This window comes from Pristis pectinata, chromosome 8 (assembly GCF_009764475.1).
Source record: "Pristis pectinata isolate sPriPec2 chromosome 8, sPriPec2.1.pri, whole genome shotgun sequence".
Classification (NCBI taxonomy): domain Eukaryota; kingdom Metazoa; phylum Chordata; class Chondrichthyes; order Rhinopristiformes; family Pristidae; genus Pristis; species Pristis pectinata.
Window position 1 is genome coordinate 75,165,937 of NC_067412.1, and position 243,793 is coordinate 75,409,729.

Below are 243,793 nucleotides of genomic sequence, written 5' to 3' on the forward strand. Positions count from 1 at the left end.
ATCTGTGGCTCAAAGTCTCAACCATGCCTTTGTAACCTCCAGATCTAACTAATCATTTGTCTCCAAGGATCCCCTTTGCCTCCAATGTCTCCCATCTTCTAGGCTCCATAAACTTGATCTCATCCAAAGTACTGCTGCCTGTATCTTAATTTGTATCTAATCCCATACACGCACCATCTCTTTTCTTGCTGACCTACTTTAGTCCCTCATTCACAAGGTATCAATTTTGAAACCTTCATCCTCATTTTCAAACATGTCCATGGTCTCACCCCTCCAGTTGTGCCTTATGTATTCCCAAAGTTATTTGTTCCACTCATTAAAACCTGTCTCTTTAATAATGTTTTTGGTCATCTGCTCCAACATCTTTTTTTGTGTAATGGTGTCAATTGTTTGGCAGTGGTCCTGCAAAGCTATTTGGGACGTTTCACTGCATTAAGACCACTATAAATTCAAGTCGCTGTTGTTGAAACAATTTAAAAACTGGATATCAACTTTATTCCACTGTGTCTCACAACCTCGAGAAGACTCATCTGTTATTCGATGACTAAAGACTAATCACGTTATTTATCACGAAGAGAATGACTCAGGTTTGCAGAACGTGCTGACATGCATGAAGTGGCCGATATGTTCAATGTGAAACAAAATCTGTAAATATTAGATGAGGTGGAGGAGGGGGCATAAGCAGTCAAAGAGAATAAGAGACATGATTCAGGCATGCAAGGAAATAATGCAGAATCATCTCCTGTTTGCATGCGCTTACAGCAGGTTTTCTCTTTACTTTATAGTTAAAAGAATATACTCTGTTAAATTCCAAACAATCTGAATTTGGTACAATTTTATGCAGTTCCAAACAAATCTATTTCTTGATTGAAGTAGATTATTGCAGGTTTGAATGCAGATGAATTCTCTTTGGTACCTATATGCCAGCCAGTTGTTGAAACAACAACTCACTGACAGGATATGTCTCCATATGCCAAATCTCAACCATACATAACATGCAGAAAATCAACAGCAGTTGAAGCGATCACTTTAATAAACAGAAATGGAACAAAGCAATTTCATATACCAGCATAAAGGTTACAAGCATGTCACACACCAAGGGCCATAAATCCATTTGTCTAGGATATCATGGACCTTTTAGCAGTCTTTGGCCTGATGCCAGTTGCAGAGAATAACGTTCCTTAATTCCACTTTTTAAACAAAGAAGATTCCCTTTCCACCAATCATACAACAATACAAAGAAGTGGCAATCAGGCCATTGAGAGTTACTGATACAGGAGGACCTTCAGTTTCATTGAGAGAATCAAATGGAATTACTCTCCCCATGCCCTCGTCCTTCATTTGGAACAATTCTTTTATATGTTGTTCCATGTCCTTGGAAATGTAAGATAAATAAGCTCTCCAATGATATTGCAATAAACCATGCACTCCAGTTATTATACTCTGCAGCTTAAGACAAATAAATACAGCAGGGCGACGTTGGTTCAGCAGCAGCATTCTCATCTCGGAGTCTGAAGGAGGTGAGTTTAAATCCCACTCCAGAACCAAAAGCACTAAATCTAGGTTGACACTCCTGTGCAACAGACCTCTCAGGTAGATGTAAAAATATCCCATTGTATTCATTTGAAGACGAGGGAGTTTTCACAGTGGCCTAGTCAATATTTATCCCCAAACTAATATCAGCATTATTACATTTCTCCTTTAACTCTCTTGTTTAACTAAAATGTTGTCTGTTGCATTTCATAAATTATAACAGAGACTACGCTGACGTCATGAAAGGTGCAATATAAATGAAAATATTTCTGATTGTTTTTCCATTGAATTCAACATTCTAATGAAAGGCCTTTAAGAGATACATTTTAGGACCTTTTGTTGAAAATAATTTGTTTGGGAACAATTATTAATAGCATTCCTTAACTATTCTGAGTACTTGTAGTTAATCCAATTTCCAACTGATCTGATTGTTTATGCCCAATTAAATAAATTTGATATTTTTCCTGTAAAATGTTCTGACAAATAGATTGAAATACTACTTGTCCACTTAACACATCCCAACAAAAATGACTATATCCTGGATGAGAATGGATAAAATCACAAGTATATTAAACCATAAGAGTCTAGTAACATTACTCATTCACAGTCTCTAATCTTTGATCAAGATCTTTTAGACAGGAGCTCATTAGTCAATTCATGTTTAATGTTTGCTGCAGCCTTGAATCTGACATAATACACATGAAGAAGTAAGCCAACAGCAATAAAATCAACAACAGCATCATCTCTCGGTGACCTCAACCAAAAACCACTTGCATTTCCTTGTGGAGGCACCTCAAAGTGTGATCACAAAGCCCTGGATTCATGATGGATACTGGTGGATATTGAGAAGCAAGTGAGAATGAAAAACTGCAAGGTGAGAAGTTAAATAATTTTGAGTCTTATGAAAATATGGAGGCATTTCTTGCTGGAAAGGGATCTGAATAATAGAGGAATGGAGATCTGTGAAAAAAAAATCCACTACTAAGTTGGTAGCTGTGCCCCTGTATATTTGATTCCCCAATTCAGCATCATCCTGTGTTAACACCCAGATGGCTCTGTTTTGTGTGGGTGGACATCCTTTAAACAGAATTGCTAATAAAGAAAGTACATAGAAGCAACAAGTTGTAGAATTTCCATCATCTACTCTCTGCTTTCAGCATTGCATGTGTAGCAGGCATTAACCAGTTCTCTCTGTGTATTTATCTTAGTAAAGCCTTTCATCATTTAGGAAGTTCCCAGAAAATTTAAAGAAATATACAACAAAAGCCTGTGAATATGAAATGAAAACTGAAAATGCTGGAAACCAACATCCCTCAACAACTAACAGAAAGAAAACATGTTAATGTTCCAAAGATACAATCAAAAGACAGTTCTCATTCTAGCTTTTACCAACTTTTCCTCTTTATCCGGGTTTATTGTTGGCCAGTTAAACATTTCTAGCAATTTATTTTCTCAAAATGATCATAATAATATAATATTAAATTTTGTTTTTATAAATTGCATGTTACACAAAAGAAGATATTTAACAGTGAATAGGTAAATCATTGCCAGTGTCTGGTGAATCAGCTGATTGTGAAAGTAATTCAGCTTCCCATCTCAGCACCATAACAATGGACGAACATATGTTCTGTTCCTGTATTGGCATGTCCCAGACAGAAAATGGGTATTGCAGCCATCACTCTGCTGAGAGCAATATTACAGGTTCATTTTGTGAAGTTCATCTTTCATGGCACCCAGTGGGCGATGTTCCTGCAGAACATTGTGATAAGGTTTTGATAATGAACACTTCTTCTTAGATGTTCCTCAGGATAAGGATATGGGGTCCACTTCAGGAGTTTTGCAAGTTCTAGGGTGGCTAATGAGGCCAATGTGGGAATTGCAGATTCTGCTACAGGTGGGGATGGGGTGGCTAACTGGGTGGCTGGTGAAGTTTGTTAAGTGGTGAGCTCCTTCCATATGCAGAGCCTCTGTGTGCTCCCAGTGCATGTCTTGAGATTCTTGATACCAGCCTGAATGTTCCTTCTCCATTTTGAGTAACTGTGGATCAGAGGTTCCCAGGAGTCAATCGAGATGTTGCTCTTCTTCAAAGAGGCTTTGAGGACATCTTTGAATTTTTATCTCTGTCCTGGTAATCTCCTTTCATGTCAGAGCTCAGAATGGAGTGTCTGTTTTGGGATCCTGGTGTCGGGCACGTCTCACAACTTTACTGGCTACCCAAAGTTAAAGAATTGCTGCTCTCCTTGCAATTGTAATCAGGTTATCATATTGCAACAAATATATCAGTGCACAAATATGTGAACCCTTGCATTAAAACACACACTGGGAACTCTTCTTATGCATGCATAAATATATGAAGACATATAATCAACCACATGCACACAGATACACAGCACAAAGATGGACGTGGACACACAGGCAAATACAAAGGTAAACATATGCAAGGACAGGCGTACACACCCAGTCACAAGAATATCAGTGTGAACATTTCCTGTCCTTACTAAAAATTATGCAAATTCTTTCTGTTTGAGAAGATGAGTATGTGTTGAAAATCAGAAGCAATGCAATACCTCAGGCAAAGCCACTGCATTTATGATACAGACTGAGTGTCCTGGAGATAGTGCCCCTCTCCCTGCATAATAGCTCCATTCATAGCCGAACAAAGTGATGATATCACCAGTATAGCACTGAAATGAATGACTCAAGCAAACAACAACAGTGGGGATTGTGAAAGTGAAGAAGGAAGCATTGAATCAAGCTGAAACAACCACTGCCTCAAGCATAGATGTATGGCACTGAATGCCTAATTCATTTTAGAATCACACTGCCATCAAGGTTAATGCTCTCTCTCTTTCTTTCTCTCTCTCTCTCTCTCTCTCTCTCTCAATACTTACCCTGGTTCCACAGTAACTCTTTCCTTCCTACTCCGAATAAAGAGGTTCTTAAATAATGAACTGAGAATGCACCACATAATGGGGTAGTAGTGAATCTTGCAGTCATGTTATCATGTTAAAATATTTAAAGTGACATAAATGTTTTGCAGTGCTCCATTTGCAGTATATATCCATATAATGGCTCTTTCTTATTTAACATAGTTTCCTGGCTGTTTGTTCCCAATGTTCAATTCATTCATATCTGGCTGTGTGGACAGTGGCATCATGCCAACAGTGGTAAAAATAAGCACTCAATATCTCAATGTGCTGTCAATCAAATGTACCATAACAAAAAGCAACATCAAGTCAAATGGCCTCAGATGAGGCACCTTACTGACAAACTCTCAGCTCTTAATCAGAAGGTCATGAATTCAACCCTCTTGCCAGAGACTGAGAACATAATCAAGACAGACAGTTCAGTGCCAGTGCTGAAGGAAAATTGCACCTATGGTTAGAATTGGCATTAGAAGTTAAATCAATTCCCATTTGCCTTCAAAGGTGAATGTAAAAGTTCTCAGAGCATTATTTTGAAGAAGAGGGGAGTTACCTCAAGGTGGGTTAACTCTAAAGTCACAGGGGAGCCTAGAAATTCATTTTCATGGTGTAGAAAAGAAACAGCGCTGTACAGTTGAAAATAGGCTTTAACTCGGAGTGCATGAAATGAGTAAACACTTATAAGCCTCTTCGAACCTCATGGAAAACTTGCTTCCTAATTTTCCTTTGGGATTTTCATTAGAGTTAGCGCTAGAAATACGTTACCAACATGAAAGTCATCCTAATGGTGCCAGCAATAGGGTGACATCCATTTTTAACCTTCCAGCATGAGTTTCACCCCACTGATCTCAAAAACAAGAGAGAAAATAACTTAGTCTTAAGTTACAGAGAGGGTTGGAGAGGGAGGGATAGGACAAGGGGAATATCTCCAATAGGGTGAAGCCAGGTTAGCCATGTAACTGATGAAGCTACCTGTTTTACAGATTAATGAGAGAAGTTAGAGTGAGAAACAAAAACAAAGAAAAGACAATGTAAAAGCTGTGAAAAGGAGGTCAGAGCTGTTGGAAATGCCTAGCAGTGGAGAGAGATAAACTTAGTTAATATTGCAGATGGATAATCTATAGCAGAACTGGCTGGTTCTGATATAAACAGAGAAAGTGAGTTACCTGTAATCGTTAAATCCGCTATTGAGTGTGGAAGAGTCAAAATGAGGTACTGTTACTCAAGCTTACATTGGGCATCATTATCACCATGCAGTAGGCCATGTGGAGGCCTTGTGCAAACAAGAGTTGGAAAATATCCCAAGTTACCCACCCACCCTTTCTGTCAAACACCTCCTGTCCACCAGAGTCTGCAGATCTCACAGAGGACCCTGAAGCCACTCAAAACCCACAGCAATGCAGTGGAAGCAAATCATTCTCAACCCAGAGGGATCACCTAAGACAAAGAAAATACAGCTCTCAAATTTCATATTCCTCTAGGACACATGTTGGGCTATGCCTAATTACTTACTCTTGTGAGAGTTTATTTTGCTCAAGACTAGTTACAGCTGCTTGTTTTAGGGAAGAAAGACCTTCCCAAGTATTGATCCATTCTTTTCCTTTCATTTTGGCCTTTTTGTCATCAGATAAAATATAGAAGAGCTTTAGTAAATTAAGAAAAATGCAGTATAATTCCCAGACATTGCTGTTGTCTGCCCATATGATTATGTGAGGCTCATCGTTGTTCTTTTTGTGTATATGGTGAGTAGCAAGGTATAATCTATAAATAACAAATTTGTTCAGGTAATTGTGTAGAATTTTGTTTCTGTGCAGCGACTGAAAAGGAAGTCTCTACTATTTATATTGGGAAGTCAATATTATGGGCAAATGTGCAGTGTGACAATAATCAATGAGGGTCTAATAGATTGCAAGCCACAAATTAGAGTCAGTTAGCTTCAAAGTAAACAAAGTCAAACTTCATTATCTGTTCCTGTAAATCATGCACATTAGCTTTTTAAAAAAGTAGATGTAACTGTTTCTGTTTCAATATAATAACTAATTTCTTTAAATTGATTAGGTAAAAGCAAAGGTAGAAATACCGAGAGACTTTTTAGCATTCATCCACTATTTTCACTAAGAGTTCTTTCTTAACTTGTATAGTGTAAGGTTTTAAAATATTTGAATGGATGGCAGATTGATCAGCACCCATAAAATTGGAAGATTCAGTAACCTACCTAAGAAACAGACAAAAAACACTGATAGAAGCTTTTTTTTACACACAGTAACAGAGGGTGAACGATAGACATCAGGCCTTATACGAGTCAGAATTTTCTTCAGCTGAATATCAGTAAAATTGAAATCATCCTGTTCAGCAGCTACTGGAAGCTCATTACCAGTGTTCCACCTCTCTCCCAAACTATCTGTTCAGTTTATAATTGATGGTGAATTCCACAATCATTGCCCATAGACGTCGACAGGCTCTCATCCCAGTTGCTGGACAAAAAGAAAATTCAACATAATAACAAAAATAAACTAAAAGTAACTTTCAAAATTACAGAATATAATGATGCACTTCCTGCAAACACAATAAAGTCAATGGTTTTTATCATATCATCAGAATGGTGTTCTGAGTTACCCTGCGCTGAGCTTCATATCCCATGTTTGATCTGACAGCAAGATTTGGAACATTATTTATTTCTCACATTATTTTTCTCATTGACTATGAAATATCCCCTCAACGTTTTATTTTGCCCCTATTCTCTTGATTGACTTTGCAAGTCCAAGCTCACCACATAAATTCTAATTTATTCATATCACTGGGACTCTATTCTCTCCCCCAAAATATTCAGCACGTTTACTGCCTTGTTCTTGCTGACTTGCAATGGCATATTGTCCCACATTGATTTCAAAATCTTCCTCCAGCTATCAAAATCTATTTAGAACCTTATTCCTATGAATGATATTTTTTTTCTTTTCCCATGGCTGAAACATACTTCCAATTCTTATCTCTGTGTACAATGTTCCTTTTCCCCACTCAGTCATTAATGGCAGACCTTTTACCCACATTGCCAATTTACTTTGGAATTCTCTTTCCCTAAAATTCCTTTTCCTTTTTCATTCCTTGCATTTCTTTAATATTTACCCTTCACACTTTGGTTATGGTAACTTCCCCTATCTTCTTATTGTCCAGAGTGCATCTTGGAAGGTGTTTTGAGGACATCTCAAAAATGAAGATTGTTCTTAAGTTTCTTTGTTAGTTTATATCTATGCAACCTTAACTTCAAGGCAAGTTTACCACATGACAATGATGAAACAAGTACCAAATGGTTAAAAAGTCATAAGTTACAGAATAAAACTGCTCTTATCTCATTACCTCTCCCTATGGCTAACAGGTAGGGATTAAGATGTAGTGGAATAAATAATAGCTAAAAAATTTCACTTGCTAGCGAATCTCTTACTCTTTCAGCACCTATTACTTCAGTTTCGTTACTTCTCAATGTGTCTCTGTCCCCATCTCCAAGTCTGGAATGAATCTACATCTGCATTTTCAATCCTTTGATTTATCTGCTTCACCATCTCCATCAATCATTCTCCAGTCTTCAGAATTATCAGATTCTTTGATGCCTTTGTGGTTCTTTCTGCCCCAGTGACCAGGCTCTTGGCTGCATCAGCAAATGGATTCAATTGCTTTACAGAGTATTTCCTTAGGTTAATGTCTAGGCAGTAGTTTTTGGAAAGTGACAGACCAATTTAGTAAAAAATTAACATACGCAACTTCCCAAAGGTAACATGAATTTCCTGATATGAATTTCCTGCAGACTTTTAGTGGACTTTTAGTGGAAATTAAACATAGCATCTACATCAGGCAGATCATTAAATCACTCTTAACTAAAGCTAATTTAATATAATCAAAGACCTTCTCATCCTAGTATATGATTTTATTGCAACACAAAACACAGATCTTGGAACCATTTGCGCTAAATAGCAATCATCATTTAAAATGACAATATGAGGATAGTTTTAAATTATCTGGCAGTGTAGAAACTGGAGGAGGTGATGGGATGGCAACACATGAGTCAGCAGCAGCACAGCTTAGTTCTGTGGCCCAGAGAAGCACTGCATTTCTCCCCAGCCCTACAAGTTTTTTTAAAACATTTTGTTTTCCTCTCTTTCACTGAACTGTACCCTCTTCACTGTACCCTGAACAACAATCAGCATTCGACACAGGTAGACAAGGTGGTGAAGAAGGCATTTGGCAGTCTTGAGCACTGAGTACAAGAGTTGAGGAGGCATGTACAGCTGTGAGATTGTACCTGAAATATTGTGTGTAGTCTTGTCGCCATACTATAGGGAGGATGTGATTAAGCTAGAGAGAGAGCACAAGGATGTTGCCAGGACTGGAGGGCTTGAATTATAAGAAGAGACTGGATAGGCTGGGACTATAGGCTGGAGCGAAACAGGCTGAGGGGTGACCTTTAGAGGTTCATAAAATCACAAGGGGCCTAGATTAGGTGGAAGGCCACAGTCTATATCCCAGGGCAGGTGAGTCTAAAACTAGAGACCATAGCTTTAAGGTGAGAAGAGAAAGATTTAAAGAGTGCCTGAGGAGCAACAGCAGATGGCAGATATTTGGAATAAGCTGCCAGAGGAAACAGTAGAGAGAGGTTCAATTACAACATTTTAAACTCATTTGGACAGGTTCATGGAAAAGAAAAGTTCAGAGGGAAATGGGCCAAATTCAGGCAAATAAGACTAGCTTGAGTTGGGCTGAAAAGCCTGTTTCCATGCTGTATAACTCTGTCCTTTGTTCTCCTTATTAAAAAAAAACCATGGCCTGAAATGGGTGATGTTTTGATCATTTTAACAGTGTCAGCTGGAGTGGAAGCAAGAATTGGCCAGGAAGACTTTGACATCTTTTCTTCATTAGGAATAAAAGAAAATATATTTACCTTAAAAGTGTAGCCCAACTTAATACCTTCAGGCACAATCCTTAAATAATTACTGGTTTTGTTTCTTTTTGTCAGGCTTATAATGGAATTCCTCCTAGAGATTACTTATGATGTTTTTCAGAAGAAAACTCACAGAAAAAATGCTGAATGTAGCTGCAATATGTTTCCCAATACCATATTTAGGTCTAGCCTAATTCAACACAGTCAATTATAGAAAGCTAGTGCACAGACACAGGTCATTGTCAAATCCATATTCATAAGGAAGATATGATCAACAGCTAATATGTCTTACGAAGATTGGTGGCTGAGAGCATCAATGGGGAGGCAACATAGTTGTATTGCACAAGAAAGCATTAAATGGGCTGAAGAGCTCTTTTAATAGAATCCATTGTTTGACCTCTATAAGGAATATCCCCCTCAATCATAAAGACTTGCACTCCCACCCCTCTTCCTGATTCTCTCTTTTCCAGGATTCTCAGGATGATGTATCCTTGTAAAAAATGACTGACATCATTAATATATTTTAGATCCTAGGTGGACTGTATTTCAGCATGCACTGGGATCCATCCAAGTAAGTCAGACACACTTTACACACACATTTCACACACCTTTCACACATTGGAATCAACTAGTAGCATAGATCAAGAGAGTTAATAACCTTAACAGTCATTAACAGAGGAATATCTATGGTGGAAATGGCATGTATAAATCTGCTTAAATTATCTAACATAACTCAGTGATGGATTTCCTTACAAACTGAAGCCTTCACAATTAATGTTCATAAGTCAGATGCAAGTAGGTGCAAATTGGTTTAATAATCTTGTTTAAGGATATCTAGCATAACGCCATTACAGTGCCAGTGACCTGGGTTCAATTCTGCCGTTGTCTGTAAGGAGTTTGTACATTCTCCCTATGTCCGCATGTGTTTCCTCTGGGTGCTCCAGTTTCCTCCAACATTCCAAAGACATACAGGTTAGGAGCCGTGGGCATGCTTTGTTGGTGCCAGAAGAGTGGTGACACTTGCGGGCAGCCCCCAGCACATTCTCAGTAACACAAAAAGACGCGTTTCACTGTGTGTTTTGATGTAATAAATAAATAAATATCTTATCTCTTGACGAAACCTCACCAACTAGCATAAATCTATTGTTCTTTCTCCACTTTTCCAAAAGCAAGATAAGAAATCAATTACATTATGAATGAAATAGAAGAAAGGTATTAAAGTCCAACCTAACAGCAACTAGCCAAAACAGATGACAAACTGATCACAAAAGGAAAAGTGAAAGTCATCAAAACATACCGATAAATAAGCTTCTACTTGTACTTACAGATCTTCCCTTGACCTTCACCAGAGAGTCCTGGTGTAGTGTATCTGTATCTGCAGAAGAGGTCAGGGTCAGAGAAATGTGAAGCAGAGTATAACAGAGACAGGATGGTTAGCTAAAACCAAGAGTTAGTGAGAAAGTGGCAGAGGGTGGTGAAGAGGAATTGTCAAACTCAAAGCAGAGTCAGCGTCAGATCAGAAATAGGTGACATGACATTTAGGAAGAGAAAGGAGGCTGAAGAACCCAGTTCACTTTCTATTCATGAATGAACATCTTGTGGTGCAAAAAGACTTCTGAATACCAAATTGCAGCAGAACTGTTTATTCTGGATTTCTGAAGCATTTTTGCATTGACATGATTACTGATTAGACTTGAGGTCTTTTTGTAATCCAGTGGTCTCTTCATGATTAAACTCATTACTATATATTCAAATGAGAGAGGGCGATACAGGCAAGCATAAATTTTGTGATTTATGTTCCCAAGGCACCAAAGGTAAATACTGACAAGCTCAATCAAGCATATCTGATGCCAGCAACAAATGATATTTACATGAAATTTGAAAACTGTAATCTGTAGAAACCATTGAAATAATTTATACATTTCCAAGTATTCTTCAGGGAGATATGTTCCCTGTGGTGCTTGCTTAGCACGTGACCAAAGACAAATTCAACTCCATTGCTCCTATCTAAAATGCCTGTAACTCATATGTTATAATAATTGCTTTATGAACCTGCCCTGTATTTCTGAATGAATATCCCTTGCTTAATATTGTATCATTTAACACATATTGTTTCTCATTCTTCCAACTAAATTTATCACCTCACTTTTCTTTGTACTGAATTTCAACCACCATGTACCTGTCCATTCCATCACCATGTTTACGTCTTCTTGAAACCTAGTAATATATGCCTCATTGTTTAGTTACACATCCAGGTTCCAATGTTATTTACAAATTTTGAAATGACATCCTGAACCCCACATACAGGACATATTAACAGCAGGTGGAATGGGCAGATGTATGTCAACAACAACAAAACCATGCATTAACACGTCAAACATCAGATGAAGGGTCATTCATACCAAAAGCTGCATTTATCACAGGCTGCGACACACCACTCTACATGTTCAGTGCCTACTCCACACGCTACTGACACTGAGCACTGATTCTTCCTTGCATCCTCAAGCATTTTGCTGCTATCCCTGGGAATCATCCTGCCACTGGTCCTGGGTCAGCTGAGCTGATAGGGTGATATTATGCATTTGCACATGAGAGAATAGTTCACGGAGAAATAAATGAGAAATGGGATTGAGGGGATTGTCCTGAGAGCTAGCATAGATTTAAATGGTCTAAATGGTCTCCCTCTGTATTGTAGTTGCAATATGAGTATCAAAACAAAATACGAACAATTATTATCCTCCTCCTCTCCATTCTCCTCAATTCAATAAACCATGAGAAAAAAGTTACTGCCTCCTCCTCCTCATCATTTCATCTTCTACTTCTTCGCCTAGACACTGTAAATGCTCTTTTTTTGCATACTTGTTTTTATGGCTTTTCTTCTTCTGCCTAAGTATTTAAAATAGTTCAATTAGGGCCAGTTTTGCAGTGAACAATAAACAATAAATATTATTTCAGTTCTGAACAAATATTATTTCTGCATGTGAAAATTATATTTCCATAAATTTCCCAGATAAATCATAGGAAAAGTCAATAATAACTTAGAGACTAAAACTAGATTAACAAAAAAAATCTACTTTTCAGACCACCTTTGCACATTGAACTTTTCTAAATCCACTCCATTTAATAAAATGGTTCTCACAATCATGTCCTGAGCAGTTGGAATGTAGTGTAGGAAGCTTAACTAAAACATTTTATACATTTAAGTATATATCTTGCATATTGTGTTCAGCAGTAAAATGGTGAAGGTCAATTGATAGCCAGTCGAACAGTACATTCTTCTGAAGAACCAACAGCCAAGAGTAAAATCAATCTGAGTGAAAAGCTAAATCTAAATAAGAACGTGTACAAGGCTTTGGTCAGCAGTGTGAGCCAACAAGGTTGAAAAAAAAGTAAAAGCAATGTTGATCCAGTCAATACCTAGAACTGGCACAGATGATATAAATGTGGTGTATTCTGTTCAATTCCATTGCCAAGTTTTCTCCTGTAAAGAATGATCAGTGATCGCCTGAGGGAATTCACATGTAAAACTCAGGCAGAATTAGAGTGACACAGACCCTGTGAGAATGAAGAAAAGAGACAGTCTATTTGAAGAATGTCTTGGGGGTTTTCTCTGTAAACAGTTCTGTGGCATTATTAGTAACCCCAGAGGAGCAGACTTACAGTTGAGAGACAAGTCTATTATGTGGCTATTTGCACAAAGAAGCTAGAGAGTAACCAATCCATTAATATCTACCATTGAATCATTCTCATGACCATTTAACCAATAATACCAGAGCTAAGCTTATTTAGCTAACAGGTATTGTTCTGCAAACATTACACATGGCTTGATAATATCACAGAAAAGCACCTAGACAATATAATGGCATGGTACCATTTAAGTGATAGAATTATTCACCAGTACATTTTCTGTTCTTGGTATTATGTTCAGTCAGAGACAGGAGAGCCAAATTATTCTGTGGGAAAGTAATATATAAATATGTAACAAAAACAAAATATTGATGATGCAGGAAATCTAAAATTTAGACAGAAAATGCGAAAATAATGTCAGGCAGAATCTCTGGTGAGAAAAAAACATTTCAGAATGTTGTCTTTTCTTCAAGACTGTAAGTTATTAGGCTGGATCTTGCTGATTGTGGATCACTGCCCAGAATTGTAACCCACAATCCTCTTATGCCCACATTTGGTTGGGCCAGATGCGAAGCGCCAATGTCAGGCAGACAGGTCTACTAGTGACTAGACCTCCTGCAACATAACACAGAGGTCCTGCCCCGGAACACTACTGATAGGCTTTGACAGAAAGGCTAGCTTGGGAGGAGCTTTGTCACTGGTCAAAGCTGTTAATAATTTCAACTGTGTGTATACATCCCAAAAGTATATGTCTCCATTTACAAATTATTCAGTCTGAAGTAAACAATTTTTAAGTATATTATTCAAATAAATTGACAAATAAAACAATTAAGTTAATTAAAACATATAAAAGGCTTGCAAATAATTGGAAACCTTTAGCTAAAGCAAAATAATGAGAAAAAGTATTTCCCCCTCTTGGCTCCTTATATTTTTCCCTATAATCCTGATTGAAATCAATGGGTCTCAGACACTGTACCCTGCACCCTACACTGTCTGAGAGGTGATTCACCAGCACAATGGTGGGAACTCTAAGAAAGACGGCTCTGTTGTCGGATGGAGTGCAGCAATGAAACATATTAGAAGGTGCATCACCCAGTAAGTCCTGGTCTTAGCCAGCAAGATTCAGTCCACAAGGGGAAGTAACAGTTTTTACGAAAGAATGGAGGATGGAAATGTTAGTGAGGCAGAAGCAGAGAAAGGAGCAATAAGAAAAAATCAATGGTAGGTTGCAAGGCAGAAATGACTAAATAACAAGGCATAATGGTACAGTAGGGAACAAGGAATGAAACAAAAGATGTGTTTAAGGAAATACATGAAGTCCAAAAAGCTGGTAGTCATGGTGAACATTGTTGAATTCAATGTTGAATCTGGAAGTGCCCAATCAAAAGATGAGATTCTGTTGCTTGAACATTCATTGAACAGTGTAAGAGGTTGAAGACAAAGTGATCAGAGAAAGAATGGGGTAGTGAATTAAAATGCTTGCAACAAAAAGCTTAAGGCATGCTTGCCAGCTGAACAGAACTATTCAGCAAAGCAATCACCCAATCTTCGTTTGATCTAATGTTGAGGAAGATCGCACTGTATTACAAATTTTACCAGGAATTTGATCACTAACACCAACTCTTTCCTGTGATGGCAGGTCTGACGTATGAGAAGACATATGAAAAGAAAATGAGAGAAAAGAAATCCTACTTCTTACTTTCTTTAAAATTCTCATCCTTGTTTTCAATTCCCTCCGTAGTCTTGTCCTTTCATATATTTGTAATCTCTCCTGTATAAACCACGAAGATATCTGAGCTCATCCAGTTCAAAACCTTTTGATAGTCCCATAATTTAACCATTCATCATTGGTAGCTATGTCTTCCACTGCGATGGTCCTAAACTCTAAAGTTTACTGCCTATGGACTTCCTTTTCCTCTTTTATGCTAAAGTCTGCCTCTTTGATCAGGTTCTTTTCTCTTCTGCCTTTCATCTTTTCAGTGACAATGCTAATTTTTCTCTGACAAATGCTCCTGTGAAGCACCTTGGGACATTTTACCATGTTAAATCTGCAGTATGCTATATTGTAGCCATACCAGGCTGCCAAAACATTTCAACATATCAACTTACCCACACCCAACAATATCGATTTTCTATTAATTTCAGGAATTACCACCATATCCATCTCTTTGTATCGTGTAATGACTATTTTCTGAATCATTTTGCTCAGATTTATAAATATTCATCACTGTATCAGCTTCAGAACCCCAGCAGGAACCTCACCCCATATGTAGCTAAACTATCAGGAAACGTTTATGGAACCTTTTTATAAATATAAATAACTTTGTACTGACCACACCACACTGGGGAATAAGAAGATTTGTTTCACTGTTTTATTTCACTCTCAAGTTGCTTTACTGGATGCCTCACCAAGAGTTTAATTCCACCTCAATAGAATTATGATTGTTCATGTAATCCAAAGGCAGCAAGGCAAGATTCCAACCAGAAGAGAACAAAGTCAGGGATGTAGAACTCTAAGTCCCATGAGATGAAATTGAAGATTGCAGGCTCAGTCTTCTTCTTGACTGCCAGATAATTATCACTCATGTGATATAGCCAGTAACAGCTTTGTGCCAAGGATCTGTGGCCAGGTAAAAGGCCAATTCAGTCCCACAATTTTACTGTACAGCATAAGAAATCAATCATCTCCCACAATTCTAGCACTCAGGACATATAGAAAATTATATTAGAATAATAAGCATGACTAGTTACCCAGGGAGATGTTGATGCTATGAATGAATGGAGAACTGTTTATCTCTGATCATTATTATACTTAAGTAGAAGAAGTTATTTTTTGGTTCTTTGTTAGTTGTGGAGATTACAATCATACAGAGAAGGAAGTATTCATTCTGTACTGACCTATTCAATCCAGTGATTATTATTGGAAATGTATGTTGTTGAGCTGAAGAGGGCTTTTGTGTTGTCACTTAATGGATTTTGTAATGATTGGCAGGAGTATCTTTTAAATGGCAAATAAGCACAGACAAGTTTGGACAGTGATGTTCAGGTTAACAGAATCACATGCTGAAGACTTAAGAGAGAATCTGTTTAATTTCTCTTCAGACGTCATCAAGAACTGCACTCTGAATTTTGCCCAAACAATATGGTAATCGCATTTAAGGTCTGATGAAGCCTTTGTCACTTCCACAATTCATGTCACATAACAGCTCTTCTTGACCAGCAAGTTTTGGAGGCTCTGTCTCCTGCCTATTGTAGAACTCCCTGACCTATCCAGGATTCAAAAGAACATTGTTAGCAATAGCAACTATCTCCTCATCACTTTACCAGTGGTTGCACAGTGTTTGAGGCAATCTAGCTGATGACTTCCACTGTTGCTGGAGGGATTTTCAACAGAAGCAGATAGCCAATTGCTGACATGCTTTTCTCTTGAAGATTTCAAGGAATGTTGATTTACAGAATATGAAGATCTACATTAACTGCAAATTCTTTGCCAGTGGAAATATTTAATGAGTTGCGTTCTCTGATTATTCTTGCCAATCCACACAATTTCTTCCTGCGTAATGATAAGAATGACTTAGAGTGGATTCCAGACATGCCATGTTTCCTTCTAAGATACTTTGACAAGGAGAATATGATTTTGGAATGCTAAAATCTTCAGCTTGCCTGCCATAAAATAGGCAATGAAAATTAAGTATCATTCTCAATAGAGAAAAAGAGGGAAAACAGTTTGGAAAACTATTTCTGAGCAGTACAAGTTATTAAGTAAGCTTGGAGATGATTTAAATTGTTCCCCCACACTTTTTTTTGCCAAACTCAGTATAATGGATTATAACTTCAGGAAGCTCGCTTGCATGTTCACTGTTGGTGGCTGACAGGTGCATGCATACAAATGAACTCAGTGGAGACTTGGTGGGCGGATTGCAGAATGAATTGAAAGATCAAAGAAATATGGGGAGGATATGACTTAAAGGTACATATGAAGATAATTATGTAAACCAAATATTATTCCTAAACATTCCTTTTCTGTACTCGTGCTGATGCAACAAATCAATAAAGAAATTCATCAGTATTTTCTTATTTGGTCATCCATTGGAAATTGACTGTGATTCCCACTGATTAACTGTAATTCACACCATAGAGGAAAGCTTCCATGGGCTTGAATGGCTCATTAAAGTCAAAGTCAAAGTCAAGTTTATTGTCATATGCGCAAGTACATGTCTGCACGGGTGCAATGAAAATCTTAGTTGCAGCAGCAAGGGCACATAGCATCAGAGAAGTAGCATTCACAAGAACGACATAAATTACTCATAAATTATACACAATTTGTACAAGAAAGAACACAATTAAAACAAAAAAGACAAAGTCCATTGTAGTGCGAAGTGATCAAAGTGGTCATAGTGTTGATATACTGGGTAGTGATTAGGGTTGTGCAGGTTGGTTCAAGAACTGAATGGTTGGAGGGAGGTAGTTGTTCTTGAAACTGGTGGTGTGGGACTTCAGGCTTCTGTACCTCCTGCTTGATGGTAGCTGTGAGAAGATTGCATGGCCCGGATGGTGGGGATCTTTGATGACAGATGTTGCCTGCTTGAGGTAGTGCCTCATGTAGATACTACTGGTGGTGGGGAGGGCTGTGCATGTGATATATTGGACTGAGTCCAGTACTTTCTGGAGCTTCTTACATTCCTGTGCGTTCGAATTGCCATACCAGACCATGATGCAACCAGTCAGGATACTTTCAACAGTACATCTGTAGAAGTTTGTTAGAGTGTTCAGTGACATGCTGAACCTTCATAACCTTCTAAGAATGTAAAGATGCTGGCTTGCCTTCCTTGTGATTGCATCTATGTGCTGGGTCCAAGGCAAGTCGCCTGATATGTTAACACTCCGGAATTTAAAGCTACTGACTCTCTCCACCGCCAATACCCCAATGTAGACTGATGCATGTTCAGCCTCCTTCCCCTTACTGAAGTCGACAATCAGCTCTTTAGCTTTGCTGATGTTGAGCGACACCTCTCAACCAGGTATCCTATCTTGCTCATGTATGCTGACTCATCACCACCTATGATTTGTCCAACAACAGTGGTGTTGTCACCAAATTTGTATATGGCATTAGAACTATGCTTAGCCACACAGTCATGTGTATACAGAGTAAAGCAAGGGGCTAAGCACACCGTCTTGAGGTGCATCTGTGTTGGACTGTGCTGAAACAGTATGAGGATAAAGAAACAAAAGCTCTTAGAGCAAACCTGGGGAACTGATGCCTGTCATCCATTTTAGGATGTTCAAGTCTGTACCCTTGTCCATTCTACACAAGTGTGTATGCTTTGACACAGTTAGAAGTCTACACAGGGGGTCTTACAATGGCTGATAATGGAAATGGAAAAAAGCACAGTAAGCACCTTCTTCCACCTTTAAATGAGTCTTCCCAATATTTTAAAAATTAAGTTTGCCTTTCATACCTCGGGACATCCCAAAGAACCATTAACACTAACAAAGTACTGTTGTAGTTGCAGTCACAGTTATCCAGCACTAAGGCATTGTCGGCTCATTCAGCGCAGCATATGAGATAATGGGCCTTACATTCAAAATCCGCAAGACCAAGGGCTTTATTGATGTGCCCTTACTGCACCACACTGCCATCCAATAATGACAAGACAATGGAAAGCATATCTTTCCATATCTTGGGAGCCACCTCTTGTCAAAAGCAGACAATGATGATGAAATTCACCACTGCTTTTCATGCAGTACCACAGCTATAGGTAGATTGAGTAAAAGGACATTTGAAGATCAAGACCTCAGTCCAGACACAATAATCCCGAGACTACCTAGAGCAGCATTTCAAGATACTTGAAAATACCACCAACAAAATCTTCCAAATCAAAGCTAAGCAAATTAATGTCAAGCATCCTCTTGCAAGCCAACATCCCTAGCACTGAGGCCTTAGATACTCTCAGTTGACTACTCTGGGCTGGCCATATCATTCACACCCCCAATACCAAGCTCCTCAACCAAACACTAATTTGGGCTCTGTAGTGGGAGGAAGTTACCAGTCAAAAAAAGAAAAAGATTCAATGTTACACTCAAAACTTCCCTGAAGAAGTGTGACTCCTCTACTAATTCCTGGAACCTTTATCTTATGGCTATTCAAAGTTGAGAAGAAGCAGTTAGGATGTTATTGAGAACCTGAAAGCAGACAGAAGTCATGTGTAAATGGTGGAAAGAACATACCACCTCACCAGCTAATCATCTGCCTTATCTGTGGGAAAGTCTGCAATTCCCTCAAATGTCACATCAAAACCAGACCGGAAGCAAGTCATCCTCAAACTCAAGGAAGTGACTTGGAAGAAGAAAGAAAGCTTTCAGCAAATACAAACGTGAATTTGCCCACAGCAAATTTCTTCAACCTCCAATGAGATAAATGTCAATAGGTCTTTCTGGACTTAGCTTATTTAAAAAATGTTTGCCAGGATTATGAGATAACTCCTCTTTCTTTAAATAAAATGATGGAAATGTTTAATTTGCTAAATAATATACATTGAGAAAGGTTGGTTTATCCGATCCTTTTTCACACAGTAAAAAAAATCTCTGAAGCTGCTGTGCCAATCATAGCTCCCCATTAGCAATGATGGAAAACAATATTTAGTTGTGGTTCTCATCCACTGACTGAATCCATCTAGTCAACCAAAGCTGGTTGAACCAAATCAAAGAGGACCAAAAGAAAACAAACCTCCTGTCCTGGCATCTAGCTCAGATAAATAAGATGAAAGATTCAATTTCTGCTATTTGAGAGTGTTCTAAAAGTGAAGTAAGTACTTGATCCATAGGTTGAGAGAAAACTGAAATATATTGCACCCCCAAGCTTAGACAGCCTTCAACCAAATTCTAAATAAATGAATAAATTATGAGTGTTCTGTGAGGATTAGTGTGCAAAGTAAGAATTCACTTCAACTATTTTTCTTGCAATGTATTCATTTGGAGGCCTATATGTATAGCTGAATCAGGAGTTATAGGTTAAAAATGGAAAAGACAGTTAATTTGGCAGATCCTAAGCACTTGAGCATGCACATCGTGTTCTAGTTAATTTCAATGCCAGCGGCTGCAACTACTATCACTCTACAAAAAATATGGATTCAATGGGGCTGGCAGTACCTTCCTTCCAGTATCTTGATTGATTTCAGTGGGAAAACCAGTCACATTATAAAATATGAATTGAGTGGTTGTGTGCCATGCACACTGATTAATGATGTATACATGTTTCATTCTGATTGTTAATACCCAGTGAGAGGCCCGTGCATCTTAAGCAATGAGTCTTGGAGCACAGAAAGAGATCACTGAATTTATATGAAAGAATTTCCCTTAAGCATTTCCAATCCTTCCCTTTGTATTAATATTTGTATAGGTCTCATCACATGAACTATTTGATTTTTTCTCTTGCTATTCTTCATTTGTCCTTTCCTAAAGATGCTAATTCTTGCTTGGACACGGTTGCATAAACTTTGATAACCCTTTAATATTCCAGATAAATAAAATAGTGAACCTGCATTTATATAGTGTCTTTTTGGTGGATCTTTAGGATGCCCCAAAGCTCTTCACAGCTGATTAAGTACTTATGAAATGTGATCATACTTGTAATGTAGGGAAACAGTTCTCAATTTGTGCACAATAACACAATGACCATCTCTAATTCCATCCTTTTGGGGAGAAAAATGGCAAATTTTCTTAACCTTTTTTCTGAAGTTATATCCCTGATATCTGATTCTATCTTTGCTGTTCACCACACTGATTATATTTCTCCTAAGAACTATTTTGTAGATAGTATATGAACTCAACCTCTTTTTGCCCTTTACATTTATACATTTCATCATCTTTTTTACAAGTTTATTTCAACAAAGCATTGTGCTAACCATTTAATGGATTTATCCACAACTTGCTCTGGAACCCTTTCCTGATCACCATGTTATTTTACTGGCGATCAGTGTTATCTAAGAGGATAAGAGTAGTGTGGAGGAACAGGAGCTGTGTTGAAAGAGAGGGGATATGAAAATTCTTGGAGGGTAAGGCTGGTGTACGGGACTTTTGCGGGATAAAGATGGAAAAGTATGGATGGGTGGGTGGAATTAATCAATAGGATGGAAGGGAATGAATAGAATGGTTGAATGAAGAATTGGATGTTATGAGGCTCAAGAAAGATATCAATAGGAAGACAATGACTTTGATTTTTTTTCATTCATTCAAATTTTATCTATGCATCTGTCTTGGCCCCATATATCCTAGCTAGCTACTGATTCAGGCAAACATGTATTTGGTATAATAAATGAGAATTTCTGGATATTTCGTATGAAATTGTAGCTGGGCTTAACCAATGTGGCCGCTGTGATTATTAGGGATTACTTTATCTTGGCTTGAGAGCCGACAAAATGCTTTCATCTAAGAGAATTGTGGATCAATTACACAATTAAATTGACTCTATAAACTGGGTGAAAATAAATTATTTATTTTCTGAGTCACAGAAGTACATAAACAAGCTGTCGGGGAGGCAAATCTAATTAAGGATTTGACTGTCTTTGACTATTATTTACACCTGCAGTTCCTTTCACTTGGTTGGTTCTTGCAAGAGATATTTTAAAACGTGGTACTTTTTTAAAACAGTTTGGAAAGTCTGTCTTTTCTTCCATTGAACCAGTTGTAAGAGCAACCAGTCATTTACCTCATGTTTTCTACTTACTGTTTTCTCACAGTTCTTTGTACTGGGGCCCATGTCTTAACTAAGGTCTTTCACTATGTGCTCACGATATACACATGAGATAGGAAGAATCCAGCATAAATTCTTTAATTTCTTTCATAGTTTGGCATGTAAAAACAAGCAATGACCATCCAATAACAAAATCTTAAGGACAGGTCAGATTGAATACTGATCCCTTTCTTTTACCTGAACCAATTGTATCAAATGTAGACTCAGAAGAATGCTGCTTGCAATATTGTTTGCATTCCTGACATCAACCATTTATTCCTTATCTGACTGAGATTCCCAGTTGACTGACAATTAGAGCTTTTTGAGCATTTTTGTACCATGGTTCAAGGAAATAGGCCCTTCAGCCCACCAAATCTGTGCCAGCCATCAATCACCTATTTACTCTAATCCCATTTTATTCTCCCTACATTCCCATCAACTCTCTTCTACCTCTCACCTACACACCAGAGGATATTTATAGTGGCCAGTTAATCTAACCAAGCATGGGATGTGGGAGGAAACTGAAGCACTCATGCAGTCACAAGGAGAATATGCAAAATCCACAGAGGCAGCACCAAAGGTCAGGTTCGAACCTGAGTCACTGGAGTTATGGGGCAGCAGCTTCATTAGCTGTCTCACTCTGCCACCCATGTAGGAAATCAAGAATTCAGTTGATGTCCTTATTTATTTTAGTATCTTTAATACTAATTTAGAAGGAAGATATTGTTGGAAATTCATTTGTTCTGTGCCTCTAGTGTAGGCCTGTGTTTAAAGATAGCACAGGTCAGAGAGAGGTCTACAACAAATTAGCACCAATTCTCTGCCCTGTGCTTCCTTGAGGTATGGCTCTATAGAAAGAATGGAGTATTGTTGAATTTTCTTCTTACTAGAAAGCATGATGGCATGATTCATCAGAAGGAATATTTCAGTGGAGAATCGCCTTTCAGTGTGTTTTGGAACTGCCTTTATGTTAGAGACCTTCTCAATTCTGTATTTTGCTCTTCAAAGAAGAGTTTACAATGGCAGAAGAGTAGCACAGATTTGGAATCTTTCAGCTTCAATTCACCACAAAGAAAGATTTGCTCATCCAGTACCTTGAGCCAGCTATCTTGCCCTTGCAAAAAAGATCTGAGAAGAGAGACACTGTTTCTATGTACCTCTTTTGAACCTGTGCTAATCTGTGCTTCTTGAACTTTAACATTGGGTTGTTGACCTAACAGCTTTCTTTCTACAGCAAGTGGGTCATTTTCTCTAGCAGGCATGTGGTAATGCTCACAAGCTTTGTTCCACTTCAACTCACATTAACACCCATCAATGGCTGCAAGCAGGGCCAGTTCTTCCAATCCTGAACAATCCACAGGCAACAGAGTAAGTACTTCCATTACGTTTTTACACAAGCTTTGTTGTTCTGTTGTGTTATATTGCTACCACCCAAATAGATTTCAGAACTAGTGTGGGGTGGAGGTCAATTTGTCAGTGAACACTACCCTAACCTCCTTTATTGGTGACATTACAAACACATCATTCATTCAACAAATGAAAATTATAATCCACTATGTTCTTTTAATTAGCCTTCATTTTTGGCAGCAATTTGATCAAAAATAGATGCAAGCTACTATTAGCTATTTTAGTCCTAATATCTTTTCCTTCCCCCATTTAAACTTAAAAAATTTGTACTGCCCAAGCAAGTCATTTCTATTTAAATTAAATTAAAATCATATTCTGGTGATAACATAGGCAGTTGCCCCACTTACTTCTTCCTCAGCTGATTGTAGCTCATGTACAGATCATGTACAAGTCATGAGACACTAAGGAGAGAGAGTCTGCATTTTCAAATATGCTATTTATTAAGGTTAAGAAAAAGTTATCCCTTAATCTCACTTAAATTAAAATGCACAGATGCAAGCAGGGATGGGAGGCATGTGTTCAAACTTGTAAAGAATAATTATTCTGATAGATGATCAAAATGGAACAACTCACTCAAGTGATACTAAAATGCCCATTTGTATCTCAGTATTAGCTCCAGTATTTATATTCAATGCAATGGCTAAAACAAATATTAGTTGCACCCAAAGCCTCAATAACAATGGAACAGACATTGTACATTTTCTCTATGGCTCCAGGCACTCTATTTCAGGGGAAGCTACCAGTCCGACAGGACTTATCAACTCAGTCCTTTGGCTGAAGACATTTTTGCTGCCTCTTCGTAAGACAGAATACCAGTTTACCAGCTAAATTCACATGCTGCTTTTAAAATCCAAAGTACGCATGTTAAAGGCTAGAAGCTATGCAATATTATTGATATTATAGTGCATCTGGGTATCATAAAACAGGAAACCTTTTTGTCTTGCGTTTGAATTAATTGTCTTCAAGCTCCACACAGGCAAGACTCATAGAACAGTATAGCACAATACAGCACAATACAGGCCCTTCGGCCCACAATGTTGTGCCAACCTTTAAACCACACCTAAGACTATCTAACCCCTTCCTCCCACATATCCCTCTATTTTAAATTCCTCCATATGCGTATCTAGTAATCTCTTGAATTTGACCAATGTACCTGCCTCCACCACTGCCCAGGCAGCGCATTCCATGCCCCAACCACTCTCTGGGTAAAAAACCTTCCTCTGACATCTCCCTTGAACTTCCCACCCATTACTTTAAAGCCATGCCCTCTTGTATTGAGCATTGGTGCCCTGGGAAAGAGGCGCTGGCTGTCCACTCTATCTATTCCTCTTAATATTTTGCACAGCTCTGTCATGTCTCCCCTCATCCTCCTTCTCTCCAAAGAGTAAAGCCCTAGCTCCCTTAGTCTCTCCTCATAATACATACTCTCTAAACCAGGCAGCGTCCTGGTAAATTTCCTCTGCACTCTTTCCAACACTTCCATATCCTTCCTATAATGGGGCGACCAGAACTGCACACAGTACTCCAAGTGTGGTCTAACCAGAGTTTTATAGAGCTGCATCGTTACCTCTCGGCTCTTAAACTCGATCCCTCAACTTATGAAAGCTAAAACCCCATAAGCTTTCTTAACTACCCTATCCACCTGTGAGGCAACTTTCGGGGATCTGTGGATATGGACCCCCAGATCCCTCTGATCCTCCACACTACCAAGAATCCTGCCATTAACTTTGTATTCTGCCTTGGAGTTTGTCCTTCCAAAGTGTAGCATCTCACACTTCTCCAGATTGAACTCCATCTGCCACTTCTCAGCCCAGCTCTGCATCCTATCAATGTCCCTCTGCAATCTTCGACAAGCTGCTACACTATCCACAACACCAACAACCTTTGCCAACCCACCCTTCTACCTCCTCATCCAAGTCATTAATAAAAATCACAAAAATCAAAGGTCCCAGAACTGATCCTTGTGGGACACCGCTAGTCACAGCTCTCCAATCTGAATGCACTCCCTCCACCACAACCCTCTGCTTTCTACAGGCAAGCCAATTCTGAATCCACATGGCCAAGCTTCCCTGGATCCCATGCCCTCTGACCTTCTGAAGAAGCCTACCATGTGGAACCTTGTCAAAGGCCTTACTAAAGTCCATGTAGACCACATCTACTGCACAACCCACATCAATCTGTCTGGTCACCTCCTCAAAGGGCACTATCAGGCTTGTGAGACATGATCTGCCCTTCACAAAGCCATGCTGGCTGTCCCTGATCAGACCATGATTCTCTAAATGCCCATAGATCCTATCTCTAAGAATCCTTTCTGACAGCTTGCCCACCACATATGTAAGGCTCACTGGTCTATAATTCCCTGGACTAACCCTACTAGTTTTTTGAATAAGGGGACAACATTTGCCACCCTCCAATGCCATTCCTGTGGACAATGAGGACTCAAAAATCTTAGCCAACGGCTCAATAATCTCCTCCCTCACCTCGCAGAACAGCCTGGGGTATATTCTGTCAGGCCCCGGGGACTTCTGTCCTAATATTTTCTAAAGTTCCAACGCATCCTCTTGATATCGAGATGCTCAAGAACATTAACCTTACCGACACCGTCCTCAGCGTCATCAAGGCCCCTCTCCTTGGTGAATACTGAAGAGAAGTATTCATTGAGGACCTCACCCACTTCCACAGCTTCCAGGCACATCTTCCCCCCTTTATCCCTAATCGGTCCTACCTTTACTCCAGTCATCCTTTTGCTCTTCACATAAGTGAAAAACGCCTTGGGGTTTTCCTTAACCATACTCGCCAAGGCCTTTTCATGTCCCCTTCTTGCTCTCCTCGCTCCTTCTTAAGTTCCTTCCTTGCTACCCTATATTCCTCAAGAGACCTATCTGATCCTTGCTGCCTAAACCTTATGTATGCTGCCTGCTTCCTCCTAACTAGATGTTCCACCTCTCTTGTCACCCATGGTTCCTTCACCCTGCCATTCTTTCTCTGCCTCACCGGGACAAATTTATTCCTAACATCCTGCAAGAGATCCCTGAACAATGACCACATCTCCATAGTACATTTCCCTTCAAAAGTGTCATCCCAATTCACACTCGAAAGTTCTAGCCTTATAACCTCATAAATTGCCCTTACCTAATTCAATATTTTCCTGTCCTGTTTGCTCTTTCCTTGTCCGTGACAATGCTAAATGTTAGGGAGCGATGGTCACTGTCCCCCAAACGCCCACCCACTGAGAGATCTGTCACCTGACTTGGTTCATTACCTAATACTAGATCTAAAATAGCATTCTCTCTAGTCGACCTGTCAACATACTGTGACAGGAATCCGTCCTGGACAAACTTAACAATCTGCCTTGTCTAAACCTTTGGTACTAAGCAGATGCCAATCAAACCAAGAAGCTCCCATCACAAACTCCATTCGATTATTATGGACAAAGATTTTTACTGTGCTTTCCTACTTAATATCTCTTTTTCCAGACAATATGCTGTTAATCATGAGACCGAGCATCAATCAACGTAAAATATACTATTTAATCCTGATCTTACTGGCTGATTTATAGAATGCAGCCAATGCTCGATAACAATTCTGATTTCCCTGTTCTTCAATGCATTATAGATATAGTACTGCATTAAAAGTGGAAGAGCAAAGCTTAATGTACATAGTCAACTTGCTTCTAACATGAGACATTTACAACAAGCAATAAGAGTGATGCATATTAAATCACTTCAGTTATATTTGGACTAAACAAATTGTTTTTTAAATAACAGTGACCTATATTTAGGCACTCTTTTTGCTCTTGGTGACCAATTCATATTTGTAGCTCAGTGGTCTTCATGTTATTAGAAGTGTGCAAAATGAATATAGCTTACAATGGAGCCCTGGTTCTATTGACAGCAATCACATTGATTGTCCTTCAATACTGCTACATCAAATTGCAATTCCTGTTGGTACTTCAAATGACTGGACTCAACATAAGAATCAAGCTGGTTTATAATCCCACATTACAAAATCTTGCTTATCTACTTAAAAATTTATTGGGTTAATTTAGAGGTTCATTGCAACAAGACAGCAGGTGCAGAAGGAGTACTGAATTGATAGAGCAAGTCAGGTGACAGTTTTCTACTGGGCAGAAATCTACCTTCTGCATATATTGAGTTGAAGTGCTTGCATCAATTTCCAGCATTAGCCTCATTAAGGACCCAGATTTGATGCAAAAATATTCAAATGAAGAGAACAAATTCAGTAGGATTTACTTCATTTCTTCCTTTGTCTTGTTTACTATTTGGAGTAAAACCAGAGGATGCTTCAGGGACACTGCAACTCTTAAATTGCCTTTGTGTGATTCTTTTTACAATGTTTGAGACATTTATTAACATTTTGTTGTTTCTATTAGATTGTTTTTCATATTGTGATACTTGTATGTAAGAAGAGGGATAGTTTATACCTAGAAATGGTTTATACCTAAAGCCACAGATCAGAAGAGCATCTAGAAACAAAAAGTATAATAATGAATAGTCACCAAAAGAGGAAAATCTTGTTTGACCAACCTTGCTCACTTTTGCAGAATTAAAAGAGAGAGTAGTTTATGGTCAATACAGTGGACACAATCTATCTAAATTTTCAAAGGACCTTTGATAACTGCCCCATAATAGATGAAGTGAATAGAATGCAGAGTCAGGGTACAAGTAACAATATGGGTTGCTTGCCTGGTTTCAAGGCAGAAACCAAAGAAATGATGTAAATAGGAGTTATTCACAAGGACCAATGCTGAGATCACTGTTCTTCACAATTTACATAAATGGTTTAGATATTGGGAGCAAAAACATAATTTCTAAATCTGTGGATGACACCAGTTGGGGGGATAGTCAACGAAGAAGAGGACTGCATTAATGGCATGGGACATTAATAAACCTGTAGATTAGCCAAATAATTGGTAAATGAAGTTCAGCACTGATAAATATAAGCTGATACATCTCATTGGAAAGAATAGGGAGCTCATTTTATTATTTAGAAGCCTCAAATCTAGGTAGGGTGTAAAACAAAGGGATCTTGCTTAAAGTCATCGGTTAGGAAGGCCACAAAAAAGCAAAGCAGGTGTTCATATTTATTTCCAGAGGGATGAAATTGAAAGGAAAGGAAGCTATGCTAAATCTGTATTGAAACTTGGTTTGGCAATACTGGGCAGCGCAGTGCCACAGCAGATAGTGCTGCTGCCAGACAACTCCAGAGACCTGGATTTAATTTTGACTTGATCAAATTTCCTCCCACATCTGAAAGGTATGCAGGTAGGTAATTGGCTATTGTTCATTGCCCCTACTGTTGGTTGATGGCAGCAAAATTGGGATGGAGGGAGGTAGTTCATGGGAATATGAGAGACAATAGGTTAATGAATGGCGGAATGGGACTGATGGGATTACTCTGAGAGCTGCGACAGCCACGACAGGCAAAGTGTTCTTCTATCATAAGAAAACATGAGAGCACTGTATACAGTTGCAGTCACCATATTATAAAAATAATATTTGAGGCACTAGGGAGGTGCAGAGAAAATTTACACCAGAAACTTAAGAGTATAAACATCAGGAACAGACAAACAAACTGGTTCCCTTTTCTCTTGAGAACAGATAGCATGAGAGGTGACCTAATAGAGGTCTTTAAATGATGAGAGATTTTAATAGAATGCATACAAAGAACATTTCCACTCATAGGAAGAGTATAACTAGAGGCTATCAGTGGTAAGATAATCACCAAGAAATCTAAAGCAAATTTCGAAGCAACCTCCTTAGCAATAGCTTGGTGAGAACATGACATTCACAACGACAAGGAACAAATACACTGGTAGCAGTATAAGAAGAGGCTGGACAAACAAATGAGGGTAAAGGGAACAGGACGGTTATACTAACAGAATGAGAAGAAGGATGGGAAGAAACTCGGGTGGGTTGAGTGACTTGTTGCTGTCCTTACGTCCTATGTAATCCCCATGTTTGCCTTTTTAAAAAATAGTGGATTTTTTTGGTTAATGTGGTTTAGAGCACTTCAAAGAATTCTTTCATATTGAAATGACTTAAGGTGAATGAAGATCTGTCGCTGCCATACCAGTTCTAAAAGATCCAGGTATTTTCTACCTACGAATAGAACACAGAACAGTACAGCAGCAGTACGGGCCCTTCGGCCCACGATGTTGTGCCGACCTATATACACCTACTCCTTGATCAATCTTACCCTTCCCTCCTACCAGCCCATAACCCTCTGTTTTTTTCACATCTATGTACCTATCTAAGAGTCTTTTAAATGTCCCTATTGTATCAGCCTCTACCACCACCCCAGGCACCTACTGCTCTCTGTGGAAAAAAGCTACCTCTGACATATCCCCTAAACTTTCCTCCTCTGACCTTAAACTGATGTCCTCTGGTATTGGCCATTGCCGACCTGGGGAAAAGGTGCTGGCTGTCCACTCTACCTTTGCCCCTAATAATCTTATACACCTCTATCAAGTTGCCTCTTAAACTGCATTGCTCCAAAGAGAAAAGCCCTAGCTCGCTCAAAACCTTTCCTCATAAGAGATGTTCTCTAATCCAGGCAGCACTTCTGGTAAATCTCCTTTGCATCTTCTCAGCCAATCCCACATCCCACTACAATGAGGCGACCAGAACTGAAACACAATACTCGAAGTGTGGTCTAACCAGTGTTTATAGAGCTGCACATTACCCCACTGCTCATGAACTCAATCCCTCCGACTAATGAAGGAAGGCCAGCACGCCATACACCTTCTTAACCACCATAACAACTTGTGCGGCAACCTTGAGGGCTCTCTGGACTTGGAACCCCAAGATCTCTCTGTTCCTCCACACTGCTAAGAATCCTGCCATTAACCTTGTACGGTGCCTTCAAATTCATTCTTCCAAATTGTATCACTTTGCAAAACAGTGCAAATGACTTGGTAATGGAGGTCATATTCTCAAAATGTATTTTTATACTCATAATTTATTTTTAATATGGAAAGAGCCCATTTGACCAATCAGTCAATGTTGGCCTCAGAGTATACTCACCAGTCTCAATCCTCACTTAGTCTCATTCCCTCACTCATTCCTCATTCCCATAGGTTGATTGAGCTAGGGCTTTCCTCTTTGGAGAGAAGGAGGAAAGAGAGGTGACTTGATAGAGGTGTACAAGATGATAAGAGGCATAGATTGAGTAGACAGTCAGAGACTTTTCCCCAGGGTGAAAATGGCTACATGAGGGGGCATAATTTTAAAGTGATTGGAGAAGATATAAGGGGGATGTCAGAGGCAAGTTTTTTACACCAAGAGTGGAATGCACTGCCGGCAGAGCTTGTGGAGCAGATATAGTAGGAACATTTAAGAGACTCTTAGATAGGCACATGAATGATAGAAAAATGGAGGGCTATGTGGGAGAAAGGGTTAGATAGATATTAGGCAGGATAAAATGTCAGCACAACATTGTGGGCCAAAGGGCCTGTACTGTGCTGTAACGTTCTATGTTCTATGTTCCATTTTCAAAGAATTGCCCAGCTTTCTTAAAAAGCACTGTCTATCAGGTAACTGCTGACTATGTGTTGACACTGAACATCAGCTAATATTATATCCTATGTTTGTCTGAAATAAACTTGGTACCATACAAGCTCAGTGTAGTCATTCCCTTCACATCCAGGCATAAAAGTTTAAGATGATGATGTGGATTCTCGTAAAAGGGTTTTGATCAAATAATTCTGTTAAGCCATGATTCATCACCAAGGACAACTCAGGATCCACGTCATCCATATTTTCTCTCGGGAAGATAATATCTGGTGGGGTACAATCTACTTGGCCATGCATTGATCAGTAAGAGTTCTTCAGCATGAGGCTAGATTAATTTTGCAGAAGACATAAGAGACTGCAGATGCTGAGAATCTGGAGCCAAAAACTAATCTACTGGAGGAACTCAGTGGGTTTGGCACAGATTCTGACTGTCTCATTGAGTTCTTCCAGAAATTTGTTATTGTTCTTAATTTTGCTGAAGTTAATATTACTGATAGATTCTGGCTGGGTGGAGTTGCAAAGTCCAATTATTGCCTTGAATGCTTTTGGGTTTCTCATATTTTATTGAGCACTGTTACTGTTGCCTTTGTTCACCATCCTCCATTACCTGTTCCTACCCTGCAACCAAGTACATAATGATATTTCTGAACACAGTAGTATTGTCCAACATGTGCCACAACATGACAATTTGGCATCTTCTCATTTTCTTATTAGGCTGATGGTGTAAGGATCCAAATAACTGAAATCTTGTTTGAGCATTTCATATATATGCTTGGTGACAACCATGATTCATTCATGTGCTTTCTTATGTCTCTCATGTGCCTTGTTATCTATTTATCATTGCTGCCAGAAATCACTTCTCCTTTCTTTTTATATTTGATTTCTTTTGACTGGAAGTTGTACATATATTACGGTGAGTGTATATTGATGCCCATTCTTCAGACAATAATAGTTCTCCATGGCATTTGTCATGGTTTCTACATGAGCTTTATCAATAATACTCTGAACCTTGGAAAAACTTAAAACGTAGAAAAGTTCTATCTTCTGAGGGTCAGGTCTCTCCCATAGATATCACGATGAAATTTCTCACATCTGTCCATCTTCCAAACTGAGAAAAAGCATCATCTGAACATGAATTCAAGATTCCCATCTCATTTGTATTTCTACTGCACAATTATAGTAACTTTCTTTTTCCATTGGTTTCTAACATGCATTACCAATTATTAACATGGTTACTGTTTGTCTTCAGTTACCATTCAGCCCTTTTCTATTCACAGCAACTTAAAGAATATTGGTAGAAAGTGTCTTATTTCACCTCTATTCTACTTGTTCAGCAACATTGTTATTTATCTTTACTTCAAAGAAAATAAATAATATTCTTCTAAAAGAATAGGAAACAGAATAAGTGTGCTGAAACCGAACATCGATTAATGATATCTTAAATTGACAAACAGAAGGATTTCATACAAATGAGTTGGTTTGTTACTAACATTGTGCAGCCCTATGAAATGAAATGGCCTGGGGATAACACCATGGAGACTTGGTTCTGCAGGTGCTTCCAACAGTTACAACATGTCTCCGGATTCAGTGAAGGATGGATCACAGTGTATTCCCCATGGAAGTTCAGGTTGGAAAATGTAGTTACAAGAATAAATGGTGGAGGCCCTTTTAGTCAGATCTCTGCCACCTTCTATTACCTTAGGAGCCTGCATTGCCATAAGACTTAACTTCCCTGCGGGAGGGCCAGCTTTAAATGTGCAATCAAGTGCAGAGGACATTCTCACCATCAACCTTCTCTTTTCAGCAGGAAGCCTGAGGAATCCTGGAACAAAGGATGGTCTAGGATGCAATTTGAGGTTCAGGGGTGTGACAAACTAGCACAGAAATTAGAAAGCAACCTCAAGTGCAAATGCCAGCCTCTGTGCAGGCATGGTTTCTCGCATCAAAGTTAACCAGAGTGCAGATCTGTACTAGGAGTTTGAGTAAGTACGTGCACATCCTGGACAGATCGATCCTCTGATTCACTCCTCTGAAAGACGCAGTGCATTGCAACTCATATGAATCTGCCACCACTGGTTGACCAGAGAGAGAAAATCTATGAGGAAAATCTATTTTATCTTTGCTTTTTAAAATATCTAATCTCTGAAAGCCAGAGTAATTCCTGGTGGTAGGGATGTTCAATAGCTCTGTCCCACTTGATTTCTTGGATATTTGGCACTCAAATAGATGATAAAAGACTCAAGAAACTTATTCCTGTCAAGCATAACAATACATGGTACTATTGACAGTGAAGAGAATGGATTGTAAGAAAAACATGGGAAGCATGCAGTAGTTGTCCTGATGGGTATCCTGTGCATTACGTTAAATATCCACTCCGTCCATTATGTACCATGGTTTCAGTCAGTCACTCTAAAGGCTCCAATGTAATATTTTCTATGGCTTCTTTAGCAATACCTCCAATGTCTTTTGCTGTCAAGGTGCTCCTGTGAGGTGCCTTGGACATTTTACAACCAATCAAGGTTGATCCCCTCATTTGATTACAATAGTAAAGTAAGTGATATGTCAAGCCATGAGGTTATAGGTTGTGGTAGTGCACATTCCTGATGCTGCATATCATGGATGCCCAGTGTTTAGCTGTTGGATATGTTCTGAGTCTATCCCATTTAGCATGACTGTAGTGTCACATAACATGATGCAGGGAATCCTCAGCGTCAAGATTGGACTTTGTGTTGACAAGGACTTTGGTCTGCTCACACCTACCAATGCTGTCCTGGGCAAATGTATCTGCATCAATAGACTGGTAAGAACAAGGTAGGTTTAGAGCTCAGGTTGGTTTGTTCACTACTTGCCACAAATGTTATGTTCTTTATGACTCAGCCAGTTTTGTCAGAAGTGATGCTGCTCAGCCACTTGGTGATGGGCATTGAAGTCCCCCACCAAGATTACTTTTCATGTCCTGGCTACCTTCATACGTTGTTCAACATGGAAGGGTACTGAATCAATATCTGAGCGACGATCTTTGATGATGCCATGGGAACACCACCACATCAGCATTTCTATACCTGTCAAACGTTGTCATGTTTTGACCTGGAACCCTTACATAGAGACAACATGGGTGTGTTTTTTTTACAATACATTACTCTGTAATGCTTCAAGAAATTAGTGATTCAATGTGACCTTCATATGCGATAAATGGTATCCTTGTCACTTTCGGCCACATTCTGAGAACAAGTAAACAAAAATAGATCAACATTAACAACATAATGACATTGACAGTCATGCCCATAAACAAGCATAATTGACAGCTCAGTTATTTTTTAAGCTTAATTTGCTAGTTTACAAAGAAAATAAGCCTTCAGCTGAACATCTGTTTAAGCATAGTAGGTTGTAGATACCACAGTGATATCATTGTTTTTCCTCCTACACATGCTGGATTAAGATGTGGATATGTTGCTTTTTATATATGTCATCTTATTCATACCAAAGCATGACACCTTCCACTTTTGTCTCCATCAAGGTGTGGCACCTAAAATTCCAGTCTTAAAAAAGTATAATATTGGAATTTGAGCAAAAGAATTCATGTTCCATCAAAACTAGAACCAAACTGCTTAATTGAAAGTCGTAATGCTCAGCTCCATTTGAAAATAGATTCAAATGTTATCCTCACATTCTCCTCAAGGCTAATTTTAAATTTCAAACTGCTAACTGTGTTTGGAAGCTGGGGATGGTTATTCAGCGAATGTATTTATTGATGTGGAGACAGTAGGGCTTGTCAGAACACAAACGTTCACTCATAGGGTCTGCCTGATCCAGTCTTACTGTTAACCCACCTGCATGTAAATCAAGAAGGAGAAAATGCATGGTATGCCAATTATTCAGAACAACAGAGGCAAATAACAAAGTGTTAAAATAGAGAGATGAGACAATTACATCAGATGACTGCTGTTCACACTGCTCCAAAACACTTTTAATGATCTATATCCACTAACAACCTGTGTGCATCCTTCATTCATTGCTCTCACCTGAAAATTGAATGCGAAATGACAAGGAATGTAGTCTGATCTCAACGAAATATCCCACTGAGTGAGGTAACACTGCAGGTGACTCAACTGATAGCAATATCGCCAAGTGGTAAATGGACAGAGTAGGGTAGAGAAACAGGGACTGCAAGCTTGAAAAAGATTGGTAGAGTGGGATGATAAATGTACATAGAAAGATTGGTAGAAGTACAAGTAAAGTTGGGTCTTAAAATGGAGAAATACAAACCAAGTAGGTAGGGTGAAGATGGAGAAAGGCAAAGACATCTATTATTTCACATTTTTCTGCTCTCTCTTCTGTTCCATTTCCAAATCTCATAGTAATAAAGGCATTGACAATAATGGGAAGAAAGATTCATTCACTGGGTGATTAGTACTAAGCTGGTATTCTTTAAGAAAATAGTTGAAGACACTTTCAACTGATTGCTTTCTAGTTCTCCAACTCAGGGTCAAAAGTGAGAGCACATCAGGAATACGAACAGTTTTGGACCTCTATTTAAGCAAAGATATTGTTTCATTGGAGGCATTTAAGTGAAGTTCAATAGGATGATCTCAGGCACAAAGGGATTGCCTGATGAAGAAAGTTAAACAGGTTAGGACTCTACTCATTGAGCTTAGGAAAATGAGGGTAAATGGTGATGGAATGTTTCTTCTTATGGAGAGTTCAGGATCAAAGTGCATTGTCTCAGAATAAGAGGTGTCCATTTACAACTGAGGATGAGGAATAATATCTTCTCTCAGAGGGTTGTGAATCTTTGGAACTCTTTGCACAGAGACTTGTAAGAACAGCATCCCTGTTTATATTTAAGATTTCTAATCAGTAAGAGAATGCGGAGTTATGAGAAAAGGTGGGAACATGGACTTCAGGGAAGTTATTTCAGCCATGACCCTATTGAGAAGTGGATCGAGGGCTGATTCCTGTTCCTACTTCTTATGGCCTGAAAGGAATTTAAGGAAAAGAGAGAGAGAACTGGACAACAGATATCACACACCATCATTGTTTAGAAGTGATTTCTGTCCACCCATTAACCTGGTGAACCCAACTGATTTTGCGGGTTCATCTTCACCTTACCTAGTGAGAATATTCCCCCATGTTCATATCGAGAGTAGTGTTTGGAGCTTAACGTAGGAGAGCAACTCAAACCTTATTGGTGATTGCGAAGTGGAGGATGATGCAGAAATAGGCAATGGAACAGATAGAGTACTAGCTACTGATCTGCGTACCATTGTTGAAGTACTCCCATAATGAGCGATATTGTCTACAGTAATTTTTTTTGGAGATTTTCCATTTCAAAATATCTAGCTTCACAGTCACTTCCAGGTAAATGAATTTCCGTTTCTACACATGGGTGGGGCAATACAATCTTCTGGTGAGATTATGCTGTAAGTGCACTCTAAGTTGGCTTACATCCTTCATGTTTCTTCTTCTTCATTCTCTGAAAAAATAATATTGTCCCGCTGGAAAACCTACTGTACCAAGCATAGGACATACCAAAACTGCACAAAATTTCCTTCCCAATTATACTGAAACTGAAAGATAGAATGTTTAGAAGAAGGGAAAGGAGTTCACAAATAGCTTCAAATTTTAATATAGGAGTCCTTAATACAGTTCCAAAAACAGCACTGGTCAACTGTTATACAGCGATGGAAGTGACTGTGTACTATTCTCGAATAAACATAAATAAATTGCTTGAGAGGTCAAATTGATGTCACTGAGGTCTTATTTTAATATAACGAACTACAAACTAGAGGGTGATCCTGGCATTAATACAAAACCATTCTGAAGCTTGACTTTTGCTTTGTGAGATATTTACTTTCAGCACTAGCTGCCCTAGGCTGGAGCAGCATGTCCTTGCTCATTATTCATGCAAGAAAGCACATTCTCCTCCCTTCCTGACATTTTCCAACAGGGGTATTTATAATGAGTTCCTAATTACTTCCAAATAGCTGGAGGGGATAAATGCTGCACATTTCCCAATAATGTTTTCATAGGCTTTTAACCATCTAAGATTCACAATGACTTATCTATTCTAAATGCAATTTACCAACTCTGGCTTTTCCATTTTCAACTAAAATTACTGCTGAACCTTGAAGGGATATCGTGCTGATTTAACCCGAAATGCAGCAGCTTGATAAACCCACTTTTATTCTTATTGTAAGGGCAGAACCTTTTGTTACAAATTTTCCTACCTGTCACAGTGCATTCAGACATCCATTCCTACCATTTATAGTTATGCACATTATTCTTCTACAAACCTTCTTATATCTTCATGTACAATTGCATTCATCATCAGGCATTCATATGGACCAAACCCTGATCCCAGCACTCTGCTCCTTGAAAATTGCAAAACTAACCAGAGGAGAGAAAGAATGATGGGAGGGAATTGTTCCTTTTTGCCCAGTTTGTATTGTATGCATTGTACAATATCTAATAAGTGTGTATTATTGCCCATTATCTATTGGCAATATACATATGCAGTAGCTGACACTGATAAATGCAATATTGCACTGATAGATGCAAGATTCAAGTAGGACAGAATCATTCCCATTCATCCAGTGTTTATGGAGCATGTGTGAAGCACCATGGGGATACCTAGGCATTGCCATTTTCACAACTGAGTTAAATACAATGTGAGACATACCAATGAGTAAAAAGATTGTATACAACTTTGACCTTTTGAAAACACTTCCAAAAGTACCGAATCTGGGGAATGATGTAGTTTATAAGATATTCAAAGTAAAGGAGTGATTCTTGCTGGAATGTACATTTCAACATCAACCGAAAAAAAGTCTTAACCTGATTCATTGACTCTGTTTCTCTCTCCACAGATACTGCCTGACCTGCTGTGTATTTCCAATGTTTTCTCTTTTTGTCTCAGATTTCCAATATCTACAGTTGTTTTCACATATGTAATCAAAAAAGTGGCTTTCCTTGTTTTAAGTAGAACTCTAAAACGAAACTTGAGCCATCAAGCAGGAATGAAAATACTTTGCTTTGTTGAAATGAGGAGAATTGGAGTTATGAAATTCAGTGTTGGCTCCTAACTTAAATAATCCTATTATTTAAATGAGGCCCATGGAAAGCAGTTCGAGTTCAATCTGACTTCAGATTTGCATATTGTCAAATGCCACATATATGAAAGCAGGTGCATGGGATCACACAATGAATTGTGGGGACTATTCCTACCAAGCATGAAATCTCATCTTAATAGCAGTGCCATATAAATATAACTTTTTTTTGTGTGAACTTATTTGATTGCTCTTGAGCCTGGCCGAGGTGACTTTTTTTGCAATATAGTTCTGAGAAGGAATGGTTAAACTGGTAGATACTAGAATATAGAGCTGGTTCTTAACTGCCATATATAGATAGGTTAAACTCATCAGGGATATACCGCACAAAAAAAAACTGGATGAGAAATTGAGATCATATTGAATCCACTTGCTTCCAGATTTGACAGATTATCCCAGGGCTTCAGGAACCTTGACAGGTTATAGCAAGTGGTAAGGCTGAATCTATGAAGGAGATGCCTTTAACATTATGTCAGGAAGAGCAGGAGTGCTTCCTACAGGCCAAAAAAGCCTTGCAAGCATCCTACATCCCCCAACCCAACTACCAATGGATACCCTCTCACTCCCAGCCTCCATCTCCTCTCCTCTAACAGCAATTAAAATACTTCGGTGAAATTAGTGAAAATCAAAAAAAAAGCTGCAGCTGTTGGAAATTTAAGACAAAAACAGAAATGTTGTAAATACTCAGCAGGTCGGGCCACATCTGTAGGAAGAGAAACAGAGTCAACATTTCAGTCAGAGATCCTTTGTCAGAATTACTATTTCATAAAGAAAAGTAAGGGAAAAATACGTGAGTATATATCATTTGGTCAGACATCAGTTATCAACAAATGATTATTATTAAGAGGTGGTAATGGAAGATCATTATATAACCAAGTCTGGGTTTAGGGAGTAGGGAGGAAGGGAAGCCTGGGGATAGAAGGAAGATGAAAGGACAGGAATCAGGTCAGGGCCAATTAATGGGTAGAGGGGTCAATGTGAGGGCCTGCCAGCCAGGATCATTGGGAACCTATGTTTAATACTCAGGGGAAGGGAAGTTGAGTCAGGATATGCAATTGACAGTGAGGAGTGGGAATTAATAGGTCGGGCAGAAAGGTGGGGTTTCTACAGTCAGGGACTTGGAGGTATTCAAGTTGAAGGGTGCAATCAGCACTTGGGATGGGGCTTGATAATTGAGGGTGCCATCAGTTGTTGGGGTTTGAGGAATATCGATTGAGGTGGGGATATCAGCAGAAGAAGGGTTGGTGGAGGTCATTTGAGGGTTATGAGCATAAGGGTGGGTTGGGATCATTACTGTGGGAGGCTCAAAAAAGAGTAAGGTTGTAATTTAGTTAACGAGAGCAAATCTTATTTGACCTGCTACTTGCTCAGGGAGGTCTCCTTTCAGTTGGGCTGAAGCATAAGCAGCCTGCTGTAGCTGCAAATGTCTGATCAAATAACTTGGAATCTTCCTTGTTCAACGTCTTTCCTGCTTAGCAGCCAGGACCTAAGAGGCCGGGGGTTCATGAACTTCTGAGAAAAAGACACAATGGTATGGCCATGGAGCATGGGTTAATGCGTCTAATATATTAGAAGTGACTGTGGATAGGGGAAGGAGGCCTAGGAATGAGAAAACTGTCATCCTAAATAGCTTTGTGAGACTGAAACCAGAGCAGCCAGTACCCTCTCCTGCAGTCTGCTGAATCTGTGGGTAGCGCATAGGTTTACAGGTGCATGGAAACACCACCACCTGCAGGTTGCCCTCCAAGTTACACACCATACTGAATCGGAAATCTATTGCCGATCTTCATTATCCCCGGGTCTAAATCCTGAGACCCCTTAATCAACAGGAGTACCTTTACCAGAAAGGCTGCACTGCTTGAAGAAGGTGGCTCACTATCACCTTTACATAAACAATTGGAGATGGGGAATAATGCTGACTTTGCAAACAACACAGAAATCTGGAAAAATGAATTTTAAAAAAGTGCCTACTGCAGTCTGATCCTAATGACAACAGTTGTGTATAACTAGTAAGTGTGATCATGAGTGAGATGCAATATGGTGTGCCTGCTGTGTTTAAATAGTTGGAAGTTCAAATAAGCTGGGAGATTTGTTTTTGAATGTAGGACCATAGATAGTGTGTGAGGATGTGATGGGGCCATAGGAATGCTGCTCATCAGTCTGCTGGGTCAGACTGTTGTCCTCATGCTAAAAGAAGGCAAAGCCAGGCAGTCAGGCCTAGAGAAGCTCATGGTCATTCCTACAGCTATCTATAGAATGATTGACCATTCACCGGCTTAGCTGCAGCTACTGAGGGAGAACTTCACAGAAGCAGTAAAACATAAAGGGGAGATGTAATAAGGCACACGGGCCTAGAAATTGGATGCCATCACACCATTTCTTCATTCAACTGACCAAAATTGATCTGTAAGTGACATAATTGGCATTATTGCAGTATTTCAACAGTGTTCAACAGGGCACTTCCAGTCATGGTTCAATCTTTCACCAATTTTTTAGACATTGCATGTTAATTGTACTATGTTGCTTCAGGATTCAACAGATAATTAAAGCTTTCTCTCCCAGAACAGATATGTTTTATTAACAGTGGAAGGGATTCCTGTATAAGATATTTGTAATCAAGTGCAATGTCACATGGAATTAAACCCCATTCTGACAACCCTTTCCCTCTAAGCCCTGGGTCCTTGACCCTTGACTCCTGACTTCCACCTCTGATTCACAACCACATCCAGCATCACCCATGGCCCCGATCTGCAATCATACCCTCCCCACGATCCTATTCACCAAACCTCAAAGCCTGCCCACCTGAGGTCCAACCCACATCTCTTGAGACATAAATCCTCCTCCTTATTCCCAGTCAACCATCTTTCTCTCCCCTAAGCACACGACACATGTCCCCTGAGGCTACAATCTCTCAATATCAACCCAACAACCCTTCATAACCCCACAACAATCTGTGGCAAATAATCACAAACTCCATCCTACATTCCTTCCAGAACCCAAAAAGCTCATCCTCCACAATTGCTAGTAACCTGACCTCACAGCTCCAGGGACCCAGCTTTGATCCTGAAGTACCGTGTCCATTTCTCAGCACCACATTTTAGGATGTGGTGCTGAGAAATGGGCACGGTACTTCACCCAAGGTCTAATCAGTGACTTTTAAAGGATTAGCATAACACACATGCTTTTGTACTCCATGCATTTATTTTATTAAGTGAAAGATCCCATATGTTTTAAAAAAGAAAAGCAATAAAAAACACAGATAACAGCTATCTAAAAATAAATGTTAAACAGAAATATTAACCCCGTTTCATTCTCCCCACAAGCTGCTTGACCAAATGAGTGTCTCCATCATTTTCTGGTTTTGTAATACCTTAAACAATTTGTCCCATCACCTTTGAAAACTTATCATGTAAGTCCCTTGGTCTTCTATTCCTAGAGGTCCTTCAGTTGGGCACCAGACTGACAGAATTCTCTCTCGGAAAATCAATGCAAATAAACTGCTAACAATGCAGTAGAAAATCAAGAAAAATAAATAGGTACAGATGAATAGGAAACTTAAAATATTTACCTGATAAGCAAGATCAGAAGTGGGCTACACAAGCAAAGATGACTTTAAGGAATAGACTGCCCATTGACCAAACAAGCTGTTGAGAAGGGAAGAGCTGGCCTCACAGGCCACACTGCCATCTAGTTCCCTGCAATATGAACTACTCTGCAGTAATATTACACTGAAACCAGACTTTAACTTAAGATGTTGTAGTGAAAAGTTATGGCAAGATAAGGAAATTAAAGAGTACAGTCAACATCATTATTACAATAACTTTAGTTTTTACCATACTTGATGGCAAAATCCGTATGAAAATACGTAATGATATTTCCCCACATAATGAAAGGCAGTTTGGTGACATCATCTGGGATACGTTTGGGTTCACTTTATAAATTAATATTCACCACTCATTCTCAGATTATTAAACCATTTAGCTGACAAGTTTGATGCACATTCTCTATCTCACTCATTTGCATCAAACACTCCAGGCATGAATCAGAACCAAATTTCTCATTCTGCATTCCCTACTTAGGTGGAAAAGCTGTGGCAAGACATTTATTGCATAAATTAATTTCGTCTTGATACCAGTAAAAGGGAAGGAGAATTTGAAGGAGCATTTATTCAGCACGATTTTACTTCAGTAACCGTAGGAGGTGGTACTTATTGTGATGTCAGCAAGCGACGTATGTCTGTGCACAAGTTTCAGAGACAGTAAAATTTTGATGGAGAGAAGTGGCAATTTGTAGGAGGAAGCAACGCATCAGTTGGCACACAAATCAACTTCAAAACTGGTAGCAACACCAATGAATTTATGTAGCTATTTAAAAGCTCAACTTGGTGAACTGCTCCAGCTTGCTATATTTTCAGCAGAGAAGATCAAGGATTTCATTGGATACAGGGGTTTCAGATATACCAAAAAATGAGCATCTGGAGATTGTAATTAACTTTCATCTATGCAGTCATTAAGGGATTTCCTCCAAAAAAACTAATAACTTTCAGCCTTAATGGAAGATAAGTTCACAGGTGGCATCATTCTCAGCAAGTTTAGTAGTTTACTCCCTTAAATTACTTAGCCTTTTCTTGTTTGACAGATGGATATATAATTATTTTTTGCAATCCACTCATGGGGAATTACACTAATGAATCAGAGACTTGTCCTTAGAGCTATCGGGGTTTTGTTTTCAACAAATTAACTGTAAGTGGGATCTTGAATGCAGTACCTTCTTCTGCACAGTGGAGTGAAGGACTCCGCGACTGGTAGTTGGGAATTTTGGATCACACTTATTTTTAAAACCTTTCTCAACACTAGATATACTAGGCATCTGCAAGCATCATTCAGTCCCAGAATTCCTAACCTACGTATGAGCTTGGTAGAGTATTTAAACTCTCTTAAGAGAATCTCAAATATGGAGATATCCTTAGTGCTGCTTCAATTCCCACATCATTCATTTGTACCTCCACTGGATACTTACTAGCCCCTCTGAAACACTAGAACACTTCCATTTTTGGTCGATCTCAGAACACCATTCATACAGACAGCTCCAACACAAAACTTCATCTGAGTATCTTCAGAGGAGCAGAAAGATTTTACAAAGGGAAATATCCTTGGAGAAGTACCAGCAAATTTTTAAAATACAGAATAATCCAGTGTGTGAGTTAAAGTAACCTCAAGGTTCTTTGAATGGAGCAGCAGCCAGCAAAGAAAATGGAAATAGACCATGAACTAAAACTAGCTGAAAATAAAAAGTTCAGCTGAAAATGGAATTTAAAAATTTCTCCCTCGAAGAATTGTTAAGATGGCTGATCACATCACATTCTGTTTTATTAGATCCTATTCTAACATCAGCACATCTGCATGTTCCTCAAAGAGATTAGAAGACATAACTTTAAAGAGAATTTTCCAGGACATTCAGCAACCACAATCTGTAGTTATTTTGAAATTTACACTTAGAAAATTTCCACAGATATCCCACAACGAGTCAGGTGAGATCAGAAAGAAAAATGCAATATGAAATAAAACAGGAACTCACACCCGGTCAAAGGGAAGAGGATAAAAATGTGGTCAAAAGGATGATTTCTCTCAGAAGTCGATAGAAAAGTAGATGGAATATAGAATAAGTTGAAGGTTCTGCCTCTGAGATGGTGCAAGAGGAAGGCAAGATAAATTAAAGGTTGAAATGGCAAATTGAAGGTTACAGAAGGGGATATAAGACTACAGAAAATGCTAGAAATATGGCAGGAAATTTTCTACAAGGATTGTGACACTTTTACCTCATCTCGTAGTATACACCTGGTAAATATATATTGCACTTTATCATGTTTCACTCATAGAAACATGTTTAATTGCATAATGCTGAAAACAAACTACATTTGTAATTGCATTTCTGTGCATAACTGGTTTAAGCCTTGCTCCTCCAGTAGATCCAGATGCCATTCTAATACTGTATGACGCAGGGCATTCTACACCACAACCAGTCTGGAGACACACTAAAGTAAGTATTCAAGGTGAAAAGAGTACACAGTGCCACAAGATGGAAACATCATGGCAGCTTGCCAGCAATCTTGCATGCTCCTATATAAATATCTTTATGACACTCTGCACCTTGGGAATCAATCCAGAGCTGCAGACCTATGTTCTTGCTAATTCTGACTACTCTCACTGCAGGAAAAGTGCCATCCCGGGAAAACAAGTCACTTGTATTCTGCATACTATGCCAAATGCAATTTCCTGCAAATAACTCCGACTGAGTCTTAAATAGATCCAAACACAAAAGCTTTAATGGTGATGGCAAATTTGACAGTCACAGGTAAAACATGGATACCAAGTCTATGAACAACATCAGCATAGTCCTTATGATAGTAGATTGATAGTGAAACCTGGACTAATGACCTGGAGGAATATAATCCTGCCACAGATGTAGAATTTAAATTAGATAATTCTGGAACAAAAAACTCTGGCTGCATGAACTCCAACCCCTTCATTCTTGTAAAAATCCATTGAGTTCGCTGATGTCTTTTAAAGGTAGAATTAACTGCAATACCCAAACAGACCTAAAATGATTTCAGATCCACTGAAATGTGACTGACTTCTATAATAGCCCAATTATGTTTAACTACCATAAACAACAATTAATTGGACAGAGCTCATAACACTGGCCTAGGCACTAAACATAGCAAAGGAACAACCAGTCCAACCAACCCTGCAAAACCCTTCCCACTAAAATTTTGCAACAAGCTAAAATTAGGAAAGCTGTTGCAGGCAAAAGTCAAGCAACAGCCTGACACAGTCATACTCACAGAATCATGAACTTTAACCCAGAATCATCCATTATTCTCTCAAGATAACATGATTAAAGTGCCAGAGATGGCAGCACAGTGGCATATAGTTAGGAGTGGCCTTGGGAGTTCTCAATATTTGGATGCCATGATGGTTTCTGATATATCAAGCAGGAACAGGAAATCTCCTTCTCATTACCAATCATGGCTCTATATCCATGTGGAGAAACATTGGAAGAAGCACAAAGAGTACCAAGAGCATAGTATGCATTTTGGTTGGGGAGTTCAATGTCCATCATCAAGAGTGAATCAGTGGCATTGCTTCTGACCAAGCTGGCCAAGCCATGGAAGACACAGTTGTCAGACCACCCACGATGGGTTGTGGAAACACCAACAAGGGCAAAACCTTGATCTTGATCTCAGCACTCTGTGCAGAAGGAGGTTTAGTGATGAAGTCTACAATGGTGAGTGTAATGCAGTGTCATTTTTGACACTTTACAGAGATTAAAGACTAATATAAACCTGAAAGTACAGTTATTTATATTATAGCATAAATGGCTACAGGTGAATAAGTTGATGATTGACACAACAAATGGAGATGATAGGTTCCTTGAATCAGTAAAATTGTGCTAATATTCGACCTGATAAAAGGCTTTCAGTTCACCAAAATCTGTATTGTGAAGGACTTCCATTTTGTATGTTGGTGAACTGGAAACGGAAAAAAAAAATCTTTGTAGTCCTTGGGCACATTGGCAATTTTTGTTTTAAAAAAAAGCGAGCTACAACCTGAGGGAATGTGTGGGGAAAATCAATGATATTACCCAGTTGTTCCAAATTATGTTTATGTATATTTGCAAGGGTGTGGGGTCAAGGAGAGGAAAATTTGCTGCAAGTGCCCTGAATAGGCCTTTACTACATTTTCCTTTTTGCTGTCTGTTACTCTGTGGTCACTTCTGATCTTGTTGCATGGCTTCAGTGGTACAACTTTGGAGGAATGATTCCCTCAGATGATTCTGATACTAGACCTTTCCAAAAAAGGGAGTTGTGAAGGTAAGTGCACATCAGTCCATTTGACAATACAGTACTGAGGGCATACGGCAGGGAACAAGACTCATTTAGACATCCAGATCTTTCCACTAGTGGTTTATTGTGTCTACATGTGTGTGCTCTTCTGATTCATAGATGACACATTCCACTAGTGTCAGCAGCCGCTGAGCAATCAGATGCCCATGGTCTCCAAGGAGCCATCCAGATTATTACCCTTCCTTTGAAGGTAACACTGGCGGTTGGACTGGATAAATATTTGAAAGATCAAGGAATTGATGCTATAGGGAACTGGCACAGAAGAGCATAGATCAGCCAAGATCATAATGAGTGGTGGAGCAGGCTTGAGGGTCTGGTGACTTATTCCTCCTACTAGTTACTTTGGTCTTGTGGACCACAGCAGAATCCTGCATATTGATCATTAACATGTAGAATAATTACTAAGGGAGTGAAATTTATTTTGGTTTATATAATTATATGAGTAATTTTAGATTATATTAGATTGCATGAATGCAATTTGGTGCTCATGGATCTCCAAACAATGAAAATGAATGGCTCTGTTGTTCATTCAGCTTGACCCTGAAATAATCGTAATGAGGCTGTGATGCCAAACTGGTCATTAACTATGTTAATTCTTCACTTAACTTCGAGCATGGATCAGTACGTGGAATTACAATGTTGTGGCCATTACAGAGACTTGGCTGTCGCAAGGACAGGATTAGTTGCTTGGTGTTCCAGGGTTTAGGGAGTTATATGTTTCAAAAGGGATAGGGAGTGAGGTAAAAGGGGGTGGGGGTGGGGGAAGTGGGACTGCTAATCAGGGATAGTGTCACAGCTGCAGAAAAGGAGGACATCGGGAAGGGCCAGTGTGGGTGGAAATCAGAAACAGGAAGGGAGAAATCACTCTACTGGGAGTGTTCTATAGGCCCCCCAATAGCTACTGGGACACTGAGGAGCAGATAAGTAGGCAGATTTTGGAAAGGTGTGAAAATAACAGGGTTGTGGTCATGGGAGAATTCAACTTCCCTAATATTGATTGGCATCTCTTTAGTGCAAAAGGTTTAGATGGGGCAGAATTTGTTAGGTGCCCAGGAAGGATTCCTGACACAGTATGTAGACAGGCTGACTAGAGGAGAGGCCATACTGGATCTAGTACTATGCGATGAACCTGGTCAGGTGAAAGACCTCTTGGTGGGCAAGCATTTCGGAGATAGTGACCACAACTCCCTGACCTTTCATAGCCATGGACAAGGATAGAAGCAGACATTATGGGAAAGTTTTTAATTGGGGGAGGGCTAATTATGATGGCATTAGGCGGGAGTGTATATTGGAAACAGATGTTTTCAGGGAAATGCAGAGCAGAAGTGTGGAGGCTGTTTAGAGAACACATGCATGGGGTTCTGGATAGGTTTGTCCCACTGAGACATGGAAAGGATGGTAGGGTGAAGGAACCATGGTTGACAAGAGAGGTGAAACATTTAGTCAAGAGGAAGAAGGAAGCATACATAAGGTTTAGGAAGTAAAACTCAAGCAAGGCTCATGAGAATTATAAGATAGCCAGGAAGGAGCTTAAGAAGGGACTTGGGAGAGCTAGAAGGAGACATGGGAAGGCCTTGGAAGGTAGAATTAAGGAAAACCCCAAGGTGATCTACATGTTCATGAAGAACAGGAGGATGACTAGAGTGAGGGTAGGACCGCTCAGGGTTAAAAGGGGAAACATGTGCCTGGAGGTGGAGGAGGTAGGGGAGGTCCTTAATGAATACTTTGCTACAGTGTTCACTAAGGAGAGGGACTTTGACGAGTGTGAGGTTAGCAGAGAACAGGCTAATGTTCTGGAGCATGTTGAGTTAAGAAAAACATTAGGATACATAAGTCCCTGGGGCCAGATGCAATATACTCCAAGTTACTACGGGAAACGAGGGAAGAGATTTCTGGGGCATTGGCGATGATCGTTGTGACATTCCTGGCCACAGGAGTGGTACCAGAGGTTGGAGGATGGCGAATATTGTTCCCTTGTTCAAGAAAGGTAATAGGGATGATCCTGGGAATTATAGACCAGTGAGTCTTACATCAGTGGTGGGCAAGCTATTGGAGAGGGTTCTTTAGGGACTGGATTTATGAGCATTTGGAGAAGCATAGTCTTATTAGGGATAGTCAGCATGACTTTGTGAGGGGCAGGTCATGCCTCATGAGCCTAATTGAGATTTTTGAGGAGGTGAAAAAACAAATTGATGAAGGTAGAGCAGTGGATGTGGTGTATATGGACTTTAGTAAGGCATTTGACAAGGTTCCCATGGTAGGCTCATCCAGAAAGTCATGAGGCATGGGATCCATGAAGACATGGTTGCATGAATTCAGAATTGGCTTGTCCACAGAAGGAAGAGGGTGGTAGTGGATAGAGAGATGGAGGTCAGTGACTAGTGGTGTTCCACAGGGATCTGTTCTGGAACCCCTGCTCTTTGTAATATTTATAAATGACTTGGATGAGGAAGTGGAGGGTTGGGTTAGTAAGTCTGCAGATGACATGAAGGTTGGAGGTGTTGTGGATAGTGTAGAAGGTTGTCATAGGTTACAACAGGATATAGACAGGATGCAGAGCTGGGTGGGGAAGTGGCAGATGGAGTTCAATCAGGAGAAGTGTGAAGTGATGCACTTTGGAAGAACAAACTTGAAGGCAGAGTACAAGGTTAATGGCAGGATTCTTAGCAGTTTGGAGGAACAGAGGGATCTTGGGGTCCAAGTTCATAGATCCCTCAATGTTGTCACACAAGTTGATAGGGTGGTTAAGAAGGTGTATAGTGTGCTGACCTTCATTAGTTGGGGGATTGAGTTCAAGAGGTAATGTTGCAGCCTATAAAATGCTGGTTAGACCACACTTAGAATATTGCATTCAGTTCTGGTCACCTCATTATAGGAAGGATGCGGAAGCTTTAGAGAGGGTGCAGAGGAGATTTACCAGGATGCTGCCTGGATTAGAGAACATGTCATACGAGGAAAGGTTAAGCGAGCTAGGGCTTTTCTCTTTGGCGCGACGCAGGATGAGAGGTGACTTGTTAGGGGTGTATAAAATTATGAGGGGCATAGATAGAGTGGACAGCCAGCACCTTTCCCCAGGGCGGCAGTGGCCAATACCAGAGGACATCAGTTTAAGGCCAGAGGAGAAAAGTTTAGGGGAGATGTCAGAGGTACATTTTTCTCCACAGAGAGTGATGGGTGCCTGGAATGTACTGCCAGGGGTGGTGGTAGAGGCTGATACAATAGGGAAATTTAAAAGTCTCTTAGATAGGCACATGGATGGAAGAAAAATGGAGGGTTATGGGCTGTGTAGGAGGGAAGGGCTAGATTGATCATGGAGTAGGTGTTTACATAGTTCGGCACAACATCGTTGGCCAAGGGCCATACTGTGCTGTACTGTTCTGTGTTCTATGTTAATGTCATTGCTGAGTTTTTGAAAGTTTGACTATATATAAATGAACAAAATGCAAATTTAGTTTTCCTGTAAGAATCAAAATATATCCTGGAATGAAGTTCTTCTGAACATTTTTCATCAGAAAAAAAATGTTGATACCATTTAGGATATAGTGATCCCCCAAGATTCCCGGATTGTTGGCTCATCTTCATCATTTGTTTCCTTGACAAGCTGAGAGAATGTACAATGTAAGTGATAACTTCAAAGTGTCACCACACTCCTTGATCCATGGGGTGTAGCAATGAAATTGTCTTGGGTGGGAAGAAAACAACCTTAACATTTTCTATGTCACTGAGGTTAATCGCATCACCTGGACATTCTCTGAGGTAAGAAAAGTCTTGTGGTTGAAATTTTCTTTGGCACAATATTGCCTTCCGGCAGGGACAGCATACAATTAAAAACATTCTTGAAACATTGTACCACTCATCCAAGCCTTGTTAGATGAGCTTTAGAATAGCGTTCAAAGCTCTTGATGTCACTGAGTAATACACCATAATGGACTTAAATTTGAAATCTCCTGTAGCTTTCCCACCAAGCAGGAGAGTTAAGCAATCCTTTGGTGTATTTAAATCCTGATGCAATCTTTTTCTCTTTGGAAATATATGTGCAGTAATGATTTTCTGAGTGACAACAGATGCTGGCTAGTTTCATAAGGCGGTTTGCCAATCTCCTTGAGGGATAATCCAGACCTTTTCCCATGTCACTGTGCCAAACCATAGACAATACACAACTCCAGGAAGATGTTCTGCTTTGGTACATCCAGGGTGATTGGGTTACTGCGAGTGTTCAGATATTGGCTTCACCAATGAACATTCCCTCCTTATGAGAATTTTGTTTGTGACACCCCCTCCTTATGAGCACTATGTTGGTGCCAGAAGCATGGTGACATTTGCGGGCTGCCCCCAGAACACTGAGCAAAAGATGTATTTCACTGTGTGTTTCCATGCACGTGACTTATATAACTTTCCAAAACAAAATCCTGCCTAAATGTTCAAAACTTGTTGCAGTAATAGCCACCTTCTCAATAATTTTCTTCAAATAAAGTGGAAATTTTTCAGTAGCTTCAGAATTGGAACCAGCCACTTCACCCATCATTTTGATACTATGCAAAACGCAATGCCTGTTAAAATGTTCTAATATCTCAGGTCCCCTTCCTCTTTCATCTCCAACAATACATCACAAAAGGAAATACTACAAATCAGTCTTGGGGGAGATTGTCAAAAAAAGTTGGTGCCTTAAAATTACAATAGTTCTTTGCAACACCAAATCAAAGTTGTGGGGCATAAGACTCATAGCAACCAAGCTCTTCTGTAGCAAACAAAATTCATTGAGAAAACAGAGATTTTAAAGAGTGGAGAGAACAAAACTATAGAAACTTCTCCAAATAGAGATAAAATACTTCCTGCAGAAAAATTGTAGTGGGCGATGGACAGTGATATACAAATGATATATGTAAACTAGTTTTGATCACTTACAGCAAAATTGTCTCAAGTCTGATTGATCAGGCAATTAACCAATCATCTCCTATCAAGCTGGCTGAAACATCATTATCCCATGCTGTCAAAAAGACAAAGCATTAATCCAAATCCACAGTTGTTCATTTATATCTAAACCATAAACACATTTCTCCTTTCAAATTCTAACATCTACCTTTCTTAACTATTGTTTTTAAAGAGGTCTGCTTTAAAAATGTTCAATACTACACAATTTACGCCCTTGTATACTTTTAGAAGGGGAAGTTAGCTGCAAGATTCTAAATTTGCCGAGTTTAACTCCTACTAATCAATGCAACTTCAGAGACAATTATTTATAACTACCTCTTTTGACTATCACTTCATTTGACTGAATATCTGAGTCCAGGCACGGACTGATTAATGCCAAATTTAGAGCCTTGTTAATCTAATCAGCATAAAGGGATGTCTTGGTAAAGTGTCTAGACCCAAAACGTTGACAATTGCTTTCTCCCCCAACAGATGCTGCTCAACTAGCTGAGTTTCTCCAGCAGTTTTTTGCTAAAAGGATAAGCATTTGGTTGTTAAGCAGAAGTTGCAATACTTCACATTTTGATCTCTGATATTAGCACAGCTGCATTTTATTCATTATGTTGGAGTAATGACATTTAACCAAGATATAATTTCATTAACAATTCATGAGAACAATTAATATGAGCAGGAGATTTCAGTGCAAGATCTCTGAGCTTTGTCAAAATCTTTGACCTCTAAACATTTTTGTCATTTGCTTAAAATTGTTTACTGTTTATTTAATATCATAGAGGTGCAAAATCACCTAAGGTTTCCCCAAGGTTCACGTGATTCTGCAAACCAAATATTCACAGAGACAGAGCCTTGTGCAGTAAGGTTACTGTGATGTCAATATTAACATACAGCATTCACACAAAAAAAATGTAATCCTTATTGAACTGAATAAACAGCAAGTACAAACACATGCATAATCAGTAATTCTTAACCTGTCAAATAAACAGAAATTGCAAACAATTATACATTATATAATTCTTATACCCTGTTGAATAAATAGCCATTCAATGCTGACAGGTAAATGAGTAATTCTTTGCCTTGCTGAAAGAAAGGCAATTTCATGCAATTACAATCAGAAACACTTGCCCTGTAGAATAAATCTTGGTTACACAACAAACCATCCTTAAACTGATTCATCTATTTTCACTGTGGCATTAATAATCTTCAAAAAAAAGTCAACAGAAACATTATTAGAAGAGGAGACAGTTGAAAAATTATGTATTTTAAGCTCAGCTAAATTAACGTGAAGACAGATGGAGGTAGAAATTCATCATGAGCCACTAGTGTCAAATAGGTTCTAGATTACCTCCTGCCTGTTGTACTCACTCCCTTTGCATTGAATTTAGTGGAACAGTAACACAAATCCAAAAATTTAATTTTAAAGGGCAGGAATTTTATATTTTAAAGGCAATTCATATAAATATCCAAAATATGAAGGAATGTAGGAATGCCTGTTGAACTGACCTTCCTCACTGAAGCCATCTCGATTCCACATGAATTCATTTGGGATGAAAAGAACCACAGAACATGAAGCAGCATCAACAAGCATGTTTCCACCCTCCCCAAAAATAATAGCAAAGCTTCATATTTTGCAGAAAAATGATTAAAAACACTTCTGGTAAAATCAAAACATTTGATAAAAGTGCAGTGTATGTTGGTGTCCCAATGAATGGTTCAGCCTGTGAATGGCTGATTGATAAGTCATTCTGGTTATGTTTCTTGTATCAACACATGAAAGCAAAAAAAGGAATGTTTAACAATGAAGTGACTGGCTGGAAATAGGATCTTACTATGACCTTGGTGTGGACTATATAGATAGAAAGGTAGCTGCAGAAAGTTTACAGACCGTAGTCTGATTGAGAAGATCATATGGTTTATAAGCAGAATACTTGAGATCAGATGCAGCTAGTACCTCAAAGTAACTTTTCTACTTGTTTCTCCCCAGCATGAAGCTTCATACATCAGAAAATCATGCAACATTGTTCTTGATGTTTTTTATCCCATGAGTACACGTGATTGACAAATGAAGTAGCAGATTGCCAGAGAGCTTTGCAGGCTGTATTCAAATCAAGTGGTTGGCTCAGTACATAAAATAACTGGTAACTTGGAACAGTTAATGAACTGGAAAGAATGTTTGAATATCAGTGTCAACCTACAGTGTGTTGTAAACTTCAGCTGTAATGTAATGCCTTCAAAGCCAAGTCATAATAGTGGGGTTAAGAACTACACTTGCAGGAGTTTCATTTTTATTATTGTAATAAACTCTAATCCAAATGAAACCCAATCTTATCATGCTGAACAGCAATGGCTAACAAATGCATAGTGTCTTAAAGTTTTTGTTAAACTATAGGCTTAACATTCTTGTTATGTCATCAATCACTCTTCAATAAAAGATTTTTTTTATCTAATACTGTCTTCATTTCAATAATGCCTTTGTAGTCCTTTGCTTGCTACTAAGCTGCTATGACAAGGGTCTTTTCCTTGAATTTAAGTCCCTAATGCATCTTAAGGAAGTAACAAGTCAATTGTTCTCTGCAGAAAACACTTTTTACTTACAGCAATTCATAAACTGAGGATGTTTCAACATACACGTTTGCTTTCATTTAAAATTAAGCTCATTAAGAATGCCACCTTTGTATTTCAGTAACCACAAAATATCAACATATACACTAATGCATCAAAGTGCATTGGTAATACAATTGGGAAAAATTATAATTTCTTCTTTGAAGTTGTTGTAAAATCTGATCCCTTCTAAATTTATGGAGATGAAATGGATTAATGCAATTCAGAACTAGATTTGAGAAGTGCAAGCCACAATTTCTAAATTTACAGATGCCACAAAGCTTGGCAATATTGTGAATTGTAAAGAGAATAGTGATAGATTACAGCAGGATATAAACAGAATGGTGGACTGGGTAAATGCATGACAGATGAATTATAATACCTTAATATGAGGTAATGCATTTTTGCAGGAAGAATTAGGAGAAACAATGTAGAATAAGGTATACTGTTTGAACATGAATACAGAAACAGAGGGTCCTGGCAGCATGTGTGCACAAATCATTGAAAGTGCCAGGGTAGCTTAAAACAGTATTTCTTAGTCCAAGGCAACTTTAGTTCATGTTCAGCACAAAACTCCAGCTTAACAAAGTAGTTGAAACCAAAAGCAATGCTAGATGCTAGAAATACAAACAAAAATGCTGAGAATGCTCAGCAGGTCAGGCAGCATCCGAGGAGAGGAAAACAATCAGAATTCTGCTGGAGAGTACTGATCTGAAATGCTTACTCTAATTTTCTCTCTTCAGATGCTGCCTGACTTGCTGAATTGAAATTAGATTTAGGAATGACCGTCAGGAAATTCTTTCAAGCAGCTGATTGACCTCTTCACTTTCTGCCAGTGCAGGATTTTGGTAAATAGCATTTCAAATAAAGTTCTCCCCTAACAACAAAAATATGGTGAGTAAAACTTAATGTTAATATTCATTTCAAGCACTATGTAAGGGATAGTCAAAATTTCAAAGTAATCGTTGTTGGAGCTGTGAAGAGCGCCCCTGAGGCACATTAGACACTTTCTGGGACACTTCATTAAGCCATCATGATTAATCAAGCACCATTTGTTTTAGAAATTCCTGGAGGAATTCACCCGCGATGATTTAATGCTTTGTTCTTCTAACCTGTACCAGTCACCAACTTAAAGGGTGTTATTAGTTAGGGGCATCTTACCAGGGAAATGCCTTAATCAAAACAAGTTATTCCAGGAGGGCATGAGCCCAGGCAGAGCATCACCTAGTTTCGGAGGAAAGAGAGGTAGGAAGGCCAGGCAGCGTTGGTGCCACCTGCAGATATCACCTATGCCTACTCTCCTGGACATTTCCCACCAGAATTATTGCTATACTGCTGCACTCAGTCTGTACGCCCTGCCTTCACTCTTGGTCCCTCAGACACTTTGCAATGTGCTGGCATTCTCATACCTCCAGTGCAATTGGGAGCCAAGATCCATATGATACTCCTTGGTACTGGTATTGGTATTGGTTTATTATTGTCACTTGTCCTGAGGTACAGTGAAAAACTTGTCTTGCATACCGATCTTACAGGTCAATTCATTACACAGTGCAGTTACATTGGGTTAGTACAGAGTGCATTGATGTAGTACAGGTAAAAACAATAACAGTACAGAGTAAAGTGTCACAGCTACAGACAAAGTGCAGTGCAATAAGGTGCAAGGTCACAACAAGGTGGATCGTGAGGTCAGAGTCCATCTCATCATATAAGGGAACCGTTCAATAGTCTTATCACAGTTTGCATCCAATCACCATTTGAATGTTCCTGGTGCAGTATCTACTGACATTCAAATTATAGTAATTAGCAACTACCGGAAGGGACATTCAGAATTTCAAATTCATTGTTGTTAGAGCTGTGAAGAGAGCCTCTGAGGTACATTGGACCACTTTGCAGGACACTTCATTAAGATATCACCAACCCTCATCACCATTTATTCCAGAAATTCCAACTATATCCAACTTAAACGTGTGTCTTATTAGCAGTGACTGTTTGGCATCTGCTTTTGTAGAGTCATAAGTCATAGAATTGTACAGCATAGAAACAGGCCCTTCAACCCACTATATCTATGCCATTCATTATGCCTATCTATACTAATCCCACTTGCCTGCATTAAATCCTCTATGCCTTGCTCATTCAAGTACCTTTCCACATACATCTTAAATTTTGTTTCTGTTCCTGCCACCACCACTTCCTCTGGCAGCTCATTCTACATACCAACTACTTTTTGTGTGAAAAATTCACCCCCAGATCCCCTTCAGCCCTCCTCCCTCTCACCCTAATCTTAAGCCCTCTAGTTTCAGACACCCCTACCAAGGAAGACAGTTTTCTGGATAAAATAGCCATCCTGTTACCATTGCATAGACATGATGGCTGCTATAAAAATATCAAATATGCAAATCTGCTTTTCCACAAATAGAGTATCCTGCAACTACTCTTGACAGTTAGTCCAATCCAACTGAATCAAGCAATTGCTGGTGCGTAGTAATCATTCCTCTTTTATGGACCAGACCCTGTACTCAACTTTTCCCTCCGTGGCAGGGTTAATATGCAAGCCTACCATATTGAGAGCTGTTCCCTGTACTTTTCTTACTCTTGTTCCTTATAAAACACATAATTCAGACCCCTACACAATAACAAAGTAGGGAAAGCACAGGGAACTGCTCTCAAGATGGTAGGCTTGCGTCTTAACTTTGGCATAGAGGACAAGGATAAGCACAGGGTCTAGTCCATTAAAGAAGAGTGACTACTACATAGATACAGATTTCTGAGCTCATGCAATATGAACCAAAATGATGATGCATCTTCTGGAAAACTGTCCTTTTTCTATAGCTGCAGATGGGATATGATGTTCAAAGTAACTTACAAGCATGTTTTGGAGAATGAGTTCTTAGAATGAGTTTGCTACAATATCATGGAGCAATACATCATGGTACCAACAAGGGTTGGGACTATTTTAGATCTTGCATAATGAGACAGAGTTAATTTGCAATCTAGTAGTGAGGGATTCTCTAAGGAAAAGTGATCACAATGTGTTAGAGTTCTAGCTTGAGTACAAGCATGACAAACTGTAAACTGGAACTTTGAACAAATGAAGCCAATTATAGAGAAACCAGTCCACCGAGATACATTTTGAAATGAGATTAAAAGTTTTCTTTGTAGATAAACAATGGCAAATATTTAAAGGAATATTTTGTAATTGTCAATGAATATCTCTTCCACAGGAAAAGTTTTAGGGACAAGCGATAAGTGACCAAAAATTCATCAAGGCGTAGATGATAGAATATGAAAACAAACTAGCAAAAACTATAAGAGGTTTTTAGAGCTTCTATGGGTATGCTAAGTGGAAAAGGAGTAGCAAAAGTTGAAGGTGGAGGCTTTCTGGAGAAAGTATAGTGGGGTACAGAGAAATGTCTGGAACACGAAACAAATATTTTGTGTCTGTCTTTACAGTAAGCTGCAATAAATATACCAGAAATAGCAAGGAATCAGTAAGAATGAGGAAGTTAAGGTAAATAATATTAGCAAAGATGAACCAGAGAAATTATTGAGACTAAAAGCTGACAAATCCACTGGATGTTTGCATAAATTAAAAGGTTCCAAAGAGTTTTCTGCAGAAATATTGGATGGTGTACTGTGAATTTCCAAAATTTCCCAGCGTCTAGATTGGTCCAGCAGATTCAAAGAGCAAGTTTAATGCTGTGTTTTCAGAGGAGGGGGAAGAGAACTACAGATGAATTAGCCCTGTGTCCGCTGTTAGGAAAATGCAGAGATCTATTATTAGAAATGTAGTCACAGGACAACAGGAATTTGTAATCTGATAGGTATAAAGGAAAATTGACAAATCTAACATATTTTTTGAAGATGTAACTAACAAGGTGAATAGGAAGATATAGTGGATGTAGTATATGTGGATTTACACAAAGCTTTTCAAAAGATGTTGCACCAAAGGTTGATTCAGAAATAAGAACTCATTAGAATGGATAAAGATCAAAGTGGGGTAGAAAAAAAATAGGTCATTTCAGATGGACAGGTTGCTATTACTAGGTTCCCACAAGGATCATAACTGGGCTTTCAGCTATTTATAACTAATATTAATGACTTGGATGAAAGGATAGAATATAATATATCAAATCTGCTGACATTCCAAATCTTCTTCCCAAGTTTGAAAAGGGAATCTTCACTGATAATTACGTGATGTTCAAAGCCATTTTCAACTTTTCTTAATGAAACAGCTTATGCCTGCAAGCAGGAAATCCCAGGAAACATTCAGGCAAAGGCTGATAAATATCATGTAACATTCACACTATATAACTGTCAACAATTGTCCATCTCAACATGAGACTATCCAAATATCCACCGCTGACATTCAACGGTACAGATTCAAATATCATCAAGCATCCTACTATCAACATTGTGGGGCCACTGTATATTTTTTGTATTTTTCTTATATATTTTTCTGATGACATAGAAGGAGTCTATTTGAGCCTTTGAAGGCATGCAGGCTCACAGAGCAATCTCATTCCCCCATTTATTTTCCCGTAACCTATTCTTCCTCACATGCTCATCTATCAACTCCACCCTCATTTTCCTTCCATCCACTGACACTGGGAGTAATTTGAAAAAGGCCATTTAATCCAACAACCAGCATGTCTTTGGGATGTGAGAGGAAACTGGAGCACCTAGGGGAAACCCATGCAGTTATAAGAACATGCAAACTCCACCCATTACTTTAAATTCCTCATTCTTACTAGATTATTGTTTTCCTGATTTTCCTGGTATATTTTTTTGAGTTTAGTGTGAAGTCAGATGAAGTGAGAATCAAATCTGGGTCACTCACTGGAGCCATGAGATCACAGCACTATCTGCTGAGCCACTGTGACACCCACCGACCAGGGATTAAACAGACCCACCTTCATAAATACTGTGGCTGCAATGTGGGTAGCAGTACACTCACAGCCATTCAGAAAGAATAATTCTCCCAGTGAACAAAAGAACAAGTGAAGTAAATCACATTTAAGTCATTATACAGACAGCGAAGTAAAGAGAGATCCTTAATATCATAAGACTATTAAAAATAAAATAATTTAGAAAAACGCTGCATTTTTTAAATGTTCTCAGCAAGTGAGACTGCATACTTGTAAAAATAATTTTTTTGAGGAGAGAGATTGATTAACAGTAATTATGACTACATATACTTCGAAAATTTTGGTTTCTTCTGAGTGAATAAGACTAAATATTTTTTATTTTATTTGCTGCAATAAAAGTGCTTCATTTGTTTAAGTCTGCATCTAATTCCTGATGCTACGTGATTCCACTCAGGAAGATTACAACACAAGACCACATAAAGAAACAGTGCCTCACTGAGAGTAACTGCACCTCCAAATACCTACATTTGCTGTCAGTTTCACATAGTAATGACAACCAGTACAGACAGCTTTACTGTTTTCCTACAACAAATTCCAGTCCATTGAGTTTCTTTCCAGGACAGATGTCATCTCCTAGGAATCCTTCTTCTGACATTGTATTGTTCAGCAATCTCTGACCACAGTTATTGCGATATTTGTTTAGTCAGTCTGCTTCCATTTGCAAAGAAAATGCCTCTCTCCTCTGGTTACCTGAATTTTCTTAATCCCATCTCTGAAATAGACAATTTTGCACCATTTGTTTTTTGGAAAATCTAGTAATGCTAGCAGAGTGAAAAGTAAACTTTCCCTTTTTAAGAAGTACAACCTTTGTTTAAGTTGTGGGAGCTCTGCTGTATTCCATGCCAATATATTAGGTAAGCTATCAATTAAAAACACAAGTTACCATGACAGTGATAGCAATAAGGCATGAGGCTCAAAATAATTTGTGCCTCATCAGCAGCTCTGGGTAACCTGCCTATTTTTCATGTCTCCAACAAATGTTGCAAGTTTTGTCAAGTTCCACTAAATTATTTATATTTGAAATATTAACTTCTATTGACTGATCTGCTGAGTGTTTCTTATACATTCAGGTTTGCCTTAAATTTTCAGATGTGCTGTATTTTGTACTAACTGATACACTAGGGACAAATAAGAATATCCAATGCAAATCCCTGCATTCTAATTAACTTGGTATTTTTTACTGCGTGATCTAACTACTCACAGTAACCTTGGATTATCTCTGTCCAAGACCCTCCCACTATCAGAGAAGGTATGCTGATGAGTTATGTCACCAATAAGATTCATGGGTACATAAATAATGACAACAGCTTATATTATTCTGACCTTGGTCAAAGGCAGTTCAGTGGAATCTAAATTTGGCTTTTTAAAATTTATTTCATGGATCCAATACTTTGCTGAATCTAATAACAATGCTACTGTATTATGAGTCTCAGATATAAACACAATCTGACAGCCAGATATTGACTCATCCAAAAGGAAATCTTCACTTAAATGAATGGGTTGCAAATCAACATTATATCCTGCCAGCTCAAAATTCACGTCCATACACTTTCAAATTCTTTGGCCCTGAATCAATTTAACAATGAAAGCTGAAGTAGCTCCATTCTCCTCCAGAGTAAATAAAAAATTGAAGATTATAAAGAAAAGGTGTGCTATGGAATCCTGAAATAAAAGCAGAAAAATAACAGACATGCACAGAATCTGCTTTTTCCTTGGATACACAAAGATGCACGTAATTGAAAAACACTTAATCATCGCACACACTCAGGAAATATTAAAAATAATAAGCAAGCACTAAAAATTTCAATTGTCACAAGCACATTGAAATGACCATGGATGATATTGAATAAAATCTGGAAATCCTCAGGAGAGAAGGCAGCATCTATAGAGAAACAAACAGTTAATACTTCAGGTCCCTGACCTTTCATCAGAAATGGAACAGAGATAGAATATTTTTTTAAGGCAAGTACAAAAGCAGGGAAAAGAGGAGGGGAGAAAAGTAAATGACTAATAGGGTTTGGACAGGAGAGAGATTGAACAACATAGATAATGATGCTGCAATGCAAAGAAGATAGTAATGGTGAAAGAAAAGAGAAACAATATAATGGGAATATCATAATCATAAACTGAAATTGAAGAACTCAATGGGCCAGGTCTTGCAAGCTGTAGACTCTCAGTGAACCTGTTGTAGGAGGTAAATCGACGAATTTGTGAGGGAACAATATCACTGGTGGTGCTATAGTCTGGATGCCATTGTCTCTCCAGTCCCTAGGAGAGATTGTTCATTGTACAGGTTCAGGACATCGATGTTGTTCTCTCACAAGTTCAATCACATGCTGTTCCCTCCCCCCTCTATGTCCCTTTTATCTCTCTTCCTGAACTTCCCAGCCTCCCTCACCCCATTCCTCCACCCTTTCTATCTGCCATCTGCCCATCATCCACATACTCCTCGCACTGGTTCCCCTCCCCCACTGTTCCCATCTGCCCTCCCCACCTCCCTCCCTTTATTCCATGCTCCACCTTCCTTCCTATCAGATTCGATCATCTTCAGCCCTTTGTCACTTCCACCTACTGTATCACCTCCTACCTTCTGCCACTATTTCCACTCTCCCTCCTCCATCTGCCCTTCACCCCTCTCACCTGGATCCATCTATTGCCTACCAGCTCTTGCTCCACCCTTCCCTCCACCTTTTTATCTCCCCCTCTATCTTTCAGTCCAGATGAAGGGTCTCAACTTGAAATGTTGACTGTCCACTTCCCTCCATAGATGCTGCCTGACCTGCTGAGTTCCTCCAGTTTTTTGTATGTTGTTCCAGATTCTAGCAGAGATGGTTCATATGGGAGAGCAATATGGATTGACAAAGTCACCTGGGGCAAGAAATAAAGTCTGCAAGCATCTACAAAATTAAAGATTCTGAAGCACCTTAAGAACCTGTGAATTTTAAAACATGTTGACTAAATCAGAAAGAGAACCTGTGCCTATCATCAAATGAAACTTACAGGTATGAGAGCAGTACAGGAAGAGATAAGACTGTATGGCTTATAATGTAAAAGATCCTATCGAACAGTAGTAAGGGCTCAGAAACAAGAAACTGCGGAGGCTGCCGGTGCAAATGCAAAAATATTTGTTAACGGTGATTCAGTACAAAGGGAATTTAATGACCTAACCAATACAGGCAAATTAAAGAAAAGTCCCTCTCGTCTGAATCTGTCCAAGTATTCTTCAGTGTTTTGTACTTCTGAAACCAATATTCCATACAACCTCCATTCCCTTTGCCCAACCATTTGATACTTTTAACCTTCAGATACCTGGTTGTACCTTCTGCACTTTCTAAGCTTTTTGACCTCTCCAGCTTCCTCCTTTTCTTTTATGGTCCTCCCTGAAACCTAATTCTTTGTCAATGTTTTAATGCTCTTCCTTTTTTTTTCTTTGTCTCCATGTCAAGTTTTGTCTGATGAAACTTTGGTGAAGGATCTTGAAGCATTTTGACCCTGTGTCAAAATGCAGAAGTTGCAATGCATTCTGATGCAGTAGACAACTCAAAGCCTGTTCTCTTGCATAGGGACATAATGCCTGTCCCCTGCCACTACTTCAAACAACATCCATTGAGTTAGCAACCAACCTTAGCCAAATTGCTTGGAGGTCATTGAGGTGCTGCAATATGCAGCCAGACCTTCTCAAGCCCTTTAGAGTTACTGACAATAACTCAAATTAAGAGACCTCATAAGAGCTACAGCAGGTTTCCACCTACCGTGTGGTGACCATAGGAGGTGCACCTCAAACCAACACCAGATTTCCTAAGACAACATGTTAGGAAGGTGCTTTGAGGTTTCATTAAAGTGAGCAGTAATGTTATGACATAAAAGACTTGTAGAAATTGCAAAATGTTTCTCCAGTGATGTGCTCTATCAATTTTAATTCACAGTAATCCCAATGTTAGTTTTTGAATAGATGCAATGTTTGGAAGAATTGAGCCAGATGTTAGAGGGTCTGTTCAGATAAAGTACAAACTAATGAATCGCAGCACAAAGGCTCCAGCAACAAGGGGCTTTGGAACTCTTCCAAGTTACCCATCACCTTTAGCACACTTCAAGTCATCTTCTTCATTGTCCTAAAGGTCAAGGACCTAATCCGTTGGTTGACATCAGTTATGAAGAACAGAGGAAACCAACACATCTGTGATACATTGTCAGTAATCACACAAGAACTAGGCACATAAAGAATGGAAACTGTTACAGTTCAGAAATGCACAGCAGTCTGCCAAAGGAGCCTATATGGTGATACATAATATGAGAGATTCCCACTTCACCAGAGTGAAAAAAACTTGCATTTTTTAAACATTTTCTTATTCTGGGAAAATGAGACTGATCACATTCCCAGTCCCTCAACATGGTCTAGTTCTGACCTTAAACAGTGGTCTGTACCAAAACTGATTTTGTCTCCACTCAACATTTATACACATTCACAAGACAACTTGAGTTATAAATACTAGTCAAAGGTGAGAACCCTAGCTTACGTTTTTCCCTTCCTAGATGAAGGCTCATCTCTATGCCTACCCCTGCTGAGTTCAGTTATGCCAACATAAATAAGCACTTAAATATGGAGCTTCCATCTTTGTGTGGTCTGGTATCATTGCAAGACATTTAACTAAAACAGTTATTAAAGGTGCTTTCAAAATCCATCCAGGTTTAATAAACATGTGTAACTGACATCTACGTCATTGGAAGCAGAATAAGACAAGGATATATTGACTTCTGGCTTTTTCAGTCATTCACTTCTATTCAGTACGATTCAAGGTCTCAAAGGCTTTTATTACACCCTGAAGCACAAATCCCGAATGTAACCAACTGAAAATGAATCATGTGTTACAAACTGCTTTCAGCATAGCTCAGACATATTTCCCTTTGCAAATTTTTCTTTAATTAAACCTACAGCCTTTGCTTCCCATCTGCTTCCCTCTTATGCTGACCTGCCATCACCCCAGTTTATTACACATACTTTGACTGCCTTTCACTGACTGATTAGATTCATGTACCTAAACAGTAAATGTTCTCTATTGAGCTACAATCCCAGAGGTTACAAAGATTTATCTCTATATATTTATCCATGTTTCATAGTTGCTTCCTTGCTGCTGTGGTTAATATTTTAAAATTACTAGGTTTAGGAAGACTGGGAGCAATTATTTCACCAATTGTTCATCTTTAATCTAAAGTATTGCTAGAAGCTTCAACATTTCCATTCATAATCTGAGACAGTGCCAACTAATTATAATTCAGCTTTGAGGGTTGTGGTACTATAACACAACCCTCAAAATTGAACTTAACTATGGTGTTATAGTACCACTTTGAAGTACATATGTAGCAAAATATCAGGTCACATGGAGCACTAGATCTCTAAATTGTTCATCCAATTTCTCACAGTTGAATTCCTGAACTTAATTTTTGCAAAATCCAGGAAAGGAACAATTTGGAAGTTACTGCAAACCACTCTTGTGCAGTTTGTTTTTGCAAATGCATTAGCCAAGGCTTGAAAACTAATAATTTCAATCATCAGCATGACCATCAATGTTAGATGAACTGAGGATATCAGAATTTCAGTTGAAATTTATATACCGAGGTGAGTGCAAACAATAGCTTGTACAAGGACTTGGGAAAGAAAAAGCATCTGTAGACCCTCAAGACTGTTCTGCCATTTAATACAATTATGACAAACTGCAACCATATACCTGTCTTTGATCACTTGTGGGTGAGAATTCCAAATCTGTACCATGCTTTGCATGCGGTAGTGCTTTCAAACCATTCCTGAAAAGCCTAGCTCCAACTCTTCAGTTATGTCTCCTAATCCTAGGTACCATAAATAGCAGAAATAATTTATCTGCCTCTCCCATTGGATTCCAGAAACTGAAAACTTTGCTCAATCATCCTCGAATGCTTGCAAAATGATCTGGACCAGCTGGGAAAATGGGCTGAAAAATGGCAGATGGAATTTAATGCAGACAAGTGTGAGGTGATGCACTTTGGGAGGACAAACCAGGGTAAGACTTGCACATTGAGTGGTAGGGCACTGAGGTGTGCGGTAGAACAAAGGGACCTGGGAATACAGATCCATAATTCCTTGAAAGTGGCATCACAGGTAGATAGGGTCATAAAGAGAGCTTTTGGCACATGGCCTTTGTAGATCGGGGCACTGAGGACAGGAGTTGGGATGTTATGTTGAAGTTGTATAGGATATTGGTGGGGCTGAATTTGGAGTATTGTGTGCAATTCTGGTCACCTACCTACAGGAAAGATATCAATAAGTTTGAAAGAGTGCAGAGAAAATTTACAAGGGTGTTGCCGGGACTTGAGGATCTGTGTTACAGGGAAAGGTTGAATAGGTTAGGACTTTATTCCTTGGAGCGCAGGAGAATGAGGGGAGATCTTGTATACAAAATTATGAGGGGTATAGATGAGGTGAATGCATGCAGCCTTTTTCCCTTCAGGTTGAGTGAAACCAGAACTAGAGGTCATAGGTTTAGGGTAAAAGGTGAAATATTTAAGGGGAATCTGAGCGGGAGCTTCTTCACTCAGAGGGTGGTGCGAGTATGGAATGAGCTGCCAATGGAAGTGGGCGATGTGAGTTCAATTGTAACATTTGAGAGAGACTTGGATAGGTGCATGGATGAGAGAGGTCTGGAGGGCTATGGTCTGGGTGCAGGTGGATGGGACTAGGCAGAAAATCAGACCAGTATGGACTAGATGGGCTGAAGGGCCTGTTTCTGTGCTGTGGTGCTCTATGACTCTATGACTCTGAATTGACTAAATTCCAGAAAATACAACTCTAGTATAGAGCATTATTCATTGTTAAATCCAATATCTCTTGGTCATGATGTTGAAGGAAACGACCCCGAATATAAGAAATTCATATCCTTTCTGACATAAACTAACCTACTTACTTTTGTCCTTCTGGAACTTCGAAATTTTGCATTAAAATTATCTTGGTTTTGCCATGTACTTGTCTAATCTCTACATCTAAGTACACCACCATTTCACAGGTGAAATTAGGAGCCCTTGTAGAATCTTAGATCCTTTCTCATTTCTTAATTCTATCCAATAGGCCCTCCACAGCTTGCTTGCATCTTGTCACATCCTGTTTTAACTTCATCCTTAATCACTAAGACTCTTCTGTCCCTCTGCTAATTTCCCTATCCTCACTGTTGACTCTTAGCTTGTATATTCATTTCCCAGTTCTGTCCATCTTGCAGCCATGTCCCTGTCATGGATAAATATTTCATACCCTTTAAAGAGGAATTATGCCTGTTGTTCATTAAGTTTCTTCTTCAGACTCTATGGGCAGAACATTACTTTGTATAATGTCACATAAACAAATTCAACCAGAAACCCAATTAGTAAACGCTATTGGGTCCTATGTGCATGGGTCTTACACATGTCAAAATATTCTCTGGTCCCTCCATGCGTATGAAACCCACATGCATGGAAATTGCCAGGCATGCAGAGTGACCGTAAAAGGCTTGTTTTTACAGACATAGAAGAATTTCAGGGCTGTATTTGTATACAGAATAGTAATTTGAACCTGTCTTTCTGCTCTGATGTACTACTTTTGTCTTCTGACTTAATGATTTTACTTCTTTTAGCTTGCCCTTTAGTACTTCAAGAAAACTTTCTACATTCTTCCTTTGTTTTAAAATTATTATTTATGCTATTTTTTCACCTGACCTCTCTCCTCCATTTACAGATACAAGTTTTTAATCTTTGTGACTGCTGTATTCATCTCTTCCTCTGAGATATTCTCCCAAACTGTAGATGTCACATTCAGCAGCCCTTCTGTTTTCTCAATATTGAGAACTAAATTTTTAATGAAGAATAATTCACTAATCACTTTCAGAATATGGCATTCATGCCAGAACTCAAAGTTATTTGCCATTTTTAACTACAACTATGGATAATATGGTCTTGCATCTAACCCGAAACATTCTATCATTGTTTTATTTCCACTGCTGGTAAAATGACCTGTGTTCCTAAAATTGACCAAATCATTATCACCTTCTGGGTATCCATACTATTTATTCTGAGGCCATTTTCTTCAACAGTGCTTGAAATGAGTGCAGCAAAAGCACTATTTTCATTATTAAGGTAAAAATCAGGAAAGTGATATTGTATGTGTATTGGCAACTACAGGGAGAAATTTCTTACTTCATTGACTAGAGCCGTTGTTTCAATTGAGAAAAATAGTGTTAATACAAAATAATTAAGTCTTACTTCCAACAATTTTAATGCATTCTGAGCCTCGCTGATTGATATTGAGCATCAAGTATTCAATTTTTAAATCTGGTAGAAAGTGCAGAACACATATATATTTTCAATCTTGATAAGAAAAAAATTAAATGACATATCACATCACAACTCCTAGTCGGTTACAGCATATGGTTAGGATCAATTGCTGGAAAATTTGAGATTGTATCTAAAAATCAGAAGCAGCGACTTACTGTCACTAGAAGTAAAGCAGCTACACCTTCTGAGTTTCAAGCATTCAGGAAACAGGTGTAAGATCAGGTGCAGGATGCAAGGAATTCATACTAGCAGCTTTTCTCAATAAGATCTAGTGTGATCAACTGCAATTATGTTGGATCCTTCTAATAAATTACCGGCAGCAGTGGCACAGTGGATCAATCTTCCTTTCTGGGAGACACACAGACAATCCCACATGTCGACCACTCTAATTATGACATTGGATTGGAGTTTCAATCCTCTACATTCAGGAAGGAAAGAGGGAAACTTCAGAAAGTTCATCCTTCCTGTCTTCTTGCCAAATTTCCATGTGGCTTTGAGCACTTAGGAAATTAAACATGCAAGAGTGGAAACTGTTGGAATTAAAGTCCCCAGTAACTACTTTTGTTCTATTATGTTCAGGTTTGTGAAGTTGGCAATGGTCAAAGGTCTACTCAAGACATAAAAAAAACAATGGAAGGCTATCTTTTCATCTTCTCAGTTATAGTTGATTCAAAACTGCCTAAAATGGGCTCAGTAGGAATGAACAAACAATATAGTGCCCTCGGGATTAAAAAAAGGGAAATTGGAAATTGGAATCTATGCTATATCCTCCCAGTGTGAGGATTAAGATAACTAGCCAAGGCATAATTGGGGAAGTTCTGTCATACATATATGTTGTATCTGAACAGTGGGTACTTTACTCATTGTTTACTCTTTTCTAAATCTGCAAGTACTTAGTAGAGCAATGTCATTCATGCCTTTTTTCCCTTGGAATTATTCCCAACCTCTTAAAAACCCACACACAAATGTAAACATCTCTAATGACTATGGAAAAAAAAGTCCCCAGAGTCTGCAGATGATCCACTGATTGATCTCTTTCCTATACTTGTGATCTATTCCTGGGAACTGTGTTATCTCATCTTTCATCACAAGGTTCATCAGGTTTTCATTTGACTCTATCCATCTTGGGATCAGCTGTGCTAGGAAATGGCTCACTGGTCTCTCTATTTATACAGCCCTACTCTTTAACATCGTTAGCCTGCCTCCTCAGTGTAATATCTGCTATTACACACTGACAGAGTCAGTAATAAGAACGTCAACTATTGTCTCACTGACATTAGCAATTATAGTACTTACAATACATTTTACCATGCAATCACACTGTCAGTCACTTCAAGGTAAATGGCGTGAATGAAAAGTGTTTGACTTTTGCACCCAATGTTTCCACCAATGCTTAATGCAGGGCAAAGTACCCTTTATATTATCTCACCAAGCACTTGAAGATTAAATACAGCACTGTAAATTATGAGTAAAGTATGCGTTACTTCTCTTTAAGTGATCACAGATCAGTTCCAACATAAATTAGTAGCTCAATAAATTTCTATCTATCCGCCCAAGGATACATGCCTTAAACTCACCTCAAAAACCCAGCTGTCTTTTTGACTTTTCACAGAAATTGATTAATGGTTCCAAATTAAGGGGAACCCTTTGCTATGTGCAGAAGATTAGAAGATTAGAAGCATAGAGTCATAGAGTAATACAACATAGAAATGGGGCCTTCTGCCCACCACATCCAAGCTGATCTTTCTGCTTATCTGCACTAATCCCATTTGCCCACATTAGGAACGTATCCTAATTAATTTCACATGGGACATTTAGAGCAATTATAAAGAGGGAACATTCATCCAATTTGTTTGAAATCATTTCCCTGAAGTACAAAATGAATGTACGAATCCACTATGGTGTACAATGCCTTCACTTGCCAGGTCCACAAAATTAAACAAAAAAGTAGGCTGGGACAAAGGGACTAAGGGAGCATAGGACTTGAGAAATAATCCAAACTTATTTTTGCATAAATTATGGAATGGTTATCAATTCTAATAACAGAACATCGATACACTCTTTCTGAAACATTTGGAAGTCATCAAATGTAATGGTAAGAACCAACAAACAGAGCTGTTGCCTTAAAAATTCCTTAGACAGAATGAAATCAAGCTGAACAATGTTATTATGTACTTTTAAATTTAAGAAAGATAGGAAAATCCCAAGTTCCATTCCAGTTTTATAATAGAACAGTTATTGTCAGCTGGAATAGCCACAGGGAAATTGGGCTAATTGTCTCAGATTCAGGAAATTAAAAAAAAGGATCATTGGTAGCCTCACCTTTGGCGATGTGAGGACAGTTACAGATGAGAATGGCACATTCGCCTACCCCAAGATAGCTGACTACATTAACACATGATGATTGGGTGACCAGATGAGCTATTGGAAAGCAGCCATTTCCATTGACCTGCACCTTAGTGAGAGGCTGCACCTTCAACAAAGGTGGGGAGGGAATTAAATATAAGAAAAAAATGAGTAACAAATTTAAGACATATCATTTCAAAAATTGTCTATCAAATAATGGCAAGCAGCCACTTCTATGTGGATAAATGATACATAATGTTCAATGTTGTCTTTGGATCACTGTTTCCCATTTGTTTTCTGCAAAGCCTTTGATCTGCTGTCAGATTTTATGCATCTCTCAATCACTCCACCATCTGGCAAAACAGCAGACTGTCTCATTAACTTCCTCCATGCGCTGCACTGCATTACTTTCCAACCAAGAATGAGACAAGACTGAACATCAATTGCCTTGAAGAATTACCAGCTTGTCTTGTGTGAATTAACCATAGCCTTCCAGGAAAATTTCACAACCAGGAGATCACTATTATAAAGAAAAATCAAAGATCAGCTCTACTAATCTCTATTCCTGATCCTTCCTCATAAACTGAACCATGTGTCACATTTGTAGGAGTATATTTGGTGTGATTCATTTACATAAAAATGTATCACTGTGTCTGGCTGTGGTAAAGAATTTATGCAACAAAAAACTAAATGTGCACAATTCCTTTCTACAGTCTGAATCACCATCTCACATCAACTGTGAAGAATTACCTTTCCTGCCAAAGAGAAGGGCTCTTCCAAAGCTTTCATCTAAGGAGGAATGTATGACAGCCAGTCACATATTACAGCACATTTGATTTTGACAATGGGTTGAGCATATACCATTTACCTATAGGTTTCTTAAACCAGCAGGGCAAATATTTACGTGCACTAAGAACCATAGTCAAGAAATTGGAACAAGTGGCACTATAATTTTATAGTACAACACAATCCAAAATCGATCTTACCCAGAATAAGTCATGTTAGCGATCATTACTGGGTGGAATCACATTAATTGCAAAGTTGGGCAATTCTGGTCACAATCCAAGTTAGTGTCTGACATTTTCCCGATATCAAATGCATACACAATTACATTAATCATTCCACAGTGCAGTTTTCAGTTCACACTTTCACAAATTGGAGCTCAAATCTCCACACAATGACTGTCATGACATAGCCTCAGGAGAACTAGGGGCTATATTCTTGCTTTACTTAAGTTTAAAGGGACACTCTGCCGACATTAGAAGGCCTGACTGGACAGCTCCAAAGCTCAATGGAAACTGCTTATACACATTCCTAAATGCTCAATTTGTGCTCAAGTTAACAGGAGTTTTTTTTTGGAGAATATAAATAAAAACAATGTTATGTTTAGTCAATAACCATTCAGCAGTTTGCACAAGCATGCAGCTAGCTGTGGCAGGCTACTGAGGGAGGGTAGCTAACCCTGGGGAAGGGAGAACAAAATGCACATTCACAAAGGCCCTCACCCCGCCACTCACAACCTCCCTTCTCTTCCATGGTGGCCTGTATACTCTGGTACCTGGCTTCCATGAGGATTATCCCTTTAATGGCTAACTATCTTTTTCTAAGTGAGGTCCCTCATTAGAATCACAATGATGCTAGTCAGAACCTGCACAAGTCTTGATTTAGTACATCTTTTGATGTGGAACTCATGTCAATGCTGCTGCAGGCTTATTTCTACCCTATTCTACAATAGTTTGAGAGGGACCCAATTTTGCACCAGCCTGACTTGCAACACTTCAGCACAACTAAAATGCTGAAATCCAATTTCTGGGCACACATTGTGTAATCAGATGCTTAGGTACAAAATGGTCAAATCAGAACAATGAAAAGGTGAAAGGAAAGTAGAAAATGCTGGAAATATTTTGCAGGTCAGACAGTTGCAAAGAAGAGGGATGGAGACCAATATAGACCAAGAAATCAAGTTACATGGAGACCAAGGTTTCACAATGTGATTGTCTCTACATTGGAGAAACCAAACACAAATTGGGTGATCATTTTTAGGAACTCCTGCACCTGGGGAATGGGAGAGGTGAACAAAGGGAAAAAACCGAGGTGGACAGGTGAGTGTGTGTGGGAGGAGAGCAAAGGAGGTGTGGGTTACCTGAAATTGGAAAGTTCAGTGATATGAACTGAGCTTTCTGTCCCTGCCACTTTAATTCCTCATCCCACTCCCACTCTGACCTATTGGTCAGAGCACTCCTGTACTGTCAGTGACATTCAACACAAACTTGAGGAACACCTCATTTTCTGTCTGGGCATGTTGCTGCCTTCTGGAGCTTTCAGGTAACTTAATTTCTTGGTCTATATGAGTCATCTGTACTGTGCTGTGCTCCTGTGTCTCTCTGTAATAGTATCTCAGCTTTTTTTTCCCTCTATCTGGGAGTAGAGGACAGGCCCAGCCTAATCTGCTGGGCTTGTCCTCCTGCTCTGCATTTCACATCTCCCACACTCATTGGTTTCAATTTGTTGTCTATATTCTCACCCTCTAGTTGCTCCCATTCACTCATTGACAAGGTAGCTTTGTTTACAACTTATGCCCATGGTCACCCCAGATTTACCCTATCAGGGACATGCCCATTTCCCCACCTCTCTTAGTTTCTTTTCTCTCCTCCCCAGTTCTGACTAAAGATCTTGGATCTGAAATGTTAGCTCTATTTCTCTTTGAACAGATGCAGCCTGACCTGCTGACTATTTCCAGCCTTTTCTGGTTTTACTTTGATCTTTCCATAAAACTAGAAGAATCATCTTCCTCCCCCAACCTCCCCGCAGTTTTACAAGCTTTTTGGTCCCTTTTTCGGACCTGATGAGGTGTCTCCGAACTGAAACAGTGATTCTGTTTCACCTCCCACAGAATCAGTCTGACCTTTCAAGTATTTCCTGTACTTTCAATTTTTGTCTGAGATTTACAGCATCTGTAGTTTCTTTTGATTTTCTCTTGGAGACCAGTGTTATCTGGGTAAAAATAACTGCAAATGAAGAGTAACTGGTGAGTTCTTTGAGTAGATGATTTCATATTGAAGGTTAATCTAGCTTATTGCTCCCAACTATGTCAAGTGCAACGTGTTCCAGAATGATGAAGGGTTGCAAACCTGAAATGTTAACTCTTTTTCTCTTTACACAGATGCTGGCTGACCTGCTAAGCTTTTCTAGCATTTTCTGTTTTAGTTCCAGAATGTACCATTCTAACGGCTGTACAAAAATAATGCACAATGTTACAACTAGAGAATATTATATCCCAAATAAAGACCAAAATAGTTTGATTGCTCAAATGTGCCAAAGTAAATCTACAGGATACTGTGGTTAATGATTATTTACCAAGTATCTAGCGATGTTCATATTACTGGTACCATCTGCTGATTCAATAGCTGCACAGAGGTAGACCAGATGTATCAATTCCAAATAAAGCACCTGCATTGTGAGATTGCTGTATGTGTTCTACAGACTGAACATAGTCTGACAGGCTGCTGGATTCCACTCACATCAGACAACACCTAATGGCCTGAATCTGTCTGCAGTCTGACAAGCATTGTAATTGTGCAGATGGTTCCAGGTAAACAAAAATCCTGCATTAACATTACCAGCAATGCAAGGTAGTGACTGTGTATCCTAAATGTGCCCAGTTTCTTCCTCAATCCAGCTATTAGACTGGGAGTAAATGCATTCTTCATATGTTAATCCAGAGAGTCTGAGCATGTGATTTGAGTGGAAGAACATCACAACTCAGCTCAAACCTGATTGCTGGAAGAACTCAGTGAGTCAAGCAGCATATGTGGAAGCAAAAGGTATAAATCAACATTTCAGGTTGAGAACTTACATCAGGACTGAGAAGGAAAAGGAAAGATTGCTGGTGTATAGTTGGGGGTTGGAGTCGGGGGATATAGAGACTGGTAGGTAATAGGTGGAACCAGATGAGGAGGGAATGATAGACAAATAGAACTGTGGGGAAGGGGATGGGAGAGGTGAATAAAGGAAGAAAATTAGGTGGACTGGTATGTGTGTGGTGGGAGAACACTGGGGGTGTGGGCGACTTTGGAAAATTCATTGGTATGAACATACATTAATTTCTCTTCCCCTGGGGTCAATTAGCAATCTTAGGAATAATATTTTATCTTCATGAGCAGGTTGCAGCTTCTTGGGGATTAATATTGAAAATGACAATTTCAAGCAAGTTATCTTCACTGTTTGTATCAGAACTTGACAGTTCTGCTATTAGGTTATGTATCAGTACTATTAAATCAGGTTTTGTCCTCTCTCTCCAGTGATACTTCCTGATCTGCTGCACATTTCCAGCATTCTCCTTTTGGTTTCAGAACTTTGTAACAGCTCTGACCTGCATTTCTCAGCTTTTACATGTTTCTTTGTTTGATTTCCTTCTCTCCAACCATCCTCATTAATCTGTCAACCAGACAGCTTCAAAAACAGAGCATCACCATGGCAAACCCGCCTTACTCCTTGTCTGATTCATCCCTCCCTCAGTCTCTCTACAACTTTGAAATAATGTGCTTACTGACTTTTCCAGATCTGATGAAAAGTATGTAACCTGAATCGTTAACTCTGTTTGTCTTTCCTGATCTACTGAATGCTTCCAGCTTTTTCTGTTTTCTCTTCACTTTTTCAGTATCCCCATTTTTTCTATTTTGAACCACATTTGCAATACTGAAGACCTGTGCTCCAGAACTAGTTGCATCTCCAGCCAAGCTATTCTAGTACAAATACAACACTGACACCCACCCAACAATGTTGAAAAATTGCCAGTTGCATGCTGTTCATAAAAACAGGACCCAGTTAATTATTGCTAATCAGTTTTCCGTTAATCATTACCAAAGTGATGGAAACTGTCATCAGTAATGTTATTAAGCTATGTGTACAAAATAATTACCATGTTCAGTTTAGATTTTCCCACTGCCACTCTGTTCCTGACTACATGGCACTTTTGTGTAAACATGGGCTGAAGAGCTGTATTCCAAAGGTGAGATAAGAACGCCTGCCCTCGACATCAACACGGCATTTGACCAATGGAGCCCGAATGAAACTGAAGTTAACAGGCAGAGGGGAACACTCTCCAATGGACGGACTCATAATTTGAACAAAGAAAGATAGTTGTGGTTGTTGGAGGTCAATAATCTTAGACTTAGAACATTGCTGCAGGAATTAGCACAGTGTCACAGGTCCATTCATTTTCAGTTGCTTCTCCAATGACATTCCCTCCATCATAAGTGGCAATATTTGTTGATGATTTCACAAAATGTAATTCTATTTGGAACTCTCTAGAAAGTGAAACAGTCCATGCGTGCATACAGCAAGACCTAGACAATTTTCAGGCATGGCTGATAAGTGATAAGTAACACAGGAACCACAAATGTGTCAGGCCATCTCCAACAAGAGAGCGTCTAATTAACAAGCCTTGATATACAATGCATTACTGTCACCAAGTCCCTCACCATCCTGAGAGCTACAATGGAAAAGAAATTCAACGTGAGGTTGAGGCTGGGTATTCTCTTGAGGCTAATCCATCTCGAGGGTGGTATTGAGTGATTCACCTTTTGACACCTAAAGTCCTTCCACCATCTACAAGGCTCAAGTCAAGACAGTGATTGAGTACCCGCCACTTTCCTGGATGAACACACCACAAATAACATTCAAGAAGCTCAACATCATCCATGACAAAACACTCCATACATGACACTGCACATTCTGTGCTATGCTATGCATACACTGTGTGCCTGTGATGCTGCTGCAAGTAAGCTTTTCATTGCATCTGTGCATACGTGTGACAATAAACTCATCTCTGAATTTGACTTTGACATTCATTTCCACTGCCAGCTATGCACAGAGGCTGTAATGTGTATCCTCTACAAAATGCACTGCAGTTACTTACCTTGCTACTCCAACAGTATCTTCCTACTACTATCAAGTGAGACAAGGGCAGCAAGTTGATGAGAACACTACCTTTCCAGGTTGAACACCATCCTGATTTGAAAATATATAGCCAGTCCTTCATCGTCATAGTTTCTGGATCTCCCTAACCAAATGCATTGTCACACCTGCTCTTCAATGATTTCCTTTCCCATCATGCAGGGACACAAACAGTCTTTCCAGGTGAAGCAGCATTTCACTTGCACTTCTTTCAATTTAGTGCATTGCATTTTGCACTCAATATGGTCTCCTGTATTTGGAGAAAACAAATAGAGATTTGGTGTTCATTTTGCAGAACATATCTGTTCAGTCTGCAAGGGTGACTCTGAGTTTCTAGTCTATTACCAGAATAATTTCAATCCCACTCCACTCTAAACTCTTCTGCTTTGGCCTCCTACATTACTGCAATGGAATCCAAAGAAAGTTCAAGAAATAGAGTTTATCTTTCATCTGGACACATTGCAGCTCTTGGAACCCAATATTGAATTTACTAATTACAGGTAAACACCTGTTGTTTTTCCTCTCTCCACAGATGTAGGTGTACCTTTCAGTTTCAGTTCGTTCCCCTTTTTGATCTTCTGTCTCTAACTACTGGTTTTTAAAGTAAGTGTTAGTTTGACAACTTTGGTCTGCTCCCTATCACAGACATTCCCTCTGTTCTCTCCATTTCTAACCCTCTAACCCCCTCTCTGAAACTTAAACTGTGTTGTTTTCTCACTTTTTCAGCTTTGGTGAAGGGTTCTTCAGCTGAAACATTAACACAATTCCCTCTCCACAGAGGCTGCTTGACCTGCTGCATCCTTCCAGTACTTTCTACTCTTGCTTCAGTTGTTCCATATTCAAATAACTAACCAAAACAATTACTACCAATTGGTAGCCTCAAGTAATTCCTTTGGACCACTAATTTGGCAACTGAGGAAACACTTGTTAGAGGAAGTGGTTGAAGCAGGTATAATAACAACATTTAAAAGACAGGCACATGGACAGGAAAGGTTTAGAGGGATATGGGCCAAATGTGGGCTTAGATAACAATCTTAGTCGACTCAGATGAGTTGGGCCAAAGGGCCTGTTTCTATGCTGTATTATTCTATGACTCTGTCAACTGTCATGTGCATATTTCATGTTGTAGTCAGTTCAGAATGAAAACAACAAAGGGGCTTGAAATAGTCATTAGGCAGCCTCTTCTACTTCGATTGAAACTGAACAAGACAAATAACTTATATAGAGTCCAATGGACATGTAATGTGAAATGATTATTGGGGCACAGCAACAAGTGTTTGGGCCTAAGCTAGTTACAATCAATGTTCATTCCTAAGATCAGCAGACCTAGAATAATGTGAAAAACATTTCTGTCTATTCAGGTCTGCAAAATGACTGCAGAGAAATACGCATGGGTTAATTCAGTACTCAGGATGGTAATAAATGCTTAGGTTATTAATCTATTCTGGTAGAAAGAAAATTGAAAATCAGAATATATTTTAGAGAAACAAAAGTAAATCTCCAGAGAGATCTGAGGAATTTATGTCCTTTCACATGAATCACTGGAAACTAACATGTAAGGAAGGTAAGCAATTGAGAAAGCACATGGTTCTTGTTGTGAGGTGCTTGGACAATAAGAGTAAGAAATCCTGGTGTGATTTCATAAGGCTTCAGTGAGAACACATCTGGAATTCTTTGTGTCGTTTGGATCCTTCCCTAAGGTTATATGGCCTTAGATTGAGCACAGTGAATGTACATTATTGATTCTTAGAATTAAAGTGCTTCCTATGTGGAGATAGGTTGAGTAAAACAAACATAAAAAATGTATAGTTGATGATATATGCAATATTGAAATTGCTACAATTTTGAACACTAGGAAAATTAATGGATAAACATTAGAAGCTTCAAGCACAGAAGGTCTTTCAGCCATTGCGTTCATGCAGACTGAAACAGAAGTATTTCACTCATTCCATTTTACAAGGCTACATCTGCTGCGAGGCTCAATGGGTAGCCTTGTACCATATAGTGTACGTACCAGATCACATATGTTGATGGGTTCTGTCTCAAGCACACTTTCGGGCAATCATTCCAAGACACTCAAAAGTTTCCTCAATTCCTTCACAATCATTTCATCAATTATTTTGTTGTGAATGAAAAGCCAATCAAAGACCAGAGCAGGAGATGCAGCTAATCTTTATTCCATTTCAATGCAAACATTCATGCAGGGGAGATTGGGAGGGAGACTCTCCCTGGGAATCAAATTACATTCTCTTTTATATATTTTGGATCCTAGACATCTCTCCATTGGTTCCCACGAGCTGTTGGACACAACAGTAATTTGTGATAGGTAAATGATAGCCCATCAGATGTGATCATAGCTAGGTTTTGGCGAGGCTGGTGGATTGATAACTATCTAGGGCTTCCTATGGTTCTGTACATCAGACAGAGGCACCCTCTTGATATTTTCATAATATTATAGTGCCAAGTACTTTAATTTTCAAATGTATTGTGCTCCTGATGTCAGGTCCATTCATAACTTGTCTGATTCCTACTGGTGGCTATCCTCATCCATCAAGTGCATCAATTTACAATATATTCATCTATTGTTCCCATTATAATTATCACATCAGTATTTCCTGGTTCTGAGTTTTGATGTGACTCTTAAGGTGTTGATGTGGATGCCATCTAAGAAGTCTTGGTGAGTTGTTGCAGTGCATCCTGGAGATGGTAAAAACTGCTGCTAATGTGCGTTGGTGGGTGGAATGAGTGAATGGTTGTGGATGGTGTATCTATCAAGCTGGCTGCTATATGCTATATGGTGTTGAGCTTCTTGAATGTTGTTGAAGCTGCACATCCAGGCAAAGGAGAGTGTTCCATCACACTCTGGACTTGAGCCTTGTAGATGGTGGACAGCCTCTGGGGAGTTCAGAGATGAGTTACTGAATACCTAACCTCTGAGCTCCTCTTGTAGCCACATTGTGCATATGACTACTCTAGTTCAGTTTCTGGCCAATGGAAACCTCCAGGATATTGAGGGATTCAGTGATGCTAATGCCATTGAATGTCAGGGGGTGATAGCTGTATTTTCTCTTGTTAGATGTTGTCACTGCCTGGCACTCATGTGGTGTAAATGTTACTTGCCACCTATTGGCCCAGGTCTGGATATTGTCCAAGTCTTGCTGCACTTGGATGTGGGCTGCTGTGTTATCTGAGGAGTCACAAATGGTACTGATTATTGTGCGGTCATCAGCAAACATCCCTACTTCTGACCTCAATGATTAAGCAGTTGAAGATGGTTGGGCCTAGGATATTACCCTCAGGAACTCTTGCAGAGATGTCTGTGGCTGAAATGACTGACCTCCAACCACCACATCCATCGTCCTTTGTATGATTCCAACCAGTGCAGGGTTTACCCCTGATCCCCATTGGTTCCTTGATGCTATACTCAAATGCTGCCTTGATGTCAAGGACAGTTATTCTCACTTCATCTCTGGAGTTCAGCTCTTTTTTCAATGATTAGACCAAGGTTATAATGAGGTCAGGAGCCAAGTGACTTTGGCAGAACCCAAACTGAGCTTTTATGAGCTGGTTGTTGTTGCTTTTGATAGCACTATTGATTACCCCTTTATCATTTGGTCATGCCACATTTACTCTTTATACTTTCTTTTTTGATTTTTATTAAATTTCAAATTAGTATACATAACATTAGTGATTATACACATGGTGCGAAGAGGTCGGGATAACAATGATAACAGTTGACATAGCCACTCACAGGAAGTAAAATATATAATCTGAACCTCCCAATCTCTAAGTGAGCATGATACAAAAGAATTTGAAAAGAAATTTATTATATGAAAAGAGAATCCCCAAATTAAAAAAAATAATAATAAACAAAGGCAAACCAAAAACTTCAAAAAAGCTGGACTGTTATTTCTTCGGTTAAAAAAAAAGAACATTATTATGTCATTAGCTCCACTCTATATTCAAAGGATATTGAAAGGTATTCGATAAAGGTCTGCTTATATCATATGGAAAAACGGAATAAATGGACCAAACTTCCTCAAATTTAAGCAAAGGATCAACAGTACCACTGCTAATTTTTGTTAAGTTTAAACATGTTATAGTTCGAGATGCTCCTAATACTAATCAAATATATATCTACTTACATATACATTACTCTCACTGTAACAGTCAGTTGCTGGCTAGGCAGCATTGCTGCTTAAAAGTAAAAATTGATTCATACTCTGCCTAGCTTCTGTATTAACTTCATTGGCACAAGGACAATTGAACCAACAGTAGGAAGGGAGCATGAACTTGAACTCATGAGCAATAGGTGGCTAGGGCTGTCCTAGTGGTTGAAGTATCAGCTCTGAGGTCCCAATGGCATTCCTGCATAAACATCATTTAATAGTTCTAGCAGAAACCCCAATGTCTAGAAAAAAGTATTGCAAGAAATTAAGAATTTTGATGATTACAGTATTAGCATAAATAATGCAGCCTATCTAAAGGATAAATTCATGCACTCTAATATTTTCACCTTTGACTTGGCATTAGTTGAAGCCTCTGAAGTGCATTGGAAACTTTACCATATTAAAGATGTAATATAAATACAAGCTGCTGTTGCAAAAGTTGCATTAGTATCATGTAAAACTGAGCCTTATGAACAAGGTTCCAGATTAACGCACCAGTGTGCACTAAGTTAGCTTATTGCAGCCAGAATGGCGGTGGGGAGGGGTTCTGCTGCTGATCTGTTCTCTAGCTAGTGAGGGACAAAAAAAAAATCAATCACCAAACTTCTTTCTTCTAAACTGAGACAGGGCAAAACAGTTGCTTTGAGCTTCCCTATTGGTCTATAGATAAAGGCAACTGATGCTCAAGTCTCTTCATCAGGGCACACAGAGGCCCAAGAAAAACAGCAAGAAAAGTATCCCTCCTATCCCACCTGGTCTCCCATTTTGACCTTGTCAGCTACCTTAAAACCCATAGAACTGGAGTCATCATCAACCCGAAGGGACAGCCTAAGGAGATGACAACCTTGCAACACCAAGCAAAAGAAGTCCCATCCTATATTTCATTCAAAGCTTGTACTCATTGAGCTAATCCCACCTGAAACAGCAACTGTTACTCCACAATTATGTTCCTGATCCGGAGAGCAGTAACTACACTTCAGTTTCTGCAGACCACCAAATTAATCATGTGGAATTTTTGCCAAAATTTGAATTTGAGTCCAGCCTGATTCTAAGTTGAACTACTTCCTGAGTAAAGCCTCATTTTTTGTATGATAATGCATTTTCACAGTCATGCCTGAAGTATAGTTATGAGCTAGACACCAGGGGTTCTACAGATCTATTGCAGTGACATATTGGCATTTTATAAAAGAAGAAAATTCAATTAACATTTTAAAAGAGACTTGAAAAAGTTATTTCTTCTAAATTTTGTATATAGTAGTCTAGTCCAGTCTCTCAGCCAATCATATTACTTGGTTTTAACATCATTGTAGTAAATTGTGAAAGTTTATGAACATTTCTCAAAGTTGGATGTAGTTCAGTTTACATATAAAAGTGCAATTTTGATGCATTAAGAAGCTGTAAACTCATGTTAAAAATCATTTATTTTTCCATTACAAATCAGTAGGTGTAGAAGAAATAATTAATTTGTGCCCTGACATTACTAAATGATCATAGAATCTGCCCACTGACATCTCTGGCCTCTAGAATGCCAGCTTTGACTGATCCTTCCAAACCATCCTGACATTTTATCCATTGAAGTTTACAACATGGTCCTGCAAAATGACAGGTTAAGTGCTGGTTATGCAGACTCTTGAATCGAACAGTCTGAGGGGAATTGAACATACTGTAAGTGCCACTGTCACACAGACTAAAATCCCTTCTTTAGTATTGGATTTAAAGGCTAAGCATACATTTTCTAGTTTCTCCTCATATCTGCTGATGATACTTATTGTCACCTAACACTGAAGTACTGCCAAATTCCATACACACAGCTCTGTTCCAAGACAGTTTCTCCCATCTCTGCATGATTACAGATCAGCTCAAGGTGGCATCTCTAAGTAAGAGAGTCTCTTGCTGATGGTTTAACATGTAAAACACATCAGGTGTTGAAGTGATTCAAGGCACTGTTAGAGGAGATTGAGGTATTATAGTCAAATCATCCAGAAAATGTGTTAATGGATCACACTGTTTTTAAAATCACCGGGGAAAAAAAATCAGTTATCCATTCAACAATTTAAACATCATGATAAAAACCAATGAGTTTAAACATTAGATATAGGCCAGATTAAAATAACTATGATCTTTCTTCTTTATTAGTCACATGTACATCGAAACACAGTGAAATGCATCTTTTACATAGTGTTCCGGGGACAGCCCACAAGTGTCACCAAGCTTCCAGTGCCAACATAGCATGCCCACAACTTCCTAACCTGTACATCTTTGGAATGTGGGAGGAAACCGGAGCACCCGGAGGAAACCCATGCAGACACAGGGAGAACGTGCAAACTCCTTACAGACAGTGGCCGGAATTGAACCCATCGCTGGTGCTGTAAAGCATTATGCTAATTGCTACACTACCTTGCCTGTGAAACTACTCAACAAATGCTAAGCTATGCCACGCTGCCTGAAGAGATTTGTTTTCCTATGGATCCCTGGGATCTGTGTAGATTAATCACACCTCAATTTCTCACCTCCCCACTGGGTACGGTGTACATATAAATTTCCTTTAACTACTAGAAGTAACACATTAAAGTATAAATCAACAAATGCTAGGCAAGATGTAAAGTAATTTTCCATATTCTTCATAGGCCATAAGTGCATTTGTTAATCTATTCATAAATTCCCTTAAATGCTAAGCTAGATTCTTAACTGCAACTTTGAGTATCCTTCATTGTGTAGATAAATAAATCAAATCCTTCATTATTCTCCAACCCACTATTTACCTTCATTATTTAGGGGTTTTTGCATTGACCTTCTGTTCACATAACATTACTTCCTGAGTCATAACATTTGCATGCACACTGTTGCAGGCCTCCACCCAGAGAACTTGTAGACAAATTCCACATTATTTTATTAATCTAGGTTTTCAGGGTTTCTTCTCCTTTTAATGGATATTTCAATCCCAATTTTTGTTTTTTTCCCTCTGGTAAGCATACTATCAAAGCCCTTCTGTCGATCAATGAACTTCCCAACCAATTCAGCCCACCAATTTACATCAACCAGTTTTGGACTGTGAATTACATTTAATCAGCTGCCCCCACTTGCTGTTTGTTTTTAGACCATTCAATTTTGGCTTTTCAAAATAAAACTCACGTATTAAGAAGCTTAAATCTTTTGTGAGTTTACCCACAGTCACAAAAAATATCGAAGAACTTAAAACACTTTGAAGTGAACCAGCAAAATTCAGTCAATGGGCATTAAACCATGAAATAACAATAACAATGATAAGGATTATTAATTACTTGTGCCTGCTACTGCGATATTGTACTGTTCATTGATCTACGAATTTACTAATTCACTACTGTCTGGTGCTTCATTAATTTTCTACTGTTAGTGCATCTGTTATTTAATTTTTTATTAATCTGTTTGCATTTCTATTGTTTCATTATATTTCTGGTGCCAACTATTCTTAATTTGTTCGGTAAAGCCTATTGTTCCATAAATTTATTAATTTGTGATGTTGGCAGCTGCTTAAATTCATTGACTCATTGCTGCCCAATTCTTTATCACTTTACTTGTTATAATGATGATCGCAAATGCTTTTCCTGAAGTTTACAACCTGAGCATTCTGCTTTAATCTAGGTGGTGAAATGGAGTTCACTGAGTAGTCAAACTCAAGTTGTGTAGGAGTTGTGAAATAGTGACAATGTGGTTAGACCTAATCACCCAAAAGTCGCAAAAAAAGATACCTCTTCAAACAATGGAGGGCCCAGGTCCTGACATGATAAAGTAATCAGTTCCATTGAGGTTATGTGCATTATTTTATTAAATAACAATTTCATTAAATTTAAAAAGCAAGATGGTACCAGAGCATGGTGACTCATTGCAAGCTGCCCTCTGCAGATCTACTCATTACTTTTACTGTAATGATTAACCTACTTCCTATAACATTTACAACTATTAAAGGATCATCTATAGTCTCCAAGCAAACTCAACCTACTTGAAGGAACATAGGAAATAACTGCCACTGAGACAGAGGGGTTGGGTTTACATGGATTGTCACATGGTATCAAGAGATTGTATTGATATCATACCTTTCACAATCTTAGTACATCTCAAATAATAATTAATATTTATTTATTAGTCACATGTATATCGAAACACAGTGAAATGTGTCTTTTTGTGTTAACAACCAACAGTCTGAGAATGTGCTGGGGGCAGCCTGCAAGTGTCACCATGCTTCCAGTGTCAATAAAGCATGCCCACAACTTCCTAACCCATATGTCTTTTGGAATCTGGGAGGAAACCAGAGCACCCAGAGGAAACCCACACAGTCTCTGGAAAAACATACAAACTCCTTACAGAGAGTGGTGGAATTGAACCCAGGTCACTGGCACTGTAATAGCATTACACTAACCGCTACACTGTGCTGCCATTACCACATTAGTTGCCCAATTACCACAACTAATGAAGAGGTTTTCAAATGTAGCCACTGTTGTTTCTTAAGGAACGTGACAGATTTTTCTTTCTTAGCAGTCTGAGAAAAATTAGATAAATGACCAGATTATTTGTTATAATGATGAGATAAATATAACCCAAACTCTGTTGCTCTCCTTCAGATAGTGAAGACAAATCTTTCACATCTGCTTTTAATTTAACATCTCACCCAGGTGATAGAGCACTCCCTCGGCAGTACACTGAAATGCCAGCCTAGATAATGGGTTCAGTTCTTTTAAGGGAAAGAAGTGGATTGAATACACATGACTGGGAGAGACAAGACTTACAGTACAGTACTTTATTCAGACATTATAGAAATAGAATTTCGATAAACTGATGATGTAACCCAATGTCTATTTCTAAAAGTCTTATCAGAATTTGAAAAGGAGTTTGATGGAAGTAAAGTCAATTTAAAATGTAAATATAATAAAACTCAAGATGAACAGAAAAAATTGTTCAAAATTTGTTTAAAATTATTGCCAAAACCCTGACCCAAGATTCAAATTTCAGCTACACCAACAATATCATGAATTACCTACGTATGCAATCAGAGTGAACTAAAGAAAACCAGTATAGCTTCTGAGAGTTCTGCAATTAACAGCTTGCATTAAACAGTGTGCTTAATGTGGCAGAACATCCCAGGTAAATTTACAGGATAGCTTAACAAGACTTGTCAGTGAGGAACACAAGGAGATTAGGTAAAATGAGGTAGGCTTTAAGAAAAGGAAAGATGCAGAGAAGCAGAGAGATTGAGTAAAGAAATTCCAATGTTTTGGATAGATGAAGGTACAGAAACCTATGGTGAAGTGATTGAATTCAGGAATGCTGAAGAGGCCAAATTTGGAGGACAACAGTTTTCTTGGAAGGTTATGCAGCTGGAGATGACAGAGAAATTGAGAAGGAAAGCCAAGCAGGGTTAAAAAAATATTACTGTTGCAGCTTTGTTTACCTGGGAGCTGGTACAACAAGATGGGTGAATAATGGTTGACCCAATTTAGGACATAGGCAGTGGTGTTTTGGATAACCCCATGCATTAGACAGTTTAGGAAGGGAAATAGTCTAGGACTTTATTGAAACAATAGAAGCTGCAAAAGAGGATTTTAATACCTGATGATTTGGCATGTTAGGGAATAGGGTTTCTTCCAGAGACCAAAGATACCAACTTCAGGCTTCCTAATTACTTAGTCAGACCTTTCTGTTCATCTGGTGTGAGCTGTTGGACTATCAGTCTAACAATTTTCAAGAGAGTGGAAGGGCCAGCTAAGATGATGGTGAGGCCAAGCTGGTTCCCATCAACATACATATGGAAAATGATGCCATGTTTTTGGATTATATTGCCAGGGGAAACACATGGCTGAGAAAGAGCAGGGAGGCTACTCAATTCCCATGCTTCCAGTGGTGCAGACATGAGCTGGTAATTATTTGGCTACAACTTAAAATGGAACTACCCAGCTGCACAACAGTGCAGAGGGATCAGAGAAGAGTAGTGTTGTTGATTGTGCCAAAGGCTTCAGGCAAGTCAAGCAACACAGGACTAGATCTGTTCCCCCTGTTTCCTTAATATATTGATCTTGAAAAATATCTCTTATACACCCCATAAATTCATGCACTACACTTATTGCTAATTTGATTTGCCTGTTCTATTCCAGATGCTGTGATTATTATTTTATCCTTGTTATATGATAATTTTTCTGGCTGAAAAGCCACTTGGGCACTGGAGCAGTAGGTGCAATGAGCCTTCATTCAATCTCAACACTGACACATATGCAGGGAAGTTCTGGTGGTAGCGTCTCCCAAGAACTAAAATAATTTTGTTTAATGATAATGTGAATTGATAAGGTGCTTGGCGGCCCATCAGATGTGATCATGCGTACTTTTGGCAATGTCGGTGTTCAGGTAGCTTATCTAAGACCTCCCACAGTTCCAAACAAGTCTGAGACAGAGGGCCCATTTAGAAATGTTCATGGGTTTCCTTCAGGTGCTCCAGTATCCTCCCACATTCCAAAGAGATACAGGTTAGGAAGTTGTGGACATACTATGTTGGCGCCAGAAACGTGGCAACACTTGAACACTACACAAAAGATGTATTTCACTGTGTTTCGATGTACATGACTAATAAAGATATCTTACCTTATGGTGCCAGATACCTTAATTCTGAGATGTTTTGTGCCCCTAACACCTCATTCTTTCATATATCATCTGCTCCCTATCAATGACTGTTCTTGTCCAGCTGGTTTAAGAACATAAGAAATAGGAGCAAAAGTAAGCCAGCTGGCCCATTGAGCCTGCCCCACCATTCAACAAGATCATGGCAGATCTGGCCATGGACTCACATTCACCTACCTGCCTTTTGCCCCATAACCCTTAATTCCCCTACTATGCAAAAATCTATCTTACTGTGACTTAAATGTATTTCATGAGGTAGCTTCTACTGCTTCCCTGGGCAGAGAATTCCATAGTTTCACTAATCTCTGGGAAAAGCAGTTCCTTCTCATCTCCATCCTAAATCTACTCCCCCAAATCTTGAGGATATGTCCCACCTCTAGTTCTAGTCCTAGTCTCACCTACCAGTGGAAACAGCCTTCCTGCCCCTATCTTATCTATCCCTTTCATAACTGTATGTTTCTAAAAGATCCCCTCTCATTCTTTAGAATTCCAGCAAGTATAGTCCTAGATGACAATCTCTCCTCATAGGCTAACCCCCTTGTCTCCAGAATCAACCTGGTGAACCTCCTCTGCACCACCTCCAAAGCCAGTATATCTTTCCTAAAATAAGGAGACCAGAACTGGATGCAGTACTCCAGGTGCGACCTCACCAGTACCTGATACAGTTTCAGCAAAACATTCCAATTGCCTTCTTGATAACCTGTTATACCTGCAAACCAACCTTTGATTCATGCACAAACACTCCCAAGTGCCTCTGCACAACAGCATGCTGCAATCTTTCACCATTTCAATAAAAATCTGATATTCTATTTTTCCTTCCAAAGTGGATGACCTCACATTTACCAACACTTTGCTCCATCTGCCAGATCCTTGCCCACTCACTTAACCAATCTATGTCTCTCTGCAGACTCTCTGCATCCTCTGCGCAACTTGCTTTTCCACTCAATTTAGTATCATCAACAAATTTAGATATGCTACACTCAGTCCCCTCTTCCAAATCATTGTTGTATATCGTGAACAGTTGTGGGCCCAGCACCGACCCCTGCAGCACCCTGCTCACCACTGATAGCTAAACAGAGAAACATCCATTTATCCTATCTGCCTTCTATTGGTTAACCAGTCCTCTATCCATGCAAATACATTACCCTCCAACTACATGAATCCATGAGATAAGTCTTTTATGCAGCACCTTATCGAACACCTTCTGGAAATCCACCTGTTCCCCTTTATCCACTGCACTCATTACATCTTCAAAGAGCTCCAGTAAGTTTCTTAAACAGGATCTGCCCTTCCTGAATCCATGCTGCATCTGCCTGATGGAGTATCCAGATGTCTCGTTATTTCTTCCTTAACAATAGCTTCTGGCATTTTCCTGACTACAAATGTTAACATAACTGGCCTATAGTTACCTGCCTTTTGCCTACATCCTTTTTTGAAGAGTGGCGTGACATTTGCTGACACCCAATCTGCCAGGACCTGCCTAGAGTCCAGAGAATTTTGGTAAATTATCACAAACACTTCTACTATAACTTCTGCCATTCCCTTCAGTACCCAAGGATGCATCCCATCAGCACCAGGGGACTTGTCTGCCTTTTGGCCCACTAGTTTGCTCATCATTACCTCTAGTGACAACTTTTCTACGGAGATCCTCACCTCCCATTGCATCCATAACATCTCTCTTTGGCATTTTATACGTGTCCTCCACCATGAAGATTGTTGTTCAAGGCTTCGGCCATTTCCACATTACCTAATTCACCCTTCTCATCTTCCAAGGGACCAACGTTCACTTTAGCTATTCTTTTCCACTTTATACAATTATAAAAACTTTTACTATCTGTTTTTATATTTTGTTCTGATTTACCTTCATAGTCTATCTTCCCTTTCCTAATTGCTTGCTTAGTGGTTCTTTGTTGCTTTCTAAAGTTTTCTCAAGGTCCCAGTTTCCCACTACTCTTGGGGACTTTATGCATGAACTTTTAGCTTGATGCCTTCTCTTATTTCCTTAGTTATCCAAGGCTGGCTCTCCCCACCCTTACTATCCTTGCTTTTAACTGGAATATACTTCTGTTGAGCATTGTAAAAAATCTTTGTGAAAGTCTTCCACTGTTCCTCAACTGTCCCACCATATAGCCTGAGTTTCCATTCTACTCTAGCCAATTCCTCCCTCATCTTGTTATAGTCTCCCACGTTCAGGCATAATATACAGGTTTTAGATCAAACTATTGCACCCTCCATTTACATGAGAAATTCAATCACACTATGATCACCCCTTCCAAGAGGATCCCTAACTACAAGAGTGTTAATTTTACCTGTCACATTGCACAGGCCCAGATCCAAGGTAGCATTTTCCCCTCACAGGTTCACGAACATGTTGTTCAAGAAAGCGATTGTGGATACATTCCATGAAGTCCTCCTCAAGACTGCCTTGACCAACTTGATTCTCCCAATCTATGTGGAAGTTAAAGTTCCCCATGACAACTGCTGTTCCATTCTTACATGCATCAAATATTTCTTAGTTTATTGCCTGTGCCACTGTAATGTTATTATTCGGTGGCCTATGGACAAGCAATGATTTTTTTTTCCCTTTACTATTCCAAATCTCTACCCAGATGGAAAACATGATGATGGTGAAGGATCTCAGCAGGCGAGGCTGGAGGATCTCAGCAGGCCAGGAGGACTCAATATTCTGCTCCTTAGATCTTATATTGTCTTTCACTATCACCCTGAGCTCATTCTTAATTAAGAGCACTACCCCACCTCCCTTACCTTCCTGCCTATCCTTCCATATTTCCTGATACCCTTGGATATTTAATTCCCAATCATCTCCATCCTACAACCACACTTCTGTAATGGCCACTAAATCATACCCCTTTGTACTGATTTGTGCCACAAGTTCACTGACCTTGTTTTGAATACTACGAGCATTCAGATAAAGTGCCCTTACATTCACTGTCCTTTAAAAACCTAGTAACCTTTGTGTCTTTTACATTCAACTTTTCTGTACTCCACTCTTGCTTTTCTCTTTTCTAACTTTTACTCTGGTCTCTGTCTTTCTGCATGGATTCCCATCCCCCTGCTATATTAGGTTAAACCTTCCCCAACAGCACCAGCAAACAATCCCCCAAGGACATTGATCCCAGTCCTGCCCAGGTGTCAACTGTCTGATTTGTACTGGTCCCACCTTCCCCAGAACCAGTTCCAATGCCCCAGGATTCTAAAAGCTTCCCTCCTGCACCACTGCTCAAGCCACATACTCATCCTAACTATGATGCTATTCTTACTCTGACTAGCACATGGCACAGGTAGTAATCCTAAGATTATTACCTTTGAGGTCCTACTTTTTAAAATATATCTCCTAGCTCCCTAAATTTGGCTTGTAGGATCTCATCCTGCTTTTTTCCTATATTGTTGGTACCTACATGAACCACGACAACTGGCTGTTCACCCTCCCCTTCCAGAATGCCCTGCAGCCATTCTGAGACATCTCTGACTCTTGCATCTGGGAGGCAACACACCAACCAGGAGTCCCATTTGCAGCCACAAAAGCTCCTGTCTGTTCCGCTTACCATGGAATCCCCTACCACTATAGCACTACCATTCTTTTTCCTGCCCTCCCATGCAGCAGAGCCCCTCACAGTGCCGTGATCCTGATTACCGCTGCCTTTCCCTGATGAGCCATCTCCCCCAACAGTATCCAAAGCAGTATATCTGTTTTGGAGGGAGATGGCCACAGGGGACCCCTACACTAGTTTCCTGCTAATGCTCTGCCTGTTGGTCACCCGTTCCCTATCTTTCCCTTCAACTTTTAAACTGTAGTGTAACAACTCACTGAATGTGCTATCCACAACATTTTCAGCATCACAGATGGTACAAGGTGAATCCATGCACAGCTCCAGTGCCATCATGTAGCCTGTCAGGAGCTGTAGCTGAACATACTACCTGTATACATAGTCATCAGGGACACTGGCAGCCTCCCCAAGTTTCCACATTGCACAGGAGGAGGATGGCATGGGTCTGAGCTCACCTGCCATGACTAAAAAGCTTTGAGGGAAAATAAAGGGACAGAGAAAAGAATAAGAACCTACCCTCACCCTACCTTAGTGTTGCTCGCTCACCTGACAGAAGCCTGGTATTCACCAAACCCACACTTAGACAACCAGCGGCACTTTGACTAGACAACCAGCGGCACTTTGACTAGACAACAGACTCTCTCAAAATGGTTGCTCCAAAAGACTGTAACTTCTTTTTATTGGCTGCTCTTAACTAGCCAATGAGCCAATCAACTATTAACAACTTGCAGATGTGCCTCTTTTAGACTGCTGCAAGGTGAAACACAAGCACAGAGACTCGCCCCTTTTCAAATCTCCCGCTCCAATTCATGCTCCAAATCCTTCCAGTAGAAAGACTGTGAGGAAGGATAGGCAATTGAAAGGGCAAAATTGCGGTCAGTTGGATGGGCTGAAGTGTGTCTAATGCGAAAAGTATGCGGAACAAGGGTGATGAACCATGAGCACGGGTAAGTACATGGAACTGCGATGTTGTGGCCATTACAGAGACTTGGCTGTCACAAGGGCAGGAATGGCTGCTGGATATTCCGGGCTTTGGTTGTTTCAAAAGGGACAGGAACAGAGGTAAAAGAGGTGGGCGGGTGGCTTTGCTGATCAGGGACAGTATCACAGCTACAAAAAGAGAGAACATCCTGGAGGGATCGTCCACTGAGTCAATGTGGGTGGAAGTCAGAAATAGGAAGGGAGCGATCATTCTGTTGGGAGTATTCTACAGACCTCCCAATAGCAGCAGAGACAGGAGCAGATCGGGAGGCAGATTTTGGAAAGATACAAAAATAACAGGGTTGTTGTCATGGGTGATTTCAACTTCCCTAATATTGATTGGCACCTCCTTAATGTAAAGGGGATAGAAGGGGCAGAGTTTGTTAGCTGTGTCCAGGAAGGATTCTTGACACAGTATGTAGACAGGCCGACTAGAGGAGAGGCCATACTGGACCTGGTACTAGGCAATGAGCCTGATCAGGTTTCAGATCTCTCAGTGGGAGAGCATTTTAGAGTCAGTGACCATAACTCCTTGACCTTTACCATACCCTTGGAGAGGGACGGGAGCAGACGATATGGGAAAGTATTTAATTGGGGGAGGGGGAATTATGATGCTATTAGGCAGGAACTTGGGAGTGTAAATTGGGAACAGATGTTCTTAGGGAAGTGCACAATGGAAATGTGGAGGTTGTTTAGGGAGTACTTGCATGGGGTTCTGGATAGGTTTGTCCCATTGAGGCAGGGTATGGATGGTAGAGTGAAGGAACCATGATTAACAAGAGACATGGAATATCTTGTCAAGAGGAAGAAGGAAGCTTACCTAAGGTTTAGAAAGCAAAGATCAGATAGGGCCCTGGCAAGTTACAAGGTAGCCAGGAGGGAGCTTAAGAATGGACTTAGGAGAGCTAGAAAGGGAAATGAGAAGTCCTTGGCGAGTAGGATTAAGGAAAACCGCAAGGCATTCTACATGTATGTGAAGAAAAGGAGGATGACTAGAGTGAGGGTAGGACTGATCAGGGATAAAAGAGGAAACATGTGCCTGGAGTTGGAAGAGGTAGGGGAGGTCCTTAACAAATACTTTGCTTCAGTAGTCAACAGTGAGACAGACATTGACATTTGTGAGGATGGCATACAACAGGCTGATATGCTAGAGCATGTCGACGTGAGCAAAGAGGATGTGCTGGAACTTTTGAAAACATTAGGATAGATAAGTCACTGGGGCCAGACAGGATATATCCAAGGTTATTAAGGGAAGCGAGGGAAGAGATTACTGCACCTTTGGAGATGATCCTCACTAGCCACAGGAGTAATGCCAGATGATTGGAAGGTGGCAAATGTTGTTCCTTTATTCAAGAAAGGGAATAGACTAACTATATCATGTTTAAACTTGGAAAAAATTAGGAGTGGTACTGTTGATCCTTTGCTTAAATTTGAAGATATTTGGAGTCCATTTATTCAATATTTTCACATGATGTAGATCCCCTTCCAATAACTTTCCAACTTGGAGGAACGGACTTGATGACATAATATTGCTCTGTTTCTACTGAGAAATTTTAGCCCAGTTTTCTTCTTCTCTTTTTTTTTGTTGTTTGTTTTTTTAACATTTTTTTTGTTTAGTTTATATTGTTTATAATTTTTTTATTGATTTGGGTTTTTTTTAAATTTACATAATAAATATTTTTCTTTCCTTTCTTTTATATTATATTCATTTACTAAGAGATCGTTGGATCTACAGATTTTTTTTATATTTTATTGTTCTTTATGATTATATATGCTATGATTGTTATCCTGATCTCTTTGTATTACATGTATAAATATTGATGCTATATATCAATCTGTATTAATTTGAAAACTAATAAAAAGATTGAAAAAGAAAGAAAGGGAGTAGGGATAACCCTGGGAATTATAGACCAGTGAGTCTTACTTCAGTGGTGGGCAAATTACTGGAGAATATTCTTAGAGACAGGATTTATGAGCATTTGGAGAAGCATAGGCTGATTCGGGACAGTCAGCATGACTTTGTGAGGGGCAGGTCATGCCTCACAAGCCTGACTGAATTCTTTGAGGATGTGACAAAGCACATTGATGAAGGTAGAGCAGTGGATGTGGTGTGCATGGATTTCAGTCAGGCGTTTAATAAGGTTCCTCATGCAAGGCTCATTCAGAAAGTCAGGAGGCATGGGATCCAGGGAAACTTGGCTGTGTGGATTCAGAATTGGCTCGCCCATAGAAGACAGAGGGTGGTTGTAGATGGAGAGTATTCTAACTGGAGGTCGGTGACCAGTGGTGTTCCACAGGGATCTGTTCTGGGACCCCTGCTCTTTGTGATTTTTATAAATGACTTGGATGAGGATGTGGAAGGGTGGGTTAGTAAGTTTGCAGATGACATGAAGGTTAGTGGTATTGTGGATAGTGTAGAAGGTTGCTGTAGGTTACAACAGGACATTGATAGGATGCAGAGCTGGGCTGAGAAGTGGCAGATGGAGTTCAACCTGGAAAAGTGTGAAGTGATAAACTTTGGAAGATCGAATTTGAAGGCAGAATACAAGGTTAATGGCAGGACTCTTAGCAGTGTGGAGGAACAGAGGGATCTTGGGGTCCACATCCCTAGATTCCTCAAGGTTGCCACGCAGGTCGATAGGTTTGTTAAGAAGGTGTATGGTGTGTTGGCCTTCATTAGTCAGGGTATTGAATTCAAGAGCTGTGAGGTAATGTTGCAGCTCTGTAGAACTCTGGCTGGACCACACTTGGAGTATTGTGTTCAGTTCTGGTTGCCTCATTATAGAAAGGATGTGGAAGCTTTAGAGAGGGTGCAGAGGAGATTTACCAGGATGCTGCCTGGATTGGAGAGCATGTCTTATGAAGATAGGTTGAGTGATCTAGGGCTTTTCTCTTTAGAGTGAAGGAGGATGAGAGATGACTTGATAGAGGTGTACAAGATAATAAGAGGCATAGATCGAGTGGACAGTCAGATGCTTTTTCACAGACCGAAAATAGCTAACATGAGGGGGCATAATTTTAAGGTGATTGGACAAAGGTATAAGAGGGATGTCAGAGGTAAGTTTTTTTACACAGAGAGTGGTGGGTGCATGGAATGCACTGCTGGCAGACGTTGTGGGGGCAGATACATTAGGGACATTTAAGAGACTCTTAGATAGGCATGTGAATGATGGAAAAATGGAGGGCTATATGGGAGGGAAGGGTTAGATAGATCTTAGAGCAGGATAAAATGTCGGCACAACATCATGAGCCAAAGGCCTGTACTGTGCTGTAATGTTCTATGCTCTATGTATGTTCTTAAATCCCGACTCATGCAAAGTGAAACTCACAAGCACGAGCACAGAGCCTCACCTCTTTTCAAACCTCCCACTCCAAGTATCAATCCATGTCCCGACTACGTTTCACACCAATTCACAGTACATTAATTTATTGTTCCCCATATCCTGACCCTCATCAACGTTTTCTGGCTTGAAGCATTGATGTTTCTGAATGTGGCTTTTAATTAACTCACCTCTTTGTCTCACTTTTCTCAACGTGGTCTATTATACTCTCTATACTTCTGGCCAGGTATCCACTTCTGGCCAAGAATTCACAGTCAAGTCGCATTTGTGATCTTTCAAAATGCTGAACAAATCCACATATATGCACGTTAATATAAACGTTTATACGAATGCTGTGGTTGGTTTCAGGAACTCATTATGAATGGGTCAATGTATCATAGAGCTGTGTTCAACTTAGTCATCCACCCTGCAGAATATGGGAACATTTCACAGCTGCCATTCAATAGTGGACTTTTATTGACACTATGCTTGTAAAGTCAAAAAAAGATTTGGGGGGGTCTGAGATATTAATAGGGATACAGGAGGTACTTGTGTATTAACAAAGGTTCCTATTAACAATTCCCTCTCCCTCTCCCCCCCCTCCCAAACAACATGCATCTCTAGCAAAAAATAAACTGCTGGAGAAACTCAGAGGGTCATGCAGCATCTAAGAGAGGAAAGGAATTATCAACGTTTAGTGTCAAGACGAATCGTCAACAATTCCTTTCTCCCCCACAGAGGCTGCTTAGCTTGCTGAGTTCCTCCAGCAGTTTGTTTTTGCTCCAGATTCCAACATCTGCAGTCTCCTGTGTCAACATGCATCTCTAATTTTGTACAATTATGGTACTTCTGAGTTGCCCTGACATGTCCTCCTCTTCTCACATGTTGACAAAGAGACAACAGCATGCAATTATCTTCCATGACATGACTGAGTGATTTTCTGAAGACACAGGTGGGTGGAGTAGAGGTGAACAGAGAGCAGAGGTTTGAGCATGTTGGTGATGTCATGCTGCTTTACTGCCGTCAGAACGAAGGAGCTCATGCCAGGGCATGAGATTGATTGACATTGTAATCCATTCTGCTCATTCTGCAAGTATTTTGTTTACTTTACTGCAGGACTTGACTCTCTGCATTCTTTCCCATTTCGTTTACGTTTGTTCCACTGCTCAGCTGCAGATTCACAAGTGCAAAGTTTAATTAAAATGTGGTTGTGAAAATATAATTCAAGTAAGACTATTGAACAACAACACAAAATGTTTCTTGTTCAGATTTTTGAAGTTTATATTTGAATGAAAATTATGGTTTAGTTTCTGGAAAATCATAAAATTGTGGAACCTAACATAACATGGTAGTGTAGCGGTTAGCATAACACTTTACAGCGCCAGCGACCTGGGTGCAAATCTGGCCACTGTCTGTAAGGAGTTTGTACGTTCTCCCCGTGTCTGTGTGGGTTTCCTCTGTGTGCTCTGGTTTCCTTCCACATTCCAAAGGTGTACAGGTTAGGAAGTTGTGGGCATGCTATGTTGGCGCCGGAAGCGTGGCGACACTGCAGGCTGCCCCCAGAACACTCTGCGCAAAAGATGTATGTGTTTCGATGTACATGTGACTAATAAAGATATTTCTCTTATCTTATAAAGGGGAATAGAAATGAAAGCTGAAAATTTTTATCCATACTTATTTGTGAACTAATAATGCAAAAACAAACACCATGTTTCAAAGTTCTGCCATGACTTTGAAGAAGTATAATGTTTTCATCCAAGTAACATGGGTACAAAGGAATATTAGAAACCCAATGTAACAGTGAAATACATGCTTCAGGATATTCCCTCTTATTTAATGCACATACATTATATGATACATTCGTTAATACATCCCTTAACTTAGAGTCACATGCAAACTTGGACAGGAAATTCTCTACTACCATCTTCCAGGTTATTAATACAAAAGAATTTTGCTCATGGCAGATATGTCAACCAATTATGAACTTGTTCGTTAGCCACATTCTCATACTCCTTACCCTTACCCATTGTCCTCCAAATTTATATTCAAACATATTTGAATATTTCAAAGATGTGAATATAGATTCCTGTTGAATACTAGTAATCAGGTCCAGGTAATAAGAAACATTGCCTTTACCACTGCATTTTGATTCCTATCTCCAACCAATTACTTGTCTTTATCCTTTATTTTTGCTCTGAGTCTCCTACCTACAACCTTATCAATTGCATTTTTGACCTATATAATCAACATCCATAGCTCTTCTTGTGTCATCATGTCAGTGAATCCATAAAATTCAACTGGATTTGTAAGACATAACCAACCTTACATAGATTTATGCAACCTCATGTTTGATTCTAGTCCAAATGTTCAGCCAGTAACTTTGATCGAGCTAACATTAGGTTGACAAATATGTAGTTTTCTGTTTTCTTCTTCATCTATTGCATTGAGTTGAATGCCAAAGTAAAGAAATCTTGCTACTGCTGTCCAAGGCTTTGGAGGATCCACACCTGGAGTTTTGGTATACTTTTAAGAAGGAAAACATTTGTGTTGGGTGCAGCTCAGAATAGGCTTCCTGGTTTGTTTCCTACGATAAAGGAATTGTCTTATTATGAATGGTTTACCAGTTTGTGCCTTATTGAATGAGGTGATCTTACTGAAGCACATGGGAGTCTGTGGGTGAGTGGATACGTGAGTGGAAATTTCATCTCATGGAGGAACTGAGAACTAGGGCATAGTTTATGAATAAAGGATTGCTTATTTAAGATGATGATTGGAAGGAATTTCTTCTTTCAGAGGATTGTGAAACTTCAGAATTCCACTCAAGGATGAGAAAGATATTTAGGGAATAGAGAAATCAAGGATTATGAGAAGCAGGCCAGATAGTGCTGTCAGCAAGATCAAATCACCATGATCTAATTGAATGGTGGAGCAGGCTCAGGGGGTTGAATATCCTACTGCCACTCCTATTTTGACTGTTCTTAAGTAGAGAATAGAAAGATGCAAAGGAACATAGGCTAATAAAATGAATAGACAAAACTGTGGTAGATGTAGTTAATAGTGGGGAAGTGGGTTGTCACTCACTTAGGATTTAAGAAAGATATATTCCCTTAATGGTGAGAAACTAACACCTTTAGAGAAGCTAAAAGTAATTCAGAGGTTACAAAGTTCTTAAAAAGTCTTAATGAAATGTACACCCATCTGAATGACCGCACTCAGGTTTGGTCTCTAAACCTCAGGCCTCAGAAGAATGGATAAAACAGATTTGTGCATAATTATCCTATTGCTTCAGGGATTACACTTTCTCAGGTTGCACAGACATGCTTTTTATTCCCTTGAGTTTAGAAGATTAAGGGGGAATATAATTATCGCCTCGTAATAGTAAAGAGATTTGAATGAGTAGATATAAGAAATTATTTTCTTTGGTGACAGAATCCTAAAGAAGGAAGCATTATACTAAAATTAGAAATAAGCCATTCAGGGGTGAAATCAGAACGTACCTTTATGCACAAATTCTAGTGGAAGCCTAGAATTTTCTTTGCAAATTTTATAGATATAGAGTCAATTACAATTTCCATTACAGGGAATGATAGATTTTTGTTAGTCGAGGATCAGATATATAATTCCAATACAAACAAGATATTTAATTTGTGCTCCCTGCTGAGTTCCGTGATAGCTATGAGCAACCAGCACGCCATACACTGTTCATTAGTGGTGTCCATCAATAGGGGAAGCCAATATTATTGAAAGTTTTAGAAGAAGTATCAGGAAGTAACTTGATCTTAAAGATTTTTGTCACAATAGCTCAATCTGCATGAGAACATGCCCCAAAGATTTTTGGTAATGGTCTCGAAACCTTGGTATAAAACTTGGGTACAGATGACAATAATAAATCAATACCAATATCAATACCAACAATTTATCAATCAATCCTAAAGACTGAATATCATTTGATTTATCTCACTCTCACACATTTAGCACTGATTAAAGACTCACAGTAACAATTCACAGCTCACACACACTGGAACAAATCAACATGTCAGATACAATACACAGCTATATTTCAGAACCTTCACTGACATTTATCCTCTTGAAGGAATAATGGTAGGCAGAAGAAAAATGGAAGAGGACAAGTTTGATTTAAACTTCAAGGAAACAGATGCTTGTGGGCATTCTTGAGGCCTTGACCATTGGAGGATCCCTCTCCACCCTGGGTACTGAAGATTTCTGCACACCTAATCCTCTCTGTCTTTTCCCTTTCTCACTCACCTCTCAATCTCTTCTTTAAATATGGAATGGCTGGTCTCCTCTTTCAGCAGATCTGTGGAACCCAATATCCTGATGGCTGATGTCATGACTTCCAGTTCTCACAAGCAGTTTCCACTAAGGGTCCAAGTGCTGCATACAAGCTCAAGATTGCTGTCTTCATAGCTCTGGATATCACATCCAAAGGTTCTTCTGGGTTGTTGCACCAACCATCAATTTGTTCTCCAGTACATAACCAGGATTTCTGAGACACCAGCCTGGTAGAATGACACAAGTTGCATACAGTAGTAACCACAGTCCTATCTTAGGGTCATAACTTTGTTAGTCCAACCACTCCCGTTCCACCAATGCCCTTGCTGTTCTCTATCAAACAGCCAGATGCTGTGGTCCAGATCAAGATGGTGCAGTCTGAAGATGTTGGATCCAGGGTTATTTGAAGTCATCATCCTTGGCCATCTATGATCTAATCAAAGTTCAGCAGCTCACTACCGGTAACACTTCAGCTATTGTTGAATTACATTCTAGAAGCACAAGAAAAGGTAAAAAAAAATACGGAAGTTAAGCATGTGTAAGGCTAAGGCCTGTGAGCCATCAAATCACCAATCATACCTGCATGCCTTTTGAAATTATCAAGATTTTTAAAAGAAAATCTTAAGAGTTTACCTAAAGCATTACTACTACTAATGCTGTACCTAAAAGATAGAGGGGAAACAGAGCTGGCTATCATTGGGCTGGGGGTGGTGTGGAGGTGGGGGGTGACGTAGTTGTTGAGGGAGCAAAATGATCCTAACCTGAACAACTTCATACAGCTACCTAGGCATTGCAAAGCCTTGAGGCCAGGCATCACACATCTGAAGTGTATTAATAAATGACTCACAAAGTTAAGTCATTTGATGGTTAGTAGTTGTGAACACCATAAAATGATTCTCAGTGTCGTGAGAACCCTGAGAACATGCAAACCTGGGAATGGAAGACCCTTCAGCTATTGACATACTGGTAGAGTTGCATACAGTAGTAATACGTATGTTTGTCACCATGTGACCCTGCATGGACAAACATAGGAGAACCAACCCCAAATTTGAGATTAACAAGGGGACTAGATGCCAGTTCTCTACAAATTAAAACACATCTGATTTCTAACATTTCCCAGTTCTGATAAATTCTGAAATGTTTATGCTTTTCTCTCCACCAATGTTGCTTGACCTGCTGAGTATTTCCAGCATTTTCTGTTATTGTGCCCATTGTGATTTGTTTTTCCTGTGGTGAATGCAGAGCGTGTTATATGAATCATGCATGACAAATGGCACATGGTTGAAAGGAATGGAATAAACAAGATGTGTGTGTTTTACCAGTTCTCCATTTCCCTTAGCGATTATTTATATTTCTGTCACTACATACAGTTAGAATAAGGACATTGAAAGTGGTGATAACAGACCACCCATAAGGAAAAAATGAATAGACCTTGAAGAAAAAGGTTTGAAAATGGTGCAGAAATGACATCTGCCTCCCAAGCAAGATGTTACCTGCAAACCGACAGAATTGATGATCACAATGGCAGATGGAGATACTTCCAACTGCACAAAAATATATGCATACATCATACATGTCACTCATTTGCATACACTGTACTGCTTTACCCTTTTTGAAATGAGTAGTTCACATGCTTACATTATTTAAAAACTATGATAAAGTTCAGCATGTAAGTGCTGCAGACAAGGCAGAAAATTTTGAAACTATATTTGGCCAGAAGTATATTTGAATGTAGTAGGATGCAGAAGACTGCAAGAACTTTGTAAAATAGTGATATTATACATTCTACTTAGATTATCTACACTTTGTGAAATGGGCAACTAACATTGTAAAAACCATTTGTGTAGTAATGGTTAATGTGTTAAACAGTTTAATTAAACCTTGTTTGCTATAGTGATTTTCATGTAACAGGAAGAACTTGTCATGTGAAGTTGTTTGATCATGCCTATAAAAAGAGATTTTGCCATCATTGAAGAGAATTTCTTCAGATTTGAGTGGGAAGTGATGCCAGGATATGCATACATTTGCTGTTGTAAAGGCTGTGGAACAGCAGAAGGGATGAGAGAACTGTTTGTTTCCTGGATTGACTGAGCAGACTTTCTTTCAAACTATAGTCTTGGCCACATGTGACTGGGGACTGTGTTTACTTGAATAGTGTATACCGTTTGTTTGTTTCTAATCTGTAATAAAGCAATTTTCTTGAACATATTTGTTTGATCATAACCATATTGTAATAAACTGGCTTCTTCCTGAAATTCCCACCAATAGAGAAACCAGTCTTCAGGCAGTTCAATTCCTTCCATGTGTTATTAAGAAATAGCTAAGAGCAATGTATGTGGAAAAGGTTATAAAAAGACAATCAAAATTCCAGCAGTAGTACTGAAGACATGGGGCCACAGAACCATCCCTGAATAAAGCCAAGCTGTTCCAGTACATTTACAACACTGGCATCTAACCAACAATGTGGAAAATTGCCTAAGTATGTCCTGTTCACAAAAGGCAGGGGAAAATCTAGAAAAACTAAAGGAAGACAGATGTGATTCTCGGAAGCCAATCATTCCAACCCCAGGACATCACTTCAGGAATTCTTCACTGCAGTGTCCTTGCCCCAGCATCTTCAACTGTTTCATTAATGATCTTCCTTCCATTGTAGAATTGGTATGGGGAACAACACATGAGATGCTGGAGGAACTCAGCGGGTCAAACCACATCTGTGCAGGAAGATGGACAGTCAATGTTTTGGGTTTGAAACCCTTCATCTGGACCTGAAACATCGACTGTCCATTTTCCTCCACAGATGCTGCCTGACTTGCTGAGTTCCTCCAGCATCTCATGTGTTACTTCAAATTCCAGCATCTTCAGTCTCTTGTGTCTCCTTGGTATGGGGAATGTTGTTTGATGATTGCACAATATTCAATTCCACTCACAACTGCTCAGCAAATGAAGCAGCCTTTGTCTGCAGGCAGCAAGTAACATTTATGTAACTCATTAGAGGCAAGTAACATTTATGCCACAACACTGTCAGGTAAGACCCATTACAAACAAGAAAGAGTCTAACCACCCATTCTTGATTTTCATTGGTAGTACCATGCCTGAGTCGCCCACCTTCAACATCCTGTTGGTCACCATTGGCATGCATCTAAATTGGATCACCCATATAAATCCAGGGACGGTCAAAGATTTGGTGTAAGCAATGCCTATGTGAGGGCAAGATGAAGCGCATAACTGTTAGAGCTGAGCCTGATTGATAAAGATTGTGGTGGGTAATAAGTGTGCTGAATTGAACAGGGCTTGAAACTAGTTTTCCCATTTGTAGAATATAGCGTTTAATGACACATTCACTCACATTGAACATTCATGTACATCTTGCATCCATGTTCCTCAATCCTTGCTTGGCAGGTATGGTTGTTGTGAAACAAGTTCGAGGTCTCAAAGGACAAGGACTCTGAACACAGCATTAGAGTTAAATGATTTATTTACAAAGGCAAATGCGGGGAAAAGGTAATGGGGCCACACACACACACAAACACACACACACACACACACACACACACACACACACACACAACAAACTGGGTACAAACAATCAAGGAAAAGCAATATGCTACCCGCCACCCCTTGACTCAGTGCAGGCACAGCTCCACACCACCGGGAATACTAACTTAAGATGCTTCTAACCCTGTCGAAGTGCACAGCTTACCAGCGGTCTCTCCAGCATCATTTCACGATTCCTCCGGGCAAACAAAGAGACCCGACCCAGCACATGGGGCACTCTTTATAGTGCTAGAGGGCTGGTGGGGTGGGTCCAGCCCAAGTAGCTCAAAAGGGCCAATGGCCCGGTGCCAGCAAGGACTAATCGATCACTGGAGACCAATGGCCCGAGGCCAGGTACAAAGGTGCTTAAAGAGACCAATGATCAGGTGTGCACTGATGGCCGGGGTAGAGCCAAACCTTGATTGGCAGTGGTGTGGCTTTCGACCAGGTAATGGGCAGTGCTGTTATGTGACAGCCCCGGCCCTCCACAATACAATGGTTTTTTGCTTCCATTGTCTCCTGAGGATATCTGCAGGGCCAATTGAGGACCATTCATGTGTTGTGTTCCCCCCTCCTCCCCCCCACTCCACCAGGGCCACCAATGCAGCACCAGAAAACCTTAGATCAAGTGTCTCCCATGTTGTGAAATTATTCTGTTCCCAGATTAGATTCAATAAACACCTGTTCACAATTGGTTTATTCGCAGATTGCACAGATTAGTTTTTAGTCGTTTATGTTTTGAGAGATAGGTATCAGTGATGATTTATCTCATTGTAATTTATGGAATCATATTGTGCACCAGTTGATTGCCACATTTCCTGTATACAACAGGGACTATACTTTCAAAATACCTTATTTCCTGTAAGGTGTTTTGGGACAGCCTGTAAGAGGTACAAAACATCCTACACAAGTGTTTTTTTTAAACAGCACACGCTAGCTTCTACTAGAGTTTGCCATTCACAACATTGCCACCATACTAATCTGTCCAAACAATGAATGGTATGATTGGTCGGATGCTAAAATCATATAAATGAGCAAGTATCACAAGGTTTGCATACTACCCGATTTAGAATCTACAAGTGCAGGCTAATCACTCATTGCAATCTGCAATGCTTTCCTTGGAGGTGAGAGTAGGAGGAGGAGGAGGAGGGGAGGTATTGCTGTCATATTTAGCCATCTCTACATTAGCTTTTAATCTGAATCATTGTCACTAATAACAATGGACAGTCCCTGAAATTAGCAGCAACAAACTGTGTGACTATTGCTGTCTGATTTAACTGTTTAAGCTATAATTTCAAAGCAACCTTTGTTGATAGAAAATGTTGTAAATTAAGCAAATTAGCATGAAATTAAATTCAATAACTGCCTAAGAGTCTTCAGTAGTCATTTCACTAGTCTAACGAAAAGGAGATGTAACTAATTCTGACTGAAATGAGAAGTACCCAGGGATAGCAAACTGAATGAGCCCTCTGATTAAGTAGATTGGATGTCTGATTGAAATGTAAGTTGCTCATTGAATTATTGCATTAAGCTGTGGGGAGAAATTGGGTTAATTTATTTTGTACCTGGAGGAAAATAGCGCATTAATCATTTTAAAACCATAGCCTCCAGAGTTATCCATTCCTTATATGTCAATTCCATTGAGTGTGCCACTTTAGTAGTGACAATCACCTGCACATCTAGAATTGTGATTGGCGCACCCAAGTGTGCATGAAGTTGTAGAAACATGCAAAGAGACTGAGAGATTTCCTATGGCATTCTTTATATGTAATCTGGGTATGAATGTGTTTTTTAGCTGCTAAACTAATTTCCACCCTTCAAAGCTGCAGCTCAGGTACTCTCTATTTGAGACGTAGTCTAAATAGGCATATCCAGCTTATTGTGGCTTTTGAAATCTCTGGGCAATTATAGCTGCCTGTATACTTCAGGCACCATGTCAAGCACTGGCATTCCCATTTTACAATTGCTATTCTCTATAACGAAGAATTGAACCAGAATTTGCACTATTGCAGAGGAGAACTTCTGTAGGGCATGCCTAGGAAAGGTATGCATGCTACTTCCAGAAAAGATCATTACATTTATAGGTAACCTATTCAAAGTAGACCTTTTTAGATTGACTTTGTTAGGTTTTAGAAACATTTTAAACATTAGCAACAATCTCTAATATTCTTATATTATATTAATCATGTTTGAGTAGGATTACTTGAGTGTGCAGAATCACTAATTCCATGAGTTACACTTATGTAAAGCTACAATTGTATAAGCAATGGTTTAAAAGTGTACTCTGCATTATTAAAATATTGTGAACTGGAACCCATCACTTTGCTGATGGATTGAGAAAAAATAGTGAGGATATTTCATTTAGAACCTTTAATTAGGTTTTTTTTGGGAAATGAACCATTGGTTTGTGATGAATACAAATGAATCAGAGCTGAGAATAGATACAGCGAGCACCTACATTGCAGCATGTGGCCTGCCAGGCTGGTGGCGTGGGTGTCAGAACATTTTAGACTGTGTTATCAGTGTTGAATCCTGTGGCCCTTGCAGGATCATCAGGTGACCGAGAACCTGACAGGACACAAGCTACTGCATCAAGAAACACTTCTATATCAATGAACATCTTGAATAGTGATGCCCAATGCAACGTGTATCTTCCATGTCAAATGGGACAACATGGAGCAGCCAAAAGCTGAAACGATCAAAACATTCAAAGCAATAAAACATTGCATGTTCTGGCATGTTCAGAAACATTGAAAAACAGTAAAGTAGTTAACAAATAGCCATTCTTAAACACTTGAAAAGGATCTAAGTAATCTATTAGCAATTTTAAAAAGTCATTAGAAAGATCAAGTGTGTGGTGCCTGTGTCATGGTGTGAATCCTGTCACAGAAAATGCTGGGTGGTAAGGGTGACAGGATAGTGTGTGGTATTTTTTTCACATTGTGGGAGAGACTCAAGTGTATGTGTGCATCTGTAAGTGTCATGTTGTTGGTTTTTAATTGATTTAAATGGGATGAGCTCCCAACCTCGGATGTTTCCAAGTTTTATGTAGGCATGTGTTTTTCTTAATTTATTCATTTCTTTAAGCTTTTTGAATTTTGAACTAAAGACTGAAGTTTTAATTTTAGACATTGGTATGTTTTCTTTTAACCAATAGTGTTGTTTGATCACTTGGGAAATTACAGATAAGGTATGATCTCAAACTTTCAACTATGATGTCTCATTCTGTGTCAATAAAGCTTTGAGAAAAATGCGGTGTTTTTTTGCTTTGAATGCCTTGATAGGTTCAGCTGTCTGGAGGCTTATCTTAAGTGAATTGTGGGGCTGCTCCATATTGTCCCATTTGACAAGGAAGATGTGCTTGTTACATGGGCATCACTATTCAAACTCTATGTTACTGGATCCCCATCATCATCCATCCAAAAATTTAAAAAAAGTACATTCTGGCTCTCTTCCTGACAGCTGAAACAATCAAGGCATTCAAAGCAATAAAACACCTCATGTTCTGGCATGTTCAAAAACACGGAAAAACAGTAAAATAGTTAACAAGTAGACACTCTTAAACACTTTAAAAGAATCTAAGTAATTTATTAGCAGTTTTAAAAAGTCCTTTGAAAGACCAAGGGGAGTGAAAAAACACTGTTTATACCTACGTTTAACTGAGGCTTTCACAGCCTTTCCCTTACATTCAGAGAAAAAGATTAATCCTGCCTCCCTGTTGCTTATTGCAGTGTTCTTCACCAAACCTGTAAAATAACCACAGACCACATTGTCAAGGTTCCCACTCCCCACTGAAGTCCATGAGGACTCAGAGCACAGTCATCAACATTAACCAAAACGTTTAATTCCCATGTGCATGCACAGAATTGCTAAATCACTTTCATGGAGTAGCAGCAACATACTCAAACAGATTTGCTGACATTTCCCCATAGAGCCTGCATGTTTTGTGAGGCCATGAAGAACAAATGCATTTCCTGCAGTCCCACAAATATTTTCACACCCACTACTGCTTATTTTTACTTTCCCCTTAGGCCCCATCTTGTTGTTTCCTCCCTTCTTAACTTCCAACATTAAGAATGGGTTCCACTGAGAAGCTGCTCAGCTCCTGTTTAGTGAATAAGATAAGATTTCTTTATTAGTCACATGTAAATCGAAACACACAGTGAAATGCATCTTTTGCGTAGTGTTCTGGGGGCAGTCGCAAGTGTCGCCACGATTCCGGCGCCAACATAGCATGCCCACAACTTCCTAACCCGTACGTCTTTGGAATGTGGGTGGAAACCAGAGCACCTGGAGGAAACCCACGCAGACACGGGGAGAACGTATAAACTCCTTACAGGCAGTGGCTAGAATTGAACCCATGTTGCTGGTGCTGTAAAGCTTTACGCTAAGCTTGACAACAATATGCAGAGGAGGCCCAGTTGTGAAAATTAACACATTCAAATTCAAAATTCATAAAATTCTGATGTTTTTCAAGTCTAGGCATACTGTAGGTGATTTCCAAACTTATTTTCACATGACCCACATTATCCAAGTGAGTCATAGTGTCAGAACGATATAGCATAGAAACAGGCCTTTCAGCCCACTGAGTCTGCATCAACTATCAACCACTCATTAACTGATTCATCCATGCAAGTTGTGCCATCTGTGGACTGATGTTTACCTAAAGATGAAGAAAGACAACTCATTATGTTAACATCCCTTCAGCACCTGAGGATAACAGACTCTGCTTGGAAAACCATTGCACAATGTAATCGAGTTTCATCAAAATCTTCTTTACTTCTGGAAATGTGTCCCAGGACCTTCTTGCATGTTACAGAGGTTAGTGGGCATGCAGAGTGGCTTGCAATGCATGTTTTTAAAATTCTGCACATACAAGGCCTACAAATGGCACAGGCCTTGCATAACAGAGCTGGTAAGGGGAATAGAACAGGAGCTTCTGTGGGCTCAAACGGGACTTCCGGTTGGTCTGTTGCCTCCCGGGTGCAAGGGTCAGGAATGTCTCAGAGCGGCTTCAGGCCAATTTGGAAGGGGATGGTGAACAGCCAGTTGTCATGGTACATGTAGGTACCAACGATATAGGAATGGGATCAATATCCAAGGGGTATTGTTTGCTGGTGCTGTTAGGGAGGGTTTAAACTAATATGGCAGGGGGAATGGGAATCCATGCAGAAAGTCAGAGGAAGCAGATTAGAAACCAAAGCAAAAGTTAGAAAAGAGAAAAGTAAGAGTGGAGCACAGGACACAAAGTTTACTCGATTCTAAAAGGACAATGAGTGTAAGGGCACTTTATCTGAATGCCCGTAGTATTTGAAACAAGGTCAGTGAACTTGTGGCACAAATCATTACAAAGGGGTATGATTTAGTGGCCATTACAAAAACGTGGTTGCAGAATGGAGATGATTGGGAATTAAATATCCAAGGGTATCAGGTAATATGGAAGGATAGGCAGGGAGGGAGGGGAGGTGGGGTAGATCAGGGCGATAGTGAGAGACAATATAAGATCCACAGAACAGAATGTTGAGTCCATCTGTGCAGCGATTAGGAATTGTAAAGGGAAAAAATCACTGGTGGGAGTTGTCTATAAGGCCACTGAATAATAACATTACAGTGGCACAGGCAATAAACTAAGAAATATTTGATGCATTTAAGAATGGAACAGCAGTTGTCATGGGGGACTTTAACTTCCACATAGATTGGGCGAATCAAGTTGGTTGAGGCAGTCTTGAGGAGGACTTCATAGAATGCATCCACAATAGCTTTCTTGAACAACATGTTAGTGAACCTACAAGGGAAAATGCTATATTAGATCTGGGCCTGAGCAATGAGACAGGTAAAATTAATGATCTTGTAGTTAGGGATCCTCTTGGAAGGGATGATCATAGTGTGATTGAATTTCTCATGTAAATGGAGGGTGCAATAGTTTGATCTAAAACCTGTGTATTATGCCTAAACATGGGAGACTACAACAAGATGAGGGAGGAGTTGGCTAGAGTAGAATGGAAACTCAGGCTATATGGTGGGACAGTTGAGGAACGGTGGAAGACTTTCACAAAGATTTTTCACAATGCTCAACAAAAGTATATTCCAGTTAAAAGCAAGGACAGTAAGGGTGGGGAGAGCCAGCCTTGGATAACTAAGGAAATAAGAGAAGGCATCAAGCTAAAAGTTCATGCATACAAAGTCCCCAAGAGTAGTGGGAAACTGGAAGATTGGGAAAACTTTAGAAAGCAACAAAGAACCACTAAGCAAGCAAGAAGGAAAGGGAAGATAGATTATGAAAGTAAACTAGCACAAAATATAAAAACAGATAGTAAAAGTTTTTATAATTATATAAAACGGAAAAGAGTGACTAAAGTGAATGTATGTCCCTTGGAAGATGAGAAGGGGGAATTAATTGGGTAATATGGAAATGGACATGGCCTTGAACGAATGTTATGTGTCAGTCATCACAGTGGAGGACATGTCTAACCTGCCAAAGAGAGATGTTATGGTTGCGATGGGAGGTGAGGACCTCGATACAATCGCTGTCACTGAAGAGGTAGTGATGAGCAAACTAGTGGATCTAAAGGTAGACAAGTCCCCTGGTCCTGACAGGATGTATCCCAGGGTACTGAAGCTAATGGCTGAGGTTATAGTAGATGCACTTGCGATAATTCTTTGGACTCTGTGCAGGTCCCAGCAGATTGGAAGACAGAAAGTATCACGCCACTGTTTAAAAAAGGATGTAGGCAAAAGGCAGGTAACTACAGGCCAGTTAGCTTAACATTTGTAGTCGGGAAAATACTTGAAGCTATCACTAAGGAAGAAGTAGCGAGATGTCTGGATAGAAGCGGTGTCATCAGGCAGATGCAACATGGATTCAGGAAGGGAAGATCCTTTTTGACAAACTTATTGGAGTTCTTTGAGGATATAATGAGTGCAGTGGATAGAGGGGAACAGGTGGATGTTGTATACTTGGATTTCCAAAAGGCATTTGATAAGGTGCCTCATAAAAGACATCCATAAGATAAGGATGCATGGAGTTGGGGGTAATGTATTAGCATGGATAAAGGATTGGTTAACCAATAGATGGCAGAGAGTTGGGATAAATGGGTGTTTCTCTGGTGGCAATCAGTGGTGAGCGAGGTGCCGCAGGGGTCGGTGCTGGGCCCACAACTGTCCACATGTACAATAATGATTTGGAAGAGGGGATGGTGTGTAGTGTATCTAAGTTTGCTGATGACACTAAATTGAGTGGAAAAGCAAATTGTGCAGAGGGTGCGGAGAGTCTGCAGATAGGTTAAGTGAGTGGGCAAGGTTCTAGCAGATGGAGTACAATGCTGGTAAATGTGAGGTCATCCACTTTGGAAGGAAAAATAGAAGATCAGATTATTATTTAAATGGTGAAAGATTATAGCATGCTGTTGTGCAGAGGGATTTGGAAGTGTTTGTGCATGAATCGCAAAAGGTTGGTTTGCAGGTGCAACAGGTTATCAAGAAGGCAAATGGAATGTTGGCCTTCATTGCTGGAGGGATTGAATTTAAGAGCAGGGAGGTTATGCTGCACAGGGTACTGGTGAGGCCGCACCTGGAGTACTGTGTGCAGTTCTGGTCTCCTTACTTTAGGAAAAATATACTGGCTTTGGAGGCAGTGCAGAGGAGGTTCACCAGGTTGATTCCGGAGATGAGGGGGTTAGCCTACGAGAAGAGATTGAGTCATCTGGGAGTATACTCGCTGGAATTCAGAAGAATGAGAGGTGATCTCATAGAAACATAAAATTTTGAAAGGGATAGATAAGACAAAGGCAGAAAGGATGTTTCCACTGGTAGGTGAGACTGGAACTAACGCACATAGCCCCAAGATTCGGGGGAGTAGATTTAGGACAGAGATAAGGAGAAACTGCTTTTCTCAGAGAGTCTTGAATCTATGGAATTCTCTGCCCAGGGAAGCAGTAGAGGCTACCTCATTAAATATATTTAAGACACAGTTAGATAGATTTTTGCACGGTAGGGGAATTAAGGGTTATGGGGAAAAAGCAGGTAGGTGGATCTGAGTCCATGGCCAGATCTGCCATGATCTTATTGAATGGCGGAGCAGGCTCGATGGGCCAAATGGCCTACTCCTGCTCCTATTTCTTATGTTCTTATGACAACCTGCAGTTTTTGAGGCCTACTTTGTTATTAATTAATGCAATTTTGAGTAAAAATGGTTTGGCTAGAAATCGACTCACAAGCATTTCCTTATCTGACTCCAGACAGATCCCTTTTCTAACCTACACACCCAGCCACCAAACCCCACCCCCCCCCACCAACCAACCCCCACCCCCCACTCCCCACCAACCCCCACTCCCAGCCATCCTCTTTCCACACCTCAACCTTTCATAAGCCCCCTTTCTGTGATCCACAGTCCAATTGGCTTTCTCTGCTACATCAGCTGTGGCTGGAGCAAATGCATTCAAGGCCTTTGTGTGCAAGGTCAATTCTATCCAATGCGAGGTCCATGAGCTCAGGTTTAACACCCACTTTTTGAGATATATTTCCAGCACAATGATCTTTATTTAAAATTTCCCTCAAGCTTAATAATGACACATTTTTTTCCTGAATTTTGCCTGTTATAATTACTCAGTCATTTGCTTTCGATTTTAAAAAAATCCTGTAAATATTCTTCTGCAAAAATATTAGCTTTCACATTAATTACCCCAGTAATTGTCCCCCAAGCATCATAAAGTACAGGATTTCCTTTTTGGGAAACAAAATCAGCATCATTAAAGTCAATGATCCTGTCGTTCATTTCTGATAAATCTGTTTAGACAGATATCAAAGCACAGGATGTATTTCTATCTCATTTCCTTTTAACTTCTTATAACATTCAGATTTAACTGTCCTTGAGGACGAAAGACATCCTGTCCATAACATCAGACAAACTGAAGTGTGGAAAGGGGATGGTTGGGGGTGGGGATTGGTGTCTGGGTGTGTAGATTGGAAAAGGGATTCATCTGGAGTCAGATAAGGAAGGCTGCTGTGTCGATCTTAAGCCAAACCATTTTTTTATTCAAAATTGCCTTCAAGCTTGAGGTGACTGAGGGATCAAAGAACAACTGGAGTTTGTGAATCAGTTGGACAAGTGATTGCCTTAAGATGTAGGAGGTGTTGTGGAGGACTAGTAGTAAACAGTAAGGAAGCCACTGAAAAGAGGACCCACCTTGAAGCCAATGGATCCTTTAGATATTAGCAAACCAGGGAAGGTTAGGCCACTTTAACTAACAAGAAAACAGGCCTCAAACTGCCAGTTAAAGCCTGTTTTGCTATGCAAGGCCTGTGCTATGTGTAGGCCTCGTATGCATAGAATTTTCAAAACATGCATTGTGAGTCACTCTGCATGTCCAGTGGCACATGTATTATCTAAACATACAGGATTTCCTTTTTGAAAACTTTACCTTGACACATTGCCACACCATTCATTCTGTTATCTATATCCCAGCACTCAAGTACAGGCCTCCTGAATGGCTTTCCTCTCCACACCATGACAGATAATGGAGGTTTCAATTTATAAGGCTGGTTTCCCACCATTGACCAAGTTTTGATTCAGAAATTATAAGAGTACATTTTTTTTTGATGGATTTTAGCTACTAAAACCAACTTACCTACAGAAGTAGCAGATTTTGCATAAAGAACAGAATACAGAAATGCAGGTCAGGCAATATTTTTAGAAAGAAAAATAGAGTTCATGTTTCAGGTCGAAGGCCTTACATCAAAACTGATAATGCTGAAAGTTCCCAACATTTCCTGTTTCTATTTCAGATTTCTAGCAGCTGCTGTTTTTTTTGGCTTTCAAGAGAAATGTTACTTAATTAAATTATTGCTTCATTGTTGTTAACTGCTTTGACTCTGCAGAAGTTTCTATTAAGTTTATAAATAGAGGAGATGCGGGTGAGGGTTCTATTAATAACAGTGGAGGGGAAATCCTCGTTTTCTGAAGAAGGACGACATCTCAGATATCCTGGAGTGGAAGGCCTCATTTTGAGAACAGATGCAGAGGACACAGAGGAACTGAGGAAAAGAAACTGCCCCCCCCCCCCAGAAGGAACAGGGATGGAGCTCCCCTGGTCCTCACCTGTCACCCCACCAGCCTACGCATCCAGCATATTATTCTTCGCAACATCCACCAGCTACAATGTGATCCCACCACTGACCATATCTTCCCCTCCCATCCTTTTCCATTTTCCACAGGGATCACTCTGTGAATCCCTGATCCACTCATACCTCCCCAACCAGCCCTTCCTTCCCCAGAAACTCTCCCTTGTAACCGCAAGAGGTGTAACACCTATCCCTACACCTCCTCCCTCACCACCATCCAAAGCTCTATGCAGCCCTTCCAGGTGAGTCAGTCTTTCACATGCATATCCTCCAGTGTTTTTTATTGCATCCGATGCTCATGATGTGGCCTCCTCTACATCGATAAGACCAGACACAGACCGGGTGACTGTTTCGCCAAGCACCTGCGCTCCGTCCACCATGGACGTCTAGATCTCCTAGTTGCCAGCCATTTTAATCCCCCTCCCCATTCCCACACCGACTTGACTGCCCTTGGCCTCCTCTATTGCCAAGATGAGGCTAAATTCAAACTTGAGGAACAGCACCTTGTATTCCACCTGGGTCATCCACAACCCGGCAATGAACATTGAATTCTCCAACTTCCAGTAAACTGCTCCCTCTCTGTCCCTTTTCTCTCTCCTCCTGAGCTACCCAGTCTCCATCACTCTACCTCTTTCCCCTCTTCCACTCACTCCATTGGCCCATCACCCACATACTCGTCCCACTGGTTCCCCTCTCCCACTACTCCTATCTGCCCTCCTCACCTCCCTTCCTCTATTCCATGCTCCACCTTCCTGTCCTATCAGATTCTATCGTCTTCAGCTCTTTGTCACTCCCACCTATCACTTCCCGGCTTCTGGCTCTATTCCCACTCTCCCCTCCCCCATCAGTCTATAAAAATAGGAACGCCAAAGGTTGCAGAGAGTGGTGGACTCAGCCAGTTCATGGGTACAGCTCTCCCCACCATCAAGGACATCTACAAGAGGCGATGTCTCAGGAAGGTGACATCCGTCATCCGGGACTCCCACCATCCGGGCCATGCCCTCTTCTTGATGCTGCCATCAAGCAGGAGGTGCAGGAGTCTGAAAACCCACAACTCAAAGTTCAACAACAGCTTCTTCCCCACTGCCACCAGGGTCTTGAACTGACCTGAAAAACCCTAACATTACTTCGGACTATATTTCTTTTTCTCCCTCTCAACTTGTACTAGTGTTGGTATGTTTATTTTGTTATGTAAATTATGTATAACTTATGTTAATTTAAGTTTATGTTAATTTATGTTTGTAATGTACTGTGCTGCTGCTGCAAAAAGCTAATTTTCATGGCATTTATACCCTGTGTATGTATGCCTATGACAACAATAAACAAACTTGAGGTGCAGGATGAGATTATATTTTGTGTGATCAAGTGTACAGGGTAAAAAGAAATACATGAGATTGAGGACCTGCAGAAACTGGCCGCATACACAGGCATGATGTTTTCTATCTCTAAAGACAAAAATTTTCAGAAAATTGGATTAAATACTGACCATAGCACCTTTGAGCAACAGACTGTCCAGAGGCAGTGGGGCAACATAAAGTGATGAGTGAAGCAAAAAGACAGGCAATGATTTTTGGTATGACTAAGAGTCTTACTTGGTACATTGCCTATTTGATGCCTATGTTAAGGGATATCATAAATTAATTTGAAAGGATATTGGTGGGGAGATGTGGAGGGACCAATAATCACAACCTTAGCAAAAGAACATAAGAAAAGAACAGAAGAAATGGTATAAGGTGTAGGCTAATACTGACCCTCAGTCTGCTCCAGCATTCATTAAGGTCATGGTTGATCCCATCATTTGCCTCAACTCTACTGTTAGGTGTATTCCCCATAAACCTTGATTCCCATTGAGTCCAAGCATCTATCTTAGCCTTAACAACTCAGCATCCACAACACAATCTGAGAGAAGCAAACTTTTACTCATCTCAGTCTTAAATGGGCAGGCCTTAATCCTGGGACCATGCTTCTAGATCTAGGTTACTACCATCGGGGAGGAGGTACAGGATAAGATAAGATAAGATAAGATATCTTTATTAGTCACATGTACATCGAAACACACAGTGAAATACATCTTTTGCGTAGTGTTCTGGGGGCAGCCCGCAAGTGTCACCACGCTTCCGGCGCCAACATAGCATGCCCACAACTTCCTAACCCATACGTCTTTGGAACATGGGAGGAAACCGGAGCACCCGGAGGAAACCCATGCAGACACGGGGAGAACGTACAAACTCCTTACAGACAGCGGCCGGAATTGAACCCGGGTCGCTGGTACTGTAATAGCGTTACACTAACCGCTACACTACGGTGCCTGCCTGAAGACCCATACTCAATGTTTCAGGAACAGTTTCTTTCCCTTGACCATCAGATCTCTGAACGGTCCATGAACCCATGAACACTATCTCGTTATTCTTCTTTTGCACTATTTATTTATTTTTGTAATTTATAGTAATTCTTAAGTCTTTATGTCTTGCACTGTTCTGCTGCCACAAAACAACAAATTTCACGACATATGTCAGTGATAATAAACCTGATTCTGATTCTAAGGTTCCTGCTCTAAGGGAAACGTCTTCATTGCATCTATCTTGTCAAGCCTACCTAGAATATTTTATTTCAATAAGATAATCTCTCATTCTTCCAAATTCCAGAGGGTATGGGCCCATTCTACTCAATATTTCCTTGCAAGACAACCCCTTCATCCCAGAAATCAATCCAGAGAGCCTTCTCTGCACTGCAAAACAATATATCTATTTTTGAAATAAGGAGATCAGAACTGTGCACAGTACTCTGGGTGTTTGCTCACCAAAGGCCTCTGTAATTGTCGAAGTCTTTCCCATTTCTGTACTCCATCCCTCTTGTAATGAGGGGAAAACTCCATTTGCTCTCCTAGTTATTTGATGTGCTGCTGCTAATATTATATGTTTCATGTACAAAGATGCCCAGTTCTCTTGAACACCACCATGTATTGATCTCACACCCATTAAATAATATTCTGTTTTCCTACTTTTCTCACCAAAGTAACGTAGGGCAAAAATTTTGACTAAGCCTACATTTATTAACAATGGGAAAGGATTGAACTGCTCACAACTATGAGACTAACACAGGGATTTAATAAGTAACAACAAACCAAATTTTTTATTCTGTGATGATCTACCTTTATGTGAATTGAGAGGTTACAAAAACAATGTAATTATAAACTGATAACTTATCTCTCTTAAGTAACAAGCTCAGCCCCACACCCTCACACTCATGCCCATCCCAACAATCCTATGATGTACATCACTTGTGACTGATCAGGTCACCCCTTCCCAAATGCATTGATTTTGTAGCTGATGTGTCCCAAACAGCTGTCCTGGTGATCAGTCTGCCACCATTTTCCGGTACTCAATGGATCATCACTTCCCATCTACAGAGTCTTTGTAGCTGAGGGGCCATTCTTTTAAGGGCAAACTCCTCTGGCCGGTATCTGCTGTCTTTCCAGCTTTCCTTTTTTCTTCAACAAAGGTTCATATTATCCATCACCATTTAACCACAGGTTAGTAATCCTGCTTATCAGGTCTACAAACGTCCTGGGCTTGTATACAAGCATTTAGTTTGAATTATACCATACTGTATCAACCTCACATTTCTCTCAGTATAATTCAATAGATCACAGAATAACAACAAAGTTACTCTTATTGTTAGTCCATGAATTAACAGATGACTGTGATTAAGGAAATATCATGCAATTGAATAATTATCTGTTTTCGTGCCAAAATTTTTGATGGGAACATTTTGCATTTATCAACACTTTTGAAGGCTGATGAATGGGTTTCCAGCAATGATCTGAACAATAATATTTCCAGTTTTATGGGGATGAGTCCAGAGTTTTAATTTTTCGGTCCCTTTGGCATTTGGCATTTCCTTCAGCTCACAGCCTATGACTAAACATTTGGACTAGGATGAGCTGAGCAAAAAGAGCTTGCTTTTATAATTGGTTTCTCATGGCATACTGAAATAATAACTCAAATTTTAAATGTTTAAATTGTGAATAATGCCCAACAGCCTTCGCAGTACTACCATCTGATCCTCTTAATGTTAGCTTAGCCAAATACACTCTTGCTGTATGATTGGCTATAGAAATCCACCCTCAAGCAACTGAAGTCCTGACTCCTTGGGGAATCAGTCCATTTCAAACAGTACCATACCAATACAGTGTCAGTTTATGGTATACATGTGTTAGATCAAACTGCCAACCTTACACATATACAATTTATATGATGTTTGAGGAGTAAATGCTGATCAGTCACCCGGGTAGGTAACGCGCTTCTCTTATATTCCTGCCTCTGATCCACCAACCATATTTCACATTGGCATTGTTTTGTTCTACTTCCTCGAAAACATTCAGTGTTTCTGTGTTCAATTATTCATCTTCCTGGTATAACTCTGAATGTTTAACCACATCTTGTAAGTGAACTGTCATGAATTGATCTTCTTCTGATCCTTCCTTCTCCATTTGTTTCATTCCCCCCAGTATTTTTACAGACTGATTTCTGACTGTTTTTTTAACTATCCAGTCCAGGCTGGCTAAGTTGAGCATGGATTTTGGTTCACCATATCATAAACGTGTTGCACTTTCATTGTCTGGCTTCTGTCAAATTATTATCAGTTAAGTTTTCATTTTGATACAACCAATCCAATTGTATCCTCTCGCCAGGTCTGTTCCTGTACCTGTAACCTCCCAGAAACTTTGCAATAGACCCTCTGCCATGATACCACAAAGTAACAGGTAACACCATGCAATAAATACATATGCATTTACTCTAAAAGTGTAATTCACATACCAGTACAAACTGACGCAGGCTAGGAGAATAACCAGCACAATTTTGGCACATATTTAAGGGCAAAAGAATTTCCATCCCCTAGTTTACAGTTCTCACAAAAATCGCACGTTCAGCTAACTCACATATTTATACTAACACTTCTAATGTTATCCAGCTAAATGCCAGAGGTATCTATGGAAAAAGGGCTTGGGTATTCCCTTCATTCAATGCAACTAAATAAGATGATCATGGAGATATAGGTGAGTTAAAGTTCAACTTTGCCTAAATGGGCAGAACTCACTATAGGCTGCTGAAACACTTACCACACTTTGCAAAGTTTGCTCGAAGAGAGAGTGTCATATCCAGTATTCGATTGCTGAGATACTCATTGAATGAGTGCTTCAGTGGTGACACCACTGAAAGTACTCCGCAAGCAACATTTCCAGCTGAGGTAAGGCAGCATCTGCAGCAAGGCCAGCAGCTGCCATATCAGTGCCACTTATCTCTGCAAAATACTGATGCATTTGAACAATGCCAGTGCTTTTCCTATTTTACTACCTTAAATATGGGTTTCAAAGTCCTAGCGCTACATCACAGTGTCCCCCGTGTAGCTGTGGTCTGGGTGCTGGAAGGCTGCTCTATTTCACTTTGAGTTCACATGTGTCCTTGACTCATGAAAGTCAGTTTCCTCAGAGAAGCTTTGGCTGCTGCCCAGGGCCAACTGAAGAGGCAGTCTGGAATGGCTGGCTGTGTGCACAGGCAAACATGCTGTCTGAGAAGCTGTGGCTGACTTTGTGTCCTTATGAGAGGGTACATCAATGTCCTGAACCTGGAGGCTAGACAACCCCTCAGGGTTCTGGGTGGACAACAGTGCATGATCTGCTGACACAGGCTGCTCCACCAAGGTTTCAACTTCTAAACCTGACATGAGCTGGATGACAGACCCCAAATCACAGGTTATGATGAATCTGCTGAACATTCCAACTTTCTATTTTGATTTCAAATCTCATGTGTCTGGCCCTTCATCTTGTCCTTAGGGTCAGTGTTCTGCACATTTTAAGTGGGACTACTCACAATGAAGATAGGAGTTGGTGTGAGGTTGCAAGGGGCAGGGGATGGTGGGATGTGTCTGCCCCAGCAGGAGAGACTTGTTTCCCATATGCCATTTTACTACGCCTGTAGAACAGCAATCTTCTCAGTGTGGTATCACTGCTCGTCCAGAAGAGCAACATGCACACACACACACACACACACACACACACACACACACACACACACACACACACACACACACACACACACACACACACACACACACACACACACCATCTCTCTGTACATGGAAACCGGATGTCTGCTCATCTGCAGCATCCCTTTGCTCCTGTACAACTGTGAGCTGCTTATGAGTAGCATCGCTGTGTCCATTGAGAGCAGCAATTTTCTCGCAGATGGGTTTAGCTGCTCCATGATAACAATAAGCTGTTCTCTGGTGGCAGATCACTATTCCTTCAAAGCTTCAAGCTACTTCAGACATCAAAGAGCAAACTTCTAGCTTGATCACAAGTGGGATGGCACAGAAGCAAGAATTTGTCGGGCTCCCAAATGTATCATCACAGCAGCTTTCATCTCAACCAAAAGATGCTGTGAAAGGATTGTCACCAACACCCAACAAATACGTGCCCTTTATATCCAGAGTGGAAACCTACAGACTCTCACAGCTATCTTGACTGTATGTCCTCCCACTCTACTTCCTCTCATGACTCCATCAAATTCCCCCAATTTCCCCCATTTGGTCTTATCTGTTTCTGACGCTGAACAACTCCAAGTAGGTACTTCTGTCATAGCTTGTTTTTTACTTAATCCTTTTCCCTCCACCATAGTTAAGAGGGCTCTCAGCCAAGCCTGTTCCATTTCCTACATTTCTCACCTACTCTCCTCCCACCTGAAGCAAAGATAAGCTTTCCATTGTCCTCACCTTCTACTCTACCAATCTCCACATTCCACAGATCATCCTCTGGGATTTCTGTACATTCTGAAGATGCCACTATCAGACACATCTTCCACTTCAGTCCCATTTCAGCATTCTGAAGGGACCATTCTCTCTGTGACTTCAATGATTCACTCTTCCATCTCCACCAACATCCACCACTCCTTTCATGGTACCATGGGAGATGCAACAACTACCCTTTTACCTCTTTCCCTTCCCACCATTCAGGAACCCAAACATTCCTTCCAGGTGAAGCAGGGATTCAATTGCATTTCTTCCAATTTAGTATACTGCAGTTATATGGTCTCCTATGCATCAGAGAAACCAGATGCATATTGGGTGGCTCCTTGTGGAACACTTCTGCTCTGTCCGCTGGGTGAAGCTGCGCTTTCAGTTGCCCCTTCCCTTTATCTCTCCATCTCACCACCACTTTGACGTCTCTGTCTTTGGTCTCTTACATTGTTCTAATGCAAGCTTGAGGAGCCACATCTCATCTTCCAGCTTGGCACATTACAGCTTTCAGGACTCAATGTTGAATTCCACAATTTCAAATAACTAGCCTTTCCAGTTTGTGTAAGAACTCACCAGTTCTGGTGTAAGGTCACCAACTTGTGCTTTTAACTCTGTATTTCCCTCTTCTGACCTGCTGGGTACTTCTAGCAGTTTTTTTTTCCCAGCCTGTCACAGACCTTCCTTTTTATTCTCTTCACCCTTCCCCTTTCCTGCAACTTAAAAGAGTAATGTTTTCTCTTTGGTCCTGGATCTGATAAAAGGTCATCAACTTGAAACAACAACTATGTTCCTCTCTCCACAGCTTCTGCCTTACCTGCTGTGTATTTCCAGCATTTTCTATTTTTATTCCAGAGTTACGGCATCTGCAGGTTGTTTTTGCTTTTCGGTCTCTGATAGAAATTTTGAATTGGATTTTTGGTACGGAAGAATTATGCACTTATTATAAATCGCCATTTTGATTATGTAGACCAGCTGGTGTTTAATTCATAGTCCTAGTTATTAGAAAGAGTTCACACTTTACATAATATATTAAATTTATAATTCTACTTACTAAAAATGGAATCCATATGTGATAAAAATTTCATAAAATACTCTAGTGTCAAAGATATTACTTTTGCATCTTTTGCCAGATTTAAAAGACTTGGTACAGCATAAAGCATTTTAATGGTTGGTACATGGGTCACTAAGGCTGTTGCAATGTTTGCATTTGAAATATTGAAACAATTGGAATGTTAGCATGCAATACTGAAAAAATAATAAAAATTGAGTGTAATGATTAAGGTTTTCTGAGAATAGACTTTGAGGACTTTCAATGTCAATCTTAAAATATTCTCCCTCCTCCTCTGTCTAAATTCATCTGCCTTATAAAAGAATCTTGTTTTAGGAAGGAGTCAATAGCATCTAATGCACACAGAAAGGATGGACATGAAATTAGTTTTAAATCATTGTTACCAACCCATATGAGCAGTACTGTGAACTTGGGAAATTCCCATTCAGTTCTGCACAACACCAAATAGTTTCCAATCCTTATACAGAAGAATTACATAAAATTGAGAATTTTACTGGAAAAGGACAGAGGGTGTCTGGAGTGCAGATCAAGGAATGTTAAAATGATACCCTTTAGCAGTTTGGGTTGAAGTATTTTGTTGAGAAGGAAATGAATAAGGCTTATTTTGCATCAAATATTGTTATACTTTAACTGAAAGTGCTTAACAATGGCACTTGAAATGATAATTGTTTCATTCTCACTAATAATCATCATTACATCATCACTACATTAGAAGTAGAAGGTCTATCTTATGTCGGATAACTTCATGGTCAGAGTTCGATATGTCCGTGCACGTATGTATAACTTTATTAATTATACATTTGCATAAAGCACAGGTTAGGCAAGATAAATCTATCAACACACTATATAATTATCTAAATCCATTTTTAGTGTAATGACATACCAGTAAACTGGAATTATAATCAAATGTCACACAACAATGTGTCCAGAACTCCTGTTTGTATCCAGATTGCCTTTAAAAAAGTACTTTTTCATGTCCATTGGTACCAAATGGTTTTTCAAACCTTTTACAAAACTGTTTGACAGATTTTTTTTTAAGGTTATCTGGCTGTTTTTGGAATGAACAGATTACCCATTTTTAAATTAGTGGTGCAATGCTTAGAAAGAAGGCACCATGTTAACAGTTCAGACAACATTTGGCTGAAGTGCAAAGATACCTATAGACTCTAATATGATACCCTTATGAGCTTTAACCCAAATTAAAGATCGTGCAGTCCAAATTATAAAACTTTGTATCTGAGAACAATAATTTGAAATGGTATTTCAAAGGAAACATGAAAGATCTCATATAAACTATGATTTTTCATTGTTTAGAAGAATTTTTAAAAATAGCAAATTCAATGATGTGGAATCAATCAGTGTAGCCCATTGCAAAAATTTAAAAGAAGATCAAATATATGGTGTAATTTGCTTTATACATCAAGTAAATATAATTAACAGAACCATGTCACAATTGTGTCTCTGCAATTGTTCACTGGGAGTCACTCTTAAAATTGTACAGCTAATCACATCAAGGTAGCCCATGCCAAGTTTCCGAGCAGTCTGGTCAGCTGAGAAGGTAACTGAGACAGCGAGGACAGCATGGCACAGCGTAACTGGAGACGACATATGCAGCAAGGCTGTGAGGAGAGACAGGGCAGTGAGAAGTGGTGGAGGCAGTGAGGGCAATGAGAGAGAGAGGCGTGGCAGAGAAGTGAGGGAGGAAGGAGTGATAGAGGTGAGGGAGGGAGGAGTGGTGGAGAAGTGAGGGCAGTGAGGGAGGGAGGAGTGGCTGAGAGGTGACGGAGGAGTGGCTGAGAGGTGAGGGAGGGAGGGAGATAGGAGTGATGGAGACAGTGAGTGTGGAAAAGTGAGAAGGAGCATGGACATAACAAGTTTGTCAAGGAGGGACGGGTAGCTGACAGTAGGATTGTGGGGAGGGAAGGAGCAACAGAGACAGCAGAGTCATTATAGATGGGAGAATGGAGGAGGACAGGTAATGCAGAGGCATCCTGAGTCAGAGGGAATTTGTCAGAAATTGTCAGCGTAGCACAGATGGAGTACTAATTTGTTTTCTGGATAACTGACAAAATAAAATCACAACTTGGTGATTCAGAACTGCAGACAGCCAATCTACTGAACAGTTCTCCTTCAAGCTTCACTGCAAAAACAGATTAATTCATCATTCATTTCATTGCTGTTTGTAGGACTTGGCTGTGTATGAAATAGCAACCACACATGTACAATGTTGAAAGATTATGATAAGCCTTTCTGTATTCTGCACTTCCAATTCCCACAGCAAATGAGGATACCTGATGTAATCTAAAACTGCTGCATGTAAAGAAGTGATGCCACCTACATAGATTGCAACTGCCATCAAATGAGAAAATCTTTAAACTGATAAAATCAGACCTTCGCTGCCCCTGCCTGAGTGCTAATAGAGTGAAGCAATATGCTGATGCTCGGAGTCCCCTTCCCATTCTCTGCATATTCCTCCACATTGATTGTAGCATTGATGAAATGATGGGCTAACGGGCCATGATATATATATAACTGATAAAATATATATACATCTGATAAAAACTGAAAAAAGTAATTTTTCTAACTTTGCTGAATTCATCATTAGATCCCAAAGACTGCGATATAGCTGGATGGAAGATGAGGTGTTATTCCTCCAGCTTTTATTGGATCACATTAATAAAATGGTGGCCAAAGACAGGGAGTGGAATGGAAAATTGAACTGTCAGATAGCTGGAAGTTCAGGATCACCCCTACAACTGAACAGTGGTGCTCTGTAAAGTGATCACCCAATTGTGTTTGGTTTCTCCAACATAGAGGAGACTACATAGTAAGCATCAAATGCAGTATGCTGGATTGGGAAAGTGCTTCACCAGGAAGGACTTTTTGGGTCCCTGGATGCTGGGAAGGGAAGAGGTAAAAGGACAGCAGATGCGTCTCCTGCTGCTGCATGGGAAAGTGCCATTAGAGAGGGAATGGTTGGTGGAGATGGAAGAAAGGACCATAAGGCAGGTGGTGAAATCACATTGAAGCTGAGAGAAATCGTGAAGGATAATCTGTTGAATGCAGAGGCTGGTACAGTGGAAGGTGAGGACCAGGGGAACTTTCTCCTTGCTCTGGGTGGTAGGAGAGGTTTTAAGAGTAGAGGTGCAGGAAATAACTGAGACACAGATGAGGGTCCTGTAAACAATGATAGGGAAAGACACAGTTTAATAGAAAAGGAGGACATCTCAGAGGCACTTTGTGGAAAGCCTTGTCAATGGAGCAGATGCAACGGAGACAGTGAAACTGGGAGAATGGAATGAAGTCTTTACAGAAAGAAGATGGGATGAAATATAATAGAGATAGCCATAAGAGTCTGTGGCCTTTAAGTGGATATTGGTCACCATCCCATCACTTGAAAAAGAGACAAAAAATACAGAAAGTGAAGAGAGAAGTCAGACGTGAGCCAAGTAAAAGTGAGAGCAGAGCAGCAAAGTAATGAAATTTTTGAGTTCTATATGAGTGCAGGAAGCAGCAGCAGTGTTAATGTACTGGAGAAAGAATTGAGGGAGAGGGCCTGTGTCGGGCTGAAACCATGACGGTTCCACGTCACACAAAGAGACCATCATAGCTTAGGCCCATCCAAGTTCCCATGGCTATACTTTTGACCTGGAGAAAGTGAGTGGAGTTGATGGAAAAGCTGTTCAACGTTAGAACATGTTCAGCCAGGGGAATGAGTCTGTTGGTCGAGGGGAACTGGTTGGGCCTCTGTTCATGGAAGAAGCAGAGAACCCACAGATCATCCTGGTTTGGGATTGAGATGTACATCCATGGAAGGTAAGCTGGATGGGACCAGAAAGCTGGAAACTATCAAAATGGCAGAGAATGTCGGAGGTTTCACAGATGTAAGTGAGAAGGGACTGGGCCAGGGGACAAAGGATAGGGAAGAAATATGTTTGTGAGGCTAAAACGACAGGCCTGCCCAGACAATCCTGGTTGTAGATCTTGGGGAGGAGATAGAAGTGAAATGTGGCGGGTCAGGGGACCATGGTCGTCTATGTGTGGAGCCACGGGAGATGGGTGAAATTTTTAATAAATACTTCTCATTAGTGTTTACTGGGGAGAAGATTATGGAAGGTAAGGAATTGAGGCAAAAGAGTTGTTAGGTCTAGGACCATATTTGAATTACCAAAGACAAGGTACTGGTGGTCTTAAAGAACATTGGTGGATGTTGAGCCTGACATCAGTGGTGGGTAAGTCACTGGAAGTGACTCTGAGGGACAGGATCTACCAGCATTTGCATAGCATTTGGATAGACTGATTAGGGAAAGTCAGCATGGTTTTGTGTGTAGGAAATCCTATCTCACAAACTGGACTGAGTTTTTTGAAGAAGTAATCAAGAGGATTGATGAAGGCAGGGCGGTGGACGTTGTCCATATGGACTTTAGTAAGGCCTTTAACAAGGTTCCACATGGAAGATGAGTCTGCAAGGTTAGATTGCATGAGATCCAGGAAGAGCTAGCTAAGTGGACACATAATTGGCTCAATCATAGGAGTCAGAGGGTGATGGTTGAAGGTTGTTTTTTGGACTGAAGGCCTGTGACTAGTGGTTTGCACAGGGATCAGTGCTGGGCCAATTGTCGTTCGTCATTTATATAAATGATTTGGATGAGAATGTACAAAGCATGGTGAGTAGGTTTGCAGATATCACTAAAGTAAGTGGTATCATAGACAGTGAAGAAGGTTATCAAAAATTACAGAGGATCTTTATCAGCTAGTTAAGTAGGCCAAGGAATGGCAAATGGCATTCAAATCAGATAAGTGTGAGGTGTTTCATTTTGGGAAGACAAAGCAGGTTAGGACTTTCACAGTGAATGGTAGGGCCCTGGGGAGTGTTGTAGAACAGACGGACCTCAAAGTCCAAGTGCACAGTTCCCTGAAAGTGGCATCACAGGTAGACAATGTGGTGAAGAAGGCATTTGGTATGCTGGCCTTCATCAGTCAGGGCATTGAATACAGGAGTCAGGATGCTATGTTGCGGTCATACAAGATGTTGGTGAGGCTGCACCAGGAGCAGTATTTACAGTTTTGGTTACCCTATTATAGGAAAATCGTCATTAAGCTGGAAAGAAAACAAAGAAGACTTACGAGAATGTTGACAGGATTCAAGAGCCTGAATTATAGGGAGAGGCTGGGCAGGCTAGAACTTCATTCCTTGGAACTTAGGAGACTGAGAGGTGATCTTATAGATTTGTATAAAAGCATGAGGGGCATAGATAGGGTGAATGCACATAGTCTTTTTCCCAGGATTGGGGAATCAAGAACTGGAGGGCATAGGTTTAAGGTGAGGGGGAGAGAATTAATAGGAATCTAACGGGCAACTCGTTCACAGAGAGGGTGGTTCATATATGGACAAACTGCCAGAGTAAGTGGTTGAGGCAGGTACAATAACGACATATAAAAGAAACTTGGACAGGTACATGGATAGGAAAAGTTTAGAGAGGTATGGGCAAATGCAAGCAAATGGGACTAGCTTAATGGGCACCTTGGTCAGCGTGGACAAGTTGGGCTGAAGGGCCTGTTTCCGTGTATTACTCTTTGACTCTATGACTCCAATAGACTTGAAGCTGTGGAGGGAAGATCTTCCCAGGAAATGAGGTCAGTGCCATTGGAAAGAGGATCAGAGGTTCTTCAATGTTGGCATTCCTGGAACTGGGATATGTTGCAAAGGTCTTATTTTTACCCTTCACAGTAGAGTTATGATTCATGCCTTACCTCCAGCTAGCTATTTCCTGCAAAGTCCCATGTGCTTTCACACTACTGTTCTATGAGTCTTTGACTGTGGACCTCGATGACCTCTGGTGCAAGCTGGTGCTTACTAAAGGAAGATGAAGTGATGCAGAGCCATTCCTATAATGCATTTTGTTAATACCACATCCTCCAGACACTGTGTACTTGTAGACTTGAATGGAAAGAAAAGGTACAAGATTACATATTTATATGGACAAACATGGACAAATGATTGGATTCTGGAGACACAAGAGACCGCAGATGCTGGAATCTGGAGCAACACACAAATGTGAGGGGATCTCAGCAGGTCAGGCAGCATCTATGGAGGGAAATGGATAGTTGATGTTTCGGGTCGAAACCTTTCATCTGGACTGGAGATGGAGATTGGATTCTGGAAGCAGCTATACTAAATCCAGCTTAAAGTATGAGTTGTGGGATGTCAGTGTGAAGGGAAAGATAGCCAAGAACCCTACAGGAGAACACCTCCAGCTTGATCACCTTTGATGTCCCTGATCAATCCATGCCCATGATCTCATTAAGCCTCTTATTGAGAGCAGGGATGGGCTGAGTGGAATCTCTGCCTTCTTCCCTCCTTCAATTCTTGGCTCCTCCTGGAAGGTGAGAGATGTGGCCATTAGATTGATGGTTTGACGATGTACACAGGAAGTTTATGTTCTACACCTAGTGTTTGGAAGATGCCATAGATCTGTGGAGGTGATGACTGTAGTAGGGAGGTGAGTAAGAAGTGTAGAATGCCACTTCAGACACAGAAGGATGTGCAGTAGAATGTCCTGCATCCTTGAGGATCTGCATCCACTATCTCAAAAGAAGTTCTTCAACTCTCCCTGTCTTCTGTGAATTATCTTAAACCTATGACTATGGCTCTGACCTACTTGGCAATAATGTAAACAGTTTATCCTCACATCATCAATTAAATCCCTTTATAATTTGAATGCATCCTGGACACAGATTAAAGGATAGTTAATATTGTTCCTTTATTTAAGAAGGACAGCAGGATTAGCCAAGTGAGCCTTACATCAGTGGCGGGGAAATTATTGAAGACAATTTGAAGGAACTGGATTTATGTACACTTGGAAAGGCAGGGAGTGATTAGAAATAACCAGCATAGCTTTGTGCAGGGGAAATCCTGTGTTACTAATTTGACTTGAGTTTGTTGAGGAGATAACAAGGGAGATTGATGAAGGCAGGGTGATAGCTGTTGTCTATACAGACTTATGTAAGGCATTTGACAAGGACCTGCACGGTAAGCTGGTCCAGAAGGGATCCAAGGCAAGCTGGCTAATTTGACCCAAAATTGGCTTGTGATAAGAGGCATAGGGGTAATGTTTATCTGCTCGGAAATCTGTGACTAGACTGCAGGGATTGGTGCTGGGACCTTTGCAGTTTGTGATATATATTAATGACTATGATGCGAATGTAGGAGGTATGATTAGTAAGCTTCCAGATGACATGAAAATTGGTTGTGTTGTGGATAGCCAGGAAGCTTGTCTAAGGCTGCGGCAGGATACAGTTGGATGTTGTGTGCATTTCTGGGCACCACATTATAGGAAGTATATGATTGTGCCGGAAATAGTGCAGAGGAGATTCACCAGGATCTTACCAGGATTGGAGTTATGGGGAGAGACTGGATAGACATGTTTTCACTGGAGCGAAGGAGGCTGAGGGATGACCTGATAGAAATATATAAAATTATGAAGCATAGATGGGGTATATCGTCAAAGGCTTTTCCCACGGCAGGGATATCAAAAACAAGAGGACGTAGGTTTAAGGTGAGTGGAAGAACTTTTAAAGGGGATATGAGGGTAAGGTTTGTTTTTTTTTTACACAAGGAGTAGTTGATATCTGGAACTCAGTGCCAGAGGAGGTGATGGAATCAGATAAAATTACGATGTTTAAGAAGCATTTAGAATGACACTTAAATAAGTAAGGCATGTAAGGATATAGTTCTAATGTGGGCAAATGGAATGTGTAAATGGGCAAGAGGTTAACTTGGACAATGGCAAGCTGAAGGGCCCATTTCTATGCTGTATGACTCCATAACTCTATAACTCAATGACATCCATTAAATTTCTACTTCCTTTCTTCTGCTCTAGGGAAAATAAATTCAATATAGAGTCATGCTACTGAACTGAAACCTTTCTTGCCTCTGTTCCTGGCCAACCCTAACCCAGTCTCACAAGTCAATAATCACCGTGGGTAGCACATTTTTCAATATCATTAATTTTATGCATCTATCTGACCACTCCAAATTCTACACGCATACTTACAGATGTAATCATATTTCCATACCTTAGTCTCTAGGTAGTTTTATTTATCAAGGAGTTACCAATGTACTGTCCACATTAATCTTTTCATAGAAGTAGCCAGTTTACAGGATTGGGGCAGTGAAACAGTTAATGTGGCATGCCACAGTAAGTCTGGCACTGACTCAACAAGTGCATAAATTATTTTCAAACTTCAATCCATTCCAAGCCCAAAAGAAAGGAGGGCGGACCTAAAGAACTACTTTTAAAGTTTTGTTTCCCATCTGGTGATCGATCGGGCAAGCACTGAGCATTGAGACCAGAGGAATTTATCACAGTGAACCTATTGATCACGGTATGAACATTTCTTATTTAAATCTTGTGTTATTATTTGTAACAACTCTTTTGCATCTGTTTCTGTTTCTATAAATCTCCATCTCAAGTACAGTCTGCATGAAATTCAGATAACTGGCAATGATACACTCCTCACTAACAGAGCTCATGTATTTATCGGTACCCAGAGATGTGCTCTGTATGCTGATAATGAAAGGTCGTTGCATGTTTCAATGTAAATTCTTGTGTATGCAGAACACATAAAAGGAAAGAAAAAAGATTCAGTTGTCTTTGGTACTCAATAGCTTGTTGGTATTACAAATGCTGTTAACTGCTTAGATTATTTTTAGATTACAATGGATACAATTTAAAATTGCCACCTGAGTGTAATTCTAGTGTCATAGATCAGATGTCCTCTGAAAAAGCTGTCAGATTATCATTTTCACAATAGCTTTGCTTGTGGTGAGTCACATAGTTCTTGCCACTTAGGAGCTTGTTAAAGAGTAGAATGTAGAAAGCATGAACATAAGATTTAGGCATGAGCTTTCCAATATAAAGAAGCTAAATCAAATCAACTGACCAGCACAGCTAGACTCGGCAGCAATAGAATAAATCCATGAATAATTGGCTATGGTCTGGAATTCTAAGGGTCAGGGGTCTGCATGCAGAACACCATAGGGGTTAAAAAACATATACTTAAGAAAAGATCCAAAAGCTGATTCAACACTTCCAGTGCGTATCAGCACTCACAAGTAGGACACCGACGAATATTATAGGAATATACTGAATTAAAGTCACTTTTATTAGAGAGAATATAGTTGGTATGTTTAGGGCTTAAAAGGATATTAAGAGAAAACTTCAGATGAGCAGCATTCAGAAGATAGATTAGAGAATTTGAAACACGACGAAAAGGTACAGAATGCCTAACATTTGCGAAGGAATTTTATTTGGTTGAATTTCTGTCCATTAACCATAATAGTTTTTCAGCTCCCTTTGTAACCAATTTTGTTGGAGACAGAGTGAATGACACTTTCAAGTTGAGTCAAGTTAAGTTTACATCACTTACAGTTTTAATATGAAGCAAATGCTTTGAATAGTCAGAGTTGCAGCTGCATTGTACTGGGTGTGACAGGAGAGGGGGAAAGAGGAAGAGCAGGAACAACAACTGCCCTTGATTGTTCTTACTTCATAACACTGCTGTTCCCATCACATAAATTTAATGTTGCCAAATTAAATGCGCATGTATCAAGTAACATTTAGAAACAATATCCAGAATACAAATGTGTCATTTGGAAGAGTTTGGGCTAATGAATAAAAATCAGCACAGATTTGTCAAATGCAAATGACATTAGACTAACAATAACTGAGTTCTTTGATTAAATAATGGAGCAGATAAATGAGGGTGTAGTAATTCACTTTTATATTGTTTTCAAAAGTGCTAAATAATGTCACCAAATCAATATTGTGGGACTAAAATGACAGCAGTAGCATAGGTATCAAATTGGCTAAGGATTAGTATACAAATCTTTGAGGGTGGTAAGAAGAAAATTCTGTTTGGCTTTATCAATAGGGGCATTGATAAATGGAGGGAGGTTATGGTTCAGCAGGAGTAAAGCATTCAATTCTGAGCATAAAGAACTGTGGAATAAATTAACATAAATGGTACATGGAATACAGGATTTTAGTTTTTATGTGGGGACAGATGAACTGATCTTATTCTTCTTAGTGTAAAGAAGGTTTTGAGGAAATTTGATTGAGTTAATCAAAATTGCAAATGATTTTGATGGAGTATGTAAGGAAAAGCTGTTTCAAGTGACAGAAAGTTCAGTAATCAAAGACACTGATTTGAGGTAATAGGCAAAATAACTAGCAGTGACATGAGAAATAATATTTCATTCACTGGGCTGTTGGGACTGAAAACCCAACTGCTGATTGGCAGCTACTGCTCTTACTGCCACTACTTCACTTGTGATTACAAATGACTGTGGTATCACATGACATTTAATCAGTAAAATGCAGCATGATATTAACAAGCTCATTTACTGTTTTGTATCGCTATTTAATGCACATTGGTAAAACACTTTGATCTTGGTGGGACCATTTGTGTGAGGTATGGGACCACTTGTATGTCAACTTAAGTGTTATGAGCTGAATTGTGTGAAGGTAGGAGCTATCGAAAAATCTCCACCATCTTCAAAATAGGATTGTCTGTACCTCCAGATTACACATTATCCCTCCTTGTTTAATAATAGCAGTTGGACAGAGGATCAGGGTCAGTAAGCTTCTGAATATTGTTAATGCAAAAATGAATGACTGTTCGAGTGCTCCAAAACCTAAAGTAGTAATGTACATTAACATTGGCAAAGAATATTCAATTTTCACACTATTATGTGGAATAATCAAGTGAGTGGACACATAATTAAAATTTTACATCAGAGATGCACAATTAAGTCCTCAAATTAAAAATAGCTGGATATTCATCATTTAGATTTTGCTTTAGAACAAGGAAATATCTTAACCAACGGGTCTACAATAGACCCAATCTCAATGTAAACTGGTGTCAGGAAAGGTTTTGTCATCACCCTGGCACTTCATTCACTTTCCTGCCACAATGCTGCATCTCACTTCCAACAAGCTTCCTGTTGGATTTATCATAGGTGTTCCCTTTATCCTATCCATCCCTTCGCCCATCTTTTGCAACATAAAACAAACTTTTTTTCTCTCGTTCCCAATTCTGATGATGAATCTTTGACCTGAAAAGTTAACTTTGTTTCTTTCTTCACAGATGCTGCCTAACCTGCTGAGTGTTTTCAGCATTTTCTGTTTTCATTTCAGACATTCCACATTTGCAGGTTTCGTTTTTATTTTCAGTCTCCTGCTGGAGTGTAGTGAATCTATAGGATAAATGGGAAGTTGTTCAACCTATGTCACCTCTACTCCAGATCCAAGTTCATTCCAACCTCAGCCACTGAACAGCAGCACACAGGTCACACTTCTGCATGTTCCAAGGCTGAACTCCAGACCTTCGCCAAATCATTCACGGAGCTTGGAAGAGAATGGACCTTACACCAGACATCATCAAAATAAAGAGACTACTATGAACTTAACCTCACGGCATGACACTGTCCCCAACAAAAAAGGCTAATGAAGAAACTCTGGAAAATGCAGACCACTTTCTGAATGTATGGGGCCATCTCTTAGTGAAGGCCAACATCATTTATGAAATTCACCAATCCCTGCATAAGCTTGAAGCCCAGAGCAAAGAGTACAAGGAGCACACCACCTCCAAAACTACCCAGCCTCTTATCCCATCAAGTGATCCCTACCTCATCTGCAGCAGAGTCTCGGGATGCCACCTTGACCTCATTTGACACTTCGGAACTGAAGTGGAAGAAAATCATTCTGGAGTCTGAGGGACTGCCTAACAAAAGAAAATATTCCTAAAACTAGAATTCAGAACCATGGACTCATAAAGCGCAGAAGCAGGCCCTTCAGCCCACCATATCCATGCTGACCATGATATACCCATTCCATTTACCAGCACAGGAACATAGCCTTCTATGTTTTGGCAATTCAATTGCTCATCCAGATACATGTTAAATGTTGTGGAGGTACCTGCCTTCACTATCTACTTAGGCAGAGACTTATCCAGATTCCAACCACCATCTGGTAGAAAAAAAATTTCCTCAGATCCCCTCTGAGTTTCTTACCGCTTATTCTAAACCTGGGTAAACCCTAACAAGGGAATTCTGCATTCCTCTTCAGCCTCCTCCACTCCAAGAAAAACAAACCCAGAGTAGTTTTTCCACGTAACTGAAACATTCCCTCACAAAGTTTTGGGCTTACCTTATAAATCATTCATTCATGGAATAAAATTCAACCTCTGACAGTCATTCCACCCTGCCCGGTAATACCTGGCTCAATAGTGTGTTAACTTTTCTTATTCATGGGGCAAATAAAGAGAAATAAGGAATAGTTTAAAGATTAGCATGAGATGGTCAGCCAAAGATACTCTAAGTGATTGAAGAGAATTTCACCTACAGGACTCTATTAGATAATTTAAACATTCCATTGTGTGAAATATGATTTATTTTTTTAAATACTTGAGGAACACTGATGATAGATGCACGTAATTCCTCTGAATTATTGATAAGTAATATTTGTTTTTGTATAGACTGAAAGTTGAGCTCAGAAGTAATTCACATATTTCAACTACAGACATAGTATAAGTTGTAAAGCAAGCTGTCGGGTGGGTGCGTGTGGATGGGAGGGAGTGCCGTCTTTAAAACTGATATCATCAGCACACACAAGAAGCAGCAACGTGACCTTCCACTTGATGAGACGAGTGTAGTGCAGGGTTTGTTGGAGGGAGAGATTGACAAACCATTTGGGAATTTGGCAGGAATTTGCTAAGCGGTGCACATTGCAACATTTCTTGCAGGTAAGAAGTTGGCAGACATTCTGACTTGTTACGATTTGCAATCCACTACCTGAAAGGGCAGACGAACTGAATGCAGTTGTAACTTTTAAAGTAGATTGTATTAATACTTGAAGGGAAAAAATAAAGGGCAATAGGGAATGGGCAGGGGATTAAACTGAATAGCTCCATCAAAGACTGAATAGCAAAAAAACTGGAGATGCTGGAAAACTGAAATGAAAGAGAGAATACTCAGTTGTTCAAGCAGCATCTATGGAGTGAAAAACAGACTTAATGTTTCAGGTTGAGGATTTCAGAAGAGGATATTTAGAAAATTATAATACAATCAAGCAGAATCAATGTGGCTTTACATAAGGAAATCCTGTTTTATCAATTCATTAGAACTCTTTAAGGTGTAATCAACAGATGGATAAAGGCAAACCAGTCAATTTTCAATAAGGGTTTACTGCAGAAGATAAGAATACATGGCAATGGGGGTAATAAATTAGCATGGAGAGAAGATTGGCTAAAGAACAGAAAATAGAGTCAGTTAAATGGCCATTTTCAGGTTGGCAAGCTATACCTAGTGTCACAGGGATCTGTGCTGGGACCTTAAGTAGCTACAGTCTATGTTCATAACTTGAAAGGACGGAACATATTATGCAGATAAATCAAAGATAGGTGAGATAGCAAGCTCTGAGGAGGACATAAAGAGTCTGCAAAGGATATAAATAGATTAAGTAAGTCTGCAAAAGTTTGTCAGATGTAGTGTAATTTGGGTAAATGGTAAGAAAAACAGAACAATGGAATATTGTTTAAATGGAAAGAGAATGCTGCAGTATAAAAAGATCTGCGTGTCCTCACACATGAAACATGGAACATTAGCATGAAGGTACAGCAAATACGTAGACAAGTGAAATGGTGACTTTTCCACAGATGTTACTTGGCCCACTGAGTGTGTTCTGCATTTTATTTCAGACATTCAACATCTGAAGTTCTTTGAAATTGGTTTATTACGAAAGGGACGGAGTAAAATAAAACAGGGAAGTCCACAACTACGCAGGGCAGTGATGAGACCTGGAGTACTCCATAAGGTTTTGGTCTTCTTGTTTAACTAGGGACTTACTTGCATTGAAAACAGTTCAGATACTGTTCACTGGATTAATTTCTGGGATTCGGGCATTATCATGTCACTAAAAGATGCGCAGATTGGAACAATACTCATTGGAGTTTACAAGAAAGAGAGGTGACCTTAGTAAAACGTACAAGGTTCTGAGAGGGAAGAAAACTATGGATGCTGAATAATATAATTTATTCAAGGCTGAGATCATTTTTTGCATAATGGTTATGGAAAGCAAGCAGGAGAATGGAGGTAAAACCAAAATCAGATCAGCTTTGATTTTATTGAACAGAGGTACAGACACACACAAACAAAAAAAATCTGGAATCATGAGGAAAAAAGAATGGAGCGATCCAGTACTCTTTTCCTCCCAAACACAGAAGGATTAGACAGTTATGCATCTTCAATTGCTCATCTGGCCAAAGGCAAAACATTGAGTATTACAGTACTAGGTACTAGGTACAGTACTGAGTACCACACAGTACCAATTACGAGGCCTTGGCAAAGGGAAAACAAAACAATCAATGCTGGAAATCAAAAATAAAAATGCAAAAGTAAAAAGTAAACAAAAAGTATCTTTAAAAAGACAGGATTTGGGTGTAGTCTTAAAAGGTGATAAAAAATGAAGGTGTGCTCTGAGTTGTAAGCCTAAGAGCAGAAGCAGATCTGTGAGACAGAACCAAAAGAATCAAAGGTGAAGCAATTTTATCATTGGAGCGTACTAATTTGCCTTGTTTCTGCTTAACTTTTGCTTAACCAATTGCAGAGGCCTTGTGAGATATGCGGATACAAGATACTGCAGATGCAAAGGGATAGTTGGCATTTCAGGTCAAGACCCTGCATCAGAACTGCATCCTTTTGCCTCCACAAATGCTGCTTGATCTGCTGAGTTCCTCCAGCAGTTTGTTTTTTTGCTTGAAAAATATATACTTGAATTGGCTTCAAGTATGTGACACAATTTATATACTACAAATATACACAATACCTTTCTACATTTGTTTCTCTCAGCAGGTGAGTAAAAAAATGGATGATCCAGACAAATATAAACAAGCAAAGTTAAATGTTGAAGTTTAAAGAAAAATAAAAGTGTAGAAAAAGCTTAGAAGCAGGTAAAACAAACACAATGAGGAAGTAAGAGTGGAATGAAAGGATATCTCAGTAACAGACAGAAATATTGAGCGATTATTAAACAAAGGACTTGTGAATAGCTAAGGAATGGCAAACTGTGAGAAGGTGAGATGGAAAACGTTAAAAATGAAAAGGTTAAATGAAAAGGAAAAAAATGAAAAGGGAAAAATGAAAAAAAACAAAAGTCTTGAAAATCTCTAGTCAGTGTTTAGGCTGGTGATTTACAACCTGCTCAAAAGAAAAACAGAGGGAGGGGTTGAAATTCAACTGTCCATCTCCCTCCACAGATGCTGCCTGACCTGCTGAGTTCCCCAGCATTTTGTTTTTTGCTTGAGATTCACAAATTAGGCAATAGTGAATCCTATAATACATTTTCTCCATGTATGGGAACTTCGTTAAAAATAAACTCTTGGGCGTGTCTTGAGAACATGCACAGGAACATGGTCAGAGTTTAATCCAGCCTCACAGCTCCTGGTTATCTAGATAGTCTGCATCAAATGATGCGGCAGCAATTTTAGAAACAAATGTACTGCGTGTGATAAGCAGGCAACATTTTTCATTCAGTATGTTTTTCCTGATCCTTTATTTGGTTCATTTCCTGAATTTTAAAGTTGATCTTTCATCTGTTAGTAAATGTCGTCTTTTCAAAGCTGGCTTATTTATTTACAGTTTCCCACCTCCCAGCAGGGGTGTAAGCTCCTACAAGAATTGATTTATACTGATTTAAAAATAATACATATGATGCAATTTCATCAGAAAAAGAATCTCTGACTCCCAAGGAAGTAAAATTGAATTCCACAAAACAACTAACATTCCACCTACATTTTGTATACACTAGTATCAATCTCCTCAGTCTACAATTGTTCAGCTAGATTTTGAATATTTGCAACAAATCTACACTCAAATCATATAATGAACAAACATACAAAAGGAAATAAAATGAGAGGCTTCTTAATGTGTGGTCAAATTGTTGTTGTGGAACCCAGATGCACGTCATTTGGTTTTCTGTAAAATATCTAATCCAAATAATCAGCATAGTTGGTTACTAATTACCCATTCAAAATTTGAAGTAGCTGTGCTTTTCTAGAATTAAAAATAAACAGCTCTCTGAGCCTATCATGATAACATCGCTGCACTTTAGGAGCTAAGACCTTAACCTTTGACTCTAAAGAATGGGTACATTTGATGCAATCAGATACACTCTCCACCACATTTTATCAATAATATATCTGAAACTGAAATGAATTGTTGTTTTTATTTGTTAAGGGGGAAGATACTTTTAGAGTACGAGGTAAAGTTTAGAGATTCGTTGTTGAATGAAAATTTTAGAAAGCTCCAACAACTGTCAAGAAGCTCAACACCATTTAGGACAAAACAATGCCCCTTAATTTTTTTTGTGTGTATGCTGTGTCCTTTTACTTTTGTCCACCTCATTTGTTTCTGTCATTGTAGATGTACACAACTTAATTCATCCATGCGTGTAGCTGGAAGTATGACAGTGTGTGGGCGAGAGTGCAGGCATGTATGTGTGCATCAGCTCTTAAGTATAAATTTGGAAAATTGAATCTACAGGTCAGAAGAAATGTACAGGGTGAGGATAGGCAGCAATACCTCTGGCACGATTATTCTCAACACTGGTACCCCACAAGGCTGTGTCCTCAGCCCTCTACTCTACTCCCTATACACTCATGACTGTGTGGCCAGATTCTGCTCTAACTCCATCTACAAGTTTGCAGATGATACCACCGTTGTAGGCCGTATCTCAAACAACGATGAGTCAGAGTACAGGAAGGAGATAGAGAGCTTAGTGGAATGGTGTCATGACAACAACCTTTCCCTCAATGTCAACAAAACTAAAGAGCTGGTCATTGACTTCAGGAAAGGGGGTGGTGTACATGCACCTGTCTACATCAATGGTGCTGAGGTCAAGAGGGTTCAGAGCTTCAAGTTCCTGGGAGTGAACATCACCAACAGCCTGTCCTGGTCAAATCAAGTAGATGCCACAGCCAAGAAAGCTCACCAGTGCCTCTACTTCCTCAGGAGGCTAAAGAAATTTGATTTGTCCCCTTTGACTCTCACCAACTTTTACCGATGCACCATAGAAAGCATCCTATCTGGATGTATCACAGCTTAGTACGGCAACTGCTCTGCCCAGGACCACAAGAAACTGCAGAGAGTTGTGGACACAGCCCAGCGCATCATGGACACCAGCCTCCCCTCCTTGGACTCTGTCTTTACCTCTCATTGTCTTGGTGAAGCAGCCAGCATAATCAAAGACCCCACCCACCTGGGACATTCTCTCTTCTCTGCTCTTGCATCGGGTAGAAGATACAGGAGCTTGAGGGAATGTACCACCAGACTTAAGGACAGCTTCTACCCCACTGTGATAAGACTACTGAACGGCTCCCTTATACAATGAGATGGACTATGACCTCACGATCTACCTTGTTGTGACCTTGCACCTTATTGCACTGCACTTTCTCTGTAGCTGTGACACTTTACTCTGTACTGTTATTGTTTTTACCTGTACTACATCAATGCACTCTGTACTAACTCAATGTAACTGCACTGTGTAATGAATTGACCTGTACGATCGGTTTGCAAGACAAGTTTTTCACTGTACCTCAGGACAAGTGACAATAATAAACCAATACCAATACGAATACCAATACCAAGAGGTATGGGCTGTTTATAGAGGAGCAATCTCAACATCCCTAATTATAACTCAGGCAATTTAAAAATCATTTAACATTATTATTAGCCTTCAATATTTGCTGCCTGACTTAAGCTTTATACAAGCAGCTCTTTCCTCAGCTAAAGTAATATACTAGCCACTTCAATTTTATATTTGTAAATTGTACAGGATACATTCAGTTTTATCAATTATCTGAAATAATTTTATCTTCAATTTAGCCCTATTAAAATCTTTTCTACTGTTGTTTCTACCGAATTCTCTTCCTTCTCAAGGGCCTTGTTATTCAGATCAGAGGCCTGTGACCAGTGGTGTATTGCAGGGATCGGTGCTGGGTCCACTGTTGTTTGTCATCCATATTAACAATTTGGATGACAATATCGTTAACATGGTTAGTAAATTTGCGGATGACACTAAAATTGCTGGTGTAGTGGACAGCGAAGAAGGTTATCTAAGATTACAACAGGATCTAGGTGAACTGTGGATGTGGGTCAAGAAATAGCAGGTGGAATTTAACTCAGACAAGTGCGAGGTACTGCATTTTGGTCAGTTAAACCGGGCTCTGGAAAGTGTTGCAGAACAGAGAGACCTTGGAGTACAGGTACATAGTTCTCTGAAACAGGTAACACAGGTAGACAGGGTGATGAAGAAGGCATTTGGCATGCTTACTTTCATCAGTCAGGCCACTGAGTACGGAAGTTAAAACATCATGTTAAACTGTCCAAGTTATTGGAGAGACTATACTTGGAGTATTGTGTGCAGTCCTGGTCGCACAGCAATAGAAAAGATGTCATTAAGCTGGAAATGTTGCAGAAAAGATTCACGAAGAGCATACCAGAGCTGGAGGGCTTGAGTTATAAGGAGAGGCTCAATAGGCTGGGACATTTTCCCCTGGAACACAGGAGGTTGAGGGTTGACCTTTTGGAGGTATATAAAATCATGAGAGGAGTAGATAAGTTGAATGGTCATAGTCTTTTTCCCAGGGTAAGGGTGTCTAAAACTAGAGGGCATGGATTTAAGGTAAGGGGGGGTGGAGTTTATAAGGGACCTGAGGGGCAACTTTTTCACACAGACAGTGGTGGGTATATGGACCGAGTTGCCAAAGGAAGTGATAGAGGCTTGTAAAATTACGATGCTTAAAAGACATTTGGATAGAAATATGGATAGAAAAGGCCTAGAGGGATATTGGGCAAATGCAGGCAAATGGGACTGGCTCATATAGACATCTTGGTCGGCATGGATGAGTTGGGCTGAAGGACCTGTTTCTGTGGTGTATAATGCTATGACTCAATGACTCTAGACCGTCCTTTCACCATAAATCACATGTGCCCAGTGTTCAATTCCATTTTCAACTCCACAACAAATGAAACACCTCCAAGACCTAGATAACATTCAGGCATGGGCTGAGAAAGTGGCAAGTAGAAGATGCACCAAAAAACACCAGGAACCACCATCTTCAACAAGTCTAATTGCCTACCTTTGATATTCACTGGCATGACCAAGTCTGATTCCTGCATTGTCAACATCCTGTAGGTCTCCATTGACCAGAAACCCATCTGGATCAGCCACATATATACGAAGGCTACAAAGGCAGGACAGAAGCTGGGAATCCTGTGGTGAATGACTTACCTCCTGTCACCCCAAGGCTATTCCACTATTTGCAAGGCATAAATTAGAAGCATGATGGAATACTCTTACTTGACTGGATGAATGTAGTTCCAACAACTCTCAAGAAGCTCAACTGCATCCTTGACAAAACAGCCCACTTTATTGGCATCCTAGCAACAATCCTAAGCATTCAACACTGCAGTTATTTGTCCAAGCTATGTTGACAGGACCTCCCAATCCTGTGGTCTCTACCACAAAGAAGGACAAGGGCAGCAGGTGTATGGGAACCCACCACCTGCCGATTCCCCTTCAAGATGCACACCAGTCTGAGTTGGAAATATATTGCTGGTTCTTCATTGTCACTGATTCCAAATCCTGGAACTCCCTTCCCAATAGCATTGTTGGAGTACCTTCCCCAAAAGCACAGTGGTTCAAGGAGGCAGCTCACCCAGCAAGGCCCAGATCTCGCAAATGAATTTTACAAAATGCCCCTCCCTAAACCAGGGGAGTGGAATCTAAATGCAGTTTCCTTAAAATCTACATAACATACATCAGCTAAGTCAAAGATCATAGGAATGAAAACTGTGGTATATATACTAATATGTTTAAGCCAGACACTGCCTTAACCGGCTCAACCAGTGCTTAAGCCAATTTTTGTAACATTTTATGTGAATAATCTGCCTTCTTCATTCCCGCAATAATATTGTGAAACCTAATAGCTTCTATGGTTCACATATGAAAAACTGTATTGAAATCATTTAATAAACTAGTTTTGCTGTATAAGCAATCACAAGTGTCACATTTGATCAAGTGTAAACATAATGCGTGAGACACCATTTCAACATTTGTGTATTAACTGCTCCAATTCTGGAAAAACTGGAACTGCAAAATGTCCTTTGTATATATGTCTACATGGGTGTCTCCACCCAATGTGTGTGTGGGGGAGGGGGGAGGGAGGGAATAAGATTAGTGGGGGTTTCAATGTAAAACATTTCTCCTATTCTTAATAGGCTGAATAGACAGAGAAAGAGTTTATTGATGCAAATTTTAGTGAGGCCAGCACTGTAAAGGGTTGCAGCTCAGATTAAAAGGGAGATTCACACATCTGCAGTTTGATTTGTTCATAATAGCACATTGTGTAGACAAATGCAAATTAATTTCCTTTGATGACAAAGAGTAAGAAGGAATTGTGTAATGAATTGCACCAAAGGAATTACCCTCCTTTGTCTGCCCTACAAAACCACAGAAGCTTTTCCTTGCACGGATAAATTGAGTGGGATAATTAATCATCATAGAAAAACAAAGGACTGTAGGTACTGGAATCTAGATGAAAAACGCTATGATGCTGGAAGAACTCAGCAGGCCAGGCAGCATCCATGGAGAAAAGCAGGCGGTCAGCATTTTGGGTCAGAACCGTACTTCAGGACTGAAGATAGGAAAGGGGGAAGCTCAATATATAGGAGGGAAAAGCAGAGCAGTGATAGGTGCACAAAAGAGGGGAGGCAGGATAGGCACAAGGTGGTGATAGGTAGATGCAGGTAAGAGATAGTGATTGTCAGGTATTGGGGAGGGGAGTGAAGTTCCACTGGGGGATGAGTATAAGGTAAGAAGAGAGAGGAAAAAAAAGGGCTAGGAAAGGGAAGAAGAGAAGAAGCATGGGGCAGGGGGCCACTTATGGGGAAGAGGGTTGGGGATTACCTAAGGTAGGAAAATTCAATATTCATGCCATTTGGAAAATGAGGTGCTGTTCCTCCAGTTTGAGCTTGGAATTCTCCTGGCAGTGGAGGAGGCCGAGGACTATCATATCAGTGATTGTGTGGGAGGGGGAGTTGAAGTGACTGGGAACAGGAAGATGCAGGTTGCTGTTACAGACAGAGCGCAGGTGTTCTGCGAAACGGCCACCTAGTCTGCGTTTGGTCTCACCAATGTAGTGGAGGAGAACCAAATGCAGTAGATGATATTAAGGAAGGTACAGGTGAATCTCTGTCTTAGCTGAAAGGACTGTTTGGGTCCCTGGATGGAGGTGGTGTAGGGGCAGGTGTTGCACCTATGGCGGGGCAGTGGAATGTTTCCAGGGTGGGAGCTGGATGGGTGGGAGGGAAGGAGTGAATGAGGGAGTTGTGGAGAGAGCAGTCCCTGCAAAAGGCAGAAAGGGGTGGGGAGGGGAAGATATGCTTGGTGGTGGGGTCCTGGTCCTGTTGGAGATGGTGGAAGTGGCGGAGAATGATGTGTTGGATACATAGGCTGGTGGGATGAAATGTGAGGACAAGGGGGACCCTATTCCTGTTGGGCCTGGGAGAGGTGGGGGTGAGAGCGGAGGTGCAGGAAATGGCAGAGATACGGGTGCGAGCTCTCTCAAACACAGTTGGGGGAAAGCCCCAGTCAGAAAAGAAGTTGGACATCTCGGATGCCCTGGAGTGGAAAGCCTCATCATGGGATCCCGCTCCCATCCCGGGAACTTTCCACTGCCCCCACCATTGGTGCAACACCTGCCCCTACACCACCTCTATCACCTCCATTCAGGGACCCAAACAGTCCTTTCAGGTGAGACAGAGATTTACCCGCACCTCCCTTAATATCTACTGCATTGGGTGCTCCAAGTGTGGCCTCCTCTACATTGGTGAGACCAAATGCAGACTAGGTGACCATTTCCTCCAGCATCATAGTGTTTTTCATTCATAATTAATCATCATATCAGATTCTCAGGTTCCACATACATGGCTACAAATGAAGATCTATCAGAAACACAAAAATGTGAAATGTATGCCTCATATTTACATTTCTTTTTATGGAATTCTGCTTTAAAGTACCAATTCAATGTGTGCAGCCATTGTCACTACAAACAAAATAAGTTGAGATGAGTGTAACTCAATTCAATGTTCTTAAATCAGAAAAGTAGTCAATGGAATGAATAACTGTATAAAAGTTCTCACTGCTCAGCAGGAAGAAATTCAGTAGCATATGAGTAACCTGAAGAAAACATTGTTTCACATAAACGAATAAACATGCAGAGTTATCTTTCAATGTACAAAGTGCCCCATGACATGCTCTAAACTCATAGAGCCAGACAGCACAGAAATAGGCCCTACGTCCCACCATGTCCATGCTGCCCATCAAATACCTATCAATAGTAATCCAATGAGGTTGAAAGTTCATTGTGATAATCTCCCATGTGGCAAAATGATGGAATAAGTAGATTTTTCTAGTTCTACTTTACGTTCTTCATAACTCATTTTATGAGTCATTATAACTTTATGATTTAGATCACTGAGCTGAGTATCAGCATTTATATTTGCTTTATTTGATTCTGATTTTGGAGTTCAATAAACATATTTATTCTGGCTCAAATTGACCCCCAGTTCTCATCAGTTTTCTCCCTTTTACTTTCCAAGCAATAACAGTGAATGGGATATAATGATTTCTCTGTTCTAATGGAACATAATGTTTTATTCTAGCATGTCTCCACTAATTCTTTTGTTTTCCTTTTTTCCTCCCCAGGATAGTAAAGTTAATACCTGAGGACTGGAGACACTGTATTTGAAAGTGGGAAAACAGATGCCGCGTGTGTTGAAGAAACATTGTTTAACCTGTATTACTGGTATTTATGGTTGCCAATGGAAACAATATCCATTATATCCCAACAAAAAGGTATCATTCCAAGTTATGGAGAAATAATTACAGTGGGGCACAAGACCTCTTCACTAACAGAAGGCTGAAATAAAAAAATAAGCAGAGTTCCCTACTGAGCACATTCGTTGTCTAGTTAACAGATAGCAATCTGTTTATGGCTTTTACATTAAGTTTTGGTTTGGACGGAGGTAAAACTGAAGTAGCTACTGCATGCTATTAAAGGAAGAATGTAGCTTTAGAACCTTGCTCTCAGCATTGAGTCTGTAAGTGAGTGTCCAACTGTCTAATTCTTGCCATTGCATTTGCATGGCTCAATGGCTATTCCTTCTGTACAGAAAGCATATCTCAGCCTTCCATTTGTTCAATAAGAGGTGTGATTTACTGCTTCATCCTTCATAAGGCAAATGTTTATGTTGTGCATTACCCTTCTTATGACACTTATGTATCTGGTGCTTTCCTGTTTAAAGAGTTTTCAAACTACACTTGCTGTTGTTGCTCTTTGTTTTTTTCCCTGGTGTCTAAGTTTGAAATGTTGTTCAAAAAATTGGATTCTAGTTGAGCTGTTACAGAATATGGAAACAGCATCAACAGTTGTATTGTTGTCTAAAAGTCTATAGCAGGATATAGATCAGATGCAAGGTAGGGTAGACCACTGGCAGCTGGAAGATTGCATACATTGACCCAATTTTCCACTGACTGACAAGTTGCTCTTACCTGGAAAAGGTGTTAGGCACAATCTTCTGCTGGGACCAGTTCACAGCTGATACCGGTGCATGGCCCTAGTAAGTGAAAATGGGAGGTTCTGCCTCTAGAATTGCTTTGAGGAGCCTAAAGGCAGAGAATGATCACCTTAGGATTGGGCATCAGCTGAGCAGAAAATCAGAGTTTGTTCAGCAACAGTGGCTTTTACTTGGAAAATTCAGCATCTTCTTGATCTGCATCTTGCAGTAACTTTTCTTGTAGCTGCAGGAACTATCCAATTCATCCTTTCTTAGGCACAAAGAACACAGAAAACAGGTGAAGATTCAGATATCTTCAGATATATGATCACAATGTATATGCTACACAGATTCACAAAATAACCAGTAGAACTTAACTTCTAATTCAGAATATGTTGTGATCTCAAGAAATAAGAATTAAATAATGCCCCACAGAGAAAGAAAGCTGCTGCCAAATAAAATAGGAGAACGTAAAAGAAAATTACTGCTATTATGCTGCAGAGAGTTGTAAAATGTTGGGAGTCAATGTATCATTGACAATTTTACACTTCATTTTTCAAATGTTTTACATTTTTTCACATCTTACCATTGAGGTTTGAATGCTTCACACAGGTAAGCTGAAATTTCCTCTAGATTCCTTTAAGGATGCTTTAGGATATGTTGCATAGGAATGATCAAACTGACATTTGCTATGCTCTGAGGCATGTACAAATCTACAGTTATTCATGAACAGTTCTGTCAGGATTATGTGTGCATGTGAAAGGATATGTGCTGTTGGATCCGGTTATTTTCGAATCTGCAGGTTCTTTCAGGAGTCCAAGAATGAGTTGAAAACAATTTGGTGCTTCACAAAGTTTTATTGGAAAAGTTTAAAACAAAGAATCGATCACAGAGCACATGGCACTAGCTTTACTACTAGGAGATGATCCGAGACAAAACTAAAGATGAGCTAAGGCCGGGGGGTGGGGGGGGGGTGCGGGGGGGGGGGGGGTGGTGGTGAGGGGGGGAGGAAGAGAGAGCAAGAGAGTGATTAAAAAAAAAGACACCTTTTAAACCTGAGATAAGAGGTACTCCTTACCTAACAATAGTCCAATCAAGAAACCTATTAGATACCTGTGGCCAAACCAACCAATGAGAAAACATATACTGTATTCACCTGATGGGCGAACCAATAAGCTAGGAAGTGGCCATTCTTTGTGCAGCCACTTTAGATGTATTAAACACTATACATGTTAAAAAAGCTAATTAAAACAGTTGAATCCAACAGTGCCTTCATCACCCACATTTGGGCTTGAGGTTTTTTCAATATCTTGATAAATGGCTTTTGATTAGCGATCCTGTACAAGCAGAAAAGTATTTCCCTCCACAAACTACCAATGGTTTGATTCAGTCTTCACCCATTTAAGAGGTGCAGATATGACTTGAACTAATGTAGGTTAGTTTCAGCAGGTGTGGGGAGTTAGTTGAGAATAATGTGCATTAATGGGGAAAACACCATGATTGGCACCCCATAAACATAAAAGTCTTGCACGGTGTAGGAAAATCAACAACACTGCAACAAAATGCCCTATGGATCCTCCATGCAATGACATTGTAATGCATGTTTCATTGTGCAAGTGAATATCTAGACTCTTGTCTTATGCCTTTCTACATATAATGGAATATTCCTCCTTTTTTCTAACTATCCTTATTTTGTCATTGCAGAGAGAGTTTATCTGGTTTCTTGTCCTCTCTTGTGGCTGTGGTGTCAGTATTTTCTGGTTTTACTGCTGGTGGGCATTGCTTAATGACTACAGCAATTTAAATGAGTAAGTGTGAAAAGTGTGAAATGTTCTTAACATCCCTCGGTGGGGGGGTGGAAACCTACTAGTGCTGGTCTGAGACATGCCTGTTGATTTTAACTCCAACTCTTTTCTACTGCTCAACATCAAAGACCATTCTTCTGAATCCTCATTCCCAACAATGTAGAATTCTTAAATACCATTGTCTGAATAATTATGGTGACTCCAGGGTCAATCAAAACTTTTATCCCTGTGTTTTGGTTTACCAGTTCATGCTATCTCATTAAAATGTTTGATTTTGTAAAGCGACACTTCTCAGATCATGAATAATAGAGGTAAAAACCTATAGAAACATAGAATTATTATGGTACCAAGGGAAGCTGTTTAGCCCATTGAGTCTATGCCAGCTGTTGATAGAGAAATCCTGTCAATCTCATTTCCCTGCAGCCCTGCTAATTGTTTACATTCCAGCCTTTTCAATTTCACTTTGAAAGCCCTGTTTACTCTGTTTCTGCCATTCACAAGTAGTTCCTGATCCCAAACACTCTATGCATAGAGATTGCTTTCCTCATATATCCCTGGATCCCTTGCCTATAAATTTGTGTTCCTTGCTCTGTGAAAGGAACTAATGGGAAGGGACAGCATCTCCCTCTTTCCCAATGCAGGCCATCTCCGAGTTATGAACGAGATCCCATAATGTTAAATTCAAAACTCCGACATGTGTACACATGTTCATTCTTACCAACGGCAAAATTAGTTTCCTCTCTCTCTCCACTCTTAGTAATTGTTCTTTCTTATCAGTCTTATGTGCTTTTGACACAATTCATTACAATACTGTGGAGGTATGGTTATCATATTAAGTGATTTTTGTATATTTTTGATTTATGGACAAAGTTGACTTATGGATGTGTGTAAAAATGGAAACCATTCATTACCCAGGGACAGACTATGTACAGTAATATACAGAAATGCAGCCATTCTCCCTCAAAACTTCTTCTATTTCAATGCAAAAATGAACTAAGGTTTTTCAAATTTCTGAGTGAACCATAGGAAGTATTTGCTGCTTGATGTGCCTTACAGAACTGGCAAGGGCTGACTTTGCTGGCTAGGGAGAAAAAAGAGAACAGACTCCACCTTCCTTTCTGTGTTTCCATGAGAAGAATATCCAGGTTAGAGATTTATTTATTTCAGTCTTGTCCATTTGTGGCCCAACTCACCCTATTCCTGCCTTTATACCAACCACTGGTTTATTAAGGGAACAGGAGGTTGAACTTTGACAATCAGCAGACCTCCATACTTCAAACAAATGGCCTCATGATTTACAGCAGGATTGATCACAAGACTTAATTTTATTTGCCTCAAACCAATGCAAAACCATTATTGCCATCATCTAGATTACTTTGCAGATTATTTTGCAGATTATTTTTTTTAATTTACCTTTGTTTTTAACTATTGCCTAGCAGTTTCAGGACTTTATTTTTAATTTTTTTAAACAATGCTTCTTTTATATAATTATTTAAATCTGTTTGAAATGTTTTTAAAAATTTTTGATTATCAGAATTAATTTAAAATAGTTCAAGTGCCTGTAAGTGCAGCAAGTCATCAAAAGGTCAATAGGCCATTCTGCTACTTACATCCCACCCTAATTCATGGGATGACTGCAGTAGCCAGAAGTCAAGGCTGATTAGTACAGCAGAATTATAAAAGGTATGTGCAGCTGCGAGAAAAGCACAGGGACAGGGATGCAAGGTGGGGAGAGGCAGTGCACATGAGCAGGGCTGGCATGTCAGATCAAAATCTGACTAATTAACATACTTTCAACATCTCTCTGAGAGGTGCAATTGTACCATATTTTCAGTACATGCTTTTCAATTGTCACTCTGTGAGATAACATTTTAATGTTTCCCTATACGGGTCCACTCAGCTTACGAATATCTGATTTATGTAAGCCCGCATATATGTTTCATTCTAGCATTGCTTTTAAACAGACCCTTCTCTTATCACTTTAAACCGTTACATTGAGATCCCCCTGACCTAACAATATGAAATTTAACTTCAGTCACATCATGCATGTTACTTGTTTATGTTCTTTGCATGTAGAACTTCACTTCAGGGAATTCTGCACAAAACGCTGTCTACGAATTGTCCCTATCCAGTCCACTGAAGCTAGAAAGTACAGCAACAGCATTAGGCAGAGTGGGTATTCCTTTGAGTTTGTAATTTACCTATTGTAACCTTATCCAATTAATTTTAAAACTCTGCAACTGTCAGAGACAGTCTTCTACAAAAGTTATGTAATAGAACCTCTCCATTGTTTTTGACCCCTACTCTACATAATTTCCAATCACTTTTGCTAGTTAGTAGATATAGTATGCATATCATACATGGCCATTCAAGAAATAATGTTTGCTATTACATTATAGGCATTTATTTGGAATGATGCATCGATGGTTAGATTGGTCAGTAATTCTTCTGGTATTGGCAGCCACCATCTTTAGCTATTTGTCTCTGCTGATGGTAAGTTTACTGATAAATTATAATTTTTTATAAATTATTGACATATGAAATTAAATTTAATGGACATTGTGATACTGTGAGCTTGATATAGATGTTAAAGCCTATTCAAGTTTGTTCCAATTCACTACACAATTAGCAGACTATCGGCTGTTGGTTCTGATGTAAAAAAGATTTTACGCAATTTCACTACAAGTGAGTTGATAGAACATAACAAAATTTATAGTTTTGCACATATTTGTCAAAGTCATTTTGAGAAGCTGATGGAAGGTTGGTGCTGAAAATAGAACAGTATTGTCCTTTTCAGAACAGGGGCTGAGTTATTAGTTGCGTAAAGGAAGTTTTTACTTCATCTCAAACCTGTAAAATATCTAACATCGGAGCATTCTTGGGACAGTATAAAGGGACCTTTAATCTCACCTAATCCATACCTTATTTCACATGGAAACACTGAATGGAGCATCAGTTCTGCCTTCTGCTCTTTCTCAGTATTTGCTTGGCCAGTGGTCCAATTAAAATATGTATCTAACTAGTGTTGCAATTTAACACTGTTAGTGTTTGATGCTGATATGCGGGTATTCCTTTCCTAGCAAATAACATCCTTCAGCTTGATGGCCAGAAAATTTAAACGATAAAAGATAATTACCTATCCACGTAAGTATTCACAATAGAGAGGCAAACATTTTGAATTTGCAAAAGAGATGTAAGAGAGTGTGAATCAAACTTTGTACAACATCAGCACCAGTGTGGAAAGCATCAGTTTAGATTTATTTGTATCTAGGAATAGGTGCAGGCTATTCAGCCCCTCTAGCCTATTCCACTGTTCAATAGGATCATGGCTGACCTGATGTTCTTCAAGTCCACTTTCCTGCTCTTTCCACGTGATATTTGATGCTGTTATTGATAAAAAATCCATCTGTGCTTTATGCACATGAACCTGGCCCTGGTAGCTCCTTATGGCAAAGAGCTCTGAAGACTCACAACCCACATGGAGAAGAATATTTTCCTTATCTCAGTCTTAAATAGACAACCCCATTAATATGAGATGATGCCCTCTGATTCTGGGCTCTGCTAGGAAACATGCTCTCAGCATTTACCCTGCCTAGCCAAATAAGATTCTTATATGTTTCAGTAAGATTGCCTCTCATTCTTCTGAACTCTAATGACTAGAGTCCCAATCTATTTAACCCTTCCTCGTAGGGCAATCCTTCCACATTTGGAATTATTCCAATAAGCATGATCTGAAGTACTTTCAATGGAATAACAACTTTCCTTAAAAAGATGATCAAAACTTTTCACTATCCCCTAGATCTGGTCTCAGTAGCACTTATACAGTTCCAGTAAGACTTCCCTGCTTTTGTATCCAACCATTGAAATAAAGAACAGGATTCAATTGGCCTTCACTATTATCTGCATGCACAAGGATCAGTAAATCCTTTTCTCTTGCAGTTTTCAGTTTTTCTCCATTTAAATAATTTCTCCTTCCAAAATGGACAGCTTTACATTTTCTCAGCCATACTCCTACTCAACTATTTTTGTGCCATCCGCAAATCTGACTATGGTACATTTGCTTGCTTCCTGCAAATCATTAATATATATTGTAAACAGCTACAATCCCAACACTGATCCCTGGGACACCTCACAGGTCACCAACTGAAAATGATCACTTATTTTTATTCATCACTTCCAGTATGACAACTGTTAAACAATTTTTATCCGTGCCAGTATATTACATCAATCACCATGGCTCTTATCTTATAATTTAGTCTTTTGTGAGAGACCTTATCAAATGCCTTCCGGAAGTCCAAAATGATATATCAACTGGTTTGGTTTAATTTATCACAGTCTTCAGATCCACCATGAGCTTTTGCTTTCATATATGTTTTGTCTTTCAACTTAATACCGTCCTTAACTTCCTTGCTTAGCCATGGTTGCATAGTTGATTCATTCCCCCTACCCATTGCTTAGAATCCCTCCTCCTTAGAAGGATATATTTCTGCTGAATATCATAAATTATCTCCCTAAATGACTGCTGCCACTTGCCAACTGTCTTTTCTGCTAATCTATCTGTCTGTCCACATTATCCAACCACATCCTAATTGCTTTATTTAAGTCAAACACAATTGTTTCTGACCCAAGTTTCTCACTCTTAAACTGAATACAGAATTCTACACTGCTTTGATCATTCACTTTGAGGTCATATATGTGCTTTATTAACCATCAGCGGATCTAAATTAGCCTGTTCTCTAGGTGACTCCATAACATAGTTGTAAACCATCTAAATGCACTCAGTGAATTTGTTCTCATGGCTAACCTTTCCAACTTGAAACCAAACTACATGAAGATTATAGTCTCCCATAATTATTGCACTGCTCTTTTTACATGCCCCAATTATTTGTGACTTATACCCATTCCTATAGTGTGGTCACCATTTTGGGGATCTATACGCTACTTCTACTTTCACTTGCTATCTTTTATCTTCCATCCAAATTGACTCAATACCTTGTGTCTCGGTATCTTCTAAGTCTAGATCATCTCTCACAACCATGCCTATTTCATCTTTTAAGATGGAGTATGCCACCACCATTTCCTTCCTGACTGACCTTCCTAAAAGTCAACTATCCATGAATATTAGGTTCCAGCTTTGGTCCCCTTGACACTGTGTGTCTATAAAGACCAACAGATCACACCCCTTTATCTCTATTTGTGATATTGATTCATCTACCTTATGACAAATCGTTCATGCATTAATATAAATGCCTCTAAGCTTGTCTTTTTGCATTTGTTAATTGCCTTACCTTTTGTACTGTGGTCTAATTTGCCTTTTGCCCTTGATTTCCCTGCCTTCTTCTTCTGCATTCTATTTTTCTTGTCTTTTGTTCTTTCTCTGAGTGACCTTGCTTAGGTTCCCATCCTCAGCATTCTAGCTTAAACTTTCTCCCAGATGAAATAACATGAAATCCATTCAGGTAACTGCAGAAAAATCATAGAAACACTTCCTCATTCATGTTGCTCATTGAACTTACAAGATACAGATAATAAACATGTCACATTTTAAGAGAGTTAAAACTTTTATTGTACCATAACCCATGGAGTTGGAAATAAATAAACTGTCTCACCAAGCCTGTACTAAAACATATTCATTACCTCGGACATGGATGTACATACTTGTAAACCATCTGACCCACTCGCTTAGATTCTAGGCTGTAAATTCATTCCTGAATATCCATTATTCTGTAAAGAAGTCATTCAAATTCCACAACTTAATTCCAGCCTGTGAAATTCCTTTTTTTAAAACAGTTCATATAATTTAACAGCACATATTAAATAGAACTCTGGAATATCACTGATAATATATGAGCAACAAAAGTGGGACATAAAGCTTGTTATCAATTCTGAATATGTTTTTAACTGGATAACAATGGGGTATACAAGGTGGGCAATATTCAATAGCACAATATAGATGATATACATTAGTAAGTACTAAGGTGCTCCCTGGTATAGAAACAGAATTTCGACTTTCTGATTTGTAGAAAGAAGGGAACAGATAATACATTGTGCAGACCAAGGTAATCTTAATCAATAATTTTAATAACTTTGAAACCAATTTTAAAATTGTGCATCAATGCCTTCATAGTCCTTCATTGGTGATTTTGACTGGGGACTTACCTGTTTACTGTAGCAATAACATTGGTTCAGCCTAATACAGGCTGAGTTCTGAATAATTATTTCTGTACTATTGTTTCAGATACTTGCATTGTGCCACTTTGCTTTGGGTGAACCACTTTATTTACACTGGATTAACAAGGTAATGCAAAACAACTTTCTGCATTTTATGTAAAAACTCAACACTTTTGTCTTGGTGTATATTGACAAAAATTAAAATCATTGTTGACATCCTTACTTTGCCACTTCTATCTCCTCAAGAGACTGAGCACTTTAATTTCTCACTGTGGTTTTGCAAAATAAAGGAATTATTACCATTGCCCTTTTACACAATGCATTTGAATGGGTAAAAAAACAGTTGAACCATAGAACCATAGAACAATACAGCACAATATAGGCCCTTCAGCCCACCATGTTTTGCCGACCTTTAAACCACATTTGATGAATGTAGAGAAACAGGGAGCAGACATGATAGAGCAGCCGAGAAAAAGATTGAGAATAGAAATGAGTGAGAATCAGCATAAAATGAAGAGAAGAAAAAGAAGAATGTCAACAGGAGTGTGGGTAGACAAGACAGAGAATATTAGAAAGGACCTGGGAACAGAATGGAATGAAACCTGCCAGAGTGAATGTGGGGAGAATAGGTGTATGGAGAGAAATAAAATGTTGGAAATTGAATTGCCACATTCAAGTGCACTTTGCGCTACATCAAATTGAATTGCATGGTTGCATATGTGTTTCATGTACAAGTCAGAAGTGTATAGAGTAGGCTGTTGGTGTTGTTAATTAACATGCAATGATGAATTGACACAAATCCATTGGGGAGAAGGTACAGGAGCCTAAAGACTCACACTCAACGATTTAGGAACAGCTTCTTCCCTTCCGCCATCAGATTTCTGAATGGTCCATGAACACTACCTCATTACTCCTTTTTTTGCACTATTTATTTATTTTGTAAATAACGTTAGTGTAGGGCAGGCATGGTAGTGTAGCGGTTAGCATAAAGCTTTACAGTGCCAGCGACCCGAGTTCAATTCCGGCCACTGTCTGTAAGGAGTTTGTACATTCTCCCTGCGTCTGCATGGGTTTCCTCCGGGTGCTCCGGTTTCCTCCCACATTCCAAAGACGTACAGGTTAGAAAGTTGTGGGCATGCTATGTTGGCGCTGGAAGCATGGCGACACTTGCGGGCTGCCCCTAGAACAGTACGCAAAAGGTGCATTTCACTGTGCATTTTGGTGTACATGTGACTAATAAAGATATCTAATCTATCTAATCTGTAGCAATTTTTATGTCTTTGCACTGTACTACTGCCACAAAACAACAAATTTCACGTCATATGTCAGTGATAATAAATCTGATTCTGATTCTGATTCCTGGCAAAATGGCAATGTGTGAACCATGCCAGGGAAACTAGAGCATGAAGAGCACACCCTGGTAAAATGCCAACCCACCAACATGCCGCAACTCTTGCCACTATACCCACTACACTAAAGCCTGCACAATTTGAAGGGATCCTTATTACTCACAGAATCATTGTGAGTTGGTAGGCACCTTGTTTTGATTAACTGATCTGAGAAAATGCGGAGTAATTTTTGTTTTGACCATTGCTGAATGCTGAGGTACTCTCATTTGTCATTGCATGTTTTTTTCTCCAATTATGTGTGCACAGTTCCTGACCATTACCCTCCAACTTTAAGAGCAGGAGGAGAAGGTAGAGAAATAGGAGGAGAAAGAACAAGGTACAGGTAATGATGTGAGGCCCCCCCTGGATTTGCTGTAAGAGCATGGTCAATTCATGAGGACCTCATTAACTGAACAAAGTGTCAGACAAAGAGGCAATTTGTGCCTACATGCTGCACCTTACAAGCAGTCAACCCATCTTTCATTTATATTCAATAACATTATCATTGCTTATTCTTCCAAAACTAACATACTAGAGATCACTATTAACTAGAAAATAGTTTGGCACATAACTACTTTGCATACAGAAACTTATTGGTGGTTGTGTATCCTGCAGTCCGAGACTTAAATTTTGACATGGCAAACACTTTCCATTCCCCAGAAGGCAAACCCAAAGTTGCAAGAGTATGTTCTCTAAATGCCTGGAGAAACACTAACTCTGACATACTAAAGAAGCTTGAGTTCATTAGAGACAAATTGGATACAATTCCCTTTAACCATCCTGAACGTTCACTGCTGTGTGTAATCAATATGAGTGTAGTGTACCATGTAGAAAATAAATAACATCAACCCATCAGTTGAGAAAACCATGATGTCAATCGCATAGCAAGAAATGGCTAGTATTATTTTAATATTTTACTAACTGCAAAGTGTTCTCCAAATCTCATATCATCCTGAGTTGAAAATATACTACAGTTCTTTAATGGTTCCTCGGTGAAAACTCTAAATATAAGCAGAGATTTTGGACACCAGGTGCTATTCCATGGTTGGATCTGTGAAGCCAGCCATCAAGTCAGAGGCAGGTGTTTAAAAATTGCTTCACAACAATTTTTTTGGCATTTAAACAGCTTTGCAGGTAACCTTAATGCTATTTGTGAAAGCTGCATAAAGTGTAGGAGCTTCAGTTGTGAAGTTCATAAGACAGTGTTGTTGCCCAGCATTCCATGATATGTTGGAAGTTCTTGCAGAGCTCAGCAAGTATCTAGCACATGCAATCTTTGCAGCCAGACCTTAAAGGGACAGACCACAATACACACATCACTTTTCCAGCTAGAGCCTCCTGGATGTCCATTGTAACATGCTGAGGTAATCAACATTCGGGTCACTTAAAAGTTTTTAGCTAATGTTTGACTGCTAATGAGCCCTAGTTCATTGTTAGAAACAAAATAGTACCTACTATTACACTAGTCATCAATTGGAATCCATAAAGGACTTACTGCATTAAATGTTTTAAAGTATTTGTAAAATAAGGTTGAAAGCAGGCATTATGTAGTGAGTGGAAGGAAAAAGTGAATAGTGACGGGCACAGGAAAAGAAGGGTGGAGACAATCTATGAGCAACTCCTGTTACAGATTGAGGGTAACCACAGTTGACAGATTCCTTGATCTGTGACTAGATAGTTGCTGCAGATTGTAGGAGCTTGGAACCATCGATTTCCCCCACGCCCTCCTCATAGTTTGTTCTCTGATCAACATGGAAAGACTACTTCAACTGCACTACTTCCTGAATTTCAGCATACAAATATTATTGCTGTTGCCCACCTAGCAAGCAGCAATAAATATGAAAAGCACAAGTTTGGTTTCAATATCTCTTAAAGGCAGTAAACCACAATAACAATTTCTTAAAGCAAATTGTTGTCCCAATTCTAGAATTTTGTTGATGACTTTTGATTTGGCTTCAGAGCAAAGTGTAGCACTTACAGTATGTAGAGCACCAAAAATGGGTCCACTCCAATTTCTATCCATTAGTCTCCAGCTAGCTATGTTGAACTTACCCTAAAATGGTGCCTGGGATATATGAAATCCTGAAACAATTCTGCAAGTCTCTTTTCCAAGTCAATTACTGTCATGTTGGTGTATTTTCCTTATTCTCCAGGTTGCCATATTGATTTCTGTCTTGCTTATTTTGACTTTGATGGTGGTCATTAGGATAAAGTGGAAGGAAGAATGGGACACAATACACATGTCAATTCAAGTGAGTTTTCTCAATCATTTAACTGATCTGATTGATTTTTCTGTGATAATAGTTTAGAAGTAAAACACCCTGTTTTTCAATTTCTTACTTTGGAGCCAATTATAGTACAGTTCTGTCAGATTCTCTCAAACTTTGCAGATTCCCATTGGCAGCATGGACTAAGGTCACATTACGTTTGGGTCAAAAACTGGGCATTGAACTAATTGGAAGCTTCTTTGCATTCTCATATGGAATAAAGCCATTGTTGTTTTGCCAGCATGTATGCCTCTGAATTCGGGTATCCTAGAAAATCTCAACCCAAACAGCAGGCTTTGCTCAAAATAAGTGTCTGGTGAACGTCAGAACCTTATTTGCTTAAATAGTCTCTTAAAGGGAAATGCAGATTCCTGTTTCATTGAATATTTTTTCAAGTTTTCAGTTATCTCTTGCTGCATTTAGTTTTATGCATTAGTTGCTCTGTTGGCCCTCTCCATTTTTGAACCTTTGTTTTCCTGGCAAGAGCTTCCTTCAATGTTCTTGAGTGCTGCTTTGAAAGCCTCACACTTTTCTGAATGCATTAAATCTCTGAAGAATGAAAATATATGAACTCATGTGAATCCAACATATGCAGGAGATCCCAGCCATCTCCACCTCACAAGATGCACTTTTCAACCTCATTACATACAAGATAATTTGACACTGTCACAGGAAGCAGTCTTTATAAATGCTGCTCTAAAAGACAAGTTGTGATAGATTTGTATCATCTGATTCCAGATGACCAGCAAATAACAAGAAGACCAGAAATGGTTCTTCCTTTAAAATGTAAAGTTTCTATAGCATGAAACCTTCACACAGCTGGGGCCATTTATGAGACATTTGCCATATCAGATAAGTTGCATTGCACCCATATAACAAACAAGGAATGGCATCTTCAACACTTTTCCTTGAGTGAAATTATCAGTTGCACTGTAGACAGAGCTTTCACAGGCAATAAGGATTCCCCAAGAAGAAACTATCTTTGATATTCTCCTTATAGTCCTCATAAGCTGGATGAATAGCAGGAATTTAAATTCAATTAAGTGGTATTTGACAACCTTAAAATGTCATTATGCAAACCAAAAGTTAATTATTATCCAGAAAATATCCAAAATGTCTTCATAATGTAGTAGGCAATGCCTAGTCATTTTTGGAATGCAAAAACGATTCGGAAATTGGCATTTGAAAGAAAAGTACAAGTCTCTGCATCCATGCTGGTGACATCACTCCAGCAGCATCAGCAGCCTCTGGTTTTATTATCTTCTATTGGGTCCAATCTTGCCTGCAGAAAAATTGCGCCATCCAATGTTCATACAATATATTACTACATAAAGGAGATTGGTTTGAGCTACTCTGTAGAAATTCAAAAGCAATAAGAATGATACCTCTCATGCAGAGTGGGAGTTCCCAACTTTGATATATCCTTTGTTTGATGAAGAGGTGTGTACATGAATAAGGAACAAACTTAACAGATCTTTTTCCCTAACATCCATAATCTTTACAGAGACACAAGAGATTCTGCAGATGCTGGAATCTGGAGCAATACACACAAAATGCTTTAATTGTTGAACAGTCTTCTTCTCTAACTAGAGCCATCATCTTTTGATGCAGCTCCCTGCAGCACCATCATCAGCTCCAGCACCTCGTCTTCAATGTCTCATTATGAACTACGAGTCCACTTTGCTGTTGGTGTTACAATTTACCCTTTAATGGTGAGCTATAGCCCTTAAAAGAATGCTGCCCCATTGGATTTTAAATTCCTTGATCACATATGCCTGACAAGAGCTCAAAAATTTACAAATGCCAGTAACCAATCAAACTCGAAGAAGGGAATTCTGTCACAAAATGTCAAGAAGAGCACACAATGACGGGTAATATTTCCAGCTTAATTGTACACAGAGGTAAAGCATAGCAGGTTTACCACACATTTTTCCTTCAAAAACACTCCCACTTTTGCATATGAATCTTTACCATTTAACTGCATGTTTCTTGCATGTTCATAAATCACACTTTTTTGATTGCACACAGATTTTGTTATAACTCATTATAAGGTTGGAAGTTATGCAGAAAAGGCCATGAAAACTCAGTTTATATGCTTTCACTTGAATTAAGGATTTAACTTTGAATTAAAAAGTTAGCTTTGGAATTTAAAGAAAACACTTTCTGTTTGTGCAGGTAACAGCTCCTTTCTTCCACTTTGGTGCTGTTGCTGCTGTGACCATTGTGGCTTGGTTCATTGCTGAATACTTTTTCCAATCTAAAAGAAGAGGTGAGTAATAAATGTACATTGTGGAATGAGACAAAGGTCGGCAAGTAGGAGTTAAAATTTTAAAATAAGAAGTTACAATCTAAAATTCCAAAATGGATAGATCTAAGCCATCAATGTTCCACTGATGGTTGCACTATTGTGGGTCCAGTCCAACTTTTGTACTCCTGTTTGGGAGTCTTGCTATTTTGGAAGTGCATGTCAGAAATTCAGGTGGATACTGCAAGTGATTCTCCAACTACTTAGATTTTTCTATGCATTGTGTTCTTCTTTTGAGAAGTCCTAACGTTTAGATTTCTTAGGGGAACAGAAGTTTAAGTGGTTTCTGGTGCCTTAATCATGGATTTTATCTTTGAAGATACTTTTTTTAAAAATTTGAATTACAATAAAGAACACAGAATCCAGTGCAACTTTCCAAGTAGAAGAAAAGGGGAGAGGGGAAATCTGCATTTACCAGATATTAGTGACCCCGCTGAATGTCAATGAAATATTTAAAGTTTGCATTGAATTCACTGCTCACAGTATTGTCTTGAGTGGACCTAGAACACAACCTTTTTGATTCAGAGATGGAAATATCACCAGACAGCGGTGACTCACTCATGTTGATAGAGTGTGGTGAGATGAATGTAGGATTAGTGTAAATGGGTGGTTGGTCAGTTTGGATTTGGTGGGCCAAAGGGTTTGTTTCCATGCTGTATCTTTCTGTTGTGATGATTATTATCCCCACAATTATCCTGCTGGAGATCAACAGATTGTTATAAGATCATATCCTAGCTACCACCTAGTGGGCTTGTGTGCCTTAGAACTTGAATCCTTCACCCTGTTCTGCAGCCACTAAACCAAAGGCTTGCACTCAATTTAAACTTGATGATGGTTAGAAAATCTGCTCATGACTGCTTTTACTACTTGTGCACATGGTGGAAGAGATTTTAGAAATTCTGTAAGAAAACGGGATTATAATATGAAAGATCTTTGATGGTTTTGATGTCAAAAACCTGTCAGGGACAAACAAGGCCCAGCAACTGTCAGTTAGTCATATCTTATGGAATCAGCAGAGGGATCATTTTAAATCTGCAGGGTGGTAGTGGAGAGATGGGGACAGCCAAATGTTTAAAAACCTGAAACTTGCTGGTGGCTTACTCACTGTTAGCTGATCCCACTTTTAAATATTTTAAAGGAAGCTTTGTGCCTAAAATTTTTATCTGTGTGTCCAGTTTAATGCTGGCCAGCTGTATGCCCCAGGGCTTCAGAAATATTATAGCTAAAGGGAGTTAAGCATACTGGATAGAAGATAATTGCATTTCCATTACTGCTTATTTGTCAAAAGTGCTCACTGATGCACTCTCCTGACCACCCAACTCCCCTAGTCACTCCTGGTGCACTCTCCAACTCTCAGTTAACCATCTGGTTTACCATAATCCCCTTAATGTCCACTCGCAATCTTTGCATCTTTCCTTCCCACTCTTCCATCTAATTCCAAGCTGTGGGCATGCTACAGGCTTGCTTGCTCAACAGCTACCAGGCTGCTGTTAAAAAATGGAACCAAAAATGTTAATCAGATTAAATTCAGCAGAAGCTATGGTTTTCAGGTTTTCTAGTCATTAAACTTCCCTCATAACTTTCTGTAAATATTTGAACTTGTGTGTCTGTTTGCTGTTACAAAGCCAGCATTGTGATCATGGAATCTGTATCATCAGTTTTAATTTATATTTTTAGTTTTCCAGATCGTCTTGTCCATATCCTATCTTGGATTGGTGATATTTCTTTATTTCATTCCTCTTGCAATCTCCTCTCCTTGTATTATTGAAAAGGAAAAACTGGGGCCAAAACCAGCTATAATGGGGCACCGTGGAGCACCCATGGTGAGTATCTGTCACCTCATATGCATTAACATCAGAATCTGAGGGACCTAGGTTGTAACCAGCAGTTATGCAAGAAGAGGTTGCATTGAGAAAGTTTTACCCTGTACCTGCCTTGTGCTATCTGATTGGGGAGCTTTACTCTATGCCTAACTTGTGCCTAACATTCTTATGAACTGAGAATGCTTAATACAAAATGTAGGAAAAGTAGAATAGTGTAGACTGAGCATCATCTGACTCATGTTGTATCTGACTTTGGGGTGTCTGCCAGTGGGTATTGGGCATCCGATGTGGTCATAGCTTCGCATGTCTTTTCAGTTGGCTCCAGAGAACACCCTGATGTCTTTTAAGGAGACTGTGAAATGTGAAGCCTCTACATTTGAAACTGATGTGCAGATTAGGTATGTAACAAGTGTTTGTTTTTAACCAGTGAATTAACCAGTCTGGGAGTTATCTTGGAGCCTCTATTATTTTTGATTGCATCCTTTCTGCAGTCAATCCAACCTCATCAACATTAGCAGCTATGGAGAAAGAAATAGAATTCACCCTTCAAGTCAAAAAGCAAAACACTTCAACAGCTTGTCCTCAAAGCTTCTCTGGCCTTGCTGTATAAGAGGTTTTCCCCTTGTCCTATCTGTTCCTCCCCTCCCTCTCTGCAACTTGAAACTGTTTTCTTTCTTTCCCATTTTTGACAAAGGGACTTTCACCTGAAGCAATAACTCCATTTCTCTTTTCACAGATGCTGCCTGATCTGCTGAATGTTTCCAGTATTTTCTGTTTTTATTTTGTATTTCAGATCGATGACTTTTCATCAGAATGCCAGAAGCTTGTCAACCTTTCACTTTCATGCTGAGAATAGGGCAAGTTAGTACAAGGTCAGGTAACACTGTTGCTGCCTCCAGCTATATCAATGGCTGATGCACTCAAGTGGCACGCAACAACACTGCTACCCCCCATTCCAGTCCTTTACCAACCATCCCACTGTCATACAGTGGAAAAACAATGCAGCATGTTCCAGATTTTGTGTTAATGTCTGGGAATTGAAGTTGCTCATAACTGGGATCTGAGTGGATATATTCCAAGTCTAAGCTTACCCCCATCACAGTTCAGCGGCAGGCTTTGGGCAAGAAACTTGCAAATTGTAACCTGTTTGGATCAAATTTCACTTTCTTGAAAGAGTGACAAATTGCACACAAAAAAAGCAGACAAACCTCATTTAAAAAATGAACAAAGGCAACCAAGCAAGAATGAATAATCAGCCAAAATCTACCCATTAGAAAAATTATAAAGTTACTTCAAATGTTTAAAAATCCTATCATCCATCACCATGATTTCTCATCAAACTAGGAAAAATAGGCTGAGAAATTGGATTGTGTCTCTATAGGTGTGCTGGTTATGTGGTGCACTGACAATCATTTCATCTGTAGACCAGCAGCTGCCAAACTGAAGTGTCATCTGAAACCAGAACAGGTGTTGTAATGTTTCACATAAAACTGAAGTCATATCTCAGAGGGAGGGCTGATGGTCAGATGCTCTCTCAGGGACTGGGGTCAATGTGAAGGATCAGGTTGGGATGATGGTCAGGTAAGGGGCTGGTCATCATCCAGAAGGGGGGAGTGTGGTAATCAGAATCAGGGCTGGGGGAGGGAGGCAGGAAATTGCTTCTTCTATACAGTAGAGAAGGAAAAACTCTTGCCGTTAACTTCATTTACTGCTACTATCAATTCACAGTGGCCTTTTGAGTAGCAATTTATAGTTACAAGAAAACCTTCTAAAGTGCAGTACCCCCTAAAGGGAACCTGTGGTTTGTGCAAGCAGGTAAGTAATGCCATTACCCTTCAACTGAATCATTAATGAGATTCATGATTGTACTTTGCTTCTAATGTAGGAGATGCAGTCATCCAGGCAAGTGAATTGTATTCAAGGCAATTTACTTTCCACAGCTGCAGGTCCAGTTAAATTTCTGGTCAATGGTAAATTTCCTTGGGATTCAGCAAAGCCAATGTCAAGAGAGGATGGTTAGAGATACCCTAGCACTGGTGTAGCAAGAATATTATTTGTGAATGCTGATCTAAGTTTGGTTGCTTAGATCACAGAGAATACATCAGTGGCATTAAAGGAATCCCATAAGTGTACAAACAGAATGCACCTGTAGGATAACAACAAGAGGAATTGGATAATTCATTAGAAAAATAAAAAATTAGACTAAGATTTACATTTTTCTTTTTTCCTAGTTTTGACGGAGTCCCATTTCTAATGCATGACAAAACATTTGAAAGGACAACAAACATAATGGATATTTTCCCTCAGCGAGCTTACAATAATACCTCAAGTTTTACATGGGCAGAGATTCAGCAGCTCAACGCTGGAAAGTGGTTTCTGGAGGTAAAGATGCAGCAGCTTTTTATACTTATTTTTCTCTTTAAGATCAAAGTACTGTGAAATGCTATGGCGTATGTGGGAAATAAAAACAAATGAACTCAAGGTATATAAGTAAGAAAATAAATAATTTTAGGAGAGGGCATTCAACTTTCATGAAGATCCTAAGATTAGATCCAGCTACAAATGTTAGAGTTAAAGTCTCCTCTCTCAACTGGTAATAATAAAAGAAGAATTTTTATTTATTCATTGTATCTGTCAGAATAACTCAAACTGATTTATGGCAATGAGATGTTTTTGAAATATAGGAACAATTCTAATTCAGGAAATGTTACAACCAATTTATCCATAAAGCTTTCACAAACAGCAGTGCATTAATAACTCAGTTTAAGAAATGCTAATTGAGACATAAGTATTTCCATTGGGGAAAACTCCCTTTTTATTTAAAATAGCACCATGTGTTGTTTTAATCCACCCTCAAAGGTAGACATCTAAAAGTCAGCTCCTCCAACAGTTCAGCATTCCCTCAGCACTGCAATGAGGTATCAGTTCAAATTTTTGTGCACGTTTCTGCAGTGAGACTTGAACCCACATCCTTCTAATTGAGAGATAAGATTTATATCTTTCATTAAATTAATCCTGGAGCTTCAGCCCTGTTCCTAGTAAGTGAGAATCCACAAAAGAAAATTCATTTAGCTTAACATTATGCGATATTCTCTCCCAGAAAGTCTACACATTAGCTGATTGGATAAATAGAAATAACATACAGGAAATAATTGCCATTCTGATACTGGGACTAAGTAATATCAGGAAAATGAATGGAGCTGTTGCATTTAACCATTCTCTACCTGAAAGCACTGAATAGGATAGCATTCAGAGAGTTATATTTTACATCTAACCTGCACCATACCTAACTCTGGAGATCTCAATGTTGATTGAAAAGCATTTGTGATCAAAAAATATTTATTTCTTGGTAGTTACTTTTCCTCAATTTAATGAACTACGTCAGCAAAAATTAAAGAAAGAACATTAATAGCAATTGATAAATGTTCCCATTGTGCCAGGAACTATAAAACTGATTACGGTAATATTTTCAGTTAAAAAACTGAAATCTTTTAGAACTCTCTGAGGTAGTCAACAAATAGAATATGGTGGTTTGTGTATGGTAACAATAACAATATTTCTGAGGATTGACCTGACTGTATGCTTTTTTTCCCACTCCATTCACAAACAGAAAGATCCTTACAACACAGCATGGTCACTATCAAAGGAATCACAAGAAATTGCTACCAAACAGAACGTTTGTTCCCTGGCTGAACTGCTGAAACTTGCACAAGACACTAAAAAATATGTAATTTTTGACTTGCGAACTCCAACCGACAGATCTCATCCGTACTACAACAATTCACACAACATTGTTGTGGAAACCATCTTGAATTCCTCAATTGATCACAACCTGGTGAGGAAATTGAATTTCCTTTTCAAATGGGGCTGTCAAATTAAATTCAGAAAATCTATGTACCAGAAGATCACTAATTCTATATCATGGCTCTCTGTAACAAGTTGACCCAAATGAGATTTTGTTTAAATTTATGTTTTAATATACTACTACAAAGGCTAATTCATCTTACAAGGAGTTACTCCCAGATGTAAAGCAATTTTTAACCGAACATTTACAGCTATTTGGGATGGTAATTAAATAAGAATGAAAAATTATGGAGAGCATACAATAGCAATTCATATCCATTGACATTTCCTGGAATAGTGTACCAAACAGGCTATTTCATTTTTGCATTTACATCAGTATTGAGACATTGCAGGTGGTCACGTTCCTCAGGTACTTCTTGCCATTGTGAGATGATATGATGGCTTTTATTCCTTTTACTTAGCAGAGAATTTGGCTGGACCAGATATTAAAAATTGTCTTTTCATCACATCAAAGAGAAAAAATAGTTCAGTCACTATGATAAATATGGCAGCTCAACAGTAACATTTTAAACAGACAGAGTTAATAGGGAGAGTTTCAGATGATTAGTTTCTACCTTTTTCTCATACTCTCTGAAGAGTCATTGTGAATCAGTCAACAATACTCAGTTCCAAGCCTTGAGAAACTTAGGACTAACTAGCTAAGAGATAGTATATTTGTAAGTGGGCTTATGGAGAATTTTGGCACAATTACATTTTTGTAATGTTTTAATGACATTGTGGTAGGAAATGGATGTACTTGAATGGTAAATAATATTATTTTCATTGAGCTATACTACAAAAAAGGAATATTGGATTATACTCATATTTTGCCTGACCACACTGCTTTTCATTCTACCTTCCAAAAGGCAGGAAAATATATGTGTCAGTGCATACAGGATGATATTACGTAGAACAAGTGATCTACATTATAATTATTGGGCCATATTGTTGTTTAAATAAGAGATTTGTCAATATATCTGCTCTATTGCTAAAACTATGTATTTCCACCTCCATATCAATGGCAGGTTCTGCCTTGCTTCAGGTCATCTTCTGCCTTTGGAGAGCAGTAAATTTCTCAGCCAAATATGCTCCTTTCTAAATATTCTTTGTGTACTTGCTTCCTTGTAGATCCTTTGGCTGCCCAACAATAAGAATAGCACCCCTCCTGATTTCCAGCAGGTTCTGGGAGAAAAACTTGACCCAGAAATACTGCAGAGGAAGAAAATTTACATCATCAATATTCGTTATAGCAACATCAGTGGAGCAGAGATTAGGTGAGTTACTTCTAAAATACCACAACACAACCATGAATTTGAACTAAGTTGGAAATTGTGTAAAGATAGATCATGGAAGAGCTTGTTTAATAGCACAAAGATACAATTTGATTAATTATTTTGAGAATGCACTAATGAAGTTCATTGTGTTGCATTGTACTATAGGAATAATACTATGAAATCATGCTTTCCAGCCAGAACCTCAGCTTTCAGGAATGATTTTCTATTCAGAACAGATTTACATGAATAAATCCTCTCTAAGTTTCAAGTATCTGCTTACATATATTTGTAGAATAGAATGTGTATTCTTTAGGATCATTCTCTGCAAAATAACAAATTTGTACCATTCCTCCCAAAACATAATAATGATGGTGAGGCAATACTTAAGCCCTACAAGTATTTACACATAAGTCTCACATCACTTCTTCCTCAAAATCTTCCAGAGAAACTTCAATGGCATTTTATTCATGTAGAATGGCATGTAATAATTTCCCATAGTCTGGTCACTGCAGCCCAAATTCAGTCACCAGATGTTAACCTTCTGTTTAAGATTTCATACACAAGGATCAGATGTTGACACTGTCTTGAACAAAGTTGTCAGATGGAAAGTTTGAGAAGGTTTAATATTAGTATTCGTTACTGTTAGATCACGGGTCAACTGCGGCAGCTTTTACATTCCTAAATAAATCTGAAGTTCCAGCTTTAGAGCAAGTATTTTTTGTGCATCCAGGATTGTTCACCAGATGACTGTAGAAAAAAATAGCTTTTGTTATTATAGGAATCAAAGGTTGAACTGAGGATCTGACCATCTTGATCAGGATAATTTGACACCTTAGAGTCATAGAATCATACACCATGGAAACAGGGCCTTCAGCCCAACTGATCCATGCTGACCAAGATTCCCATCTAAGCTAGTTCCATTTGCCCGCATTTGGCCCATATCCCTCTAACCTCTTCCTATCAATTACCTTTTAAATGTTGTTAATGTACCTTTCTCAACCACTTCTTCTGGCTGTGTTTTGTTCCAACCGTGTATCAGTCTGACAAAAATGACCACTCTCTGGGTGAAAAAGTTGCCCCTCAGGTTTCTATTAAATCTCTCCCCTCTCACCTTCAACCTATGCCCTCTAGTTCTTGATCCTTGGGAAAAAGACGTTGTGTATTCACCCTATCTATGCCCCTCATAATTTTATACACCTATATAAGATCACCCCCATTCTTCTACGCTCCAATGAAAGAAGTTCCAACCTGCTCTACCTCTCTCCATCACTCAATCCAGCCACTGCAATTCACCTACCACCGAGACAAGTTGATGGCGACTGCCATCTCCCTGACCCTACATTATTTCTGGAGCATCTGGACAGCAAAGCACCCAAGTTAGACTATTGTTTATTGACTACAGCTCAACCTTCAATACTCTAGTTCCAAGCAAACTCATCACCAAACTCCGAGACCTGGGACTCAACACCTCCCTTTGCAACTGGATCCTTGACTTCCTGACCAACAGACCACATCAGTGAGGATAGGCAATGAAACCTCAGGCACGATTATTCTCAACACTGGTACCCCATAACGCTGTATCCTCAGCCCCCTACTCTACTCCCTATACATTCATGACTGCGTGGCCAGATTCTACTCTAACTCCATCTATAAGTTTGCAGATGATACTACTGTATTGGGCCGGATCTCAAATAATGATGTCAGATTACAGGAAGGAGATAGAGAGCTTAGTGACATAGTGTCATGACAACAACCTTTATCTTAACGTCAGCAAACCAAAGAGCTGGTCATTGAAGGAGGGTGGTGCACATGCTCCTGTCTATATCAACAGTGCTGAGGTCAAGAGGGTTGAGAGCTTCAAGTTCCTAGGAGTGAACATCACCAATAGCCTGTCCTGGTCCAGCCATGTAGACACCAAGGCTCACCAGCACCTCTACTTCCTCAGAAGGCTAAAGAAATATGGCATGTCCCCTTTGACGTTCACCTATTTTTATTGATGCACCACAGAAAGCATCCTATTTGGATGAATCATGGCTTGGTATGGCAACTGCTCTGCCCGGGACCACAAGAAGCTGCAGAGTTGTGGACACAGCTCAGCACAATATGGAAACCAGCCTCCCCTCCACGAACTCTGTCTATACTTCTCGCTGCCTCAGTAAAGCAGCCAGCATAATCAAAGACCCCACCCACCCCTGACATTCTCTCTTCTCCCCTCTCCCATCGGGCAGAAGATATAAAAGCCTGAAAGCACATACCGTCAGGTTCAAGGACAGCTTCTATCCCACTGTTATAAGACTATTGAACAGTTCCCTAGTACGATAAGATGGACTCTTGGCCATACTATCTACCTTGTTATGAGCTTGCACGTTATTTTCTACCTGCACTGTACTTCCTCTGTAGCTGTGACACTGTATTTTGCATTCTATATTGTTTTACCTTGTACTACCTCAATGCACTGTGTAATGAATTGATCTGTATGAACTGTATGCAAGACAAGTTTTTCACTGCTACAATAATAAGTGACAATAATAAACCAATTCCAATTCCCTCGAGTCCCAGCAAGATCCTTGAAAATCTCCTCGGCACTCTTTCCAGCTTAATGGCATCTTTCCTGTAGCAGGGTGAGCAAAACTGAACACAATATTCCAAGTACGTCCTCCCTAACACCTTGTACAATTGCAACATAACATCTCAACTTCTATACTCAATGCTCTAATGAAGGCCAGTGTGCCAAAAGCCTTCTTCACCATCCTATCTACCTGTGATGCCCCTTTCAGGGAGCCATGTACTTGTATTCCTGTTCCACAACACTCCTCAGGGCCTTGCTGTTCACTATGAAACTCCTACCCTCATTTATCTTCCCAAAATGCAATATCTCGCACCTACCAGAATTAAACTCTATTTGCCATTCCTTGGCCCACCTCTATCCCGCTTATAGCACATACCCTGGAACATTGAGCTGCCAATCCTGTCCCTGCCATAGCCATGTTTCTATAATGGCTATAATATCCCAGTCCAAAGTAGCTATCCATGCCCTGAATTCATCCACCTTACCTGTTAGGCCTCTAGCATTGAAATAAATGCAATCTAATCCAACAGTTTTTTCGCACCATGCTTCTGCCTGTCTTGTCTACTGACCTTACTGTCATTGAATTCTATCTCAACTTCCAGCCTCTCATTGGCCTCACTTCTGCTTTGGATCCCAACCCCCTGCCATTCTAACTTAAACCCTAGCAAATCTGCCTGATAGGACTTTGTCCCCCTCCAATTCAAGTGCAACCCGTCCCTCTTGTACAGGTCACCTTTGTCCCAGAAGAGATCCCAATGGTTCACAAATCAAAATCCCTGGTCCCTGCACCAACTCTTGAGCCACACATTCATCTGCCATATCCTCTTATTCTTACCCTCACTAGCTTGTGGCACAGGGAATAATCCAGATGTTACTCCCTCCAGGTCCTGCTTTTTAACCACTTTCCTAATTCCCTACATTCACTTTGCAGGACCTCATCCCTTTTCCTGCCTATGTCATTTGTGCCAACATGCACACTGACTTCTGGCTGCTCACCCTTCCCCCTGAGAATGACAATGTTCCACAACCACTCAGAGACATCCTTGACCCTGGCACCAGGGAGGCAACACACCATCCTAGAGTCTCTTTTGCCACCACAGAATCTCCTGCCTGCCTTCTAACTATCACTACAGTCCTTTCTGCCTTCACCCTTCTCTGCTGACCCTCAGAGCCACTCCTGGTGCCACAGACCTAGCTGTTGCTGCTTTCTCCTGAACAATCATCCACCCCAACAGCGTCCAAAACGGTAACGGTAAAGTATCCAAACAATACCCAAATCTTATTGAAAGCATTTGGCTAATGCTTTTTATCACACTAATATTTAATTTCAGGAACTATGCAACAAAAAATATCAGCACAAATGTTTATGTTGTCAATGAACGCTGGGTGTTCTCCACATTATGGTGTGCCAAAGTAAATTCTGTCACAACCAATGCATGTCATATCTTCAAGAAGATGGAAGTACCTATTTGGCACATGGTAAGTGAAATCTTTAAACTGATGAAAATAATCTAGGATGGGAGGTGTGTAATGAAGCAAGGTTGGAACTGGCACATATTGTACATTTCTTTATTCATTCTTGAAATTCATGGCAAAATTGGTGATAGGCAAACAGTTTGTCTTAACTTCCTTTTTGTAAAATAAGTCTATCTTTCTCATAAGACAGCAAGCTGAAAACAACAGCACTTGTCTATTTCATTTAGTAATTGAGAAGTTAAGATTCTTAGAAATTACAGAAAGTAGAATAATTGATGAGAATATTGATATCCAGGCAGCAAAGTGCAAGCTTGATGAAGAGATGGAGTACATGAGACACTATGCCCCTTTTTGATGATTGGAAAAGTAGAGATGATCTATAAAATTAAGCCAGAAATTTTTGAAAGAACTTAGCATGTTAGGGTGCATCTGTGAAGAATTAATATTAACTAGAGTTAATGTTTCAAGTCAATGGCCTGTTGTTTAACTTATTAGCTCCAATTTGCACCAGTGCTTAGAACTGTGGTGCTTAAACATGATCATTGATTTATAATCTTAATTAATGAATTCTCTGAAAATTTGATGCATAGTTTTATATAATGTTGTCAGCTCCACGCAACACAGGATTGTGCAAAATTCAAACTTCTGTGTTTAAAATTTAAATTAAAAGAGTTTTTTAACTTGCCAGCCAGTTAAATATGGCAGTTTCAAGTTGAACCTGTAGCAAGAATCAGCACAATCTGATGATGTTTATCAGGAGTCCATTTGATGACTCCTGTCAACTATACAGATTAGGAACCAGACTATCTAAAGCTTTGCTCTGCTGCTCAGTATAGGCATTGATAATTATCAAATTCTAGACATTTGCCCTCTCCTGTGATCTTGGTTATAATAATTGTAAGTATATTTCATAAATTTCTGTTTAATCTTGTCCTATTTTGTTTTCAGTCTCCTGGAATCTATTTAATAATATGGATAACTGTTGACATTGTCTCTTTCCTGATGATTCTCCTAATATGCTTCATTCAATGGTAAGGAATACTACTTAGCCTGCAGCCAAAATAGAAATTTTAATTTCAAAATAGTAGATAAGAACAATGGACACTTCCTGAAGGATTGGTAGTCCTTAAGTGTGAGATTTAAGCCCCAAAAAGTGAGATTTAAGGCCAAGGAATGAGACTTTCCAGTTGTATATTCTGTCAATACTTAAGTGAAGAACTCTCATTTTTGGAGTGTATTTTCATTCAACAGTCCAAGCTTTTAATCCAATCAAAAGTTAATTTGTTTTTAAGTATCTATTGCAGAAACTTACCAGTAAATATCCTAATTCATTACACTGAACTTCAGATTCACCTGCAAGTGCATATTCTGTCACTCTTCATTTGGGAGAGGACATATGAATGTTGGCAAAGCTGTTTCATCACTGCCCATTTCAGCCATCTCAACTGTCTTTAGTAAAGATTCGTTTAGTAGCAGGAATTACTGGTAGTGATCAAAAGTTGGAATTGTGTCAATTTTCCTTTCAGACTCCATAGGTGCTGAGACAACTCTAACATGCCTGGCACAGCCAGTTTGAAATCAAGTTGATCATTGCAGAACAACAAACCACCTGCTGTAGGAACTAAGCAGGTTGAGCAGCATCTGTGAGAGGAATGGAATTGTCAACATTTTGGGTCAAAACCCTGCATCAGGACCCATGCAGTTCTCATAGTGACAACATCCACATTAGTGCCAGTGAACTCCTTTTTCAATCCATTATAATTCATAAGGTTCTTAATGCAACTGTTCTATTTCCTGCACCCACCCACTCTCATCACCTTCCACCCAGCAGTCTCAACGTTCAACAGATTAATTTCCTTAATTGCCACCACTTTCAACTGGATGACACTACCTGATAGATCTTCCCTGTGCATTACATGCCTTCCATGATTTCCTAATTCCCTCATCCTCTTCACCAACACCCACTTCCCTTCTCATCACAACAGCAGGAGATGCAGCACTGCCCTTTTAGCTCTTTTTCTTTCTAACCATTTGAGAACCAAATTCCTTCCAGATAGAGCAGCAATTAACTTACATTTCTTCCAATTTTGCGTACTATTTTCTGTGCTCATGATGTAGTCTTTCTATATCAGAGGAAAAAATAGGTTGGTTGACTGCTTTGCAGGATGCTTCTGTTCATTTCACAAGGATGAGCCTGAGATTTGAGCTATCTGTCACTTTAAATCTGCCATCCCCTTCAACTCTGACCTTACTGTCTTTGGTCTCTTTTATTGTTCTGAGGAAGCCTGATGTAAGCTTGATGAACGATATCCAATGATGCACTGACTAATCTGATGAAAGTTCATCAACCTGTAATGCAAACTCTGTTTTGTATCTCTCTATGTGGATACTGCCTAACCTACAGGATGTTGCCAGCATTCTCTGTTTTATTTCAAATTTCCAGCATGCACAGTGTTTGGTACGTCACAGTTCAAACAGTGTTGCCTTTTCTCTCTCTTCTATTCTCATTCATCCTCCTCTATTCATATATCTCCAGATAACTTCACTGCCCACTCCCAGCTAGCATCAGCAGTTGCATCCTTCCGTTTCTCTTGGTGTTCACCTCACCATAGACATTCCCTTTGTCTTCTGCACCACTCCCCATCCTCTGCAATTTAAAACTGTTTTATTTCTAACTTTTCCTAGTTTTGGTGAAAGGTTATCGACCTGAAACATTAACTCTGTTCATCTTTCTACAGATGCTTTCTGACCTACTGAGTATTTCCAGAATTTTTTGTCTTTACTTAAGATTCTGAGCAGGTCTGTCAAGGTAGATGATGGGAGGATATTTCCCCTCATATGGAATCCAGAACAAGACGGCATAGTTTCAGAATAAGGGATTGCCCATTTAAAATGGAATGAGGAGGAATTTCTTCTCTCAGAGGATCATGAACTTTACAATTCTCTACCCAGGGAGTGGTGAAGAATGAATCCAATTTATGGCCTGTTGGGAAGCCTAGGGAAATAGGGGCCAAGATTAGATCACATATGATCTTCGTGAATGATCGAGTAGGCTCAAGGGGCCATACATCCTACTCCTGCTTCAGAGCATATGTTTTTATGCTAGTGGCTTTCTTGATTTTTCGGGCAAATTTGTACATTGATCCATAAAGAGATCTATTGAAACTTTAATTGACTAATACTAAGGTGGTGGGAGGAAGATATGTTCATGAGATCAGATAAATTGATATCATTCAATTGATGAATTATCTTGTTTTTTGCAGGTCAAGACACAGAGATTTCACAGGTAAAAGAAATTGCTATGGCGAGTTTGCACAGTACATCTGGGGCTTATGAGGCAGAGAGATAATGCTGCCACCCTTCACCCTTCTTATTTTACAAACAAATCTTCCCAGTTAAACTGAAAATGTTGCTCTGCAGCTGATCCAGCCCTAGCACCCATTAACCGGCAGGGTAAATTCTGTATGCCTATACCAGCTAACCAAGCTCAAGAGGAACAGAGGCCAAAAGTGGAACTCGTGTTGCAGCCTTTTTTTTAACCTCTGCTTCAATCAAACATAGGTCCCTTCTGGGAACTAAGGATCATTGAATCTAATCCTTATCCAAAATACAGGACTTGGGATGTCATGTTACAGCTGTACAAGATGTTAGTAAGGCCACATCTGGAGTACTGTGTATGGTTCTGGTTGCCCTTCTATAGGATGGATCTCATTAAATTGGAGAGGATGCAAAAAAGCTACCAGGACAGGAGGGCTTGGGTTATAAGGAGAGGCTGGATAGGCTTGGACTTTTTTCCCTGGAGAACAAAAGGCTGAGGGGTGACTTTATGGAGGTTTATAAAATCATGAGGGGCATACATAGGGTGAATGGCCAAAGTCTTTTCCCCAGTGTAAGGGAGTCCAAGGGCATAGGTATAAAATGAGAGGGGAAAGATGTAAAAGGGACCTGAGGGGCAACTTTGTCACACAGAAGGTGCTGAGTATATGAAATGAGCTGCCAGAGGAAGTAGTAGAGGCATTTACAATTATGACATTTAAAAGGCATTTGGACAGTTACATGAATGGGAAAGGTTTAGCGGGATATGGGAGGTTTAAATGCAGGCAGATGGGACTAGCTCAGTTGGTCGGCAGAGACGAGTTGGCTGAAGGATCTGTTTCCATGCTATATATTGTAGCTCTATGACTCTAAATGCTTGGTTAGAATTCAGTCTTTTGGTTTTACCCTTGTATTCATTACTTCCTATATAACCTATACCACCCAATGATATTTCTTCCTCTAACACTAATTAGATCTAATTAGATTCTAGTCTATTTCAGGAATCATTTCCAGGTATCCATGATTCAATAAATAAATTACCCAAACTCTTTGATTAAGTTCAAACCCGTAAGCCTTGTGAACGGTTTTCCAAGGAACTCTGCATCTAATAAAGCCATTCAGTTCTAATATTATTACTGTACATACAGTTTGGTCCAAACAGGGTTGCTAACAACTGATCAAATTGAATTTGAGTTTGTTACATTATCATAGTCTTGATATATAAGCTCATGTCAGATATATGTACCATGTCAAAAACAATAGGCACTTCCCAACATAGGAATTTCATGTACACCGTTAGTATACTCTCCTCTTGTTTTTCTATTCAGCAGTCTTTCTCTTTATGTTGACTTTCCCCGCCCTCTTTTTCTATATTCCTGATCTCCTCACAGTCCAAAAATGCATGAATTTTCCTTTTCTGATGTCCAAGAAGTATCAAGGGTTGACTTGCTGGAAATAGGGCTACATCAGCATCCGTAACAATTTCCCTCCTCTCTGTATCATATTGGACATTGAAGGCGAACAATATAGCTTCAAATTAACATGAAAAACAATGAGAAGCTGAAAATCAATAGGGAGAAACCTATGAGAATGGCCATTGCATCAAGATGAGTGAAAAAGCTAAATTCCAATTTTTACATGTTAATTCAGGTTATCTTTACATAATGAAATCATATTCAGTAATTCAGTTTGTTTTCCTGTGAAAACTGAAACCAAATGGACTTTTATGCAAGTAAAAACCATTATAACATGTACCCTGTGATATGATTTTTTTTACAATGTACATCCCCTAGTACATGATTATACAAAGTATTAGTAGAACAGAATCAGGCTATTTGGCCCAATAAAACCAAGCCAGTGTTTATGTTCTGCAGGAGTCTCTTCACAATCCTCTTCATTTAACTATTTCAATACATCCCATTATCTTTGCCTCGGATGCTTACCTATCTTCCCTTGAAATGGAAAGCATCTGAAGCAAAGATAGCAGCATTCTATGCAAGTTGCCTCAACCATTCCTTGCACAGTAGTTGAAAGTTCAATATTCTAATCCCTGTCTGGGTACACTTTCTCCTGAATTCCCAGATTATGGAGTGACTCCATATATATAGTCCATAGTTTTGGTCTCATCAGGAAATGCCATCCTTATCAAAATTTTTATGATTGTGAAGGCCTTTTTTTGGGTCTCCCCTTTTTTCTACAGCTAACAGGCCCATCCTATTTAATCTCTCCTAGTAGGAACAACCGCTCAGTTTTGAGTATTATTCTGGTAATATTTTTGTATTTTTTTTCCACACTGGCTAGATATCTTTCAATAATATGGAGACCAAAACTGCTCACAATACTATGTGTCACTTTACCAATGTTCTATATACGTTTAAAATAACTCCTTTTCACTTTAATCCCCCTGGATATGAACCCAGTATTTTTTTTTGTCTTTGTTAACCTATATTGCTACTTTAAATTATCTTTATAACTGTATCACAGATCTCTCTGTTCTTCTATCCCGTTCACACATTTATCGCTCAAGAAATATAAGCCCTTCTTATTTTTCTGTCTAAAATGTATTACCTTACATTGCCAATTATATATCTATTTCTCCATATGCCTTCCTGTATTATGTCACATTTCTCTTTGGTATCAATTGCATCCATAATTTTGTTATTTATATTTCTTATCCTCAAGTCCAATTTGTTTCTATGAGCAACACTGGCTTCAAAAGATTGATCTTTACAGACCATTGATTTGAAGTACCTAGATCAATGGTTCTCAACCCATGGGCCACATGCAGCCCAGCCAGTACGCTGCTGAAGCCTCTGCAACATCTGGTTAGATACATTTTTAACTGAGTACAGAAGAAATTTATGTGGATGCAGCCACAAAACACATTTAGAGCTGCAAGTATGGTCCACAATGGAAAATGAGTTACGAACCAATGATCCAGATTATGTCTTAAATTCATATTGAACATTTTTATTTTTAGTCCATCAGGTGTGGAAATAATTATAGGTGTTGGGTCACCTTCATTGTTACCACAACCAGGATAATTTATGCTATCATCCTTTACTTCTTGGCCACAAATGTACTGTCAGATTGCTTATCCATTATCAAATCATGATTAAGCCAGGACTTCTGCCAATTGTTTCCAGTGTAATCATTCAGCCATTGTATTTGGCTGCTCCCAAATAACTATTTGCCTTTTTTAACAATTTGTTTATTGTTTCTCTATTCCAGAAGTTAACATGCATGGAGACACTGAGGAGACTATACTATGATTAAGCTTTGAAAGCACTATCACTCTATACTTGCATAATCCCTAACTGCTTGGTGTCACAGGTATTGGACTATGACCTCAAGTATGCAAGGCAAAGGTCAAAGGAAAACTGTACCTAATTTTTATGAAAATGTTGCTTAAAAATGAACCAAAGTTTTAGGAGCGCAGTTTATAAAATAAAATGTGTATTTTTTTAATCTTAAAATCTGTTCTGTTTATCTGCTAAATAGCAATTCTTAAACTATTAAGCCCTGACTCCCTCACACAAAATACTCCATCCAAGAAGAATCAACTTTCTCCTTCTAAGCATTCAGAAAGACTGAGTATCCTTCTTTCCTGAAAAATTTGTCCACTTCCCTCCAGATGTGCTGTAATACTACGGCCACTCCAAAAATTTCTGTTTTCCTGCTTGACAATATGTCTCTAATTCAATGATGGCTTCCTGCCTTACAGTATACCATCCCTCACAACCTTTCCATGGAACTGATCCTGAAACATTTCAGGCTGCATGTAGGCTGCAGGCTTTAATTGATCCACACACAGTCTTGCCAAGCAGCCTGCATGCCAGGACCCATCATTGTACCAATTGGCACTGGTGGCCTGTGAATGTACAAGCAGTGGGCTGAGTTTGGCTGGGTATGTGTAGGTGCATAAATGGAGCCCTGAGTTCACGTGAATTACCAGAGTTTCCTGATCAAACCCAAAGTGTTTCTAGGTCTGATAATAAGCTGAGATTGCTCTGCTTACTTAATTGGATGTAAAAGACTAGGTAGTTCTCCTGGTATACCAACCAATGTTTATCCTTCTATCAACACAATAGAAAGAAATCAATAGAACATTCATCCTAGTGCTGTTGCTAAAACATTGGTGTATGAAACTTTGTGGCCTTATTTGTCTGTAAACTAACAGTAACAATAGGTGGTTATTTGTTGGTCTATTTACTCACTACTTAATAATGAAGGTCATTAAATTTCTTCCAACACTACAACCAAATCATGGGTGCAGCACGACTGGTTTGGTGTCCTTAGCCACTTGCTAATTGATCTCAAATCTTTTTGTGGTCCTGCCAAAAGAAACCTTTCTCTTCCTCTCCACTTCTTCACATAAGACCAGAGAGGTTTCTTGCAACTTCCCTCAAACTGTGCAATGATTTTGAACTGTTGATGGAGTCATTGAGCTTTTAAGAAATGTTGCCAAATGTAGCAGTCCAAATGTGGGGCTTCCATGCCTAGAGCTCCTGGAGATCATCCCGCAAACCCATCTACAAACTCCTTCACTGCAGCCACTGAAGCAGAAATGTGTAGGTTCACTAGGATAGTCAAAGGCACATAGAACACAGGCACAATGATGATGTAACATGGTGTGCTTTTACTTATAAATTTGGTTTGGAATATTTGATTTTAATTTTTGAAATATTGCCATGTGAACAACATGAACATTATAACTGACAGAGAAAAGATAAAATGTGGGACTGCTGACGACTAGGGAATCAGGATTAGTTTTAATGGTATTGCAGTCAAATGAATTGCTCAAGTAAAGACTGAAAAAAGTGATTGTCTCCTCTGGTCCTACTCCTCTTGCTCCTTAACTGCTTGCTACATAGCTACTGGCAATGAGTGAACTCTCTTTTGACAAATCTGGACTGCATGCAGCTGACCACCACTAATCCAAACATCTGCTCTTTCAAGTACTACAGAACTTTACTGGAGCTATCCGAGTGGTTCACTGTTTCAGCTACCAGTGGTTTTCTCCACCATATTTTGTGAGGCAGCGAGGCTTTCATTGTATGCGTACTGGCCAGATATGCATGGATTGGGTACTCCAGTCATGAGCAGTAACTACCCTCTATTTGTTATGGTAACTGAAATGCTGATTGTATAGTGAAATGATACAGAATAAGGAGAATGTGACTATTACAAGGACAGTGGAAAATGACTTATATAATGTACAATGTGTGTTTAGATACCAGTTAGACATCAAGTATGTTGAATCCCTTTTGGCCACTGTACCTCCCAAAGTTCACAAACTGCATCCACACAAAAAAAACAGTCCTCACAAAGATGGGTGCTCTGTTGCTTTCTGGTAAGAAAAAATGAAATATAAGTAGCTGTCTTTGAATAAAGGGTGGCAATGGACAATAAACAGTGAGCTTTTCCAAATATCTCAAGCTGCAGTCTGGAAGGAATTAGCTTTTATGGTCATGGTTACTTTGGCTGTCAGGTCGATATATTTATCATTCTGGTTTAAGATTGCGGTTGTACATTAAAATGAGGACCTCCTTACCGAAGGGTAGCTGTATTACACTAAAAACAGAACTGAGATTCATCTTGGAAAACTGCTCCCTGAACATCCTGGATAGATATGCTCTCTCATAATATGCCTAACTCTCTGCCTATGTCTCCTTCTTCCTCCTAACGCAGCTTCTGAATGATCCATGAACCCAGAACACTACTTCATTATTCCTTTTTTCTTGCACTATTTATTTATTTTTGTAATTTACAGATTTTTATGTCTTTGCATTATACTGCTGCTGTAAAACAACAAATTTCACGTCATATGTCAGTGATAATAAGAACTGATTCCGATTCTGAAGTCCTTTTATCTGCCACATTACTCCCTGGAGATTTCAGCAACTTTAAGAAACACCAGAAATGACTAAACATGTGGAATTATAGCAAAAGTCAATAAAAAATCAATCACATGGGTCCTTTTACATTACATATTTCTTTACAATATGGAAAGAGGCCATTTTTGGCCTATCAAATCTATGCTGGCTCTCAGAGCAATACCATTCCCCACTAATTTTCTGTATAACCTAGGTTCCCCATACTCCCATTAACTGTCCCAGATTTTACTACCCACCTACAATAGGGGCAATTTATAATACAGGCCCTCTCTGGGTTACATACTCCTGAGTTATGGACACCTGTACATAGGATCAAACTCCCATAGATATTATTAAATTCAAACTAGAACTAGTCTTGGAAAAAAAAATCTGTTTTCATGTAACCTCCTGGCAGTAATTAGACATCATTGACTCTTAAGAACACAGGCTGCCAGTTTCACTGTGGGAAGTCACTTAACATAGTTGCTTTGGAAATTGACAAGCAATCGCTTCTATTGATACTTATGCAACAATGTAACATGCACTGATAGTTCAAGCCCATCAAAACCAGTCATCAAGCATGGGACATCCTAATTCTATACTGTTGTAACTAGGCAGGGGAAGACCATCAACAAATGTTCATGTTAATTGGCCTTTATCAAGACCATTTGTAACAATACTGTAGAGGTATGGTTACCATATCCGGTGATTTTGTGTATCTTCTGACTTATGTACTTCTGTAAAAATGGAACCAGTTCATAACCGGGGGACAGCCTGCAGCCAATTAACCTACCAATCAGCATGTCTCTGGGATGTGGGAGGAAACCAGAGTACCTAAGGGAAATTCATGCAGTCACAGGGAGAACATGCAAATGGATCAGCCACATTTATACTGTAGCTACAAGACCAGGTCAGAGGCTGGGTATCCTGTGGCAAGTGATTCTCATCCAAAACCCTTTCCACCAATCTACAAAGGACAAGTCCAGAGTATGATGGAATACCCTTGACTTGCCTGGATGAAATCAGCTCCAACAACACTCAAGAAGCTCCCCTCCATCCGGGACAAAGCACTCTGCCTGATTGGTAACCCATCCTCCATCATTAATAACAAGAGGATAAGTAAGGAAAGGGTAGGACCATTCAAGGTTAAAGGGGAGAATTTATGCTTGGAGTCAGAGGATGCTGTTAAGGTACTAAATGAGCACTTTGCTTCAGTATTCACCAAGGAAAAGGACATGGAAGATTGTGAGATTACTGTGGGGCATTCTAATGTGCTAGGGACATTTTGATATCAAGAAGGAGGTGGTGCTGGGTCTCTTGAAGGTCATCAAGTTGGATAAGTCCCCTGGGCCTGATAGGATATATCCCAGGTTATTGAAAGAGGCAAAAGAAGAGATCGGTGGGGCTTTGACAAAGATCTTTGTATTCAGGTGAGGTCCTGAAGGACTGGAGAGTAGTCAGTGTTGTTCCTATGCTCAAGGAAGGAAATAGGGATAATCCAGGAAATTATAAATCAGTTAGCCTCACATCAGTAGTAGGGAAGCAATTGGAGAGGATTCTTAAGAACAGAATTTACACACATTTGGAAAAACATGGCCTGATTAGGGACAGTCAGCATGGCTTTGTGCAGGGCAGGTCATGTCTTACAAACTTGATTGAGTATTTTGAGGAGGTGACAAAGGTGATTGATGAGGGTGGGGTAGTGGATGTTGTCTATGTGGATTTTAGGCAGATATTTGACAAGGTCCCTCATGGTAGGCTGATCCAGAAGATTAAGATGCATGGGATGAACGGTGGCTTGGTAGTTTGGATTCAGAATTGGCTAGCCCATAGAAGACAGAGGGTAGTGGTGGAAGGGTGTTATTCTGGATGGAGGTCTGTGACTAGTGGTGTTTCGCAGGGATCGGTGCTGGGGCCTCTGTTGTTTGCGATATACTGTAGATAAATGACTTGGATAAAAATGTAGATCGGTGGCTTAGTACATTTGCAGACAACACAAAGCTTGGTGGAGTTGTGAACAGTGTAGTGGGCTATCAAAGGATATAGATCAGTTACAGATATGGGCAGAGACTGGCAGATGGAGTTTAATCTGAGCAAGTGTGATGTGTTGTACTTTGGGAGGTCAAAAGTATACCGTTAATGGCAGGATCCTCAACAGTATTGATGTGGAGGGATCTTGGGGTCCAAGTCCATAGCTCCCTGAAAGAGGCCATGCAAGTAGATAGGATGGTAAAGAAGGCATATGGTATGCTTGCCTTCATTAGTCAGGGCATTGAGCATAAGAGTAAGGAAGTGATGTTGCAGCTTTATAAAACTTTGGTCAGGTTTCACTTGAAGTATTGTGTGCAATTTTGGTAGCCTCATTACATGAAGGATGTGGAAGTTTTGGAAAAGATGCAGAAGAGGTTTACCAGGATGCTGCCTGGATTAGAAGGTACAAGCTGAAAAGAAAGGTTGGACAAACTTGGGTTGTTTTCTCTGGAGCGTTTAAGGCTGAGGGGCAACCTGATGGAAGCTTATAAAATTATGAGAGGCATGGATAGGGTAGACAGTCAGAATCTTTTTCCCAGGGTGGAAATATCAAGTACTACAGAACATACATTTAAGGTGAGAGGTGGAAAGTTTAAAGGGGATGTGCAGGGCAGGTTTTTTTTCACACAGACTGTGGTAGGTGTCTGGAATGGGCTGCCAGGTGTAGTGGTGGAAGCAGATATGAATAGTGGCGTTTAAGAGGCTGTTAGACAAATTAATATGCAGGGAATGGAGGAATATGGATCATGTACAGGCAGAAGAGATTTAGCTTAATCTGGCAATGTATAGGGCCCAGATATTGTGGGCCGAAGGGCCTGTTCCTGTGCTGTACTGTTCTATGTTCTATAAATGTTCACTCCCTCCAAAACCATCGATCTGTGGTTGCAGGGTGTACCATTTGTATATAGCATTGCAATTACTCACCGAGACTACTCTAATAGCATCTCCTAAACATCCAATTTCCACCACTAGAAAAGTCAAGGGCTTCAGGCACATGGGAACACCACCACCTCCAAGTTCTCCTCCAAAGTGCATATTATCTTGACTTGGAAACACATAATCACTCATGGAATCATAGGATCATACAGCACAGAAACAGGATCTTTTGGCCCACCTTGTCATGTCAACCATGATGCCTATCTACGCTAATCCTATTTGCCTGTGATATGTCCACATCCCTCTATACCTTTCCCTTCACAAATACTTGTCCAAATGCCTTTTAAATGTTGTAATTGTATCTGTCTCTCCCAGTACCTCCTCTGACTGCTTGTGCAGATAATCACCACCCTCTATGTGAAAATCTTACCCCTCATACTCCTTCGTCTTCGCTATATCTAAATCCTGAAACTCCCTATGCAACTGTGGGAATATGTTCATCAGAAAGCTTGTAACAAATCCACTATGGCCAAAGAAAACAAATTAATGTTTTAATTCTGTTGCTTTGTTAAAACTACTGAGCATTTCAAATATTTTAATGCCCTTTAAGATTTGTGGCAACAAGAATATTTTTTATTTTTCCTTTCCTGTTCTTTTCTGCTCTTGCCACAGATGCCACTATGTCCATCATTTTGTCCATTGATCAGCAACATTTCCATCACCACCTTCAGTCAGTACAAAGAATATCCACTGTACCATTGTGTTTTGATGAATGCAGCTCAACATCCCTTCTGGAGGGTGATTAGGGTTCAGCAGCTTACAGATCCTGACAAATGAATAATAAAAAAACAGGGAAGCCTGACAATGCCATTTTGTAAGCCTTAATATTGAAAACATTAATCTTTATGGAAGTTTCACACACAGCACTGAAGTTTTAAAATGGTGTTTTAAATTGATTAAAATGTATTGATTTCTAAGCTAGACTCTTTCTTAACCTGATGGCAATGTTGGTCATCCACTCTCCAATACTCTCTAATCCAGGCAATATCCTGGTGGACAAATTCTGCACCCTCTCCAAAGTCTCCACATCCTTCCTATAAGTGTGGTGAACAGTACTACACACAACATTCCAAATGTGGTGCAACCAAAGTTTTACACAGCTGCAACATGATTTCCCAGCTTTTATACTCAGTGCCCTGACCAATGTAGGCAAGTTTCCTATAGGTCTCCTTTACCACCCTATCCACTTGTGTTGCCACTTTCAGGGAGCTATGGACTTGCACCCCAAGATCCCTCTTTACACCAATGCTTCTAAGGGTTCTGCCATTTACTGTTGATTGGCATTACATCTGAAGAACATAAAAAAAATAGAAGCAGAAGACCATTCAGCCCCTAACCGTGCTCTGCCACTCAAAAAAACATTGCTGATCTTCTGCCTCAGCAATATCTTCCATAGATTCACAACCAACAGCAAATAAAAAATTCTCCTCTTTGCAGTCCTAAATGGCTTACCCCTTATTTCAATACTAGATACCCTTAGTCAGGAAAACCATCCTCTCTGCATCTACCTTGTCAAATCCTCAAAGAGATCACTTCTCATTCTTCTCAGCTTTAGGGAATAGGAACCTAGCCTACTCGTCTATTCTCATATGACAGTCCCATATGATATGGCCTTCAACACTGTAGTACTACACCGGAGCAACACCTTCACTTCTTGTGTTAGTAGGGATTAAATCCACAACCATCTGATTCAAAGCCACAATGCTACCAACTGAACCAGGTCTCAGTCAAAATAGCAGAATGACAAATTAAACAGATACAAGGTATTTCGGCCATTGGACATTCAGTTCCAATTGATCAACGCCCCAATCGTTGAATGATCTATATGAAAGCAGAAAATATTTAAAACACACAGTAAGTCCCCACAGCTTTCGCCACAAAAGCTACAGGGGTTAAAAATGGCAGCTCGCCAAGAAAATGCTGAGCTTGAAATGAGACCAACGAGAAATGTTAATAATGCTGAGATTTTAAAAACACTATTCACCACTTCCCGCTTCCGCTCTCATTGATTAGCACCATTTCCATGGCAACCATCGCCCCCCACTCCGTCCCTCCCCCGACACGTGATGTGATGAGCAGACGTAAAGCGCGTCCTGCGTTTCATTGCGTGTTGATGTCCGGGAGTACGCGGTTGGTGATTGGTTGAGCTCCGGTTGGCGGAGGATTTGAATGTATATCGACTTGCTGGGCGGTTGGAGTGCGAGTTGAAGGCAGAAATAAGGTGTGGAGATAAAATAAGTCCTGAGTGAGTTGCACGTCTGTGGAAACAACGGCAACGGGAGTAACTTGAAGGTGGGAGTTTGCATCTGCGTGATGGACGGAAAAAAAATTAGCTAGGGAAAGAGATAAATGCGGATATGTAGTCGGGCCCTGGTGTCCTGGCAGAGGACTAGGCCGCCTCTGAATGCTGAGAATGATACGTTACTAATATTTAGGCCGCTGCATACGGTCTTGCCCCAGAAATCACAGAGTTTCCTTCACTGAAAACGGCCAAAGTGGCTCGATCAATCATCTTGTTTAGTATGGATCATAGTAGTGTTGAGTAATGTGTTGTGATGGTGCCAGACTGGTGGGTTGTTCACATTTTAAATGTTTCTGGAAAACAGTCCTAGAACGTTCATTGCATTGTCCAGGCTCGCTAATTCATTCTGTCCCTGTAGTTCGGAATTCCATGTTATGTGCTAACCATTTTTCCTGTAAATCCCCTTCAGTCATAAATTCCCCACGTTATAATTTTAGCCTGATTCCCTTTTACAGTGAAAATAAAAATAAAACTGTCTTGTATCACACAAGGTTCACTTTTGGCTGCTCTAACTCTATGTCTTGAGTTTAAATGCAACCTTTATTGAACTGGACGGACTTGATCTGTTTATAGTTCATCCACAAGAAAACCTCGCCGATGAGCGGCATTGCCTTAATGGTATATTAGCTTCCGGATTTTTTTTCCGTTGTTGCTTCTTTGCATGATTGTCATAGAGTGATCCTATAGGTTGTGGTATTTGGTGACAAGTCTCCATAGTGTGGACATAACTTCTTGTAGTCTGTTCTGTTGTTTTGCAAATTTATAATTTGTTTCTTCTGCTTGAAATGTTAACTGTTGTATACCCCGCAGGTCTTGCACAGTAAGTATTTCCATGATTTTTCTTTTTCAAATTTCTATTTTAAGTATTTTTGTTAAATTTGTTGCTGTGCGAATTTTTGAATTAAAAATTTCTGCTATATTTTTGCAGTGTGGTCTGCAATTTTTGACTAAATACTTCACTAAAATTATAGCACTTTTTATCCCAATGTTGATTTGAGCACCAAGTCAAAACTGACACTTTTGAAGAATGACTTCGAAATGCCTTTAGTGAATTTAAAATTTTTGTGACCCATTTATACTTCCTCACTGTCAAAGTTTGGTTTGCTAGGACTATATTAGCAGCTGTTTTCTGTGAAATGTGTAAGTTCTGTCCCAGTGGAGATTTTGATAGTGACTGCCTTACAGAAGTGTAATATAACTAGGTTATGAGAATGTTTTTCTCCAAGATCTTGGGCTGAGATGGGAGTTTGAAGCATATTTGGCTTGTAAAATCTATGTAGATCCATGGAACAATAGAAGTTTAATCTTGCTGCTCTCTCCATTAGCCTATTTTCTTTTCCTGTGCTTGAGATACATTTTTTGGGAGTGAAAATAGAATGTAAAACCACTATTGCCTTGTGCAAAAAATTTTCTTGATTAATCTCCTTTATGGAAAATTAAAATTGATCCATTATGATTTCTCAGCCAACTTTTTCTTGTATGTGAAGAGCAGAAGGATGACGAGAGTAAAGGTAGGGCCGATTAGAGACAAAGGTGGGAAGACGTGTCTGGAAACTGTGGAAGTGGGTGAGGTTCTCAATGAATACTTCTCTTCAGTATTCACCAAGGAGAGGGGTCTTGATGATGCTGAGAACAGTGTTGGTAAGGTTAATGTTCTAGAGCATGTGGATATCAAGAGAGGATGTGTTGGAGCTGTTAGAAAATATTAGGACAGATAAGTCCCCAGGCCTGACGGAATATTCCCTAGGCTGCTTCGTGAGGCGAGGGAGGAGATTGCTGAACCGTTGGCTAGGGTCCCTGAGTCCCCGTTGTCCACGGGGATGGTACCGGAGGATTAGAGGGTGGCGAGTGTTGTCACCTTATTCAAAAAAGGTAGTAGGGATAGTCCAGGGAATTACAGACCAGTGAGCCTTATGTCTGCGGTGGGTAAGCTGTTAGAAAGGATTCTAAGAGGTAGGATCTATGAGCATTTAGAGAATCATGGACTGATTAGGGACAGCCAGCATAGCTTTGTGAAGGGAAGATCTTGTCTTTCAAGCCTGATAGGGTTCTTTGAGGAGGTGACCAGGAAGATTGATGAGGGTAATGCAGTAGATGTGGTCTACATGGATTTTAGTAAGGCGTTTGATAAGGTTCCACATGGTAGGCTTCTTCAGAAGGTCACAGGCCAAGGGATCCAGGGAGGCTTGGCCATGTGGATTCAGAATTGGCTTGCTTGTAGAAAGCAGAGGGTTGTGGTGGAGGCAGTGCATTCGGATTGGAGGGCTGTGACTAGTGGTGTCCCACAGGGATCCGTTCTGGGACCTCTACTTTTTGTGATATTTATTAATGACTTAGATGAGAGGGTGGAAGGGTGGGTTAGCAAGTTTGCAGGTGACACAAAGATCGGTAGTGCTGTGGATAGTGTGGAGGGCTGTCGAAGCTTACAGAGGGATATTGATAGGATGCAGATCTAGGCTGAGAAGTGGCAGATGGAGTTCAATCTGGAGAAGTATGAGGTGGTACACTTTGGAAGGACTAACTCCAAGGCAGAGTACAAGGTGAATGGCAGGATTCTGGGCAGTGTGGAGGAGCAGAGGGATCTGGGGGTTCATATCCACGGATCCCTGAAAGTTGCCTCACAGGTGGATAGGGTAGTTAAGAAAGCTTATAGGATGTCAGCTTTCATAAGTCGTGGGATCGAGTCTAAGAGCCGTGAGGTAATGATGCAGCTTTACAAAACTCTGGTTAGACCACACTTGGAGTACTGTGTCCAGTTCTGGTCACCCCATTATAGGAAGGATGTGGAGGCATTGGAAAGGGTGCAGAGGAGATTTACCAGGATGCTGCTTGGATTAGAGTATGGATAATGAAGAGAGACTAAAGGAGCTAGGGCTTTACTCATTGGAGAGAAGGAGGATGAGGGGAGGCATGATAGAGATATATAAAATATTAAGAGGAATAGATAGTGGTCAGCCAGTTCCTCTTTCCCAGAGCACCAATGCTCAATACAAGAAGACATGGCTTTAAAATAATGGGTGGGAAGTTCAAGGGAGATGTCAGAGGGAGGTTTTTCACCCAGAGTGGTTGGCGCATGAAATGCGCTGCCTGGGGTGGTTGTGGAGGCTGATATGTTGGTCAAGTTCAAGAAATTGTTAGATAAGCATATGGAGGAATATAAGATAGCAGGATATGTGGGAGGAAGGAGTTAGATAGTCTTAGGAGTGGTTTGAAGGTCAGCACAACATGGTGGGCCGAAGGGCCTGTATTTTGCTGTATTGTTCTATGGTATAAACTTTGCCATTTCAGACAGGAAATTTATAACTTAAAGAAATTCAAATATCTTTAGAAATCTATTTTCAGCAGTGGGTATAAGTCTTTTGATTCTACCATGACTTCAGTACTTTGATACACTTGCTTGAATAATATTAATGTATATGAACCCTGCCTTTGATGTCTGTTCCCTAAGGGGGAAACAAACTACAAGCTTATCCTTGGCTCTTATTTAGGCAACTGAAAATGGTACAGGCTTTTGTTTCTGTGCCTGTAGTCAGATTTTCAGAGGAATGATATTTCAATCTGATGCCTTGCTGAAAATGTTTCTATTAACTATACATCCATTGCTTTTTCCTCCCTACAATGTACCAAAAGATGCTCAATTTTTGTCTTGATTATCATAAATTGCTTTTTTAATCTAGATGATTATGATAAGTGCTTCTTTTTAGAATAAGATGCTATCTGATATTTGCTGCCACTTGAGGTAGTAAAATGAAGCAAGGTCCAAAATAATGGATCTTAAGATGTACTTCAAGCATCAGTTGAGAAATTGGGCAAATTACAGTGATGAATTAGGGCTTGATCATATTTGGTTCAAAAATATTATTGGTTGTAATAAGCTTTGTGATTCCTCAAAGTAAAACAGCATGGTGTAAAGGTTTTCCACGGAGCCCAAACAACAATTTAAAACCTCCTGGGAGAAGGTGAAAGCCAACAATACACTTTCTTCCCACTTTAATGCAATACCAAATAGGATGCTCCCCAAATGATATTTCAAACCAGATTGTATAACCTATTCAGTCACTCTTTATAGAGGTTCCTTTCAACAGTGTATTTGGAAGTATGAATGACCACCCCACTTCTTACTGGCCAATGTTTCTGTGTGTAGGGGAAGAAAATAAACAAATGTCTATTCACTTCTCTTTCACACCAAATGCCAGGATAAGATTATGGTGATGATCCTACTGTTTTCATTGGCAATGTTATTAGTGCTTTCTTTGACATAGCCAGAGGTAGAGCTTAGAACATGTCTGGTCAGCTCTGCCATTCAATAAGGTTGTAGCTGATACCACACTGCTTTCACTTGTGTCATGTGGTTTGCTTGGTTGTCAAAACAAAAGTCTGCTTGTCTGAATCCTTAATATAGTTGAATTCCACATCCATGGTGAATTCCAAAGATTTACAACTTTTTCCCAGCCTTAAAATGTGTCCTTTGCCCCCAAATTATCCCTGCTAGTACTAGACACTCTAGCCAGAAAAAAAAATTGCCTCTTGCTTTGTTAATCCCTTTCAATATTTCGTTTTGCTCAATGGAATCACTTTTAACACCAAGGGCAATAGGTCAACTGTCACTGTTCTCTTCAGACAGGATAATAATCCCCCTCATCTCCTGGAATAAATCTCTTCCCTACACTCGGGGGGGGGGGGGAAGAAAACAATATTTTGTATTTACATGATTTATAAATTCTCAAATGTCCCCAGTTAAATTACAAAATCTTAACTTTTCTTTTTGACATTCCAGAATTAGCCCATGATGGAACCTATACCCAATATTTCTGCTAAGCCATCCACCTAGTCTGTGCTGCTATTTCTGCAGCTACTTCAAGTTCCTTATGTTTAATGATGCAAATCGCGTATTGTTATAAAACAGCACATCCCTAACTTGACTGAACAATGGAAGATCTGTGCTTGAGGGGCAATTGATAATCTTACAAATTGTGCAATGATGAATTGATAACCTGAGTGTAACTTGCGGTAACCAAGGAAAGATGCTCACTGATTTATCCAAGAATTACTGATGTTCATGAACCCTTTTTGTTTAATGTACTTTACTGGCTCATGTGCAAGTTCTCTAAAGGATATGTAGAATGCAAAATGTGTCTATTAGGAAGATCCACAATGTGAACTTCCATAAGCTGCTATGCCGCCTTAATTTTTGCCATCTTGAGAGCATCTTTGAAACCTAACTTGCAATAGCTTTAAATGACATTCTTGTGTAGTTTATTGCAATGTATTTTGATTTATTTTCATATTTAACAATGCAACAAACATTCTGTCACATGTGAGGTGGAGCCTGCAAATGTAAAAGAATTTAGTGCATTTTATCCTGTACACTTAAGTGGGCATGTGATTTTTTCAATGACCTCTATTCTCTTGGAATCCAAATAAAACTATAGTGCTTTGGTTCAATGATTCCATTGTCATTTTTATGAAGAGGGGGCAAAATGGCGTAAGTCTGGTTCATCAATAGCTTGTATGTTATTGTGTTGAATGTAATGCACTCTAAAGTAGGATTGTGACTGTTAAATGTACAAGCTCAAGATTTTATTTTGTTTTCTCTTCCTACATCTTTTGACTGCAAGATGTGCATTTTTCCACTCCATTGATTATTGTGTGCTGGTTAGGGTGTATTTCTGTTCCTTTTTGAAAATGTACTTAACAATTATCACCTCTTCATTCTTGACACTTGACCTCTGTTGAACTGTTTTTCACACTTTTGCACTTTCTCTTGTCAGGCTTTAATTTGGTAATTGGTACTTTTGATGGCATTTGTCTCCCCAAATCCATGATACTTGTCTGGTTCCATTAACTCTAATGCAGTATTTGCGTCTGATGCATGCAACTTCAGATAAAATGTGCACTTGGCAATTTGACCCATTCTTAACTGTTGGCAGAATGGTGAGAGAAGAAGAAAAGGTTATTCCAGTACGTGTGGCCTTGCGCTGTCGTCCGCTTGTACGTAAAGAAATTGAAGAAGGATGTCAGATGTGCTTAACCTTTACCCCAGGAGAGCCACAGGTAATAATTTGACAGCTTGACAGCTTAACAGCTCACTTGGATTTGGTGTTTCAGTGGAGTTGTCTTTTTTAAATAAGTAGTTAGGTTCCTTTTTGCCCAACATTATCTCCATCATGTGGTGTATGTTTTGATTTACTTTTGGTTTTCTTCCTTTCTCCAGGTACTTTTAGGAATTGACAAGTGTTTTTCATATGACTATGTCTTCGATCCCTGTGCAGAGCAAGAAGAAGTGTTTAATGTCACAGTTGATCCCCTCATTCAGGGAATATTCAAAGGTACTAACCTACGAAATATCTTTAAGAATAGCTTGAAGTTTTTGTATTGTGTTGCATGTTGATTATCATTGGGAACAGTTTTACCAGAGCTCTTGACTCTTCCATCTGTTATATTTTTGATAACTTTTTTTGTAAGAAGACATGGTTCTAATAATTACAAATTTATTTAATTTGTTGATATACAGAATGTGCCAAGCAAGTTGTTATGCATTTTTAACATTGATCATTACTTGTGTACGTGTGATATCACTGACTTTTTGTTTAATTTCTTGTACTTTTCTAGGATACAATGCTACAGTATTGGCATATGGACAGACTGGCTCTGGAAAGACCTATTCAATGGGTGGCACATACACGTCTGGGCAGGAGGGAGATCCAAGTGTTGGTGTCATTCCAAGAGTAATAAATATGCTCTTTAAGATAATTGAAAGAAATTTGGAAAATGACTTTGCATTAAAGGTCTCCTATCTAGAGGTGAGGCAAGGCTGAGATGGATCCACAAAGACAATTTCTGAAAATGGCATTAATTTCCATATGTATGCCAGCAACATGCATATCAAAGTTACTGTTGCCTCTCTTGGCACGTCCACTACCTCTGAAATTCTCAAAGTGATTGTCCAGCATTCAGTACTGAATGATAAAAGCAAAATTTCTCCATGTAAATACGAGGAAGGCCAAGCCCATTGTCTTCTAATCCTGTAACAAACTCTATTTTTCTTTGATACTATCTACATTTGATCCTGACTGGTAATTAGTCAGATTTAACTCCAAGAAGACTTCTTGAACCACATCTTTGCCATCACTAAAACTGTTCCTTTCTGCCTTGTTGGTACTGCTCATTTATGCCTCTATTCCCTTGGCATTTCCAATGCACAGTTGGTTTTCCTTTTTCTCCTCTGAGGTTATTCTCCAAAATACCACCTGAATTCTAACAAAATCCATGTCCTGTTCATCCATCGCTCTTGTGCTTGCTTACTTGTAGCTTTCTGACTAAACAGTGCCACCATGCCTTTTTGGTTTCAGTTCTGTCCAAGGCCTTAACCTTCCCTTTCTCTGTAATATCCATGTCTCTAATGCATGCGTTTTCCTTCAGTTCTATCCTTCAGTCCCAAATTTGACAGCTCCAGAGGCAGTTATCCCTTCAGTCTCAAAGTGTAAGCCTTCACTTCTTCCTTAAACCTATCTACACATTTTTCTTCCAGATGCAGCTTAATACCATTTTAACTAAGCTTTTGATCATTTTGTGTAACTGTCTCTCTGATTTACCTTGGGATATTTTGTTGCATTAAAAGCACTATGTAAATGCAGATGTTTTTTAAAACTGAGAAAATCAGTTACATTCTTGGCCCTCTTCAATGTTTTGATGACAAAACAGATACTTGGATAAATTTAGTTTCAATTAACCACTCTAATCACATGCCTTTTTGGACTAAGTGAAAGTAGCTAAAACTTGTAATGTGGGGAAAGACTTATCACTTTCTCAATATCTTGGTGTTTTTCTACCAGCGAAATACTTAAAGTATTCGCTGTTATAATGTAGGAAAGTTAGCAGCCAATTTACACCCAACAAACTTCTACCAGAGGTATGAAAATGATCAGTTAGTTACAGTCAGGATTAGATGTAGACATTGATGGAACAATTGTTTAGGGATTAAATTCCCTATACTATTGAAATTTTATGTGAGGGCATGAAGCTTTTAGTATCAGTGCTGAAGCATTTTCAACCACCTTCAATCAGAAATACAGAATGAATAATCATTTCATCCTACCAACACGTAAATTTGGTGTAAGCATACATCATTTTGCCTTTCAAGTCCATTCCACCACTTAAGATGTGTATAATTTGATCAAATGCCAAGTTCCTACCCACCTGAGGTAATCTGTCACCACCCTAATCAAGTTTCTATCCAAGTTTGCTTTGAAATTATTAAAGCACTCTGTTTCCATCACCTTTGAGAAAGAATGTTCCTAAGCCTTTCAATCCATGGGGAAGGGGTTGAACTTTGCCTCATCTCCATCTTGTGGGTAATACCTTTTTTGTAAATGTTCTGGAGTCCTCCTTCAAAAGGAAACATCCTTTCCACATCCATTCTGCCCAAGACCCCTCAGTATTTTGAGTTTCAATTTGTCACGTAGTCATAGAGAGATACAGCAAGGATACAGCCCCTTCGGCCCAACCAGTCCATGCTGACCATGTTGTCCACCCAGCTAGTCCCAAGCTCATGTGTTCAGCCCATATCCCTCCAAGCTGCACCCCTCCATGTACCTATCCAAGTGCTTTGTAAATGATACTGTTGTACCTGCCTCAACACCTCCCCTGGCAGCTCATTCCATATACTCCACACCCTCTGCATGGAAAAAGATATCCCTTTTAAATCTTTCCCTTCACCCTAAATCTATGCCCCTTAGTTTTGGATTTCCCCTACCCTGGGGAAAAGACTGTTGCCATCCACCTTATCTATGCCTCTCGTGATTTTTAACACTTCTATAAGGTTGCCCCTCGTTCTCCAATGTTCCAAGGATAAAGATCTAGCCTGGCCAACCTCTCCCTGTAGCTTAGGCCCTCTAGTCCTAGCAGCATCCTCATAAATCTTTTCTGCACTCTTTCCAGTTTCACCATGTCTTTCCTATAACAGGGTGACTAAAACTGTATAGAGTACTCCAAGTGTGGCTTCGCCAACACCTTGTACAACTGCAACATAATATCCCAACTCCTATATTCAATGCCCTGACTGATGCCTTTTTCACCACCCTGTCTACCTGTAATGCCACTTTCAGCGAACTATACTCTTGTACTCTGTTCCATTACATCCCCTAGTGCCATTCATAGTATAAGTCCTAGTTTGGTTTGACTTTCCAAAATACATCACCTCATATTTATCAGTATTGAAATCCATTTGCCACTTCTCAGCCCATTTTCCTAACTGATCAAGATCCCCCTGTAATCTACGATAACCTTCTTCACTATCAACAACAACACCTAATTTTGTCATCCACATACTTGCTGATCAAGCCTTGTGCATTCACATCCAAATCATTTATTTAAATAATGAATAACAAGGGTCCCAACACTGACCCCTGCGGCATATCACTGGCCTTCACTCTGAGAAACAAGCTTCAATCACCCTCCTCTGCTTCCTACCTCTGAGCCAGTTTTGAATACACTTAACTAGTTTTCCTTGGATTCCATGGGACCTAACCTTCCAGACCATCCTGCCATGTGGGACCTTGTTGAAGGCCTTGCTAAAGTCCAAATAGACAACATCCACTGTCCTACCCTCATTCACCCTTTTGGTTACCTCTTCAAAAAAATCTCAAAGGTTCATCAAATACAACTTCCAACACAAAGCCATGCTGACTCCTAATGGGTCTCTTGTCTGTCCAAATGCTGGTAGATCCTGTCTCTCAGAATTCCCTCCAGTAACTTCCCCACCACTGATGTCTGGCTGACTGGCCTGTAGTTCCCTGGCTAGTCCTTGCTACCCTTCTTAAACAACAGGACGACATTAGCCACTTTCCAGTCTTTGGGAACTTCAACAGTGGCTAATGATGAAGCAAATATCTCCGCAAGGGCCTCTGCAACTTCTTCTCTAGCCTCCCACAAAGTCCGAGGATGCGCTTAGTCAGGCCCTGGGGATTTCTCCACCTTCATGCACTGTAAGGCTGCAAATACTTCTTCCCTGGTAATGAATGTTCTTCAGAACATCTCCACTTGTTTCCCTTGAGCAACCATGATTTTCTCCTCCATAAACACCTAGGAGAAATATTCATTAAAAATCCCATCCATCTCCCTACTGATCTCTAAGGGGATCTACTTTCTCCATAGCCACCCTTTTATCTGTTACTCTTAAGTTCCTATGGATGTAAGTGTAGCTTGTCCAACCTTTCCTCATGAGACAAGTTGTCTGTTGCGGGTAGTAGTATCAAATATTCTCTGAACTGAGTCCAGCATATTGATATCTTTCCTTAAACAAGACCAATGCAGTTTCTGATATGGTTCTGCATTTGTTCTGCTTTTGTATACCATTGCCCCAGTAATAAACAATAACAGTTGGTTAATTTTCCTGATTTCCATAAAGCTAGTATTGAGGTAATCATGCACCAGGGCCCACTGTACTTCGAGCTCTACAATTTCTCAATATTTGGGTAATATGCACTTTATTTTTGTTACTAAAATGTAAAACTTCCTATTATCCCCATTTATTAGCCTAAGTGAATAGGCAAAGTTTTTTTTTGTAGCTTGTGTTCTCTTCAAACTTGCTTTCCTATGGAAGAAAAATCAAAAATAACTACAGATATTGGAAATCTGAAAACACCAGAAAATGAGAGTGCTCAGCGGGTTGGAGAGCATCTCTGGTCAAACATTCTTCATCAGAATCAAGGAAGAGGGAAAACAAGTTTTAAGCCGCAAAGAAAGCAGTGAAGCAATGGATAAGATGGGGAATGTCTTTAGAGCCAGGGTAGCTGTGGAGATGGGGGCAGTTAGAGACTGAGAATATGATCAAAGGAACATAGAACTTGTGAAATACAAAGATGTAGAACATGACCAGCAGATTAGGCTGTGCTAATAGAGAGAATAAGTCTGAGCTAATATCACCGGTAGACTGCCAAATCTGTTTAAAAATATAGAAAACAAGTTATCTGAAATTGCAACATTCTAGAAACAATATTGAATTCTGCAATGTGTCCAGACGGAAGACGAAGTGCTGTTTCTCCAGATTGTATTGTGCCTAGTTGTAGCAGTGCAGAGGCCACAGACAGGACAGATTAAGAGGGAGAATTAGTGGCAGACAACATCAAATTCTGGATTGCCCCTGTGGACTGAATACATGTGCACTGTGAAATGGTCACCCAGTCAATGTGGAGAACACAATTATTTCTGCTCAATGTAGTACACTAGACTGAGCAGAAATCTAGTAGAAGGAGCAAGAGCAAGTGAATTGCTGCTTCATCTGGAGGAACTATTTAGGCCTTGGATAGTAGGAAGGGGAGGGAAACATCAAGTACAGGTATTGCATCTACTGTGTGGTTGTATGGGACAGTACCATGAGAAGTGGATGATGGAGAAGTGGCAAAGGAGAGGGAAAGATGTGTCTGAAGGTGGTGAAAATTCTAATATTTCTTGTCTGAGAAATTCCTTCTGTCCTATCCATTCACCCTTGTCATCTGCAATCTGTTCCATAGGTACTGCCTGACCTGTTGTATTTTCTGTCATCGTTAAATTTCCTACCTATCTTTTGCAATGAGCAAATTTTGGTAATTGTTTTTTGTTTTGCTTCTTTCATCCAAGTTATTTATTTAAACTTAAAGTTGTTGAGGACCCATCACTGGTCCCTATGGCACAACAGAAAAAGGACCCATTTATGCCTACTGGTTTTTTGGTAGCTGGCAAATCATCTCTCAGCACCAAAATGTTGCCTCCAACACGATGAACATAAATGCCATGAAAATTAGCTTTTTGCAGCAGCACAGTACATTATAAACATGACAAACGTAAGTTGCATAACCTTAAATTATACATGCACAACACAATAAACAAAAATAACAAGTGCAAGTTGAGGGTCTACATAAGTTGAAGGATGTGGAGAGGGACTACGTAATTTACAAGGGAGTAGTGGGGTACCAGAAATGATTGGGCTGATGTGTCAGTAAATAAGTTCATGGGAATGATGAGGACAAAAGGCAGCAATTAAACATGGATGAGGTTAGGCTAGAGAGGTTTAAGCAGGATGAAGATGATGAAATTGGAGACAGCAGAGAGTACCAATGGAGATGCAAGTCTCACTTAACTAAGGAGCCACTTGGAGATTAAGGAAGCAATGAAGTGATGATATTTTGGAGAAACTTGGTAAAGCCAGTAAACATTTGGAAGCTGAGTATTTAAGTTCTAACTGGTTTTATTTTAAAAAGGTAAAAGCAATTTAAGTTGCTGTTAACTCAGTTATCCATGGCTTTAACTATGTTGACCAGAAAGGTCTCTTTTCTCATTTCTCAGCCTTATTTGTTTGGAGGTTGCAGTTGAAAATACTGTTTGCCTGAATGGTCCCTTTTCCACAGTAAATTAACTTGCTGTACTTTCAACTGATCTATGCCAGTACATTGGAAAAGCCTCCTAACTTGAATGAATTGTAAAGGGTGGTGTTATGCATGATGGATAACATACATGTCTATTGACACTCCCATTAGTTATAAGTTGTCTTGTGGAAACTTTTGTAACTTTGTATTGAAGGTAATCCTTTTCTTTTGAGGGCTGGGGTAAAATGGTACACTTCTGGGGCCTGAGCTCTGGTTTGAAATTATTACAATTGTGTTGAAATTACACTTGTCATTCATAAAGATCTACAATGAGGAGATTCTAGATCTTTTGGATTCATCTCGGGAGAAATCACAGATCCACATTAGAGAAGATCCCAAAGAAGGAATAAAGGTACATATGGGTTTTCCTTCCTTACAACTGCTAGAATGTACTTGTCTATATGATATTACTTTAAAATATTTATTACTTTATGATTTAAGATGTGATATGAGATTCTACATATCTGATCTATTAGTCTGTTACCACATTTTGAACTGATTACATCAGTATGTAATGGACAAGAACCTATCTTTTTATTTTTTTTAAAAAGCACATAGTTTTCCTGTGGAAGTGTTCTAATGAACAAATTACAGTTTGGGGGATTATGTGCAAACTTGTATCATAGGTTATTTTGGTTGGGCAGGTTAATGTTTCTGCTGTGTTTGGCTTATCTGATTTTTATAACATAATACTCTTTTATTGCAAATTTTTGTTCTATTTTTAATCTCTCAGATTGTAGGACTAATAGAAAAGAAAGTAAACACTGCAATGGATATGGTGGGTTGCCTGGAACAAGGGAATTCTACAAGAACAGTCGCTGCAACAGCTATGAACTCCCAGTCATCTAGATCGCATGCCATCTTCACTATTACTGTTGAGCAGAGAAAGAAAAGTGATAAGTAAATAGTTTGGTGTTTAATTACCAGGTTTCTTAAGTGTGAATGTGCAAGAGTTCACCTTTTAATACACTAGTGCATTCTGAGATGCTTAAATGTACAAGAACATTTCAGGGTAACTTTTCTCCATCTCTTCTTCACAGAAACTATTACATCCGTTCCAAATTGCATCTGGTAGACCTGGCAGGGTCAGAGCGCCAAAAGAAAACCAAAGCAGAAGGTGACCGCCTCAAGGAAGGTAATTTTATTCTAAAAGATGTTTACAACAAAATAGGAGAATAAAAACAGTACAAGTACTTTGAGTCTCTGGCTGGGTTCTACAATTGTTTACTAGAACTTTATTTGAAAATATTAAGTCCTTGGGTCTGAGTTCATATCTTCAATTTGCAGTTCCTCTTATAGTTAATCAGTTATAAATAATGGACAAGCATCTCTTTAGTACTCCATTGGCCCAGCTGGAGAGTGAAGACTGAAAGTTGACTGAGTTTTCAATACTATGGGTTTCAGTGCATCACCTATGAATGGCTTGATGGCACGTCACTGGCTGAGTTCTCAAAGACATAATTTCTATCCTGATAAAAGATATGAGATTCAACTTGGGATTTGCTGATCTACTTGTTGCAGGTGGATACCCCTCTGTATCACAGCTATTACTAACAAACTAAGCAACAAAGCTTGTTTTAAGAAGTGTGGAAGAGCAGGTCAAGACCAGCATTGGGAATAACTGGAGTCATTTATTGGAAGCTACAACATAGGGCCATGTGTGCTAAACAATAAATCATTCTGCAATAAGCAGAACCTTGGCACTGGATTAAATCAAACCTCTGTAGTCCTGATGTAAAAAGAGAATCCTGAGAACCTCTCTATGAACTTACTGAATCAGTGTGTGAATGCTAAGGACTAGGCTGATCATTTGCATTCTTTGGCCAGAAGTGGGTAATCCATCTTGGCCTCCTCTCTGAGGTCCTCTATTACAGTAGGTAGTCTTCAGCTAATTGAATTTACTGTATGATCATTTTCTGTGATGTTCAGAAATGGTTAAGCACTGAATACAGCAAAGGCTGTAACACTGAAGACTGCTACTCTTGAATTAAGCTTGTCTTTAGTTAGTATAGCTAGAAGATTGGCATCTACTTTATGTGGGAAAATGAACACAAAGCAGATGATGATCTAGTCTGACTACTTGTACCTCTGTTTTGTCCCAATCATTAGTAAAGCTTCTATCCTTAATTGATCTTGGAAAAATGGTGATGAACCTTGAACTGCTTGAGGTTCTCCTTCAGTACTGTTGAGCAGGAAATCTCCTAGCCATTATAGTGACATCACCAGATCATTGGTCTAGGCCTCTGGATTGTTGGATGACTAAACTCGATCATTCTCATTGGCACTCATTGCCAAGTAGCAGAGGGGTTTCTACACTTGTATCATTGTGCAATAGGTTTTGTGGAATGTATGCTGTGGATGCTGTAATAATCTCTGTTGCAGGGATTAACATCAACCGTGGATTGTTGTCCCTTGGCAATGTCATCAGTGCGCTTGGAGATGAGAATAATCGCAAGGGCTTTGTACCATATCGTGACTCAAAACTAACACGATTGCTTCAAGGTGAGATTTTGAGTAATACAAGATTTATTGTGTGTGTATATTCCAGGTGAGTATTTGCATGCTTTGGTGTTTTCTTTTCAATCAGAGGAAGAAAGTGGACTGAAGTTTCTTTCTGTTTTTTTTTTGGTTACAATGGGATGGGTTGCTGTATATTTCCCAAAATTCCTCATTTCCAAATATGTTTTTCCTTGTGCTGCAGTTTTAAAGCACCATAATCAAGTAATCAATTCTCTCCTGCAAGTCTGCTCTCTATTAACATGGGAACATGTTGACCATACACTCAATGGGTTGTCATTCTCCCATAAACTGTCAGTCCTATTCCTGTTTTGGATAAGCTTGATTTGGAAGTGAACATTCTTGATCAATATGGCAGTCATTGTTTTTAACTAGTTGAAACATTTGTAAGGCTCCCATGTTGCAAACAGTATGGGCAGCTACTGAAGTTAAACCAAGCATCCAGACCCTGAGTGGTTCAATGAATGCAGTAATGATTTGCCGTAGAGAAGATCGTGTCTGTCCTTTTGTCTTGTCTCAAATGTGTGTTATTTCACTGTGTAGAGTGAGGAAATCCTGCCCACCCTAACCTCATTCCAGTTTTGAGCTTTTCAACTGAAGTCATTGGACTTAATGTTGTCTTTTGCTTTCAGACTCACTTGGTGGAAACAGTCACACATTGATGATAGCTTGCGTCAGTCCTGCTGATTCTAATCTTGAGGAGACGCTAAATACTCTTCGTTACGCTGATAGAGCAAGGAAGATAAAAAATAAGCCTGTGGTTAACTTTGATCCCCAGGCTGCTGAACTGCAACGTCTTAAGCAACAGGTAGAAAGCCAAATTTACTATTGTCGACTATTATTTAATATTCATGCCCAGAAAGTTTCTTTTCTGCTGAGCACCAAATGTAAGTAGTTTTTATTTTATGTTGGAGTAATAGAATAATTGCAGACTGGATCATGAAGAAGTTGTAACCTTAATTTTAAGCAACAGACTTCCATTTAGAAGACTTTTCTTAAAAAAAAAATAAAATTGTATCATGAATGATTTATTGGACAAGTAGAATTTCCATATTTCCTTGCAGCTTGGGAGGCCATTAGGCCTATTGGCTTCCAGATCAATCCCATTTCTCCCTGCACTTAACCTATTCTCTCTGATGCCCTTGGCACTCTCCACCCATCGTCATTAGGGGTGATTTGCATTAGCCAATTAAACTGACAACCAGCACATCTTTGGGATGTGGAAGGAAACCAGAGCACCCAGAGTGCCCATGCAGTGTTGGAGAATATGCAAACTCCACACAAGCAATGCTAGATTCTGAATCAAATTTGGGTTGGTGGAACCATGAGGCAGCTGTACTACCTGCAGTGCCTCTGTGCTGCCAGAGCTACTGGATGATGATGATGATAACATTTTGTCTTGGGAGTTATTTGCATTTATGGCTGTCTTGCAGTTTGGGACTTTCCATAATCTATCTTGTTATAATGCTTTCTGTGGAGAAGAAAATCAATCTAAATGGATTTAATTATTCTGTTGGTCCTCTTGGTTTCCTTTAGAATTAAGTACATCATTCAACATAGTTTTATGTACTTGAGATTCATCTATAAGCATCACTCAGTAGAAAATTTGATTTAAAGATTTTGGTCTGATGCTTACTGTGTTTTGTTTAGGTGCAGGAACTTCAAGTGCTGTTGCTACAAGCACATGGAGGAACAGTTCAAATGAGTAATGGGTAAGTTTTGTATACAGAACCTGTCTACTAAATAAGTTTACTGTTTTAAGCAGTGATTTTTTTTTTGTATTTATAGGTTTCTGATTTTTTTTGGCTCTTCTATCAATTAACACAAACAAAATACATCCAACCTTTTTCCTGGTCTGTCTGAGAATTTATTTCCCTTAAATTGTTATTTAATCAAAAGACTACAATGGGCTACAAATATATAATGTGTGTCAAATAGAGTTGCTGAATTATCTTTGGTGCTTTGGACTTTCTTATCATCCTCAAATGTTATCGAAACACAATTCGATATGCAAATTGGAATTTGGAACAAAAGTACAACTTCAAATATACCTAATCATTTGCTTTCCAGAAATAATGTTTTTGATTACTGTCGAGACTTGATTCTCAGTCTTAAATTTTAAGTTGTATTAATTTAGATAGAAGTAAGTAGACTGGCCTAATAAATATAAATCTCCCTGTCACAAGTTATTATCCATCTGTTTAAAATGGGAAGAATTCTACAAAAGTGTTTAATATAATTGGAGCATATTCTCATTATAGGAATTTCAATGTTCTCAGTGGCCATGACCTGCATTTGAAAAGGGGCACTTGTGGAAATATTCCTTTTGTTTTTCTGGTGGCTTCTTGGTTCCATTTTCGTAGAGAATGCAAAAGGATGTGACATACCTATTAGAAATTGTGATCCTCCACTATATCAATTCTGTTTGCTCACTCTTGTGCAGATATTACTTGCCCAGAACAATTAAACTAAAGTTTTTAATAGTAGTACATTGTAAAAGGGATTTTGGGGTCTGTATATGGAAATTGTGATTCGTGCTCCTTTTTACAGTTTGAACAACTTGTTCCTTTTGCCTTATGCCAACTTTGGACAAATTCATTTTCTTTGGATTAAAGTGGTTATTTTTAAATAAAACATACCTACTAAGATGGCCATTTGTGACAGACAACAGCTCCTGTTCGATTTGCTTGTGGCTGTTACTTGTGTTCACTGGCATATGAATAAGGAACAAACATTTTGTTTAATCAGAGTGGATGAATCTGAGAAACGACAATCTGTAATGGAAGCAGCAAGATTACAAAGGGAGGAAGTAGAAAATCTGAGCAAAGAGCTTCGTGAAGCTGTTGGCCAGACAACACAGATGTGTGAAAGAGTTATAGTGGTAAGATTTCAGACAACATTTTTCAATATGAATATTTTGTAATTGTGTGGTTCTCCCCCCACTACCTTCATAACACCCACCCACCCACCCAAGGCGTAAGCTCTTCTAACTGCCATACATTGACTTGATATTTGGATATTAGTGTAGCTCTCAACTTCTTTCTCATCTGGTCTCCAAGCATATGTTCATGTGTTTATTAAAGTGTGATTTATGGGCGTAATTAACACCTAAGTTTCCCTTTTGATTAATTGCCCCTGTTAACTGTAATTAATTGACAACCCTCCTATTTTCCATTTACAAGTTGCAATAATTCTCACCACCTACACTTCTCCCTTGTGAAAGAAAGTGATACAAGTGAAATGGAGGTCTGTGTAAACTTTTGTCAAGAATCTGCAGGGAATGAGTGGTAAATCCCAGTTTAATATAATAATTTGAATTGCCTTATAGAGACATTTGTGGTCAGTAATTGAATTTTAATGATTACATCATTTTGTTCAGATGGAACAGGTGAATGAGAAGCTGATGTCCAAGCTGAGTGAACTTTCGAAGCATGCTGTGTATGTATCGGTCACATTTCCTGTATAATTTGATAGAACTTTTCTATAGCTAAAACCTCGAATCACCAATTCAAAAAGGCCAATTCCCATTGTCAGGATTGTGGTGAGATTTTGGTATGAAGTCTTAAATATTTGGAATAATAACACTTCTGTTAATTTATTACCCATTGGGCTTTATTTCCAAAGGTCCTCTGGTAAGATGGCATGTTATGAGTCACTCATTTTCAACTCTACTTTTGCTCCTACCTTGCTCTCGTTTATCATGACCGTATATCTTACACCTTTTGCTATGGCATCTTAATTTGCTCAAGTGTTTAAGTTTATTGCTCTCTCAACTTTTCAGAAAAATGCTTTTTTTTTTGTTTCTTTCCTTGCTTCCCTTTACCTCTGCTGCCATGATGTATTTAGCTAATGATAACTGCTCCCTTAGCTTGACAGGCTTGCTACCCTTTCCCTTAAAAGTTTTGCTCTCTGATACTGCATTCATGTTGCTGAAGCAGCTCCTGGTGATCTGCACATTCATTGTAAACTCCTTTCCACTTCCAAACATCATCCTCGGTAATAACTGTGTTCAGCATTTTGTCTGAGTGCCACACTTGTTGCATTACTTTCCCTTTCCCCATTCCTATTTGTAAGCTCCATCCAGCCATAGATGTACATAATTTCTGTTTGGCCTTACCAGCTGTTTCACTTGGAAGTATCTTGACCATTAAAGTTCCTGCCTTGTGGATGGTTGTGGTATTTGAGCATCTACAAATATAATGGAGAAATTGAAATGGCAACGAAGCATGACAGGAAAATCATATAGCTGGCATGTGTGTAATCCAATCAGTTTTTGCATTGCTTACCTTGGAGTAGTGTGGTGTAGGATTGGGTTGGTTCTATGGATAAAACTAAAGAGAGCACGTTTCCCTAATAGGTGCAAGCTGGACTTGGACAAACTAATTGAAATCTCACCCAGCGAAGAAGCCAAAGAGCAAATTGATGCCCTACGTGGCTTGCAGCAAATGATCACCGATTTGGAGGTGAGACGCGTATGCTGTTTAAGGGTTGGGATGCGCAAACAATAATAGATTGAAAGAATCTTCATTGCTAGTGACTTAATGTTAGATGAATTATGAATAGTTTCTTGATGTAGTTTCAAAATATCTAAACTTGCAAAACAGTGCATAGTTAAGTCCTAACTAACACAAGTAGCCTGGCACCCAATGGGTGATCAGTTTAGGATTGGAAGAAATGAAAGCAAGGATGGTCATGTGCTTCTCCCCACCCCTGGCCTGTCAACTCCGCCATTCAATAAGAATATTAATTATATCATCCACTCTTTTTTTTTGTTTTGCTGCACCTAACTCCTTGTACATTTCCAACAATTCCTGTACCATCCATTAGAATATTTGTTGGCACATTCATTCTTTGATTGGTCAAGCTACAATATGCCAAAAGCCATTAATCTGCAGTATCTGGAACTGTTGTGTTTGGTTAACTACATTTTTAAAAATGCGCTGCATATGAAGTGGCACTAAACTCCTAAACTTATGATTTAAGCTATCTGCAAGAGAACCATTTATCTTCCTGAATTTGCATGCGGCAGAAGTGCTAGAACTATGCATATCCACTTCCACAGTTTTTAAACTTGGTAGCGTCTTTTCCATCTTTTTATTTCTTCTCCCCTTCTCCACTGCCACCTCACCTTCCCCCCCCCCCCCCCCCCCACTGCTCTTCCTGTCCCAAATCATCAATTCTATTCTTTCCAATGCTATACAATTGAAATTCAAAATTTGAGTTTAAATATGAAAGCATAGTTTGCAAAAATGAACCCAATGTTTCTACTCTCATATCTACTAATGAGGACATCTCTTGCGCAATGCTTAAATTAAGCTTTGGCAGCAAAAATTGGCTGGTGGCTTCTTTTCAAATGAATAAGTGTTGGCCACTCACTACCTTTCCATAGAAGGCTACTTGGCCATTTTGACAGTTTTATAGACTACTGCAGTGAACTTTGGAGTCTGTTTGGCCAATTGGGATGCTACTTTTGGCCACAACTTTTGGTGTGGTGCTCTGCCATTTCTTTATGACAATGTTGGTGGGGGGAGCTTTCTGTGGTAGTCAAGTTGGTGGTGTTGAATGACTTGAAGCTACACCAATGGCATTGGAGGCAGGGCAGATTTGCCTGGGAATCCTGAGAGAGGAAAAGGAATATTCTTGGGAGATGAGACACATGCCCAACTCCCAAGAATATTCAGAGAGCTGCTTTTATGTCTCCAGCTCTTGAAAAGGCTTTTTTTTGTTTTGGAAATTTGCTCCAACCACAAACTACTACTGGGTTGTTCTGCTGTAGAGATCAAAGTTAGTCATCCTGCTCTTATTCCTCTGATCATTTCAATGTGACTGCCTGTACTACATGTTCCAGTTTCTCCTTTTGTTGAGCAGAAACCCATCTGGTGACCATATGACTCTGCAAGCCTTGAGGGCTTCCTGAAGGCTCAAGGAGGCATAGATATCACTAAAGTGATGCTTCAGACTTGCATTGAGTGCAGAGATCTGAATGAAAATCACCAAGGCTTTTCCTGATTTATACAGCCGATGTATCCATGAGGACAATTTCTCATAGTCAGTGCCATATGTTTAGGAAACTTTCATAACTTTTTTCAGGCAATTTATCTTGTCCACCATATTTTAGCCACTATTTTGCATAGTGTGCAGATCATGACAAAAGGAGGCTACCTTGGTCTTTTTATTTTGGCACCAAAATTCTTGAGGCCACTTTAACAGGCTGAGCACCTAGGCAGGAAAATAAATGGAAAATGATGGGGCTACCATCACACTCTAGTGTTGGCATTTAATGGCCAAAGGTCCAAACCAAGGGGTTATCAGAGGAAACTGTTGGAATATTTAAGCAGGTCAGTTAGCATCAGTGGAGATTGAAACAAGTTTGCCATTTAGCTTAACAACTATAACCAAATGAAAGATCATTAGCCTGAAATGTTAATGCTGTTTCTCCATGACCTTTTGAGTATTTCTAGCACTTTGTCTTTGATTTTGGTTTTTCAGCATCTGCAGGTTTTTGATTTTTGGACTAAGCCTGAGTATGGCTAAATTGTAACTGATTCAGAAGCTGTACAAGTGCCCCTTCCTCTCTCGGCAATTTGCCCTTGGAGTTCACAAATCGCTACTCAAAGATTTGAGATGCAGATTAAAATTCGCTGTCACAGAATTTATGTGGGGAGGGAAGAAAGGTTTTTCAGCTTGGGTTTCTTGATGCATGCACAGGTGATAAGGCATTGCATTACAGAAAATGGAGAGATATGGCCTATTTTCCCAACACCCCCCACTGGTAACATGGGATTGCTTGTATTGTCATGCTATTTCCCAGCTACTGGAGTGCAGCATCGAGCAGGCATAGTAGCGTAGTGGTTAGCGTAACGCTATTACAGTGCCAGCGACCCAGGTTCAATTCTGGCCGCTATCTGTAAGGAATTTGTACGTTCTCCCTGTGTCTGCGTGGGTTTCCTCCGGGTGCTCGGGCTTCCTCCGGGTGCTCAGGTTTCCTCCCACATTCCAAAGACGTACAGGTTAGCAAGTTGTGGGCATGCTATGTTGGCGCCGGAAGCGTGGCAACACTTGCGGGCTGCCCCCAGAACACTATGCAAAAGATGCATTTCACAGTGTGTTTTGATGTACGTGTGACTAAGAAAGAAATCTTATCTTAGTTTGGAGGAACTGTTATCCCAAGGAGCCAGCAAGGTATAAAATGTGCCTGATGTTGACATTGGCAAATTTATGTTGCAATATTGTCTTGGTTTCAGACTTCAGAAATAATTTAAACCTAAACCTGTTTAATTCCTCCTTTTCACATAGAATGAATGTATTGAAATTGTACCTGAATTGGAAGGAATTGATGTAGAACATCAGGGGGAAGAAAATATAGATGTAAGTGACCCTGTTTTGTCTAGTGTATACCAAGAATAGTTTTAATGGTTCTAATATACTTTTGAGAAGAGTTTGGAAGTTTGTATTAAGTTATCTCTATGTTCAGGCATACAATTGTTCTGGAATTGTAGGCAAGCTTTCCTCTTGATCTTAACCGTGAATAAAATAAACAATGCAACTTTGTTGTAGAAGTACTTAGTCTTGTTTAAGTTCCAGATGTTTGTGACACTGCTTCAAATAAGCCATATAGCATTAACCTTGTTACTGCAGCAGTACTGCTTAGTGACTTCTGAAATGCTTCTGTATTCATAGGAGAATGGAGCCTTAAAAGAAAAGAGGGACTCTGATCCTTTCGTGGCCAGTCATGCACTGAGACATGCACAAATGTCAAAAGAGCTGATAGAGCTGAATAAAGTACTGGCACTTAAAGAAGAACTGGCTCGGAAACTGTCTCAGGGTGACTGTGAAATGGAGCCTGTCCATGCTGTGTACCAGGTAAGCTTGAATGAGAAGGTGAATTGTATTGTTTTGCAAAGATTTTATCCAAAACTATTGTTATAGGTATAGTACAATTACTTTGTATTAAACCTTCTCATTTATAACTAAGGTTTCATTAAAAGTATTTATTGCCCTTTTTAGGAGAGCATCAAATCACTTGAGAGTGAAGTTTCTGCCCTACAAAAAGAAAAAGAAGAGCTAGTACTGGCACTACATAGTGCAAAGAAGGATGCCAATGCAACCAAGTAAGTTTATGTTGGCATTTTGTATCCTAATAAACAAGGGGAATTGAGGTTTGCATTTTGATTTGAGGAGCTTAAAAGGGAATCAAAATTGTTGATTCAGTGGATCAAATCTTTTATTATAATTATGGCATGTCAAATGTGCCAAGATTTGTTTTTTTGAGACAGATTAGAAACTTCCAATCTTAGCACTTCAGTTACTGGGAAGACCCAACTGAATATGAATAGAGATTTTGGAACCTTCATCTCATTATTAAACCTTCCATTTTACTGGAATGTATGTAAAAAGTATTCAAGAACAGACAAGCAAAATTCTTGCCAATAAGTAATTTTTGTGAGTACTTTTTGTGCAAGAATTGGATGTACTAGATGAATATTACCCAATTATGACTTATTCACGAAAAGAAAAGAATCTGATTGTCTCAGTTTTCTGACCTGTAAATTTATTCTTGACTATCAGCAAAGTGACAAGTTGTTACCAGCTGAGCTACAACTTGCTCTGTTTTGGTCTGCCTGGATCACTTGGCTCTGGGCCAGTTTGTGACCTCGGTGTATAAGTGAATAAAAGTACTGACGTCCAGTGGGTGACATGAAGCATCAAGGCAGTATCTGATTGGGATCCTTAATGTTTTACTCAGTGAAAATAATAAAAATGTGGGGACAGGATCTCAAATGGCTGGAGTAATCCCAGAAGAAACAAACTGAGGTTGTGGAGCCAGTTGCTTCAGCCCAAGACACCACTGCAGGAGTTCCTTGGGTCACTGTTGTAGGTTAACAACTTTACACTGCTTTATGAATGGACATACTTTTTAATGTCATGTGGTAATGTTCATTGATTTTAAGTCATTGGTTTAAATTGGAAATATTTTGCACAAACTAAACTAATAGTTAATGAAACTACAGGGTTGATGGTATGAGTAACAATGGAAAATATATAGAAATTGATGGTGAAAGAAAGAGACCAAACAAATACATTTTTAGTTAATGTCTGCTGCTTGAATTTTTTTAAAGATGTATTGCGATGCCTTGAAGAGGCAGAATTATTCAAACAGTTCCTGGATACAATTGAACTCCTTGGTTTGGATGGTAATTGTAAACTTGAAATTACTTGGTCAGGGGCAAGAAGATATAACTGAATTGAGAGGTTGGAGCATGTTCTTATTTTTAAGTAGAAATGATCTGTTGTTGAGCAAGGTTTAAAACTGCTGGACAATCTGACCAGTATAAACGTGGCAAAGGAGGCGGTTGAAATGGATGACGTAAAATGATCAAGTGTTCAGAAATCTACTCTCACCCATTATCTAAGTTATGAACATATTGTGTATGGAGAAGAATTTGGAGTGGGAAGGGAAGATCCAATTCCTGTCTGATCTGAGATGGTAAAATTTTGGAGTAGTGATCTTAATGTTTGGGAAGTTGGTGTTGAAATTAAAATGCGGTGTCCTAAGTAATCTTTGGATTGTTACCTGAGATGGGCATAAGTTGTCAGAATCAAAAAAGGAAGTGTAAAATATGGGAGGCAGGAGTTTTGCTTCATGGCGTTACTGGGGAAAGGGGAAGCTGTTCTGTTTGAATGGGCTCTATTTAAATTGGCTGGCATGGTGTTTTATTGAATCCAATGACTAGCACTTGTAGATAAGTCTTAACCCCATCCCTAATACCCATTTTTAATTTAAGTCCAGAGAAATTTACAAATTTTAGAGGTAGTAATTCCAGAAAATTGTTAACAACATTTGAATACACAAATTGATTTGTAATGGGAGAGGAAATTGTGATGTATGCAAAAACAAAATGTATTTCATGCATTTGTGGTTGAGTAGTGTAAAAAAAAAGGTTTGGCATTATTATGCTGTGTGTTCAGAGAGGACCAATACGATAGAGGGAAGAAAAGGAAGATATCAAGCATTCAAAATCTTTATGGCTCAATATGGTAACTGCTGAGAAGAGCTTTCATCTAGCCTTGGAGTTTTTTTTTAAACTGCATAGTGTCAGGATAAGGGGTGAAGATTTAGGACAAAGATTAGCAATTTCTTCAAAAAAAGCAAAGAAACTTCAGATGCTGGAAATCTAAAATAAGTGCAGTTCCTTCTGTCTTTTCCTTGAAGGTACTCAGTAGGTCAGACAGCATCGGTGGTGTAACAGTATTAACATTTCAGGTTGATAGCCTATAATCAGAAATTTCTTTCAACCTGAACGTCAACAATTCCTTTCCCTGCCCCACAGATGCTGCTTGACCCACTGAGTTCCTCCCAGCAGATTGCTTATTGCATCAGAAGTTTCTTGGAGTGTATGGTGATGTGACAGTGGTTACCAGACCAGTGATCCAAAGGGCCGAGTTCAATTCAACCATGGCAACAGTGGAATTTAAATTGGGTTAATAATCTGGAATTTGTAAAACATAACAATTACTCTTGGTAAGGAGATCCATCTCTTCCACTAATGTCCTTTGGGGGAGGAAATCTGCCATCCTCACCAGGTATGGTCCATGTATGACTCCAGACCCACCTTGTGTTATGAATTTATTTTGCTCTTGCTATCTGTTTGCAGAGTTAGTGAACGTAGAAGGAAACGTCTTCAAGAGTTGGAAACTGAAATGGCAAACCTTAAAAAGAAGCTGATGGAACAGTCAAAAATCCTTAAAATCAAGGAAAAGACAGAAGGAACTGTTAACAAACTGAACCAAGAGATACAGGTGAAGTACATTTTCCTGTGGTAATGTAACAAAAACAGAACTGTAATCTTTTTTTAAATTTGAAATGTAAATTTTGAAATCGTATGTCTCTTTCCATTTGGTTATGTTTATGTACTGTCACGAACCAGCAACAAAAGAAACACACTGAGCATGATTCAGTGTTAAAAACTATTTTATTAATCACTACTTATGATAATACGTAAAATAAAAGTAAAAATGTTCGTATGTTAGAATTCAAAAATGTTAAACCTTGAACGTTAACCCTAAAACTAAACTCTTCGTGTGTGTGTGTGTGTGTGTGTGTGGGGCAAAGTCCAAAACTCCCAGTTCCGGAATGGTTCTTAAAGTTCAGTTCCGCAAGCCATAAGGTGAAACATGAGCAAGGGCTTCTTCAACAACCACCGTTGTCTGAAGATAAGACGTAGACGTAGAGAAACAGAGAGAGAGTACATACGAAATCCAAATGTTCCACGATGGAACCCAAACGACACTTCAGTGTTTACTCGGTAGTGACTTCCTCACCCTGAAAAGCATCCGAATCGTGGTCGTCCACACACAAGTACCTGTTTCCTTCTACAGGTCAGCAACAAAGTGAACTCCACCGGATTACTTCCAACTTCCATACATGGATTTCAGTGGCAAACACAGTTATTGTTTCTCATCCATCAATAGAGAAAACAAGTCTCTCTCCCTCTCTCCCTCTCTCCCTCTCTCCCTCTCTCCCTCTCTCCCTCTCTCCCTCTCTCCCTCTCTCCCTCTCTCCCTCTCTCCCTCTCTCCCTCTCTCCCTCTCTCCCTCTCTCCCTCTCTCCCTCTCTCCCTCTCTCCCTCTCTCCCTCTCTCCCTCTCTCCCTCTCTCCCTCTCTCCCTCTCTCCCTCTCTCCCTCTCTCCCTCTCTCCCTCTCTCCCTCTCTCCCTCTCTCCCTCTCTCCCTCTCTCCCTCTCTCCCTCTCTCCCTCTCTCCCTCTCTCCCTCTCTCCCTCTCTCCCTCTCTCCCTCTCTCCCTCTCTCCCTCCCTCCCTCTCTCCCTCTCTCCCTCTCTCCCTCTCTCCCTCTCTCCCTCTCTCCCTCTCTCCCTCTCTCCCTCTCTCCCTCTCTCCCCTTCAACAACGTCATTACGTCCCTTATCTACTATTGACGTAAGCACGCCCCACACACACACACTCTATCTTAAAGGGACTTTCACTGAGTCCGTAACAGTACCACTAGTTTAACCATTAAGTTCCTGCCTCCACATTGTTTTGGAACCTCCTGCCTCAGCAAAGCACTTAATTGTTCTGTAATCTTAGTAACTTTTTGTTAAAAAAAAACTTATGATTAGCATTTTTTTTAAAAAAACATTAAGGTTGTCTCTTTTTTGCACACTGACCCTGAAGTGATGAATTTTATTGCATGCAGTTTTAGGAGCATAATCAACATTCTGGTCTCAAAGGGTTTAGTTTATTCCCATCTTGCTTTGGGAATACAGGAAAATTCCAGTAATCCAACAAACTCTGGGACTTTGGTGCCAGAATGACAGACTTTCCAGACTATTGGATATTACTCCTTTTGATACCCCAAACTTTTTTTTAAGATGTCACACAGCTTAAATTTTACAATTAATTTAAACAATAGTTAACTTAAAGGTAGCATGGGATTCTGGGAACCAGTTGCCAAACAATCAGATAGCAGAATATTAGTGTTTTACTGAGGTAACTTGCATCCAACCCATTTCCCATGCCCTTAGCGTCAAGTTCTCAATTCAACACAGATTAAGCATGGAATGGATTTCTTAATGCTATGCTTTATTCCACACCATGCAGTACATTTGTGAATGGAGGAAGTAATGGATTTGATTTGGTTACATTTTTTAGATTATAAAATCTAAATTGAGATTATCCTAGCTCTAATTTGCCTTGATGATTGTGAATTTTTCACTTGGATGATCTGAAATATTAAACCTACGGTGGTCTTTTTCCTCTCTCAGGCACTAAAGTGTCAGCGAGTTCAGCTGATGCGACATATGAAAGAGGAAGCTGAGAAGTCTCGTAGATGGAAAGCAGAAAAAGACAAGGAAGTTCTGCAGCTAAAGGAGAAGGTAATAGTTTTGAGATGAGTTAAACTGGGCATTTTTGAGGTTTGCCTGGTCAGACAAATTTAATTTCCACCTTTTTGAGTTGGTCTTTGCCATTGTTGTGGAAAGTGGGTGAGGTCTACATCAGCAGCACTCTACAACGTTCTTTATGTGTGGTATTATTTCACCATTTTCTATTAATTTTGTTTTGGCTCTTCAAAGCAATAGAAAAATGCAAAGCTCTTAGATGTGTACATAAATGTGCAGAGAATGGAGGAATATGGACATTGTGTAGGCAGAAGGGATTAGTTAAGTGTTTAATTAGCTTGGCACACCATTGTGGGCTGAAAGGCCTGTTCCTGTGCCATGCTGTTCTATATTCTAAGGGTCATTACTATCCTATAAATATCACATGGATACTTTAACAATTTCCACATACAGACTTCCCCCTTTCATAACCTGGGCTGTGAGATTGTGAGCTTACTATGTGGCTACTGGAGAAGCAGTTCTGCTGCATGACACATTAATGTAAAGCAGTGAACATTAACAGTTTGGGTAATCTTCTAAAACAAAACAATTTACCTATTTACTTTCTACTGTGACATGAAGATAAAAGTAGGGGCACAGTCTGACTAATACAGTTCAGTGGCCTCTGATTGCAAATTACCTATAATGTGAATTTTATCTGCATTATTTATTGGTATTCTCTTTGGTTGGCTTAGGATGCAGGAAAAGTAGAGGATGCCAACAATGTTGAAACTACATTTGGACCTAACATATTTTCTTTCTGTAGGATCGAAAAAGACAGTATGAGCTGCTGAAACTAGAACGGAACTACAAACAGCAAGCAAATATACTAAGGCGAAAGACTGAGGAAGTGAGTATGGGCAGCTTCTTAGGATCCAAATAGTTATCTAGGATACATTCTCCCCAGCTGTATCTCCTGTGAATGAGAGATTGATTTATTGGGGTGGGTGGATCTTGCTCAATGTGACACATGTGCCACATCAGCTGCCAGTGAGTGCACTAATCTATTGTGGACCTGCAGGTCCAGTTGATCTGGAAGCCTTAACTGTCATAGTTCTCCCATAGAGCAGTGTGGTCCAGGAGCTGTGATAGGCCTCTGGCAGCAATTCTGAGGCCCTGCCCTCAGACTGGACTGGTGACTGAAATTTTTTTTTAAAAGTTGGTGAATTAAAAGAAAAATATTTAATTGTGAGGAGCAGCTATTGAAAACAAAATGGCATACGATTTGCTTTCAGATCCAAGATCTTAAAGTTTTAAATTTTAGTGCAATTCGGTTCTATGCTTTTATTGGGTTGCCTTTCATCAATTCTTGAGCTGGAAGCAATGTAACCTCAATGTGCCATACCATCTGATCCTGAGTAAGTGTTTTCAGTGTTAATTGCATCCTCTTCTCCATCCCAAAACAGTCAGGAGAGTGTTGTGGTGCCAGATGAGGCAGATAAAAATATTACAAAAGAGGTGCATTGTCACCCTGTTGTACATGCCTGCCAAGGTGGCTGGCTGCTGAGTAGGCAACTCTAATCTTGTTTGGTTTTCCATGTGCTACTCTGCTCTTAACATTCTTGTTGGGAACTGTTCGATTGTTTAATGAGGGCCTTGATTAGAATCCTCAAGAATAATTTGACAGGCCAAGAGTAAATCAACATAATTGACAATTTGATAATTGATCTTTACTTGCTAACCTCTCAGCTTTCTGGGGGGAGAGTTTTCTATAAACTTAGTGTGGTTGGGGGGCGGGGGGAGGGTAGTCATGGGTAAACCTTTCTAGGCACTAATCTATGTTTTGACACTTGCCTCCCCAGGCTGCTGCTGCAAACAAGCGTTTGCGTGATGCATTACAGAAACAGAAGGATGCTTCTGAAAAACGCAAAGAATTGAACCGTGGAATGGAAGGGACTGCTGCTAGAGTTAAGGTGCAATCAATGTGCATTTGAAACCTTTTAGTGTGTTTTCCATTATGGATATCCTGCACTGCTTATAATTTTGTAGTTGATGTAACTCATCTATTACTAATGGCCTGCAATACAATCAAACAACTTAAATACACTGCAACCAAATGCATCTGAATATGGGGATTTTTTTTTTTCCCCTCAAAAACAATACAGTAGTGGACCATGTATGCCACAAGTTAATTTGATCAGCTTTGCGCATCCATAAAGTTGATCAGAGGTTAATATCGATAAGTGAATAGCATACTGATTCTCTAAAGTCTTTCTATCATCTAAAGGGCACGAATTACAAAGGTAAAGTGTTGTCATTACTAGACACCTGAAATACAAACACAATCCTGGAAATGCTCAGCAGCCTGGGTAGCATTTGGACAGCAAAATGGTTGTGATTTTTTTAAAAATAGTTTTCCGCACTTCTATGAGATCAACTCTTGAGGACCACCACCACCCCACCCCACCACCCCCCCCCACCTATGCCTCCCAAACATTCCCAGAAATCAGTCTGGTGAATTTTTATTGAACTCCTGCATAATTCATCCTTGGAATTTGAGACCAGGAAGTGTTCCAGGTGTTGTCTTGCCAGAGCCATATGTAACTTGAGTAGGACACCTTTTGTTGTACTCTAATCGTCTTGTAACAGATTTATTGCAACATATTGTTTGACTTCCTAACTACTTGCTGCACCTGCAAGTTAAATTTCAGTGATTCCTGTACATGGACACCAGGTCTCTAAGTATTTTTAAAAAGTCCTCTGCTTTGATATTTACAAACAGTTTCAGGTTCCCCCTCATCTGAATTAACGATTACAGATTGTGAACAGCTCGGGCCCTTGTGTATTCATTAGTCACAGCCTCCAGACTCAAAATTTAACAAATAACATGTTTACTCTTCCCATTTCTTGTCATTTTTAACTAATCCAATGCACAGTATATTACCCTCCCCCTACCATGTGAAGGCTTTTTGAAAGCAGTGGTTCCCCCTTTTTCCTATTAGTAACAACAATAACTAACACATTTGTCAAACAATTCCTTTTTGTAATTACATATTGACTTTGTGAAATTATATTATTTTCTGTTTTCACCACTTCCTTAAATTCTAGCATTTCCTTTTTACTACAACTTCTGGGCTAAGTGGTCTGTAGATCCCTTTTTTTTCCTCCCTTCTTTCTTAGACAATGTGGTTACATTTGCTAAATTCCAATTTATGGAACTGTTCTAGAATCTACTGAAGTTTGGAAGAGGACAACCAGAGTATGCTCCATCAGTCTCTTCCAGAAATAGATCAATGTTACTGGGGTATATCAACTGTTGGACCTATTAATTTCTGCCCCCCCCCCCCCCCCAGTAATGCTAATTTCTTTGTTATCTGGGTGATCATTTGTGTAATCTTTAAAGGTAGACAAAATATTTGTTTCATTTCTCTTCCGTTTCCTGATTTCTCCTCTCAATCTGCAAGGTCCTCTTATTTGCTTTAACTAATCTTTAGTCTGTTTTCTACTTCTACAATCTGTTTTTGTTTCTCACTAGATTATTTCTATACTTTTCAATTTTTTGGTTCTCTTGCTGAATTGAAGTTTACCAAACCTGTAGCTTACTACTTATTTTAACAACAAGCCTCCTTTTGAACTGATACTACCATGAATTTCTGTTGGTTTTCCATGAGTGGACTACTTTTCCTAATGGCTCTTGTGTATTAAAAAGGGATATATATTAATTATGCATTAATTCTTTAAACATTAGTGATTGTTTGTCCATTATCTTGTCTTTTTACTGGAGTTTTCCAGTCTACTGTATGCAACACTCGCCTCATACTTTTGGAATTTCTTTATTTGGATTTAATGACCCTGGTTACATGTTGAAGTAAATCATTTCCAATCTTAAATTCTATAATATTGCAATTACACTTCTAAAAGTCTGAAAGCTTCAGATCAGTGACTTTTTAATATATAAAATTTACAGCATATTATTTTACAAAATACCCTCTAGTTTGCTGATCAGTATACTAAATGCATGTTGCTTCAATACCTGAATGTCTTCACACACAAAAGAACTGTGTGCTAAAAATCTTCTATTTTGTAGAATTGGCTGGTCAATGAACTGGAGGTACTTGTAAGTATAGAGGAGGCTCGTCATCACCTGAACTCTTTACTGGATGATAGGAAAGTTTTGGCACAGGAGCTTGTCTTTCTCAAAGAGAAGAAAGAGGCCCATCATCCACCACCAAAACTTCGGGTAGGTATAGGCCATTAAGCCAAAGGAGCATGAAAGATTGTCTAGTTGTCTGATTTCTGTAAAACCAATTTCCTTGAGATTGGAGCTAGTCAAATTTTAATGGTATGGCAGATCTTCAAAGTTTTAAGATTGCACTAGAATAGATGGCAAGCTTTTTGGAATATTATTCATCTTTGGTTGTGTTCAAATCTAATCTAGTCTTTCTACAGAAGATGTAAAAATTCCTGTTGTAAGTTAGTTTTATAGATGTTAATGCTGTAAACCCTTAATACTTGGAAAATACCTAGCTAATTTTTTTTTTCATCAGCACATTGTTACCAGATTTCTATTGTGCTCTGCTTTAATTTCTATCGTAAGGTTCTGGAAATGTCCACCAGCCCCATGAATCTAGCCAATTGTACAACGGTTTATGATTGTGTGTATTTAAAGCAATTTCTGTTAAATCACATCTCTTTGCTCTCCAGTTCAATTTTCTCCATTATCCTAAATCATTGACATGTTTTCCTGTTTAATTAGGATTTGCACTCATCTTTCTCCAGTTTCAATGTGCTTTCTTTTTGTGTAGAGGCGAACTTTTACATTGACTGAGTTAATGAAAAACACAGAACAGGATCCATCTTTAAACAAGCAGATTGAAAGTGTGGAAACAGAAATAGAACTCAGGTAGCTGGTGAAAGCATATTGAAATTTTATGCTGGTACTGTTCATGGCATTGTTACAACTACTATTATCTGTCAGACCTAAACTGCATTTTCCTGTAAGTGTTGTTGATTTATTTGTAGGCAGTTCTTATATTTAAATTAATTACCTATATACTGCAGGAGTTTAAATTTTGTGCTCTCCACAGTAACGAGCTGTACTCTATAATCTCACAGTAAAGACAGGTCCTTTATTTTAACCTAATGTGGCTGTTTTTGATTTGTTACAAGATGGAGAAAAATAGTAGCAACCCATAAAATTTTATTTCCTAATTTTCTTTTCAATTCTTTATAATGTAATGACTTAAGTCCTCCTCACTGCTTTTTTTCTTGTCTTGACTTTACCAGCCCAAACCCCTTGCTGTTCAGGAAGGAAAGACTGCCATTCTTTCCTTCATAGATCATTAAATATTTTTAGCAGCATTTCTTTGCCAAATTACATTAAGGATGAAGTTTTTTCCATTTGGTACCACCTTTTGCTAAGAAGTGAAATTGTATCCAAAATTGTTAGATGCAGTTCAAATCCAAAGCATTGTAATCACTCAGTGCACCAATTGAGTTAAGAACCTGCCTGCAGTGAACATTCTGAAGCTGTGCACACCAGTTGGTGTTATCAGTAATTCTAAAAATGATACTGAGTTTAAGATTTTGGCACTTAAAGATGTTAAGTGATGACCCTTGTCTAGCTGAAACAAGTTTCATTTTGCATCAGCTTGGGACTGAGTTTAGATTATGATCTGAAATGTGGCAGATCAAGATTTTCCTGTCTCATTTTCTTAAACTAGGGCATTTGGCCCATTTGAGTCTACACCAGATCTAGGAGTGTTTCCATCAGTCTTATTCCCCAATTTATTTCCATGACTGTTCTTGCATACTCATCAGCTTCTCCCTGATTTCCCATATCACCACCTGTACTAAGGTTAATTGGCTGCTGTAAATTACCCTACCAACTAGCCTGTCTTTGAGATGTGAGGTGGAAATCAACACAGTCACTAGGAGAACGTGCAAACTCTACACAGACTACCCAAAATTGGAATTGAACCAGATCATGAACTATGTAGTAAATACACTATCTGCTTCTGCCCTCCTCCTCTCCAGTGCTGATAAAGGGCCTCAGCCTGAAACGTCAACTGTTTGTTTCCCCTCCATGGATGCTGCCTGACCTGCTGAGTTCCTCCAGCACATTTTGTGTATTGCTCCAGATTCCAGCATCTGCAGAATCTCTTGTCTCTGCTTCACCACTGCTGGACTTGATGTAATTGCTAAGTTTCCAATTGGTAGCCCTTGTGGCCACACCATCTCTGGTCTGTTAGTACCATTTTGCTGAAACTTTTGTTAATACAATGTGGGATTAGCAATACTGTCTCCATACACATTGAAATTTAAGGGTGATCTTTCTGCCTTTCACTTTATTTTTTACCAGCCCATTTTCATTGCTCTCCCTAGTCTATTTCATATCCTCTAATGCCATGTGTCAGCTTTGTGGGATGGATTTTGATCTCGTAACTGAGTGATTAAACCGTCTGAGGGAGAGATTTGGATAAACCAAGTAATATATATGAAGCTAAACTTTGAGATCTGTTTTGCCCATATTTAATCCATAATGGATCTAACAAGCCAATAATCAATGAATAAAAGTGTTTCGGGTCGCTTGCTTGGATTGATAACAAGTAGGTTACCTCTCATTTGTCATGCTATTTTAGGAGTGCTCAAATTGCTGATCTCCAACAAAAGTTAATGGATGCAGACAATGAAGAGAGGCTAAAGCATCGATGGGATTCAATTGCCACGATTGTGGAAGCAAAGTGTGGATTAAAGTGGCTGATGAAAGAGGTAAGGACCTATAAGTGTGACCAAGCTGAACCCACTGTTCAGCTGCTATTAAGCCACTATGCATTATTGGCTAATAAACGCTGCATCGGAATTGAAAGGAGCAGGAAAAATAAAACGTACAGTGTCCAAACCTAATATGGATAGGTCTTTCATTTGAAAATCCAAACTAACACCCGCTTGAGTTTCTCTCTCCAAGATGGAAATGCCTAGAGATTTTACAAGCAGAGAATTGTTCCTTATTGTGTCTCATTCAGATGACATGGTTACATTTCCTCCACCAGACACTGCAATCACCTACTGTTAACTTTCCACCCTTCCAGTTTGTCACTTAACTGGGTTGCTATGAACATCAGGATTTTTTGCCTTTGCTGGTTCTTGGTGTGTATGGTCTAATGTTAATGAGGTGTGTATGACCCTGTATTAGTGATACCTGCTGCCCTCACATTGCAAGGATCCGACAACATGCCCAAATATAAATGGAAGTGGATTTCTATCCCATGATGTTTTGAGGTGAACAGAGTAGAGTGGTTAATAAAATGAAATGTTATTCCTGATTTTTGTGTTTTGACCTTTTCATGGTCTATCTTGGTAATCCTTCTAAGTCAGAGTTCACACACTGTTCATTGATTGGGGGGGGGGGGGGTGGTGGGAGATACCCAAAATGGCACAATGATTTGATGTTGCTGATTTTGGTACTGTTGATTCTTTGTCCTTGGGAGAAAAAAATAACACTTTTCTTTTATTTTGAAGTTGGTATCATGTAAAGTATCACATAGTAAAATGAGCAGTGTACTGAACCAGACAAAAGCTGATGGTGCAGAGCTACAAAAGAATTTAATCGAAGAACAAAACCACATAGCTGAGATGGAAACTGAGCATCAGCAACAGCTGCTGGAGCAAGAACAGCGACACCAGGAGAAGGTAAACAGTGTGCCATTCTGATAGTTCAACCATCTGTTTGCCTCCATTTAAGCCTCAGCTGCTGCTTCCCATAGTTGTATCACATTGGCTATCAAAGCAGTACATTTCAGTTTCCTTATGGGACATTCCAAGGTAGATGTTTAAAGAAGTAGTCTTTCTGGAAATTTTTAAGAAATTCTTTAACTCTTAAGAAAAGCTTAAGAAATTCATTTGTAGAACAATCTCCCAAGGATAAAAAGTGGTCTAGTTTCAAATAGAGATTGTCTACTGTGATAGAGAATTTTAAAAAAGAAAGTGGGGGGGTGGGGGGAAACTAAAGGCAGATGTTGTACAGGGTATTGGTGAGGCAATACCAGGAGTAGTGTATGGTCATGGTTCCTTCCTCCTTTAAGGAAGGATAGAAGGCAGCCCTGAAGCTATTCACCGGGCTAATTCCTGGGATGAGAGTATTGTCCTATCGCAAAGGACTTCAAAAAGTTGTACTGGCGTTCATTAGAACAGCAAAGGCTGATTTTATTAAAACACAAGATTGCAAGGTGGAATGATTGGATGGATGTTGAGATGTTTCGCCCGTAGGAAAGTTCCAAGTGAGGCAATAGTCACAAAGTAAGGGGCTAGTCATTTAAAACAGCTGTGTAGGAATTTATTCTGAGTGTGGTGCATCTCTGGAATTCATACCTGAGAGAGTTGTGGAGGCTTGATCACTGGAGACATTTAAAGAGGTTGATATTTTCTTCTATCTATTCTTTAATTGTTTCTATTATGTGCTCTTCAATGGAAAAATCTATAGCAAGATGAGAATGACAAAATTTGTTACATGTAACCAATATTATTTAATCAATGGATGGCAAAAACTAATTACACTATACAATGAATATTGTCAATGACTTGTTAATAATTCAACATTTAAAATGGGCATGGTGATCTTATGAAACATTTACTTCTCAGGTCTTCTATCTGCTTAGCCAATTGCCTCAAAACTCCAATGTGACAATGGGTTCCTTTCATGATCAAGAAGCCCAACTTCTGGAGAGGCTTAAGTTCCAAGTAAGTGGTTTTTCCTCCTACCACTTATCTGATGTATGTTTTTAGAATTGGATGTATATCCTATTTCACATTTGAAAATATGATCAAGTTATTCAAGTCTGAATCAATGTTCCAGCTCTTTCCTCTTCTCTCACTTGGTAATTCTGTCTCCTGTGCACCACCTGCCCCACCCTTCCCCAGTTCACGTTCTTTTGAATACATACAAAATGATGCAAACGTGTAGCAGGTCGAGCAACGGTGTGGGAGGAAAAGAAACGGTTAAGTGTTTTGGGTTGGAGTCCCTTCATCGAAACTGTCCAATCTGACACGTTTCTACCATTTTCTGCTTTCACTTCAGATTTACAGCATTTGCAAGTTTTTATTTTTCTATTGAATACTCACTCCATTTATCTTGATCCATATCCTTAACCTCCACAACTTCACTTGCTGATCAATTGTATTTTGACGACTCCAGTCAGGTACTTGGGAAGAGAATTGAAAACAATATAGAGGAATATGGTGGGTTTAATGAAATTGCATGTTTTACCATATTGAACTTTTCCATCCTGATAGGATGAAGAGATCAAGAAGATGAAAGAGTTATGTGAACGGAATCAGCAGCTGATGGAAGAGAATGAATTGTATAAGCAAGTATGTACATGGTGGTCAAAAGAGTTAAAGGCAAGGAGGTGTTGGAAAAGTACTGATTCAGATTATTCTGTGGCAATTTGAAATATTAGCCACTTTCTAGCATTGAAACTTCCTCCTGAAGTCTCTTCAGTTGTGATCAGCTATGGACAATTCTTTTGTATCCAGAGGGTTTATTTTAGGCCACATTGCATGAAATCCTGCAAACTATGTAACTAGTTTCACTGTATAAGCTACACTTAAACCATTCCCTTTTTCACTCAACTCGAGCATCAATATATTACCTACTCTTCATTCCAGTGCCTGTCCTTGATTTTCAGAAACCATTGCTTTATTGGTAATTGATTTTGTGCTCTCCCTTCTGCTATTCAATTATTAATTGACAAACTCTTGTGCCCAGTTACATGAGAGTCAGTTCACAAAGTTACTTGGACAATCACAATTTGTATTTTCCTTCCACGTCTAGCCAAAATGCCTTGTCACAGAAACCTTTGTGAATGCTCTGAGCCATGCATTGCAGGAGTAAGTGTTTTGTGTAGTGTCCTTATCAACATATAGGTGCTTTTCTAAAGTAGTTTAAGTGCAAAATACCAGAAGAGCTTCAAAGGGTTTATTATGGCTTACAAAGTGTAAAGAGGGATCTTGAGAGTCCAAAGCAGCTGAAGTGAATGGTGTACATGGGAGGTTGGAATTGGAATACTGAAAGGCAGAAAAGGAAAATGCAAGTTTGGTAAAGGATGTAGACCTAGAATAAACCTAACACTGGTATTGGTTTACTGAAGTATTATTGATTTAGGCTACCAAACAGAGGGAGGTAAGAGTTTGGGAATCATGGGCTTTGTGGAAATCTTCTGCAAACAAGTGATTTATGCTGGGAAATATGGGTGAAAGGACTTGCTAAAGTAATCAAAAATTACCTTGTTACTGAAGGAAAAAGAGCAATGGGAGTTTGGATCTTGGTTAAAGGCAGCAAGCCTAACAATGGGAGAAACTTGCCATGAAGTTTGGGTCAGCATTAAGCTGAGATTTTGATCCAGTAATAAGGAAGAATTTTCAAGAAGGATGGAACATGCAAGAGGAGTTTGGAGAGGGTGGGGTGGGCTAAACACAGTCATGATTTGAGGCTGCTTGAGGACATTTTTAAGAAAAAAAATTGTTTTGAAAACTTCACTTGTGTTTCAAAACTGGCAATTCTTTTCACTTATATTTGTTCATACTAGGATAATGGAGTCATTCACAACAAAGCATGAGTCTTTGCGAATAAATGAATATCATTGTGGAGGCTAGAGGGATACCTATGCTTCTGCAGATTTTACAGTAACCTTTGAGGCATTGAACTTTTAGCAGTAGCTGCTTGTTGAGCCACACAAACCATCTGAAAAATCTACTCAAACAGATCCAAACCAACTCTGTATTAGACAGACCTGCTTTTTGATGGGCCCTATAAAATGCATTAGCCTCCTTGATAGCATGTGTAAGGGCCCTAAAACTTCCTTTTGGAAAATGGCCTGATTCTGTCTATCAGCAGTCATTTCACTAGCAACCTTTGGACATGGAACGTTAACCTTCAAATAAAATGAGAAGGATAGAATAAAGCAAAGTTGACAGGAGGTTTTTTTTGGCTCCTATTTTCTTCCCATTAAAAATATATATAAGCATCTAATATTTATCTCTTGGACCTTATGTTAGATCTTTTCTATTTAACTTCCTTTTAGGCGGAATCTGTTCTGAAATTTTCTTCTGTAAATTGTTGACTTGCTGAGCTAATCTGTGGCAAGAAATGAGGGAATGGGTCATGCTTCCATTTAGGAGTCTTACAGGAGATGAGTATGGTACATTTAGAATGTTAGGTGAAGTGTAGCAGTGGTGAAATGAGGGCAACAAGTACACTAATAAAAAGAGTATCTGATATTTTAAGGTGACAATGAATTAAAAATAACATCTAATACACCCAGCTGATGTCCTGATGACTTTGATTCTAAATTGTCCTCATAATTCACATTTGATACTTATTGTTAAAATTATTTGAATATTTTTTCTCTGCAGAAACTGAACCTCCTTCAGTACACAACTGGTAACGTAGTTGGTAGTAGCCTAATGGAAGTGCCTTCAGGTTCTCCATTTGAGTATGTCCCTCCCAAGGTAAGAATGCCTTTTGTTCCCTTTACTCCTTTTATTGTATTAAGCTGTGGGTGTATGTAGAAAAATGATTTGAATGGGAGTAATGTGCTAAATTGAAATGACAGGGTCTTAAATTGAATTAGAAGTTGTAATTCAGTAAGAATTAAATTCTTGACTATACCAAGTAACTAGGACAGGAAGGCCAGAAATCTAACAATGCTTAACACAGATCCAAAATATCTCATGGGGAAGGAAAAGGAAACTTTGAGGAACTTTTTCAAATGTTAAAGTAATAGATTAATTGTTAAATTACTGGATTAGAAATCCAGAGCACTGAACCTACAACAAGGAGATGAGTTCAAATCACCCGCTGGCACCTGAGGAATTCAAATTCTGGAATTTTAAAACTTTTGAAATGGTAACCTGAAACTACAAGATTATTTTAAACACTGATCTGATTTATTAACATCCTCAAGAAGAGAATAAGCTGCCCTTGCCCAGTCTAGGCTATACAGCATGTGTCTGTTAATGTGTTTGACAATAAGCTGCCCTCTGAAACAGCCCAATAAGCAAATGATTTGTTTAAGCAGAATATGAGTAATACTTTGCCACCAAATTAAGGCAGTACAACATTGTTTTCTGCCAAGTTTACCTTGGGAAGTCCTCATGGAGGACACCTGGGAATTGGTGTTCTAAGATGGGAGCTGATCCACTAGTCTGTGCGTAGATTAATAAAAAAAAGTCTGTAATCACACTTGTAGAACCAGTGCCCCAGACTGCTTCATTTTATCCCTGGGTATGTCCTGTCCTGCCTGCTGGGTGGGCAGATCCACCAGAAATGATGACAGTGGTATGTAGCCAGAATGGAGTAGCTGTGGGAGTCATCAATGTTGATTTCAGACTGAATGAAGGCTATGGTATTGAGTCAAACAGGCTGATCACCACCAATTATTCTCCGAGCTAATAAATTTGTACTCGTGTGTTGAGTTACACTTGGCAAAAGCTGGTCACAGATTATACTTTGGGTGGAGACATCTAATGCCCATTACCATAGTGCCACTGCTGGCAAAGTGCTGAAGGTCGTAGCTGCCTGACTGGATCTAAAGTCAAAGTTGAGTTTATTGTCATATGCAGAAGTACATGTATGCACAGGCACAATGAAAAACTTACTTGCAGCAGCATCACAGGCACATAGCATTATTTAAGCAGTATTCACAAGAAAAACATAAAAATTGTGTCATTTACAAGAGAGAATGCAATAGAACAAAAAAAACAATTTTATGCAAAGTGATCAAGGTGGTCATAGTGTTGCTAAACGCTAGTGATTAGGGTTGTGCTGGTTTGTTCAAGAACCAACTGGTTGAAGGGAAGCAGCTGTTCTTGAACCTGGTGGTGTGGGACTTCAGGCTTCTGTACCTCCTGCCTGATAGTAGCTGTGAGAAGATGGCATGGCTTGAATGGCAGGGATCTTTGTTGATAGATATTGCCTTCATGAAGCAGCACCTCCTATAGATTCTACCAATGGCAGGGAGGAATGTGCCTGTGATGTATTGTGCAGAGTCCACTACTCTGCAGCTGCTTGCATTCCTGTGCATTTGAATTGCCGTACCAGACCATGATGCAATTAGTCAGGAAGCTTTCAACGGTACATCTGTAGAAATTTGTTAATGTTCAGTGACAAGCTGAACCTCCTTGACCCCCTAAGAAAGCAAAGACACTCGTGCACTTTCCTTGTGATTGCATCTGTGCTGGGCCCAGGACAGGTCATCCAATATGTTAACACCCAGGAATTTAAAGTTGCTGACCTTCTCCGCTGTTGGTTCTCGGTTTCAATTTCTCAGAAAATGGAGTTCATGTCAACTTGCAGCAACATTTAAGCACGGGCCCATAAATGGGAATTGTGCAATGTGAAATGTTCTGAAGGAAGACAGATGAGAACATTGTTCTTTTTTTCCTTTTTTCCACCACCACCACCACCCCCCCCCCCCCCACCCCCAATGGTAAGACTGTGTGCCCCCTCAGTTCTTACACCCATTAGGATTGTCTGGTCTTAACATTTTTCTGTCCTTTATCACTTGATTCCCTTGACATAAAGCACAACAAATCATTTGTTCTCATTGTACCTTCCTGGTAATTTTCTGATGTGTCCAAGCTTTGTTTATAGTTTGAGGGAGCAGGACTTGAATATTTTACCCTTTAAAGTGGGCAGTTGCTTCGTACTATAAAATTTGCAGACTTTAATATGAAGGTATGGAAGTGATTATTGCTTGGAGAGCTTTCTCATTATCTATCTTGTGCAGCCATCTGAAGCACAGTAGCTTGAGAAGGATCAGTAATATAATTGGAGTTCAAGAGATAACAATATCCAGTCAGAATGGGATAACTTTCATTGTTTGTTATTGTAATATAAGCTTGGTTATCTCCAGCATCTAATTTAGAATTACCTGATTGTGTAAAGCATTAAATTTTGATTGAAGTTCAAGATATTATAAGGAGCTAATAAGATGAATAAAGACAAACTATTTCTGCCCGACATAGGGGTGTGGTCTAAAAATTAGAGCCAGGTATTTTTCAGCAATATATCTGGAAAAATTTTTCCACTTTAAGAGGAAGCTGGAGATTTAGAATTCTTCTGCAAATGGCAGTGAATGCATCTGTTAATTTTAAAACTGAGATTGATAGTAACTGAAGTGAGGGATTTGGGGTAAATGGGAGATGAAATAAATGCAGACAATGCTGGAGATAACTGGGATAATTGGATAGCATCTGTGGGGAGAGAAACAATTGATGTTTCGGGTCAATGACCCTTCACCAGGAACAGGACAAGTGAGAAAACATAATTAAGGGGCAGAGGGTGGAAGAATCTGTGATAGGGTGGAAGAAAAGACTGAGATAAATTAGTTTTGTCTAGAAGGAGTGAATTTTTTTTTAATCAAAGTTGAAATAAAAACAGAAAATGCTTAAAATACTCAGCAGGTCAGGCAGTGGAAAGAAATAGTGCTGATATTTCAGACTGAAGGTTGTTTATCAGAACAGATTATCCAATTCTGACATAGGGTCTTCAACCTGAAACATTAACTGTTTTCCTTTTCACAGATGCTACCTAACCTGCTGAGTGTTTCAATCATTTTCTGTTTTTAAGATTTCCAGGATTGTAACTAAAGGGAGATGAATAAAGGCAGATAGAGAAAAGAAAACATAACAGTAATAGTCTGGAACTGAGTTACAGACCGCAAGCAGTTACTGGAAATCTGAAATAAGGAAGTACTTAACAGACTGCATAGCAACCATGGATCAAACTGACAATGTTAAAAGTAGATGATCTTGTATGGGGTATGGAAATTTGGGTTACAGATTACACATTCTTAATTGAATGGCAGCATGGATTTGAGGGGCTAAATTACCTATGGTAATTCTTGAAAATTAGATGGAGTGTAAGTTACTTTCACAGGACTTTTTCTTGCCATGATGTCATTCATTTAAGCTGTTTAAAGCTCTTGAAGCTGTTTCATAAGGAAACTTGTCTGTATTTGGTTATCTAATTTGCTTCACCCATGTATGTAGTTAATGAGAGGAAGTCTTGAATGTTATTGAGACATAATATACTTTAAATATGTATAAATTCTAATGGTCTGGATTTTATTTTTGAAAAGCACTTTGAAATAGTTTATTCATTTGCTCTGTGTAATCCTAACACTTGTGAATAAATGTGCCATTTGGCTTTATTTTGAATAGTATGGTTTGATTTTTTTTTTCCTAGTTGAACTTGGGAAATGTATGATCAATTTTCATTGCTGTTGCTCGGTTAAGGAAGATATTTAGCAACTACTTTGCTGCACATAAGTAGTTGCAAGTTTGCGTCTGCTGAGATTGTAAAGCAAAATTTGATATAATGAGATGAAGATATTTATTAAATGGTGACATAAGTTCATCTCCAGGAAACGATGGTTGGCTTTCCAGCTGAGCAACTGAATTGGTTGTCTGCCATTTTGTTGCTCTTTTAATGAATGTGTTTAATTATGCAGCCAAAAAACAGGAGGAAGACGTCTGCAAAACCAAACATGATGACTCCACGTGTAACTCTGGAAGAGCTATTATCTGACTCTGACTCTGATGATGATTCTCGGGATGATGATGATTGGATCCCTAATAAAATCAAAGGAAATAAAAAAGCAAGTTCAGGGGTATGTCTAATGCAGTTAGATTTCCAGAGTGTTTGCATCACCTTGATGTGACAGTGTAGAGAAGACGATACACTGTTTATAATCGTAAAGCTGTCCTATCTTAAAATGTGGTATCAGATTTTAAAAACTGCAATGTTGCCTTAAATTGAGAAATAGCTCATCTCGCCTTGCTGATCTGAAGAGTTCATCCTGAAAAGATTAATCTGTGAATGACTCAAACATCTGCTTTTTAATATCAAATCAAAGTCCTCTGTATATGTAACCCCCTTTTTCCATACTTCATCCTCAAAGCTGAGGAGTGTAGAACCATGATGTTGATCGTTCTCAAATAATGGATCACCTCTACTTCTGCCACTAAGTAGAGCATGTTGTTGAGCTGTCAAACAGCATGGAACCTGCCATTCAGCCCAACTGGTCCATGCTGACCAACGTGCCCATGGAAGCTAGTCCCATTTGCTCACATTTGTCCCATAACCTTCAAAACCTTTCCTATCCACATCCGTCCAAATGCCCTTTAAAAGTTGTTGTACCTGCCTCAACTGCTTCCCTGGCAGCTCATTCCATGTGCATACCACCCTCTGTGTTTAAAAACTAGTTGCCCCTATGTTTCTATCAAATCTTTCCCCTCCTACCTTTAAAACATGTTTCGCTCTTTTTTTGTTTTTGCAACTTTATTGAATAAAGCAGGGCCTAAACAATAAGTAATAAATGAAACGATATGTTCAGGATAGTAGAAGTACTTCTGGCTTCATACAACTTGCATTTTTAATTGGTAGCGTATACCATCTCCTTACCTACTGACCATCTGCTTTGTACTAGAATAAGATAGCCTACTCTGTATATATTTTAAAAAAAAACAGAATATCGTTTGAAATGAATTGCTTCTACTTGTGATTCTTTCCTTTTTGTAGTGTTCCTGCAAAGGTCGGTGTGCCAACAAGCAATGCAAATGTAGGAAGAATAAGTTGGATTGTGGAGATCACTGCAAGTGCATTACCAATCAGTGTCACAATCGTCTTAATATGGTAAGAAAATCCACCTTTGGTATTTGGTTTCTTTCTCCAGACTCTGCTCCCATGTGTCCCAGCAGTACTGATGTTCCTAAAACCTCATTAGTCTTTGTTTATCTCCTTAATCATTAATTGGAGCTCAGTAGAAGGATGATGGCTTGAGTTTCCCCTTTTTGTGGCTGTGGTGCCATTGATGTAAATGACAATGAAAGATATTTCTAACTTTCCAAATGCACTTATGTTCCTGATCAAAGTATATCTAAAGCATGACTTTTTCACAATGCAAGGTGCCATCTCATTGGAATTCAAAAGTTCACAGGTATACCAGGCACCAGAAAATGAATGTATTTGTCCATGATTGCAACTAGTACACGTTCTGTTTCAGTTGCAGTTAATTGCCTTGCTACAAATGAATTCTGGAATACTCTAATTCCAAATATGATTTTGAATTTGTACAGAGACTTCCTTCAACAAAGGAATGAGTCTGCAGACTTCTGATCTCTATATTGTGATCATGGCATAGAAACTGGTTGAAAGTGTGGCCTCTTAATCCAATGAAATTACCACAAATTGGGAATTGTTAGCATGTTGGGTAGGAAGAAGTAATGAGAGAATGGACTGTTGGGTAAATTAAGGCCAATATGTCAGGATTCACTGGTAATTTTATCTGATCTGAAATCTACAGTTTGTGGTACAGATGTTTTCCATCTACGATGGCTACATGCTGTCTGGGGTTTTTTTTGCCCTGTCTTTTGGATGCTCCTTGGGTTTGAGATGAGATTTTCTTCAAAATAGGATATCACTTAGATAGAGATTTTGGTCAGTGTTTAGCTGTATCCAGCCATGACAAGCCTCTACTTCAATAAAAACAGTAGGCCTGAAAATTCAGGGCATTTCTGAATTCAGCAAAGAAGGATCAAATCTTCAATGAGGAAAGTAGAATATAAGGGTAGACTGGTGAGAAATATAAACGTCTATAGAAACTTTGTCCTTTTTAAAAAGGTTAATGTTAATGAGAGCCTCTTACAGATATAGAAAAATTATATTGGGGAATAAGGAAATGGTTGAAATTAAACCAATATTTTGCCTTTACGGTACAAGATACAGAAAGGTATTCAAATAGTGAAAGACTTTAGCTCTGGAGTGAAAAATACACAAGTTGATTACCATTAGCAAAACTGGTGTTGGAGAAATTAACAAGATTAAAAGGTGATTACGTCCCCAAGACCTGATGAACTCCATCCTTGGGTTTTGAATGATATGACCATGGAAATGGTGTATGTGCTCATCACCATCTTTCAAAATTCCATAGATCTGAGAATAGTTCACACAGATTGAAAGGTCACAAATGTAACTCCACTACATTAGAAACGAAAGTATAGACTAGTTAAACTGACATCAGAAGAAGGGACAATCCTAGCATTTGCTATTAAGGAAGTACCAACCAGGCACTTGGAAAATAGGATTAAATAGGGTCAAACAGATTTGCCTGGAATACAGTGTACAGGTCTGGTCTCCCTACACAAGGATGGACATACTAGCAATGGCAGGAATATGACAAAAGTTCCTGTTGATTCTTGGGACTGAGGATTGTGCTAAGAGAAATTGAACATAATTTAGAAGAGTTGATCTCATAGAAACACACAACGTTCTTACAGGGTGTACAGTGTAAATGCAGGGATAATGTTTCCCGTGGCTGGGGAGTGTAGAACTAGCTGCCTGTCATAAAACAAGGCATTGACTATTTGGGATGAATTGGAGAAGTTTTCTTCAGCCATAGGGTAGTGATTATTTGAATTCTCTACTCGAGGGCTAAAGAGGCTTGGCCACTGAGTATTGACAATGGAGATCAGTAGATTTTCAGATCTTGGGGAAATTAAAGGATATGGATCAGTGTAGGAAAGTGACACTGAAGGAAAAAAATCACCACAATCTTGTTGAATAAAAGAAACATGAGCACAAGGGGGTTAACTGGCTTATTCTATTTCTCATGTTCTTGTGGATGTGCCTGAATTGGCAGTAGAACTTTTTCCTTGAAGTCTAGTTTATCATCTGTGTATTGTCCAGTTCTGCAGAGTTGCTTCTTGAGGATCCTTGGGCATTAAGTGATAAAGTACAGGAAACAATATCCTGGATCAGAAGGATTAATGTTAGGCTTCAGAATTTGTTGTTATTTCTGAGTTTTTTGTAAAAATTCACAATGCCTTTATGCATATTAACAACTTCAACAGGCCTATAACCCTACTTGGGGCTAAGTCCTGCCAAGCAGAAACACCTTTAACTAAAATTCTCTGTGCCTTAAGACCTCTGTCTTTCTTGTCTCTCTTATGCTGCTTTCTAAGTGTCCTTTTCTATTTGTCCTTTTTTTATATAGACTCAGGATGTGTTCAATGAAAATGAATTAGATGGATCTTTTAAACTGGATGATCCTACTGAATCAGAGTCTCACTTCTTTGAGCCACTCAGTGTCAGTTCTGCTGATAAGGTAAGATTATTTCTTCATTTACTGGAATCTTGCATCAGTTGTAACAAGAATAAATTTTATGCTGGATGGGCATTTTTAGTTTCATGTGGGTTTTTTTTGTGCCCATCGTATTGTTGGTTTGATTAGGTTGGGTATAGAAAGGCTGATGCAAGGTACATTATGTATTGAATCAAAAATAGTAGGAATTGAAGTGCAAAGAGCAGACAAGTTTCTGTGCAATTTAAGTGCTGATACCAAAAGCCAGCAGTGAAGAGCTCTCTAAGATTTAGTCTCTTGATCTATTCCTGAATGTATTGTCTGACAGAAATGAGTCCAGTAGATTTTCCACATAGTTATTATTGGAAGGTACAAATACTGAAGACTTTTTAAATGAAATCATTTGGTAGAGGAGGCAAGAAGTTGCTAATTAAACCTCTGTTCTTCAGGTTCTGACTGACATCACTGATCTTGGGCAAACAAAGCTGAAGTTAATTCGTAAACCACTTAAGGAGAATGAAGATTTGAACAGCACATTCACCAAAAAGAAAAAGAAAACACTGTCAAACTGTACCACCAGTTTCTTTACTGGATATGCTTCAATACCTGAAGATCTGGAATAAATGAGTGGTGTCTCCTTCTGTGAATATGTTCTTAACCTACTTTTGCTTTCTGTGGCTCGATCATTCCAAGAACATTAATTAATTTGTTCAAATGACAACTTGTAGTGTACACAATTCTTTCTACTTTCTTCTGTACTCTTTTCTGTGTGTGTGTGTGTGTGTGCGTATATGTGTGAGAGGGAGAGTATGTGTGGTGTTTTAATAGTTCAACTTATCAGTTATTCTGGTCGGTTATCCCAGCTGGAGTACAATTAGAACAGAATTTTACTTTGACCTAGAAAATTATTTGAATCAATGCTTGCTTGTCTTTATCTTGCTGTTAGTCAGGATTAAATCTTTTATAAATGTTTTAAATAGTATCAACTTAGTCAAGATGCTGAATTTGCAAAAGAGGCAAGCACTGTTGGAAAATTCTCAATGTCTGGTTCTGAGAAGCTGGGACACTTTAAATTCAGCTGTGATTGTGTCCTGCTCCTAAAACACATTTGCCTTGTGGTGATATACAATTAGGGAGTTAAATTTCATTTCTTTAAAATGATTTTCCACAAATGGTGAATAATCATAGTATTTCCTCTAAATTTTAATACATTTCTGTAGTTTATAAATGAATAAAAATTAAGTGGTTTAGACCTGTCTAGTGGCCTTATATGATGTGTATTTTGTATAATACAAATGATTAGTATTGTGGTACTTCAGATATCTTATCTGTCATTTAAGTTATCTTTAGTCACGTACATTGAAACACACAGTGAAATGCATCTTTTTGCGTAGTATTCTGGGGACAGCCTGCAAGTGTCGCCACGCTTCTGGTGCCAACATAGCACGCCCACAATCTCCTAACCTGTACGTCTTTTGGAATGTGGGAGGAAACCAGAGCACCTGGAGGAAACCCACGCAGGCATGGGGAGAACATACAAACTCCTTACAGACAGTGGCAGGAATTCAACCTGCGTCACTGGCACTATAAAGCGTTATGCTAACCGCTACACTACTGTGCCTGCCCTTTAACAGTGTTAACAGCCTAACAATACTAACAGTGTTGGCATTTTTGTATATAACCTGCATCTGTTTTAAAAATTGCATTCATTTTAAAGGAAAATTATTGTCTGGTGAGACTTCCATCTCAAGATGGCATGCAAATTTGAATTGAAAAATGATGTGAATTCCATCCAATCTAAGTATGATTGCTCCCTGGAGCATAATTTGACCAGCCTTTCTCAACTTTAGTAGTTGCATCATCAGCGCCTTGTTCTCTTGATGTGGCCGCCTGTACATTGGTGAGACCAATGACCACCTTCAGTTTCTGGTGGTGTGTAATTTCAACTCCCCTTCTCATTCCCACACCAACCTGTCTGTCCTCTACCTTCTCCATTGCCACAGTAAGGCCAAATGCAAATTAGAAATAGAACTTGTATTCCATTTGGGTAGCTTACAACCCAATGATATCAATATTTTGAATTTCCAATTTAAGGTAACGCACATTCCTCATGTTCCTTTCCCACTCCTACCAGTCCACTAGGTTCTCGCTGCCTTTTTTTGTTCATCTTTTCCATTACACTGCTGCCCATCAACCACACACTTATGTGCCTAGGTTTCTTGTCCCTTGGCCTACTCTTCCTATTTTTTCCCCATCTGCCCATTGTTCTGCCTATCACCTTCTAGCCCTTATCTCATCCCTCCCTCTTGCCTCTTTTATACTGGCTATCTTCCTTCCATGCTTGCAGTGCTATTCCAGGTTCTCAACGCACTACACTGACCATCCCCTTTGCCTCTTCAGATGCTGTGTGACCCACTGAGTTCCTCCCGCAGTTATTCTTTTTTTTGCTCCAGATTTCAGCATCTGCATTCTCGGGTCTTTGTTAGTAACCTTGGTGATGCCTGTCAGCTACCAATTCTGGAATTCCTGCTGTTTTATGCCAAGGTGAAGTCCACAGTCAGATCTTCTAGGCCTAGAACAACTTGTGGTAGTGAAGGCCATTGGACCACCAGTCCAGACAGCAATCTTTACTACCCATTCTGTACTACTGAATCGTGGCTTAACAACACTGGGATGGTCAAAGACAAATGAAAGGACACAAAATGCACATATGTAGATGGTTAGGTAACATTGACATGGAACATGACGTGCTTTGATAAATGAATTTAATTTAGAATCATTTTGTGGGTTTTTCATTTGTGCAATGCAGCTGTGCAAATGCTGTGGTGTTTGATAATGGGCTGGGCAAAATATGGGACTGTTGGTGACTGGGGAATTAATTTGCTTTTAGTGATTATTATAGCCAGCTGAGTTCAAACAGCTTGGTTAGAAAGGAGCTGTCATCTTTCTCCTATTGCCTTTTTACCTCTATCACCCCACATCCTGTTTTACTGCTGCTTACCATTATAGTTGGTGGCAAGGATGTGCCCTCATGAGGCAATTTTGCAACATAGAGCAAAAGAGAGACACAAATCTTGACATCTCTGAGTAATACCTGGCTCCTTCACTGCTATGCAGCTGCCTGAAGCATTGTTTTGGCAATGTGGACAAGTCTGTTTTATCTGGAAATTAATCAAACTGACTGAGAAGCCAAAAATGTAATATGATGAAGGGAAATGTGGTGTTATCTACTTCAGCAGAAAGAATGGGAAAACAGTACTATTTAACTTGTATGAGGCAATTAAACATTGGTGTTCAGAGAAATCTGTCCTTGTGTAGGAAAGTAATTAAGTGAATCCAGATGTTGGTCTTTATTGGAGTACAAAAGTAAGGGATGATATAGGTCTTGGATGAGGCAATACTTGGACTACTACAATCTTGTCCTTGTGCTGTGTGCTGCAGCTGAGGTTCACAAGTCTGGTTGTTAAAATGAAGAGATTGTCTTATGGAAAGGTTGAACAGTGGACTCCTGCTCTCTGAAGTTAAAAGAATGGAGAGGTGATCAAACAGAGGAGGAAGCTTGCTTGGGTGGAGATGGGAGCAGAATCTCTAGAACTAGAGGATTTATACCAGGATAGGGGGTTGACCACTTCAGACTGGCGTATGAGAAGGAATTTCTTTCCTCAGTTGTTCTTTTTTTGGAATTCTATACCACGATGCTGTGGGAAGTAGAGTATATTCAAGACTCAGATTTTGGGGTAATAGGTAAATTGAGTTTTAAGGGATCAAGTGGGAAAGTAGAGTTGAAGCCAAAGATCAGATGGACCAGGTTCTTATTGAATATGGAGTAGGTTCAAGAAGGTGTTTGTCCTACTTGTGTTTTAATTTTCCTTTGGCAGTATGCTACTACTGTATGCATACTGTTCACTTTTGTGAGGGTTGCAGCCAGTTTGAGTCATTTCATTAATAGTCATCAAGCAATATAGCATGGATACAAGCCCTTTAGCTCAATAAGCCCACACTGACTACAGTGTCTACCCAGCTAGTCCCAATTTCCTGGGTTTGGCCCATATCCCTCCAAGCTCTGCCCCTCCATGTACCTATCCAAGTGCTTCTTAAATGATACTATTGTACCTGCCTCAATCACTTCCTCTGGCAGTTCATTCCATGTACTCATCACCCTCTGCATGGGGGGAAAAAGTTGCCCATCAGGTCTATTTTGGACTACCCTCCCCTGGGGAAAAGACTGTTACCATCCACCTTATCTATGCCTCTCATAATTTTAACACTTCTGTAACACCCCTCATTCTCCTATGTTCCAAGGAATAAAGACCTACCCTGGTGGCTAACTTCTCCCTGTTACTCAGGCCCACTAGTCCTGGCAACATCATCTTAAATCTTCTCTGCACTCTTTCCAGTTTAACCACATCTTTTCTATAATAGGCCAACCAAAACTGTACACAGTTCTTCAAGTGTGACCTCACTAATGACTTATACAACTGCAACATAATGTCCCAACTCCCAATACTCACTGCCCTGATTAATGAAGCCCAGTATTTTCACCAACCTGTCTACCTGTGATGCTGCTCTCAACGAACTATACACTTGTACTTCTAGGTCCCCCTGTTCCATTACACTCCCTAGTGCCCTACTATTCATAGTTTACATCCTACTCTGGTTTGACTTTCCAAAATGCATCACCTCATACTTATCTGTATAGAAATCCATTTACCACTCCCTAACTGATCAAGATCCCACTGTAATCTACGATAACCTTCACTATCAACAACACTTAATTTCATGGCATCTGCAAAGTTACTGATCAAGCCTTATGCATTCGCATCCAAATCATTCATATAAATAATGAGTAACAAGTGTCCCAACACCAGCCCCTATGGCACACCACTAGTCACCAGCCTCCATTCTGAGAAACAACCTTCAACCACCACCCTCTGCTTTCTACCTCCAAGCCAAATATGAATCCACCTAACTAGCTCTCCCTGGGTTCCACAGGACCTAACCTTCCACACCAGCCTGCCATGCAGGACCTTGTTAAAGGCCTTGCTAAAGTCCAAATAGACAATATCCAGTGCCCTACCCTTGCAGTTAACTCTTCAAAAAAAACTCAAAGATTTGTCAAAGGTGACTTTCCCTGCACAAAGCCTTGCTGACTCCTCCTAATCGGACTTGGTCTATCTAAGTTCTGGTAGATTATGTTCCTCAGGATTCCTTTAGTAACTTCCCCACCACTGATGTCAAGCTGACTGGCCTGTAGTTCCCTGCCTTGTCCTTGCTACCCTTCATAAACAATGGAATGCGATTAGCTACCTTCCAGTCTTTGGGAACTTCAGTGGCTGACAATGAAGCAAATACATATCTCCACAATTTCTTCTCTAGCCTCCCACAAAGTCCAAGGATGCACTAATGCCTAGCTTTGGCACTCACTACCCACCTGATCTGTATAAGTAGTTCAAATGCATATAATTTGATGACTGCTGCAGAATAAAGGCAGCTTGACTGGGATACCAAGCACTGACATGTTTATTTCACTGTCACTGGCCATGCATTAACTGAAATGATAAGGCATTGGAATTCCTTTTGGTTGTGATACCTCAGAGTTAAAGTATATAGAAAGTGACACGTCCCATTGATTGTATCCCTGTAATGATTTCACAATAGATTTAACATTTCTTTAAAACAATAGTAATTGGGATCCATGGAGCAGAAAGGACCACGTCTGGAGCTTCAAGCTGCAAGAATTATTGTTGATGCAATGTTCATGATATTGCTAGTAAATATCTTTCTTTATAGCAGGATGCTCAAGATGGTATCAATGTATTTGTGCACATCAGACAGATTCAAAAATAAAGTCTGATATCTTTCTAAACCTGCCACATTTCATTTGTGTTCCAGTAACTATTTTAAGAATAAGCGTAGCCATTGGCTTGAATGTCCTGCAGTGGGAACACATCAGCAAATTCTGGCTCCTAACTGATTTGCTTGAATTGAAAGAAGCCTTGTGAACATTAGTTGCGTACCTTTGGTTATGTAATAGGATTGCTATGGCACAGGAGAAGGCCATTCAACTGTAAAGACTGGCCCCTAGTAATCAATGAAGAGCAGTTCCACTTATTTCCCATTGATCTGCAAATGAATCTCTCAAGTGCTAATTCAATTCCTTCTTAAAGGCTAGTTAATTCTAGATTCTATATACTGAAATTTTTTTTTTAAATCCTCCATTGTATCTTTAACCCAAAACCAATCAGTCTTTTCTGACCCTTGAAATATCTGCTGATGGGAACAGTACCCCTCGATTTACTGCATCTAAATCAGTCATAATTTTAACTTGCAAACACTTGCTGTCTAGCTTCATACGATGAATGTCTAATTGAGTGGGATGCCTGAAATTCTCTTGGAAAAAAAAGTAAGGAATTGTGAATTTTGCTTTTAAATAAGATTTTGGATGAATAGTTAACCTGTGGCAATTTTGGTTAATTACTTCCAATACTTGCATAATTGAGTGAACAGTTGAAAGAACCTTGCGAAAACCCGAACCTGTCAGCTGATGGTGAGGGTGGTGAATCTCAAAAATGTTAGCAGGCAGGTGTAACAAGTGGTAGGAAAGCAAATATTGGCCTTTACTGAAAGAGGGTTGGAGTTTAAAATATTGTTGCAATTGTACAGGGTACTGGAGCGACCAATCCTGGAGTATAGTGTGTAGTTTTGATCTTTTTGTTAAGCGTTGGAGGCAGTCCAAAAGAGATTCACTGGGCTAAATCCTGGAATGAGAGAGTTTTCTAATCACAAGTGGTTAAAGAAATTAGATCTATATACATTTGAGTTTAGAAGAATGAGGGGTACCCTTTTTGGAACATTTAAGACCCCGAGGGGGCATGGCAGGATAGATGTCGAGATGCTTTCACTAACAGGAGAATCTTGAACAAGGGGACATAGTCAAAAGATTAGTCATTTAAAACTGAAGTGCATAGGAACTTCTTGCAGAAGGTGATGAACCTCTGGAATTCTGTACCCTGGAATAGTACTTTATCAACTTAAGTTTTGTAAGATCATGGAATTGAGGGCTATGGGGAGCTGGCACAGAAGAAGAGGTGAGGCCTGAGGCAGATAACCCATGATCATATTGAACGGTGGGACAGGCATGAGGGGCTGAGTAGCCTACTGCTCCTGTTTTCTTATGTGGAGGAATCTTAATTGGGTATAATAACGTTAGTTGTCCCTATAAGAAAATATTTCCTGATCTGAGGGTGAGAACAAGGAAATGGGGGAGGGATGTGCATATGGTCTAAGAATAATTCCCTATATGAATAATATATTTGTAGTTTTTTTGCACATGAAAAATACTAAATTGAGATCATTTGATGAGACAAATCCAGGTACAAATTTTAAGTTAATTTGCACAGTATGCATGACAGCAAAGCATTACACCAGCTTGGGTAGTGAAAATTTGCCCTTGTGCAATTCACAAATCTGGGATATGGAATAAAGATTCACTCTTATGAAACTTGTGGAAAAGAAAGTAAATAAACAACTTTTTCAACTCATTTCTTAACATATGCACAGATGTCAAAGTAATGGAAAATCACGATATGGAGAGTTTTCTAGGAACACAACCCTTCCCCTGCCTCTTCCCCCTCTCCCTCCCCCATAATGATTCAGTTAATTCCATCCACATAACTTATCTTCTTAGGTTGCATAATATAAAAAAATACCTGACCATATCCATGTGATTGGTCAGGAAGACCAATAACCATTATCAGTTTCATCAAAAGGCCAATACTTCTGTGTGTTGCTGTAAGCTGCTTGTTTCAAACAAAATAAAACTTTCTCCTAGTCTACCCAAAGGACTAAAAAAAAAGGATCCATGACTTTGTAATACAAGCAAGTCAGAGTTGATTTGATTGCTGAAGCAGACTAATGAATTGCTTATCCAACTGTTTACAGATAGTTCATTAATATCATTACTGTTCCCAATAAAAGCAACCCCTGGGTTACGGGGGAAATTGCATTTCTAGAAAATGGTCCATATCATGATTTTCTGTAAGGCAAGGCTGTGTCATCTGTGCATATGCAAGTTGAAAAAAATTGTTCATTTATTTACTTTTTTCACTTAAGTTTTGTAAGAGCGAATTTTTATTTTGTACCCCAGATTTTCTGGTAGTGATTTGTGAATTCTGTAAGGGTGAATTTCTGATACCCAAACTATTGTAGCACAAGAGTCTAAGAAACTGAATGCACTGTTCAATACTAAAGAACTCAATACTAAAAGTAACTCCTATAGTAAGTCCTTAGAAGTCTGAGGTGTGCTGAGTCACAGTAGCTGGAGCTGCTCAGCTGTTCCATCATGAAGTAAATCTGAAGCTTTCCAAGACAATGCAAGAAAAAGATCAGTTGTAAGTATCAATCCAACAAATACATGACAACAGAGATTATCTGGAACTCACCAAGTACAGGAAGAAACAATGCTGAAATACTTTGTGTTGCTTTATTGGGTAAGATATTGCATAATTTTTCCTCAATTAATAACAAATCATAAGAACTTAACAAATAGAAGCAATACAACTCCACAAGCCAGCTGTCATTCAGTAAAGTCATGGCTGATCCTTTGCTTTGTCCATTTTCCCAGCAACTCATAGAAGCCCATGTACCAAGTGCTGGAAAGTGAGATTAGTAATAGATGAGGACTTGATGGTCAGCATGGACATGATGGTCTGTTTCTGTAGTGTATTGTTCTATGACTAACCCCTACATCCTCTGACCCCTTTCATCTTTCCATCTCAGCCTTGATCATACTCCATGGCTGAGTAATTTGCTGCCTTTTAGAAAGGGAATTCCAAAGAGTTACGGCCCACTTGATAAAGTTCTTCTTAACTTGGTCCCAAATGGCTGATCTCTTATTGCGACATTGTGGCTCCAAATTTGAAATGGTCCAATCAGAGGAGAAGTGCCTAAGTACCTATTAGAATCCTGTGCCAGTGAGGTCACTTCTTATTTTTCTAAACTCCACTGAGTATAGGTCAAACCTCCTCAGTCTGTCCTATGACAATAAACCCTCCCGGCAAACATTCAGCACACAACCAATGCTATCACTTAGAGTCACAGACATTTTCTGACAGCAGGAAGCCATTTAGGCCATCATGTCTGTGCCAGTTGGAAAAGAGCAACCCAGCTTAATTTCACCTTCCAGTGCTTAAAGTGAAAATCCAAGCACTTTCTAAACTGACAATAGTTTTTGTCTATATCACTGTTCCTACCACCCAAATGAATTTTTTATCCTCCTCCCTCCAATCCTTCTACCATCTGCTTTACGTGCTTCCGTTATCCTTATCCTATTAATTCCCCTCCACCTTCTAAATATTGGGGAAATTCAACTTGTTTCTGTATTGCCTCCTTGTCCAGGTATCAATCTGGTAAATCTACATTGCACTCCCTCCAAAACCAATAAATCTTTCCTCAGAACTGCCCACCCAGTACTTAGTATGGATGAGGCATTAGCTGCAGCATGTTCCTTTGATTTCTAAGTCTCTACATATAGAGCATTCCATTAGCCTTTGTTTGCTATTTCATTTCGCATCTCCCTCCTTCAAATACTATATTGAGCAATGATGTTAAGGTGCTGTTATATCGGCTCTTAACTTAATCTGCCTCATTACTAAATCGAATATTACCTTCCCCTCATTGACATTTGGACATATAACAAAAAACTAATCTGAGCACGTTCTAGAAATTCAGACATGAATTATTTTACTGATATCAAACTATATGAAAGTTAAAATACCCCATTAAACAGCCCCCCACCTCACTTTTGAACTTTAATTTCTACATTAATGCACTGTGTCACTTCGCAACTGTTATTGGAAACCCTATGTACAACTCCCACTGGAGTCATTAGTCCTTTCTCATTTCTTAATTATATCCAAAAATAACTCCACAGTCAGCTTAACTCCCATTATAAGCGCTCAATGATTTGGTTTCCTCCTTGATCAATTAGACCAATCCTCCCATTCTACCATTTTCCCCATTGTTCCTGTAGAACTTCAATGGGAACTAAATGTACAGGCTCTATCTTACAGCCTGGTCAATCATGGCTACCACGTCACATACCCCAAGTTGAATTTCCATCTGCAATTATTCAATTGTTCTCCTTGTGCTCCATGCTTTTGGGTATAGAACACATAACTGGACCACATCTGTCCTTCTACTCTATTGATTTAATCACTTTTACCTTTCTCTCCTGAGTTAAGGAATTCATATTTAGTTTTCCCTTCAGTAGTGCCTAAAGCACTATTTCTTGCCTATTTTCTATTTTATTTCATTTTGTTTTAGTACAATTACATCACAATGTCAAGCAAAGAGCAAGCTCGCAGAGAATCCAAATGCAGCACACTGGTACGAGACTGGAGTCAGGATGCTTCCTCAGAACCAAACCCAGGCGGCAACTGGAAGGAATCTTGCCTCGAGGCTCTGAGGCGGGGTCCCAACACGAAAACTGGATATCCTAAGAGGAACAGTGAAACCAGGACTGCTCTAGAGTTGACGGCTCTAAGCAGCCAGGAAACAAATTATACCCAAAGGTTGACCAATACTCTGGCAACTAGTGCAAGTGAAACCAGGGCTCTTATGCTAGTCTCCTGATGGGGCTCAGGTGTGTGTTGTTATGTGATTAGTAGTACATGGAATCCATGTGCTGCACAATGAGGCACCATCAATGGAGCCGAATCGAGGGCCAGAACTGGGAAAACTGACAGTACCACCCCCCCCAAACGGGAGCCTCCAGGGAACCCACCGGACTTATTTGGATGGTTCTGATGGAATTCCTGAATGAGGGAGGGGTCCAAAATGAAGGAGCGAGGAACCTAGGAACATTTCTCCGGACCGTATCCCTCCCAATTGACCAAGTACTGCAGGCCCCTACCCCGGCGGCATACATCCAGTAAACGGCAGACGGTGTACGCTGGGTGGTCGTCAACAGTCCGGGGGGGGTGGAGGGGGCTTGGCTGGAGGGCACAACAGACTGCTAGCCACTGGCTTCACCTGAGACACATGGAAAGTGGGATGTATCCTCAGAGTCATAGGCAATTTGAGCCAGACCGTTGTGGGATTGACGGTCCGCTCAATTTCAAAAGGTCCCAAGAAGCGAGGAGCTAGTTTCTTGGGCTCGTCCTTGAGGGGGATGTCCTTAGCCGAGAGCCAAACCTTCTGCCCAGGCTGGTACACTGGTGCGGTCACTGGTGGTGATGATCAGCGAATCTCCGATTTCAGTCGGTGGTACGGAGCAGGGCCGCACATATGTCCTCCCAGACCTTGCGGCAACGGTGGAGATGGTCCTGAACTGAGGGCACAGTGATGTCCCCCTCATGGATGGAGAACAGAGGAGGTTGGTAACTGAGTGAGAATTTGAAGGGGGATCTTCCAGTGGCAGCATAGACCAGAGAATTGTCAGCGTACTCAACCCAAGCGAGGTGGGTGCTCTATGTTGACAGGTCGTTCGCCATTATGCAGTGTAGTGCTTTTTCCAAATCTTGATTCGCCCATTCCGTCTGGCCGTTCGTCTGTGGATGGAAACCTGACGATACGCTTACGGATGTTCCGAGGGCCTGACTAAAGGACCTCCATACTGCAGAGACAAACTGGGGACCCCGGTCGGAGACAACGTCTGCAGGGATTCCGTGGAGGTGGAAGACGTGTTGGTCAACCAGGTTGGCTGTCTCCTGAGCTGTAGGGAGATTGGGAAAGGCCACAAAATGCACTGCTTTGGAAAATCGGTCCACTATGGTGAGGACAGCAGTGTTCCCGTGAGAAGGGGGCAGTCCCGTGACAAAATCCAGGGTGATATGGGACCACGGACGGCTAGGTACGGGTAAGGGACGAAGCAGTCCGGCAGGTTGTTGGCGGGACCACAGGCGCAGACAAAGGACTGAGTATCAGTATCCATGGAGGGCCACCAGAAGTGTTTCGTTAGGAGGAAAAGCGTCCTATCAATCCCCGGATGGCAGGCGAAACGAGAAGAATGTCCCCACTGCAGAACCTGAGACCGCATGGACTCTGGTACAAAAAGGCGGTTGGGTGGTCAGTTACCTGGGTCAGGTTGGGTCTGTTGGGCATCCTTCACTATGGCCTCGATCTCCCAGGTAAGGGCCGCCACCACACAAGACCGGGGAAGGATGGTCCTCCTCAGTAGTGTATTGCCGGGAGGGAGCATCAGGCTTCCTGTTCTTGGACCCAGGACAATATGTTAACGTAAACCGGAACCTGCCAAAGAATAATGCCCACCGGGCTTGACGGGAATTCAGGCGTTTAGTGGTTCGTATATATTCCAAGTTCTTGTGGTCTATCCAAACGATAAACGGATGTTCTGTTCCCTCTAGCCAGTGCCTCCACTCCTCTAACGCAAGCTTGACTGCCAGTAACTCCCGGTTCCCCACGTCGTAATTACGTTCGGCGGGGGACAACCAGCGAGAAAAAAAAGCACAGGGGTGCAGTCTCTGATCCAAACCGGAGCGTTGAGGACAGACCGCTCCCACCCCAGAGTCAGAAGCGTCAACCTCCACAACGAATTGGCTGGAGGGGTCTGGTTGGACCAGGATGGGGGGGAGGACGTGAAGCGTTTCTTCAGCTGCAAGAATGCTGAGTCAGCTTCAGGGTTCCACAGAAAAGGGGTCTTAGGTGAAGTGAGTTGAGTAAGGGGCGCCGCCACCTGACTATAATCCCTAATGAAACGGCGATAGAAATTCACAAACCCCAGAAACCATTGGAGTTGCTTGCGTGTCGTGGGTCGAGGCCACTCTGCCACCGCCTGGATCTTCTCGGGATCCGCCCTTACTCGTCCACTCTCAATGATGTAACCTAAGAAGCTGACGGAGGGGACATGGAATTCACATTTCTCAGCCTTGACGAAGAGCTTGTTCTCCCAAAGCCTCTGGAGAACCTGATGGACATGCTGGGTGTGTTCCTAGAGACTACTGGAGAAGATCAGGATGTCATCCAGATAGACAAACACAAATCGATTTATGAAGTCTTGTAGGACATTGTTGATCAGAGCTTGGAAGACGGCTGGAGCATTGGTGAGGCCGAATGGCATTACTAGGTATTCGAAGTGGCCGAGAGGGGTATTAAATGCTGTCTTCCACTCGTCTCCCTCCCTTATCCTGACCAGATGGTAAGCACTTCGTAGATCAAGTTTAGAGAATATGGTGGCCCTGTGAAGAAGTGCAAATGTGGAACTGATGAGCGGCAGTGGGTACTTGTTTTTGATGGTTATGTTATTTAGGCCCCGGTAGTCAATGCATGGATGCAGTGAGCCGTCCTTCTTCCCCACAAAGAAGAATCCTGCGCCTACCGGGGAGGATCAGGGACGAGTAATGTCTACCGAGAGAGATTCATTGATATACTTCTCCATTGCTTCCCTCTCTGGTTGTGACAAGTTATATAGCCGACTGGTAGGTAGCGGAGCTCCAGGGAGGATGTCGATTGCCCAATCGTATGGTCGGTTTGGGGGCAGGGAAAGAGCCCGTTGTTTGCTAAATACTTGCCCCAGGTCATGATACTCTGCTGGGACCCCAGACAAGTCTGGGGTTTCGGCGGCCAACGAACTAGCGGTAGCCTGTACCGGAGAAAGGGCCGACTGGAGACAAGTGGAATGGCAGAATGGACTCCAACTGACTATCCTGCCTGTCGCCCAATCGAGGTGGGGATTGTGGCAGCTCAACCAGGGGTACCCAAGGACCATCGGTGTCTGCAGGGAGGTTATCAGGTGAAATTGGATCTGTTCCCGATGGTTTCCAGAGATCAGCAACGACATTGGAAGTGTACGGTGTGTGACTCGGGTCAACAGTCTGCCATCTAGTGTCCGAACTTCTAGAGGGGTACTCAGTGGCTCCCGAGGAATCCCGGCCCAGGAGAATACGTCTTCATCCAACAGATTTCCCTCGGCGCCGGAGTCTACCAAGGCAGAAAGGGACAGGGACTGTTGGAGGTGTCTTATGGTAGCTGGGATTGGCATCCGGTTCTGGAAGACCATAGGGAAAGTTGCCTGGCTCACCAGGACCCCCCTCTCTACTGGTGAGCCCTCTCCTCTTGGCCGAAGGGCACAAGTGGCAAGAAAATGGCCAGGCTGGCCGCAATAGAGGCAACTCCCAGCTCTTAACCTCCGACGTTGTTTGGAGGGAGAAAGGCGGTTCCGTCCCAGTTGCATTGGTTGCTCTTCCGAGGTGGTGCAATCGGCTAGGTCGGGAGCGCCTCTAGGGGCGGAAGGAGAAGAAGCAGAGAGGCTCAGGCCAGGAGAGGCTGGGAAGGTGACCCGTGGGGTGACTGGAGGTGTTGGATGAACCGTCCTCTCTCTCTGCTGTTCCCGGAGTCGATTGTCCAGTCTGGTAGCTAGGGAGATCAACGCATCCAGGCTGGTTGTCTCATCTTGTGCCGCCAACTCATCTTTTATCCTGTTGCAGAGGCCTTGCCGAAAAACCCCCGGAGGGCCTTCTTGTTCCACCCCGAGTCGGCCGCTAATGTCCGGAACTCCACGGAGTATTCCGCGACGCTGCGGGAGCCCTGACGGAGGGTGAGTCGTCATTTGG

At 39.6% G+C, this 243,793-nt stretch overlaps 2 protein-coding genes across 6 annotated transcripts; both read left to right on the forward strand.

Annotated features, from left to right (window-relative positions):
* Window positions 1–127,543: 127,543 nt before the first annotated feature.
* Window positions 127,544–174,663, forward strand: gdpd2 (glycerophosphodiester phosphodiesterase domain containing 2). 4 transcript variants are annotated; one of them, XM_052021822.1, is made up of 18 exons: window positions 127,624–127,668; window positions 133,042–133,157; window positions 133,950–134,194; window positions 142,110–142,259; window positions 144,665–144,768; window positions 147,165–147,258; window positions 151,004–151,063; window positions 154,478–154,576; window positions 156,767–156,860; window positions 158,574–158,719; window positions 159,035–159,117; window positions 160,951–161,101; window positions 162,330–162,554; window positions 163,691–163,836; window positions 167,737–167,884; window positions 168,830–168,912; window positions 171,145–171,167; window positions 174,428–174,663. In XM_052021822.1, the coding sequence occupies exons 4-18, from the start codon at window positions 142,167–142,169 to the stop codon at window positions 174,466–174,468; spliced, it is 1,590 nt and encodes a 529-aa protein (XP_051877782.1). In that variant the 5' UTR covers window positions 127,624–127,668; window positions 133,042–133,157; window positions 133,950–134,194; window positions 142,110–142,166; the 3' UTR covers window positions 174,469–174,663. The 4 variants fall into 4 exon arrangements, with proteins under 4 accessions (XP_051877781.1, XP_051877782.1, XP_051877785.1 ...); XM_052021821.1 differs by lacking the exons at window positions 133,042–133,157; window positions 133,950–134,194 and having other exon boundaries at window positions 127,544–127,668; XM_052021823.1 differs by lacking the exons at window positions 127,624–127,668; window positions 133,042–133,157; window positions 133,950–134,194 and adding an exon at window positions 146,842–146,937 and having other exon boundaries at window positions 142,224–142,259.
* A 7,483-nt stretch (window positions 174,664–182,146) lies between these two features.
* kif4 (kinesin family member 4) lies at window positions 182,147–230,497 on the forward strand. Of its 2 annotated transcripts, none has more exons than XM_052022034.1 (31): window positions 182,147–182,331; window positions 188,272–188,395; window positions 188,556–188,670; window positions 188,954–189,144; window positions 195,008–195,097; window positions 195,479–195,645; window positions 195,786–195,880; window positions 197,128–197,247; window positions 197,895–198,070; window positions 198,913–198,974; window positions 200,011–200,143; window positions 200,642–200,700; window positions 201,620–201,725; window positions 204,559–204,630; window positions 204,943–205,125; window positions 205,270–205,373; window positions 207,918–208,062; window positions 210,028–210,138; window positions 210,908–210,991; window positions 211,944–212,054; window positions 214,169–214,321; window positions 214,887–214,984; window positions 216,723–216,852; window positions 217,603–217,773; window positions 218,722–218,820; window positions 219,373–219,450; window positions 221,494–221,589; window positions 225,594–225,752; window positions 226,664–226,777; window positions 229,137–229,247; window positions 229,673–230,497. In XM_052022034.1, the coding sequence occupies exons 2-31, from the start codon at window positions 188,273–188,275 to the stop codon at window positions 229,844–229,846; spliced, it is 3,630 nt and encodes a 1,209-aa protein (XP_051877994.1). In that variant the 5' UTR covers window positions 182,147–182,331; window position 188,272; the 3' UTR covers window positions 229,847–230,497. The 2 variants fall into 2 exon arrangements, with proteins under 2 accessions (XP_051877994.1, XP_051877995.1); XM_052022035.1 differs by having other exon boundaries at window positions 182,149–182,260.
* The last annotated feature ends 13,296 nt before the right edge of the window (window positions 230,498–243,793 follow it).

Bases quoted from the DNA above. Each gene is read 5' to 3' on its own strand.
- gdpd2 (XM_052021821.1), top strand. From the start codon at position 142,167: ATGCCGCGTGTGTTGAAGAAACATTGTTTAACCTGTATTACTGGTATT. The intron at 154,577-156,766 runs GTGAGTTTTCTC...CTGTTTGTGCAG, and splicing joins CAATACACATGTCAATTCAA to GTAACAGCTCCTTTCTTCCA. The intron at 163,837-167,736 runs GTGAGTTACTTC...ATTTAATTTCAG, and splicing joins ATCAGTGGAGCAGAGATTAG to GAACTATGCAACAAAAAATA.
- kif4 (XM_052022034.1), top strand. From the start codon at position 188,273: ATGGTGAGAGAAGAAGAAAAGGTTATTCCAGTACGTGTGGCCTTGCGC. The intron at 195,881-197,127 runs GTAATTTTATTC...TCTCTGTTGCAG, and splicing joins AGGTGACCGCCTCAAGGAAG to GGATTAACATCAACCGTGGA. The intron at 198,071-198,912 runs GTAGAAAGCCAA...TGTTTTGTTTAG, and splicing joins TGCAACGTCTTAAGCAACAG to GTGCAGGAACTTCAAGTGCT.